Here is a 235055-nt window from a genome sequence, read left to right as displayed (position 1 = left end):
AAAAAAAGTTACCTACTACTAGCGTAGTGGCACCAATGATCGACACTTTAAGGAGATATTGGGCTTCTTATTAAGATTAAAGGTCATTTAGTCATCTTTAAACCAAAAGTAACGATTGAGCATGATAAGGTATATTCTTGAGATAAGAATAGGATGTATTATTTTTATTAACTATACACGGACTAGAAAAAAATCCCAAAAAATGAAAAAGCATATAAATCTCCAATCATCGACACCGAATCTCCAGTAGTCAACACCCAGTCATCGACAGCTGCCACTTACCGACACCCAGTTATCGACGATCTCCTTTTTTGGCAAGTACTCGACCAGGTTTAGGACGGAAGCTCTGCCAGTCCTGGCTGGTGTACTGCCGGTCGACTTAGAGGTACAGAAGCGTGCGGCTATGTACTTCGCATCAAGGGAAAATATACCTAACCTCCGATTTCTTAAATAGCCGCGATCGTTCTAAAATAAGCCGATTATTTGATTCTCGAGAAGTCGTTGAAGAGGAATTACCTACTTAATGAATGGCAAAAAAGATGGAATACGTCAGTCAAAGGGCGTCACTTATATAATTTCTTCCCGAATGTACGCGAACGTCTAACTAGGCGATGGTTAGAAATCGACCATTGCTCGTCGCAGTTCCTCACGGGGCATGGCAACTTTAAACATAAACTTCACTAATTCAAACTAGTTCCGTCTCCTTTTTGCGAGTGTTCCACTAATGATGTCAGTCATGAGCAGTCTGCCCATCATATTATCTTGTGGGAGTGTGATCTTTGGAAACATGAACGTAATTTAATGCTTAATTCAATACAACATACTTACCTACATCTGTTTCCGCAATTTATTACACCGATCTTGTCGCGACAAGGAAAAATTTCCGTGCTTTTAAGCGATTTTGTGAAAAATATTATTGGCAGGTAGTTGCTAATTGCTCATAAGATAAGCCCCCTTAATTGATATTTATTTTCCGTGGTGCATTATCTTTTCTTAAAGGTTTTAAACCTTTGTTTGTCACCTGTCATCCGCTTTGCAATGGAGGGAAGTCGAACCTTAATTTTGAACTCCTCCTATGTTCTTCTGAATAATTTTGTTGCGGGTCCAATGACAGTTTAACTTTCCCCCGGGACAAACTTGACCTTCATTGGTTGGGTTTTTGTGACGGTCAAGCCGTAGATCCTGGCTACACAGGAGTTGCAGTGGTGGGAACGAGAGGTGGGAATACTTAGTCCCGATTTTAGTTAAAACTGTGTTCGGCCCCATTATACAGGGTGGAAACGAAAAGTGATCTCACTCGATTATTTCTAAACTATCTATACAAGATATCGAAAAACTGGTTATTGATCCTGAAAGTGCTTCACGAGCTCTTTCAAACGGTATCAGTAATAGGTTACAGAATTAACTGGATCTATCCGAAAATTCAATGTTTTCAGGCTTCATACTAAATGTATGCAAGCCACACAATATTAGAAGTGTTAATTTTTTTTTATTCAATAATAAACACTTAAATTGAACTCCAAATAGCATTCTTATTTAGAAAACATTGGTTTTAGGCTTTACTTACTATCTGGGGGCACGGCAGTGCCCCCACCAAGTCGAGCAAAAAAGCGGCACGGCCGTACCATCCTTTTCTCGAAGCAATTCAGGCCATTTTCGACTGCCTGTAACTTCGTTGTGGATAAAACTAGAAGGCTGAATTTTCATTAGCTATGCAGGCATTGTAAAGACACGGTATATTTAAAATTTCATTCAATTTGAACCAGTAGTTTAAGAATTATAACGGGTCAAAGTTACTTAATTTTGTCACTCACTGACTGACTCACTGACTGACTCACCGATCATCAAAATTCTAAGGCACTTCTAGCAGACCTAGAAGCTTCAAATTTGGAATATAAGTAGTGTTTGGTGTATGAATCAAGGAAAAACTAAAATATTTGGGGGCACGGTAGTGCAACCGCCAAGTCGAGTAAATTTTTTCAATTTCGGTCCAGTTTTCTAGATACATAACTGCTGTCTACAAAATACAAAAAGAAATGAGATTTGGGGGCACGGTAGTGCAACCGCCAAGTCGAGTAAAATTTTTCAATTTCGGTCCAGTTTTCTAGATACATAACTGCTGTCTACAAAATACAAAAAGAAATGAGATCCCATCAAAAACAATACTTGTCAAAAAAACCAAGTCTCGCAACTCAGTTGTTCTACGGTAAAAAGTTGTGAGATCCATGTAATACCAAGTCCAGGCCAGGAAATCTTTAACGTTTTACATAAATATATTGACTTGGCCATCGCATGAAAACACGTGTAAATTAAATTATTTAGTGCGATGGCCAAGTCAATAATTTATGTAAAACGTTAAAGATTTCCTGGCCTGGACTTGGTATTACATGGATCTCACAACTTTTTACCGTAGAACAACTGAGTTGCGAGACTTGGTTTTTTTGACAAGTATTGTTTTTGATGGGATAATATTATCAAGACATGAGTGCCATGACTGGCAGTACTAAATGTATGGAAGCTGGTAACATTGAATTTTCGGATAGATCAAGTTTATTTTGTAACCTATTATTGGTACCGTTGGATAGAGCTCGTGAAGCACTTTCAGGATCAGTAACCAGTTTTTGGATATCTTGAATAGTTTTTAATATTATGTGGTTTTACTAAATGTATGGAAGCCAGAAACATTGAATTTTCGGATAGATCCAGTTTATTTGGTAACCTATTATTGGTACCGTTAGATAGAGCTCGTAAAGCACTTTCAGGATCAGTAATCAGTTTTTGGATATCTTGTATAGTTAAGAAATAATGGAGTGAGATCACTTATCGTTTCCACCCTGTATAATATAGTGTAACCCATTGTTGTTTTTCCCGAAATTTTATCATGGAGCGTAATCCTACCTAGGTACTCCGAAACGTTTAGCAGCAACTGCAATCTTTTCGCAATTTTAACAGCTTCTACAGCTTTTTCTAACTGCTCGGGAGAATAATTTTTTCTCGAACCAATCATCGACATATATTATTCCCCAATAATCGACACTTGTCGATTACTGGTAGCTCGACTATGAATAGTTTACTTCAAATATCTACTAAATGCGCAAAGTCATAAGAACTATATTCGGTTGTCAAATGAAAAATGTTCCAAAAAATTACTATCGACACGTGTCGATTATTGGAAAAGTCAGTTTGTGAAAACCAGTGATCGACACCAACATTTTACTAATATCAAAATAACATTTTAAATTCGTTATAACAAAAATGGATTCTATAGTTCTTAAAGTAACCCGTGAAAAAGATAAAATTCAAATAAGTTACAATACAGTAGTGTAATTAACAAAAAATGTACTCGCTTCCTTAGGGATTTTACTAAGAAATGTTGTTATTTTCACCGGTACTCCAGCCGCAATCAGTTGTTATACTGCCATTATCAAAATAAATTGGCGGATTTTGCTTAAATGTCAATGGGAGGCAGTCAAAAGTGTGCTTTCTATGGTACAGTGTTGACATAATAGGAAATCGATTTTATACTCTTATTTTATTGAATCAAAAAATAAAGTGTCGGTCATTGGTTCTTGTCGGTCATTGGTGCCACTACGTTACTTAAAAAAAAATTGATTTTTTTTAAGGTTCTTATAAAAATAACTTGAATGAGTACTGTAACTTTAAAATTATTGCTAAACAATATTATCTCTAAATGTAGACAATAAATACCTACAATAATACTGAGAAAATAATAAATAAAATAAGAATTTCTTAAACTTTTTAGTAACAATATTTTTGTTATTTAAAATACTCTATTTAATAAAGCAACTACAAATTGCGTTAATTTAAAACTTATCGGTCTTTATTAAAAGCAGCGTAATCGAATAAAATAACAAATAAATAATAAAACAAACCCCGATCCCTGTGAGTGTCTCGTAAGCTATATGGAGGCGATAATTGAACATATTGAACAGTTTTATATTTGTTGACAAACATATACGGCAGGCGAGTATGTCTTCCATGATTTTGATAATAATTTCATACAAGATTTTATTTAAAATCTATTTTCTAAACAAATTCAGGTTATGTTTTGATTAATCACAGACTACTGCGCATCGTAGACTACTGGGCGTCGCTTGTAGAATAGTGATGGGATCCGTGAGCTACAAACGAGCTCATTCATTATAAGAAATGAACAGACTTCGTAAATGCTCGTTGCAGGGGAAATGGCGGACTTTTTGGCGGGAAAGTGAGTGAAACGTCAAAACAACAATATTTTGTTATAATTTCAGAATTTAGCAGACTATTCTCTATATATATATATATATATATATATATATATATATATATTCATACTATATCTGGGGTGGTGGGAGCCTGATGACCTGTACTACAGGTATGCAAATACCTATCACAGGCATCAGTCTCACACAAACAACTTTGTTTGTTTTTGAATTGTAATTAATGTGCTTAAAAACTTGTGTCATTGTAATGTTTGTGATGAGAAAATAAATACTATTTATTATTATTATTTCTTTATTCATTTTTCTTTCTTATTTTTAATTTTTTTCCTTTTTACAATGTAATTATCAAAAAATAAAAATACATTATAAAAACAAAAATCTTAAAAATAGTTAACCCGCTGGCAGCGGAGCAGGGCCCAATCTACCGGTGGTCAGGGTCACAGGCTGAGGAACCTCCGGACAATGCGTGCCGTGCTGAGGATCACCGCCTTTTGAATCTGACCCTTGAGCCAACCATCTAGCGAGAGCTTCTTTAGATGTTGGTCGAAGCTCTTCGCTATTAGCCCGTTTGCCGAGACAACTATCGGGACAATGATCGTCGAGTCAACATCCCACATGGCGGTCACCTCGTGGGCCAAGTCAAGGTATTTGCTTTGTTTTTCCTTCTCGGCCTTCACGAGGTTTTCGTCATGCGGGATGGTGATGTCAACGAGCACTGCCCGACGTTGGGATCGGTCAACCACCACAATATCAGGTTTATTACAGACAATAGTCCTGTCTGTGATGATAGACCGATCCCAATAGAGCAATGCATGACCATTTTCAAGAACTGGCACCGGCTGGTACTGGTAATATGGCGACTCAGATTCAAGAAGGCCGTACTGAAGAGCAAGTTGCTGATGGATGATTCTGGCTACTAGGTTATGCCTGTGCAAATACTCACCGTTAGCAAGATGCGAACAACCAGAAATTATATGCCTGAGTGACTCTCGGGACGGTGGCATGCTCGACAAATGTCGACCGTACCGTCCTTCAAGATATATTTTCGGTAGTTGTTCGTCATCATTACCTCGTCAGCAATTGCACAAGCAAAACCCTCGGTTTCCCCGAAGAGGTCACCGAAGCGTAGCCAGTTCACCGAGGCGAGGAGGTCCACATCGGGACCTGTTAGGGCCCGTGCAGCTCCTTGCTCTTCCATACGTCCTTCCGATCCGCGACGCTCAGTACCTTTGGCTTGCGCCAGTTCTCGTTCGCCAAGGAGAGCGGCGTGAGGCCTTTGTCAACTGCCACAACATCGCGATGCATTCCGCACTCATTTGTAAGGAAATAATCCCTGAGACTGCACACTTCACGGTTGTGGAGGTTCTTGGCATTTAGAAAGCCTCGACCTCCCCACTTCCGTGGAATGTAAAGTCTCATTACAGATGAGCGCGGATGTAACATGCGATGTTGTGTTAGCTGCTGACGTACCTTCCTATCCAGGGCGTCAAGCTCGGTCTGAGTCCATCTTAGTATGCCGAAGGAGTATATTAGTAGAGGCATCACCCAACCGTTGAAAGCTCTTGCTTTGTTTCCGCCAGACAAAAGGCTATTAAGAACTTTTGTCAGTCGGCTACAAAAGCGTTCTTTCACCGATTTTTTTATGTCTTCTACCGATATACCTAACGATTCTGACATACCAAGATACTTATAGGTCTCAGTTTCGGAGAGAGATTTGAGTGTCATTGTCTCAGAAAGTTGTAAATTCGGAGAATTCACAACTTTTCCCCGCTCTACATGTAAGACCGCACACTTGTCTACACCGAACTCCATCCTGATGGCGTTGCTAAATACCTGTGTGGTTTTTAGCAACTTCACCAGGTCTTGTCGTTTAGGTGCGAACAACTTGAGATCATCCATGTAGAGCAGGTGACTAATGACCTCACACCCTCTTCGAAGCCGATAACCAAGCCCTGAATCCTTTAACAGAGTGCTAAGAGGATTCAGTGCTAGGCAGAACCATAAGGGACTCAAACTGTCACCCTGGAAAATGCCTCGCTCAATCCTTATGAAGTTCAATGGATCAGGAGACCTCTCACTACCACCTGGCTGCCGAAGGACTGTAGTCCACTGCCCCATGCATGAGCGTAAAAAGGATCTCAGAGTTGCATCAACCTTATACAACTCTAAAATCCTCTCCAGCCATGAATGAGGCACCGAATCATAGGCCTTCTTATAGTCAATCCAGGCAGCAGAGAGAGCTTTCCTGCTCCGCCGAACTTGTTGGCTAATGGTCATGTCTATGAGGAGGAGCTCTTTAGTACCACGAGACCCAACCTTACATCCATTATTATTATTATTCATCTGTGATAGTAGTGGATTATTATTAAAAGGGAACTTCTTGGTAACCACTAAAGAAAAGCATTATATTCCACCGCTTCGTCACTACTATTTAATTGCGCGCTATACCTCTAGCTGCTTGAATAAATGTCCTCTAAAAGGGCGATAAATAAACAAACAGATATTTTTTGTATAATTTATTATCTACTAACAATTATTTACAATTTCATGTTTATACATTTTACTAAGGCAACGTTTACATTTTCATAAATTAAACTAAAATAAAATTACATTTTGAGTAAATGAATATACAGGGTGGAAACGATAAGTGATCTCACTCGATTATTTCTAAACTATACAAGATATCCAAAAACTGGTTACTGATCGATATCCAAAAACTGGTTACTGATCCTGAAAGTGCTTCACGAGTTCTATCCAACGGTACCAATAATGGGTTACAAAATAAATTGGATCTATCTGAAAATTCAATGTTTCCAGCCTCCATACATTTAGTAAAACCACATAATATTAAAAACTAAACAAGATATCCAAAAACTGGTTACTGATCCTAAAAGTGCTTCACGAGCTCTATCCAACGGTACCAATATTAAATTATAAAAATAAACTGAATCTATCCGGAAATTCAATGTTTCTAGCTTCCATACTTGATAATATTATAGCAAGTAAAGCCTAAAACCAATGTTTTCCATGAATTGTTTTAAATAAGAATGCAATTTACGAGTTAATTTTAAGTGTTTATGATTTAAAAAAAAAAACAATGGACAACACGCATAAGTTGTAATATTAAGTTAAATTATGACTTAATTTAAAGTTTAGATCACACACATTACACTAGTTTTTATTTCACATCAATCCATCCAGTATTACCGAAGATAAAGCCTCGAGAAGTTTACGGACTTTTTAAAATTTTCAAAAATTTCCAATATTCGCGCGTGACGTCACAACATGATTTTGCAGCCCCCGCACGTTAACCCATTTACCACTTTTTGTCTTTTTCCAACTAAAATAAAATTTTACCTAACTGACAACTGTTGTTAGTTGTCATCGTTCAATCACATTTCAAACTAGGCGCTATAAAAGTTACCATTATTATGCCACCTATTGCCAATTTTGTGCACTATGAAGCCATTTTTACATTTATGCACTTAAATATAAATTTTCTGGAAAAATAACCAAGTTTAGTAGGAAAAATAATCAAGTGTGTGCTCAATAACGAGTAAATAGTCCAGTTATTTGTTAATTTTACTTGGAAAGTTTTCCGGAATTTTTGAAAATTGGTGAATAAATAGATTTCGCTATGTTCTTTCCGAATTTTGTGACCTCGTTTATAGCCGCGCGCGCGCCCGCCTTATTGAAAAAAAATCCGTCTTAAAAAGGTTTTTGACAACTACTTTTTTCATTTTATAATTTTTGGGACATAGACAAGCTAAGAAGCTTTGATAAATGTGATAAATTTCATGTAATGTAAGTTAAATAGATTTAGAGTTGTGAAACAGTCAAATTAATGTACCTGCTAAATTGTGAGTTCTTTTTTCTTTGATCATGGCAGGACACGCTGCCGGGTGTCCTAAATATGCTGAAGTATAAAAAAATTCGCGTTGCTGAAGTATAAATTTTTTCTTGTCTTGTTTGTTTCTACATTACATAATTGTATCCTACTATTATTATAAATGCGAAAGTTTGGATGTCTGGAAGTTTAAAATAAAGTAAAGTAATGTTTATTTCTCACCAACATAACAGATAATATTATGATAACAAACAATCAGGAAAAAAAAAGTAAGAATGTTGGTGGGTTAATACCTGAACTAGGAAGATTCCTGTGTCTCAGGTTTGTTACTCTTTCACGCAAAAAGTACTCAACGGATTTTGTTGAAACTGTACAATATTATTGTTTGTAACCCAGATTAACATATAGGCTATAATTTATGCCGATCTGTGACACTAAATTTCACGCGGGTGAAGCCGCAGGCAAAAGCTAGTCGTGAAATAAATAGGAAAGTTTAAGGTTCTGAAACGTGGTCGCTTACTATGGGCCTCATAAGAAGGCTCAAGGTCACCCAAAGGGTAATGGAGCAGGCTATGCTCGGGGTTTCCCTGCGTGATCGAATCAGGAATGAGGAGATCCGCAGGAGAACCAAAGTGACCGACATAGCACGCAGAATTGCTAAAATCAAGTGGCAGTGGGCGGGACACATAGCTCGTAGAGACGATGGCCATTGGGGCAGAAAATTTCTTGAGTAGCGACCACGGGCTGGAAGACGTAGCGTGGGCAGGCCTCCTACTAGGTGGACCGACGATCTGGTAAAGGTCGCGTGAAGAACCTGAATGCGGGCAGCGCAGGACTGTTCATTATGAAAAACCTATGGAAAACCCAAAGGCCTCTCGCCTTTGTCCAGCAGTGAACGTCATTTGGAACCACGAAATAGGAAAGAATGTAAAGCTATCAAAAATCTTCTCTAAGGCAGCATTTTTCCAATTTCGCAACGAGCGCGGCAATCACACTTAACTAACAGACTAACAGAGAGCATAGCGAAATCTATTTAATTAATCACTAATTTTCAAAACTCACGGAACACTTTCCAGGTAACCACGTTAATTTGTACCAAACGACTGGACTATAATTAAATTGATATAAAAATTTGGGTACATCTTCTCAAAAACAAAAGAACTGGTGCTAAAAGGGTTAAGTGACGTTTTGACATTTGTAGAGGGCCTTGTAGAAGGGGAGGCTATGGTGCTGAATGTGGATTAACTCGAGTGTCATAGTAACTTATTAGACTGCTAAGCTTGATGATAAAAAGAAAAATATTTTATTCAATGTACATAGTCTGGTCATAAGTTCTGTCATATGATAATAACTTTTGAATTTTGAATGAAGTTTTCAAAAACATTTTTACTGAATTAGAATTAAAAAGAAAAAATGTGCGATAGTTCGAATTTTATAAGTGCCACTTGTGGTCTAAACTGAATAAATATTTTTGATTTTGATTTTATTTTATGTGTAGTGGACGCATAAAGAAGTCTGAACTGTAGTTGTCACGTTGCATTGCTACGCGCCAAAGCAGATTTTCGTTGTGCTGAAAAAAATTAGTTTATCTTTTCATGAAATGATAGGTATAGGTGTACCAGAATCTCATGGCAAACAAAAATATTGGAAAAGTGTGTCTTTCATATGGCAAATGTCTATGGCTTTATTGTCACCTGTCAACGTAAATCAAGTGAACTGTCAGTCGCTGCAGAAATTTTGTAATCTCTTCATGCCTATTTGTTATTTTTGTGAAAAAGTCGAAAAAGCTCAAGCAAGTCATATTGTTTTCAATGTGTATTGTAAAATAAGGCATAATTCAAAGTCAATCTTTGATTTTAAAGCGCGTCGTTGAGTTGACAGTAAGTTGGAGTGAAATTGGATACATTTAGTTTATTACCTAACTGCGTCAGAAGGAGGGTTTTTTTAAATATTATTCTTATAATAGCTGCTTTATCGGGGGTTTCAGGTGTACCTCACAAATTGGTGCAGAGGAATGGTGAAAATGTTATGACCATGTAAATAAAATTGAAAAAGATTTCATCAAGTAAGATGTAAGATAGAATAATTGAAATGGTGGAAGAGCATCATCATCATCATCAACAGCCCTTTACAGTCCACTGCTGGACTATGAGCCTCCTCCACTATAGTGGAGGGTTTTGCCATAATCTCCACGCTTGGCAGGCGGGTTGGAGATCGCAGTTTAAAAGATTGATGTTTTTCAGAGAGCGCTGCTGCCCATTCTCTGTTTGATGTGTAGTCCCTAAGTCGCCTCTTACGACACCCGCAAGAGCAATTTATAATAAATAACTCTTTATCTTGATCATCTATTGAAGAAAAGTGGAATCCTTGGAATCGTTTTCTAGTTCTGAATGAAGTGATTAGTTATAAGTATGATACATAATAAAATTAGTTACATAAAGTAATATACGATTTACTTATTATTCAAGACATTTTCCTATTATATTACTGACGGGATTGCTACCATGTACCTTAGTTTTGAGTTTCCAATATTTCGGCACTGTTGCAAGCGCCATGGTCACGGAGTAACTGAAGAAATTAAAACCAGACATCGTTCAGATGTGCGTTCAAAAGACCTGAGATTTAAAAAAATCCCACGTTTTATTTAAACAGTAAGCGAAAAAAAAGTGACTTGAAAATGGAATACAAAATGATAAGGTATGGTAAATGATAAGTCTTTATCAATGAAGAAGCAGAAGTTCAATTTCATGTGACCTCCATCTAGGCTAGTTTCCATCGTCACTCAAAGTTTGGCTGCGGTCTCAAATTTGGGCTTAATTGAGGTATTTTTTGGGTGAGAGGCATAAGAACTAATGCCGTTTTATATCAAAAATTCATACTTAGAGGTAATCAACCAGGTACAAAGTACTTATTTCCTTGTATGTTAGTCTGCCACTCTTTAGTAAGTCCCGAAATCCCCGCTTCGGCTCCCCTACTAACCATTCTAACCATTGCACACAGATAATATCTTACATGCAGCTTTTCATGTTACTACGTCACATTTTCTAAATCCGCGCGGAAAATCGCTCCTAGCGGAAGAGCGCACTTTGAGCTTGAATATTTCAGTCATTTTTAAAGATATCAAAAAAGTAAAAATACAGTATTCATTCTAATTTTTTGTAGTTTTTTTTGGCATCTTCAACAAAAATTGTGCGCCATGTCCATTCTAATATTGTGTGGCTGGCATAGTGACATACATTTAGTATGGAGGCTGCAAACATTGAATTTTCGGTTAGATCCAGTTAATTCTGTAACCTATTACTGATATCGTTTGAAAGAGCTCGTGAAGCACTTTCAGGATCAGTAATCAGTTTTTCGATATCTTGTATAGTTTAGAAATAATCGAATGAGATCACTTATCGTTTCCACCCTGTATACTCAATTTGACAAGTTATTACAAAATTTAATAAAGTACAGTCGCCAACAGATTAGTCTTTCACAAAATGACGCATTTTGAACTGTAGAATCCTTTGGATATGGTTCAAAATTAATCACATTTGCCATTTTGTGGGTAAATCAAATGCTACCAACTGTATTACCTTTTTACTATTATTTTAAAAAACTTAAGGACTATTTTACGTATTGATGCTCACCATTTGGCGCTACTGATGTCACTCGTATGTGGCGCTAACTGATGAACAAATACGGTAACCCTCATTATAAAAATTAACTAAACTTGTGCTTAAATAAAAAAATCCTTCCCCAAGCAGACTAGATTATGCATGAAAATTTTATGAAAATCGTTACAAATTGAAATTAGCCTACTACGGAAGACAAATAAAGAAGGCAATTAAAAATATTATGAATGTATAAAACAAATTATTTTTATTTCAACATTGTCAAACAACGAGCCTCTAGATACAAAACGAATTTTTCAAGTATTCTAACAAAAACTAAAATTAATCGCAGAACTACAAAATCGCTTCATAAAAGCAAAATACTCATAAGCACATACAAAATGTATTTCTTACGCCCGTATTCACAAACGATGCTTGCTCAAGTGAAGCAGCAAATGGAACGCACAGCGTTGAATAGAGCTCTGTGATTGGTTCGTGTGTCACCCTGTGCGTCCACGCGCACTGTGAGACCTCATAGTAATGTTTGTGAATACGGGCGTTAGTATAATATTATCAATTACACTCGTTTAGCAATAGGTAGCATATTAAAAAACCATTGCACTTCAGTTTTATATTCGAGCCACGATTTATTTAATTTAATTTAGGCTCGAATGTTTTATTAAATTTAAAGAATAATAGTAATTTATTACATTACTATTGCACAAAATACTAATCCCTCGTGGTAGCTATAGATCGTTTCATCCACTCGGACGCTCCCCACCATTCTTCCGCGAATGTTTGAGTGTTATCGGTACACGCTAATGCTCCATGAGTGCACACGCACACTACAGTAATGCCTTACGGCTTGCTCGGACCACACTCCCCGCGCCCCGCGCGACCGGGACCAAACATTGCGCGCGGCCGAGTGGATGAAACGATCTTTAAATACGCTGGGTTATATGGGAGGGGTTCCCATGCCGCTCCCATACCCCAGTCACTGACTGACCTAAGCATTTGATCTGTAATAATACTTTAGTCGTGTCGTGGTCGTGTAGAAGTACGTGGTCGCTTACTATGGGCCTCATAAGAAGGCTCAAGGTCACCCAAAGAGCGATGGAGCGGGCTACGCTCGGAGTTTCCCTGCGTGATCGAATCAGAAATGAGGAGATCCGCAGGAGAACCAGAGTGACTGACATAGCTCGCAGAATCGCTAAGATAAAGTGGCAGTGGGCGGGGCACATAGCTCGTAGAGCTGATGGCCGCTGGGGCAGGAAAGTTCTTGAGTGGCGACCACGAGCCGGAAGACGTAGCGTGGACAGGCCCCCCACTAGGTGGACCGACGATCTGGTGAAGGTCGCGGGAGGTGCCTGGATGCGAGCGACGCAGGACCGGTCTTTGTGGAAATCCTTGGGGGAGACCTTTGTCCAGCAGTGGACGTCTTTCGGCTGAAACGAACGAACGAATACTTTAGTCGTACACAATTTCATACGTAAGCTCTTCATCTTCGTTTTCCGTTTTGACCTCGCAGTTTATTACTTCACCCTCGTTTATTTGTAACGGTATTGCGTTTTCTGGCAGTATTGTCAGCGTTGCTGGGACCATCTCCGCAGGCTGTCAAAAAAGAAAAAGAAAAATAATAATAAATTAATTACTATTATTAATAAAAACTAAAAAAATAATTAAAAATAACTAAAATAGACGTGTTGACATCACCAATCAATTGACATACTTTTTAAAACTGTCAAAACGAGACTCTCCCATAGATTTTGTATGGCAATACAAGCAAGTGACGTTACTATTTTGTCTACCCTACCAATGCACGGAGTGTCCCAAGAGATTCAGTGTAGCTCAACGGTTACAGGTATGAATTTATTACGAACTAGGTTTATTTATTACTAGCGGCCGCCCGCGACTTCGTACGCGTGGACCTCGTTTTACCCCCTTAGTTCGTAAAATCTGTTGTTAGATGGCGTTTCACGGCTTCCCCCGCATAATGGGGGCTATCGTTTTAGCGCTCACCAGTTAGCGCCACTGTAGAGTAAGGTCCTGTCACTTGCTAGTAGCGAAGACAGTGGCGCCAAGTGGTGAGCGCTAAAGTGGTAGGAGGACTATCGCATTTGCACTCATCAAGATGGCGCCACTGTAGAGTAAGGTCCTGTCAATCGCCAGGGGTGCCAACTGTTAAGTATAAAAACCAAAAACCAACCAAAAATGCAACAATGCAACCAAAAATCTTTTTAATTTACAGCGAATTTAAAATTAATTAAGTTTTTAAGACCAGAATGAAGTGTCTTTTACCCGACTGCGCCAGAAGGAAGGTTATTAAAAAAGTTGTGATTTCGAATTATTGGGTAATGGTGTCAAATATTCTATCTACATGGATTAACATCCCAATTAAATTATCGGCCGACAAAAAGTCTGTAGTCTGCGGGGTCTGTAAGGCCCATCTACCCCGGTGTCAAGGTGACGTGATAATTTTGGGGCACCCTGTAATAAGCCCTGTAAATAGGCTATCATTACTGAGATTAGCACGTTCAAACAAACTAACTCTTCAGCTTTATAATATTAGCACAGAATAATAATAAGTACTACGTACAGAAGTTTTACTTCGCGAAGGTATTTAAAAAAATGTATGCTCAATATCATTAACAATATGGTGTAATTTAGCTTGTCTCAAGAGTCAAGCAAGTTTGTCAGAAGTTTTGTTGACAAACGTCAGTGATCGGTACTGCGCCGAAGCTATAGGGCTGACTTCGGTAAAATGATGTGACGTGAGGTGCCAATCTGCAGAAAATGGCGGAGGAAATACATTATTAAGCATGAATTATCATGAATAATATTAACTACTTATTTACCTCTCAGTGTCTTCAGGCAACTTAAAAAAGTACATTCTGTGTTTTTATTATTATTTAGGCAGTTAAATACTGCACATTATTTAGTACACCATTTTCTTTATTTTTTTCTATCATACACAAGAATACGCGTGCGTGAGTCAATGTTCGCTCGTATGTGAGGCCTTGTCGAATAGTACCTACTCTTGTAGGGGGCAATCGTGCGTGTTTTGTTTTCGATGTAAACTCGCGGAGATGAACAGGCCTGATATTAGTTATAAATAAATATAGATTTATAGCGGCCGCCCGCGACTTGGCACGCGTGGACCTCGTTTTACCCCCGTTAGATATCATGTTGATAGATGGCGTTTCACGGCTTCCCCCGCATGAATATTTACGAACATCAAAAACAGTAGTTTGTCCAGCGCTGTAGATTTTAACCAATGGCGATAGATGGCGCTTTTTAGACACGTCTTATTTATTCATTGAAATTTATTTGTCACATATCGTCATAAATTATAGCCTATTATGTTAATCTGGATATTAAACAATAATACTGTAAAGTTAAAACCGTTCAGTAGTTTTTGCGTGAAAGACTAACAAACATCCAGACATCCAAACTTTCACCTTTATAATATTAGTAGGATAATACGCACCTCTACCGGTTCTTTCTTGATGAACGACGAGCCGAGCGTAATTTTACGTCCCGCCGGCGTTTTGATCTCGTAATACACGTCCTGAAGCGCCGGATCTTGTCTAATTAGTTCCGCCAACTTCTGCAAAAAAACATTTATATTTATATTAACCCTTAACCTGTTTCAGTTACATAACCACCTACCTGGAGTCTCTCAGACTCCGCTCTTCTCAGGGCTCTAAACAAAAAACTAAGTTGTCTAAAGGTAAATTAAGTTATAAAATGTATTGTGTTTTATTTCAAAAAAATATGTATATGTTGCAGTCAAAGTCATAACCAGTCAAAACCCACCACTTTTAGTAGCGAAAAATCAGTCTAAATTCATACAAAGTGTTATGATTAGTGAAAATTACTTGGAAATCATCAAAAATGTGTTATAGCACCTACCTCCATATTATCAGGTGGCTCCTCTCTCCTAGGTTTCTTCGGTCTGCCTTCAGCATCCATTTGCCTTCGTTTCGATTTGTATGGAGCTGGCATCTTCAGATGGACTGTGTGGAAGTGAAGCTTCATGGAATTGGATTGGGTGAAGCACTTGCCGCATTTAGGGCACTCGTAAGGCTTGATCCCTGTGTGGACCTGAAAGAATAAATCAAAATTATTATATTTTGTTAACTAGTCTTTTCTTCTAATTCCAATGTAACAAAGACGTTCGTTCGTTCGTTTCAGCCGAAAGACGTCCACGGCTGGACAAAGGCCTCCCCCAAGGATTTCTACAAAGACCGGTCCTGCGCCGTTCGCATCCAGGCACCTCTCGCGACCTTCACCAGATCGTCGGTCCACCTAGTGGGAGGCCTGCCCACGCTACGTCTTCCGGCACTCAAGAACTTTCCTGCCCCAAACAAAGACGTGTTGCGATCTTTTGGCTACTTTAGGTGTCACGAGTTATTGACGCTGTCTATACAATACTTGGATTATTCCACTTTGTTCACCTGGGTGAAGAAAGTGGAATTTTTAGTGTCCTCATTTCACCTCGCACCATTTTATCTAACATCATTTTCCAGGTGAGTCAGGGTTTTCGCGAATGAAAGATCCGCTAGATGGCGGGACGTGGATGTGGGGTCTGACTGCTGCGTGATTGGTGGATTTTGACATATCTGTCAATGTCATGTCAAAAATAACCCATCATGCAGCATTTGGACCTCGCGTCTACGTATTGCCATCTGGCGGATTTTTTATTCGCGAAAACCCTCATTGAGTCTACTAAAGCCTGCGCCTTTGTTCACCTAGGAATTAATTCACCCAAGTAAAGAGATGCGAATAACTTGGTTTAATTAATTCCTTGGTGAACGAAGGCAACCGCTTTAGTAGAATCAATTCACCAATGAAATTGTTTCGAGGTGAAATGATAACACTAAAAAAAATCCAGTTTCGTCACCCGGTAATATCACCCAGGTGAACAAAGTGGAATAAACTTATGACAGGGGTGGCCAACTTGATTAGACATAAGATCTACTGTTTACTAACGAAACCCTGGGTGATCTATCACTTACATAGGTACTTCTTGAAATCTTAAATGAAACAGCATAATTTAGTACACAATCATGTAGTATTTTTTGCCTTGCCACGATCAACTGGACTAATATTCGCGATCGACCGGTTGGCTACCCCTGACTTATGAGATTGTCGTTTTGTATTTTTAATACAATATTTTTCCTATATTTTAGGTTTTAAGTTTTGACTTACCCGATCGTGTCTCAGCAAGGCAGCGCGGTTGCTGAACGCTTTAGGGCATTTCGCGCAAGCGTATGGTTTCTCGCCCGTATGCGTCCGAATATGTATCTGAAAATTTATTTATTTAATAGGAGAACCAACAAGACAAAATCAAAAATATTTTATTCACTTAAACCAGTATTTTGGCACTTATGAACGTCCAAAATAAAAAGGGTTAGCCCTTATGGGGCACTTTACATGTCTCCATATCTTTTGGACCCTACCAGTGCTTCGAGACAAACATAATATTATGGCAAGTGCTGAGAAGAAACGCTGGAACAAACTCAGTCATTACAATAAAAAACATAACCTTCTGGCGCAGTCGGGTAAAAAAAAAACAATATTTACAACATAATTCGTCGTTTCAGCCAAATGACGTCCACTGCTGGACAAAGGCCTCCTCCAAGGTTTTCCACAATGAACGGTCCTGCGCTGCCCGCATCCAGGCTCTTCCCTTTACAACATAATTATTTGAACTTAATCTAAGTGCTGCCTTAATTACAGGTTGCCACGGCATGCAATAGTGAACAATGCGAAAATAATTATAAGTCTGGCGCTTAACTCATTCAGTGCCTGAGGTATGGGAGCGGCACGGGAGGGTAACATTGACATATTATTATTATGACGTGACAGAGCATAAAAATCTAGTCTCGCTGACGTTTGACGTCTCAAAAACACCCTTCCGCGCCGCTCCTATACCTCAGGCTAGAGATGAAAGGACTCGAGTCTTTTAAGTCCTTTAAGTTAGGACTAGACTCGATTTTCAAGCTCGACTAAGCTGAGGGAACTCCAATCATTATAATAAGACTCGGTCACACACGACTGAGTCGGTTAATCGAGTCTTTTTAAATTTAGTCTAATAATAAAACTCAAATAATAGTCGAAGACTCCCTAAAAGGCTCATGATGACTCAAGACGTAAGACTCGATTGAGTTGTGAAGTCTCATAAGTCGTCAAAACGAGTCGAGTTTCTTTTAAAAGACTTAAAAGACTCGAGTTCTTTCATCACTACCTCAGGCACTGAGTTAAGCGCTAGTCCTTTAACTTTGGGATCAAACTTAACCATAATTTACCTGCAAAAACAGTGACATGGTGAAACTCTTCGGACAGTACGTGCATTGGTACGGACGAACGCCCGTGTGCACTCTCTGGTGATACCTCAGAGCTGCGTTGGACTGAAAAAATAAAACAATTCAAATTATTTATTAGTATGTGGGCCCTCATTAGGGCACATAAATTATACACATCCCAATTTAGCTTGCCCTATCACTACTTAGGGACAACATATCGGCGCGGACACGTTTGCTAACTTCAATAGTGACGTGTTTTATTAATTTTTTAGCAGTGACAGCACATACCGCTTAGTGCCATATTTAACACAGGTACGACTGTACTCAGTGTTGCACTATCAAATGCAACTGACGCGCCTCTATGCCAGGGTTTTTATGTTCCTGGTCAGGCTATACTACAGATCTCTCTTGAGCTTATTATTGTTAGAACTATCGATAGTACAAGAGATAATAATTGATTCAAAGTTTTAGGAATACTGTAATGTCCAATCTTGATGTTATTGTAATATGATCTTAAATAAAATATTATAACAATAATAACTCACAGCATATTTTTTCCCGCACGTCTCACACACAATATTCTTATGTCTGTACACTGGCCGTTTCCTTTGCCTCGGCGGTGGCGCTGGCTTCCTCACCGAAGGCACTGTGTCTGGGACCGTACCATCCTGGGATGTACCGGATTTCGACGGCAGACTCTGCACTCGAACTGGTAAATGGTTCTTTAGGGATAAGGTGCCGACGCTGTGGAAACAGAAACCAAAGTATTGTTAGGATAGGATATCAAGAGGCAACTAATAAATTCTAGCACCAAAAAACATGTTTATCGCCCGTATTCACAAACGATGCTTGCAAAAGTGAAGCAACAAATCGAACCCAGTGTTGAATAGAGCTCTGTGAATTGTTCGTGCGTCACCCTGTGCGTTCACGCGCACTGTGAGACCTCATAGTAATGTTTGCGAATACGGGCGATCGAGAAAACCTTTGCTAGTACAGTTGACATGAATGCATGGTAAATTCAGTGAACTGCTCCTGAATCGAATGTACCTACTACTACTATTTCTATTTATTTATATTAACCGGCAGACAGTGGTGACTGAGTTTGTTGCGGCGCTTCTTCTCAGCACTTGCCAAATGTTGGTCTCGAAGCGCTGGTAGGGTAAAAAGATTATGAGACATGTAGAGGCTCCTTAAGAGCAAAATGACGATTTGTAAGAACTATTTATTAGTCTAAACAAATAAAGAAATTTTGACTTTGACTTTGACAACACAAAGCTATACATTTTTTGCAAAGTAGCAGTTATTACAACACAAGATGCTAGTTTTTATGCTCTCAAGTGTACAGTTAGACTCAAATAGTTCAAAAGTGGCTAAAAAGTTGACGTAATTAATTACCTAGTACCTAACCCTCTAAAGTAAAAATTAATAGCCACGATAGCCGAACGGTGAAGGGGTCGGACTGGCCAACTCGTGATCCGGGGAACGCGGGTTCGGTCCCCGCCGCCGCTCGACTATTGTGGTGAGCTCACTCGTGATACAAGCATATTTAGATTAGTTCGAGGGACTAACGGGAGTATTAGTAATTTGTGTAATAACAAGTTACTACTACTCTTATAAAAAAAAAAATATCATTTGTAACAACATGTTGCAAACTTATTGGCTGCTTTGGCTGCCACAAACTATTTGATGCTTACTATACCTAACCCTCTAAAGTAAATAGTAATAAATATCATTGTTTCTTAAAACAATAGTCACCTTTCCATAGACGTAGACGATTCGATCATTTCCGGAACGACAAAATTTTCTTCGTGGTCTTCGTCTAGGTACACCACCTCTTCCTCCATGAAGGGGATGTGGTCGGCTTCTTGGTGAGCCACACATTCCTCCTCCGTCGGGTATATGTTTCCGCACTGAAAAGAAAAAAATGAAAAAAGATTATTAATTGGTACGTAGGTACAAGATATGTCTTTAGAGTACAATAACATTAAAGATGGCATAAAATATTGGATTTACAAACAATAACAATAAAAATGACATAAAAATATTGAGTTTTGGTACCTGTACCGAAATGGTATAAAACCATGGTATTAAATTGGATATTGGAATACAATACATATCACTTAACTTTAAACATTTTTTAATTACTATAATTTTGCTCGTAAGTTTTAGAAAGTTTGTCATAATTTCAAAATAGTCCTACAGATCTTTGGTTCAGAAAAGCAATAGTGTAGTGAGCCAACTGTGTAGTAAGACCCAAATGTTGGCTAACCAAAACAAATAACAAACATTATCAAACTTACCTCGCCGCATTTGTACTCAGTTATGGTAGGTGGCGGGACTTTTTTGAGCCGTCTGACGAAGTGTTTCTTGAAGGTTTCAGGGTGCTTCACTTGCAAATGGTGCCTGTGAGACTCCTCATTTTCAAAAGCATCCCCACAATCACAGACTATGTACTGGATGCCCACGAAAGAACAATACACCGGGCTCTCGGATTCACCGCTCATGGTTACAGACAATGATATTAAAGAACTATAGATATGTTACGTTCATAGAAATTACGATTTGAATCCGTGCCGAGCTATTCCAAATTGCACACATTGACAAATGTAACTGATAAGTGAAACAAAAGATACGAAATAGCACGCAAATGAAAGAGATAGCTATAGTTTTAACGATTCTGCACTAACTAATCTATGTCCGCAGCGCACGCATCCTTATCGCTCTAACGTCAAAACAAGATCGCTTTCTCTTTCTTAACTTGAACATGGCGCATGGGCCATGGCGTCTTGATTGTTTGCATAAATAATTGAAAATATAAATACTAAATAATTTTGCATAATCACATGTGGTAAGAGATCCCTTGTATTTTGTTTACTTTAGAGTCATAATTGGTACACTTTCGAAACACACACGATGGCATTTTTTATTTATTTTGGTAAGAACAGGAACTTACGGTGTGGTACGCACGCGATTGCGCACGACGCAGGCCACACGAAGACTAAACACAAGACGTCCCAATTGGGACGTATTTGAGTATTCACAGCGCGAGCGCTTATGACATATCTGCTTTTGTTTTTATATAATATCATTGGTTACAGATTTCCACACTCCCACAGATAAAATTATTAGAACACGAAACGAATTATTAATTTTCTATGGACCTGCCAAGTGCCGCCATTTTATATCTGTGCACGTGTGGTGACATCGGAGGAAGTCGGAAGAGATCAGTGTTGTACCAGTCTGACGTGTATCGATATCGATAGTTATTATTTGTTGCGTAATTTAAAAATCTTTACACACGAACTGTTAGTTTTGCAATTTAGTGCTATAAGTGACTTAACACTAGCTTTCAATTGTCCGAAAATCAATAAGAAACGCAGCTGCTTAAAATCAAATGTAGTAATATTTGTCACACGGCCGCGGCCTGAATTTTATCTATTTAAGAGTTAGTAAAAATTACCCTTTTGATATTCAAGATAGCAATACTTACGCCTTCAGATATACGTATAGAAAATAGACTATTTAAAAGTCTTTCACAAAGACTACCTCTAAATAAACAACATTTCATGTTAAATTAATCGTTAGTAATTAAGCGATACTGGCACATCACTATGTTTTTTTTGATTTGGGCAGTTCCATGAAGATCAAAAACTAAATCATAATCGAATATTCTGTACTTCTGAATACAGCACTATATGTGTCAAAAATTTAAAAAAAAATGTAATCTTGTTGCAATTTGTTTACAATTTTGTTTTAAATTAATTAAAAGTGAAATGAAAAAAAAGCGCGGGAAACGTGAGCGTGACGGGCGCGTTTTTTATTGCTAATTTTAAAAACTTTTTATTTACTGATATTACGTGATCAGAAGGGTTTATTTATTTAAATATTACTTATTTCTAGTGTGTGTATATATAGTTTGTGTAGTTTGCTGATATTTAGGTAAGTTTTTTGATATTTTTTTCAACATGAACGAGCCCCCCGATCCTTCGGGGGGTTTCGTCCCTCCGCCAGCCAGTTTTGTTACTGTATCGTCTGAAAAGGAAAATGAATCGGCTAATATGGATACTGATAGTTCTATTAGTTCTTTACAAGCGGCTGTTTCTGAGCATTCCCCTAAAATTTCTGCAAAAAGGCGCCGAAAGCATTCCCGCCATCTTAAAACTTCAGTTGTTGGTTTACCCAAAAAAGACCTCACGAATACCTCGGCTGTATCAACCCCTGCTCAAACTCCAATTAGTGATTCCACTAAAACTAATACAAACCCTGTGATTGCATCTGCTGTACCGGCCTCAACTCACACTCCTATTGGCCGCCAAATGTATAAAAATACTGATTCTGCACCTTATGTAGTCCATGTACAAAAGATAGTTACCTCACCTGACTCTGGAACCACACTGCACCCTGTTATTTTCGGAAAACTCCTGCAAAGATATTCATTCCATAACATTATTAAAGGCAGTTTAAAAAAAATTGGCCGAAATAAAATGTCCATAGCCTTCTCAAAAAGTGAGGATGCCAACCTGTTCCTCATACATGACAGCTTAGTAATAAACAACTTAAAAGCATTCATTCCTACTTTCAATGTGACCAGAATGGGCCTCATTCGGGGTGTTCCTGAAGAGTGGTCTGATGAGGAAATAATGGGCAACATCACTGTCCCTGAAGGTTGTGGCAATATTATTAAAGTCAGACGCCTAAACTTTAAATCTTTTACTGATGGCTCACCTGTGTGGAAACCTTCACAGTCCGTAGTAGTGACTTTTGATGGTCAAATACTGCCAAAGCGAATTTACATGTGCTATAACACTCTGCCAGTTGATTTATATGTGTATCCAACCATACAGTGTTACAATTGTTGTAGGTTTGGTCATACTAAACTTCAATGTAGGTCAAAGCCTCAGTGTTACAAATGTGGTCAATCACACACCGGTGAATCTTGCCAGGTTGATGAGGAGGATGCTACTTGTTGCTTATGCAGTGGGTATCATTTTGCAACTAATAAATCTTGTCCAGAATTCTTAAGGCAAAAGAACATCAAGACCTCTATGGCCAACAATAGTATCTCTTATGCAGAGGCTTCCAAAATTCACCCACCTGTCTCCAAATCATATGCTGATGTTCTAACCTCTAAAGCTAGCCCTTCAACATCATCTATTAGGTATGTAGATAAGAATGTAAATAATAATGTAAATAATAATTTATCATATAAAAAAACAGTTTTTATGAAACCAAGGTCAACTCCACAATTAACCAAGGGTTATGATCAAGAGGCTCATAATGCCCTTATCAGAGAATTTGCTATACCTACCCCCTCAAATGGCTGTGCTCTAACCTCAGAAAAAGAGCAGGAATCACTTAACAGTCAACAATTTACCCTAATTAATTTAATTATTTCATTAATTCAGTTAACTCAATCCAACCCATCACCGTCCCACGCTGCTAATATAATTGATAAATGTTTAGAAGTAGTTAAAAATGGATACGCTGGCAACAGTGCTGCAGTGGAATAGCCGCAGCATTATTAACAAAAAGTCAGATTTGATTTATTTATTGAACAAGTTCGAGCCCTCTGTCTTTGCCTTGGCAGAGACATGGCTCAAACCAATGTACAGTTTTAAAATAAAAGGTTATTCAGTAGTAAGAGATGATCGACCTGATGGTTATGGTGGTGCTGCATTATTAATAAAAAATTGCCTACCATTCACCTCAATCTCTCTTCCTGCTCATAATGTAAATATGTCTATAGTAGCTGTAAGTGTAAATAATGTATGTTTTGTATCTGTATATATTCCCTATCCTTCATCTGACATTTTCAGTGTCTTAAATAATATTTTTTCTCTGTTACCTAGACCTTACATAGTTTTAGGTGACTTTAACTCACATCATCAGTCCTGGGGAAGTTCAGTTACTAATAGTTATGGCGAGGAACTAGCTGATGTATTAGATTCTCAAAACCTTTTTATATTAAATTCTGGTACTCCAACTCGCCGTTCACAACCCAACCAAAGTAGCAGTGCAGTAGACCTATCTATATGTACACCAAATCTTGCGCCTTTATTGACTTGGGAGGTTTTATTGTCATCTTTTGGCAGTGATCACTACCCCATAGTCATTTATTTCCCTAATTTTAAAGTTTCAGCTTCCAAACAAATATCTAGATCTCCCTTTAAGTTACCCAATAGTCATGATAGTGATCTTTGGACTAAGTATAGAAGCAGTGTAATAAATAGGATTTCTTCCCTCCCAAATTTCAGTCCTGGTAACGAAATAGCTTGTGCTGATGCTCTAGCGTACGCTTTAACAGAGGCTGCCAAAGAAGTCTTTCCAATTAAAAATAATTCGCCACGTAAAATCCCTTCACCCCCATGGTGGGACAGTGCATGTACGGAGGCTGTTAGGCAAAGGAAAATAGCAGAGAAAAATTATAGAAATGACATGTCTGATACAAATTTCCAATTATTATCTAAAGCTATTGCGGATACTCGTAAACTGTTCAAGAATAAAAAATTTGAGAGTTGGAGAAAATTTTGTACTTCTGTCTCTCCAAACACTCCATCCACTGTTGTGTGGAGTTCCATCAGGAGATTTAGATCTGCTTTTTCTGAAAATAGTAACAGTAGTATTCCCGAAACCTTAGTCAATGATTTTTTGGATAAATTGGCACCTCCATGGGTAGCTCAGGAGTTGATTCAGTGTCCTTCCTACTGGCTTAACCGCCCAGAATCACCAGAATCTACTGGCCTAACCTCACCTTTCTCTGTACATGAGCTTAAAGCCATTGTCAATAACACACATGACTCCGCTCCTGGGCTAGACAACATACCATATTCATTTTTCTCCAATGTCAATGACGATATTCTTGAGTATTATTTACAAATAATCAATTCCATTATGATGACAGGTAATATGGGTAATATTCCCCCATCTTGGAAATGTCAACTAGTGTTGCCATTTTTAAAACCGGGTAAAAATCGTTCCGATGCATCTTCCTACCGGCCTATTGCGCTGTCATCGGTTTTAATCAAGCTTGCGGAACATCTGGTTAAAAATAGATTGGAGTGGTATATTGAAAGTAATAAATACTTGGCTGGTAGTCAATATGGATTCAGGAAGGCTAGAAGTACTATTGATAGTTTAAGTTTACTTATTTCAGATGTTAGATTATCCTTGTCTGAGAATGAGTCATTATTAGCCGCTTTTCTTGATATCCATTCAGCATACGATAACGTTATTTTACCGATTCTAAAAACGAAACTTGATAAATTAAACGTACCACAAATTTTTAGTAATTTCATAATTAACATATTATCGGATCGTCGCATTAGGTTACCATTTGTAGATACTGATCGCTCTGTATGGAGAGGTTTACCACAGGGCTCGGTTCTTAGCCCCCTTCTATACAATATCTACACCTACGATCTAGAACCAGCGCTAGGTAATAATATAACAATTCTTCAATATGCCGACGATCTGTTACTGTATTATGCTGATAAATCACCTACAATCGCTAAATCTGTATTAAGTTCCTCACTAGTTTTATTAAGCAAATGGATGGATGACAACGGCCTACAAATCTCAACTTCTAAAAGTGCAGTTATGTTATTTTCTCGTATGCGTTCACCCCCACTCCTAGAAGTACTTTATAATAATGAGGTTATTCCTTTAGTAGATCATTTTAAATATTTAGGTGTTATATTAGATTCGAAGCTCACTGGTACTCCACATTGTAATTACATTATCACTAAATGTGAGAAGCTCCTAAATATGCTTAGGTGTCTTTCTGGCGTGTGGTGGGGAGCTCACCCTTTCTCCATGAAATTACTTTACAATGCGCTTATTAGGAGCATATTAGACTATGGAACCTTTCTTTTAGAACCTGGCAGTGTAACATCTTTTAAAAAACTTGATAAAATTCAGTATAAGGCTTTGAGATTGATAACTGGAGCCATGCGTTCTAGTCCGATTAATGCCCTCCAAGTTGAAACCTGTGAACCCCCATTAAAATTAAGACGACAGTTTTTATCTGATAAATTTCTATTTAGAATTATTCAGTTTTCTAACCATCCCCTTGGAGCCAAACTTCAATCCCTCTCTGAAATAATAAGCACATCTAGTTATTGGAGTCACAAATCTATCCCATGCTTGGTTACTAGTTACCTAAAGTTTAAGTCTCTATCGTCCCCGACTCACAGATCTGACAACCTCCCTCTTTTTAGCTCCAGTTATGAATCCCTTTCCTTTGCACTTAAAGTTTTTTATGATCTATTTGATAAAAATGATCCCAATATAAAAAGTCTTTTTAATTATGTTATTGACTCAAAATTCCATGATTTTCATTTAATTTTCTCTGATGCATCGAAACATACTGCTGCAGACTGTGTAGGTATAGGAATTTATCATTCTCAGTATAAAATTGTACAAAAAGTAAAAATGCCACCAGAAACTTCTGTTTTTACCGGAGAATGTCTTGGACTTTTAAAAGCTGTTGAATATGTAAAACTAATGAAATTAAAGAAAACTGTTATTTTTACGGACTCCATGAGTGCTTTGCAAGCTTTAAATAAATTTCCGTTTCACCTCAAATATCAATACCCTGTAATTTTTGAAATAAGACGTATGGTATATGACTGCTTTAATAATGGACTTGTTTTGAACTTTGCTTGGATCCCTGGCCACAAGGGAATAACAGGAAACGAAATATCAGACCGTTTAGCGAATGATGCGGTACAGTGTGGTGATTTATTTCCCTATAAAAACTATCCTCATGATCTTCTGTCATTGCCTAAAATACATCAAATGGAAAAGTGGATTACTAATTGGGAATTATCATGTCAAACCAAAGGTAAATTTTATGTAAAGATACAACCTAATATACCTGTGAAACCGTGGTATCATAATGCGAAGTTTAGCAAGACAATAACGTCTATTTTAATACGCTTAAGGGTTGGTCACACATGCACTCCTGCTCACCTTGCTAGACTTCGTATCGTGAGTGACCCAATGTGTGAGTGTGGGGTTGATATTGCTGATGTTAATCATATATTTTTCTCTTGCTCTTTGTACGACAGGTCTAGCTTTCTGGATGGTTTAACCTCTACCCATGTTCCCTTCCCGACCAGCATTACCCAACTTCTCCTGTCTGACGATGTTACAGTATACAAAATATTAGCTTCATTTATTATTTTAAACAATATAAAACTTTAACTTTATGTATACACACTATATGTATAATATATTTATTATTAAAAAAAAAAAAAAAAAAAAACTACAAAAAACAAAAAAGGAAAAAAAAAAAAAAAAAAAAAAAGATTATGTATGTCGTAGAATATTGATTGTCATGTAATTACTTAGTAATCATTTTAATAAAACCAAATAATAATAACAACATTAATTTTAAATGTAATAAATTATAATTTGATTTATTGTAAATGTCTAGTTATGTTATAAAATAGTTTGCAGTAAGTAAAAGGAGTTGTATTGACCGTACCGAGACAGGTCGGGCGCTACCTGCTAGCCGGTTTGGGTGGGGATGGCTGTATAAAAGAACGAGCACGACCGTAGTCGTGGCATTCTGGCCTCACCCGCCGCTCGGTATTGTTGTCTCGGTCCTGTGTGTGAGACTGCTCGAATATTATTATTGTTATTATTGTATTCTTACCGAAATACAACAATCTATAGTTTTAAAAGCTATACATCGTTTTATTTAACTTCCTGGTGAAACATAATGTCCTGCCCCTTCTAACCGTTCTCCTACATCAGAAGCGGGATAAAGAAGGCCAGCCCACTTCAATTTTTTTTCTCCTTTCTCCCGTACAGGCAAAAACTCAAGGAACATTATGGCCATGTTTTTAAAATATTTCTAACAACCCTCACGTCAATGTTACTCCGCTAAGTCATTTATCGGCTGTTCTGGAGCCCTTCAAACACCGAAATGCAGAAATAGAAGGCCCGTGTTATTATTTTTTTTCAATTGACTATCACCATGTTCGAAATCACAGGGATGATTACATTATTTTGAAATCTATAGTCACAGGGATGGCTTTCAGAGTTGTGGCACTTGCATACCTACTATTCATGATGCTTTCTTTATATTTGACTAAAATGCACTTGTACTTTTTGACTTTTATCTTTTATTTTCGTTATAGTAGGTTTTATAAGACAAGGTAGTTTTCAGTTGATGAATATTCATGTTTTACCATAATTATGGTTAAAGGTAGTAGTTTGCAAATTAGTATTACATCCAATCATAAGTGATAATTTAATCTTAACTCAAAACAATTTTTAGTTTGGCTCAGTGGTACAAATAGTATCAAAAAAAGTGCGCCATTATGAACATGCAATAAATTACGTCACGTGCATTGAGTGAAAAATGTTATTGTAAACTATTTGAACCTATCACGGTTCACCACTGATCTGAATATTATCGTGACGGATGTAAATAGACTGAAACTATTAGAATCGCTTAAATAGACTTCCTGAATTCATTATCGGTTTACCTTGTAGTAGGTACTCGTGTAATAGAATACGGGCGGTAGGCTTAAAATAAGATTTTATCTCGGGAAAGTAGCAGCTTTGCCACTTTGCACTTGCTTACCTATTCATGATCAATTGAGAAGAATGCCATAGGGTTTTGTACCAGTCTAAAGTTGAAGTCGAGGTACATGCTGTTCACAGTAGCGGTGATGATGATTTCTGTAATGGGAACTCGAATTTGCTTTTGAGCCGTAAATCGTAGTGTGTAGTCGATGGGTGATGCACACAGCGTTGTGATATCTAGTACTTAATGGTACAGTTTCAGTAATGGTAATTAGTGTGGGAAATGGAGATACTCGAGTGTCCTACGAATTTATTAGTGACTAATATTATTGAAGTGTTACATAGCCCTGGCTCCTTCTATGTTCTTAAATGTTAAGTGTCGATTTTAGAAAATACTACATTATTTAATATCCCATCTCGTTAACTGCAAGCAGTTTTCTCAATTGTTAGGTCGGATCCGGAATATCGTAGCCGTATCCTATTAGAAACCGGTATCTGTTCTGAGTAGTCCCTGGGAATTAGGTAGTGCGATAGTTCTGGGTGGTGCAGTAGGATCTGGCCGTGTGTAGCTAAGAGTATGAAGTCATTGGTTGACTTAGGCTCCCGAGGTAGGGTATCAAAATGTGGACCGCAATTGTGATACCTGGGACTCATTCGATTTTTAAAGTAATTTTTGGTAATGATGATGTACCACATGGCCTTAGTGACTTCAATGTAGCAATTATTAGGAATTGTGAATAGTAATGATTGGATTTCTAAAAGCTAGGTAGTTTCTAATAGATAGCTATGGTTACTAGTTAGTATCACTAGACATCTACTTGGATGGCTTTTATTTTAAAGAGTGGATAGAGTATAGGAAACTAGTTGTAGAAAGAGTATCTAGTAGTACTGAAAGTTAAGTTTCCTCATTTCTGAAAGCACATAAGTTGCTTGAAATAGAGGACCGTGTCATTTGTTTTTTTTTCTTTTTTTGGCTACCGCACATTCTATGATGGCATAGCATTTACCAGCTACTTTCGATTTGCTTCGTGACACCAAATTACAAAATGTAGTCTTGGGAATCACTTTAGACTCTAAACTTCAGTGGGGTCCTCATATTGAAACCTTGTCAGCAAGGCTCAGTTCAGCTGCTTTTGCAGTGAGAAAGATAAGGCAATTAAGTGACATTGAAAAGGCAAGGCTAGTTTATTTGTCATACGGCATATTGTTGTGGGGCTCAGCTGCGGACATTGAAACTGTGTTTGTTCTGCAGAAGAGAGCAGTGCGGGCCATTTATAACCTTGGACCCCGATTTTCCTTGATAGAATTCTTTAAGGAGATTAATATACTGACAGTAGCTTCACAGTTCATTTATGAAAACCTTTTATATGTTCGCAAAAATATAGAGCAATTTACTAGAAAGAGTGATTTACACAAGTTCAATACAAGAAACAAAAATAAACTTGCCGTTCCAAATTTCAAACTGCACAAGATTGGTAATTCATTTATGGGGAAATGTATTAAACTTTTCAATAAATTACCACAAACTGTTGTAGAATTGCCCATTCATAAATTTAAAGCACATATCAAAAGCACCTTTAATGAAATAGGGCTACTATAAAGTTGATGATTATATAAAAGATAAAAATGTTTGGAATGTTTAACTACCTAGCTCGCATCAATACTTATAACTATAATTTGTATATTTTAAAGACTGTAAAACCTTGAAAAGGAGGCTGACAATAGTGACTGAGTTTCTTGCGCTGCTTCTTCTCAGCACTGGCCCATTTATTGTCCCGAAGCAGTGGTAGGGTTAATTTGCAAAAATAAATGAATTTAGTACCGACCGAGTAGTAAATACCGAGTATCACATAATAAAATAATAAATAAAATCATTTATTTGCAGGAACATGCTTACAGATTGGTGTTAATTTAGTTAATTCCAGCATATTCTGTCGCATGCGACGTGCAAAAGTTCTTGTTCTTATAGTTTTATTTTTTTATTTAATTTTTCTTTATTCAGAAAACCACAGCTCTTATACATAACAGCAGCATAATAATAATACAAAAGTTATGTTAATTATTATTGCTACATTTAGTTTTAGACTCAAATTAATTGTAAATATCAAATTAAGTTTCATTACCGATGTCACATCATTCTATTACTTAAAAAGTCATTCACTGTATAATACATTTTAATTAACAAAAAGTAAAAAAAAAAACTACTTTTAAAATTTGTATACAATGTAATAGTCTCATACGTTGGTAATTTAATTCAAATGTAATAAAGCACAGTTATAGAGCTTTCCGGGCAATACCTTTAAAACCTAGTCTGAAAATACCTTATCACGTCAAACTGATGTTGATTATTGCTGAAGTCTCACCTGCTCTATTGGGTGACGATCTGGGCTAGCATGGGAGAACTGTGAGGGTCTTATCTACCATTGTGGATAATGATCCCGCACAATGTATTTTGTTAGTGGAATAAGTGACTTATGACTTATACAAGACTCATGACTTGCGACTATGACTGGGAGGGCTGTGGGGGTCTTATCTACCATCGTGGATAATGATCCTGCACGACTTATGACTATGACTGGCTCCTGTGTGGAGCGCTCCTGTGTGGAGCGGGGCCCCTGTGTGGGGCGGGGCTCCTGTGTGGGGCGCTCCTGTGTGGAGATGACTTATGACTATGATTAGGCTCCTGTGTGGAGCGCTCCTGTGTGGAGCGGGGCCCCTGTGTGGGGCGGGGCTCCTGTGTGGGGCGCTCCTGTGTGGAGGTGACTTATGACTATGATTAGGCTCCTGTGTGGAGCGCTCCTGTGTGGAGCGGGGCCCCTGTGTGGGGCGGGGCTCCTGTGTGGGGCGCTCCTGTGTGGAGGTGACTTATGACTATGATTAGGCTCCTGTGTGGAGGCGACTTATGACTGTGACTGGCTCCTGTGTGGAGGTGACTTATGACTACAACTGGCTCCTGTGTGGAGATGACTTATAACTATGACGGGCTCCCGTGTGGAGCGGAGCTCCTGTGTGGAGCGGGGGCTCCTGTGTGGAGCGGAGGCTGCCTTGGGTGGCGGTGGCTGCCTCGGGTAACACCGGGTTGGGCAACCTGCGCTAGGTATTCGGTAACTTGTGTCAATTTTGTGTATAGAAGATATAAAATACAATTTTAGTTTTATTGAAGAATTTCCTTTGTGTTGATCATTTATAAAATCTTCGAGTAGTATAAAATCTTTGAGTAGTATGAACCATTTGATTAGTATGAACCATTTTAGTATGAACCCTTTGAGTAGTATGAACCCTTTGAGTAGTATGAACCCTTTGAGTAGTATGAACCCTTTGAGTAGTATGTACCCTTTGAGTAGTATGAACCCTTTGAGTAAGTAGTATAAAAACTCTGAGTAGAAAGTACCCTCATTTTTGAAGTCAGGTTTGGCCGAGCAATATAATCCATAAATTTTATCTCATTTGCAGATGATTCTCAAGAGTACTCATCACCCGAGGACGTGTGAAACGTCAGGAAGGCCGTGTCGTAGAATATTGATTGTCATGTAATTACTTAGTAATCATTTTAATAAAACCAAATAATAATAACAACATTAATTTTAAATGTAATAAATTATAATTTGATTTATTGTAAATGTCTAGTTATGTTATAAAATAGTTTGCAGTAAGTAAAAGGAGTTGTATTGACCGTACCGAGACAGGTCGGGCGCTACCTGCTAGCCGGTTTGGGTGGGGATGGCTGTATAAAAGAACGAGCACGACCGTAGTCGTGGCATTCTGGCCTCACCCGCCGCTCGGTATTGTTGTCTCGGTCCTGTGTGTGAGACTGCTCGAATATTATTATTGTTATTATTGTATTCTTACCGAAATACAACAATCTATAGTTTTAAAAGCTATACATCGTTTTATTTAACTTCCTGGTGAAACATAATGTCCTGCCCCTTCTAACCGTTCTCCGACATGTATATAGTATTCAATTTATTGTAAATTACTGTATATTAATATGGTCATTTTATCCTACCTCAATCCGCTCTCCTGATCACTTTCTTCTCTCCGCCCGATCCTTCCGTTCCGTATTTTTCTTTCCTTAACCGTTTCCCCGTTTTTACTCGACGAATGGCAACACACAAGCCGTGTAAAGCCAAAAAAGAAAAAAAAAAAAAAAAAAAAAATTAGTGAAATGAGCAGTGGGTAGACACTTCTCATACAAAAACTAGTCTCTATATGTAGCAATTGATATACAACCTTATCCCTTAAGCAATAAAGTGCATTTTGGATTGATTTTACTATAGCAGGGGAACCCGCGGATCAATACCACCATACTAAAAATAATTGTTAGTGTCCTTATGTTGGTAGTATTGTTAGTTTGACAAATGAAAAAAAATGTCTGTCAATTGAGTTTGAGTTTTTAACCGGCGAATTGATTCGTGTGAAGTTATTTTCTCAGATTTGGTGCAATATTACTGTAAATAAACTTTTCTGTCGTTTACGTTGAGTTGATTAAGTTCCTCCGTATCGGGCGTGATAAAGTTTGCTGTTCAGTGTTATGTTTTTTGTGAGATAGAGACTCTTTTAAATAAACTGTGTTTCAACTTCTACAGAAGTTTAAACTCTTATTTACTTTTCTGTTTAATGGGTATGTTATCTACTTACTTGAAATATTACATCTATTACAAATCTATTTTTCATTAAAAACAACCCTATGTGATGAAAATGTAAATGTACTTTCAAAACTGGTAAATGCATGAACCAGGGCATTGACACTGGTTGGAGAGAAATTATAGGCTTTGTTTAATTAATACCTATTTCATTTTAGGCTTCTACTGATAATGGAGAGTAGAAACAACAAGAAGTGCGTTATTTGTAATAAGAGGCGAAGTCGTGGTGGATCACCCTTACTTTTGAGTAGGTTTCCTCTGGATTCTGACCGGTGAGTTTCTAATAACACTCATTTATTACAAGATAATTTTACTGATTGTGTAAACTTAAAGGCTGGGATTAATATTTTTAATCATACAGTAAATAACCATAACCAATTTTTAATTTCAGTATTTTGTTTCGTACTCTGCAAATGAATTGCATAACAATACTAAAAGAAATTAGTTGATGAATAAATTTCAGTTTGTTATTCTTTTTCTTTTCTAATAGGTATTTCTTATTTCAGTTGTCGAATGTGGGTTAAAAATGCTGGCTTAGAAGACTTAGCATATGTACCTATTGAAAAGTTACACCAACTGAAGTTTGTTTGTGGTGGGCACTTCACTCCTGAATCCTTCAATGCCAAAGGAACTCGGCTGAAGAACTCAGCTATTCCAACACTGGAATTGAGCAATCCCATCTTGCCAGATGAAGTTTTGACAGAGTTTCCTCTTCATGTAAAAGACTCCAATAAAGAAAACCTCAAGACAGGTATGATGATGACTTCAATTATTTTTTTTAAATTTAATTTACTATCTATCAATTTTTCTGAATTATTTAGATGTCTTAATTAATTTTCTTTGGTTTCCAAAACAAACCAACCGAATGCAATTTAACAAGGTTCTTTCTTTGTAACCACAAACATGTGTTGTATGCTTATCAATAAATAATATATAATTTCAATTATTAATTATATCTATACTTTGTTACAGTTCTTTATGATCATTCATATTGCATTCCAAAGAAGTCAAATCCAGTTGAACGAGGTATGTTTATCTAAAATTATACTAATAATATAAAAAGGAAATATTTAATTGTTTGTTTGTATTTGATCGGCTCCGTAACTCGAGCCAAGATAGCCTAAAGTGCGGGTTAGAACCCCACAGCTTGAATATTGTAGTAAACCCACTCGTAACACAATTTAGCTTAGAATGTGTGTTGAGTTAGAGGGACTTTAGTAATTTGTGTAATACAAATTCTTCAAAAAAAGTACCGGACCAATTTGAAAAATTTTAGGCAATCTACATTAATTAGCCAGGTCAGCTAGTTTAAAAATATTTATAAGCTAGTAATTTTTAATGTGAGCAAGACATGTACTAGACTGATTCCTGACCCAATTCACATTTCATTATCTGCTTTCAGTTCCCCTTACAACTACAACCAAACAACTAAATTCAACATGTTTGGGAGCTGTGGATATACCAGATTCTGGTATTTCTGCGAAAACAACTTTTGAACCTCTTCCTTCTACTTCCAATGCACCAGAACATATGACCTATAAACCCATTACTCATGGTAAGTGTACAAACTAATTATTTACCTTCTAAAATATGCCTTCCCTCAAACTAAAGAATGCCACCCTGGATGCGTTCTGCAGTCTGCAGTCAGGTCAAAATGAACTTATATGTACAACATTCTAGGTTTCTGTACATTTTATATTAATGCGATTTGACCGTGCGGATACGAACAAAGAACGCAAAGCACACGTGACTGATTGCCTTATCACGACCACTTACAGATTGTCTTGACATACCCGCAGACCGCATCCAGAATGCAGAACATTAAAACCTCTAAATGCCTTTAATTTAATATTATGTCATTGTTATTGAAGGTGGGCCCACGCTTCATATTTTATGAGAAGAGCTATCATTATCCTGTCTTTGCATTTTTTTAAAACTTGATAATGATTGATTGATTTGGAAATAATATGTTTCATAAAACAACAAAATAAATTTTAAACTAATTTGCATATTTATAATATTTCAGATGATAAAAACATTTGCCATCAAGATGCACAGGCAGAAATATTAGTCCACAGTTATAAAAGACCTAAGAAAAACATTGAAATGAAAGGTAAGATAAAACATACCTAATTTAAAAAACTAAGTAAAATTGCTGATTAATAAACCAATATTCAATTCAATTTGCTTTAATGTTGTTTTTTTTTACTAATGGAAATGTTTTTATTACAGACACTTCATCAACATTTACAATTAAAGAGAAGAGGCTTTGGCGACAGTTACAAAATGCAAAAAAAAACAATAAGGAATATAGCGAAGGTAGTTGCAGAAGAACACAACAGAAATTTTTTAAATATTAAAAAACTGAATAGTGCCATTGTAAATCCAACATTCAAAACTAAGATGAGGGTGAAGTATGCTGCGCATGCTCTGAGTAATACCGTGGCAGCTATTTTAAAAATGATGGCATGGAAAGAAGTTTCTGATTGCAATGATACAGCATTTGTGATTGAACAGTTAGATAAACTATTTGATTGTACAAATGGTCCATCATCTTTAAATGACGTAAAGAAAGGGATCCGGGAAAATGTTTCCACATCAAGTAATCACATTGAGTCTTGGACCTTTTATACTGATAAGTTAAAAACCATAAAATTTATAACAGCAGAAAACACGATACTAAAAAATGTTAAATGCGTAAAGGGATATCAAATATCTATCAAATCCTTAAACGATATTTGGGAAAAGTTAAAGAATGAAGGGTTTAAATATATGAACCTTAGACAGTTTAACCAAGACTCTCTGGAAAACTTATTTGGAATCATTAGGCAACACAGTGTAACCAATAGAAATCCCACTATCACGCACTTTACTGCAGCGCTTAAAACAAGCATGGTTACTGGGCTGAAAGTGCCTCATAGCAGAAGTGCTAATTGTGAAGCAGACAACAATAAACATATGCTGGAATATAAAGACATTTTAAAAACTAATTTAAAAACAACAGAAATAAAAATTAATGTTCAAGATTCCACAGACACTGAATTTTATCCTGTGTTGTCTATCCCGGACCCTGAAAACTTAGAACAGCCCATTGAAAATTTGTGTAGCCTTGAAAACCAACCAGTAGTATATGTAAGCGGGTATTTAGCTGCCAAACTATTACAGAACAGTTCTTGTTTAATTTGTGAAGAGTGTTTGAGCGTGAAAACTCCTGTTGACAATGATTTGTATGCATATATATCTCTTCGCGAATGGTGGCATGATAAAAAAAGTCTCGTTTATCCAACAATTCAATTATGTACCACCGTAAATGAAGCTAAACAATTTTATCATGACCATATTGCCGACCAGATATATATGGAAAATGTTGGAAAATTCATTTTCTTAATGTTGAGTACAAATTGTAATTTTAGTTGGTTTAAATGTCAACAACATAATAAATAAATTTATGATAAGATGTTTAAAATATTAAGTTACCTTTTTCTAAGAAAAAGTTGTAAAATCATTAATGACAGCCTCATAAAAAGTGAAAACAATTTTGCTGACAAAAGTAAAAAAGCACAGCAACAAAGCATTGAAAAGTAATCTTAGGGCTGAGGTTCGATCAGCTGATAAGAAAATTAAAGATGTTTATAAATAAAAATCCTATTTTTTCTTAGAAAAAGTTGTGAAAATAAAAGTTTACAAAATTATCATTTCTGTACTTTGTTATAATTTTCAATAATTCCTCATGCCTACAACTGCTATGTCATGTTCAATACTTATTGTAATATACCTATTTTATTTCGAAATAAATAATTTACGTTACAAAACTTCGTTTTACTTACACATAGTATAAAATAAAAATAGTAATCATTAAAATATTGAAGGTTCCTATACTAGATATCGATATGCAATTACAACCCTAGCAAAGTATCGATAATCGATAAGTTATTACGAACGTCACTAATACTGTCAGAAAATAAGGCATTATGTTGGTAGCTCCGCCTGTAGTTTGTGCGGTTGGTAAAGATTTGCGGGTCGTTCTCTAAAATGCATATGTGTGCGTGAGCTCAAAAAATATCTATGGAGTGCCGTCTCTTACTCTTTTATGCTCTTTGGAAATGAGTGAAAGTGATAGTAAAATCATGGGAGACACACTGGCTTGTCGCCTGTGTTTATCGACCAACGTGAAACTCCTCGACATGTTCAAGTATCGTCTCCATACAGCTTATAATGTACTCACAGGATTAGAGGTTATGTTTGGTTCTTTAAAATCTAATTAGACTGCATTTCTCCAAGTTATAATTCATAAAGCGATATTATCATTCAGAAACACGCATTAACTTTCATTATTTATGATTATGTCTACGCTGTAAGCTATATAATCTTTAAAAACTATCTCCTTGGGTTGTCTAAAGAGATCGCCTTTAGCGATAAGCTTGCCTAAGTTATACATACCGTTTCCATTTTTATTTCTTATCTACTAATTACTGAGTTTCTTGCGCTTCTTTAAAAAATACTGAGATCTGTAAAAGCAGTTTTAAATGCCTATTTGAAGAAAATAGCAGACTTATAACTTACTTATGGCAAATTCATAATGTTGGCTAGTCTAATAACAGCTTAACTTTCCACCGGGACATACTTGACCTTCATGTTTCTTGCGCTGCTTCTTCTCAGCACTGGCCCATTTATTGTCCCGAAGCAGTATTAGGGTTAATACTCGGACATGTAGAAGGGCTTTTTAAAAGCCTATTTGCAAAAATGAAATGAGATTTGTGAGTTTTTTTCACTGCTTGGGTTATCAGCAGTCAAACTGTAGATCCTGACTACACAGGAGTTGCAGCGTTGGGAACGAGAGGTGGGAATAGACCTGTAATCCACCCAGGATCCTACAAACTGATGTATTATTATAATTTCTTAGCAATTGGAGTCTTTTTTTTCGCTCAGAGATTAGTTCGCTAGGCAGTTTGATTTTTTTAAGTTGTTTATTTAAAACTGACGTAGTATTTTAAATTTTCAGATGACGATCACAGACGGTCTACCGCCTTATGTCTGTAATTTATGCAGCGCACTTCTCGTCAAGAGTGTGACGTTCAAACGGATGTGCAAGATCTCGCAAGAGTTGCTGATGCTTGGGTTATCACAGGGAGTGGTACGTTGACAATTTGAGACTCAATAACTAATTGAGCTGACGAACTTTGTACCGCCTAACAAACAATGATAATAATGATTGTTGTCATTAACATGGTACAGTCAGTGTCATTCATGTCGCTCAAAGTAGCCAAAAAGTCGCAACACGTCATTTTTACAGTTAGATAAGGGTTGTTTTATCAATTTTTTGGCCACTTAGGGTGTCAAGAACTATTTGACGCTGACTGTACCATGCAAGCAGCAGGTTATCAGATGTACTTTAAAAGCATTACCTTCCTTTTTTGGGTAGATACATAATGGACTCTAATTTTCCCTTGAAATGACTCAAATTGAAATCTCTCAAATCCCATATCTGTGTCAAGCATCACTGATTCTTAAAATTTAATTTGAGACTAAATGTTATTTTGTCTAGGAGGCATACTTTTATCAACCTAAAGCCTGGTCCGTGAGCACGTAGAATCCCGTCCAATGACCCCAAGCTACCCATCCCTATCGCTCGCGCGTAATTATGTTGCTGTCGCGCTCGCACTCACTGCGGGCGCCCGTCGCACAGTCGCGACAGCAACATAATTACGCGCGAGCGATAGGGATGGGTAGCTTGGGGTCATTGGACGGGATTCTACGTGCTCACGGACCAGGCTTTATGATGACGATCTTTTCAGCTATCAACAGACTATGTTGAAAACTTGAAAATCCTACATCCGTTCCCTCTCACCACACAAACCAACGATGTGATCAGTTGCAACGAGCAGGTTATCAAAGACGAAGATGATTGGGATTGGGACTACGATCAGGACTATAAAACGAAAGAATCAGAATCCAGCGACGAAGAACCATTATCCTGTAAAGTTAAAAAATGTGAACCGGCTGAAGACGTACAATCAATTAAAGAAGAAGAATCGTTTATTGAATCACCAAAACCACAGGATGAGGACTCGTTGAAACTACCAAAAAGTTGGGACAATGATTTCCCGAACGGAGAAGTTGATGTGTTGATTTTGACGAAGGAAGAGCAAATGGCTGAAGTGATATCAAGGAGGACTTCTACGAACTATTTGAACTCGTTTTACAAATGCGAGATGTGTTACAAGGGTTTTATAACGGATACAACGTACAAGAATCACATGGCCAGGCATGATCCGGTAAGTTTCTTAGGGAACGCACGCACGTAGCGACGTGACAGTGACAGAAACCGTTTTGTCACCTCCATACATCTCCTTAATATGAGGTATGAGTGACGAAACAGTCACGGCGACAAAAGTCACAGCATAAGGTTAATATCATAATATTTTAGCGTTGTGTTGCGTATCAAACTAAATTGTAAATTATAAATAACTTGCAAAAACGAACTCTTGAAAATTTCGACGGGTTTATCCAGTGTCTAATGCTCAAAACTGCGTTAAGCGGTTTCATACAAAAGTCCCCCGCGCGGGTGCTCCACTTAACGCAGTTTCTGCCCTAAGTAGCTCAGATGGAAGAGCAGTCGCCCGGCAAGCGAAAGGTCGTGGGTTCGATTCCCGCCTTAGGCAGTTCGATTTTAAGTTATAATTTATTTTATTTGAATTTGCAACTTTCAGAGCAGCGGTATCCACGAATGCGAGGTCTGCCATATGCGGTTCCCGCACACGAGGTCTCTAAGAGCCCACATCGCGAGCTCCCACGAACAGAAGTTCGTTTGTAAGCTGTGCACATTCGTGTCTAAGTCGAGGTAAGTGTCAAGAACATAATCTGGGGGCACGGAAGTGCTCCCGCCAAGTTAGCAACTAGCAACAAGGCAAGGGTCAAGTTTTAGGCTTCGAAGAAAAACTAATAACTTCCATTCCATTCCAGCGAGGAGAGCAAGTTACCTCGATCGGGTTGTACCTTCCTTTTTTCGAAGTCATTCAGGCTATTTTCGACACTCGGTAACTTGTTATGGAAAAACTAGAAGCCTACAGTTTTAGTGACAGTGACTAAAGTCCGGTCGCTGAGCACGTAGAATTTCGTCCAAGGACCCCAAGCTAGCCATCCTTATCGCTCGCGCGTAATTATATTGCTGTCGCGACTGTGCGACGGGCGCCCGCAGTGAGTACAGTCAGCGTCGAATAGTTCGTGACACCCAAAGTAGCCAACAAGTTCGCAACACGTCTTTGTTACTGTTGACGATGGCCACCTGAAGTAGGTACAACTTAGCTAGATTTAAATATTATTAATTAAAATGGCTGCTTATGAAACTAATTTACTACTACCTTATTAGATTTGCCTTTCATTTGTATGAATATGTAACTGATGGTGCCTGAATGTAACCTATAGGTAATATTATTAACCTACTAAACTTACCGAAGTCTTGTGACTTACCTTGCATTTTGTTTACATAGCCTGGGATCTATTAACTCAATACATGTATCAAATGTTTCACTTATGAGTATATTTACATCATAATAATAATATGTAATCTGTTAATTGACCAGTATGTCGAACTTACACTGTGTGTATGTGATTTTGGAACATTAAATTTCAAACAAATTTCTTTTCTGCTCAACCCAAAGGTAAACTGGTCGAGAATGCTTTAGTGCATTAAGTTCGCCTTATGTACAAATTTATTTTGGCATAAAAGTTTAAATAAATAAATAAATAAATAAATAAGTGAGCGAATCTGGGTGCGCGCGTAGGTAATAATATTATCGCGCGCCTAGAACATTCCGAGCTAGCCGTTAGCAACGCGGCCCGCTGATTGGCCGGAGGCCTCTCGCCTTTTATGGTGAGAAGCTTCTAGCGGCTCACCGCGCCGCACACGCGGCCGAGAGCCGCCAGTCGTCGTCGAACTCTCACCCTCTGCGAACGTACTAGTGCGCACACCCGGACGCGCCTTCATTTTCAACGTACCTACCTGGACTTTCATTTCACCTATCATCATCGTTCACCCATCGACCTACATCGCATACAGTTACGATTGGAATAAGGTTGTGTTGTCAACTTTTTGGCCACTTTGGGAGTCACGAACTATTTGACGCTGACTGTACCAGTAACCAGTAGTTCAAGAATTATTTCAAGTCAAAGTTTCTTAATTTTGCCACTGCAAACTGACTGAACAATATTTAAATTATTTTTGCATTTCCTTTCAGATACAGAGCGAAAGAACATTCCAAATGGCACAGCGGTCATACGTTCGCTTGCAAGTATTGCGGCGCTACATTCGCGTGAGTATAACTTTAACTTTAACCGCCTCTGTGGTAAGATCACTTCTCAAACCCAGAAGTATAAATACTTCTAAATCAGCTAGGCCTAGTTTTCATCTTATAATAATAATAAAAAAAAACAGTGGCCTAATTCACATAATTATTTTGACAGTCGAGATCTCGCTGACGTTCAGAAGTCGTCCCATTGAAAAACAGTTCTAAATCCGTATTCACAAGGGTCATTTCGATAGAACTGTTACAGTCAAAACTCATAAATCGGCTAAAACCACTTTTGACTGCAAAAATCAGTCAAAAGTCATATTGACCAAGGGCATCAGTCAAAACCACTTTAGACTGATTATACAGACAGAAGTGGTTTTGTCCGATTATGAGTGTTTGTGTATTGAAACTTGCTTTCTTGTTGAAATCCTTTTATTTTGGATTATTATACAATTTGTTGCAGAAGTAAGTAAAAGTAAATCAAAATCGAGTCGTTGACCGGTCGGTTTCGCAATTTTCATACTGTGAATGACCATGGATAAAAAATGTCTTCTTTTTTAAGACGCAAAGTTCGCCAGATTGGATTTGTTGTAATTGGCCTCAACATATTTATATCCGATGTCCAGTGCCCATAGTACTTTGCTTTGCTTTGTTACTATAATTTGGTCCGTGAGCACGTAGAATTTCGTCCAATGACCCCAAGCTACCCATCCTTATCGCTCGCGCGTAAATACGTTGCTGTCGCACTCGCACACTCACTGCGGGCGCCCGTCGCACAGTCGCGACAGCAATATAATTACGCGCGAGCGATCAGGATGGGTAGCTTGGGGTCATTGGCCAAAATTCTACGTGCTCCCGGACCAGACTATATCAATTAAATATTTTTTAAATTTAATTCAGCTCATACATTAGGAATTTTGCTATGAATTTTGTCCCATTCGCGACATATTTTTTTAACATTCTAAAATTGATTTAAAATACTTTTCATTGAATAGATGGGTACAGATCGCATCTAATTCGAATCTTGGACTAACATAATCTAATTTATAAAAAAAAAAGATTTGGGGGAGGCCATTGTCCAGCAGTGGACGTCATTTGGCTGAAATCAACGTACTATCTATAATACATATTATACTTGCATCTCCTGTCTTACCTTAAGGCTGGTTTTAGTTGCGCTGACCGCTCCCTGATCGTCAGCGCTGACAGATCAATATGTATGTAATTGAAGGAAACGATTCTGAGTGACGCTGATCGCTCGGCGCGGACGCTTCATACATTTCGGCTGTCAGCAAATAATTTCTTGATAGATATTAATAAAATCCTTTCTTAGCGGATGCCTGATGGGAAAAGCTCATACTCAATGGAAACAGAAGGCAAGCCCGAGTGATCACGGGTGCGCTGACAGGACACTACACTACAAACCACATGCTCCACAAAATGGGCCTAACTACGGATGACAGCTGTCGAGCATGTGGAGAACATGCGGAGTCCATGAAACACCTACTGTGCGAATGTGACGCGCTAGCTAGAACTAGAATGGGTCTCCTAGGGTCGGCTTATCCGACACCAGAAGAATATAGGTCCTTCTCACCCAAGCTCTTGATCCACTATATGGATAGGATCTTTGCGGATGAGGGGGGATAAAGGTATAGGGAAGCACAAAAGATCCCAATGGGTCGACGTGCACTGCGCTCATGCGCGGCCCTAAATAAGATAAGATAAGATAAGATAGCGGATGCCTACGCAGCTACGTCATAACATCTACCTGCATGCCAGATTTCAGCCCGATCCGTCCAGTAGTTTGGGCTGTGCGTTGAAAGATCACTATGTCAGTCAGTCACCTTACTTTTACATCTTCAGCAAGTCAACCAGCCACCTAACGCACATTCGCCTGCACCACCCGTCTAAACACACTTGCTTCGTGTGCGGCGAGTCGTTCATAGGAGAGAACGGACTCAACATGCATTACAAGAAGGCTCATAGAGGCGTGAAGGTAAGACAGTTTTTATCCTACTAATATTATAAATGCGAAAGTAACTCTGTCTGTCTGTGTTGCTTTCACGCCTAAACCACTGAACCGATTTTGATGTTTGGCATAGAGATAGTTTCAGTCCCGGGAAAGGACATAGGATAGTTTTTATCCCGGTATTTGAAACAGGGACGCGCGCGATAATGTTTTTCTGTGACAGACAAAATTTAACGCGGGCGAAGCCGCGGGCGGAGAGCTACACTCGCGAGCAAAAGTATGGAATCACATACATGAAGTTGTTTCCACGCGATCTTGTGTACTAACGAATTTGTTAGTAACAAAAAAAGTAGCACCATTTTAAAGATTAAACTTTTTACTTTAAATTTAAACCAAATTCATTTAAATCACACCAGTATTTAAAAAGATATTCCGGCTGATGTGAAGAAGTAACGAAAAAGACATGTATCAACTGTTTGATACGTCGCGAGTTGCGGCCTATTTACCCCCCATAAAAGCAAGTGTTTTCGGATTTTTGCTTTCACACGTTGATCCATACACATCTCCGCTTCTTTTGACACTTTACCTGGGATTCTACACCTTCAGAAGCAGCACAAATCGTTGCACTATTGCAAGAAGGGCTCAGCCAGCGGGCTGTCGCACGTCAGCTCCACATAAGCCAGTCATGGGTTTCGAAAGTTTGAAGACGCTTTCGGGATACCGGTGGCTTTATCCTGAGACCAAGTTCTGAACATTGCCGGTGCACATCGCAGAGGGAAAACCGTTTTTTCATGTCAACTTCTCTACGAAATCGTCATTTGACTGGTATCGACGTCCAGCAAGAGCTCAGAAATGTTCGTAGGATAGCTGTTAGCGAGTGGACAGTTCGTCTAAGATATGAGCAATAAAATTTGACTCCAAAAAGGCCTGCCACAGGCTGGAAACTGACGGCAGGTCACCGACAAGAACGCTTTCAATTAGGTCGCACTCGGAAAGCGAGTAATGGAGGCGAGTTTTGTTCTCCGATGAATGCAGACTGTTTTTGCAGTGCAGCAGTCGAAGAGGTCGGGTCTATAGACGGCCTGGGGAGCGATTTGTGCAGTGCTGGTTCGCTAAAACATTGGCTTATGGGGGTGGCTTGCTCGACTTCCCATCGAGATGTGTAGGAGCAAATTGAAAGCGTGCTTATCGGTGACCTGCCATCAGTTTCAAGCCTGTGGCAGGCCTTTTTGGAGTCAAATTATATTGTTTATATCTTAGACAAACTGTCCACTTGCTAACAGCTATCCTTCGAACATTTCTGAGCTCTTGCTGGACGTCGATACCAGTCAAATGACGATTTCGTAGAGAAGTTGACATGAAAAAACGGTTTTCCCTCTGCGATGTGCACCGGCAATGTTCAGAACTTGGTCTCAGGATAAAGTCACCGGTATCCCGAAAGCGTCTTCAAACTTTCGAAACCCATGACTGGCTTATGTGGAGCTGACGTGCGACAGCCCGCTGGCTGAGCCCTTCTTGCAATAGTGCAACGATTTGTGCTGCTTCTGAAGGTGTAGAATCCCAGGTAAAGTGTCAAAAGAAGCGGAGATGTGTATGGATCAACGTGTGAAAGCAAAAATCCGAAAACACTTGCTTTTATGGGGGGTAAATAGGCCGCAACTCGCGACGTATCAAACAGTTGATAAATGTCTTTTTCGTTACTTCTTCACATCAGCCGGGATATCTTTTTAAATACTGGTATGATTTAAATGAGTTTGGTATCAATTTAAAGTTAAAAGTGTAATCTTTGAAATGGTGCTACTTTTTTTGTTACTAACAAATTGGTTAGTACACAAGATCGCGTGGAAACAACTTCATGTAAGTGATTCCATATTTTTGCTCGCAAGTGTAGTTATCAATATTTTTTAGACTGGTGTAAGCAATGTATGCAGATTGTATACATGGTGTTAGGTAAATGGGATAAGCTGACACTAGCCCATGTTAACATGTGCATATAAATGGTATGGTGAAGTCAGAAAATTGTTAATTGATATCATCATTTCAATTATTTTAATTTTCATACAAATGTGATTTATTCTGAAAAAAAAGATGATATCAATTTTCTGACTTCACCATACCATTTGCATATGTTAACATGGGCTAGTATCGGCTTATAAACCCATTTACCTAACACCCTGTATAGTACAGTAGAATCCCGATTATCCGGATCAATTAAAACCAGGGGTGATCCGGATAATCGAAAATCCGGATAATCGATTTCGAAGTAAAATAAAAAAATAATTAACTTTTTACAATAGAAAGGGTTTTCAATACATCATTTAGAGTCTAAAAATCTAAATTTTAGACCATTGGATGAATCCATTTCTTTTAACAATGAACTAAACGACGTCCGTAGCGTGTTATGGTGGCGGCACCTTCCGTTTTTATGGGTCCAGACCTCACACAGACCTCACATCGGTAATTAGAAATCGTGAAGAATGAGTCCGGATAATCCGTTGTCTAGTACCCATAGTACAAGCTTTGCTTAATTTGGGACTAGAAGCGCAGTGTAAAATGTCTAAGGATATTTATATCTGTATATTTTAAAGATTTTGAAAAATAAAATCTTGCTGTTGAAAATAATATCTTTTTCAATGAATTTGAACTTGAACACAAGACAATAAACTCCAAATTATGGTAAACTAGCTTTCCGCCTCCGTCTTCTCCTGTGTGAAATTTTGTTTTCAAAGACCGGGATAAAACCTATACTATGTCCTTTCCCGGGACTCAAACTATCTCCATGTAATTTCATCAAAATTGGTTTAGTGGTTTAGGCGTGAAGCAAGACAGACAGAAAGAGTTACTATCGCATTTATAATAATATTAGTATAGATTTGTAAAAGAAATCCAGAATATTAAATTTCAGTGGATATTTTAAATTAAATAATCTTTTTTTTTTCACTGAATTTGAACTTTAACACAAGACAATAAACTCCAAATTGCGGTGAATATATTCACACATGTTCTACAACCATCAAAATCGTTACAGCATTCGGATGCGGGCACAAAGCGGTGCACAAACTGCGATGTCCGTTTCCATAATAACGACGCTCTGAAGAGACATACGGAAGGGAAAGCTGAATGTGATCCTAGTTTAAGGTGAGTTTATATTATGCAAAACTAAAGTCTGGTCGCCGAGCACATAGAATTTCGTTCAATGACCCCAAGCTACCCATCCTTATCGCTCGCGCGTAATTATATTGCTGTCGCGCTGTTTTTTTACTCTTTTTCACGCTTGAACCTTGATTATAAATGTTTTAAATACAGTGTATTCTTATTTATTTATAGCCCGTGTGGTCGCTGCGGAGAAAATTTCAACACTTCAGAAGAATTAAAGGAACACACGAAAGAACATACCAAAGAAGAACAAGTGAAATGTGAAGAGGTAAGTTATTTGATTTGTTAGATGCATTTTCCAATATTTTTATTTATTTATAAAAAATACCGATCGAGTTTTTTCACTGTAGAAAAATTTCCTGGAACATTATTTTTCTTGTATAAAAATTTCCGAACATTTTCCTGTTTCATGTTCTTATGATTAATTTCGTTCCGAATTTTCCTAAAAAACAACTTTTAGTACGTCACTGACATTATATCAAAAAATATCGGACACGTATATTTTTATTTGTCAATCAAACAAGTAATTACGAAGTTATGATGCGTTGAATTTCCGCACGACGTCACATAGTGCTACTCTTTTAGCACGCCTTTACGTCACGGGCCTCTTCCTTTGAACTTTGGCGCGCTTTATCTCTTTCAATTTTCATTAGTTTGAAAAAGTGGAAAATTCGTGTCGAATTTTTTTGATAAGTTAACCGACGGACTAATTCAAACTCTTGCCTTTTTACCCAGGAAACATCAATAACAACAATATTACAAAGTTTTAAAAGTTGTACAATGGACCACAGTTCTGTTTTTCTGTCGCTCTCATCAAATGGCGATTCTTTGCGATAGAACGAGACTACATGACCAGAAATGGATAGGATGAAGTATTGCCTAGTACATACAGTCAGCGTCAAATAGTTTGTGACACCCAAAGTGGCCAAAAAGTTGTCAACACAACCTTATTCCAATTGTAACAAAGACGTGTTGCGAATTTTTTGGCTACTTTGGGTGTCGCGAACTATTTGTCGCTAACTGTAAATATACATATACAGGGTGGAAACGATAAGTGATCTCACTCGATTATTTCTAAACTATACAAGATATCGAAAAACTGGTTACTGATCCTGAAAATGCTTCACAAGCTCTTTCAAACGGTATCAGTAATAGGTTACAGAATTAACTGGATCTATCCGAAAATTTAATTTTTTCAGCCTCCATACTAAATGTATGGCAGCCACACAATATTAGAAGTGTATTTTTTTAAATTAAATAATAAACACTTAAAATGAACTCGTAAATTGCATTCTTATTTAAAATTATTCATGGAAAACATTGGTTTTAAGCTTTACTTGCTATAATATTATCAAGACATGAGTGCCATGACTGTGGTACTACTAAATGTATGGAAGCTGGAAACTTTGAATTTTCGGATAGATCCAGTTTATTTTTTAACTTATTGTTGGTACCGTTGGATAGAGCTCGTGAAGGACTTTCAGAATCAGTAACCAGTTTTTGGATATCTTGTATAGTTTTTAATATTATGTGGTTTTACTAAATGTATGAAACCTGGAAACATTGAATTTTCGGATAGATCCAGTTTATTTTGTAACCTATTGTTGGTACCGTTGGATAGAGCTCGTGAAGGACTTTCAGAATCAGTAACCAGTTTTTGGATATCTTGTATAGTTTAGAAATAATCGAGTGAGATCACTTATCGTTTCCACCCTGTATATACATCATCCTTTACAAAATGGTCCTTCGAGCCGGATCTGAATCAGCTAACTATAGATGAAAAGAAAACGTTTGACACCTTTGTTCTTCCACAGTGTAACCGAACGTTCGCGCACGAGCGTTCGTACGCGGTGCATTACCAACGAGTACATTTGCGGGTGCGTGCCGCCAGCAGGTGAGTGCGTTAGCACCTTTAGGCTATTGATGTAACGCATATTGGATTATTGGCATTCGCAAATTCGCTTACGCACATAGCGTTATAACTAGCTGATGCCTGTGGCTTCACCTGTATTTCAGTCTGTAACAAAAATACTTAATAGCGCTCGTGTTTTATTTTAAAAAACCTAAATAAAAAGTAATAAAAATTGACCTTATTTTTCGTCAACCGACATAGTTACATTACAATCTAACCTAACCCACTGTTAGGCTGGGTTGTACCATCTTACTTTAACTTGGACAAACGTCAAAAATCTGTCAAACTCCATACAAAAACACCGGTTATCGTCAAAGTTACGGTCAAAGTTAGGTGGTGCTACGCAGCCTTAGTTTATAATCTCAAGCGTTATTTTATTTATTTTTTATTTATTTATCTTTATTAAAGAAACATACAGCCTTGTTTGACACATGCAGCTTAAAATTAAGTGGGTTATACATTGGCCTTTAAAGTTTCTTAAGCTAGGTTGTACAGTCGAAAGTTGAAAAGGAGACAGATGTATAATGATGATATAATATTATAAACTAACGGATTATATAGGGTTTTAACCCCCTGTATAAATATGGACTCTTTGCAGGGACGTCCGTGGGAAGAGTCGTAATACATCGCGCGTTTGCGAGGTGTGCGGCCGAAAGTGCATTGTAAGTATAACCACAGAATTATTTATAAAAATGTCTGCTCATTTCGTCAAAAATATGGTGTATAGTTCCAAAATACTGAACTGTCCTATCCATGACATTGACAGGGGGCGCCACCGTCAATACCGGATCGCTGGTTCCGATTTTTGCCATGTTGTAAACCATACAGGGTGGAAACGTTAAGTGATCTCACTCGATTATTTCTAAACTATACAAGATATCCAAAAACTGGTTACTGATCCTGAAAGTTCTTCACGAGCTCTATCCAAGGGTACCAATAAAAGGTTACAAAATAAACTGGATATATCCGAAAATTCAATGGTTTCGGCTTCCATACATTTAGTACTGCCACAGACATGGCACTCATCTCTTGATAATATTATAGCAAGTAAAATGTTTTCCATGAATATTTTTTAATAAGAATGCAATTTGAAGTTCAATTTAAGTGTTTATTATAAATAAAAAAAATACACTTCTTATATTGTGTGGCTGGCATACATTTAGTATGGAGCCTGAAAACATTTAATTTTCGGATAGATCCAGTTAATTCTGTAACCTGATACTGGCACCGTTTGAAAGAGCTCGTGAAGCACTTTCAGGATCAATAGGTAACCAGTTTTTCGATATCTTGTATAGTTTAGAAATAATCGAGTGAGATCACTTATCGTTTCCACCCTGTATAAACATATTTATAGAGTCAGTGCCTGAGATATGGGAGCGGTATAATATTGCCAATGATGGCACGTAACATTTTGGGTACGCCATTTTCACTATGAAATAAAATATTAAAAACTGAATCTTTTTTACGTTGCAAGTGTTTTTATGTATAAAGTGTTTTCAATTGATATAATTTAGTATAATAAGTATTATGTGACAGCACGTATAGATTCTTAAATTATTATATTTTTTAGAAAAATGGCACGTTGATACATAAGTGAATGTGAAGAATGAATGAATGAAGCCACTATAGCTGAACGGTGAAGGAGTCGGACTAGCCGACTAGAAATTCGAGGAACGCGAGTTTGAATCCGCGGCCGCTCGACTATTGTGGTGAGCCCACTCGTGACACTAGCATATTTAGCTTAGTACGAGGGGCTAACGGGACAGTTAATAATTTGTCGAATACAAATTATAGATGACCCACGCTGAACTGTCCCACCAAACTCAATGACAGGGGGGCGCTACCATCGTTCAACTTTATGGTTTCCAACATGGCAAAAATCGGAACCAGCGATCCGGTATTGACGGTGGCGCCCCACTGTCAATGTCATGCATAGGACAGTTCAGTATTTTGGAACTATACTAATGTTTATGACACCCCCGTTTGAAAGTAACCCCGTGTGTTCCCAGTCGAACGCGTCGCTGCGATATCACCAGCGGATCCACACGGGCGAGCGGCCCTACCAGTGCAACCAGTGTCCCAAACGATTCAGTATTTCACAGCGGCTGCAGGTATTTATGATGAAAGCTTTATATCAGGTAGTTAATAAGTCAAATACCACTGTTTGTTTTCTTTAAAGTAAAATAAAATAAAAATGTTTTTAGCGGTTTTTGGAAAAATATTGGCAAGTAGCTTTATCACAATATGATAGGTACCTATTGTAGGTAAATTATGGTGAGCCTATATCTTTTAAAAGAAGAAGAGAAATAAAAGTTATTTGGTACAAAATACAATACATAACTCAGTAGTATTACATTCTACAGATAAGTGCCTAGTGTGAAAAAATAATTTCCATAAAATATAAATAACTACAAAATAGCACCCACTCAGTGTTTCATGCTGTAGAGTAGAATCCTGACACTGGTATTCTTTGTTTACCAATTTTTCTCTTTTTTTTAATCCACAACGAGGAAGCTCTTGGCCTGCATCTCACCTGATGGTAAGTGACGATCAGGCCGAAGGTGGAAGCGAGCTTCGCTCTGAATCCTCAACCACGGAGGAACTGGCTATCTTACCTCAACTGACGGAACACAACAATGCTGTTAACATTGTTGTCATCCGCTTTGCACTGGAGGAACTCATTGTCTTCTGATTCATTTCGTTGCGGGTCCAATGACAGTTTAACTTTCCCCCGGGACTTTGACCTTCACTGGTTGGGTTATTGGCGGTCAAGCTGTAGATCCTGGCTACACAGGAGTTGCAGCGGTTGCAATCCTGTTTACACCTTTTTTTTGCTATTTTTGCTTTTATCTAAAGCTAGTATTTATCTTTCCAGATACATCAACGTACTCACACCGGCGAGCGTCCTTTCAAGTGCAGTATATGCCCTAAGGCCTTCAAACACAAGGCAGCGCTGAATAGGCATGACAGAGTAAGAAATATATTAATTTTTACCACAAATCTCAGCTGAAAGTGATGATGAAGTGAAAAAAAGCTTCACCAGGAATCCTCAACCACAGAGGGACTGGCTATCATATCTCCAACTACATTGTTGTTATGGTGATTGGTGACAGACTTAAGAAAGATGGTGTTAACTAACAAAACGTACTTTAGAATAAGTTTTTCCTTCGACCAGAAAACTTTGCCTCTAATGACCAAACCAAGTAGAAAACTGCCCTATATGGGAAACGAACCCTGGACCTCTGGGTCTGAGACAGGTCTAACCACTAGACCACAAAGGTGGTCACTACTGCTATAACGAGTGACAGGATCTTACTAAAGCCCGGTCTGTGAGCACGTAGAATTTTGTCCAATGACCCCAAGCTACCCATCCTTATCGCTCGCGCGTAATTATATTGCTGTCGCGCTCGCACACTCACTGCGGGCGCGCGTCGCACAGTCGCGAGTCGCGGTCATTGGACAAAATTCTACGTGCTCGCAGACCAGACTATAGACAGTGGCGCCAACTGATCAGCACAAATACGTTAATAGTAAGACCACAGAATAATAATAAGTACTACGTTCAGAAGTTTTACTTCGCGAAAGTACTTAAAAAAAATTATGCTCAATGTCATTAACAATATGGTGTAATTTAGCCTGTCTCAAGAGTCAAGCACCATTTTGTTGACAAACGTCAGTGATCGGCACTGCGCCGAAGCTATAGGGCTGGCTTCGGTAAAATGATGTGACGTGAGGTGCCAAACTGCGGAAAATGGCGAAGGAAATACATGATTTAGCATGAATTATCATGAATAATATTAACTACTTATTTACCTCTCAGTGTCTTGAGGCAACTTAAAAAGTACATTCTGTGTTTTTATTATTATTTAGGCAGTTAAATACTGCACAGTATTTAGTACACCATTTTCTTTATTTTCTTCCATCATACACAAGAATACGCGTGCGTGAGTCAATGTTCGCTCGTATGTGAGGCCTTGTCGAATAGTATCCTGTAGGTGGGCCATCGTGCGTGTTTTGTTTTCGATGTAAACTCGCGGAGATGAACAGGCCTGGTAAGACACGGGTCTTAACGCGACGTTTATTAATGAGTTACATTATGTACTCACGGCTTGACGTTTCGACTCATTAATAAACGTCGCGTTAAGACCCGTGTCTTACTATTTTAGTTAAAATGGAACGCGAAAGTTTAAAATCTTATACAAATATGTTAGCTCACATGTCAAAACTGTTTACTGTTAAACGATACAAATACAATAAATTATACAGGGTGACTGGGACTAAAAATCCGGTGCAGTCCTGTTGTCCCCCCTGGTTGCCCCCCCTGGGGGAGCCAACAGGATTTCGAAATCCTGATTGACCAACCATGTAGAGGAGGTCTTTTGCAAACTATTGGACCTTTACCTATCTAAACAGTTATAGCTACATGGGAATTTGCTAAAGCGGGTCTGAGGTGGAATTGTGTAAAGCAGTTGTAATCATTTGACAGTTCATAACGTACGATAAAGTCAGTTAAACAAAGCGTTTGACAGAATAATCGTACGTTATGAACTGTCAAATGATTACAACTGCTTTACACAATTCCACCTCTGGTTTCAGTCACCCTGTATAATTAATTGACTAATATTAAAATGGTAACTTTCCGTCCGCAGGTGCACACGGGGGCGAAGCCCTATTCCTGTGCGCACTGCGACAAGTCATTCTCCCAATCCAACTCCATGAAAGTGCACGTCCGCACCGTCCATTGGAAGCAACCTTCGCCGTATCGGACTAGGAGACCAGCTGTGGAATAAAGAACGAAGCACACTTATCAACCCTGAAACGGATCTTAACCAGGGATGTTATGGATATCCGTTACCGTAACCGAAACTTTCGGATATCCGAAATAAAAAAATATCCGAAACCGTAACCGATTCAAAAGTTTCGGATAGTTTGGATGTAGGCAGTTTAAATTTTTTGTAAAGGCATAACAGCCTGATTTACCTTTATAAAGCCATCTGTAGTCTGGTCTGCGAGCACGTAGAATTTTGTCCAATGACCCCAAGCTACCCGTAATTATGTTGCTGTCGCGCTCGCACACTCACTGCGGGCGCCCGTCGCACAGTCGCGACAGCAACATAATTACGCGCGAGCGATAAGGATGGGTAGCTTGGGGTCATTGGACAATATTCTACGTGCTCGCAGACCAGGCTTTAGAAGTCCCCAAACTTACTATTCCCACCTCTCCTTCCCACCGCTGCAACTCCTGTGTAGCCAGGATCTACAGCTTGACCGCCAATAACACAACCAGTGAAGGTCAAGATTGTCCCGGGAGAAAGTTAAACTGTCATTGGACCAGCAACGAAATTTGGATTTGTTCTACACTCCCCACGCTGGCCAGACGGTTTGGGGAGGTCTGATGTTCGATTGCACTTTCGGTGTCGGTTTGCGTATTCGACAGAATTCGATACTCAACCTTCGAATTAAACGATAACGTGAAAATTTTAATTCTAAAAATAAGTTTCGTGCAACCATTTCTGATCTTAAGTTCACTTTACGACAAGTTCACAAGGGCGCTGTTGTAGTTTTCGTACTAAATCTTTTGATAGCTATTCGAATACGCAAACGATTTGAATTCGAAAGTTTCTTCGTGCCAGCCGTACAGATTAAAATTTTTATATTATCCACTTGTTGTTTGTAAAATTTTGTATGATACTAATAATAGAGATAATAATACTGCATTTAATTGATCTTAATGTATTTTTCAATAATATTTATAATTGTGATATTCAGTATTCAAATGTAATGTATTATTAGATGTTAGGTCGATTTGAAAATTTAATTTAAAATGTGTATTTTACCAAATGAAATAGCAACAATGTTTATCATGAAATATGTTTTGGTTCGACGAAGATAAACTATGTATCAAAATGATAACAAAAATATACCAATTCAAATTATAATGGCTTTTTTATTTATATTTCGGTGTCTAAATTTTAAATATATTTTATTATTTTTAACGATTTTTTAATCATTGCCTAAAATTTTTGTTGTGCTTAAAAAAACTCAAATCTGATTTAAATTATTTTATTTTTGTAGTTTACATCTATTTATAAATAAATATTATATTACACTACTATCCTTACTGATTCTAATATCTATACAATATAATTTTTTTAGACCACCGACGTTTAGTTGTCCGATAGTTGGGTCGGGCTGTTAATCAGTATGGAGATGTATGAAAGTACGCACAGTACACCGATTTGGTATTGGCCGATTCTTCATACAAATTAGAATCGGGCCCAACATCGGCCAACTAAAAGACGGTGTATTGTTTTAAACTTTCGTGGTCACTAACATAATTATTATTAGAGTATTTCTCAAAAAAAAATGTACGTAACGAAACGGTAGTAACGAAATAGTAAGGCCATAAGGCTTGTTATACATTGGCGAAATATTGTGAATGCTCTTCATTTATTCAATTCGAAATATTTGTAAGTATGCACCCAAATACGGGGTAATATTAAGGGGTTAGAAATAAAATAAGGGAGTAATCATTCATACTATTTTAATAAAATTATTTTTGTTCCATCATGTTTATCCATTTTGAGTCGTTCTCTGTAAGCTTTTTGCCTTTCGGCATTGGTTTTTGGCGGCATTCCTAAAAAAAACAAAAGAAGTAATCACATAAAAACGTAATCTAAATGATTTGATTATTTTTTGCTGGTGGCACTTCTGTAAAGCAGATAGTATCCAATCCTTTTGTTATTGACGCTCTATATTTTTTTAAATAAATTAAGTAGTGAATATTACTATGCTTAGTCAGGTAATAACAGTATACACTCAGCATTATGTTGTACTTTTTCGTAACGTAACGAAATTCGTAAAAAACGTAACGAAATATTAGACAAAATGAGATCAGAAACAAGTATTTTTTTGATAAAAGCTGTTACAGCAAATATAAAAGCTTACTAAATGTTCGTACCACACGTATTACAAAAAATGGTTAAATGAAGACTTACCGTTCTATATAAAATCGCTGATTTTACTTCCTGTTACGAAAAAGTAATCCCACAAAACACACACGTTTTTACTGATTTTCGCGATAGATGTTATGGCGGAGACGTCAGGCCAACAGCCATTCGGAGTGCAGCTATTGTTGACCGTGTAAAAAAAATATGGAATTGTTCAGAAACCATGGGAAAGTAGAAATAATCGTAACTAAAGAGTAAATAACGAAATAGTAAATGAGAGCGACTCATTTTGTTTTTTTGCTTTAAATTGCTAATTATTATATCACCCCATAGAAAATCAATTTGATACAGAAACTGCGATTACTATAGAACGATAATACAAAGAAATTTACAATAATTTAGTTACGTATCGCATTTTATAAAACAAAAACACATGAAAAAGATAGGGTGGCAAACAGGTTTTTGTATGAAAGGTAAAAAAGGACTATTTTTAAAATATCTAAATATTTGGTAATAAGTAGGATTATAGCTATAATTCTTCGTTATCTAAAAGATTAATATTCATCCTTCAAAATTGTGTGTGTTTTTTTTTGTGTGATGATTTATAAATATAAAACTTTTGAACTGTTTCAAAGCTCACTTTTTTTTTCAAGATGTACATTTTTTTTGAGAAATACTCATTACTGACCGGATTGCTACCAGTTTCCTCAGTTACTCTGTGACCATGGCGCTTGCAACAGTTCCGAAATATCGGAAACTCAAAATTAGGATACATGGTAGCAATCCCGTCAGTAATAATAATAATAAAAGTTGGTGGTCTGCGCCTAGGCTTAGCTGCGGAATAATATTTATTTTTATAAATAACAGATCTACTACATATCTAAAGATTTATGGACTATTTCGGCTTCGTTCGTCGTTTTCATTTAAGTTTGGGGGCGCCTTTATATTTACATCTAGGGGCCCGCCCTTATATTTACATCTTGAGGCATCTATATAAATATTTGACTCTGAAATTATGTGTCGTGCTAATCATACTCGTTTTCACCATCAATCCTAATTTTAAGTGACCCCTATGAAAACAAAATTCCTTTTATAGGGGTCACTTAAAAATTAGGGATTGATGGTGTGAAAACTGGCAGAAGACTACAGTCTGGCTCAAATCAAATTTGAAAGGCCCATGGAACTAGACAAAATTTTATAGTTAGAGAGAAGGGGCACCTTTATAATAAAATTGGAATGGGACATTTATAGGTTTGAGTTACAAACAAAATCAGTAGAATCGCTTCAAAGGGGTACCCTAAAATCATCAGAATCGCTTACAAACTTGGAGGGGCGCCATAAAAAACATCCGGTAAGGGGCCCCCTGCCCCGCTAGGTAAGCCCATATGCACAGTGCGTATGTGCGCCTTCCGCGTGTAGTTCAAAGAGAAAGACTTGCCGCAGTGTGCACAAGGGTACGGCTTCTCTCCTGTGTGCACCTGAAAGGGAAATACAGGGTGTTATACCTATTATAAAAGCGTGTATAATATTGTCTAAAATGGTGTATATCTTGTTGGTGTTTATAAATAAATAAATACTTGTATACTACCCATTCGGGCTAAGTTTGCCAGTCTGTGGAATGCGCGTCCCCTCCACCAATTGCGATTAAACGCAATTAATGCCCGTTTTCACCATCAATCCCTAATTTTTAAGTGACCCCCTATGGTAACACATAACAGGAATTTTGTTTTCATAGGGGTCACTTAAAAATCAGGGATTGATGGTGAAAACGGGCATAAGTGTCTCATTTTACGCAAATACACAATTTTTATCAATATTAATAAATAAAAAATATTTTCAATATAGTTTGCTGTAGTTATAGACGCTTTCCTTCGAGTGACGTCATATAGCCAGCGGCACTTATCGCGAACGGATAGTACCTAATAAGGTATTTGACACACCAGTCAATTGACGTACTTCAAAACAAGACTCCCATAGATTTTGTATGACAATACAAGTCGATGACGTCACTATTTTGCGACTAACTTTTATCAATTACAAAGCAAGCAAAAATCTCAATTTAGAGTTGATTTAAAATTTAGATGAGACCAGAATGAAGTTTTTTTTTTATTCACAACGAGGAAGCTCTTGGCCTGTCTCACCTGATGGTAAGTGATGATCAGGCCAAAGGTGGAAGCGAGCTTCACCCGGAATCCTCAACCACGGAGGAACTGGCTATCTTACCTCTAACTGCCGGAACACAACAATGCTGTTAACATTGTTGTTATGGCGACAGACTTAGGTAAGATGGTGGTAGCTAGCCAGGCGGACTTAGAACAAGCCCTACCACCAACCAAACCGAACAGAAAAATCTGCCCCCACTGGGAATCGAACCCGGGACCTCTGCGTCTGAAGCTAGACCACAGAGGCGATTGGTGTATAGTGTCAAATACCCAATTGATATAAAAGTCGCATTCCAGAATTTTCTTTTTTTTTGTACTGGCTACACTAAAAACACAAAATCATAAAAAAATACAAAGTATACATACTCGAACATGTCTGATGAGCTGTGCTTTGTGCCGGAAGGCCTTGGGGCAGTAACTGCATTTAACCGGCCGCTCTCCTGTGTGGATGCGACGGTGGATCTGAGAGAATAAAGAAATGGACAAAAATTTAAATTAGTTTGTCATAAATAGGTACCTAACATAAGATGGTTTGATTCTACATTGTCGACATTACTATTGCATTGCTTGCGCAATATAATATAATCGGGGCTTCTTCAAGACGAGAGTGAATAGGCACTTACAGGGCAGATAATGGATCAACAAATTAAGGCGATTAGAGTCCTCAATGACCTTGGGCGTTTGACCTTCACGCCGCGAGCAACACCCGCGTACCCCGCACCAAAAACTCCGATTTGACACCGATCAAAAATACACGGGCATAGGTAGATACAGAATAGAAGCTCTTTCTTCATACATTACTGCCTATTATTTTAAACTTAAATTGATGAACCTTGATGTCGGTGTCATTTAACTCAGGCGTAAAGGTATTTAATAAAAATAACAAAATCCATGAACATTTTGTACGGGATAAAATTTTATTTTATTTTTCGTAAATTTTCTAATGCTTTTGTCGGTTCAGTCGTTCTCGAAATTTGAACAAACCCGACTTTATTACAAGCTTTTATTTAGCTTGCAATTTATGATGTATGTAGGTAATTATATAAATGTTTGTTCGGGTGGAATCTTGCAAGCTGAATTAGTTAGACCAACTTCCTGACGACAACTAGGCTAGATGACAAAATTTCAATTATTTGTCCGTCAGACAGATAATTAGAAAATATTAGATTCATATTTTTTATTTTCTTTCATAATTAAATAATAACAGTGCTACATCGAGTTGAAATGGCGCGATACGCCACGCTTGAGTAGAATTTTTACTCAAATGTGACGTCACGCGACATTTCAACTCAATATATAATACTGTAATTATTCGATTATGGAAAAAATTAAAAAATATGAGTCTAATATTTTCTAATTATCTGTCTGGCGGACTAAATAGAATTTCGATTTCATTACCCAGTCATCATCCCTATTGGAACGCATTAGTACCTAGTATTGTCTATGGCCTAAAAAAGCAAATGTTTCTGCTTTTGTCTATAATTGTCATTCTCTCTGTGTCACTTATGAAGAATAAACTGAAAATGTATTTGTCTTTTTATTAGAAATCCTTCGTCAATTGATTGAGTTAAAATTTCGGATATACATGTAATTCGGGTGACAATGCAATATTGTGATGACATGGAGCTGATCTGATGGTAGAGCTGGAATGCCAGTGGCCCCATAGCAACTCCGGGATTAAACGATTCCATCGAGTTTAGGCTCGTTTGATTTGTATTTATTTATTATTATACCTAAATAATTTCATTACAATTTTCTAAAAATGCACATAAACTTAAAAATCTTGAAAACGATGATATTTTTACTGGGGTCAAAATTGGACGTTAGGGAGACCATGGCGAGGCCTATCGATGATTGAAGGGTTATTCATTGTTTTTGGGACACCCTGTATAAGCAAGTACCTAATGTTATGTAAGTACGCTACTTTGAAAATCATGAGTCTTCAATTCTCTAAGGTAAACTGCAGGGTCTGATGATGGAGGTGGAATGTGGCCATAGGAATAGGCTAGTTTCTTAAAAAAAGACTTTTGGTCCGTCAATTTTACATTATCAAAAAATATTGAACACAGGATATTTTTATATGTCAATTAAACAAGTAATTGTAAAGTTATTGGTTTGGTAATTTAGGGAAGTTTATTTGCACTTAACATGAAAAATATGGTATCAATGCACCTATACCGGTATAATGTAGAGTACCTATGCACCTTCAGTGGCAACAACAAGGTCTACTGAGTACCTATAGTCTACTAAAGGCATGAAATAGATTAATTTCACTAAAAATTAAAACCAACTCCAAAACGAATCACCAAAAGGTAGGCTGCCACCGACTCCGAAAATGGCTAATTTGTATTCAGTATCCAAATTTTTAATAAGCTCTATAGAACAATTCTGTTGGTAAATGATTACCGTCGCCCATAGACACCCGCAGACCCAGGGGCGTTACAGGTGTTATTTTTAATTGTGGTATTTTCGCGAAGAAACATATTGAAAATCTAATTCTAATAAGTATGAAAAATATAAATTGTTTTCTTCACGTAAATCGATTAAGTTACAGATTCTGACTAGCTCCTAATTTGGATACTGATTGCAAAGGCCTAGTAAATAAATAACGTAATAATTTTTCTACTTGTATTTATCTAGTGCAGTTGTTTTGGAGTCAATTATAGTTTTTTTACACTAATAGATTCTATTCAGGTAGAAAATAGCGTCTGAGCGCGTCATAATTCAATTGTATCGTCTGACTGCACGTACTCTATGAAAAATTCTGACATAAAATCTTTTGTCGAACAAAAGCTGGGTTGCACCATCTTACTTCAACTTTGACAAGCGTCAAAAGTCTGTCTAACTCCATACAAAAAACACCGGTTATCGCCAAAGCTACGGTCAAAGTTAGGTCACGTCAGGTGGTGCAACTCAGCCAAAGAAAAAATTCATTTTGATCGCTAATGTCAGTTTGCAGCGAGTGACACAACCTCCCCGTCTGAAGGCCAGCGGCCGACTGCCGCCCGCACCCCGCGAAGGCCCCCTCAACAGCAAAACGTTCGGAATTTATCAAAAGTAAAATTTATGAATGAAAGTAATGTTCGATTGAAAAACGCAACGTGTCATTTAAAGATTAAAGAATTCCTAATCTATTCGTGCAAAAATCTTTTAAATTAACATAGCCGTTTTGGAGGAGTAGGGAATTTAAGTAAAAAATCAATGTCCCGTATTTATTTTTTTAATCCAAAACAAAAAGACGTAGCGAAAATTCAAACGTCACAAATGTAGTCCTTGAACTGTTGTATAACATATATTTTTTTCAACTATTTCTGTCCAGCAGTAAAAGAGGAGTAGGCTTTACAAAATGCCCATTTGGCGCGGATTGAGGACTCTAATCGCCTTAACGATTTATTGTGTTGTAAGACTTTCTTTTCTTGCCCATGATTCTAGGTCTAAGTGTAGTGTTATCTATTCTATATAAATAAAAATGAATTGATGTTCGTTAGTCTGATTAAAACTCGACAACGGCTGGGCCGATTGAGCTGATTTTGGTTTTAAAATGTTTGTCGTAGTCCAGGGTAGGTCTAAACGGTGAGCAAATACGCGCGCCATATTGTTTTTCTGTGACAGACAAAATTCCACGCGGGCGAAGCCGCGGGCGGAAAGCTAGTGTTCAATAAAATTGACCGTATTTTTAGAGTGCGTTGACGATTCCCGTTTTCACATCAATCCCTAATTTTTAAGTTACCCCTATGAAAACAAAATTCCTGTAATGTGTTACTGTAGGAGTCACTTAAAAATTAAGGAATTGATGGTGAAAACGGGCATTAGAAGCTTGATTTTTTTACAGCTTCAAGAGAGTGCAGACAACAATTTGATGGTCATTTCAACGTAAGAGTAGGCGCACACCGTTGATTTTTCGTCGGCCGATAGTTTAGTCGGGCAGTTGATCAGTATGGGCATGTATGGGAGTGCGCACACTACCACAAAATAATAATAAGTACTACGTACAGAAGTTTTACTTCGCGAAGGTATTTAAAAAAATGTATGCTCAATGTCATTAACAATATGGTGTAATTTAGCCTGTCTCAAGAGTCAAGCACCATTTTGTTGACAAACGTCAGTGATCGGCACTGCGCCGAAGCTATAGGGCTGGCTTCGGTAAAATGATGTGACGTGAGGTGCCAAACTGCGGAAAATGGCGGAGGAAATACATTTAGCATGAAATATCATGAATAATATTAACTACTTATTTACCTCTCAGTGTCTTGAGGCAAATTAAAAAAGTACATTCTGTGTTTTTATTATTTGCACTGCACAGTACTGCACAGTATTTACTACACCATTTTCTTTATTTTCTTCCATCATACACAAGAATACGCGTGCGTGAGTCAATGTTCGCTCGTATGTGAGGCCTTGTCGAATAGTATCCTGTAGGTGGGCCATCGTGCGTGTTTTGTTTTCGATGTAAACTCGCGAAGATGAACAGGCCTGACACTACGCCGATTCGATTTGGCCGATTCTTCATACAATTTAAAATCGGGCACAACTATCGGCCAACTACAAATCAACGGTGTGCGCCTACTCTAATACGAGACTTAGTATAGACTTCAATAGGACTGCCAAATGCTATAATGATGTGGTTTAACTAGCTAGTACGTACCTGCAACCGCTCGTTGACTCGGAACCGCTTGGGGCACTCGCTGCACTGGAATGGAAGCTCGCCCGTGTGTATCCGTAAGTGGTTACGGAGCGCCGCCGCCGACTGGAGACAAAAGGTTAATTAATAGATGATGAAGCAATTTGAAACAAGCTTTGAGCGGTTTCACACTACTTCCCAGTCCCACCAGAATGGTGGTTTACATGTGGTTTACACGAGTTTATCCGTTTCCTTGAGTGATTTTGAGTCCGTAATTGGATTGGCCGTAGTGCGAAACCGTATTGATAAGGGTAAGATGAATCTCACACCACTAGTTTACGCCTTAAGAGGAAGATAAATCAGACTGATTAACTTGAAGGGCACCAAAACTATTATGACAGCATTACTAGTAGCACCAAAACTACATTGGCGTCAAGCCACTACTACTTACTAGCTACTATAATAATAATACAGGGTGTCCCAAAAACAATGGATAACCCTGTAACCATCGATAGACCTCGCCATGGTCTCCCTAACGTCCAATTTTGACCCCAGTAAAAATATCCCTGTTTCCAAGATTTTTAAGTTTTTGTGCATTTTTAGAAAATTGCCACCTGCGATTACTTTTTCTCATGCCATTTCTACAAATGAGGATACTTTTCAATCTAGTTTTTTTCCTTATCACAAGGGATAGTTGGGCTATCAAAAGAAAACATTAAAGTTCAACAAACTAATTTAAAAGGATGAAAATTTTAAGAAATTGCAGAAAAGAAGGAAAAATTAATTCACTATCTTGCACTTTTGATCAGCCATCGTGTAAAAAAAATGTAGGAAGACCATCGTGCCCATTAGCTTAAAAACTTCCTTGGTTAATTGAGATTCTAAAAAGGTATCACAAGCCAATGTATTCTGTATTATTTTTATCTTATGGCTACTTGAATAGCAACTAGTATGAAAACTGCAAAAATGAGTTTTTCTTGTAATAGTTAAATTAGGACTGCATAGTGGCATTAAATACAAATGGATAATTTTTAGCGTAGGAATTTAAATAAAGCAACATTTTATCATCATCAGCATTATCATTTCAGCCATAGGACGTCCACTGCTGAACATAGGCCTGTGCCCCAATGATTTTCATAATGATCGCTTGGTAGCGGCCTGCATCCAGCACCTTCCTGCTGCTGTCCAGGTCGTCGGTCCACTTTGTAGGTGGACGTCCTACGATGCGCTTTCCGGTACGTAGCCTCCACTAGAACCCTGTTGCCCCATCGGCCGTCAGTTCTGCGTTTTTGTGATTACTTATTTTTTGTTTTAAACCTTATAAATGTGCCTATAGACAGATACCCGTGATGATACACGGCTCGGAAACGTGGATTTTTTGCACAGCGTGCTGTGGAAGGGGCTATGCTCGGGTTTCTTTACGAAACCGTATCAGAAATTAGGAAATCCGTAAACGAACTAAAGTCGCTGACATAGCCCGACGGATCAGCAAGCTGAAGTGGCAATGGGCAGGGCACAGTAGTTCGCAGAACTGAGGCAGCAGGATTCAAGTGGAGGCTACGTACCGAAAAGCGCATCGTAGGACGTCCACCTACAAAGTGGACCGACGACCACATAAAGGTAAGCAGGAAGGTGCTGGATGCAGGCCGCTACCAAGCGGTCATTATGAAAATCATTGTGGTACAGGCCTATGTTCAGCAGTGGACGTCCTATGGCTGAAATGATGATGATGATGATGATAAAATGTTGCTTTATTTAAATTCCTACGCTAAAAATTATCCATTTGTATTTAATGCCACTATGCAGTCCTAGTTTAACTATTCCGAGAAAAACTCATTTTTGCAGTTTTCATACTAGTTGCTATTCAAGTAGCCATAAGATAAAAATAATACAGAATACATTGGCTTGTGATACCTTTTTAGAATCTCAATTAACCAAAGAAGTTTTTAAGCTAATGGGCACGGTGGTCTTCCTACATTTTTTTTATACGATGGCTGATCAAAAGTGCAAGACAGTGAATTAATTTTTCCTTTTTTTCTGCAATTTCTTAAAATTTTCATCCTTTTAAATTGGTTTGTTGAACTTTAATGTTTTCTTTTGATAGCCCAACTATCCCTTGTGATAAGGAAAAAAACTAGATTGAAAAGTATCCTCATTTGTAGAAATGGCATGAGAAAAAGTAATCGCAGGTGGCAATTTTCTAAAAATGCACAAAAACTTAAAAATCTTGAAAACGGTGATATTTTTACTGGGGTCAAAATTGGACGTTAGGGAGACCATGGCGAGGTCTATCGATGGTTACAGGGTTATCCATTGTTTTTGGGACACCCTGTATAATAATAATAAATATATTTATTTTCTCTCCACAAACAGATTCTTAAAAATAGTGCTGTATTTGTAAATGCTGCTGTATTTCCTGAACACTATAATCCGGGCGTTTTCAAGGCGAGAGTGAATAGGCACTTACAGGGCAGATATGTACCATCCTAGACTGCATCTCACTTAACACCAGGTGCGATTGCGGTCAAATACCTGCCTTGTCTAGCATAAAAAAAAAAAAAAAAAAAAAAGTCTTAAAAGTTTGGTACATTTGTCTGTGGGAGACTGGTGTCTAAACTAGGCAGTAGCCTGCCTGTATCTTAGAATTACTAGTAATGCAAGAGCGCCAACACACCATATTAGGGCACCAGCACTCCATAAAGTGGCACCAATACTACATATAAGGGCGCTAAGAGGGCTGGTAGTAACATAATGGCACCAATTCTTTAGCTGGGAGAGATGGCCCATATAGGGGCGTCAATACTGCATATAGGGGTACCAACACTACATATAAGGGCGCCAAAACACCATATAAGGGCGCAAACACTACACATAAGGGCGCCAAAACACCATATATGGGCGCCAAAACAACTACCTATAGTCCGATTTTTAATTCGACGGAATTCTGACAGCTGTCATTTCTTGACAATTCAGATGTAATAAGCCTTTTTTGCTTTGAATTATTAATAAATAATATGAAATGAAATTTCATCAACTACAACTTACAAGAATGAACTATTGTTTGTTTCGTGAATTCAATGTACACTAATTATTATGTACATTTTAGAGATTAAATAGATAAAAACGTGTTTTAACACAGTAAAACAACATATTAACATAAACGAAATTATGTATTGATCATCAATCATCATTATCGTCATCATAATCAACTTAGATTATAAAATTGGCATCTTGTTAAATTGATTATTTTATGAAGCTAAGATTTTATTAACAAAAGGATTTTCATAAAAAAGGTTTGTAACCCATGGATTATTGGCCAGGGAGTCCAGTAATAGAAAAATAATTTCCCAATTTTTTTTGTGACTTCTAAAATATGATAATAAAAATTCAAATAACCATTTTGAAATGATCAGTACATTTTTAAGCCTTAGTTTTTTAAGTGAAACCTTAAATTCAAGAAAGGATTATTTTTTAATTTGTGAAAATGCTCGCCATCCTTAGTGGGAATGTTTCAATGTTGGCAACACTTCTGAAATGTCAAAATTCCGTCGAATTAAAAATCAGAGTTTAGCTACTTACGGAGCATTTCTTTCCGCAGACGTCGCATATAGCCAGCGCCGGTCGCGACAGGCAGGGATAGGTCGCTGGAGGCAGGCGGAGGTGCACTTGTTGGTAGTGCAGCGAGTACGAGCTATATGCGACGCCTTGCCGACTACTGGGGCTCGGCCACTGGTGGTGACTAGCTAGCAAGGCGCCTATATCATATTTACGGGCGCCAAAACACATTATAAGGGCGCCATCACTACATATAAGGGCGCTAAGAGAGTTGGTAGCAATATAATGGCGCCAATACTACATAAATATATGCCAACACTATATCGTGGCGCCAGTACTATATATAAGGGCGCCAACTAGAGGTTTGGGAGTAATATAAGGGCGCCAACTAGAGGTTTGGGAGCAATATAATGCCGCCAAATCATCTAAGGGTGTCTTGTCACTACTTACCGAGCATTTCTTGCCGCAGACGTCGCATATAGCCAGCGCCGGCCGCGACAGGCAGGGGTAGGTCGCTGGAGGCAGGCGGAGGTGCACTTGTTGGTAGTGCAGCGAGTACGAGCTATATGCGACGCCTTGCCGACTACTGGGGCTCATCCACTGGTAGTGACTAGCTAGCGAGGCGCCTATACCACATTTACGGGCGCCAAAACACCTTATAAGGGCGCCATCTAGATGGTTTGTGGCGCCAAATTTTCCTCTGTAGAGGGGCGTTCATATAGGAACGACAACACTTCATATAAAGGCGCAAACTAGATGGTTGGCAGCAATATAGTGGCGTCAAATATTTCTCCGGAGGGGGTTCAAATAGGGGCGCCTGTACTAAATTTAAGGGCGCCAACGCTACATATAGGGGCGACAACACTCCGTATAAGGGCGCTTAGAGAGTTTCTAGCAATACAATGGCGCCAATTCTTTAGCTGGGTAAGATGGCCCATATAGTGGCGCCAACACTTCATATAGGGGCGCCAACACTCCATATAAGGGCGCTTAGAGAGTTGGTATCAATACAATGGCGCCAATTTTTTAGCTGGGGAAGATGGCCCATATAGGGGCGCCAATACTGCATATAGAGGCGCCAACACTACATATAGGAGCGCCAACACTACATATAGGAGCGCCAAAACACCATATAAGGGAGCCAACACTACATATAAGGGCGCCAATCCCTCTAAATGGCTACTCACCGAGCATTTCTTCCCGCGCCAACTAGAGGTTTGGGAGCAATATAAGGGCGCCAACTCTATTTAGACGGGCGCTAACTTACCGAGCATTTCTTCCCGCACACGTCGCATATAGCCAGCGCCGGCCGCGACAGGCAGGGGTAGGTCGCTGGAGGCAGGCGGAGGTGCACTTGTTGGTAGTGGAGCGAGTACGAGCGCGCCACGCCCTGCCATCTTTTGGCCACTGACGGTTACTCGATAGAGAGGCGCCTATATCATATTTACGGGCGCCAAAAAACTTATAAGGGCGCCATCTAGATAGGTGGTAGCCATTTAGTGGCGGCAAATCTCTTTCTGAAGAGGGGAGTCCATTTAGGAAAGACAACACTTCATATAAGGGCGCCAACTAGATGGTAGGCAGCAATATAGCGGCGCCAAATTTTCCTGTGGAGAGGGGGTCCATATGGAGGCGCCTATGCTAAATTTAACGGCGCCAAAACACCATATAAGGGCGCTAAGAGAGTAACAATATAATGGCGCCAAATCGTCTAAGGGTGCCTTGTCACTACTTACTGAGCATTTCTTGCCGCAGACGTCGCATATAGCCAGCGCCGGCCGCGACAAGCAAGGATAGGTCGCTGGAGGCAGGCGGAGGTGCACTTGTTGGTAGTGGAGCGAGTACGAGCTATATGCGACGCCTTGCCGACTACTGGAGCTCATCCACTGACGGTTACTCGCTAGGAAGGCACCTATATCACATTTACGGGCGCCAACACACCATTTAAGGGCGCCAACACTTCATATAGGGACGACAACACTCTATAATGGCGCTAAGAGAGTTGGTAGAATTATAATGGCGCCAATACTACATAAATATACGCCAACACTATATCGTGGCGCCAGTACTACATATAAGGGCGCCAACTAGAGGTTTGGGAGCAATATAAGGGCGCCAACTAGAGGTTTGGGAGCAATATAATGGCGCCAAATCATCTAAGGGTGTCTTGTCACTACTTACCGAGCACTTCTTGCCGCAGACGTCGCATATAGCCAGCGCCGGCCGCGACAAGCAGGGGTAGGTCGCTGGAGGCAGGCGGAGGTGCACTTGTTGGTAGTGGAGCGAGTACGAGCGCGCCACGCCGAATGTTAGATTACACTGTGAAGGTAAGATGATATTTTATACCATTATTATAGGTATCGAACTTAACCACTATGAACTGTAAAATTGTTTGAAATAAACGTCATTATTATTATTATTTTCTAGTTTTAATTTTTTTTTTCTCCATTCTTTTATAAATAAAAGTCTGGGTAGTTAACCTATTACGCGGACCTCAGTCAAGCGAAATAGGATGTAAGGCAGTGGTCGTTAAATTAGATGATAAGAATTTCCTAGTGATTCGGCAAGTGTTTAGGATAGGCTTTTTGTAGAGTGTAAATTATACTGGGTGGCATGTTGAGGACCTCAATGCTTCTGTTTAGACTTTGCGGTATTATTCCGGTCGAGGATAAAACTATTGGTATAATAAATATATTTTGTGCTTGCCACTGAGTTCTAAGCTCAAACTGAGTCAATGCCATACCTCAGGCAAGCGGACTGGGTGATATAGACATATTATGACGTAAGCAATTAAGCATACATCTGAAGTCTCGCTGACGTTTGAAATTGAAAAAAATATTACCAGAACAGGGTCCCTAATCGTGTTATTACCGCAGTTATTAAAGCAGTTATCTAAATTAAAACTTTCTATTTATCAATAATAATAAATAAATTGTTTATTTCTCACCACATAAAATACATATTATCTATATAAATAAAAATGAATTGATGTTCGTTAGTCTGATTAAAACTCGAGAAAGGCTGGGCCGATTGAGCTGATTTTGGTTTTAAAATGTTTGTCGTAGTCCAGGGTAGGTCTAAACGGTGAGCAAATAAGTACGCGCGCGATATTGTTTTTCTGACACAGACAAAATTCCACGCGGGCGAAGCCGCGGGCGGAAAGCTAGTAAATAATAATAAATGATTTATTTCTCACACAAAATACAGGATAAGATACATTTAAAGAAAACAATAGTAGTAAAGATATAAAAAAGTTATTAAAGAGGCGACAAAAAAGAAGTTTAATTCAGGCAACTAAATAAATGGCCCATATTCTCACATTGTGTTTGTATATTATTAACTATACATAGGCAATTATTAATAAAAGTTACACCCTTAGTTGAACTCTGGCTTAAATTGTCATTTAGTATGGATATGTCATTTTAATCCAAGGGGAGGATGTGGATCCAACATGAAAAATAATGTAACCTGTTTTTTGTAGGTGAGGTTTTTGTAGATACTAATGGAATCTATGTCCATTTAGTCCAGTAGAATTAGCTTTTAAATCGGAAATAATTCCTACAAAAGATTTTATTGTTTTAATGGCTTCATTGGTTGCCCATTAAGACTCTCCTAAGTTTTCGACTTCGACGGAGTTGTGCTTAAGTGGTGGGGGCCCCCGAAAGGGGCATTTTTTCAGTTTTCCGGTTATACCGCGTAAAGGACTTACCCTATCAAAAAGTGGTCTTCATGACGGTTGAAGGGCACTTAATCCTGCATTGAATAAGACCAATGGACAAACCGTTCTCGCGCTAAAGTTCGGCAAAGTAGAAAATATACGTATAATTAATGACCCTCTCCACGTCCAATGGTTTGTTACCCACAGGCTTCCAAGTCTTGAAAAGGGCCACCTCAACCAGTGTAACCCTATCAAGGCTTACGAGCTTGATGCGCCTATCCTTGTTCGTCCCAGCCGTTCCTTAACTGCGGTTGCTGCACCTCTTCCTGGCACTCACCTGAACGACTCTGTGTTACCTACTGTGGCTGCCCCTCTTCCTTGTATCCTGCTGCATGACTACGTTGCCTAGCCGTATGCCTGGTCTAAGGTTCGACGCCAAAAATCAACAACAACAAGTTCATATTAAAACGCTGAAGAGTTTTTTGTTTGTTTGTTTGAACGCGCTAATCTTAAGAATTACTAGTTTGATTGAAATCATTATTTTTGTGTTGAATAGCTCATACATTGAAGAAGGCTATAGGATATATACAATCACTCTACGACTAATAGAGGCGAAGCAGTAAAGAAAAATGTTGCAAGCACGGGAAATAGTATTTAAACTATTTTCACTCGTACGAAGTTGATTTTGTGGCGTCGAACCTTGGACCAGGCATATGGCTAAGCAATGAAATCGTACAGGAGGGTACAAGGAAGAGGGGCAGCCACATTAGGTAACACAGAGTCGTTCAGGAGAGTGCCAAGAAGAGGTGCAGCAACCGCAGTTAAGGAACGGCTGGGACGAACAAGGATAAGCGAATCAAACTCGTGAGCCTTGTTAGGGTTACACTGGTTAAGGCGACCCTTTACAAGGCTTGGAAGCATGTGGGTAACAAGCCATTGGACGTGGAGAGGGTCATTAATTATACGTATATTTTCTACTTTGCCGAACTTTAGCGCGAGAACGGTTTGTCCAAAACATATGAATTTGGTCTTATTCAATGCAGGATTAAGTGCCCTTTAACAGTCATGAAGACCACTTTTCGATAGGGTAAGTCCTTTACGCGGTATAACCGGAAAACCGAAAAAACGCCCCTTTCGGGGGCCCCCACCACTTAAGCACAACTCCGTCGAAGTCGAAAACTTAGGAGAGTCTTAATGGGCAACCAATAAAGCCATTAAAGCAAAAAAATCTTTTGTAGGAATTATTTCCGATTTAATCAATTTTTGTGTTTAATTCTACTGGCCTAATTAGTATCTACAAAAACCCCACTTTTTATATTTTTTCAAAACAGCTTGAACAAAAAATATTATTAAATAAAATTCAGCGTTTTCATTTTTGACACATCTGTTCATTTCGGGCAATGAACATTTTGATTTACACAGAAAGTGTTTGTCTTAAAATAGGTTATTAAAGCCCGGTCTGCGAGCACGTAGAATTTTGTCCAATGACCCCAAGCTGCCCATCCTTATCACTCGCGCGTAATTATATTGCTGTCGCGACTGTGCGACGCGCGCCCGCAGTGAGTGTTCGAGCTTGGGGTCATTGGACAAAATTCTACGTGCTCGCAGACCAGACTATACACTATACAGGGTGTTTGGTAAATGGGTATATGAGCCGACACTAGCCCATGTTAACATGGGTATATAAATGGTATGGTGAAGTCAGAAATTTGATATCATCATTTGATTTTTTTTTTATTTTCATACAAAATAAATTTTATAAAATCCGATTAATATGAAAATTAAAATAATTGAAATGAAGATATCAATTTTCTGACTTCACCATACCATTTATATGCCCATGTTAACATAGGCTAGTGTCGGCTAATATACCCATTTACCTAACACCCTGTATATTAAATAGAAGTGTACAACAGTGGTAAGAACAAAATGGCATTCAAAGCCTATTATTTTAAATTGGTAATCTAAATTAAATCCTACCTCCTCACACCTGACGACTTTCTTCTTCATCTTCCGCTCCTCCTTGGCGTGCTGCTTCAAATGCTTCTTAAGGTCCAGTTCTGTGCTGAAGCTCTCGCCGCATTTCGCGCAGTACCTGTGAACAATACAGGGTCACTGAGAATTTGAAAAATATATTTGATTTCAACAATAGCAAAAATCAGTCAGACAGAGGTATTTAATTTCAAGTAAACGAACAATAAAAACATTTAATAGAACACAATGATAAGTTGACATAATATTTGCTTAGCATTGGCTAAATGTACAAACTACACAGTGGCGTAGCGTGCTTTAAAAAAAGCAAATATATCATCATTATTTATCAATCAAAAAGGTCATTGCAAAATTTCCCTATACAGTTGCCTACTGTGTCTAATCCGAAAAAGTTCGGCACTGAGCCCTTGCCTTGTTGCCCAGTAGCCCTGTATTATTGATACGGCATTAGTCAGTTTTCGATTTTCGTACAGGTATGGTTGTACTACTGGAGCTACTACTGGAGCGCGGCCACTGGTAGTTACTAGCTTGCTAAGCGCCTATACTATATTTAAGGGCGCTAATACGACATATAAGGGCGCCAATACGACACATAAGGGCGCCAACACTCCATATATTGGCACTAATACTACATACATTAAGTGCGCCAATTAGATAGTTGGCAGCAATATAGTGGCGCCAAATCTTTATCTAGAGAGGGGCGTCTATTTTATTTATTTAGCTAAGCCCCTGAAACTGCGCCAAGCCATAATCTAACAAAAAAGTTTGAGATATCCATAGCGCCCCTAGTGAACTGGTGGCGTCCTTGTCAACCTAAAGCAATGAGAGCAAATCCACGTGCAGAAATAGACAATTTGACACCACTCCCCAATAATTCGAAATCACAACTTTTCTAAAAAGATTAAAAGACACTTCATTCTGGTCTTAAAAACTTAATTAATTTTAAATTACCTGTAAATTACGATTTTTGGTCGCATTGTAATTGAAAAAAGTAGTTTAATTGAGTTGACAAAATAGTGACGTCACTTGCTTGTGGTGCCATACAAAATCTATGGGAGTTTCGTTTTGACAGTTTTAAAAAGTACGTCAATTGATTGGTGGTGTCAACATGTCTATTAGCTATAAAAAAATATATTAAAATAGATATTTACCTGAAATTGACATCGCACAGTCCGTTAGCGTTGTTAGTGTGTCGTTTGAAAGCGTCTGCATTCTGGAACTGCACTTTGCAGTTTGTACATCGGGTTTCTGATTCCGGTTCTGTTTTCTGCAAAAAAATACATTATCTATCTATACTAATATTATAAATGCGAAAGTAACTATAGTCCGATTTTTAATTCGACGGAATTCTGACAGCTGTCATTTTTTGACAATTCAGATGTAATAAGCCTTTTTTGCTTTGAATTATTAATAAATAATATGAAATGAAATTTCATCAAGTACAACTTACAAGAATGAACTATTGTTTGTTGTGTCAATTCAATGTACACTAATTATTATGTACATTTTAGAGTTTAAATAGAAAAAAACGTGTTTTTAACACAGTAAAACAACATATTATCATTAACGAAAATATGTATTGATCATCAATCATCATTATCGTCGTCATAATCAACTTGGATTATAAAATTGGCATCTTGTTAAATTGGTTATTTTATGAACCTAAGATTTTATTAACAAAAGGATTTTCATAAAAAAGGTTTATAACCCATGGATTATTGGCCAGGGAGTCCAGTAATAGAAAAATAATTTCCCAATTTTTTTTGTAACTTCAAAAATATGATAATAAAAATTCAAATAACCATTTTGAAATGATCAGTACATTTTTAAACCTTAGTTTTTCAAGTGAAACCTTAAATTCAAGAAAGGATTATTTTTTAATTTGTGAAAATGCTCTCCATTCATAATGGGAATGTTTCAATATTGACAACACTTCTGAAATGTCAAAATTCCGTCGAATTAAAAATCAGAGTTTATGTCTGTCTCTCTTTCACGCCTAAACCACTAAACCGATTTTGATGAACTTTGGCATAGAGATAGTTTGAGTCCCGGGAAAGGACATAGGATAGTTTTTATCCCGGTTTTTGAAACAGGGACGCGCGCGGTAAAGTTTTTCTGTGACAGGCAAAATTCAATGCGGGCGAAGCCGCGGGCAGAAAGCTAGTATTTTTATAAATATTATATAAATATTATTTAAGTTGTTTTTAAAGCACTTATACTCGTATAAGTAATACAGTCAGTATCAAATAGTTCGTGTCACCCAAAGTGGCCAAAAAGTTGTCAACACAACCAGGCCTGTTCATCTCTGCGAGTTTACATCGAAAACAAAACACGCACGATGGCCCACCTACAGGATACTATTCGACAAGGCCTCACATACGAGCGAACATTGACTCACGCACGCGTATTCTTGTGTATGATGGAAGAAAATAAAGAAAATGGTGTAACTGTGCAGTATTTAACTGCCTAAATAATAATAAAAACACAGAATGTACTTTTTTAAGTTGCCTCAAGACACTGAGAGGTAAATAAGTAGTTAATATTATTCATGATAATTCATGCTAAATCATGTATTTCCTCCGCCATTTTCCGCAGTTTGGCACCTCACGTCACATCATTTTACCGAAGTCAGCCCTATAGCTTCGGCGTAGTGCCGATCACTGACGTTTGTCAACAAATGGTGCTTGACTCTTGAGACACGCTAAATTACACCATATTGTTAATGACATTGAGCATACATTTTTTTAAATACCTTCGCGACGCGAAGTAAAACTTCTGTAAGTAGTACTTATTATTATTCTGTGACACAACCTTATTCCAATGAGGGCTATCGTTTTTATACTCAACAGTTGGCACCCCTGGCGATTGACAGGACCTTCTGTACAGTGGCGCCATCTTGATGAGTGCAAATGCGATAGTCCTCCTACCACTTTAGCGCTCACCAGTTGGTGCCACTGTCTTCGCTACTAGCAAGTGACAGGACCTTACTCTACAGTGGCGCTAACTGGTGAGCGCTAAAACGATAGCCCTCATTGTAACACAGACGTGTTGCGAACTTTTTGGCTACTTTGGGTGTCACGGACTATTTGACGCTGACTGTACCATTGATCCCGTGGCAAGAAAGAAATATCTATCATGTAAAAACAGTCATGGCAAAACTTGTTAATAATCACGCACGAGTACCTTGAATGATTGTTGACTGTTTTAAAAATCACCCTGTTTTAGTCACTACGGCGTAGTGACTAATACAGGCTGATTAATGTTTGTGAATGCGGGCGTATTCACAAACATTAATATGAGGTCTCACAGTGCGCGTGGACGCACAGGGTGACACACGAACCAATCACAGAGCTCTATTCAACGCTGTGCGTTTGATTTGCTTTACTTTAGCAAGCATCGTTTGTGAATACGGGCGTAAGTTTACTCACCGTGTCCATATTTTTGTGTGCCTTTTTCTTATGCATCCGCAACCCATGTTCTCCTAGAAATAAATAAGAACAAAATTAATTACTACAATTCAAATAGCAAAAAAAAATTCATCCATTCACAAAAACTTTCAGTCAGCGCCTGAGGTACGGCACGGGGTGGGGTGACATTGACATAAATTATGACGTGACCGAGCATACAAATTGAAGGAAATCAGAGGTGGAATTGTTTAAAGCAATCGTTATCATTTGACAGTTCATAACGTACGATTATTCTGTCAAACGCTTTGTTTAACTGACTTTATCGTACGTTATGAACTGTCAAATGATTACGATCGCTTTACACAATTCCACCTCAGAGGTGGAATTGTGTAAAGCAGTGGTTCTTAACCGGTGGTCCGCGGACCACTGGTGGTCCCTGGAGGCATTCCAAGTGGTCCACGAAGACATCGTAATAAACAAGTGACGTGACGTGATGAGTCGAGTCAACACAACGCAAACGGCGCACAGTGGGCGAGAAATCGACCTTCCCTTTCATAGGATTTTGAAAAAAAAAAAGTGGTCCCTGACAAGACAGAAATTTGGTAAAATGGTCCCTCGTGACTTAAAGGTTAAGAACCACTGATGTAAAGCAATCGTAATCATTTGACAGTTCATAACGTACGATTATTCTGTCAAACGCTTTGTTTAACTGACTTTATCGTATAGATGACCCACGCTGAACTGTCCCACCAAACTCAATGACAGGGGGGCGCTACCATCGTTCAACTATATGGTTTCCAACATGGCAAACATCGGAACCAGCGATCCGGCATTGACGGTGGCGCCGCACTATCAATGTCATGCATTGGACAGTTCAGTATTTTGGAACTTTACGTTATGAACTGTCTAATGATTACGATTGCTTTACACAATTCCACCTCTGAAGTCTCGCTGACGTTTGACGTCACAAAAACACCCTCCCGTGCCGCTCTTATACCTCAGGCACTGATGACGTCCGTATTCACAAACATAGTCGGCCGTTTGGTGTAGTGGTTCGAAACGGACTACTATTCCGGAGGTAGCGGGTTCGATTCCCGCACAGTACAAACATTTGTGTGCATGAACATATTTGTTTGTATTGGACTGGGTGTTTTCTATGTATAATAAGTATGTATTTACAAAAAAAAAAGTATTTAAGTATGTTACATCCGTTGTCTAGTACCCATAGTACAAGCTTTGCTTAGTTTGGGACTAGAAGCGCAGTGTAAAATATCCAAGGATATTTATTATTATTATTATTTATTACTATGAGGTCTCACAGTGCGCATGGATGCACAGGGTGACACACGAACCAATCACAGAGCTCTATTCAACGATGTGCGTTTGTATTGCCGCTTCACTTAAGCAAGCATCGTTTGTGAATACGGGCGTGATTCACTTAAGCAACAAAATAATAATAAACTACGTACAGAAGCTTTACTTCGCGAAGGTATTTAAAAAATGTATGCTCAATGTCATAAACAATATGGTGTAATTTAGCCTGTCTCAAGAGTCAAGCACCATTTTGTTGACAAACGTCAGTGATCGGTACTGCACCATTTTTTTTCCATCATACACAAGAATACGCGTGCGTGAGTCAATGTTCGCTCGTATGTGAGGCCTTGTCGAATAGTATCCTGTAGGTGGGCCATCGTGCGTGTTTTGTTTTCGATGTAAACTCGCGGAGATGAACAGGCCTGGTTAAGCGCTACAGTAGTGTTTAATATTTACCTACCTATGAAAGCTTCGCCACAAACATCGCAATTGACATGTTCCGAAGGGTGGTGGATTCGCATGTGGGACAGATGACTTGTCTTTTTTCTGCAAACAAACCATTTAATTATAAGGAAAGCCTATCTAAATAACGACTTTGAAATTAAGGACCGTTAACATAGTTAAAAAAACATAATCCCTCCTTCGGGCGCAGTCGGAAATAAAATGCTTTATATAGGCGACTGACTGACTGACTGATATAGTGATCTATCAACGCACAGCCCAATATCAACCACTGGACGGATCGGGCTGTTTGGCATGCAGGTATAGTCCGGTCGCCTAGCGCGTAGAATTCCGTCCAATGACCCCAAGCTACCCATCCTTTTCGCTCGCGCGTAATTATATTGCTGTCGCGACTGTGCGACGGGCGCCCGCAGTGAGTGTGCGAGCGCGACAGCAACATAATTACGCGCGAGCGATAAGGATGTGTAGCTTGGGGTCATTGGACGAAATTCTACGTGCTCGGCGACCGGGCTTTAGATGTTATGACGTAGGCATCCGCTAAGAAAGGATTTTACGAAACTCCACCCCTAAGGGGGTAAAACGGGATCCACGCGTACGAAGTCGCGGGCGACCGCTAGTATAATAATCATAATCAATAAATCATATAAAATAAGATACTCACGAAAATACAGCATCGCAAAACTTGCATGTGAACTTCTGACCGCTATGCCACTTTGAATGCTCAGAAGCTGAGTGTCTGTAAATATAAACATAATACTCGTATATTATGTAAGTAAGAGTACAGTACAAGAATTTATGATTCTACAAGCGTTTGCCCGCGGCTTAACTCGCGTGAAAAGTTTGTCACAGATTGTCATAAATTATAGCCTATATGTTATTCTGGGTTATAAACAATAATACTGTAAATTTTCATCAAAATCCGTTCAGTAGTTTTTGCGTGAAAGAGTTACAAACATCCAGACATCCAAACTTTCACATTTATAATATTAGTAGGATGATCATCAGCTGGTAGTTTTGTCTCGAGTGCTGGCACGACTTCTTGAAAGTAACCGCTAAGGGCGCAGATTTATGCACTTTCCATTAAAAGTCCGAACACCTTATTTTAGAAACTATAAAACATAGCAAATGTTCGTGATGCGTTTGAGAAAAAGTAGCTTTATGTCAGATTTAACGTAAAGACGCAGTTGCACTCCGTTTACGTTTCAACTTCGTTTTAACTAGCTGTCAAAACGACACGATACGGATTTGTCATAAAGCTGATTTTCGTTCGTCGTCCAATCGCGTTGCAGTTGAACAATCGAGGCACTGTAAGCACACTGATGTTGATGATGTTGAAACAATACTCACTTAGACTTGGAGACGTTGTTGCATAGCTTGCAAACATATTTTCTTTCATGTAGTTGGATCATATGGGAGCGTAATAACTTGTTGTTCGCCACTCGGATGTGGCATATCTCGCACGAGAGGGCGCCACTGCTCTGAAAAATATCATAAAAAAAACAATCATATCTTTTGCATTAAGAACTATATAACTTGATAGATAAATAATAATAAATAAATAGATATTTTCATCAAATCATTCTGTGCTTTTCTTGATAAGAATTAGGAAATAATAAGACGTCATATTTTGTCGTCACATATTATTATTTATTTATTTATATCTATAAAAGCGAAAGGTCACTGACTCACTCACTCATCACGAAATCTCGGAAACTACAAGTGCTAGCTCACTAAGACGGGATCCACTCGTACGATGTCTCGAAGTTAATGTATAAGTTTAACTACTCTATGAAAGATAAACTTTTATAAAGTATATTAGTTACCCACAACAATGGTTTATTTCTGGTGCCAGATAAATATTTTTTCTTTCTTTTTAATTGCTAATTTTGTAATTTCTGAAATTCGCAAATTAGACAGCTATCTTTAGTATTCATATTAAAAAAAATAAACAACAAAGATAATACTTACAGGGTCATGTCTAACCATATGATTTTTGTACGTTGTCTCTGAAATAAAGCCTTTGAAACACAGCTCGCACTTATAGAACGAACTCAAGTAATTCACCGATGATTTCCTTGCGTGTATCTCTTCTAACTGTTCTTCTTTACTTAACATCAATACCTCCACTTCACCATCCGGGAACTCATAGCCTGTCTCTTTCTCTTTTTGCTTTTTCACCTTTTCCGTCTTGACTTTGCTCTCTTTTTTCTCTTTCACACCTTTCTTCGGCGGTTTTTCTTTTATAACTTTCTTCGTCTTTTCTAAAACAGTTTTTTTGGCACGCTGAGTTTTCGCTGCTGTTTTACTTCTGGTTACTTTTCGTGGGAGACTTTCGACTAGTATTCTTGTACGTTTAAACAGTTCGCTTATTGGTTCATCTCGATCCGAGTCTATGGATGATTCTCTAGATTCTGTTTTCACTTTGTGGTCGATTTGGACCTCCCAATCTTCCTCCTTTTTGACAACTTCGTCGGTCTCGACACCGATGGATATAACATCGGTGTTTTTGATTGTGAATGAGAAAAGAGGCGTTATTTTTAGGCTTTTTATGTAATCTGATGATAGCTGGAATAAAATGTATAAATTAGCTTTAGTTTGCCAAAGAAGTAACTTAGTGTTCATCATCATTATCATCAGCATATCAGCCATAGAACGTTGACTGCTGGACTTAGGCCTCCCCCAATGCTTTCCATGTTGGCGGCCGCATGTGCTCGGTGTAGCGGGGCACGCGGTGGTGGTGCGGGCGGTAACAAGCGCCGTCTCGAAAGTTTTAAGAGACGTTTGAACAAGGTTTTTTACTAATAAAATAATATTTAGTTAAAATTTTATTTGTATTTTTTTGTAATTACATTCATGTGCTGCTTTTTCTCAGCACTGGCCCATTTATTGCCCTGAAGCAGTGGTAGGGTTAATATTGGGACGTATAAGTGCTTTTTAAAAGGCTATTTGCAAATATAAATGAGTTTTATGAGGTTTTGTGTACTACCCTGGGATGAACTTTGTTTTACAAAACCACACCTGTATACGCGTATAAACTTACCACTTGCTGAAGCTTAGCAATGTTGAGAAGGTCGTAAGAGTTGTTGCACATGCGCTTAAAGGTCGCACTCTTGAGTAGCAGCGCGCTACACACACCGCAGGAGTATGGTGGTAACCCATCGGAGGCGCTCATCTAGAATGTAGACATTTGTTTTAATTATATCGTAAATGACAAAATTCTGGTCAAAATTTAATAAATTTTTATTTATTTATTTTGGCTTTTCAACAATGAGTACACTATAAAAATTTAAAATGCATAACCAAAATTACATGTACATAAGTGCCCCAGCAGCATCTGCTTAATAATGTGTAACTACACAAAAAAAAATGCACTACAGTACAATTTTAAATTGCTACAGTATACAATAATACAGATGCATCAAACATCTGACGGATTATTAATTGGATTAATTTTTTTGTAATTAACCCACTTGTTACTAGCGTTTGATATACGGATCAACATAAAAATTAAATTATTATAAACAATGAGGGTGGTTTCTGATAACATTGTTTATGTTAAACGATTCCTGTGGGGTCCCTTTGTCCATCAGAAGTGTTTTGTTCTACATTGGGTGTCACATTTCAATCGTAAGCGTTTTGTTGTTTTCGTAAATTTTACGATGACTTTTTCAAGGTGAATACAAACATGATAAGTATTTATTCTAAAGTATTTCCTGCCGAAATATGAAAGTTTGTGGCCCACTTTTTGTAAATCGACAACATAATTATAAACATTTTTATAGTAACTGTTACTAATTCAACGTTAAACTTAGTGATCCGTATAAGGAACGCTAGTAATATGAGCTGCGGTAATTTGTTGTTTTAGCGCATGCCTTCGAGGCCCTTTACTTTAAATGAATTCATTGAAGAATTGGAGAAAAATGAAGATGAGTGTATCCCTAACTCAATCACAATTTTCCCGCCGGAAAATCCGGAAAATTGTAATGGTGACTTAACCAAAGAGAACTCTGGTGATGAAAATAAAGTGCCAATAGATTTGCCTGGATTATAAATGAGAGCCCACATAGAAATCACTAGAGAATTCTTCATTCAGTGATGATGAAGAAGACTGCATCCCATTAGCTTAGATTTCCAATGATGGCCTAGACAGGGTCAGTCATGTTTGAAGATATGAAGAAATTACTGTTTGTAAATGAGATGATTTAGTGTGGTTACAGTTGCTTCAAATGCATTGAAAATTGCGCCAACTGTCAAAACCAAGAGATTTTCTCTGCCACATAAACAGAGGAGAAGTATTTTCACATCTCAAATTCAGCCACAACACACATGCAATTAATTTTGCAAGAAATATAATATTACCCTTTAACTCAGAAAATGTTTTGGGCATAATTATACAGTTCACACTACTGGAATAAAATTTGAAAAATAATCAATTTAACTCAGAATATTATTTTGTTAATGAGTATTCCATATTTTATGCAAATACTTTAGTAACTTACGCAAGTCGCAAAGAGTTAGGTATTATCTCTAAGTTCATACAAGTGGCCGTACATATTACTAGCGTTCCGTATATCAAACACCATTTTCCAGCGTTTCCGTAAGACCAATATTTTTTTATTTATTTTTCCTGTTGCCTTGATGCATTAAATAGCCGATATATGCAAAATCACAGGAATCGTAAGAAAAAAGGGATATCCGTAACAACTGGGTTAAGGTACCATAGATGTGGGTTACGTAAGCCCTCAATGTCAACTTTTGCTCAAAACAAAAAAAGGATTTTTAATTTCATAAAGAAATAAACCAACCAACCACTCATGTTTGCTATCATAATCAGAGGTGGAATTGTGTAAAGCTTTGTTATCATTTGACAGTTCATAACGTACGATTATTCTGTCAAACTCTGTTTAGCGGATTTTATCATATGTTATGAACTGTCAAATGATTACGATTGCTTTACACAATTCCACCTCAGATTTAGGATATCATGCCACTTGAGGCTTTATTCCAGTAGTTAACTACTGAGACACAAGCTTAATTAAATGACTTTTTAGTGAAATGGAAAGAAGGTAATAGGAAAACCACTTTTTTTAATTTTACACTCATGTTTGCTATCATAAATCAGAGTACTCAGCAAAATAAAGATTAGATTTGATGGTATAAATTAGTTAGCAGCCAGCCATGTATCAATGTTATTAATCTTTGAATCAATAGTTTTGGTATTTAGTACTGCAATCTGTAATATTGAAGCTAGTCTCTATATTGCCTCAAAGTTGATAAATAGAGGAGCAGAAACTCAGTCCGTTATCTATGTTTATTAGTTTGTTTTGATAAAAAATTGATGACTAACACGAAACAAAATATTATGTTGGTTTACATGAAATAAGTAGCGTTTATTAACGCATACGTACTTCTATTATGTATTTAATGTAATTAGTAAACGTCTAAACACTTTAAAATTGAAATTAATTAGGAAATATTTACCTCTACTCCAGTTAGGGTCTCGTAGGCTGAATTTAGACGATAATTGAACATATCGTACAGTTTAACGCTTGTTGATAAACACAGACGGCATGCCAGTGTTTCCTCCATGATTTTAGCAATAGTTTCACACAATTTTATTTACAAAATTGATCTTTTATTCGTAAATACGTCTCATTTTTGGGGTTATGTTTTGTTTGGTTGGCATTTGACAAAAAACGTCAATCAAGTTTCGATTAGATTAGATTGAGCATTTACGAAGCATGTTTTTTCACCTCAAAATCATCCTTTTTTACCCGACTGCGCCAAAAGGATGGTGATGTTTGGTTGGGAGTGTGTTTATGATTTTCTTTAGTAGGCTTGATAAATTTGAACTTGCATCGTTAGGTGTCCGACCCGAATCGAACGAACTAAAAAATTACACCCTGTATTTTTATTACATCGATCGTTAGGGTTGTATAAGGATGAAATCTCTCTAACAAACTTGATAAATCAAATAAAAAGAAAACCATGAAATCATGGGTTATTTAATTATGTTACAGAAAATTGTATGGTATGGTAGTGAATTTTCGAAAAAAAAATCGAAAATTATTGAATGCAGTTCTCTTTCTTTTCAAAAATAAAGGAATGTTTTCTTTTTTTAAATTTTCTATCTCCTACAGTATTAACCGATTGAGTCCCAGACGACATTAATTAATGTCATAACAATTGATTATCTATTGTGTCTAGATTCGCGGAGCTTGAAGGATTAAGAGTACTTTCCCTCCAGGTGGCATTACAAAATTCCACCCTGTATATCTTATCATTCCTACTCAGTATTTATTTATAGTAGGGTAAGGTGGGGCACAATGAAACAAAAAAACGTTTTTTGTTCATAGAAACAAAATATCTCATTATTTTAATAAACTCTTTTCAAGAAAATGTACATTAGCTATCCCTTTAATAATCAACAATATCAAACTACATGTTTCTATAAGTAATCTTAAATTATTGGCACTTTTTCGAGATCAATTTTTTGTTGTACTGTGCCCCAGATCTGGGGTACAATAAAACTAGGGTAGGGGTACTATGAAACAGATTGGGGCACAGTCCGTAAACACTTCGCACTTTGTAGTTGGGCGTATATCGCACGATCTGTCCCTCTTCTTCTCGGTTTTCTTTTTTTTTTCTTGAAATACCTATACAATGTGCTAAAATTAACATTTTACAGATTTTCTGCTTCTCTAAGTTTTACCTCCTTCAACTAAGGCTACTGCTTCTTTCATATCTGCTTCATTAGGAAGTCCTATATCCGTTTTTCTTTTCCGGTTACGAACCATTGTGGTGTTTTCTAAAAACAAAAAACAAAAACTTATCTTACACTGAAACATGTTTTACTGTGCCCCGTTTCACTGTACCCCATGACCCCCTTCAATAACACAAAAACATATAACATTCTTTAGGTTATAAACACCGGCCTTCGTCTGATGTCAATATTACAAGAAATATGCAAGAATTATTAAAAAAATAGCCATACATACCTTTGGTAAACAGTGTACTAATAAAATCGAAAACTTTTTCGTGAAAAAAGATACGAATTACTTTCAAAAATCAGTTTTTTTGCAATAATTCAACAGGCAGCTTTCAAATTGAGGAAAGACAACTGCACCATGATGGCAGTGCGAACGCTTAATAAAGCAGTGTGGCCAGTAAAAATAAATTGATAAAAAGAGGTAGAAATATTAAACTTGTTTTACTGTACCCCGTGTGTCACTGTGCCCCCTGTAACCCTACCTACCTAATTAAAGGTACAGAAGTGACTGATTTTAGACTAACCACTCTGGATTGAATTTAATTTCGCTTAATTAAGTATGTATACAGGGTGTTAGGTAAATGGGTATATGAGCCGACACTAGCCCATGTTAACATGGTCATATAAATGGTATGGTGAAGTCAGAAAATTGATATCTTCATTTTAATTATTTTAATTTTCATACAAATTACGGATTTTATAAAATTTATTTTGTATGAAAATTAAAAAAAAATAAAATGATGATATCAAATTTCTGACTTCACCATACCATTTATATGACCATGTTAACATGGGCTAGTGTCGGCTCATATACCCATTTACCTAACACCCTGTATAGGTAGATAATTACCTACCTTTAACGAAAAAAATATACCACGTAATAAACTACAAAATAATAAAAAAAATTAAGAGGATATAGGTAGGTAAGTACCTAAGTCCCTGTAAGGGAAACCCGTCTTAACTTTTGTAAAGCAAGTTTTGCAGAAACCTATTATAAAAAATTTAACAGTGAATTTATTGCATTCTACAACAACAGAGTTTAGGTACCAAAATTGCTCTTTTGTTGATAAATTTATAAATAGCAAAACCGGACATTGCACGTGCAGCATTTTTAACAAAAATGGTATTTTCTTTTGTTTAAAAACAAAAATATTCATCTCTGAACAAAAGAAATCATCTATAAGGCCCGGAAACAAAAGGGAGGGCTTATCAGAAGGTAGATTTACAAAAAATGGTAACTACCTAGGTACTTTCCTTTTTTTAAAAATACCATAATTTTAGAGGCGTCTTTATGACACTTAAACAAATGAAAGATTATACCTGACAGAGGTTGGTGTAGCAACTATCGTTTTATTTCTTACTCAGGCAAGTTAGTACGCTCGTGTCCGCGCCAGCATACACCCACGTCTTACCTACAACTTTTTCCGCGACCTCACCTCTCGTTGCCACCGCTGCAACTTGTGTCTATCCAAGATACAACACAGTTAACAACTGGTGATATCCAAGTTTGCCCCAGGCAAACTTAAAGTGACTGTTTCTTCGTGTAATAAATTGTGAATTTGTGAAAATGGCGCGTCAGGCAGCTCGTCGTAGCTTCATCGAGCTCATGGAAGCTCCCAGTGATTGGTACCTCGAAGTCAACGACTCGATTATGAGCCTGAACTACTTGCAGAGCGAAGAGGTCTGGTTCAGGAAGAGTCCTAAGCAGCCAGCACCCGAACAAGAAGATAAAGAGACAGGGCGAAAGTGTCCAGAAGATTCCAAAGTCATATGTCAGCCGTATGAAGAGAACCCGTCCCTGATACTGAGCACAATTCAGCTCATATACACCGTCGCTACGGGTGTAATAGTAAGGCCTAAACAACCGGCCGATACGACCGACGATTTTGAGTGGAGAGATGCCATAAGTCCCTATTTTAACAACGTTTTCGTTGATATGGGAAAAAATCTCTCCCATAAAACAGCTGGAGAGCTATGTCGGGCGGTGTTCTCAGAAAAATTGCTCAGCGGGAAGGTGATTAATTTATTTTTTACATCATTCTTCCCGCACTACCTAGAAAGAGCTGAGTACTCGTGGGAAACCATAGACTTACTCAAACGTGCTCACACCGCCAGGCCTCTTAATTTCCGTCGTCTCTTCGCTCGACACCTGGTCAAGAACGTCAAAATACATAAGCGCGTACTGCAGGACTTCGTGGTGAACATTGCCGAGGACAAACGCGGCCTACTTATGGACGCGCTGCTGATAGTAAAGTTTTCATCAAAGCAGTTCGTCCATAATCTGGTCACTATCAACGCTCTGTTCCTCGGCAGTGACCTGTCACCGCCTGTGGTCTCCTACGTGACATCATACCTAGAGCAGTACGCGAGTGATTGTTACAATAACAGGGACTTTGGTAGGTTACTGCTCTCTGTTATTAAGAACAAAGGTAAAACAGGAGGAATCTTGACGTATAGGGAAATCGCTGAATGCCATGGGACGGAATACAAAAGTTCTTGTCTGGCGGTGTTAGACGATATTGAGCGAGAAAGGTTTCTAACTGAAGACCTGGTGATATTAACTCAACCTATAATAATCCCTGAAGTTTACCGCGACCTTTTTGACGGGATCGAATAGTTTTAAGTTTTGTATTTCTTGTTTCCGTTTCCTTTTGTTTAATAACTTTTTATTTTGTTTGTATGTTTACTTTTCTTGTTTGTGTGAATATTTTATTCAATTTTTTTACTTCTTTATTCTCTGTCATAATTTAGTAGCTTGTAAATTGTATAAACCAAGTTTCTTTTAATAATAATTCTTCTTAAGTGTAGATAATGTAAGTTTGTGTCGTCAACAATAAGTTTTATTAGTTTTAAGTTTTTACTTGCTTTGTGTCTATTTCTCTTCTTTAATTAACTTAATCTAATCATTTTATTTATTTAAAATCTTTATTGCACACATAAAAACAGTGGTACAACAGGCGAGCTTAATGCCATGTGGCATTCTCTTCCAGCTAACCAGAAAATTAGACAAAACAGAGAATTTAAGTAGGCGGTGCAAAATAGTACAAATACAAAAAAACTTATACTAATATAATACATAAAATATTATAATACAATAATTATAATATACAAAATATATTACCTACATAAATACATACATATACATAATATAAGGTGGATAACGAGAAGGTTTAAGAGAGATCAAGACGACGAGATACGTTCAAGGAAATGCTTGCGCACAGAGTATTTAAACACAAACTTGCTGGGAGCCTGCCTAATGTTCTCGGGAAGAGCGTTCCAAAGGCGAATAGATTGGAGAAGGAATGAATTAGAGAGGAAACCAGTGCGGTGGGATGGGGTAGAAAGAAGAAGTTTGTTGGAGGAACGAAGTTGCCTTACATGAGTTGAACTTAAAAGAGTATACTGAGATTTAAGATAGGAAGGAGCATTAGGGTCGTTTAAGATGGTAAAAAGTGTAGTGAGAATTCTGGCATTACGCCGTAGAGGAACAGGTAGCCATTTGAGCTCAGATCGGTAGGAGGAGATGTGATCATATTTACGTAGACAAAATATGACACACATCACAATCATTTTTTATGCTGTCTTCTGTTTCATCTAACCTTGTATAATTTGAAGCGTGTAAATGCTTCTTTTTTTAAAAAATAACTTTCATATAAATAAGTGTAGTTAATTTTAAGTGACGTCAATAAATTAATAACAGCGCCATAATTACTTTTAAGTCATGTATTTCTTTTTTTTTTCCTTTGTACATTTTTAGTGTTGTATATTTCTCTTGTATATCTTTACCTCCGTCTTTTGTATAATATTAATTAGTTATTTATAGTAGTATAATAAGTGTGTGATGCCAACAAACTTCGTAAATGTATTCTTTTATTAAACCTTAGCTGCTTAGTGCTAACTAGATGGCGCTATTTCCTACAAAATTTAAAAAAATGTTTTTTACCCGACTGCCAAGAAAGTCTAATTTGTTGTAACTGTAATACATTCTGTTAGTTCTGAAATAGGAATAGAATTTATAAATGCTCAAAAATAAATGATTTATTAACATAGTAATTTGTTTTCAATTAAAATCCTATTATTTGTTGTCAGATTTTACTCAACTATAGACAAAGAAGAGTAATAATGTTTTTGGGAAGGTTTTCATAGAAACAACACCATACAAATCTTGAAATTTATTTTATTTCATAATAGTAGTATGAATTTTCTCAGGCTTAGGCGATAAACAAACATTACACATTATATAGGAATCAAACAAACGTTCTTACAATATTTGTATTTAGAAAAATAAATGTTTAAGCCTAAGCGCAGACCACCGACTTTCAGTCAGTATGGAGATGTATGGAAGTGCGCACATTACACCGATTTGGTATCGGCCGATTCTTCATACAAATTAAAAACGGGCCCAACTATCGGCCAACTAAAAATCGCTGGTCTGCGCCTAGGCTAAAATAATGTTGTTATTTCAGTCAGCGTTAATAAGTAGTTCATGACACCTAGCACAGTAGATAAATCAAACAGTACGGAAGCTTCATACAAACGCTCGAAATCAGACTTACGCACACAGACGCACGCTTTACACGAGCTCTAAGCGAACCTCGCAGTCCATCCGTCGCGGGTGTCGCGCGCGTTGTGTTTTTAATAATAATTTTATTGCATGCGCTGTCCGCTGTATTTTTAAAAACATGCCACGAGTGTATTGCGTAGTATACGGCTGCTTGAACTCGGCATCTTCAAAACCAGAACTTTTATTTTTTAAACTTCGTAATAATTCTGAATTGTAAAAATGATTAAATATTACTTTTTAAATAAAGTGCTTACATCTGATTTTGTAATAGTTCTTTTTAAATTACGTAATTACGCTTTTTAACAATTTATGTGTTCTATTTGATAAAGTAATTTGCTCCGCACCACGCTTTTGTACTAAGTGATGAACTGTATTTAAAATGAGGCAATAGGTATGTGAAAGTAAGTATCCGGTATTTTATTTATGAGAATAGATCTTCTAACGGCCTCTAATAGTACTTAATCAATTTATTCGATTATGTATTCGATCATTATAGAACCTAATTAACGTTTTATTTTTTTTGTTAACTACTTAGTCAATTAATTTATTCCATTAGGTACCTATTTGATAATTAAAAAACCTAAATAAACGTTTTAATAAATAAGTAAGTAAGAACCCTATTAATTTTATAAAGATTAAGAGTGCCAACCCTAACACTCAGTCGAAGTGTAGGTATTTAACTCGCCGAAAGGGCTAAGTTTCCGTACTGCTTTAGCTCATATATATACTGTGCACCTAGTGACCAAAAAGTTGAGTCCAACTGTACCAAAGACGTATTGATAACTTTTTGGCTATAGATCGTTTCATCCACTCGGCCGCGCGCAATGTTTGGTCCCGGTCGCGCGGGGTGCGGGGAGTGTGGTCCGAGCAATCCGTAAGGCATTACTGTAGTGTGCGTGTGCACTCATGGATCATTTAGCGCAGTGTTTTTCAACCTTTTTCATAACACGACCCCCCTAGTATGAAAAAAATTTTGGCGACCCCCCGACCGTTCGCGTTTTTTTTTCATGCATTTTATAATGTTGCAAATATGTTTGTAGGGACCGAATACTTCAATCCATACAACATTTGCACAATTAGATTTCGGATTAATCTGTCTTTATAAGAAGGAGGTAGTTTTAGTAAAGTAACACTGATTTAGCGTGTACCGATAACACTCAACATTAACGGAAGAATGAGGACTTATTTTAACAAACCCATCATAATAGCAGATTTGACATTTTGGGAATTGGACGTTTCTGGAACAGGACATTTCAGGAATTGGACATTTTGGGAATTGGTCATTTTGAGAATTGGACATTTTGGGAATTGGACATTCCGGGAATTGGACATTATGAAACCGTTGGACATTCTGAACCTGAAGCACAGAATAAGTAATAGTACAGGTACAGAAGGATTACTCCGCAAGACGATTTAAATAAATGCGAGTCTTGCTACGACGCGATACAGTGGAATTCAGCTCGCACAGCACTACGTACTTACAATTTTATTCAACTACAAGTTTTGTCTCTTTCTATCGCGTGCCTCTGAACTCTTCTTACGTTGTTAGGGTTGCTCTTGCTGTCTAGTGAAAAATTAATTAATCTACTTATATGTAATGAGGTACGTATGTAGGTAAGTACGCATTCATTATGGAAAACCTTGGTAGGTTAGGTTCCTATGCTATCCTAAGAATTATTGATTACCTACATGACCAACATTCAGCATCTTTGGGAAGCGAAAAAAAGATAAATCCGGTGTAGATTTCTTTTCGAATTTAAACACCCGAACCCCGCACAATATGTATTTCTCTTTATGTCCATTTTTAAATAATACTTCGATCATAGAATTATAATCATACTACAACGCACGCCAGCGTCCTGACGGGCGCGCGCGTGACACTCGACTGATATAATACCCGCCGGCGGGGCGCTTCGCTGTAGGTAATTATCGGATGTACCGCGCGGAGTGAGCCAGGCCTGCCTGAAGGGCGTCCGAGTGGATGACACGATCTATGCTTTGGGTGCCTACCGCTGACTGCACATGATGCGGACTGCGTTCACTTTGACCTGACCAACTGACCGCAGACCGCAACAACATTTATTATTTTCTAACCATAAACATTAAAAAATCTTGCAACTAATAATTTATCGCTGGGCACACAAATTAAAATAATTCATTACTATTTACAATAGACTATTTGACGCCATTCCCAAATAATTCGAAATCACACTTCATTCTGGTCTTAAAACATAATTAATTTTAAATTAAGATTTTTGGTTGCATTGTAATGCGGGTTTTCGCGTATGAAAAATCGGCCAGATGGCAATACGTAGACGCGAGGTCCAAATGCTGCATGATTGGTTATTTTTGACATGACATTGACAGATATGTCAAAATCCACCAATCACGCAGCAGTCAGACCCCACATCCACGTCCCGCCATCTAGCGGATCTTTCATTCGCGAAAACCCTCATTGAAAAAAGTAGTTTGAATTGACAAAATAGCGACGTCACTTGCTTGTATTGCCAATTTGCCAGACAAAATCTATGGGAGTCTCGTTTTGACAGTTTTAAAAAGTACCTACTTCAATTTATTGGTGGTATTTGGTGCTGACAATAGTGACTGAGTTTCTTGCGCTGCTTCTTCTCAGCACTGGCCCGTTTTTTGCCCCGAAGCAGTGGTAGGGTTAATACTGGGACGTGTAAAGTGCTTTTTAAAAGCCTATTTGCAAAAATAAATGAGCTTTTTTTATGTCAAATCTAGAGATATAGAGAGTTCTAAACTCAGTGTCGCATTAGAAATTCACACACACAAAGTAATCAAAATATGTGCTCATTATCCACTGAGGTATGAGTACTCAACGTTCGAATAATCTTTAGTACTACGCAAGCAATGTAAACTGTTTACATTATGACGTCGCTGCTGCCATCATTGCATTCACGAGAAATGTGTTCTGTTTTTGGGCATATTGCTGCGACACCGGCCACGCCCCTTTCGCACATCTCCCTTTAGTTACTATGATGTGTGTCAAATAGTCTAGTAACTATAAGCCGGTCTGTGAGCACGTAGAATTTTGTCCAATGACCCCAAGCTACCCATCCTTATCGCTCGCGCATAATTATGTTGCTGTCGCGCTCGCACACTCACTGCGGGCGCCCGTCGCACAGTCGCTCGTGCTCGTGCTCACAGACCGGGATTTAGAAAGAAAGAAAGTTTTTTTTATTTAGTTCAAATACAGTGGGTGCACATTATAATCGCAAACCAGTCGAAAAGTGGTCGAAGGTTTTTTTTTTTGTATGGAGTTGACATATTCGGTTTTCGATTCGATCAAAAAGTGCATTTTGTCTAGACCCACTGGTCGGTGGTGGTGTCGAATAGTCTGTTTAGTAACTAATTCACTACAAATCAGGCAGTAACGTGGTAGTATATGTCGCAAGGCGGCGGCGCTGATCGCCATTCTGTCTTCAGGTTTTGTTCCTTGGCGGGCAGAGGCTCGGGCTCCGGATCCAACTGGGACAACAACATAATTATTATGTTAACGCCATCTAGTTCAAACTGAGCGAAGCTTGTAGTATGGGTACCGAATAACGGCTATAAACATGCTATAGGTCTAACCAGAGTAAATAAAAATGAGTAGATCACCTTCATAGAAACGCACCGAGCGCGGTTTGTATGTGAGCGCGCCAATACGTATGCGGCGCGCACGCACACACTGACAAAATTTTGCGGGGATTAGCGGGGTCACGGAATAAGGGGTGTTCCGCCGTATTGGCGCGCTCATATACAAACCGCGCTCGGTGCGTTTCTATGAAGATGACCTACTTATTTGTATTTACTCTGGTCTAACGCTTAACTCAGTTCCTGAGGTATGGGAGCAGCACGAGAGAGGTGACATTGACATATTATGACGTGACAGAGCATCAAAATCTGAGGAAGATCTAGTCACGCTGACATTTTTGACGTTACGACGACGCTCCCAAACTCAGGCACTGACTCAGTTAAACGCTACACCTAGGCTATAAATAATTATATGAGAATTATTTATACAGCGCCACCTAGCGCCAAAGTCAACGAATCTTGCAGAGTAAATACCAGACAACAGTTTATTTTTGTAAATAAGTTAAGGCTACAGTCTCCTTTTAAGGCCCGATTCGACTGACTGGCACATTGACAGTTTCAGTATGGGAAATATGTCAAAATTGACGATTTATTCTGAGATTTATATTTTACTCTTGTTTGCTCGAATCTACCCTAAGCGACTCAAACGTTCCTATCGACGCCATACGCCGACGTCAACGTTTGAAGGAGACCACAACAGTACATTTCTATAGCAAGCATTGTGACGCTGCCTACGGCGTTTATAGGAGACCATAGCCCAATAGGAGACCGTAGCCAAAGAGTTTAGGCTTGTTTTAGTGTGACGCGGACCGTCCGGTGCGGACCCGCTCCGCACGGCTAATCTGTATGAACTTCTAGGGAGCGTTTTAGAGTAATGCGGTCCGGAGGAACCGCTCGCTCCCTAGCAGTTCATACAGGTCGGCCGTGCGGAGCGATCCGCACTGACGGTCCGCGTGACACTAAAACCAGCCTTACACATTAAAAAATTGCACACTCCGGGCACAGAACCCACTGACCTTAATATTAAAAAGATAAAATTACTTGGCTTAAAATTTCCGCACCGACTGTTATACTACAAGCAAATTAATGCAAAAAAACACCTGATGGGAGGCCTTCAAGCTATATAAGGCCCAGAACAGACGGTGAAATGCAACTGCAACGAAACTGCAACTGCTAGTTACTTTTGAGTTGCATCTAAGTTTCTGCCATAGCGTTCGTTGAGAGACGCATGACGCGACCAGTTTGAAACTTTCAGTTTCATTCATCAGAATCATCACAAAGTTGCAGTTTCGTTGCAGTTGCGTTTCACCGTCTGTTCTGGGCCTAAGTAATTTTATTTTTTAATATCTAATTATGGATTTCAACGCCTGATACTAATAATAACACTGACCTTATGCCGTCTCCGCATCTTCATATGCACAAGCTTGACGTGAGTGAGCATCGCTGTGCGCTGCGAGAATCCACGCCCGCAAGTAGCGCACGCGAAAGGCTTCTCACCCGTGTGCGTTCGCACGTGGTTCGTTAGGACGCTTTTACCCTGGCAAAGTAAAGACAAATGTACGGTAAATGTTAGAAGAAAGCGATTTCTTGTCAAAGAATTTTGAAGCTTATTGCATCCGCATAGTTTGGTAGGCATAAGTTCAAAATGTCTCGTCAATTTTTGGACATTCGTGTGCACTGTGCGTGCATGAATTATGGTTCGTTAGGACGCTTTTGCCCTGACAAAGTACAGACAAATGTACGGTAAATGTAAGAATAAAGCAAGTTCTTGTCAAAGAATTTTGAATCTTATTGCATCCGCATAGTTTGGTAGGCATAAGTTCAAAATGTCTTGTCAATTTTTGGACATTCATGTGCGTGCATTAATTATGGTTCGTTAGGACGCTTTTGCCCTGGCGAAATAAAGACAAATGTACGGTAAATGTTAGAAGAAAGCGATTTCTTGTCAAATTATTTTGAAAGTTATTGCATCTGTATAGTTATATACAGTGTGAGTCACGTTAAAGTGTACATATGAAAATAGATGAAACTAGACTTATTTTTATCGACAAAAAAGAGGTCAAAAAATTTTTGAGATTTTTTTAAAAAAAATTATAGAATTTTTTTTCTTCCAATTACTTATTGTAAAGAAAACGTAATAACTTTTAAACTAAGCGGTATATCCTGATAAAATAAAAACAGTAATAATGCTAAATAACAGGCGATACTAAAAAAATACATAAAATACACAAAACATGCCAACAAATAATAAAAAATGATACTTTTTGAAAAAAATCAGCTTTTAAATTCGTGTTTTTTTGGTTATTTGATAAATTTCTCCAAAAAATGCCCCTATAACCGGTGGTTTTTATTACTTTGTATTATTCTCTATCGTATTACCTTCGTAAAACCAAAAATCGCATGTCTCTATCCCTATCACAACATTTGCTATGATCGTTTGAACAAAGGCCTGCCACAACATTATTCTCCGCTACAGGTAGAGACAATTTTAATTTTAACTAAAATGCTTATTTTACTTCGAAATCTTTTGTTTTTATTTGAAATCTAACTTGTCTTTATCAAAATTACAAATCTAGAGCCATTTTCAGTTTCGTTGTTAACGAAGCGTTGAATGGCGCGCCCGGAGAGGCTTAGTTCAAACGATCATTGCAAACGTTGTGATAGGGATAGGGACATGCGATTTTTGGTTTTACGAAGGTAATACGATAGAGAATAATACAAAGTAATAAAAACCACCGGTTATAGGGGCATTTTTTGGAGAAATTTATCAAATAACAAAAAAAACACGAATTTAAAAGCAGATTTTTTTCAAAAAGTATCATTTTTTATTATTTGTTGGCATTTTTTGTGTATTTTATGTATTTTTTTAGTATTGCCTGTTATTTAGCATTATTACTGTTTTTATTTTATCAGGATATACCGCTTAGTTTAAAAGTTATTACGTTTTCTTTACAATAAGTAATTGGAAGAAAAAAAAATCTATAATTTTTTTTAAAAAAATCTCCAAAATTTTTTGACCTCTTTTTTGTCGATAAAAATAGGTCTAGTTTTATCTATTTTCATATGTACACTTTAACGTGACTCACACTGTATAGTTATAATGGAATGTCGTCCCCTGTCAATCACACCTGGACTCACCTGAGTTGTGTCCCCCCTATCAATCACACCTGGACTCATCTAAGGGGTGTGCCCTGTTAATCTTCCCCTTGACTCATCAAAGGAGTGTCCCCTGTTAATCACCCCTGGACTCACCTCAGTTATGTCCCCTGGACTCACCTAAGTTGTGTCCCTGTCAATCTTTCCCTGGACTTATTTAAGGGTGTCTCCTATCACTTTTCCCCTAGACTCATCTAAGGGGTCAATCTTCCTTTGCACTTATCCCATAGAAGACCACTTTTGTCGCTTTTCCTGTGTAAGTACTTACCCTGAAAGCCTTCCCGCAAGTATCACAGACGTGCCTAAGCGCAGGTTTGACCCCCCTGTGCACGCTGTGTATATGTTTCAATAAGGAACTCCTTGAGGCGAGCGCTGCAGGACAGTCCGTACAGCGGTGTCCTCTAACGCCCTCGTGTTGGATGAGGGTATGGGAGCGGAGCTCTCTCTCTCTCTCTTATTTCCGTGCTCGCTAGGAATACCATTTGGCTCTTAACATCACCTGTAGCTCTTTCCTTGGACTCACCCTAAAAAGCGACCACTTTTCTCGTTTTTCCCCTTGACTTACTTCCTAGAGCGACCATTTCTCTCGCTTTGCCCCTGGACTACCCCTAAAAAGCATTCTAACTTACCCGGAAAGCCTTCCCGCAAGTGTCACAGACGTGCCTAAGCGCAGGTTTGATCCCCCTGTGCACGCTGTGTATATGTTTCAATAAGGAACTCCTTGAAGCCAGCGCTGCAGGACAGTCCGTACAGCGGTGTCCTCTAACGCCCTCGTGTTGGATGAGGGTATGGGAGCGGAGAGCTGTTTCTTAGTCCCCTGTGCTCTAGAAATTTCATACCATTTGGCGCTTAACGAAACCTGGGAACACCCTAAAAAGTGACTACTTCTCTCGCTTTTGGCCTTGACTCACCCATGGAGCGACCACTTTTCTTGCCTTTCCCCCTGGACTCACCCCAAAAACAACCACTTTTCTCACTCTAACTTACCCTGAACGCCTTCCCGCAAGTGTCACAGACGTGCCTAAACGCGGGCTTTATTCCCCTGTGCACGCTGTGTATGTGTTTCAATAAGGAACTCCTTGAGGCCAGCGCTGCAGGACAGTCCGTACAGCGGTGTCCTCTAACGCCCTCGTGTTGAATGAGGGTATGGGAGTGAAGAGCTGTTTCTCTTAGTCCCCTGTGCTATAGGAATTTCATGCCATTTGGCGCTTAAAGCCACCTCGACTTGCCCTAAAAAGCGACCACTCATCTGCTCTTCCCCTTGACTCACTCAAAGAGCGACCACTTTTCTTGCCTTCCCCCCTGGACTTACCCCAAAAACAACCACTTTTCTCACTCTAACTTACCCTGAAAGCCTTCCCGCATGTATCACAGACGTGCCTAAGCGCAGGTTTGATCCCCCTGTGCACGCTGTGTATATGTTTTAACAAGGAACTCCTTGAGGCCAGCGCTGCAGGACAGTCCGTACAGCGGTGTCCTCTAACGCCCTCGTGTTGGATGAGGGTATGGGAACGAAGAGCTATTTCTCTTAGTCCCCTGTGCTCTAGGAATTTCATGCCATTTGGCGCTTAAAGCCACCTCGACTTGCCCTAAAAAGCGATCACTTTTCTCGCTTCTCCCTTTGAGTCACCCAAAGAGCGACCACTTTTCTTGCCTTTGCCCCTGGACTCACCCCAAAAACAACCACTTTTCTCACTCTAACTTACCCTGAAAGCCTTCCCGCAAGTGTCACAGACGTGCCTAAGCGCAGGCTTTATCCCCCTGTGCACGCTGTGTATATGTTTCAATAAGGAACTCCTTGAGGCCAGCGCTGCAGGACAGTCCGTACAGCGGTGTCCTCTAACGCCCTCGTGTTGGATGAGGGTATGGGAGCGAAGAGCTGTTTCTTAGTCCCCTGTGCTCTAGGAATTTCATGCCATTTGGCGCTTAACGCCACCTGTAGCTCTTTCCTTGGACTCACCCTAAAAAGCGACCACTTTTCTCGTTTTTCCCCTTGACTTACTTCCTAGAGCGACCATTTCTCTCGCTTCTCCCCTTGACTCACCCAAGGAGCGACCACTTTCCTTCCTTTTCCCCTAGACTCACACTAAAAAGCGACCAATTATCTTGCTTTTCTCCTTGACTCACCCAAGGAGCGACCACTTTTCTCGTTTTTCTTCTGGACTCACCCAAGGACCGACCACTTTTCTCGCTTTCCCCCTGGACTCACCCTAAAAACAACCACTTTTCTCACTCTAACTTACCCTGAAAGCCTTCCCGCATGTATCACAGACGTGTCTAAGCGCAGGTTTGATCCCCCTGTGTACACTATGGATGTGTTTCAGCAGAGAACTTCTTGAGGCCAGCGCTGCAGGACAGTCCGTACAGCGGTGTCCTCTAACACCCTCGTGTTGGATGAGAGTATGTGATCGAAGAGCTCTCTCCCTTAGTATAGCTAAAAATGTCATATCATTTGGCTCTTAATGCTACCTGGTCTGACTCTAAGCTCGCTTTTCCCCTGGACTCACCTATGGAGCGACCAATATCTCGCTTCTCACCTTGACTTACCCAAGAAGTGACCACTTTTCTCATTGACTTACCCAAGGAGCGACCCTCCTTAACTCACCCAAAGAGCGACCATTTTTTTCACTTTTCCCCTTGATTCACCCCAAAAACAACCACTTTTCTCACTCTAACTTACCCTGAAAGCCTTCCCGCAAGTGTCACAGACATGCCTAAGCGCAGGCTTTATTCCCCTGTGTACACTATGTATATGTTTCAATAAGGAACTTCTTGAGGCGAGCGCGGCAGGACAGTCCGTACAGCGGTGTCCCCTAACGCCCTCGTGTTGGATGAGGGTATGGGAGCGGAGAGCTGCTTCCGTCTCGAAACGTTTGTCGCATCGGGTGCATTGGAAACTGGAGGAAAATACATGAATAAACAAAAATCCTGCGAAAAAATGAACTAAAAAGATAACCATTTCAAACCGGTTTCAAACTGGTCGCGTCATGTGTGGTCTCTCAACGCAATCTATGGCAGAAACTTAGATGCAACTCAAAAGTAACTAGAAGTTGCTGTTTCGTTGCAATTGCGTTTCACCGTGTGTTCTGGGCCTAGTGTTCACAAATGCAGTCGAAGGCATTAATGACTAATTCTTTTGTTGGTGATGTATGTGTCAACGTGAAATTGTGAACTCTGTCAGTTTATAATATAACGCGTTAGATTGTAAACTAACAGTGGGTTAGGTTAGGTTAGATTGTAATTTAACTACGTGAGATTATAATCTGACAGAATTCACAATTTTACGGTGACATATGTATCACTCTCACGATTAAGACGAATCTAACGACACCTCTCACGCTCAAATCGGTTGGGCCGTTTAGGCTGTAGGCCGTGCCAAAGAAATATACATACACTCGAAAAACATGACCCTCCTTCTGGTGCAGTCGGGTAAAAATCAGACATGAATTTGTCAGGAAAATCTCATGGCTTTATTCCTATCACGAACTTTTGCACGCCATTCAAAGTTCGTTGCTAAGAGTGGCTCTAGATTTGTAATTTTTATAAGAACAAGACAAGTTAGATTAAAAATTAAAAACAAAAATGTAAAATAAGATTTTTATGAAATGTTTTCTTACGATAAAATGGGTCTAGTTTCGCTCATTTTCATAATGAAGTTTTAACTTTATGAAGAGTCACATTGTATTTACAAATAGTATTATGTATATTATTATTCATTTATTTAAAACGTTTTGCGTTTGCTAACTACTAAACATAATACCGAAGTATGTACAAAAGGCGAATTTAATACCATACATATGGCATTCTGCTCCTAAAGGTGGATTCGACCAAACAAGAGTAAATATTAATCTCAGAATAAACTTGTCATTTTGACATATTTCCCATACTGAAACTGTCAATGTGCCAGTTATACCAGGAGTTATTCTCGGATTAAAGTTTGGTCGGATCGGGCCTAAGTAAGACATGACAGGTATGATACTGGATGGTTTTTACAATACCCGGCGATAAATATTGCACATCCACCTTTAGAAAGAGACAATCGGCTAATTTCGGTTTCGTAGAGCGTTATCTCTGTCGCACTTGAACAACGACTGACAATGACGTTTTGTCAAAGTGTAAACAAACTTTATCTTAAATGTGTGCAATTGATTTTGTAATTAAATTGCTAACAACTTTTTATAGTCGTGAAAGAAAAGTGGTTCGCAATTTCACAATGTGTTAAAGTATTTGTCGAAGAGAAATACTAAGGGTTCGGACAATACTTTCATTGAATAATGTTTTGACGTTTTGTCAATCGTATAGGTAGTGTGCGACAGAGATAACGCTCTACGAGCCGAAATTAACCGATTGTCTCTTTCCAAAGGTCGATGTGCAATATTTATTTCCGGGTACTGTATGCTACTGTTTTTATACTTACTTAAAGGTCCTCTTGTCTTTATGTTTCAGACTCTTCTGTAAGTGTTGCCGTAAGGTGTGCGACGATTTGAATCTGTCAAAAAGAAAGATAAAAATGTTAAACATTTATTTATTTATAGGGCTATCAACATGAGATACTTTGAAACAAAAAAAAAATAAGCTGAAGGTGTTCTAACTGCTTCCTCCAAAAAAGTTAACCTCACCATGCATATTATTATGAAAGCAACATACAGGGTGGCCAGGGAGTTGACGTTCAAAGCTAAAATTTAGATTTCTTGCATCAAAGTGTATCTAAATCAACCCCATGTATGTTCTACGATTTTGCTTAGTTTATATTGCTGTCGCGCTCGCACACTCACTGCGGGCGCCCGTCGCACAGTCGCGACAGCAATATAATTACGAGCGAGCGATAAGGATGGGTAGCTTGAGGTCATTGGACGAAATTCTACGTGCTCGGCGACCGGACTATAGTTAATTTTGTGATTTATCCTTAACTATCCCCTAAGGTTGGTTTAATTTTTTTCTCACTCTGGACGCTTCTCTAGCGTAAATAAGTAAAAACAAACTACAAGTGCTTGCCAGAGTGAGAAAAAAATTAAAAACCAACCATGGGTGATAGTTAAGGATAAATCACAAAACTAACTCTATCTCCTAAACTAAGCAAAATCGTAGAACATACATGGGGGTGATTTAGATACACCTTGATGTAAGGAATCCAAATTTTAGCTTTAACGTCAACTCCCTGACCACCCTGTATTATTCTGGGATATAAACGCCCAATGTGTTCACAAAAATCTTACTTGACGTCGCACTCCACGCAATAATAGTCCTTAATGTCACTGTGTTTTAGCTGATGATGCTTTATCTGGGCCCGCGTCCGGAACCGCATCCCACACGTGGGACACTCGAAGTTCTTGACGCCTTGGTGTATTCTGTGGGAAAATGGCGGTTTAGTTTGCGCTATAATATTAAATTAAATTGTAAATTTAACCTGTTTTGAGACAAATAAATACTGTTAATTGTGAAAAATCTAAAACGTTAAAATAACGGTATCGTTATGGCCAATGAGCTGTTGTCATAGTGACATTAACGTAATAAAAATCAAACGTGAGAATAGAGTGACGCGCGGTGACGACTCCGCGCGCTTTTGTGCTAAGTGATGAATTGTATTTAAAATAAAATAAGGCAATATAATGTGAAAGATAAGTATCCAGTGTTTTGTTTATGAGAATAGATCTACCGGCCTCTAATAATACTTTATATCTATACCCGGGTCGCGGAACACGTGGAATTTCGTCCAATGACCCCAAGCTACCCATCCTTATCACTCGCACGTAATTATGTTGCTGTCGCGCTCGCACACTCACTGCGGGCGCCCGTCGCACAGTCCCGATAGGATGGGTAGCTTGGGGTCATTGGACGAAATTCTACGTGCTCGGCGACCGGACTATATCTATCTATTAGAAACTGGCAATTTTATAAATATGGTTACTGCCACTTTAACGATCTCCCATGTAGTTCATCATCATCATCATTTCAGCCACAGGACGTCCACTGCTGAACATAGGCCTCCCCCAATGACTTCCACATCGCACGGTTGGTAGCGGCCTGCATCCAGCGCCTTCCTGCTTTACCTATTACCTTTATGAGGTCGTCTGTCCACCTTGTGGGTGGACGTCCTACGCTGCGCTTTCCAGTACGCGGTCTCCATTCCAGAACCTTGCTGCCCCATCGGCCGTCAGTTCTGCGTACTATGTGCCCTGCCCATTGCCACTTCAGCTTGCTAATCCGTCAGGCTATGTCAGCGACTTTAGTTCGTTTACGAATCTCTTCTATTTAATAACAACAATGTTAACAGCATTGTTGTGTTCCGGCAGTTAGAGGTAAGATAGCCAGTTCCTCCGTGGTTGAGGATTCCGGGTGAAGCTCGCTTCCACCTTCGGCCTGATCGTCACTTACCATCAGGTCAGATACAGGTCAAGAGCTTCCACGTTGTGGATTAAAAAATATATTCTATTCTATTCTAATAAATAGCTTACAGCAAGTGTTCGCAGAGCGCGTCCTTATTCACGAAGCTCTTCCCACACTGGTCGCATTTGGGTCGGTCGCCGCTGTGTTCCTCATATGGCCCCTGTGAGTCTTGCTTGATCTAATGAATAACTTACAGCAAGTGTTCGCAGAGCGCGTCCTTATTCACAAAGCTATTCCCACACTGGTCGCATTTGGGTCGGTCGCCGCTGTGATGGTTCCTCATATGGCCTCTGTGAGTCTTATTCACGAACTAAGTGTTAACTATAACCAAACTAAGTCTAGCTCACTACAGAATAATTTGTTTAATTTACACAACATTTTGTTCCTCATAACCAAAGTGTTCGGTGGTCACTTTTGTTGTGTAAGCAGTAACCAAACATTTTTTTCAGTTTGGGTCGGTCGCCGCTGTGTTCCTCATATGGCCTCTAAGTCTTGCTTGATCTAATGAATAACTTACAGCAAGTGTTCGCAGAGCGCGTCCTTATTCACAAAGCTCTTCCCACACTGGTCGCATTTGGGTCGGTCGCCGCTGTGGTGGTTCCTTATATGGCCTCTGTGAGTCTTGCTTGATCTAATGAATAACTTACAGCAAGTGTTCGCAGAGCGCGTCCTTATTCGCGAAGCTCTTCCCACACTGGTCGCATTTGGTCGGTCGCCGCTGTGTTCCTCATATGGTCGCTGTGAGTCTTGCTTGATCTAATGAATAACTTACAGCAAGTGTTCGCAGAGCGCGTCCTTATTCGCGAAGCTCTTCCCACACTGGTCGCATTTGGTCGGTCGCCGCTGTGTTCCTCATATGGTCGCTGTGAGTCTTGCTTGATCTAATGAATAACTTACAGCAAGTGTTCGCAGAGCGCGTCCTTATTCGCGAAGCTCTTCCCACACTGGTCGCATTTGGTCGGTCGCCGCTGTGTTCCTCATATGGTCGCTGTGAGTCTTGCTTGATCTAATGAATAACTTACAGCAAGTGTTCGCAGAGCGCGTCCTTATTCACGAAGCTCTTCCCACACTGGTCGCATTTGGGTCGGTCGCCGCTGTGTTCCTCATATGGCCGCTGTGAGTCTTGCTTGATCTAATGAATAACTTACAGCAAGTGTTCGCAGAGCGCGTCCTTATTCACGAAGCTCTTCCCACACTGGTCGCATTTGGGTCGGTCGCCGCTGTGTTCCTCATATGGCCGCTGTGAGTCTTGCTTGATCTAATGAATAACTTACAGCAAGTGTTCGCAGAGCGCGTCCTTATTCACGAAGCTCTTCCCACACTGGTCGCATTTGGGTCGGTCGCCGCTGTGTTCCTCATATGGCCGCTGTGAGTCTTGCTTGATCTAATGAATAACTTACAGCAAGTGTTCGCAGAGCGCGTCCTTATTCACGAAGCTCTTCCCACACTGGTCGCATTTGGGTCGGTCGCCGCTGTGTTCCTCATATGGCCGCTGTGAGTCTTGCTTGATCTAATGAATAACTTACAGCAAGTGTTCGCAGAGCGCGTCCTTATTCACGAAGCTCTTCCCACACTGGTCGCATTTGGGTCGGTCGCCGCTGTGGTGGTTCCTCATATGGCCTCGGTGAGTCTTGCTGTTGCTAAAGTAAATGACAGAAATAAAAATACATTTTTGGTCAAATAATTCGTATTTAAAATACGAATAACTTGCTTAAAAAATCTATTGCCTCAAGTGACTGCTCTGACCTGCTGAGCTACCGTTTTATGTGTAAATAATTTATTAATAGTAACATTTATTTTAGGCCTCCTACTAGGTGGACCGACGATCTGGTAAAGGTCGCGGGCAGCGCAGGACCGTTCATTGTGGAAAACCTTGGGGGAGGCCTTTGTCCAGCAGTGGACGTCATTTGGCTGAAACGAACGAAAGAACGAACATTTATTTTGATATTTGAATTAAGATTTTTTCTGTATTATAAAATAGAATAAAATAATCTTTATTGCCAAAACTGTGTACAATCTGCTGGTCTCAATGCAAAACAATGAGTCACAACAGTGTTACCCATATCAGACCATGCAATAGTTAAATTACATTACATAAATAAAGTTAAAGCACAGAATAATAATGAGTACTGTTAAAGTTTAATTGTTATTGTTACTTACGTTGAAACTTTCCCGCATAAGTCGCATTTATAAGTAGTCGTCAGTCCTTCGTGTTGGCTCCTGAAAAGATAATTATTTGTATAAATAGGCTAGCTGTCAACTTTTTATGAGCTGTCAAAACACCAGCCCCCCTAGATAAGTGGCACTTATTGATCCGAATATAAACATCGAACCAACTAAACAAAACGCCGGAGCGAAGGCATTTCGAAATTACGACTGTCATGTTTTGCTACATGTCTAGGGGGACTAGTCACGGACTTAACTGACAAAATATTGTCGTCCGAAGTGGTCGAGTATAGTCATGTATAGTGGTCGAGTATAGTCACGTATAGTGGTCGTGAATAGTCACGTAAAGTGGTCAAGTAGTCACGTATAGTGGTCGATAGAACTCACCTATAGTGGTCGATAGAACTCACCTATAGTGGTCGAGTATAGACCGCCGGTCGATCATAATCCGACCGCACTCCAAGCATTCGTACCGACGCGTGTGTATGAGGTTGTGGACGCCGAAACTGTACGAGGTCGGTAGAAACATATGGCATAGTTTACACTCGAAGGAACCCCGCGACTGCCAACAATGAACAATATAGGTATTTATTAATTAATATAATGGTATAAGGTATTTAGTATTCATACCACAAATATTTAATTAGTACAAAAAAAATAACGGGTGACTATTTAAAAACATTCAAAAACAAAAGGCAAAATTATAATGCCTTTCCTACAAACATAACAGTTGAGTATCAGTTTGTATTTAAGTCGCCATTTAAAAAAGTTGCGTAATTAAGAAATTGATATGAATGTGTATTTTGCCTCGCTGTCTGACCCGTAGAACTCCCCGCAAACTACAGATTTTTAGTCGCCCGATAGTTGGGCCCGCCCGATTCTAATTTGAACCAGGCCTGTTCATCTCCGTTTTTTGCCAAAGAATCCTAATTGATTATACTTCTCCTAGCGGAACCCCCGTACTACTCCGCCCGCACGCCCTGCCCCTCCCTTGTGCGTAAACAAGTCGGTGCGAGCGACCAACGTCGGTCACGAAACGTGGGATAATATTTTTTACGGAACCCTTGCGGCCTCTCCACGGAACCCCAGGGTTCCGCAGACCACCATTCGGGAACCGCTGCCCTACAGGATTGACTCACGCACGCGTATTCTTGTGTATGATGGACAGTGTTGCCAGAAGGTTACTTTTGTAACCTTTTAGGTTACTTTTGAACTGCTGTGGTTACTTTTAGGTTACACTAATGAAAAGGTTACTTTTAGGTGATTTTTCAGAAATTGTAGAATTAACTTCACAGGTTATTCAGTAAAAAATATTAATAGTGACAATTTAAAAATTATGACATAAAGTGCATTTAAACTTGAATTTGATTTATTATTTGTTCAAAAAAATGAGTTTTAGCGAATGTTTTTCGATAATAAAACGCAAATCCATGAAACGTTTTTATACGACTGGTCACTTTTCGAATTTAGATGATCAATAATTGTATTCATTTTCCATCCATGAACAACCTTACACAATCATCGCTCCGCACCCCCCCCCCCCCCCCCCGTATGAAGGTTACTTTTTATTCAAAAAGGTTACTTTTTTTTATATTTCTGGTAATTTCTGACTAGACCCGACTGGCAACACTGATGATGGAAAAAAATAAAGAAAATGGTGTACTAAATACTGTGCAGTTTTTAATTGCCTAAATAATAATACAAACACAGAATGTACTTTTTTAAGTTGCCTGAAAACACTGAGAGGTAAATAAGTGGTTAATTATTCATGATAATTCATGCTTAGTCATGTATTTCCTCCGCCATTTTCTGCAGTTTGACACCTCACGTCACATCATTTTACCGAAGTCAGCCCTATGGCTTCGGCGCAGTACCGATCACTGACGTTTGTCAACAAAATGGTGCTCGACTCTTGAGACAAGCTAAATTACACCATATTGTTAACGACATTGAGCATACATTTTTTTAAATACCTTCGCGAACAAAATCTTCTGTACGAAGTACTTATTATTATTCTGTGTTTGAACGAAGAATCTGCTGATACTAGTGTGAGTAATTTCATACATGTCCATACTGATAAACAGCCCGACCCAACTGTCGAATAAAAACTAAATTAAAATGTATTATTTTAACTCACCGGACTATGTTTTTTCATGTGATTCTCTAGTTTAGCCTCATAGTTGAATCCTTTGTAACAAAGATGGCACTGGAAGGGTAGTACGAAGCCAGACTTGCTTTCTTCCTGAAATAATATAAAGTTAGGATTTTTATCCATTAATTTTTCAGGAATGAGGAGATCCGTAGTAAACGAACTAAAGTCGCTGACAGAGCCCGACGGATTAGCAAGATGAAGTGGCAATGGGCAGGGCACATAGTACGCAGAACTGACGGCCGATGGGGCAGCAAGGTTCTGGAATGGAGGCCGCGTACCGGAAAACGCAGCGTGGGACGTCCACCCACAAGGTGGACCGATGAAATTTTAAAGCAGGAAGACGATGGATGTTGCCACCAACCGGGCAATATGGAAATGATTGGAGGCATATGTACAGCACTGGACGTCCTGTTGCTGAAATGATAATGATGTTGATATCTAGAAACATCCTTATGTTCTTCTGATTAATTTCGTTGCGGGTCCAATAACAGTTTAACTTTCCCCCGGGACAAACTTGACCTTCACTGGTTGTGTTATTGGCGGTCAAGCTGTAGATCCTGGCTACACAAGAGTTGCAGCGGTGGGAACAAGAGGTGGGAATAGTCCCGTTATCTAGATAGACTCACCTCTCTTTGTTTGATCTGCTCCTGCGGGTTCTGATCTTGACCGGATCGATCTTAATGGTCCTTTTGATGCTCGATATCGGTTCCTTTAGCTCTATCTCTAGATAGAGAATCACCTCTCTCTGTAGACACTCACCTCTCTCTCTCTGCCTGATACTTAGTTCTCTCTGCTTCACACTTTCCTCTCTCTTACACTCTCTACTCTCTGCCTGATACTTGCTTCTCTCTGCTTCACACGTCTCTCTCTCTCTCTCCTTGACACTCACCACTATCTTCCTGATACTCTTCTCTCTCTCTGCTAATACTTTGTTCTCTCTTCTTGACACTGCTTTTCTCTCTCTCTCTGCCTGATACTTAGTTCTCTCTGCTTCTCACTTCACTCTTCCCTTGAGACTCCCTAGCTCTATGCTTGACACTCTTCTCTCTCTGTTGACACTCACATCTTTCTGCTTGATACTCAACTTTCTCTGTTGACACTCTTCGCTCTCTATTTGATACTCACCTCTCTCTCTCTCTCTCTGCTTAATACTTACTTCTCTCTCTCTCTTTGACACTCAGTTCTCCCTGTTGACCTTGACACTCATCTCTCTCTGCTTGATACTCACCTCTCTCTGTTGACACTCACCTCTCTCTGCTGCCACTTGCATCTCTCTTCGTTGACAACCATTTCTCTCTCATTGACACTCTTCTCTCTGTAGACACTCACCTCTCTCTGTTTGACCTGCTCCTGGGGGTTGAGTGTGATCACCCTGATCTTCGCCGGGTCGAGCTCCAGTGTTCTCCTGATGCTCGACCTTGGTTCTTCCGGTTCTATCTTTAGATAGACACACCTCTCTCTGCTTGACACTTGCCTCTCTCTTCCTGATACTCACCTCTCTGCTTGATACACACTTCTCTCTCTGCCTGATACTTAGTTCTCTCTGCTTCACACGTCTCTTTCTATCTCTCTTTGACACTCACCTCTCTCTGCCTGATATTTGCTTCTCTCTGCTTATCACTTCACTCTCCTCTTGAGACTCCCTAGCTCTCTACTTGACACTCTTCTCTCTCTGTTGACACTCATCTCTCTCTGCCTGATACTTGCTTCTCTCTGTTTCACACTTCTCTCTCTCTCTTTGACACTCACCTGTCTCTTCTTGATAAACACCTCTCTCTGCCTGATACTCACTTTTCTCTCTGCTTCACATTACACTCTCTCTCTGTTGACACTCACCTCTCTCTGCTTAACCTGCTCCTGGGGGTTGAGGGTGATCATCCTGATCTTAGCCGGGTCGAGCTCCAGTGTTCTCCTGATGCTCGACCTTGGTTCTTCCGGTTCTATCTTTAGATAGACACACCTCTCTCTGCTTGACACTTGCCTCTCTCTCTGTCTGATACTTACTTCTCTATTCTTGACACACACCTCTCTCTTTCTGTCTGATAGTTTCTTCTCTCTGCTTCACATTTCTCCCTCTCTGTTGACACTCACCACTCTCTTCCTGATACTCACCTTTCTTTTTGCCTGATACTTGCTTCTTTCTGCTTTACACGTCTCTCTCTCTCCTTGACGCTCACCTCTCTCTCTGCTTGATACTTACTTCTCTCTGCTTCACATTTCTCTCTCTCTCTCTTTGACACTCACCTGTCTTGTCTTGACACACACCTCTCTGCACTTGCTTCTCTCTGCTTCACACGTCTCTCTCTCTCTTTGAGACTCACCTCTGTTGACACTCACCACTCTCTGCTTAATACTCACCTTTCTCTGTTGACACTTCGCTCTCTCCTTGACACTCACCTCTCTCTCTGCCTAATACTTACTTCTCTCTCTGATGACACTCAGTTCTCTCTCTTTGACACTAACCTCTCTCTGTTTGACTTGCTCCTGCGGGTTGAGAGTGATCACCCTGATCTTGGCCGGGTCCAGCTCCAGTGTTCTCCTGATGCTCGACCTTGGTTCTTCTGTTTCTAGATAGACACACGTCTCTCTGCTTGACACTTGTCTCTCTCTGATACTCACTTAGCTCTATGCCTGATACTTGCTTCTCTCTGCTTCACACTTCTCTTTCTCTCTGTTGACACTCACCACTCTCTTCCCGATACTCACCTCTCTCTCTGCTTCACACTGCTCTCTCTCTCTCTGCTGCCACTAACCTCTCTCTGTTGACACTCTCGTACATACTTATATCTGCTTCAGACTTCTCTCTCTCTTTTAGACACTCACCTCTCTTCTTGATACACACCTCTCACTGTTGTCACTTATCTCTCTCTGCTTCACACTTTGCACTTTCATACACTCCTCTCTCTTCCTGATACTCACCTCTCTCTCTCTCTGTCTAATACTTACTTCTCTCTCTGATGACACTCAGTTCTCTCTATTGACACTTACCTCTCTCTGCTTAACTTGCTCCTGGGGGTTGAGTGTGATCACTCTGATCTTAGCTGGGTCAAGCTCCAGTGTTCTCCTGATGCTCGACCTTGGTTCTTCCGGTTCTATCTCTAGATAGACACACCTCTCTCTGCTTGACACTTGCCTCTCTCTGTCTGATACTTACTTCTCTATTGTTGACACACACCTCTCTCTTTCTGTCTGATAGTTGCTTCTCTCTGCTTCACATTTCTCCCTCTCTGTTGACACTCACCACTCTCTTCCTGATACTCACCTTTATTTTTGCCTGATACTTGCTTCTTTCTGCTTTACACTTCACTCTCCCCTTAAAACTCGCCTAACTCTCTGCTTGACACTCTTCTCTCTCTGTTGACACTCACCACTCTCTGCTTGATACTCACCTTTCTCTGTTGACACTCTTCGCTCTCTATTTGATACTCACCTCTCTCTCTGCCTAATACTTACTTCTCTCTCTGATGACACTCAGTTCTCTCTGTTGACACTCACCTCTCTCTGCTTAACTTGCTCCTGGGGGTTGAGGGTGATCACCCTGATCTTGGCCGGGTCAAGCTCCAGAGTTCTCCTGATGCTCGACCTTGGTTCTTCCGGTTCTATACTCAACATCAAATAAACCGCACCTTCCGCGACGCGAACTTTAACGATTTTCTTCTGACTAGGGTTTCTGATTTCTCGACTCATTTTTTTTCTCGAGTTTCGAGAATTCTCGAGGCCAAAGTCTCGAGTTTTCTCGGGTCTCGAGTCTTTTAATGAAAACTGCTGAAATCGGTTGAAATTTAATAAAAACACCGGTTTTTTTAATCTAATATACCTACTTTTATGCACAACAATTAATATTAGAATTTAGTACCACTTATTTGGTAATTAATATTTACTAATAATCATAACAAAAGTCATAGTCTCGTGTACTTTAAGGATAAATAACAATAAAAATCTGGAGCTACAATTGAATCACTTGTTTTCTAAAGAACACAAGTCCAAATAGCAAAATTACGATAAATAGTTTTTTTTTATGAACAAAAAAAGGTTTTTAATAAATTTTTAAATTTCTTACAGATAACGACTTGAATAAACTTTACGAGGAGGCACGAGTACCTAACCTAACGTCTGTTAGGTAAGGTAACTGTCTAGTTAACAAGTTTTTCAGTCTTTACATCAGTCGGAGTTAAAAATACATAATAATATATCATACTCGTTGGTGAACACTATTATTACTTAGTTTCGATTAAGATCATTACTTGCAAATCAAATCAGTTAAAAAAGGAAAGACTAGGCCAGTCTTAAAGCAACGTTGACCTATTAAATAATTAAAAACTTACTTTTGTCTAAGAAAATAGGCTTTCAAGAATATTAAAGCTTCAAAATCGAAACTCGAGAATTCTCGAGCTCCGGTAATTTTTTTCTCGTCTCGAATGAAGCCAAATTTCTCGAGTTTTCTCGAGTTCGAGAAAGCTCGAGCAGAAACCCTACTTCTGACACAATCATGGTACCCCAACAATATTGGTGTTATTTGAAAGCCCAATAAATATCCTTAAAGAAAAACACATTTAATTTCTTAATAAATGATTAACATATACTATAAATGTGACTTGAAAAAATACCTCACTTTGGGCCCACCTATGGGATCAATTAGAGCAATTTTTATGGTTATAAAACCAAATAATGATTTCACGTGTCCTCTTTAACAGATGGATAGCAATTAAACACAACTTAACAGTTTTATAGCCATAAAAGTTGGTTCTAGCGTAACTACCTATTTTTTGAAGAAGTGACTCTGGATCCTTCTAAAGACACATTTTTGGGATAAAAACCTTTCCTTTAATGAAATAAAGGTTAGAACTAGGCTTTTAAATGGTACCAATATTGGTGAGAAGTGGGGATGCATACGTTTGAAAATGCTTGTCGCGGGAGGTGCGATTTATTTGACGTCGAGTGTATCTTTAGATAGACACACCTCTCTCTGCTTGACACTTGCCTCTCTCTGCCTGATACTTACTTCTCTATTCTTGACACACACCTCTCTCTTTCTGTCTGATAGTTTCTTCTCTCTCTTCACACTTCTCTCTCTCTCTGTTGACACTCACCACTCTCTTCCTGATACTCACCTTTCTTTTTGCCTGATACTTGCTTCTTTCTGCTTTACACGTCTCTTTCTCTCCTAGACGCTCACCTCTCTCTATTGACACATCTCTCTCTCTCTCTTACACTCTCCTCTCTCTTCCTGCTACTCACCATTCTCTCTTTCTGCTACTCACCATTTTCTCTGCCTGATACTTGCTTCTCTCTGCTTTACAAGTCTCTTTCTCTCCTAGACGCTCATCTCTTTCTGATGACACTCTCCTCTCTCTTCCTGACACTCGCCTTTCTCTCTGTCTGATACTTACTTCTCTCTGCTTGACACTCTTCTCTCTCTGTTGACACTCACCTCTCTCTGCTTAACACTCCTTTCGCTACTCACCTCTCTCTATGCCTGATACTTACTTCTCTCTCTTTCTCTCTATTGACACTCACCTCTCTCTGCTTAACTTGCTCCTGGGGGTTGAGGGTGATCATCCTGATCTTCGCCGGGTCCAGCTCCAGTGTTCTCCTGATGCTCGACCTTGGTTCCTCTGGGTCCAGTTCTAAAGGCTCTTCGCTGTAAATGTTTATAAATCATAACTATCGCCTGATTGTGTGCCAGGAAGTTATGAGAAGAAGTGATGACATTTATTAACGATAGCAGCCCGACGAGATTTACCGTATTTGTGGTGTCAAGCCCCAGAAGGGGGAGAATGAGGGCTATCGTTTTTATACTTAACAGGTGGCACCCCTGGCGATTGACAGGACCTTACTCTACAGTGGCGCCATCTTGATGAGTGCAAATGCGATAGTCCTCCTACCACTTTAGCACTCGCCAGTTGGTGCCACTGTCTTCGCTACTAGCAAGTGACAGGACCTTACTCTACAGTGGCGCTAACTGGTGAGCGCTATAACGATAGCCCTCATTGACTATGAGAAGGGACATGGATCAGAGAAATTTGTAGGGAGTCAAGCAAAGCGCCCGGGAAAAGAGCCCAGAGCAAGTACCCGCGCGCTCTCCCGAGATTCGGTTCGTACGCCGTGAGGCAGGAAGAACCATGGGTGGTGGTGGGTAAATCATAACTATCGTGTTTATAAATTATAGCCCGACCAGGAACATAAAAACCCTCGCCATGTTGCGGAAAACTAATGGTACTAATTTCTTTTAATGGCAACAGTAACTGAAAACTTCATTCACGTGTCACCTTGCATGTCAATCTATTGCTGTCAAAGTGTAAACAAACTGTATTTTAAATGTACGCAATTGATTTTGTGAATTAAATTGCTAAAATCTTTTCATAGTCGTGAAAGAAAAGTGGTTCACAATGTGTTAAAGTATTTGTCGAAGAGAAATACTAAGGGTTCGGACAATATTTTCATTGAATAATGTTTCCGACAAAGGTTGTCAAATTGACTGACATGTTTATCGCATAGTACAGTCCACTATGAAAATTAGCTGTGGTTTGTTTCAACTACCTATTTTAAAAAAAAATTTCACTTTCTAAGTGTTAAATTTTATGGAATTGGAAAAGAAGTACCGAGTTTGAAGCGTTCATGAGCAAACATTGCAGTTGAATATTCAAGTTCTGAATTTGATTATTGATGAATAATAAAATAAATCCTACTAGCTCGATTGATATTGATAGTTTCATTAATTTATTTAAACCTATAATAATATTTTTTCGTTAATTTATGATATGAATTATCAGGATTCATCCTGATACATAAAGTGAGCCTATTAATTTAACACGGGTACGACTGTACTGAGTGTTGCACTATCAAATGCAATTGACGCGCCTCTATGCCAGGGTTTTTATGTTCCTGGTCAGGCTATAACATTAAGTTTTTTTTAATAAAAAAAAGTACCTTGTTTACTATAATCCGGTCGCCGAGCACGTAGAATTTCGTCTAATGACCCCAAGCTACCCATCCTTATATTGCTGTCGCGACTGTGCGACGGGCGCCCGTGGTGAGTGTGCGAGCGCGACAGCAACATAATTACGCGCGAGCGATAAGGATGGGTAGCTTGGGGTCATTGGACGAAATTCAACGTGCTCGGCGACTGGGAAAAAAAATCAAAAATCTGAAATTTTTTTTTCTTTGTTCATATTGTATTATTTTCTGATTTCATGTCAAAAAAAGGTTTTCTATTATCTAATTTATTGTATTTAAAAGACATAACAAATTCTTCGGCAATTAATATCGAATCTGTCAAAAAAAAAAACTGAGAAATTTAAAAGTCAACCCAAAAAAAGATTAAATTTTAAAGCCTACTAGGTCATAAAACTTTAAAATATCACAAAATTAACTCTATCTCCTAAACTAAGCAAAATCGTAGAACATACATAAGGGTGATTTAGATACACCTTGATGTATGGAATCTAAATTTTTCTTTTAGACCTCACTGTTTTGGCCACCCTGTATAACTCAAAGGTCACTGACTGACTGACATAGTGATCCATCAACGCACAGCCCAAACCACTGGACGGATCGGGCTGAAATTTGGCATGCAGGTAGATGTTATGACGTAGGCAGCCGCTTAGAAAGGATTTTACGAAACTCCACCCCTAAGGGAGTAAAACGGGATCCACGCGTACGAAGTCGCGGGCGGCCGCTAGTGTTTCATAATGTTTCTTACCTATTCTTCTTCTTTTTCTTAACTTTATCTTCTTTCCGCTTTGTTTTTTTCTTCTTCTTGACTTCGGTCTCTTCTTTGGGTTCTAGTGTGCTTGTGTCTTCTAGAAGTTGCTTGATATCTTCATCTGTTAGTTTGTTATCATCGGGTCTGTAAGTAGAAAGTCATTGAATGAATTTAATTAAACAAACGTAATAAATTAATGATTATTAAAATTTTAAGCGTTAAGAGTTTCATGTCAAATCTCAAGCTAAATCTATACTAATATTATAAATGCGAAAGTAACTCTGTCTGTATTGCTTTCACGCCTAAACCACTGAATCGATTTTGATGAAATTGGTCATACGGATAGTTTGAGTCCCGGGAAAGGACATAGGATAGTTTTTATCGCGGTTTTCGAAACAGTTTTTCTGTGACAGACAAAATTCCACGCGGGCAAAACCGCGGGCGGAAAGCTAGTTATAAATAACTTGAAAGTGGTTCGATTCCCGCTTTAGGCAGTTCGATTTTTCAAGTTATAAAAATCAGTCTAACAAAATTATTATTGACCGACGGCATTTTATGAGTTCTGACCATAAGGCGCGGGACGACAGATTTAATCATTGTATGCAAGTACCTCAGTTTGTATAGAAAACACGCGCGGCACAACACACTGACAACGCGTCTGCACGCGGGATCTTTTATATGAAATCACGCGGACCGCGGCGGAGCGCGGCGCAGTGTGATAATCGCCATACATATAAATAATAATAAATAAATAATAAATAATAATTTATTCATTAAAATAAGAACATTATAAGATAACACATAATATAACTTGAATAAAGAATGATTTATTATTATTATTATAATATCTACAAGATGGACAAAAAATAAATGACTTATTCAATGTTGATATTAATTATATGAGTTACCTGTACTCATCCAGTGTAATTTCGCCATCGTAGTCCACGCTGAAGTCTTCCTCCTTGACCAGGTCGTCGACCTTGTCCATCGTCGACACGTCCAGCATAAATTGGGCGTCGGTTGCGAACAACTTCTCGTGCTGGAATCAATAAATAAATGAAGTATTATTGTAAAAGCAGTTGTAATCAGAAATGAGGAGATCCGTAAACGAACTAAAGTCGCTGACAGAGCCCGACGGATTAGCAAGCTGAAGTGGCAATGGGCAGGGCACATAGTACGCAGAACTGACGGCCGATGGGGCAGCAAGGTTCTGGAATGGAGGCCGCGTACCGGAAAACGCAGCGTGGGACGTCCACCTACAAGGTCCAATCGATCAACGTGGAAAGCATTAGGGGAGGCCTATGTTCAGCAGTGGACGTCCTATGGCTGAAATGATGATGATGATGAGTTGTATTCCAACAGTTGGAGGTAAGATAGCCAGTTCCTCTATAGTTGAGGATTCCGGGTGAAGCTCGCTTCCACCTTCGGCCTGAACATCACTTTTTCCATCAGGTGAGATGCAGGCCAAAAGCTTCATCGTTGTCAGGGCCGTCTTTAACCTACTAGGGGCCCTGGGCACTTAAGGATCAAGGGGGGTCTATATCATCTGGAGAAAGGTCTTTTGAGTAGACTGGGGCCCCTTCGGTCGCGGGGCCCTGGGCACGTGTCCAAAGTGCCCAGTGGGAAAGAAGGGCCTGATCGTTGTGGATAAAAAAAACACGCCTTTAGCTGAGATTTGCTGGATGTAGTCAAGGATGTAGGCCGCTACCAACCGGGCGATGTGAAAATCATTAGGAGATGCCTATGTTCAGCAGTGGACGTCCTGTGGCTGAAATGATGATGATGTCATCATCACGAACCTCCTTATGGAAGCCAGTCTTCTCGCGGCCACCGTAATGAGGGCTATCGTTTTTATACTTCACAGTTGGCACCCCTGGCGATTGACAGGACCTTACTCTACAGTGGCGCCATCTTGATGAGTGCAAATGCGATAGTCCTCCTACCACTTTAGCGCTCACCAGTTGGCGCCACTGTCTTCGCTACTAGCAAGTGACAGGACCTTACTCTACAGTGGCGCCAACTGGTGAGCGCTAAAACGATAGCCCTCATTGACAATAGTGCGTGGATTTCACCTGCCTATCTCGCACTTATTGCGTGTCACGTAAGCCATAAATTACTGTATTTTATTGAAAAAGAGGCTGACAAAGGTGAATGAGTTTCTTCCGCCACTTCTCAGCACCAGCCCATATGTTGTCCCGAAGTGGTGGTAGGGCAAGCTATATTTGGGACGAGTATAAGTGCCCTAGGAGGGGCCTATGCACTGAACAAACTACACTCAACATCAAATAAACCGCACCTTCCGCGACGCGAACTTCAAAGATTTTCTTCTGACACAATCATGGTGCCCCAACAATATTGGTGTTATTTGAAAGCCCAATAAATATCCTATAAGAAAAACACATTTGATTTCTTAATAAATGATTAACATATACCATAAATGTGACTTGAAAATAGACCTCACTTTGGGCTCACCTCTGGGATCAATTAGACCAAATTTAATGGTTATAAAACCAACAATGATCATAAGTATCCTCTTTAACAGATGGATAGCGATTAATCCCAACTTAATAGTTTTATAACCATAAAAGTTGGCACAATCGTAACTACCAATTTTTTGAAGAAGTGACTCTGGATCCTTCTAAAGACACATTTTTGGAGTAAAAACCTTTCCTTTAATGAAATGAAGTTTAGAACTAGGCTTTTAAACGGTGCCAATATTGGTGGGAAGTGGGGATGCATACGTTTGAAAGTGCTTGTCGTGAGAGGTGCGATTTATTTGATGCCGAGTGTATTTTAATTTGAATTTGAGCTCTGGGTCCAGGAATTTACCTGCAACTCCTCGTGGAAGCCAGTCTTCCCGCGGCCACCCATCTCGAAAGTCAGCATCTCGCTCTCGCCCAGTTGTGGGCACGCGTATTTGCTTAGTTCTGGGTCGTTGGCGTCTATGGGGAACTGGAAAGATATTTCATACTTAGTATTATCTATATATATAAAAATGAAACCCGTTTTCCTTTGTCACGACATAACATGAAAACGGCTTGACCGATTTGGCTGATTTTTTTTTTGTAGTTTTCTAATACTCTGTACAAGGATTTTACGGAAAAAAATATAAAGAAAATCTCTACGCTAAGGCGGTACGAAGTTCGCCGGGTCAGCTAGTCTATATATATATAAAAGAAAGTCGTGTTAGTTACTCCACTTATAACTCAAGAACGGCTGAACCGATTTAGCTGAAAATTGTCAGGGAGGTAGTTTAGAGCCAGGACAAGGACATATGATACTTTTTATCCCGTTCGAAATAAAAAAAAAAACTGCTTATTTATTGTCATCAAGGCGGAACAAAGTTCGCCGGGTCAGCTAGTGTTTAAATAGAAATCAATAAAAAAATGCAAATAAAAAATCAAACAATTGTTGGTGATCAAATAATTAAATAAACAACATAACTGCCTTTTTCTTGTGAGTCGGATTTCGGCACGTGTGCGGATTTAATCTTTCTGCTGCCCGCATTTCATTATTCCATACATGTTTTAACTATGACGCGGGCTACACGCACTCGAAACGCGGATTGGCTGCGAGCACACAATACGAAATCCTTGTCCTGCGTGCAACCAGCAGTGTAATTTTACACGCACGTGGACCATATCCTCATCACAGTAAAAAGACACTAAGTAAGAGTAAAAAAAAAGAAACTAATGCCCATTTTCACCATCAATCCCAAATTTTTAAGTGACCCCTATTAAAACAAGTCCTGTTATGTGTTACCATAAATCGCGCACAATGGCCCAATCATAAGGCAAAGTGCGGTATTCGATTGCCCTGCAAAACTAACTAACTAGGTATGTGTTACCATAGGAGGCACTTAAAAATTAGGGATTGATGGTGAGAACGAGCATAAGGCTGGGTTGCTGCATCACTTTAACAATAATTATAACGGGTGTTACAACTCAGAGTAAATCATTAAAAAGTATAGACAACAGTGTATCAAAAAAGCTGTACTTTTTGTGTGTATTTAACTGTGGAAACATAATAGGTTTAACTATGTATCCCCAAAATAAAATGAATAAATAAAAGCTTTATATTGTAGCATCTTATAATAAATATCCTTGGACATTTTACACTGCGCTTCTAGTCCCAAACTAAGCAAAGCTTGTACTATGGGTACTAGACAACGGATATAAACATACTTAAATACTTTTTTTTTGTAAATACATACATATTATACATATAAAACACCCAGTCCAATACAAACAAAAATGTTCATGCACACAAATGTTTGCACTGTGCGGGAATCGAACCCGCTACCTCCGGAATAGTAGTCTGTTTCGAACCACTACACCAAACGGCCGACAGAATAATAGTACACACCGGAGCGCATCGTGTCAGGTAATCGTGGAGCATGTTGTGAGCGCGCAGCATCTTGTACTTGAAGCGCACCGCCTTCACCAGCAACGAGCTGCACTCCCAGCATATCCACTGTGGGAGCCCGTCCGAGTTTTTAACCTAATCAAAAATCAAAATCAAAAATATTTATTCAGTTTAGACCACAAGTGGCACTTATGAACGTCAAAATGTTATTTACATAAAAAAGAAAAGGTAGCCCTTATGGGACACTTCACATGTCTCCTTATCTTTTGGGCCCTACCAGCGCTTCGAGACAAACATATGGCAAGTGCTGAGAAGAAACGCCGGAACAAACTCAGTCACCACTTATTGCCAGGAATTATCTAAGAATAGCCAAATTTAAGTACATCAAATATGTGCAGACTGAACTGACCACGCATCCTTGTCATCAATATAGTCTCGAACCTTGTAGTACCCTTTGGACATAAGGGTATTTTTTATAGTATCTTAAATTTGTTTATTGGCAATTCGACAAGGTCGTGTGGTATTTTGTTAAATATGGTAATACAAATATGGTAATGGATGTAACACAAGTTTAAATTCAAATTCTTTAAATATTAACTAGCAGCCGCCCGTGATTTCGTACGCGTGGATCCTGCAAAATCCTGTCTTACTGAGCACCTACATTCTAAAAGGAACCCCCATGCAAAATTTGAGACTCCTAGCAAGTGCTACTACAAGTGTAGTTTCTGCGATTTCGTGATGAATGAGCCAGTCAGTCCGTTAGAATAATATGCGGGATGCACGCGTTGGTTTGGTCGAACCTTTAGGGTACATCATCATATCGAATCGAAATCAAATGTTATTATTATAGTCTACCTCTACAGGTTCAAAAGTACAAGGTAATAGGTGTTTTAATGAGAACAAAAAACAAACAAGAAGTAGGTAATTGTAAATAGAAGTTTTAAGTTTAGGATGTAATAAGAAAGGAGGTAAAATTTTAGGTAAACAACCGTATTTTATCCCAATAATACAGCTCTTTTGAGTGAAATTAGAAAAAATCATTCATCGACCAAGCTATCATAAATCAACTTAATTTTAGTGGTTCTGCACCATTGCATGCTTTTAAAACACACGTAATATAATCTTAGCTAGTAAATAACATTAAAACTCACATTAATTCCAGACAATTCTCTAATATACGAATCGTAGGACACGACGTCGTTCATGCGACGATCCGTCGTCAAACAACACCGGCATATAGGTTTTGGTATATCGAAATCTATTTTGAGGTCTTCCTCACTATGCAATATGTTCAAATCCATGGTCACAACTACTGTAGTTATTGTTTAATTTATGAAAATACGCAGAAACGTAACGCCAATCATTTTTCATGCAAAATGTAAACAATATGGCGGTCGGTGTTTGGCGTTGCGTTTGGTTAATTTGTAAGTTTGAGACATAAAAATCTCACTTAAAGACTTTAACGTTTTATGGCATTTAAAATACTTTAATCGAATAAAAATAGTAACTTAAATAAAACAAAATCTATTTGCGTTAACTTCAATAGGTTTATTCAAAATAAATTCTCACAAAATAATGTTTTTGTGGCAAAACAAAACGTTTTTAGGGTTGCAAACATGACAAAATTCTTACTACTTTGGTAGTTTTATAAATTTATTTCAAATAGGTACAACAATAAATTAATGTAAAATTATTAAAATCATACAAAAATAACTATTATCTAACTATGTATGTAAACATTACACAATCTACTCATTTTTATTATGATCACAGGCTAACACGTAGATTGGTGGTGTAGATAGAACAAATACCGGTGCATCTGCAAAAATAAAAGATAAAATTTGCGAATTACACTAAATAAAAGAGATAAAAAAACTGTGAATGTTTAATTTGAATCAATTTGTACTATTATTATAAATGCGAAAGTAACTCTGTCTGTATGTGCTTTCACACCTAAACCACTGAACCGATTTTGATGGAATTTGGCATAGAGATAGTTTGAGTCTCCGGAAAGGACATCTTAGGATAGTTTTTATCCCGGTTTTTGAAACAAAGACGCACGCGATAAAAAAAATCTGTGACAGACAAAATTTCACGCGGGCGGAAAGCTAGTTTACTATATACGGATAAAAATAAAAGGCTACAGTAAAGGTTTCTGACAGAAAATAAGCAATGATTCCTTACCACAATTTGTAGAAGTATTCTTCAGGTTATCCAACGAAGAGTGGTGCCCTTTGCTGGAAACAAAACAAATCATTAGGGTCACCAGTTTGTAAATGCCAAGGATTTATCAATAGTCTTTCAAACGATTATGGCATTTAATGATTATTTATTATAGTCGTAAAACCTATAAAATATAATTTGATAGCATACTATGCATTTTTGCATACTTACCAATCGCCTAAACTATTTAGAGACCTAGACAGCTGACAGGGCTGGATAGGCGCGTTTTTGAGGTCAGCTAACGAGCACGCTTGCCTCAACCTCGCCACTAGTCTGTGTTGAATCGCGTTTTGGCAGTTATTTGAGCACCCTTCGTTTGCTTCAGTGTCTTCAATTTTGATTTGCGGTATAGTCTGTGTTTTTTGACAGCTACAACCAGAGTTGCCAGGTAGTGTAGTTGAGTTGGCGACATTTGGTATCCTTCTGATAAACTCGTGATTTAAAGAACGATGTATGTTCGAATCTGAGCCGTAGTTTTGTCCTAGTTCGTTGAATTGGACGGCTTTTTTGCGGTTCATCATGGACATTTGGTATTGTCCTCTCCTGTGTGCAGCTGGGGAGGTGTTGGGAGACCGGTTCGGGGATGTATACGCTGATACAGTCTCTCTTGGTTTCTTGAGGGTGTCTTTGATTTCGTACTCTGTCGCTATTGCTTCAAACACCTGCAAAACATTATACGTTCTATAATAGTTAAAGTAGGTAATGTTTGACATTTAAAGCATTAATCTTTTAATCATTCGTTACTTGTTCTGCTACAAGGTTTCTGGCATACGGCGAGTCTTTTGGAGGAAGGGTTTCTCTGCATAACGCGCATCGCTCCAATCTTGTCCAGCAGGCTGCAAATAATGAGTTCCAGTGTTATTTATTTGGCAATGTTTTACAATAATTTACTGCATACTAAGTAGGTACTTTGTGTTTGTGACTATTATTAAGTCTAGGTGCCTACTCTTGTGAGGATTCGGTATGTACCCGGGTGCATTCCTTAGGGTAGGTAGTTGATGTTTTTAAGTTTGTAAAGATTATCCAAACAACCTGAATGCGGGCAGCACAAGACAGATCGTTGTGGAAATCCTTGGGGGAAGCCTTTGTCCAGCAGAGGACGTCTTTGGCTGAAATTAACGAACTCACCCTCGCAGTAGATGTGGTGAGACCGGGCGCAGTTTAGTGCCCTAGTAGCTGTCGATGCACACACGGAAGCGAAAGCGTTTTCACCACGCTGGTACCAATTGAACTGACAGTCTGGTGAAGGTTGCGAGTAGTACCTGGATGCGGGCAGCGCAGGACCGATGCTGAAATCATTGGGGGAGGCCTTTGTCCAGCAAAGGAAGTCTCTGGCTGAAATTAACAAACTCACCCTCGCAATAGATGTGAGACCGGGCGCAGTTTAGTGCCCTAGTAGCTGTCGATGCGCAGACGCAGCAAGATAGCGCCTTTACTACGCCAGCCAGCGCGCGTCTCGAGCGTTCGCCGCGAGCCCCGCCACCGCAGCTCCACAGCAACTGGAGGTTAAAAAAAAGTTGTTTAAAATTATTTAAAATCAGAGTTAGGCCTCAGCCTCGAACTTAGCGGGCAGCGGGGCGGCGGCGGCGGCGGCGGCGCGGGAGCGGCAGGATCTTATGCGTAAAATCAAATAGACCGGTTCTCGAAAACAGCGGCGCGGCAGCGGCGCCAGAGCGGGCAACGAGCGGGCAGCGGCGAGGGAGCGGGCAACGAGCGGGCAGCGCACTCCTTCTTTTGCCCACAATAAATCGAGCGTTAGGAATAAATTTGAATCGAAATAAAATTGTCGCCGTTGTTCAGACATTTCGTTTGCGAATAAAAACAAATATCTCGACAACACAACCCCGAACACAACACTTCGCAGCTAAAGCGCCGCGCGAGCTGCCCGCTTGTTGTTTCGAGAACGGGTCTGCGTTGCCCGCCCCGCTCCAGCGCCGCCGCCGCTCCCGCCCCGCTGCCCGCTAAGTTCGAGCACAGTAGATATATGAGCTCGAGGCTGAGGCCTTAAGAACGAAGCACACTTATCAACCCGGAAACAGACCGTAACCGTATCAACTCGAGGTGGTTACTATTGAAAATCTGTACTGCATCGCACACTTAACCACACCGTAACGTAAACGCCTCGCCTCGCGGCGAATGGCGATACCTACGGTGTTGATCCCTTTCTGAGTTGATAAGTGTGTTATGACTTATGACCTTAAAGTGTTTTAAAGTGACGTCGTAGTATGAAAATGTCAACTTAAAACAGTGTTCAATAACTGTGTAACTTTTTATTAGTAAGGGGGTAATTCTTAATAATTTTTATATTTTATATTTATATCAATCATACCTCTGGATCATCTTTAGGGTCCACGCCGCAGTTCCACACAAGTAGGGACACTCCTCTACCGGCGCCATCACCGCGAATCAAGCCAGCCACTTGACCTACCTAAAATAATTACAATAATAATAAACAAAAAAATTAACAAACTAGTTTTTGCATGCAGCTCGGTTTGAACTTCGGTTTGTTTTAGGAAAACTTCGGGACTCGGATGCTCACTTTGAAAAGAAAATTTGTGTCTTGGAGCGCAGTCCGCAATTAATGATTCTGAAGACATGTTTATTTTTTAATTAAATTTTTAAAGCCAAATTAAGTAAGCCTAGGCCTATAGGTCGAACGAACCTTAGGCGCACTTAATGCCACAAAGCATTATCTATAGTTTTAAAATTTTCGGACTAAACAGAAAAAGTCGTTTGTGTGATTGTGCTCTAGAAAGTTTTAGGACTTAATCAATAATTATTTTACCGGTAATCCAAGCAAGTCTTTCCCATCGGCCTGCAGCAAGCAGTCTCCCGTCTTCAAGCCTGCTGAGTCTGCCCTCGCTCCTGGAGTTACATCCCGCACCTAAACAGTTAAAAAACATGGTTCATGAGAGTATAGAGGTAGAGAGTACGTTATTTTAATTTATTGTACTAAAAATATTGGGGTAGGTACAATCACCAAAAAATTGTGGTCATTAAGATCGGTCCAGCCGTTCTTGAGTTATAAAATTAAATGTAGTAGTAGTCCGACTGAAAAAACAAAGCAAATTGAGAATACTAATTTAAGCAATGTTCATTTCATCATGTTTAAAAAAAATACCTAAGTAGCCTTATTTAGTAACCAAACTGGGACTTTTAAAAATTTGTATTTTTTTTAGAAAACACGAAAAAAAATAAATCAATTGGTATTTTACCCAAGGGTAAGGATCCCACAGCGTCCTCGTGAGCCGAAATCCAAGGCCTTCGCCTTCATCTTCTGGTAAATTCAACTGCAAGCAAAAAGTATTGTTTTAAGACCGACCTGAAAAAGTGACTGAACTTCTTACGCTGCTTCTTCTCATCACTGGCCCATTTATTGTAGGCTGGGACGTGTAAAAGTGCTTTTTAAAAGCCTACTTGCGTAAATAAATTAGTTTTGTGAGTTTTTTAGAGCATTAAAATTGATTCAAAGCTCTAAGGTTAAGACAAATAGAGAAGAGGGTTACGAGTATTATACAAGAATAACCCACACACATTAATAACAGCTAGATATTTTGTGTTTTCTAGATTTTGGTAAGTAGTTAACTATAATTTGCATGCCACAACGCCACAAGGTCGAAATTCATAAATAACATGCAAAATTCTAATCCGGTATGGTACCAAAAGACAGCGTTACAAGTTTACCGTTGAAAAAGAAGTGCCTTAAGATATTTTGGCGTCATCTAACACAGCCACACGGATAGACTAGGGAACAAAATGTCCCATGCGACTCAGATTATCCCGTGGCACCCTAAGCGGTCGTACGTATCGCACGCATAAGACGGTAATACATAGGTAATTGATTTATATGGTGACTCGATTCTTTGGTGCTGGAAGGGACCTGTTGCTGCAACGTTCTCAAACTTTCCCTCAGTGCTTAGCACTATATTCTGCATTCAATACGAGTTGACGCTCTGCTACAGGCGAAAACATCACATTGTAATTCAGCGACATGCTCGCCAAAATTAAATAATGTTGCTCCATGGGTAGCGTACCTACTTATTTGTCCTGTAACTCTTAAAAAAAGTCTATTGTTAAACTAATTTCATTATTAAAAAACTCACAACAACAAGTCGGACACCCGCCGTGTATTCTTCACTTCCGCATCCGCTATCAGATAGGTTAGGATCCATCTACAACAATTAATATTAATTAACTATAACATGCGCATAGCTGGGCATTAACTCGTTAATCCGTTAATCGTTAATTAACGAAGTTAACATTTCTATTAACGGATTAACTTTTAAGTTAACTTTAAAAAATGTTAACGGACTCGTTAACTTCCGTTAAATTATCCTAAGTCCGTTAATCGTTAATCCAGTACCTACTATTTACCAAAAAGATACAGCAGGCACGCTGAAAAACGATAGAAAAACGCGTTCTGACAAGTACGTTCGGGTTTCCACCCGATCACTAACGACACAAATGTTAGTATGTGTGTGTGGGACACTCTTGCAACTGAATTTAGACCAGTTTTCCTCAACCGATTGAGCTGAAATTTGGTATACTTATGTAAGTACGATGACAATGCAATGTTGACCATTGAGCTGGTCTGATGATGGAGTCATGAGGTGGCCAAAGGAACTCCTAAATGAAACGGCGGCATCGCATCGAATTTGGGTTCGTTGGATTTGTCTTTTCGAGCACTTTAGAACTAGATGATGTCCAGGGTCCTGATGATGGAGTCAGGAGGTGGCCATAGGAATTCCTAATCGAAACGGTGGAAACTTATCGAGTTTGGGTTTGCTGGATTTGTCTTTTCGAGCAGTTCGGTGCTAAATTGTATTGTAATTGAACCAAGGCTCTGAGATTGAGATACTACTAAAAAGTGTAAAATAAACTTATAATACCTAATTAAAAAACTTTTTTAAAAACAAGCTTTTATTCTGAAATGCAGTTGTACTAAAACTAAAAAAAATGACCAAGTGCGTGTCGTTCCACGCGCAGTGTAGGGTTATTTCAGGAGCAAGCAATTACTTCACCTAAAGTCACTTTTAATATTTTCTTCTTAGGAATTTTTATTAGGTATTTAATTTTATAATACATGAGTAAAACGACTAATTACTCTTAAACTAATTGATCTATATTAACCGCTATAGTTTTCCTTGAAAGTTCATAAAGAGCCCTATTATCATGATTTTTTTTCAGATTTTTGAAACCAAAAGTTTAGTTTTTAGTTTTAACTCGAACAAAAATTTTCACTTTAAACTTTAACATTTCATTTTCTTTAACAATTCAACTAAATCGACAAATGGTTTTAGAAACCCCTAAGCCATTTTAAAAGACCTATCCAACGATAGCCCCACACGATGGGGTAGAAGATGAAAAAAAAAATTCATCCCCACTTTACATGTAGGGGAGCTACCCTAAAAAATTTTTTTTTCCAAATTTTATTTTAACGTTTTGTCGGCGTGATTAATATACATAAAGGCACTAGGTCTCTATCAGAAGGAACTCTAGGGGTGGAATCTCTATAGGCGTGGGTTAACGGGCAAGGAGATAATATCTTGGATTGTTGACAATCACTTTTCCTACAATTTAACGTTCCACCAAACTCAACACGCTCTCAAAGATAACCTCGCAGCCGCCTGCTCACACTTGACATGACATAACTGATTGACAGTTATCTTTTTCTGCGCATCAGTCGGGTGTTACGTTTAGGAATCACAAACCTTCCGCTCTACAGATTTATACAGATAACATAATATTAAGATTGGTACTATTAATCATCAATAATAATTGCAGCATCTGTGTCCGGCGCCGACACGGCCAGCCTGACTATCGCACGGCCTCGTGCGTCTAGTCCAGGGTTTGTCCATCTGTAAACATTCAATTTCTCATTATCACAGCTCGTCCATTCCTGACTACAGAGCGTGCGAATATCAGATCGTAGAATCACAATAAATACAGCTGATCAGGGCGTGATGACCCTCGATCAGGAAACCAAACCATTACAGCTGGCCCGGGCGCGAAGCCCGACCAGGAAACCAAAACATTACAGCTGGCCCGGGCGTCAGGCCCGACCAGGAAACCAAAACATTGCAGCTGGCCCGGGGTGAGGCCCCGCCGACCAGGAAACCAAAACATTACAGCTGGCCCGGGGTGAGGCCCCGCCGACCAGGAAACCAAAACATTGCAGCTGGCCCGGGGTGAGGCCCCGCCGACCAGGAAACCAAAACATTACAGCTGGCCCGACCAGGAAACCAACACATTACAGCTGGCCGACCAGGAAACCAGAGTTTAGGTAACATGGCCCGATGCGCAAGGCTTAAGCCAAGGCTCCTTCAACCAGTTACCTCAAACCCAACTACCACTATTACTGCTGATCCAGGCATGCAGCCGTGCGATCAGGAAACCAACATTACACCAGCGTGGCCCGGGCGTAAACAGCCCCTTCAACTACGGCAACAGGGTGGCCCGGGCGCCCTTGGCCCGGCCCCCTCAACTCACTCAAAGACCCTTCCAGTTTACGGCAATCACAATAATTTCCGTCAACCTGCACCAACTCTCAACGTCTGAGTCAGCATCCTCCATGTAAAACTTGATGAGTTGCGTAGCGTAGGTGTGCATGCTGAAAGATTTATCTCCTTTGAATAGTGCCCTTCGAATCCCACTTCTGATAAAGGCACTGGGTCTCCATCAGAAGGAACTCTAGGGGTGGAATCTCTATAGGCGTGGGTTAACGGGCAAGGAGATAATATCTTGGATGGTTGACAATCACTTTTCCTACAATTTAACGTTCCACCAAACTCAACACGCTCTCAAAGATAACCTCGCAGCCGCCTGCTCACACTTGACATGACATAACTGATTGACAGTTATCTTTTTCTGCGCATCAGTCGGGTGTTACGTTTAGGAATCACAAACCTTCCGCTCTACAGATTTATACAGATAACATAATATTAAGATTGGTACTATTAATCATCAATAATAATTGCAGCATCTGTGTCCGGCGCCGACATACATATCTCCACAAAATTGCAGCTCTCTAGTACCAATGGTTTCTAAGCAAAACAGATATATCGAAACTACACTCAACATCAAATAAATCGCACCTCCCGCAACAAGCACTTTCAAACGTATGCATCCCCACTTCCTACCAATATTGGCACCATTTAAAAGCCTAGTTCTAAACTTCATTTCATTAAAGGAAAGGTTTTTACCCCAAAAATGTGTCTTTAGAAAGATCCAGAGTCACTTCTTCAAAAAATAAGCTATTACGCTTGAGCCAACTTTTATGGCTATAAAACTGTTAAGTTGGGATTAATCGGTATCCATCTGTTAAAGAGGACACGTGTCATCATTATTTGGTTTTATAATCATAAAATTTGGTCTAATTGATCCCAGAGGTGAGCCCAAAGTGAGGTCTCTTTTCAAGTCACATTTATGGTATATGATAATTATTTATTTAGAAATTAAATGTGTTTTTCTTTAAGGATATTTATTGGGCTTTCAAATAACACCAATATTGTTGGGGCACCATGATTGTGTCAGAAGAAAATCTTTAAAGTTCGCGTCGCGGATGGTGCGGTTTATTTGATGTTGAGTGTATAAAGGTTCTTTGTCAGGACTACGGAACCCTAAAAATAATTGTACTTAGGCAAGGTTCAAATAATTTCGAAAGCTTGTAGCGCAAACATAAAAGAGGAATAAATTACATGCGCGATACAAGCTTTCGAAATTATTCGAACCTTGCATACACTTATTTTTTTCGTTTTATTATCATGTGTTAACGGATTAACGATTAACGTTAACTTGCGTTAAATCTTGCGAAATGTAACGTTTTAACTTTTAACGAAGTTAATTTTTTTATTAACGGTTTAACGATTAACGAAGTTAACTATTTGATTAACGGTGCCCAGCTATGAACATGCGCTTAATATACCTAAACTTCCGGTCAAAGTTTGTTTATTTGCAACCGAAATAAATTGGGACATAACTGAACTGAAGCGCTGGTAGGGCCCAAAAGATGAGGAGACATGTAAAGTGCTACCTTTTTCTTTTTTTTAATAATTAGGTATTTACTATATTTTAACATTCATAAGTGCCATTTGTGGTCTAAACTGAATAAATATTTTTGATTTTTTTTAACTCGCAACTAGGCAAAGACTACAACTTCTTTTAACAGAAACAACATGTATTTTCACGTAGTTCAATAATGGCTATAACCCGGTTTTGGATTATTTTGAGTTATGCTACCTTTTATCTAGGTGAGCGATATATAGCCTGACCAGGAACATAAAAACCCTGGCATAGAGGCGCGGCACTGAGTACAGTCGTACCTGTGTTATATTAATAGGCTAACTTTATGTAACTATCAGGATTCAGGATTACGGGCTAATTTGATATTTTCATAAATTAACGAAAAAATATTATTATAGGTAACCTGGTTTAAATAAATTAAATGAAACCATCAATCGAGTTAGTAGGATTTATTTTATTATTCATCAATAATCAAATTCAGAACTTGAATATTCAACTGCAATGTCTGCTCATGAACGCTTCAAACTCGGTACTTCTTTCCCAATTCCATAAAATTCAACACTTACAAAGTGACAAAAAACTTTAAAATAGGTAGTTGAAACAAACCACAGCTAATTTTCATAGTTGACTGTACTATACGATAAACATGTCAGTCAATTTGACAACCTTTGTCGGAAACATTATTCAATGAAAATATTGTCCGAACCCTTAGTATTTCTCTTCGACAAATACTTTAACACATTGTGAACCACTTTTCTTTCACGACTATAAAAATATTTTAGCAATTTAAGGTAAGTGCCCACTACTTCGGTATATTAAGGCTCTTACGACTTTAACATTTTATTTAAAAATAACCAAGCATGATATCAGTATGAAAGTTTTTGTATGCTAAACTTTGGTCTTTTGACAGTAAGTTAATACATAATTTATAGTTATATAGTTTGAACTTTTTTTTATATTAATTGTTCTGCGGACCTCTTGTTTGGATCCTGTTTCGTGACAAAATTTTGCTCTGTTTCTAAGTTCGTGAACTCATGTCCCCTATTTCGGGATAGGGTTTTATGCATACAGTTAGGATATTTTAATAATGATTAAAGGTTTAATAAATTTAAAAACGATAACAAAAATTTAGAATAAAATAATTATGTGAAATTGACGATATTACTTACCTGAAATATTCATAAGAAATAATGTGAGTCTAGTATAATATTTTATTTTGTTAATTCTAACAATATGTGAAAATATTTATATAACCATTAGAAATGTAGAGGGGGGGGGGAACTTAACCCCCCCCCCCCCCCTCGTATCCATAAAATTTAGATTTGTTATTTCTAGCGATATATGAAAATATTTATATTAAACATTAGAAATGTGGGGGGGCACATACCCCCCCCCCCCCTTCGTAGGTACCCATAACATTTTGATTTTTAACCCCCCGCCTTCTCCCCATAATCCCACCCCTGGAGCTGTTTCAAGTGGAGGGTAGCCCCCCCTCCCTGAAAATAACCCCAGATACGCCAATGACTCATAATAAAAAGTAAGTAATTAATTAATTTCTTAGGTAGGTAAGTATTAAAAACTAAAAAATATGTCGATTTCTTTGATGGTCGGTGTCATAAAAGTACCTAACACCATACATTTATATATCACGAACTTGGAAAAAAGTAACAATAATACGGTTCCTTGTTTCGTGATACTGATTATTCCAAATACCCCAAGTAAAATTCATGGATTATTGTCAAAATGTGTCAATTAACTATTATCTATCCAATATACAATACAAATAAACAAAGATAAATAAAACAAATCGAAATAAAACCAAAATTATGCTGGTACTACTTATGCTAATTTATCTTAAAATTGGTCATATATGTGAACTTCCAACTCGTGTCATATAAATTCTAGTGAACAAAACATATACCGAATTTAGGTAATGAGAAACTTAAATAAATGCATTATTTGTTTCATAACTTACATTTAAATTATTATAAATAATTATTTAAAAACCAAGCATCAAAATGTTATCCATAATATCCTTGAATCGGTAGTATCACGAAATAGGGGACACCCGAAAAATAATATGTACGCTATTTCGTGAGTCAATTAATCGCAATTTTAAAGAAATTCTAAGTTTTCATATAACTTTTTTCTAAGCCAAATCAATTGTCAAGGAACACATGAAACCACTATTACAAGTTTTATTTAAATGGACGTTCCTTCGCCTTTTTATAAGCTTAAGAAGTTGAAGCGCTAACCTTACGGTGAGAGCAACCTTTGCAAGCCGCACGGCTGTTTTTGGCTCTCTGAGAGTTTGAAGCTTCGTATTGCTCTCATTTTTGGCGCCACAATGTTGGTACTTGGTTTTTTAGATAGCTTAAATAATAGAGTTTTTGTAGTAATGAAGAATTTTTATAAATTATATTCCATTTGCTTATTATTTGAGCTAGAAAAAAAACTTACGAACTTACGTACTATCACGAACTAGTAGCCGTTTACCTTAATTCACAAAATCAATTGCGCACATTTAAAATAAAGTTTGTTTACACTTTGACAGCAATAGACATGTCAATGCAAGGTGACATGTCAATGAAGTTTACAACAAGTAACTGACAAACAACAACAACAGTAACTGAATACTGTTGCCATTAAAAGAAATTAGTACCATTAGTTTTCCGCAACATGGCGAGGGTTTTTATGTTCCTGGTCAGGCTATACCTACATTGTTAAATTGAGATCACGGGTTAGAAGAATTCCGGGATTGTATCCCCGATAGTTACACACAATACAAACATTTTGGTCAAACCAGCTTTGTACAGAACTGGGATTTTGCTATGTTGGGGCTAGACGGCGCTATGTAAAAAACAAAAATATTATTCTATTATTTAGTTAAGTATAGAAATAAGAAAATTGTTGACGTCCGCAAACGTTGTCATTAATTTAATTAAAATTTACAACCAAAAAAGTATTTTTTTTTTGCATCATTCTTGAAAAGTCACAAAACTTATTTTTTTGTTTTTCCTATTAGTTACTTAGCTACTTTCAAAACTATTAATATAAATTAATTATCATCTAAGGTCACACAAGAATCGTAGGTAGGTATTCCACGGCAGGCTGGAAGAAATCACTTTGTAGAGATAAACTCACCTCTATCGTCTGTGCTTATTTACGTGGTCTGGGTTTGATTAAGTATACGAAATATTTAACAAAATTAATTAACAAAAATAAATAAATCACACCACACCATGAGCTTTAAGCCTCAAGAGTCAAATCAAACTGTCGATATCGATCAAATTACTTGTTTAAGCTGGTAGTGTTGTGCTTGCGACTTATCGATGTGAAATCAAAGAACTTATGTTCCCAACTGGAATTTTGGTCATGAGTGGTCAGTTATAGAAAGTGTAACTTAGTCTAGCTAGATATCCTGGGTTTGATTGATTCTCCCCTTTGATAAAATATGTCCCCAAAAATATAACCTACGCCAATGGGCTTAATTTAACCTGAATGTCCAAAATGATATGATAATTTTCAGGTTTGGCGATTGTATTAATACTTAAGTCATGGCGGCGGGGGCGGCGGCCCATGTAATTTTCAAGTTGCTACAGCCATTCTTTAAAATAATGCATTACTTAATGAATCACAACCCGAATTAAATAAATAATTGTTTAAACCACAATGTTCAAATTTCAATACACAAAAGTACGAAATTATAGATATGTTTATCGACACACCGCCATCACTAGCCCGAACCAGTTCACCTCACTCCACGGCCACTTCATGACCTACAGACGTGAGCTGATATTACACAAGATGAGGCGTGGGTCTGTGCGAGACATTCTAAGCCGTAAGCGGTGACTGATCTATGACAACGATTAATAATAATTAAGCAAAGACAACAACCATACACCACTATCCTTCCTAATATTATTGTGAGTAATTTGTATGTAATTAACGTGGACTGACCTAGATATTTGGTACAGAGATAGATAGATTAGGCCCTGTAAAAGGACAATGTGTAAATAGGACGGTACATTTCTTACTTAGGCCGTAAATAAACTTTTTCATTACTAGGCTCCCGAAACTGGCTGGACTGACCTCAGGAACAGAATCCCGTAAACAAAGCTGCGGGCTGAAACTACCTAGCTACTCTAGCTAGTAAGATAATAATAGTTTTACGCAGTTCTATTTCCGCACAATGCTGAGTAAGGGGCGGTAAAGCCTGTAATGGGTTACCATAATTATTTTTTTATGAAACAGAGTTTTATTTGTTTTTATTTATTAAACACAAATGACAACTGGTTGAGATGTAGATTTCATCTTGATTTATTTTTTTGATAAGCTCAAAATAATTTTTAGTACTAAACAGTGACTGCACATCAAGGTACACATTGTTGACATTGTAGTACGTATAAAATGTTTTTATTAAAAGGCTAGGAGTTAGTGCGCATGTATAGTCTGATGTGCTATGACTATACACAAGGTTGTAAAGAATACAAACTCGAGTTGCCGCCGCGTAGCCGATGGATGATCCACTTTCTTGGTTTTGTGGTAGTTTTTTCAAATTGTCATTATGGTAACATTTTAGTTGTGTTCCTCTTCCAGAATGTTTACGCTTTATTATAACTTGGTTCAAATACTATTATAATCCAACAAATTAAATGAACAAACCGCATCTGCGTTTTGTACAAGGAACTTATAATAAGTTCCTTGGTTTTGTAAGCCTGAAATAAAAAAAAAATTAAAAAAATATTAACAGGAACAGGGAAATTGACGTTTCTATGTGACGACATTTTGTAAATTGTAGGTTATATTTCTGTTTGTTTCTGTCGAAATGCGATCGTTTTCAGTGAAATTAATCTACTAAAAAGTTCAAAACAGTTTCAGATGGAACCTTAACAGCTTCCTTTCTGCTTCAGTAGGTCGCTCTGTTGAAGAAAAGAAGAGATTCTGTTGACCTTAGAAAACACAGTTTTAGTCTGGATTATTGATAAAAATATAGAAGAATGCCACTGCTAGCTTGCCGAGGCTGCCTTGCGACAGAGCCTCGGCTTTTCAATCTATTCAAAAATAATTTGTATGATGAGTTTGGGGAAGTTGTTGGTACACCGGTAAGATTTTTTGCTTTTAAAATTTTCCTTACTAGTTTTTAGAAACATCATCATTATTTCAGCCATAGGACATCCACTGCTGAACATAGGCTTTCCCGAATGACAACAAAAAAGAATCTAATATTTAATTATTTTAAAACAATACATTATTGGCAGCTATTAGTAATTTTTTTACAGCATATTTCTTATTTTCTTCTTGTAAGTTTTAGGAATTAATCATAGGCCTCCAGCGCCTTCCTGCTACCTTTATGAGGTCGTCGGTCCACCTTGATACTTATATCCTGATAATTATGAAGTGTAATTTTATTATGTAAAATAAAAATTATAACTAAACCTTTCCAGATATTTGAAGGTGATGACCTACCGCAGCACATCTGTGGGATGTGCTACGCTCAGTTGCTGAAGTTCGTATCGTTCCGGGATCGCTGCCGGAAGGTGCAGGACATGTTGGACGCCATGGAGCTTCAAGGGTTAACGGTGAATATTCAGCATAAAATAATAGTAATAACCTTTCATCATCATCATCATCATCATTTCAGCTGAACTTAGGCCTCCCCTAATGCTTTCCACGTTGATCGATTGGTAGCGGCCTGCATCCAGCGCTTTCCTGCTACCTTTACGATGTCGTCGGTCCACCTTGTAGGTGGACGTCCCACGCTGCGTTTTCCGGTACGCGGCCTCCATTCCAGAACCTTGCTGCCCCATCGGCCGTCAGTTCTGCGTACTATGCTGAAATGATGAATAGTAAAATATAATAGTAATAACCTTTATTCAGACAGTATTACATTAATTTTAGGCAACATTGATTAAGAAACTAATTTTATTTTACTTAGTGAGTGCCTGAGGTATGGGAGCGGCTTTCGGGTCTTTTTGTGAAGTTAAACGTCAGCGAAACTTCAGATTTATATGCTCTGTCAAATCATAATATATGTCAATGACACCTCTCCCGTGCCACTCCCATACCTCAAGTATTGACTGAGTTATGCACTAGATTGGTTCCCTAAGTGTGGGGCGCGCACCCCAGGGGAGGCGCAGAGACCTTTAAAGGGGGGCGCGGGTCATCTGTGTACTTGTTGAAGTCACATATGTGTATAAAGTGACATCTAGTATCAAAAGATAGTACTGTTGTTTATGTTGGGTTTTAGTTGTATCAAAGTGATACTAGATGGCACTGAGGGTCGATTAACACGCGGTTCAATTAGATTTTTTCCATTTCCTTGGGTCAAGAGGAGCCCAAAATTATGTGTCGATCAAAGTCTATCAAAGTAGAACAAAATGTAGAGCAAGATAGAACAATGTAGTAGAACAGAGATAGAACTAGTACATACAGTCCACGGTTTTATTGTAGCTACCCAGTACAGACCTGTTCACTGAACAGTGTTCAGTACTTAAGTATAAAAAACCTGCGACTGCTTAGAGAATGCATTCCAGACTGCTCGATACGACCAATAAATAATCTTGACTTAACTTGGAGGGGGGGCGCAGAATTTTTTGTATGGTCGAAAGGGGGCGCGTCTTAAATAAGTTCATATCTGGCGAATGTGTTCTGCTCCATTTCATTATGTAACATCTAATGTACCGGTAGCGCATTTTATTACATAACTTTTCAATTCCTATCATTGGAGGTCCGAAAATATTTCTCATACAATTTGATACCATAATGATCATTCTTCATAAAAAATTTAAAACCTACATATTTAAAAACATAATCATTGATATTCATAATATCACTAATCATACACTTAGTTTTTACTAATATTTGTTTTCATATATTTTTCTATACTAATGATCGAAACTCATAATCATTCGAATAAATAACTATAATATTCATAAATGTGATGTATCCTAATATTTGTTTTCATAAATTTATTACTCATAAGTGTATTTATCCATATTATTGAAAATCATGATGTCTATATTCGTATTAAATCGTATTTTAACATTAAATTAATTTGAAATGGTCCAAAACAGGCAATATTTTGTGCCACAAAACTAACGTGACAGAAACGAATCGCTGCAAAACCGACTCCACGTAGTCTTGTCTGCCCTACCCCTAGAGTGTAATTTAAAAGCCGGAGGCGCGGAGGGAGGGCAGCCCTCGCCCGCTGTAACGAGGCTCAGGCGCCCGGGTGAGCTGGAGCGGCTGAGGCTGGTCGCCGAGCGATGGCGATCCAAAAAGCCGAAGCTGCGGAAGCAAGCGTGGGCGCCTGAGCCTCGTTACGCAAGGGCGGAAGGGCTGCACATCCCGCAGCGCCGGAGACGAGGAGATACCAATGCATGCTGCATGCTCTGCATGCTTATCTACTCTATTAAATTATATATGATTTTTTTAAAGATACGAGTATGTCTGTTATAAAGTAAATTATTCTGAACAACAACATTATGAGTTGAAGTATGTTCTTAGTAACAACATTATTAATTAAAACAATATGATCAATGAATGTTATGAAAAAAACAGATCTGAAAATAAAAATTATGTATTTTAAATGGTTCTTAGTAGTAACAGTATTGATAAAAAAATTATGATTACTAACTGTTATGAGCTCCGATGGTAGTAATAAAAATGTATGAATAAAAAAAGTATGAAAAATAAAATTATGAAGAGAGATTATTATGAACACAAATCGGTAGTAAGACAAAGAATAGGATTTAGAATTTTATGTGAGCCAATATAGAACCAATGTACCACATTCTGCAAATAAATCATTTCATTTCATTTCATTTTGGGAACCAATGCTCTAGAACTATACTTTGAAAGTGTAGATGATTAACTTCAAATCTCTTGTTTTCAGATCACAACATCATTAATAGAATCCATTGACCGTGACTCTTACAACTTGCTGCCCAGACTCACAAAGGTGGTCCCATCGCTGGAAGATGTGTGTATAAACGAGAATAACAAACACGAGTTCATACCTGATGATTCCGACGATGGTAGAGACGTAGATCAAGATTCGATTCCACAAAGTAACATGATCAATGAAACAGACTGTGATGATGGAGAAATAGATCTCCCTTCGCAGCCAGATGTATCACAATTCCTGGTCTTTAAAGATCAGCCCAAAAATAATGATGCTCAACTGATACGACAAAATAATGCAGTAGCTCAACCAATTCGTCAAAATAATGCAGTAGCTCAACCAATTCGTCAAAATAATGCAGTAGTTCAACCAATACAACAAAAAAATGTAGTAGTTGTACCATTACGACGTAATAATGCAGTATCTAAACCTATACGACGTAATAATGCAGTTCAACCAATACAGGCCAATAATTCAGTAGTTCAACCAATACAGGCCAATAATGCAGTAGCTCAACCAATACTGCACAATAATGCAGTAGTTAAACTATTACAGCCCAATAATTCAGTAGTTCAACCAATACAACCCAATAATGCAGTAGTTCAACCAATACAGGCCAATAATGCAGTAGCTCAACCAATACTGCACAATAATGCAGTAGTCAAACTATTACAGACCAATAATTCAGTAGTTTCACCAATACAACCCAATAATGCACCAATTCAACTGATAAGGCCCGATAGTAACAAGGTAGTTAAACTTTGGCCTGTTAATAGCAAGGTAATTCAACAAATACGGCCAAATCTTACCAAGTTAGTTACACTATGGCCTGCTAATAATAAGGTAGTTCAAAAAGTACAGCCCAAAAATAATGCAGTCGTTCAACCGAAACAGCCCAAAAATAACGCAGTCGTTCAACCGAAACAGCGCAAAAATAACGCTGTCGTTCAATCAAAGCAGCCCAAATATTATGCTGTAGGGAAAAATCAATTAAAACGTTGCAAACTCTCAAAAGCCTTTTTCGAAGATCCCAAATACTGCGAACTTGTCAAACGAGAGTTCAACATACAAATTACAACGTTGACGAAGGAACAACAAATTAAAGAAATACAGGACAAAATTTTCCAGGGGTCTAAATCGGCGCTAACATGCTGTTTAGGATGCGGGAAGATATTTATCAACGCAAAACTTCATGAGGCACACATTAATAAATGTCACGACGAATCAATCGGGCCGCATGTCTGCGATATATGCAACTATCGTTTCCCCAAAATTGCGTTTCTTTCCCGTCATAAGAGGACTCACAAATTCCGAGTTTCCTGCACAAAATGTAGTTTCAAATCCAACGATTTAAGCATTATGATTCAGCACTCACAGTGGCATTCTGGAGTGAAGATCAAGTGTAAATATTGTGATAATGTGTTCGATACAAAAGAGCTATTGCATGCACATATCAAAAGCGAGCATGTAAATCAAATACCCTGGTGTAAATGCTGCGGACAGCCTTTCCTAAAGGAATTCATTTTGAGGAACCATATCAAAAGATTTCACAGTTTCTTGCTGAAATTTGACAACAACTGTACGCAGTGTGGCTTAAAATTTTCAAGCGCTGAAGCGTTGAACACACATTTGACAGTCACTTGTGGAGATTTCGCGTGTGTGATGTGTGGAACACGTTTAGAGAGTGAAGAGTTTTTGAAACAGCATATTATTAAAGACCACTCAAGATGGGAGGTTATAAAAATGGTGCGATGCAGTCAGTGTCTGCTAGAGTTTTACGGGGAAGGATCTTTAGCTAAGCATGAAGAAACTTGCGGTAGTGGGTACCCATGCCATGAGTGCGGAATAAGCTTGCCTGATACCGAGTCGCTACAGTACCATAAAGAAACACATCTAAAGTCTTACCACACTTGTAAGGAGGTAAGTAAAATATTTCCTAAAATCTATTTATCCCATCCCAACTAATATTATAAATGCGAAAGTAACTCTGTCTGTCTGTCTGTCTGTTACGCTTTCCCGCTTAAACCTCGCAACCGATTTTGATGAAATTTGGCATAGAGATAGTTTGAGTCCCGGGAAAGAACATAGGATAGTTTTTATCCCGGTTTTTGAAACAGGGACGCGCGCGATAAAGTTTTTCTGTGACAGACAAAATTCCACGCGGGCGAAGCCGCGGGCGGAAAGCTAGTTTATTATAAACGGTGAATTTGCAATCAGTATTTAAATTTTTAGGAATGACTCAGAATCAGTAACTTACTAATACATAATAATAAATATCTTTTGGACAATTTCACACAGTGCCATCGAGCCCCAAAGTAAGCAACTAATATGCTTGTGTTATGGGTGTTAGCATTCGGGTGTACTAGTTACTTTTTTAATACATAGTACATAATATCACCTTTGGGTTTGGATCTTTATACACTCGACATCAAATAAATCGCACCTTCCGCGGCGAACTTTATACATTGCTTTAAAACTAGGGTTTCTGATTTCTCGACTTATTTTTTTTCTCGAGTTTCGAGAATTCTCGAGGCCAAAGTCTCGAGTTTTCTCGGGTCTCGAGTCTTTTAATGAAAACTGCTGAAATCGGTTGAAATTTAATAAATTCACAGGTTTTTTTAAATCTAATATACCTACTTTTATGCACAACAATCAATATTAGAATTTAGTACCACTTATTTTGGTAAGGAAAGAAACAAAAAATAAAATCTTCTTTCATAATTAATATTTACTAATAATCATAACAAAAGTCATAAAGTCTCGTGTACTTTAAGGATAAATAACAATAAAAACCTAGAGCAACAATTGAATCACTTGTTTTCTAAAGAACACAAGTCCAAATAGCAAAATTACGATAAATAGTTTTTTTTTTATGAACAAAAAAACCTTTTTAATAAATTGCTTACAGATATGGACTTGAATAAATTTTACGAGGAGGCACGAGTACCTAACCTAACGTCTAGTCTGTTAGGTAAGGTAACTGTCTAGTTAACAAGTTTTTCAGTCTTTAAATCAGTCAGAGTTAAACATACATAATAAATATATTATCATACTCGTTGGTGAACATTATTATTACTTAGTTTCGATTGAGATCATTACTTGCAAATCAAATCAGTAAAAAAAGGAAAGACTAGGCCAGTCTTAAAGCAACATTGACCTATTAAATAATTTAAACCTTACTTTTGTATAAGATAATAGGCTTTCAAGAATATTAAAGCTTCAAAATCGAAACTCGAGAATTCTCGAGCTCCGGTAATTTTTTTCTCGTCTCGAATGAAGCCAAATTTCTCGAGTTTTCTCGAGTTCGAGAAAGCTCGAGCAGAAACCCTATTTAAAACTTTAAAGCTGCCCCAACAATATTGGTGTTATTTGAAAGACCAATAAATGATTTTGATGTTGAATTTACTTAGTTTCTGAGATTTTGTGATTAATCAGTGCATGGTATTTCGCTTTATTACCAAGTGATATTTACAATACATTGTTTTTCCAGTGCAACTTGACATTTGACTCGGACAACTACCGTCGGCATTGTGAGAAATATCACCACTCCAAGCCAGAAAGAGAATATCGATGTCGTAAGTGTTTAAAACTCATAAAACTTATTTATTTTTGCAAATAGGCTTTTAAAAAGCACTTCTACACGTCCCAGTATTAACCTTACCACTGCTTTGGGACAATAAATGGGCCGGTGCTGAGAAGAAGCAACGCAAGAAACGTTTTTAAAGGACATAGCACACTTATCCACCCGGAAAGGGATCAACATCTTTGTATCTTTTGCCGCGCTGTCAACCGCGAGGAGAGGCGTTTATTTTTTTACTAGCGGCCGCCCGCGACTTCGTACGCGTGGATCCCGTTTTATCCCCTTCATCTATCTTACGCGGTTTAGATTTTTTCATACAAATATTTTTTCCCGCTAACTCCCGTTCCCGTGAGAATTTCGGGAATTCCTTTCTAAGTGCACCTCTACGGTACCTACCTAAGCTACGTCCCTGCCAAATTTCAAGTGCCTACGTTTAGCAGTTTAGGCTGTGCGTTGATCTGTCAGTCAGTCAGTCAGTTTCTCCTTTTATACAGGGTGGAATTTTGTAATGCCACCTGGAGGGAAAGTACTCTTAATACTGTAGATAGAAAATTTTACTGAAAGAAAACATTCCTTTATTTTTGTAAAGAAAGATAAAGAACTGCATTCATAGATTTTCGAAAATTTTTCGAAAATTCACTACCATACCATATAATTTTCTGTACATAATTAAAATAATTTAAGATTTTATGGATTTCCTTTCATTTATCAAGTTTGTTAGAGAGATTTCATCCTTACCTAACCCTAAGTCCCTAACGATAAATGAAATAAAAATACAGGGTGTAATTTTTAACAGATTTTAGTTGGTTCGATTCCAGGTGTGGCAAGCAAATTTTTGGAAATCTTTGAATGCAGTTTTATTTCTTTTCAAAAATAAAGGAATGTTTTCTTTGAGAAAAAAATTCTATCTACATTATTAAGAGTACTTTCCCTCCAGGTGGCATTACAAAATTCCACCGTGTATATTTAGATTATTCAGCAATAACCTAACACCTAAAAGTATGAAAATGGTTCCAGGCAGAAAAACAACAGCCCGCGTGTGGTCAGTTAGCGGCAGTATCATTACTTCCAACGTAGAGACGCCGGTCGCGTCCCGCCCTGATGAGGAATGCAAGTACATTTGCGAGGTCTGCGGCAAAGGGTGTCCGGTAAGCAGGCTTTTATTTATACAGGGTGTTAGGTAAATGGGTATATGAGCCGATACTAGCCCATGTTAACATGGCCATATAAATGGTATGGTGAAGTCAGAAATTTGATATTGTCATTTTATTTTTTTTAATTTTCATACAAAATAAATTTTATAAAATCCGATTTGTATGAAAATTAAAATAATTTAAATGAAGATATCAATTTTCTGACTTCACCATACCATTTATATGACTATGTTAACGTGGGCTAGTGCCGGCTCATATACCCATTTACCTAACACCCTGTATATTTTATCATCATCATCATGTTTTCCAATCCAATGTTTTTATGCATGACTAGACCGGTATTTTTACTAAAGCCCGGTCTCCGAGCACGTAGAATTTTGTCCAATGACTCCAAGCTACCCATCCTTATCGCTCGCGCGTAATTATGTTGCTGTCGCGCTCGCACACTCACTGCGGGCGCCCGTCGCACAGTCGCGACAGCAATATAATTACGCGCGAGCGATAAGGATGGGTAGCTTGGTGTCATTGGACGAAATTCTATGTGCTCGGCGACCAGACTATACAATCGCATCGTTTTATCCACTCTTCCGCGAATGTTCTCGTGTTATCGGTCCACGCTAATGCTCCATGAGTGCACACGCACACTACAGTAATGCCTTACGGATTGCTCGGACCACACTCCCCGCACCCCGCGCGACCGGGACCAAACATTGTGGGGCGCGGCCGAGTGGATGAAACGATCTATCTATAATACATCCGTCAAGCTAGTACCAGGCCTGTTCATCTCCGCGAGTTTACATCGAAAACAAAACACGCACGATGGCCCACCTACAGGATACTATTCGACAAGGCCTCACATACGAGCGAACATTGACTCACGCAAGCGTATTCTTGTGTATGATGGAAGAAAATAAAGAAAATGGTGTACTAAAATTAAATATTGTGCAGTATTTAACTGCCTAAATAAAAATAAAAACACAGAATGTACTTTTTTAAGTTGCCTTAAGACACTGAGAGGTAAATAAGTAGGTAATATCATTCATGATAATTCATGCTAAATTTTAATCATGTATTTCCTCCGCCATTTTCCGCAGTTTGGCACCTCACGTCACATCATTTTACCGAAGTCAGCCCTATAGCTTCGGCGCAGTGCCGATCACTGACGTTTGTCAACAAAATGGTGCTTGACTCTTGAGACAGGCCAAATTACACCATATTGTTAATGACATTGAGCATACATTTTTTTAAATACCTTCGCGAAGTAAAACTTCTGTACGTAGTACTTATTATTATTCTGTGCTAGCACCGTTAACATAATTATGCTTGTGTGCCATCTAGCTCCAAAGTAAGCAACTAATAGTAGTTGCTTACTTTGGGGCTAGATAGAGTTATGTGAAATTGTCCAAAGGATATTTATTACATTCTCATTGCATTTTCTCTTACAGACGAAGGTATCGTTCAAAAGCCACACTTACACCCACAGAGCTAGAAAATTGTACAAGTGTGAGCTATGTAATAAAAGCTACCGCAAAAAGGAATATTTCCAGGTATTCATAAAATAAAATAAGTAATAAATAAGTTTATATTTTTCACAACAAAATTTTATTCATAATGGTTTGCCCAACTTTATGTGTATATTTAACTGTGGAGACTTAATTGGTTTATGTGTTTTCTTACTGCACCTAAGTTAAATTATATTGTAACTGTATGTTTCCCAAAAATAAATAAATAAAATAAAATAATTTATAATAATAAATTTACTCAACGTGAAAAGAATCGCACCTCCCGCTTCTAAGGCTGACAATAGTGTCTGAGTTTCTTGCGCTTCTTCTCAGCACTGGCCCATTTATTGTCCCGAAGCAGTGGTAGGGTTAATACTGGGACGTGTAAAAGTGCTTTTTACAAGCCTATTTGCAAAAATAAATAAGTTTTCTGAGAAGTTTTTCGTCACAACCTTTTTAAAAAGACACTTCATTCTGGTCTTAAAAACTTAATTAATTTTAAATTACCTGTAAATTATGTATTATGAGCGCGCCGCATACGTATTGGCGCGCTCACATACAAACCGCGCTCGGTGCGTTTCTATGAAGACGACCTACTTACTCATTTGTATTTACTCTGGTACTACTCGGCATGGGGCCCACTGAAAACCAACGTCGTGGCCTCCCTCGCCGGGGGCCACGGCATATGCTGAGTGGGGTCCCATTGCGATGGGCATCGCTGTGCGACAGGGTGGCACTGCTCAGTTTACTTTCTCTTCCATTGTATGTTTTATGTCACCTCTGTCTTATTAGTTTTTTTTTCCTCTTTTGTCTTATGTGATGTCCGTGGCAATAAATGTTTCTTTCTTTCTTTACTAAATATTATTCGAACGTTGAGTACTGATACTGCAGTGGATATTAGAACCGAGCCTAAGGGCTATATTTCACCGGGATACCATGGCAGCGCAACCAGTCGCCGCTACCAACAAAATGTATACAGCTCTATAGAGAGTTACTCACCTGGTGTCCGTTTGGTTGCGCAAAGCTGCATACATTTTGTTGGTAGCGGCGACTGGTTGCGCTGCCATGGTGTCCCCGTGAAATATAACCCCAACAATATTATATTATAACCCATTAAATTATGCGTAATTTTTATTCCAGCGACATATGATGATACACAAGGGAATAAAACTGTACGGGTGTTCACTCTGCGAGAAAAGATTCCATAGTGCATCCGGCCGGACCAGACATATTATGGTATGTATATTTTTTTAAATAAACAACTTGAAAAAATCGAACTGCCTAAGGCGGGACTCGAACCTACGACCTTCCGCTTGCCGGGTGACTGCTTTTCCAACTGTATACAGGGTGTTAGGTAAATGGGTATATGAGCCGACACTAGCCCATGTTAACATGGGCATATAAATGGTATGGTGAAGTCAGAAAATTGATATCTTCATTTTAATTTTCATACAAATCGTATTTTATAAAATTTAGTTTGTATGAAAATTAGAAAAATTCAAATGATGATGTCAAATTTCTGACTTCACCATACCATTTATATGACCATGTTAACATGGGCTAGTGTCGGCTCATATACCCATTTACCTAACACCCTGTATATGGTTAGCACGAAAAACTTTAGAGTTCAAATCGTTTGCGTATTCGAATTGCCATCAAAATATTTAGTACGAAAACTGCAACAGCGCCCTTGTGAACGTGTCGTAAAGTGAACTTAGTATGAGAAATGGTTGCTTTACGAATATTTGCTGTTTAGTTTAAAAAAATAAGACTCGGACCGTGCGACGGGTAGCCGCATTGAGTGTGCGAGCGCGACAGCAATATAATTACGCGCAAGCGATAAGGAAGGGTAGCTTGGGGTCATTGTACGAAATTGAAGGGGTGAGTGGACAAAGGTCTTAACTAACAAAATGAGTTATGAGTGTTTGAAAATGTTAGTCTGCTCAATGCTCATACCACATTTGAATCCTGAAATGTATGAATGCTTGTCACTCTTGTCAGATAACACCTTTGTTAAGGTTTGACACGTAACAAAATTGCGTGTTTTGAGCTCATTAGTCGATTTTATCATCACTTAAAACCAATGTTCATGCAAAAAAGTCGATTCTTCAGTTTTGTCAGATAACACCTTTGTCAACTCACCCCTTCAATTATATCTTCTCGGCGACCGGACTTTAGTTGTTATTATAAAATTATCGATTTCAGAGGCACGCGGGTATTCGTCGACACGTCTGCAACATTTGCAAGAAAGCATACGTAACATCTACCGAAGTTAAAACTCATATCAAAACTGTACATATGTCTCAACCAACGGTACCAAGGAAACGGCGAGCTCGAAAAAACAAGGACATCGTTGTGAAGACTGAAGATAATACAAATATAGATCTGAGCAATTATGTTATTGACAACGAAGTTGAATACGAATATGTTATTGAAGAGGTAGTTACGGAAGATTGACGCCTGATCACATTACTATGAGGTCTCACAGTACGCGTGGACGCACAGGGTGACGCGAACCAATCACAGAGCTCTATTCAACGCTGTTCGATTTGCTGCTTCACTTAAGCAAGCATCGTTTGTGAATACGGGCGTTAGATTCATTGAAGAACTTTTAAAGTGATATCTACAGGGTGTTGATTTCCTCGAAGAAAAATTACTATTTACACTACCTACTTTACGTGGCTTCTGAGCGAGCTACAGTACAGCTGATGTCGCACGGAAAATATTCGCTATAATTCCAGTTTCGTTTGTATTTTTTTTTGTGGATAATGCGTTTATGTAAGCAGAGGCGGGGCAAGACATAAATTTGATGTGGGCAAGACAGATTTCGCGAGGCCTTGTTCTGTGGCGACTGGCGACCTGAAGACGGATTTTATGAAATAATAAAAAACAAGGGTCAAAGGTCTATACATTGACAGTTTCTGATTTCTTGATTCAGTGATTATTTTTAAAGGAATATTACGCCAAAGAATAATGTTCGTCACTTAAAACCGTGTTGTTGCTTAATTTTGTGTCTGATTATGGCTGAATTTGTTTGGAAAAAAATATATTTTTATTTTTAACTACATTGTTTAGCTATCAAGAATTTATATTTAATAGTCAATGTTCGTATTGTGATATTGTCATCTCCACCTTGTATACATTTTTTCAAAATTTTTGATGCGCGAGGCCCCTTGTACCGCGAGGCCGTAGGCGGTGGCCCACGTCGCCTACGCCTTACGCCGCCTCTGTATGTAAGTCATAATAGATCACCTAAATAAATATGGCAAGGATTGAAATTAACACTACGGGGTGAGGATTGAAATTAACCCATCGAGTTAACTGCGCATCTGGCAGCCGCGGGAAAGTTGCATTCAAGTGATTTGCGCGGTAGCCTTATTCACGTAACAAAACTGCAACGACAACAAATCGCTGAATGCGATCCTATCGAGTAATCGTTCTATCGAAATGACCCTTGTGAATACGGATTTAGAACTGTTTTTCAATGGGACGACTTCTGAACGTCAGCGAGATCTCAACTGTCAAAATGCCACAGTTAGCTCGATCGGTTGTAAGCTATAGTTCCGAAATACTGAACTGTCCTATGCATGACATTGACAGCGGGGCGCCACCGTCAATACCGGATCGCTGGTTCCGATTGTTGCCATGTTGGAAACCATATAGTTGAACGATGGTAGCGCCCCCCTGTCATTGAGTTTGGTGGGACAGTTCAGTGTGGGACAATATCTATATCAATAAACGGTGCCCTAAATGTTACAGATTATGTATTTTGTATATTTACAGACCAAATGTTTGGCATAATATGATATTATGTAATGAAAATGATAATTTGTTATTGATTAAAATGATTAGATTATAGATCGTTTCATTCACTCGGACGCGCGCCACCATTCTTCCGCTGCTGTTTGAGTGTTATCGGTCCACGCTAATGCTCCATGAGTGCACACGCACACTACAGTAATGCCTTACGGATTGCTCGGACCACACTCCCCGCACCCCGCGCGGCCGGGACCAAACATTGCGCGCGGCCGAGTGGATGAAACGATCTATACCAATACCTAATATTAGTTTTGGGAGTTAGTAATTTATAAGTAATTTTTTAATAAATCATTATTTTTTAAAACTTACATTGTATTTATAATTTTTCACTGGTTTAAGTTCAAGAAAACAACAAGAATAACATAGAATAATATTATACTTTATTCTTATAGTAAACGCAATTTAATTAACAGAAAGTATACTATATAATTATGTATTTACATTAATAGTTATTAATAAAAATTTAAGTATGTAAGTAAAAAATGTTAGTTTTCTATTCTATTCATCATCACATTCTTCAATCTCCATTTTTATTTCTCTTCGTTCTATTTCACCGTCACAACTGATTTTATGTGTCTGTAGCTGTGTAACATTGCTGAAAACCCTTCTGCATTTGACACAATTAGCTATTTTGCTATCTAAATTGATTTCTATTGAATCATCGTCATCTATTCTTTCAATTTTAATGTTCCCACACTGGATTATATGGGCCTCTAATAATGTAGCATCGTTGAAAACTTCACCACATTTACCACAACAGTTTTCATCGCTTATTACGTTACTATTCTGCTCTATTTTTACAAGTCCACAATTTATAATATGAGCATGAAGTTCTGTGTCATTTGGAAACATCTGACCACATTTGACACAGCTCATCTCTTTGTTGCTGCAGTTTTCCTGCATTGACTCATCTGGATCACCGTTTTTCATATGCACCCTCCTTATATGCCTGGTCACATCGTTAGTAGATTTGAAGAACTTTGTACAAATAGTGCATGGATATTCTTTGCTATTATGAGTTTTCTTATGCTTGTTCATGTACTTTTTCGAGGAGTAAACCTTGTTGCAAATTGAACAAGCAAATTCTCCTTCTTTGGAATGAACGACGTTGTTATGTATTTTTAGATGCATCGAGCACTTGAAAGTTTTCTGGCATATCTCGCACCTTTTAGCCGCTTCGGGAGGCGCATGCGTTATTCTTATGTGCCTTTGTAAGTTCATAGGAGATTTGTACGTTTTGAAGCAGATATTGCACGTCGCACTTTGCTCAGAATGCACGGTTTCCATGTGCCGTTTTAAATTGTTTAGATCGCAGAACTCTCTCGAGCATACCTGACAAGATGTATCCACCTTATTTTCCGAGTGACACTTCTCATAGTGCCACAGTACAGCTGTGTTTGTAGCGAATTTCTTGTCGCACGCGGTGCATTGTAAATCCCCGGTCTTGTATTTCTTTCTTTCGACTTTTACGTTGCTGTGTACTGTTGACATGTGGCGATTCAAGCTACCGTTGGTCTTGAAAACCTTATTGCATACGTCACAAGAGACATTTTTGGTGCCATGCACGGCTGCCATGTGGCGTTTGTAGCCATCTATCGATGGTAACACCCTGCTGCATTGGGGGCAGCGGTAAATCAAGCCATCTGAGGGATGAGCCCATTTAACATGTCTTTGTAAAAGCATATTATTCTTAAACTCCTTCGAACATTCTGGACAGGTCACCGTTTGGCCTTCCGGATGAACTTGTTTGATGTGGACTTTCAGACGGTATTTGGTTTTGAAAATCTTCTTACATACCTCACAACTGACGTTTTCTTCATCATCCGGGTGGCAGTAGAATATGTGGTTGTTCAGTTTTTTCTTATTCAAAAATGTTTTGTCACAGTAATCACAAGCAACTTCTTTTTCATCTGCGTGGACAGAACTCTTGTGAGATCGAAGATGTAGTAATGATTTGAACGTTCTAAAACAAATGTTGCAGTCAACAACATCTTGGTCGGTGGAATGTATGAATTTAATATGCGCTCTGAGATTGGCTCTATTCTTAAACGTATTATCGCACTGTGGACATTGTAATCTATTAATTTTACCATTCTCGTATACTTTCCCTTCAAATTCTATCGTTCTCTTTGATTCGATGACTGCTGTAGACGTTTCAGGTGTTCCATAGTATGACTCTGTATTTTGAAGACTTTTTGTACTGCTGCTGTCTTGAGATTCTACTTTAACGTATTTGCTGTTCGTCTCCTCCACTGGAACATCACTGTATGGTTCGATTTCAACTTCGATATTGATTTCTGGTTTAATGTAAATTTCCTCTGGCTTTGTGTCCATATTGTGAAGATTCTGAAATGATAAAGTATTTGATTATTTAAAGATGTCTACATCTATAATATTATAAAGGGGAAACATTTGATTGTTTGTTTGTATTAAATAGGCTATGTGTAGTGTATGTAAAAAGTGAGGTTATGTTGATTGACATATGTCATTCTTTTCCCCGCCTTTTTGTTACTTCTTCACTTGATGGCTACCAAGCCTACACAATAAACTTATTACCAAATAAGTGTGGTTTCAATCATAATACTATGAAACTACTGGACCAATTTGAAATATTATTTCATCATTAGAATCCTACATTAATCCTGTTTAAATGCTTTATTGATTGATTGATTGTTTGTTGAACATAGGCTATTCATAGATAAGTTAAGAAGAACTTTTTATTGGCAGAACAAAGACAAAGTTAGCCAGGTAAGCTAATCTATATAAATAAAAATGAATTGATGTTCGTTAGTCTGATTAAAACTCGAGAACGGCTGGGCCGATTGAGCTGATTTTGGTTTTAAAATGTTTGTCGTAGTCCAGGGTAGGTCTAAACGGTGAGCAATACGCGCGCGATATTGTTTTTCTGTGACAGACAAAATTCCACGCGGGCGAAGCCGCGGGCGGAAAGCTAGTTGGAAATAAATGTCCCCAATCTGACAGGCTAATGCTGAGTGTAGTCCAAATCCTCCATTATTGGAAGGTCGTGATGCTCCTGCAGTGAGACAAACAATAAAACATTTCTGGAGTAACAGGTGTTCCCTGAGAGCAGCGTTGCCAGTTTTTTTTTTTTGCCAAGTCGGGACTTTGGTACTTTTTGAGTGAAAATAGCGGGATTCTTCCGTCAGAAGCGGGACATAGTAAAAAAACGTATATAATCAAAGGTTTTCAAATATTTATCTTTTTATTTGACTTAAAATTACGGTTACGTGACAATAGATAGCAAAAGCAGCCATAGAAAATGTATTTTGACAAAAAAAAATATCGTTAAATAATAATAAAAAAAAAACGTCTTTAGAATAAAAAAAGAAAAAAAAAAACAAAAATCGAAATTAAAAAAGTTTTATTCTTTAGAATAATATGGCGCGATGGCGTTTCAAACAATAGTCTGGTGAAGTGAGTGTCTCTCTCCGAAAAGCGGGACCGAGCCTGTCCCGCGCGGGACATTTAAAGGATGATGGGCACTTTCCTATGGAATCTGGGCGTAAAACCAACAGAAATGTAACTACTATTATTTGTTAGGACTTGATATCAGAAATATATTTTCATATAAATAACTACTAAAAACTCCCGGGTTTGCTTGGAAATTGACATAATGTGTAATAGTAATAGGTGCTTTATTGCGCAAACAAAAAATATTATTAATTAATATACTTATCTACTTACATTTTAAATACATTATGTTATTTATCCATTATTATGTCCAACAGTTCAGGAGTGGGGCCAACAAATGGTATATTTAAACTATGTTCTACATTATAAGCGTAGGACCATACCATTTAGAGAAATGACATGAACACAGTCATTTTTCAATGGGATTTCTACCAGTTAAGTTGTAGTGTTGTCGTATAATCGATCACGGATCGATTTTAATCGATATTGCCAAATAACGATTTATCGATTAACAATTGGAATAATCGATTTTATTGATTACCATCATTACTATCATTTGATTGTTAATTCAATTCCTTATTTTCAGCAATATAATCGATTATTGCAATCGAATAATCGATTATGATTTATTCGGTATACATACTTACTAAATCGATAGAATCGATAGTAAGATATGATACAATACAATACGATAAAAGCAATCTAATTGACCTAATACTATTTTTATTACCCTAATGTGATGTAAAATACTATGGAAACTTTGCATATTCAACGACCTCTATCTCCGTATCCCTGCGTATTTCAGGATTGTTGTCATACTATGAAATGAAGTACTAGTATTAAGCTTTAATTTAGTATACTTTTTGTTTCTGTTGGTTTAACGCCCAATATGCCCATCATCCTTTGATTTAAAAATCGAGACGTCTGGCAACGCTGCCTGAGAGGTATTGCAAAAATCAGAGTTCAGAACTAGCTAAACCAGCTAAAGGCATTAATAAACCAAAAGGGGAGTTTGGAATCAAATTCAAGTCGCACTAACTTGGCGCGCAAAGCGATGACATTGCAAGGTAACAACTACATAGGTTTACATTATCATGCAGAAAACACATAGAAAACATGATGAGTAAAGCCTTTAGCCTTGCAAAATCGCACCTATTGAAGGCTAAGATGCTACAGTGTTTTGCTCGATGGACTTTAGTTTTTAACATGAGTGGATGCGAGGAAGCAAGTTCGATACGGTACAAATGCTTTTTGTGCTGAGTCTGCGGTTCCTACCGCTAAAATTTACGTGCTATAGGGTCAGTGTGTAAGAAAATACTAGATTCAAAACGAAAAAGCATTTCACGAAGAAGTATTCTTGAGTAATTACAAGTTCCAAAGGCCAAAGAATACACAATACATCGATTCTTTTAAATTCTTAGCGAGATAAAGATCTAACTCCAAGTTCACTTACATAAAACGTGTAAAACGATGAAATGTGGAAACCAGTTGCACTAATTGTTTATTTTGTCCATTTCTAAGACATTTATGGAGCAAAATTCCAATTGGATCCCCCAAATATTGATAATTTTCAGAAATAAAATCACGACACCATCCCTTCACAAAACGTGTTATGACATTTTACTTTTTTTATACATAATGGTGCCATTGCTATCACAATTATTTCTACTAAATTGGTAGTTTTTAACGTCACGCATAACCACATTACTGGACTAAATACGAAAAAACATTATAGATGACCCACGCTGAACTGTCCCACCAAACTCAATGACAGGGGGGCGCTACCATCGTTCAACTTTATGGTTTCCAACATGGCAAAAATCTGAACCAGCGATCCGGTATTGACGGTGGCGCCCCACTGTCAATGTCATCAACAGGACAGTCCAGTATTTTGGAACTATATCGTGGCATCATATGATAGGCCAAAGACGTCTAATAATAGACATAGCACATAATTTAATAATCTGAGTAGATTCCTGTGCACTGTGGTAGTAGAGCGATGCGGGAGAGAGAAGGAGGGTCAATTTCAACACCAACACAAAGGAATAATAAAGCTAAAATTAAATCGCATATTAATAATTCCAAATAACCATTTAATTTCACACGATAAAATCTGTAGAATATTTACAAATACATAATAATATTAATGCACTAAGTTAGTTATTCGTATTTAAAGATGTAAGAAGCAGTGGTAGAAGTTACAATTTTTATTACAATATTTTTTAACAACAATTCATAATTTATAATGAAAAAATCCAAAATTAATAACATTGTCTTGGTCAAAAAATTATAACGGCCTCCGATTAAATATAACTTAATTATAAATACTATCATATTTACAAGAAGAAACTATTTTAAATTCATGAAACTCTAATACATACTTCTTTTGGGTGGGTGATGGCGATGAACTTGCGCTTTTTCAAACTCTAATACAAAAAAGAAAATCTGATGAACGTTTATCTTAATTATCTTTAGTTTTAAAGTTGCTACATTTCATCGGTGGCGGGTTTTTTATTACAATATTAATAAAATATTCAGTAAATTAATTGTCAAAAGTTATTGTACTTAGTGATTCTACTTTGGTCGGCGTTCCTAAACACAAATGCCAAGAGAAAAATGCAAATAATGAAGATTTTTGTGCGCACTGCATTTTAAGAACACGTAAATAATAGTAATTTGAAATTTACTCTTTATTTACACTAAAACTAAAAATTATGAGTTGCTAGGTCACAGAAAAACTAAAATTAAAATAAAACTGGCGTTGTATAGGAACTTCAATTTACCAAAAATATAAAAATACAAGATAAAATCCTAAATCGATACCTGTGTAATGTATCAAAATGGTAATTTGTATCGCAGTACCTAGCAACTTTAATAATATGTATGGTAGATTTTTAACTATCTAGTAGATTTTGGAAAGTTTTTATTATAGTAGTTAAATGTAGTGTTAAAAAATGATCAATGTTACAGACACCAGAATTTTTTTACACAAAACGTAATTAATCCTCAGACTAAACTTACCGTGACAAAAAATATATGTAATGAATATTTACAATATCTTAAACATAATGGTTTTCATCTTAAAACATTATTTTTATTGTTTCACAAATTCACAATTACTTAAAACAAAATATCTACCTTTAACATAGTTTTCTTTTATCAAGACAATCCATTATTAACATTGTCGCAAATCTTCGGACAATATTTTTTGAGTTGAGAGCAAACATTTTTTTCAATCATTAATATTTTTGACTATAGTCTGGTCGTGAGCACGTAGAATTTTGTCCAATGACCCCTAGCTACCCATCCTTATCGCTTGCGCCTAATTATGTTGCTATCGCGCTCGCACACTCACTGCGAGTGCCAGTCGCACAGTCGCGACAGCAATATAATTACGCGCGAGCGATAAGGATGGGTAGTTAGCGGTCATTGGACAAAATTCTACGTGCTCACGGACCGGGCTTTAGTTCCTACAAAATGTGTTGTTTTTGGACTATTTCGTATCCAAAACTATTCATATTCTACAAGTAATGTTGAATGTTGACATGGTTTTGTTGATTGTGTTGGGCAAAACACGCGATGGAGACATTCAAACCATTTTTTAGGGTTCCGTACCTCAAAAGGAAAAAACGGAACCCTTATAGGATCACTTTGTTTTAATTGGCAATATTTTTGACACGGCTAAAAGGGCTGGCACCCAATGCCGTAAACTTGAATGAAAAAAATTATTGGCTTAAACAGCTTGAACCCAGAACCGTGAAACAAAAAGTTAATATAACCGTTATGAAATGTTTGATCTCGAGTCAACTTTAGCAATTGAATTATAAAATATAAGTTTGAAACCACAATATTCTACAACTTAACATTTTATTTTATGTACAGTTAAATCTACAGAATCGAAACATTGACTAAGTCGCGACAAAAATGGTAATTTGGAAAAACTTTACCCCCGTTTCTTGCGGTTGGGTAACATAACACTTAATATAAATATTTACAGCTTATATCCAGGGCCGCCGCAAGCGGGCGTGCAATGCGTGCACCGCACGCGGGCGGCACGCCCAGGGGGGCGGCAAATCGGGCGCTCAGAGCTTCCGAGAAGAGAAGCTCAGGGCGGTTAGAACAGCTGGGATCACGCAGCTGTTCCCGTCTGACGGAGGAGATGGTGTGTGCAATGCAGGCGGGGGCACCCCCACACTATCAGCCGCTGACCATCATCGTGGAGGGGAATCAGGAAGCGATCATATTGTCCCCTCCTCTGACCCCTCCGCCGCCGACGGAGTGAGGGCGCGTTTGGTTCGTCCTCGTGCTCTCGCTCCGAGGACTCATTTTGCAACATGACGTTTTCGCAGAAGGAGGCTATGGCCGCCCAGGCCTCATTACTGTCCAGCATTGCTTTGACTATGCTAGCCAGCACGAGGTCCCGGCCCAGCGCCTCGAGCCCACGCCGCACACACTGCGAGGGTATCGTGCGCCTCGTCCTCCGAGCCACGCGGCGGACCACCTCTCTTCTCGAGCGGGCCTCTCGACTTCTGTCGAGGATGTCAACCCATATGAGAGCCCCGTAAAGCGCAATGCTTTTCAAAATGCTGGCGTAAAGGAGCCGCCATTTGGCTCTCGAACCCCCCCACGATAAAGCATCCGCGGCCTTAAGCAGGCGCTATGACAGTATGGCAAAATGAGGGTCAAACTGACACCGGCTATCCGACTATCAGGCCCAGACAATTGCTCTGAACCTTAACTTCTATCCTGACTCCATCCACGGTAAAATAATATGGGCGTTAGGAGAAACACTCCAGTCTCCAGACGCGCGCAGGCAATTTAAGTACTGGCAGTGGTCGCCAAATTGGCCGCGTCCATACAATCCCTCAGGCTGTGACGAGTGTCACCTGCATAACTGATAACATCTACGCCCGGGAGGAGGGCGCCGCTTTGTACCCAGTCATATCCGATGTTGAGTTACCTGGACGGCCTTCCTTGCGCAGCAGGCATAGTTATCCGGCCTAGGCAGGCAAAGAGGGGCTCCCTCCACAGCTGAGTTGACACTGCGGGAATCTATCATGGATGGTAGAGCGAAAAAGGCAAACTGGTTCGGGAAGAGCGCTCGCAAAACCTTGTCTAGCAGAGCTTGCTCTTTAGTCAGTGGAGGACCAATAGGCTGTAGTTGGTTTCTAGCATAAAATCTCCCACAGTTAGTATCGTCGTCCAAACTTGCGAGCATTTCTGCCCTCGCTCGGTCTTTGGCGGCTCCGATTTCATAAAGGCAAGCCATATGACGGGTCTCGTGAACGTTTACGCCAGCTACGAGTGAACGCAGCTCAGCTAGTTCAGCCGACCACCAGTAGACAGCACGACAAGGTGTGCGGTAGCGTGATCGAGGCATGTTAACATCACACACCTCAATTAACGATTTTCTTAATTGGATGGCCGCCATATCACCGTCCGTGACTATCGCATACGAATGCAGCCTCCTTGGCTATCTCCCGATCAAAGCGGGTAAGCGCCCATCTGGGTAAGGGAGAGGAAATTGAGCGGGTCGCTCCCGCACCCTTCATTGCTCCAGTGCGGTTAGAGCGGGAGTAGCACACGAAACGTCCACCGCTAACCCTCCCTGCTATCGCACACTCGTGTGCACCGTCCCTCTACCCAAGAGGGATGGGGAGGCTACTACAATGATTTTTGTGCAAATGAAAATTTTCTACCTTGTATAACTTTTTATCAACGCGACGTACAGAATAAATAAAAATACTTAAACAATTGAAATTTTATCGTCTTTATACTTCTCAAAGACATTTTTCTCATATAGTCAACTATTGAAGCGTTAAATGTAAAAAATAATTAATGTTCGGCCCTTTAACTCAAGATGGTGACTAACGCTCTGACCTCTCGAGTTCGAAAACATACTTTTTTCATAACTAGCACATACATAAAAATATACTTAATACAAATTAAAACATTTTACTTTCCACCTTTTGCAGGAAAAAAATACCAATTGATTGGACTATTAAGTTTAAGAAAATATGTCATAGCATGAAAAATGAGAAAACATCAATTAAATTAGCCTTTTTTTTGACAACTCATTAAGTAGGTAGTCGTAGGGCGGCATAATCGGTTTTGCACGCGGGCGACGAAACAGCTAGCGGCGGGCCTGCTTATATCTATGTATGTAGAAGTTATATTAGGTACGCTTTTGCTGTATCAAGGAGTATCAGGCAACAATTACCCTAATGCCGAGGGCATAAGATGCATTTTGCCAACAAACCAATGTAAAATAAGACCCTCTTTTTTTGAAGTCTGTTAAAAATGAAGATAATACTCAATGGATTTTGAACTAAACATCATCTTTTTAAGGTTCAAAATCTATAATTTCTAGTTTGATTAGTGACGGTTAGTTACAGCTCCTTAAGTCATTGAAATACCTGCCGTATGTCAACGGAATTAGGATTATTTGCATGACAATACTTGGTGTGCTCGCAGCGAACGCGTATTAGGCCGTCCGCTGCCATAGAATCCTCCACCATGCACCAGACAGCCTTTTACAACTCGATCAAGCTAACTGCGCACCTCGGTGAATGCGACTCTCCCTCGCACTCACCCGCACACCTCCCCGCGCTCGCCCGTCCGTACCAGAGCGGCGATTACGGTAACTTTTATAACGTCTACAATCCAGACGCGTTTCTGATTCTGCGATACGATTGGTCAAAACAGCTGACGTACGCTGTTGAACGACCAATCGTATCGCAGAATCGAGAAGCGTGTCTGGATTGTTGACGTTAAAAATTACCGTAATCGGGGCTCAGAGCGGCGATGTGACGTCACGGCCGCCAGGTGCGCAGTTAACTCGACCGGTTTGTATATCGAAATGAACATTAATTATGTAACCGTTCGAAAAATATTGTATCTTTACAAATACTCTTCTAATAAAAACACACACAGTTGCAGGCATGAAATTCAAATTTATAAAATTCAACATCTTTAAAATTCATCACTTCTTAGGGATAAGACACTGAAAATATTTACAAGTTTAAAATTAATAAGTAATTGAAATGCCACGACCATGTTCATTTCGATACATTAACATTTAATTGCAAATATATCACAAATGATAAATAATGCAAGATATTATTAAAATTTTGTCTAATTTTTGTAATTTTAAACATCCAACGCTAGAAAAACATTTTATACGCCAAAAATTTTCTAATTGAATAGTTGACACCTTATTGTAGGGTAGTGGACACCCTAGTCAATTGACATACTTTTTTGAATCTGTCAAAACGCGAGTCCCCCTTAGATTTTGTATGGGAAAGGGTTCTATGACGTCATCAAGTTAGGAACTGAATTGTTGTATTAACATTGAAGCTACTATAAAAACACCCGTATTCACAAACGATTCTTGCTTAAGTGAAGCAGCAAATCGAACGCACAGCGTTCAATAGATCAATGTGATTGGTTCGTGTGTCACCCTGTGCGTCCACGCGCACTGTGAGACTCTCTCTGCTTAGAAATTAATAAAATGATCAATTGAGTTGAAGAAAATGACGTCATTTCCTGTTGCCATACAAAATCTATAGGAAATACGTGTTTTACCAGCTCATAAAAAGTATGTCAGTTGACCAGTCAAGTGGTGTCAACTAGCCAAGTATAATTTTAATTAATTTTCAAAATTTATTTATTTATCTAGCTATAATATTTCATAAAATCTTTTTAGTCCTGAAAATATTTACCAAGCTATTTATTTTTATTATATTTATATTGCTTTCATTTATTAGAATAGTTTTATCTTTAATTATTTAATTAATACTTAGTATATAGGATGTCTATGAAATCTATGTAAGCTGCAAGCATAGATTATTACGATAATAAAAAAAATCAACTCCAAAATGTAGAATAATTTATAGACTTTAATTTATGAGTTTTTTTAATCAATTTAGTGACATAGTTTTTGTTCCTTTCAGCTTTACGTACATAACATTGACAACCTGTATAATTTGCACAAAATAAGAATTATTGACGAATCTTCTATTTTACTACGTACTAAACGCGGGCCTTTCGCTATCTCACGCCCCGCGTAAGATACATCATAATAATATACATCATTATAATCGTATAATGGTATCGTCGACCCATCCCACCAAATATGTCTAAAGTATTTGTGTTTAAAGAAATATCACCTGCCAAGTATTTAAAATGTATTGGAACAATATAACATACTTATATTTATAATTGAACTTGCAAAGAATCTGATGATTACGTCATAAATGGACATTTTGGAATCCACAATCATAGAGAAACAGTTAAGTTTAGCTTCATAGCAACAATGCTCTTAAGATTTTTGTTATGGCGACGACATTGGCGACTGACTTAGGTAAGATGGTATGGATGAAGCTTTTTTCGCGCCATTTTATCGATTTTACGCGATAAGCCCATACGTTTGTCGTCTAAAATCATTGATTAGATTTTATCACGGCGCGCTTTCTAGCCCGGCAGGAGGACTTTGAACAAGCCCTACTGCTAACCAAATCGAGCAGAAAATTTTGCCCAGATAATCTTACAGAGGCGACAAATACCGCCCAAAAATGATTTAGCCGTGTTAAAACTGTAGCATTATTCACCATCGGCTAAAACGAACTTTCGCCAAGCCCTTTTGAAGTAATCATCAATTCTTACAGTTTCTTTCTATTCAGAATCCGACTCAGTTTCTCCAGACTCGGAGTCTGAGCTCGAAACGGGTTCACATTTGATAAACTCAATCGCCTCTCGTTTGGGCCTCGCGGGTTTTTTCTTCGGCTTTTCCCCTTCCCTCCCGTCTTCCGTCATAACCGTTTTGACCATCTGGGATATTCTTTTCAAATGCTGCTGCTCATGTCTCTGTAAGTGATTGCTTAAATATCGTTTAAGTTTAAATTTCTTGCCGCACTGCTCACACTCATGCTCGTACTTAGTTTCGTCCACCTCCATATGAACTGAGTTGTTGTGACGTCGCAAATAGTGCGCATGGGCAAACTCCTTGTCGCACTTTTCACAACGCATCTTGGGTTTCGATGGGTGAACGATCTTTTTGTGCTTCTTCAAACGGATCGCCGAATGGAAGAACTTGTCGCACAGATCGCATTTCACTTTCGTATCAAGAGACGAATGGACTTGCATATGCTCTTTCAAATACTGGTCGTTTTTGAACTCTTTCAAGCACTCAGGACAACTCACTTTGGATTCTAACGGCGGATGGATATTTAAGATGTGCCGTTTCATGTGGTGCCGAGACTTAAACGTCATGTCGCAGAAGACACACTTGTGTCTTTCAACTTGCGAGTGCTGGAAATGGAGGTGTCGGTTTAAATTCAAGTGGCTTTTGTATAACTTCTGGCAGATGTGACACTTGTATTTATCCTGGTCTGCACGATGACACGCGTCTATATGGTACCTTAGTTTGTACGGAACCGAAAACTCTTTCCCGCACTCTGGACATTTTAACTCAGGGAGAGTATTTGGATGAATCCGCTTCACATGCATGTGGAGCGCTCGACTCGTCCTGAATTCTTGGAGACAGAACTGACAGTAGCACTTCTCGTCTTCCGAATAATGTTTATTCATCCTATGCATATACAAATAGTGTTTATTTTTGAATGTTTTATCGCAGATGTCGCACATGACTGCGGACTCTTCTGATGAATGTACCCTAGTGGTGTGAAGGTACAGGTTTTGGTAATTTTTGAATTCTTTGTTGCATTTTATGCAGATATACTGTTTAGTTCGTTTTGGGAACATAACAGGTTTCCAGGTGGAGAGTACAGACTCGTACATTTCCCTTTGTTCGTCTGTGAGCACTTCGCTATTCACACTGACGAATTTGAAGACTTTCTTTTCCTCTTTCAGTTCTTTCAACTGCATTGACGGGTCGGGCGGCCGCAGTTGAGACATGGAGGACTCTCCAACTTCGATCTGCAACTTTTTTATGTCTGGTTTCTCTTCAGTCATGGTTACCTGGAAAGATAGAAATTGATTTTAACGATAGCTTGTCTTTCTCTTGATTTCAAGACAACCGTAGATGCGGGTTACTTCAGCTCGAGAAGGCAACTTTGGCTCAACTAAACGTTGTGAAGAGGTGGGAAATTAAATCCATTTTTTAGCAATAGTTGCCCCCTAGGGCTAAAGGAAATTGCAAATACGCTAACTCGCCAATCGATTTGGTTTTGGGGAAAAGTCCTAATTAGCTGAGGTTTAGATTTAAAGATTAGAAATGAAAAATTATCATCTACTTTCGGTAGTTCCCCCAAATCGACAGTATTCGGCATCACTATTTTGTATCAGCGAAAATATTTCTGTAATGTACAGTCAGCAGTACATCAGACTACATGTTTGTAGCAAAATAGCACCTATCACAATTACACAGATACCACATTGTGTAACTTAATGCGCTGTCTGTACAGTCAGCGTTAAATAGTTCGTGACACCCAAAGTACCCAATAAGTTCGCAACATGTCTTTTTCACAATCGGAATAAGGTTGTCAACTTTTTGGCCATTTTGGGTGAATATAACCGTATATCGGATCGCGGTCTGGAATTGGGTCGCCCGTAAGATGCTATCGCTCATCCCCCGGGAGGATGCCATAAAAGGGAGTTTTATTCTTTGGAAATCGATAAATAACTTTCGAGAAGTGGCTGACGTAGGTTTTTGGTGCGGCGTTTACAAGACCGCACGCACACTGTTGGTTTTTGTCATTTTTGTTCAAATGCAGTTTTTGTCATACAATTTTCTGTGAAAACTTTCTTTGCAGGATGCCAAGAGACGACTAATGAACGATAGGCTGAAAACGTCTTATGTTGCATGACCTTTAAGGACATAGCACACTTCTTCTTCTTTTCGTGTCGACAACAAACCTACACAGTGTCAGCCCAAAACTCCGCCACAAGAGTGGCGTTGTCAGTAGCACTTATCAAATCCTCCTGAGTGCAGTTGTTTGGGCACTCAGGGCACGACATCAGGTGCTTCATCGACTGGGGAACAAAACTGCACCTGCACTCCATGCTCAAGCCATCCAAGAATCCCCACCTGGCCAGATTGTCCTTACTACGGCCAACCTGCGTCCGAAGTCTATTTAAAGACTTCCAGGTAAGCCAGGGTATAGCACACTTATCAACCCGGAAAGGGATCGTAACCGTATCAATCAACTCGAGGCAGTCAGTATTCTTTGTATGAAACTCCAAACTGCAACGCACATCCGCATCGTAACATAAACGCCTCGCCTCGCTGTTGACAGCGCGCGAACGGCGACATGGTGTTGATCCCTTTCAGAGTTGATAAGTCTGCTATGACCTCTACTCTCCGTCTAAAGAAATAAGATGGCGTTTATCGCCGCAATCGAGAAGGGTGAACACGGGTGTTATTTCACTTTAGGCAATGTATAAAGTAAGTATCAGTACCTACAGCTGGATGCAGGCCGCATTATGGAAATTATTGGGGGAGGCCTATGTTCAGCAGTGGACGTCCTGTGGCTGAAATGATGATGATGAAGCACAAGTTCGAGACAAGAGACAGATGCGGTCGCGGTCTCTTGTCTCCGTCACGGCGTAAGCCGCCGCCTTTAGACGGAAAGTACAGAACAGATGAAGGCACAACAAGGAAGGAAAACACTGGGGCATCTTACCAACAACCTACTAATATAATTTACCCTACTTATTTCCTACTTATAATATTATAAATGCGAGTTTGGATGTCAGGATGTTTGTTACTCTTTCACGCAAAAACTACTGAACGGATTTTGATAAAACTTTACAGTTTATTGTTTATAACCCAGAATAACATATAGGCTATAATTTATGACGAATTGTGACAAATTAAATTTCACGCGGGTGAAGCCGCAGGCAAAAGCTAGTTCAATAATAATTTTGCAACAAAAATGTAGGTATATCATCTAACATGATGTTGTTTGTTAATTTCGCGAGAAACGCATCTGATTTTAGATAGTGTAGACAACAATTCAAATACATGTGACACCCTGTATATGCGAGTGTGCATGCGCACGATTATTTTAATAGTTAGACATTAATGTTTTTGATAAAGTCATTTTAAAGGTTTTCTGTGCCAGCCATTTTTAGTAATGGAATAGAAAAAAATAACAATAAAAATTTTAGGTCTTTTTAAAGTATTTCTATTGTCTCTACAACATTAAATAAATTAAATATCCTTTGACATTTTCAGTAATTAAATCAAACTAAGGGCATTAAATAGCTTATAGTCATGGTAATTTATTTCATAAACAATAACATATTGTATTAATTGGAAATAAGAAAAACATAAGAAATTAAAACATAGGTGTTCTGTATACTAAATACCTACAGGTAGGCTACAATTAACAGGAGGGCGCTGGATGCAGCATTCAGGCCACTACTAACAGGTCATTGTGGAAATCATTGGGGGAGGCCTATGTAGCAGCAGTGGCCATCCTGTGGCTGAAATGATGATGATGATGATGAAAATATATTTTTAAGCCTGGTCTAGGCATGAATGACTGTTCAAGAAATTATTTTCTAGATAGTTTAACCATTCTATACAAACATGGAATTGAAATAGCCCAAAAACTATTGGAATATCTAATAAAAACAAAGCATTTAGCGCTACGAAGGACTATTTATCCGTACCCTAATCGACAGCGTTGGAAAAGACATTACAAATTGAATATTTTTACACAACAAGCAAGCAAAAATATATTTATAAAACTCACCTTTTTGTTTCAAATTGGGCTAAGGCGTAAAACTTATTGCACTTTACACGTCACGCCTTTATCAAGTCAGCAGAAAAGAAGTAAATGCACGAATTGATAAAATGGCTCTTGGCCCCGAGGGAAAACATATCCCCACATGATGGCGTTGATTTCCCACGTACAATACACCAAACCGGGTCACGGAAACGATTATTTACAGTTTATAATGTATTTTAATTAGATTTTAATAAGAATTTGAGTAAAATAAACGAATGTATCGCGATAATTCGTGTCGGGGTTTTATTACGATTTTTTGACATTCGGGCGAGCGTCAAGCGAGCCAGCTGTCAACAATGTCAAGTGCGTTTAGTTTCTTCACCAGTCAGTAATGGTTTTAAAATTAAAAACAAATATTTTGGTTATATGGTTACTATTATTTGTTAATAACATAAATATAAAGTGAATGCACGTTTTAATTCAATTTACTATTTTATAAGGTCAATTAAAATGGTCATAAACAAAAAAGTTATTTTAAAAAAGTCAACGCGTAGAACTCCGTAGAAGTCGAAAAGGTTCATAGGATTTTGAAATGGTTTTACACTCCATTTTCAATAAAATTCCACTCTAATTTCAAAAATAACTAACTAAACGTTCTAAGTAGGTATTACAATAGCGCCGAATTTCAAATTGCTTTAGGCATAAAAATATTATTTTAATATTACACTCTCATTTAGTTATTTTTTGTCATTAAGGACCTATTAAACAGTACTGTACCGTTATTCGAAGCCTTTATAATGAGAGTAGTGTCTGTCTTTTCCTGTTTGAGTACTAGTTTTGACGTATAATCTGCCCACGTGACTTCCGCTCCGGTCCCCCACCGCCTAAGCACGCCTCAATTAACGACACTAGCGCCACCAACGGTAGCTCGAAACTAGGTTTCGATATTCTCGCCATTGGTGTTTTAGTTCCCGTTCGAGACGGTCGTAGAATTAGCTCCGCTAGTTCGCGACCCATCTCACAGGTACTAGTCGTGACGTGATTCAGGTAAAATATTACCATCATAATGTAAGTACTTCTAAATTATTATGTACTGGCTGAAAAGTTATAAAAATTACTGTGATTACTTATTTCGCAGTGTAATTTATTTTTACAACGGTGTTACCGTTCGGGGGTAGATTGCATTCAATCTAACTCAGTGTAATTTTTAATAATTATCTTTCTTCTCTAGTAATACTTGTACCTAACGGTATTCCGTTAGACGTGTTTTAAAAGTAACATTACTTTTTAGCAATGTTTGTTTCTAACGGTTTTTCGTTACATATTATGTTTTTAAGCTAACTTTTCTTCTTAGCAATGTTCGTACCTGACGGCGTGTTCCGTTAGATGTGTTTTAAAACTAACATTCCTTTTTAGCAATGTTTGTGCCTAACGGTTTTCGTTAGATGTGTTTTAAAACTAATATTCCTTTTTAGCAATGTTCATTCCTAACGGTATAACACTCCTTTTTAGCTGTGTTTGTTCCTAAGGGTTTTCCGTTAGATGTCTTTATTTTCAAAAGGAAAAAGGAAATATTATGTCCACGTGCAGAAGAGGAGCAAGAGTTGGCGTAGAGGTCAAATCAAAGGATGGTGTGGTGTAATGTGATAGTCGCAAGATGTGATTGCTTGCTACAATAAGCTGTAAGTACCAACTTACCAATACCATTTCAGACATACGAATTCCATCGGACGGATTGTGTTGATTTATAAATCAACAAAATAAATAAACGGTAAACTACCGTTATCAATATGCATCCGGGGAAAGTATGAAAACTTCCACTAGGTAGGGTAGCGTACCGACGTACCTATCCTACCGCCATTATGGAAGTCTAACGCATGGCTTATAACCCAAGAGTGAAGTGTGCAGTTTGTCCTATTAGGATACGGTACGTAGGTATAATAATACCTTTGTGGTTTTCTTAAACTATGATTTCAGGAAAACGCTATGCTGTTACTGTGTGTGTAGATAAACAGTGAGTCTGTGTAATAAACGGTGAAGGAGATACGCAGTTTATTTGATGCTAGCGGCGTCGGGAAAATTTTTCGGCAGCAATACGATCGCAACTCTGCTCCGCAGATCGATCTGAGATTTCGTCTTATGCTAAATACCTACAGTGGAAAACTCAAACTGGCTACTCGGCAAGCTAGATGGCAGTGTAACCAAAGCGCAGCAGCATAATCCTGTAGCGAGGGTAAGTTCTCTTGGAGCAAACAGGGAAAAACCAGGAGCCAGAACCTTTTCTCCCTCATCCCACCGGGATAGGAGAAAACTCAAACACTCAAGGAGTTTCATATTGAGCCAGGCAACGCCGCTCATATTTATTTATGTCGAGAGGTCTTAGTAGGGCATTGGTCCAAACCCTCTTGTTATCCCTCATCCCACTGGGATAGGAGATTACCCAAAGAGAATCGGACTCAAATCATTACATTTCGAGCCGAGCAACCTCGCTCATTTTTATTTACGTCGAGAGGTCTTAGGGCATCGCTCTAAACCCTCATGTTATCCCTCATCCCACTGGGATAGGAGATTACCCAAAGAGAACCGGACTCAAATCATTACATTTCGAGCCGAGCAACCTCGCTCATTTTTATTTACGTCGAGAGGTCTTAGGGCATCGCTCTAAACCCTCATGTTATCCCTCATCCCACTGGGATAGGAGATTACCCAAAGAGAACCGGACTCAAATCACTACATTTCGAGCCGAGCAACCTCGCTCATTTTTATTTACGTCGAGAGATCTTAGGGCATCGCTCTAAACTGTCATGTTATCCCTCATCCCTCTGGGATAGGAGATTACCCAAAGAGAATCGGAGTCAAATCATTACATTTCGAGCCAAGCAACCTCGCTCGTTTGTATTTGCGGTTCAAAGACATGAGGGCATCGTCCTAAACTAAATCCTCATAATTTTGAAGAGTTATAGAACCCAAACGCCTTATTCCACGGCAAACGAAAATAAGTAAAGTTGCCGGGTAGACATGAGGGCTTCGCCCTAAATCCGCATAACTATAAAAGGTTCTGAAATTCTATTTTGCACGGCAAAATTAAAGTAATGTTGCCGGGAGGACATGAGGGCATCGCCCCAAATCCTCATAATTTTCAAGGGTTATGGAACCCTAATTAAAATGCTTTATTTCATGACAAAAGTAAGCTATTTAAGACCTGCCATGGGTAAAAGGTGGAGACAGAGATCATGAGATTACGCAAAAATGACTCGATTCGTGTCAGTTTGGCTTATTTCATTACTTCCGAGATGATACGAGGGCATCGCCCTAAACCTTCAGAATCTTGAAGGATGTTAATTAATCGGGGCCGCAGCTATGCGCTCCGAAGTTTTGGTACCGAACAGTTAACGCCTGGAGAAATTAAATAAACTTAAGCCTTTATGCAGCCTCTGCATAGTAAAGTTACAACTATTGACCTGATAGTCTTTTAAATAAGGTTATACATCCATAGACGCTTGGCGGGTACCACAAAGTACTGAATACTAAAATAAGTATTTTTCTGCCTATACATACCTATAGTACACCGACAGACTCATGCAAATGTTCTGACGGCAATTGATTCGCACAGAAAGAGTCGCGACATTCGCGCCCTTACCTATTGGACGACTTCATTCTGGGGTAACTCAGGACCCATCCTTGCTTCGGGGTCAGTAATAACCCATGCCCCTATTGTAATAAAAGCATACAAGTCTGGATAATAAACACAATGAAGTCGGTCCTTACCTATATAAAATAAATAAACAAAATAATAACAGTCTTACAAACTAGTAACAGTAAAAGGTGAACTCCATAAATACAAAATGGTCTAACCGAGTCTCGGTTACCAAAAACATGCAGACCAAGTCACGTAACGTTACAAATCCTAAAGCATTGGCTCTTCTCATGTTATAACACTACAATTCATGATTTGCGTGAGGCAAAGAGCATTTTAACCGTCAACTTGAGGCGCTCATGGCACCCAATACCAAGTACTTATGATCCACAATAACCAAAAGTATGAAGCTTATATTCTGAGCTTAAAACAAATTGGACACGCTGCATGGTAACGCATTTTGCAATTGAATTTCACTGTACAACGAAAACAGTGACTTTAGTAAACCGTACTTACTAAATATATATTAAACCGCGCAGGTTTACCTACTACAATTTGTTATTTTCTCATTTACACAAGCCATTACATTCGTTGGAGAAAAGATTGCATACCAAAAGTCACACAAGTCTTCAGTCTCTTAACTGAACTTTCCGTGTGCCCTATTATAGTGTCAATGACTACGTCTAGTCTACTTAATTTAAGTAAATAAATATAATTTATTATTAGTGTCATAATGTGACACCATATCATATTGCTAATTCGACCTTTTGTGCACCTCTGTGGTACAATAAAAATTGTCGTATGAATATGAACGACTTTTACGAGGAGTTAAGAGAATAAATAAAAACCTTCAGTCCAAGAAAGTAATTTAACTCTGATTTTTCCAATTATCACTGTGACCTTAGGGTCACACAGAAGTACATAAACATGGTTGGAATTAATTTTGGATAATTGTGCCGCACTCTTAAGCTCTTTGCTTGGGGCCGAAAGTCTTTCGCCTACCTACATGGTACAATTTACAAAATTCGTATTTGATGTGATTTAAATCCATCAATTATTATACTGTAACGAAGGTAGTCACAAGCAAAATGTTGTGGCACAAACAACTGTTTACGAGTTAGCTTGTTTTAAGTACAACAGCCTCGTGAAATATTCTAATACCTACCCGACTCGCTAGGTCAATAAAGTAATTTGTCTCTGCTGACTATTGTCACAAAAATTAGTACTTACCTACCTACTGGCAACTTAGGTATGTACACTTCAATAAATCATGAGTGACATTGGCGATGATATAAAACCTTGTGTTACACAAACATCATTACATAAATATTTTTACATAAATATTATTACATCGTGCAAATGAGCGATCGTCCAACGGCATTCAGGGTGATGAAAATAAATCATTCGAAATTAAATCCGATGCCCACCCTAAGGGCCTTGATGAAACCTGATAAGGTTTAGATCGGCTACGAACCTATCATTTAATTCTAGAATTAAATGATAGGTTCGTAGCTTCGTCTGCATAACTTTTCCCGCTTTCGCAACATTCTTATTGATGCTCCGCTACTATTGGTGGTAGAATGATGTAATTATGATTTTATAGCATTCGTGGTTAAAGGACTCCAACACAAAGATAATTTTTGTGTTGATGCAAACAAACTCTTCTTCAGCCCTATAACATTATTATCATAATTGTAATTACAATAATACATAATTTAAGATTGCTCTGAATTAAGCTGGTTGACTAACCGTCAATAAGCTGATCTAGCTAACATGTTATCACTGTTAGCCCTAAAGATAATGGTCGCACAGTCCTACCACAGCACCGACGTTGGTAAAAGGCAAAGTTTACTAACTTTGTACTAGGAAAGTTTGTATCATTATAAATTTTATCAATTCCAACTCAAACTTCGCTATCCCTAGCGAACAGCGATAACGCGGAATACTCAGACAATACAAAAGTATCGTACCTATACATAGCCGGCTAGCTATTGTCACCTATTCATTACACCGTCCACCTAGGCTACGGTCCTGTAAAGGTTTATAAATATTAAAATTTGATGATACCTAAATGTGGGAAATGTTGGAGATCATCAAACGCCCGCTATCGGCAAGCGACCTTAACTGTACCAGTGAATATTCTTATCCATACCTAATAATTATTCACTCTTACCGAAGCTTACATATTTCATCCAATGGTCTGATAATGTGAGTGAAGGTGAACGTAGCTTTTGAGCCTTTTACATGAAGTAAAGTAACCGATAGTTCATTATTACGTAGTTAATAGACGATTCATTAAACGTGAATTTACGGAGATGCAGATGCAGTGGTTGCATTCTGTAAAATATTATAATGTACCTGCACACAGTAGATACATTACCACTCGGTAGACAGATAAGCGGTCATAAGCGTATCCACCTAAATATTCAACAATTTTATTTAGGTTCTAACTAATTCATAACATTTCTCACTGATCAATGTCTTATTCTTAAATTGATCACATTGGCGATTACACAGCGCCACCAGGAGATAATAGACACGTCTCTCATTATAAAGGCTTCGAATAACGGTACAGTACTGTTTAATAGCGACGTTTTACCTGAAAATAAAACGTTTATTAAACATACTTACCTTATTCGAAGCCTACTTTTTAAATCTACCTGGTGTCATAAAACACAATGGCGAGAATATCGAAACCTAGTTTCGAGCTACCGTTGGTGGCGCTAGTGTCGTTAATTGAGGCGTGCTTAGGCGGTGGGGGACCGGAGCGGAAGTCACGTGGGCAGATTATACGTCAAAACTAGTACTCAAACAGGAAAAGACAGACACTACTCTCATTATAAAGGCTTCGAATAAGGTAAGTATGTTTAATAAACGTTTTATTTTCAGGTAAAACGTCGCTATTAATTTAAATAATATGTGGTGTCCAAATCACTTTAAATATGTAGATGTGTAGAATAAATTCCTCCCAGGTGGTTTTTTTTAACAATGTTACATTAATTATGTTACATTTTAATCCGAGTAAAGCGAAAGCTCAAAGTTATTCAGAATATTAGAAAAGGCTGTCTACGTCTAGCCCTATGAAATAGCTTTATTAAATAAAACATTATAAAGGGAATCATAAAAAATACAATAAAAAGTTAAAACAAAGGGAAACTACATAAATATACAACAATTCATTGTACAACTTCATCATTTCACGCATCGTTAGTCATCATCAAAACTGAAAGTTTCAATAAAATTGACACATTATTTCTTTTGCAACGTAGAATAATGTATTATTTGTAATTGTGCATTCGAAATACAGGTGTTCAAGATTTATATCACTTTTAAGTATGACGAAATGGGTCTTTATTTATCCAACGTCAGAGTCTATGACGCTGTGTCCCACGTGCCGCTATTCATGCGTATACGCATTTAAAAATAGTACTTTTCTCACGTCTAGACCGCGCTCGTCGATTTCGAAGTGAAAATCATTGGAAATATTTGAAAATGCGTGAAATAGTGCATTTACAGGCTGGTCAGTGCGGGAACCAAATAGGTTCTAAGGTATTTATACTTTTTCGTTGATTGCGTTTTGTTTTCAATTAAAAATGATGTTACGCTATTTTTGTTCGACGCGCTCTAATTACGGTAGAAGAGGGATCGTTAGCGGTTATGAAGATTTCAATGTGTTTATAAACAATGATTTAATATTTACATACATAAAACATGTAGTTAATATGTTGCATAATGTTTATTTACTTACACATAAAACTAAAAAAATATACATAATAATATCACACTTAAAAAACTTCAATAAAATAAAACATTATAAACTTTTAATAATGTTTGAATGAATTTATAAAATGTGTTTTAAATAATAAAAAAATAAATAATATTTTATTAAAATACCTAGAATTAATATCATATCAATAAGTAATCATGTCATATTCTTAAATAAGTATAACTATCTAGCTCTATCTAGCTACCATAGATTCGATTATCAATTTCTTTCAGTGATTCTGGGTTCGATTCCCGGGCTGAATTAGGTTTTCAGCGAATTATTTTAACTCGTTAAGCACTGGATTTAATAAGCGAATACAAAAAAATTAAAAATAATATTATGATAAATACAGTATAAAATGTCCGCCGTTTTGGTTCGCGTATCGGACGCTACTATGCCACATTTCGACCCCCGCACAATACTTGGCGTTGTGTAAAACTAAAGTGTCAAAGGATATTTTATCTGTACAACCATTTCTGGCAGTTCTGGGAGATAATATCGGACGAGCACGGCATCGACCCGACCGGCCACTACAAGGGCGACAGCGACCTGCAGCTAGAACGCATCCAGGTGTACTACAACGAGGCCAATGACGGTAAGCACGGGACTATTCCCACCTCTCGTTCCCACCGCTGCAACTCCTGTGTAGCCAGGATCTAGAGTTTGACCGCCAATAAAAACCCAACCAGTGAAGCTCAAGTTTGTCCCGGGGAAAGTTAAACTGTCATTGGACCCGACTTGACGGTGAGCTCGTCGCATCTTAGAGCCACAGCACACATGTCTTTTAGCACCTGTGATCGATTTATTAGCTTTTTAGAAGCTGACCACACGTTCCACACCGCAAAAATACCAAGCGCGGCGATTGAGTCGCTTTTCGGAAGCTTGACGCAGCGACTGCAGTCGCTAAAACGCATCGCGATGCTGCATCAATATGGTCGCAAACAAATCGACGATGCTAAAAGTAACATGTGTTCTGTGGCGCTAGAGACTATCGCATCGTAAGAATACTATTGTATACTGGTCGCATCTGAGATAATATTGGACGAGCACGGCATCGACCCGACCGGCCACTACAAGGGAGACAGCGACTTGCAGCTAGAACGTATCCAGGTGTACTACAACGAGGCCAATGACGGTAAGCACGGCACTATTTCCACCTCTCGTTCCCACCGCTGCAACTCCTGTGTAGCTAGGATCTACAGCTTGGCCGCCAATCAGTGTTGCCAGAAGGTTACTTTTGTAACCTTTTAGGTTACTTTTGAACTGCATTGGTTACTTTTAGGTTACACTAATGAAAAGGTTACTTTTAGGTGATTTTTCAGAAATTGTAGAATTAACTTTTACAGGTTATTCAGTAAAAAATATTAATAGTGAAAATTTAAAAATTATGTCATAAACTGCATTTAAACATGAATTTGATTTATTATTTGTTAAAAAAAAATAGGTTTAGCGAATGCTTTTCGATAGCAAATCCATGAAACGTTTTTATACGACCGGTCACTTTTCGGTCTTCATGGAATACTCAAAATTTCGAATTTAGGTAAACGATTGATGATCAATTGTATTCATTTTCCATCCATGAACAACCTTACACAATCTCTCCGCACCCCCCCCCCCCCCCCCCCGTTTGAAGGTTACTTTTTATTCAAAAAGGTTACATTTTATTATATTTCTGGTAATTTCTGACAAGACCCGACTGGCAACACTGCCGCCAATAACCCTCAGATCATAGAAAGAGAATAGATATGAAGTCGCGCGTAACTACAACGAGAACCAGTGTCCCCACATTTCCCCCACCACAGCTCCCACACACACATTCAACTGTGTAAAAACAAAGCGACTGAGAGTCTACGACAACATGTGCAACCGGCTTAAAAGTACTATGGCCAATCAATGGCCGCGTGACGTGACGCACACTTTGAAAAAAGCAATTAGAGAGAAGAAAGATAAAATGGAGTCGATAAGATATCGATACTTTAAATCCTGGGGGCAAGGCTCGAAATTGGTTTAAAAAATGCTTGTATGAAAACCTTTTTATTATTATACGTTATTATTATGTTTTTTAACGATTTTTGCATAAAGGAGTCAGTTCCATTTTGTATGGACGAAAAACTCAGAATCAATTATTGGGACTAAATGAAGTTACCTTATCGATAGTGGAAGTATCAATTAATGTAAGGGACATTTTGGCCAAAATGAGTTATATAATATACCAACGCATTCAGAATTTTCGGCTCTATCGATTGGTATACTTGAAATGTTGATATCTTTAAAAAAATGTCCCTTACCTTAAACATTTTTAGTCGTCTGAATACGACTTTTGGGGAAACAAATGATTTAAAGGACGTAAATTCCTTTTAATAATACAATTCAGCCCTTACCCTAAACTGTTGGTTTTAACTTTTGAACTCATTGAACCTTACTTCATTTAAAACTTTTTGATTTATTATAATTAGGCCCTTACGTTAATATGCATATAGGATATCAATTACTTTTTTTGGTGGTGATATGCATTTAATGCCTCCCACTCCTACTACACTTATGAACACTAAGTTGTCTTGTTTCTATCTTTTTTCTGTTCATTTTTACGCAGTTGGGTTTTTGACCGAGGGGCTGAAGGCTCTTCAGAAGCTGTTCAATTCCGTCATCCTCGAAGGAAAAACGCCTACGGTATGGCACAGAAGTGTGGTGACACTCTTCTTCAAAAAAGGCGACAAAACCTTGTTGAAGAATTATAGACCCATCTCACTTCCGAGCCATGTCTACAAGCTGTTTTCGAGAGTCATTACGAATCGTCTCGCTCGTAAGCTCGATGACTTCCAGCCTCTCAATCTCTCAATCGCTTTAGTACACCACATACATACGACACGGCAGATTATACAGAAGACCGAGGAGTATAGTCGGTCACTTTGCCTGGCGTTTGTGGACTATGAGAAAGCTTCGATCGAGACCTGGGCAGTACCTACTACAGTTTCTCCAACGGTGTCAAATTGACTACCTATATCGATACATCGAAATGTTGAAAGGCTTGTACGAAAACGCCACAATGTCGTTCCGTCTTCAGGATCAAAACTCGAAACCAGTTGCAGCAGCAGACAGGGGGAACTGAAAACTCCGAAACTGTTTCTGAACTGGAACGGATTCGGCATAAATATCAACGGTGAGTAAATAACCCACCTTCGATTCGCAAACGATATCATAGCCATGGCTGAGACCGTGGAAGATCTAGGCACAATGCACAATGGCCTGAGTCGAGCCTCTCAACAAGGGGGTCTTAAAATGAAACATGGACAAGACAAAATCATGTCAAATGTCCGTGTTGCACCCACTCCTCTAAAGGTTGGATACTCTACACTCGGCAGTTGTTGACACTTATATATACCTAGTACAAACAGTCCAGTTAGGCTGGTTATAGTGTCACGCGGACCGTCCAGTGCGGATCCGCTTCACACAGCCGATCTGTAAACTTCGAGGAAGCGTTTTAGAGTAATGCGGTCCGCAGGAATCGCTCGCTCCCTATCAGTTCATACAGATTGGCTGTGCGGAGCGATCCGCACTGACGGTCTGCGTGACACTAAAACCAGCCTTAGGTAGGTCTAACTTCGAGGAGAAGCTTCGTGATATTCTCACGTCTGAAATATCGCACTGTCTCAAGACAAAAGTCTTTGATAATTTATGGCTCTGAGACGTGGTCGCTTACTGTGGGCCTCATAAGAAGACTCAAGGTCAAAGGCGATGGAGCGTGCTATGCTCGCAGTGATTGAACCAGAAATGACGTGATCCGCAGGAGAACCAAAGTGACTGACATAGTCCGCAGAATCGCTAAAATCAAGTGGCAGTGGATGGAGCTCGTAGCTTGCAAAGCTGATGGCCGCTGGGGCAGAAAAATTCTTGAGTGGCGACCACGAGCTGGAAGACGTAATGTGCTGCAGACCCCCACTAGGTCGACCGACGATCTGGTGAAGGTTGTAGGAGGTGCCTGGATGCGGGCGGCGCAGGACCGGTTGTTGTGGAAATCCTTGGGGGAAGACCTTTGTCCAGCAGTGGACGTCATTCGGCTAAAACGAACGAACGATGATTGAAAAAAAAAACCTAACTGCGTAAAAATGAACAGAAAAAGATAGAAACAAGACAACTTGTTCACAAATGCAGACGTAGGCATCATCAGTGACTAAATGTTTTGTTGGTGATGTGTATTTGATGCCTCCAACTGCATTTGTGAACACTAAGTTGTCTTGTTTCTATCTCTTCTCTTCGTTTTATTAATGAATACTCGAATGCAACCTCTACTTACATCAGGTTTCAATGTTAAAATTGTCAAGTTACAATAATATTACTGTCGTGTTTATTCTTAAATGTACCTTACAACATACACGACATTCCATACTGTGAAATTTCAACATTGTAAGGTACAGTCAAGCTCGTTTTTTTAATGTAAGGGACATGCTATCTTTTAAACTACCCATTTTTCGAAAATTTGGCGTTTATATTATGAAAGAACAGAAAATTCTAAGAAACTTTGCCATAGAAACTATTTAAATCGTAACATCACATAAAAAGATATTGAGGTATAAAGAAAAAAAAAATCGTTTTTTGGCTCTCCTGAAAAGTCGTGTTTTGTCCCTTACAGTAATTGATATTTCCACTATCGTTATATTAATTTACCCCAACCAAAGCTCAATGTCGTTATCGATGGAGTATAGAAGTTATAGACTGACAAAGTTTGTATGAAAAGTCATGGGTTAAGTAGGTACTTGCGATTTTTACCAGTATTTACAATATTGGTATATATTATTATTTACTTTAATAATAATAACAGGATCACTGTAATTATTATTAACTACTATCGCGCATTAACTTTTTAATTATGGCGAAATTCGTACCGCTTATGTTTATCAAAAATAATGCCTATATTAGGCTTTCAACTAGCTCTTATAGTAATTACATAGTTGACAGTTACTAATCCCTTCTACTATTGTTATTGTTTTTGTAAAAACTTAAAAATCGCAAGCAACTCATGATTTTTTCATTCAAAATTAGAAAATAGAAAATAATAATTTACTTCTATTTATCGATAATAGGAAACCGTATTAGAACACGAGCCCTGCACTATGTTACGACCGGCACATGCGGCCGTACTGTGTATTTTCACGCGTCAGTGGATATCGGAAGAAATAAAATACATTGCGCAGTAGTTACGCATGACATAAAGTGGTTGCTAACTAAATCGTCAATGTACAACGTGTTTGAATTTTTATCACCACTAATTTCGATATCGCAGTAAATGTCACGGCACTGAATTCGTTCGTAAAAATGTTTAGTTTTTTTTATTTATAAGCAAAATACCAATGGATTTGCAATACTTACATGTGGTAAATGACTTCATTGTTCCTGTAGTTCTTCGTTTCACTTATGTTATTGCACGTTACGACGCATTATCCAACAATATCGGAGAACATTTCCTCAGTACGACTGAATCGCGACTAACCTAGCGTCGCGGGCGATGTTCGTTTCTGGGCATATCGCGGAGACACGCGCCACGCCCCCGTTTCACATCTATTCCCTTCTATGATCTGAGCAATAACCCAACCAGTGAAGCTCAAGTTTGTCCCGGGGAAAGTTAAACTGTCATTGGACCCGATTTGACGGTGAGCACGTCGTATCTTAGAGCCACAGCACACATGTCTTTTAGCACCTGTGATCGGCGATTTATTAGCTTTTTAGAAGCTGACCACACGTTCCACACCGCAAAAATACCAAGCGCGGCGATTGAGTCGCTTTTCGGAAGCTTGACGCAGCGACTGCAGTCGCTAAAACGCATCGCGATGCTGCATCAATATGGTCGCAAACAAATCGACGATGCTAAAAGTAACATGTGTTCTGTGGCGCTAGAGACTATCGCATCGTAAGAATACTATTGTATACTGGTCGCATCTGAGATAATATTGGACGAGCACGGCATCGACCCGACCGGCCACTACAAGGGAGACAGCGACTTGCAGCTAGAACGCATCCAGGTGTACTACAATGAGGCCAATGACGGTGAGTACAGCCCCAAACAAGCTACAAAACGTGACGATTTTATTTCGAAATAGCTTCACGAAGCGAAGTAGAACTCCGTACAGAAAAACATCGGAGCGAGAGAATCTTTCGAAATTACAACTTTCACGTTTTGTACCTTATTGTCTAGGGGGGCATAACACTTCCTTGAGATAGCACCTCCAATCATCAGATTCATCAATCAAAGTCTCCTGCAGTGGACACTAGGTATTTAGGTATTAGGTGATAGTTCATCTACTATCTACTAATACCTAGTGTCCACTGCAGGAGACTTCTATAAAAGAACATCTGCCCGCGTCGAATCGTCCGAATCTGAACGGCAAATCATAGGATGTAGTTCACCTTTATCTGCCATCCTGCAGTGTAGACTAAATGTCTTGAAGATGATGATGAACAAATAAGAAAAGACAATTAAATAAACATTCAATTTCTATGTTATTTTCCAAGGTAAACGCTTCGTCCCGCGCGCTGTGCTGGTTGACCTGGAGCCGGGAACAATGGACGCCATCCGGTCGTCCGGGTACGGCCAGCTGTTCCGGCCGGACAACTACGTGTTCGGACAGAGCGGCGCTGGTAAGTCATACTTCAATATGGTCGAGTTAACTGCGCACCTGGCAGCCGTGACGTCACATCAACGCTGAGGACCCCGATTACGCAAAAAATGTTTATCTTCAATGTGCCCAGACGACGAACGAACATCAGCTGTTTTGACAAATCCGTATCGCGGTGTCGTTTTGAAAGCTAGTTGAAACGAAGCATAAACGTAAACGTATTTAAAGCAATGATTTAAAGCTAAATATCTCATGTGACAATGAAAATACTAGGAAGGTACGTCCATTACCGTGATAACGAATTTGCACCTCAGCTGGAATGAAAAACGGAGCGCAACTGGAGAAGAAGCGCGTATGTATTGGAGACGTTATAAATTAGCGTAATAGATAGGCGCAGTGCCCCGATTGCGCTGAACTTTACCGCGAAACCGAACTGCACTTCAGCTGGATTGAAAATGTAGCGTGACTGGAGATGAAATGCGAATGAATTGGAGATAATTAAAACGCGAGGAGGCTTGCGGGTAGTGGGCGGTAGAGTCGCGTTCCAGCGAGGTGCGCAGTTAGCTCGATTGGGTTGTCTGTATCATGATGAGTAGAGGCTTAAGTATGTCAAAAAGATGAAAATGATATCAATTTCACCCTGTATTTTAAGTTTTAGCGCGAGCTCGTTCAGTGTTGGCCTATTCTCAAGTTTTTTTAAATGACGACGACGCAACGCAACGCAGGAGTGTTTTCGGGCAAAGAAAAGAATTAAACACATTTCTACTTATTATTTAACATTTAATTTAATATTTTTTTGTCTTAATTCGACATTTTGGTCGCCACAATAGGAAGAAAAAAGATATTTTATTTACATAAACATAGGCAAAACAGTAGGTTTTACATCTATACCATATTACATAATAAATGCGGAAGGTCTATGACAGTGTGAGTTTACATCAAACGTCGGATTCAAGCGCCCCTAGCGGAAACTTTGAAGAACTAAAATTTTCATATACCTACTATTTTTTAACGCGCTCACTAGTGAGGAAGTTTAATGTAAACTCACACTAAGCCCTCTGTTCCACATGTTCATATTTTGCGTGCATGTGTGTGTTACAGTCTTACAGTAACCCTTGTTCGCCCTAGTCGATTAATTAGTCAAGTCACTTACTTTTAAAATATAATCCGTGTCTTCGGCTGGTGACAGTTGACCGTCGTCAATATGTGAGGAGCTTTGCATCGACGTGCTCGGGGAAGGCTGATGCAAATAGTGAAAAGGGTACGGTTGCTGATTTGACCACTCGTTACGGCGACTTTTTATATCTTGTATTAAACTTATGACACCTGCTTGGAATTGCAATACTTGATCCTCGTCTAGTAACGCTAGTGAGGGTAGTAAGCTTTTGAAAAAGTACAAATTGCGATCTTCATTTGACGAATTTTGAGTTTTCACCTGATTATTGATTGGCATCGTTTTGTGATTGACTCTTTGGTTTGGATCAAGTCTTTTCTTAAATCTTTTCGCGAGTTTTAGGGGATTTTCTTGTGCTGGTCTTTTTTCACCAACAGATGGTTCAGGTACTTCAGCATCAGGCTCAATTTTAATTTCAATATTAGACATTTCTAGCTGAACGCTCTCCCTTGTAGCGTCGTGTGATCCAGCTGGTGCAACGTTGTGTGATACAGCTGGTGAAGTGTCGTGTGTTCTAGCCAGTACACCGTCGTGTGTTCTGTTCAGTGCACTGTCGTGTATATCAGGCAGGTCTAAAACTTTTTTTAAAAACAACAACTGGTTGTGATAACAGTACTTTTTAACATTCACCGAAGCAGACAAAGATTTTAAACTCCTAGTCCAGCTGTCTCTTATTTGGTTCCATTTCTTAACGACCGCTTTAACTGAAAATTAAAACATTATTTATTTAATACAACCCAAAAACCCATCTTGATGATGATCGATCACAAGAAGTCACAAGCAAAAGTGGTTTTTGACCGATAACCTATGGGTTAAAATAACGAGACATGGCGAAATCGTGGTTCCCAAAGGCAAGTAACAAGGGGCTGACATGTAATTATTATTAGCAAGGTAGAACGTGATGGTTATATACAACAATCAATAAGAGTGACAGAGACGCACAAATTGTTTTTTGTCCCTTTCTGCGTACATAGGTAATTTTTGTTTGCCCCAAACTTGTTTGGGGCAAACAAAGGACGCGTGTGCAAAACGATTGTGAAACTGAATTAAATAAAAAGACATTTTGTTAATGTGAAGTGTTTTAGGGATTGCCGAGTGATTCTTCTAATAATTAAAAATGGTAAATTGTAGCGTAATTGGCTGTAAAAACCGTACTCAACGAAAATGTGAAAACATAACTTTTCACACGTAAGTAAGCCTCCTTTATATTATGTTTCTTATGGTTTACCTTTATTTAAGTGTATTGATCTTTAATCCTTTATAACAACATAATATCAATGGTAAAAAGAAGACTATTGTAAATTGAATTGAAAAATGTATTTCTATTAATACCTGACCAATAATAAGAGGTCGTCTATGGCCCAATTCGGAGAGCTATGACGATAAAGGCAGCCATTTTTTGAGTATTTTAAATTTAGCCGGATTATTATCCTTTCAGGGATACCATAATACAAAAGGGTAAAAGTTCCCGATTTAAAGGGTAATTTAAATTTGACTAAGAAATCGTTTAATAATTTAATTTGATAATAATAATAAGCCTTTTATTTCCGCAAATATGTTCATTTTACATGTAACACTTTCTGAATTTATAACATAGAAAACTTATTGGAATTTTATTTGATAGATAGAACTTAATTGGTTTGGAGTGATAGTTAGGTATTATTTAAATTAATTATGACTCTTGTTATTTTTTATAGATTCCCAAAGGACAAGACTTCACGAAGTCTTTGGATTGCAGTGACTGGACGGCAAAATTGGCAGCCCACTCAGCACACTCGCATGTGTTCTGTCCATTTTCAAGCTGGTTGCTTTCAGAAAAAGCAGCAGAAAATGTATTTGGCAAATTATTCAATACCAACATTAGCCGTTCATGTAAGTTTAGAAAGCCTCAATGCATACCTATGTAAATAATAACGCTTTTAATTCACTATTCTCACAGCGTCGCGTTGGGTCTTCATAAATGACCTCGAGTATACTTACTATTTTTGTTATCTTTATTCAAACATTTTTTTAGTTATTTAGATATAAAGTTTTTCCTGTATAAATTTTATTTTGCAGGATGTACCAGTTCATTGTGACAAAGCTTCATCTAGCGAAACTACCGAAGTTTTACCCATGGAATGCGATATTCAAGCAGTAAGTAATATCTTGTTAGATAAATAATTTTACTAGGTGGAGCTTGAGAAATTATTTTCTTGAGTTGCGGTCTTGCGAATCCCTCAACTTATTTCATCTTTTTTTATTTTGCAGTCAAATAATCTAGCAGACACGATGACACCAAGAAAGTTAAAGCTGACAATGAATTTACAAAGAAGAACGTTAATAGCTGAAAACCGCAAGAAAAAAATAGCCGCATTGAGATCAAAGACTCGAAGACTTGTAAAAAAAATGCAGAATTGACTGATATTATAGAAAATTTAAAAACAAAGCGATTCATCAACCAGGAAGCAGCGGATTTACTTTCTGTGCTTAATAATGGCTCGGACTTCATTAAGCCAAACAAAAGTAAATTTTCACCCGAAGTGCGAAAATTTGCTTTAAATCTTCATTTCATCAGTCCACGCGCCTATAATTATGTGCGCCAGCATTTTAAAACTTGCCTGCCCCATACACGTACATTAGTACGTTGTTACGTTATAGTTGTAGTTGTTAGTACGTTGGTATTCAACTGTAGATGGTGAACCAGGATTTTCATCTGAAGCTCTTCAAGCTATACAAAAAATTGCAAAAAATAATATTTCGAAAAAACTGTTATGCAGTATGTGCTTTGATGAAATGGCAATAAGAAAATGTGTAGAGTGGCTGGTAGGGCAAAAAAAAAATGAGACATGTATAGGCTCCTTAGAGCATTAATTGACAATTTGTAAGTACTAATTTAATTAGTGTATGTATACAAATAAAGATAATTTTGATTTAATTTATCCTCTAAACAGAACATTCTGCCAATAATAATATTTGAATCTGCGTGTAATAAATATTTTTATTTTTAAATGATTTTCGTTTTATTCCTGTATGCCTATTGTATTAAATGATTAAATGTTGTCAAATCTTCTCATATTCATATTAGGATAAACTTAAAAATTGGGGAGTTTATTTTCAAACATGGCTACCCCAAATTTTGAATGTACTCTATGTCTGTCTCACAGGGGTGTACGCGGCTGGCAAGTCTATTTTATCCTTAGTCTGAGGCAAGTAATGAATAAAAAAAATGAATATGACACAAATGTTTGACATTTATGACGTTTGAGCGATATGCGATTGACGGAAGCCTCAGACTAAGGATAAAAACGGAAGCCGGTTTTTTATACATTTTTTTTTACTATTTCCGATTTTAAATTAATCCTTCAAGCTCCGCGAATCTTGACACAATAGAATCAATTGTTATGACATTAATTAATGCCGTCTGGGACTCAATCGGTTAATTGAAGTCAAGTAAGCTTTTACTTGACTTCAAGTACTGTAAATACATTATTTTTTATTTGATCGAAATTGCATAATTAAGATGATATTTATATTTCTAAACGCTTCATTCAATTACAAATTGATAAAAGAATTTCTCAAATCGGTCAAGTAAGTTCGGAGCCAAATAACAATACAACCCAATACACAATGAAATATTTAAGTACTCTTTGTAATATTTGTGTAAATAAAGACTTACTCACCATAATTTTGTTTCTCCATTTCTCCAATGTCCTCAAAGTTGTCTCTCAAAACATTACAAACTTCGCGCCAAGCGGAATTTCGTTTCGTTTTGTCCTTGTAATCTTCTGTGGTTTTATCCCATATTAGTGGTCTGTTTTCCACTAAGGATATAAGTAGTTCTGGATCTATTCTGTTCAGAGGCATCTCACGGTTTATATCGTTTCAATAACAACAACACAGCCGGCGTAAAATTATTATTATGCGCTCTGTGAATTTTGCGTGCGCGTAGCGACAACACAACAACAGTGGAATGAGCTCGCGGGAATACGGAATACGGCAGACAGACGATCGAGGCGGGGCGGGCACCTCCCCCCGCCGTACCATCCAGCAAAAAAGGCCCCTTTCCCACGGCAATCCAGTTTAGAAACTGGACTTGTGTGTGCGTTCACACGCCCGTATCCGGTTTTTTGCGGTGTTTGCAAAAAATAGAATGCAGCTGCTCGTGGGAATACACAAATGACGTAGTAGGTAACTCGTAAAACTGGATCCTGTATAATACCGGGCCAGTTTAATGACCGAATGGCTGATTCGAACGGATCAATATTTGCGGGGCGCTGCAAACGGGTTGCGTACCTACGTCACGTGTGAATGAATATTTATTTAGTATTCAAACATGTCTACTAAACGGGATCCTGCATAAAACAGGTTATTATCCCCTTGGGAAAGAGATTGTAGGTACGGATTAAATATTATTTGAATGCGTTGCCAAAAAAGGGTCTTTATCAATAATAAATTGAGCTCAAAATGCATTTTTTTTGCGGATTAAGGGTGTAATTTAGGTCACAGGTGTATGCCATGCCATGATCTGAGGCCATGCCTATGTACTTTTATAGCGAAATGGTAAAAAATATTTTTATCAATAACTAATTAACTATTTAATACACTTAAGTACGCAAGTTACGCCCGTATTCACAAACGATGCTTGCTCATTAATATGTGAAGCAGCAAATCAAACGCACAGCATTGAATAGAGCTCTGTGATTGGTTCGTGTTGACTGACCCTGTGCGTCCGCGCGCACTGTGAGACCTCATAGTAATGTTTACGAATACGGGCGATAGACTCTTCTATGGGCAGCGCATTAAAATTAGGTTATGAGCAACTTAATGCCATTTTGAAAATTATAAATAACTTGAAAAAATCGAACTGCCTAAGGCAAGTTATTTTTTCAAGTTATTTATAATTTTCAAATTAGTTTGAGATGCGACTCTTAACGCTAAAAATTAAATAATTAATGCCATTTTTTTGTGATGCGGATTTCGACACGCGTGCGGATATGATCCGCGTCCGCGTGCGTGCGCGTGCCCAAATCCGCATCCATTTTTGAATTTGATTTGAATTCAACCCTAGATATCAGAAAGGAACTAAACTGGAATAGACTTCGACTTACCGCAATTTTTTGCCTGCATTTTACCATTATTTTACATAGCGGATCTACTTATTACTATCTAATCTGCGTTAAATCTTTAGTTCAGTCATTAAGCTTGTGTAAAAATAATGACAATCATCAATGATAGGTATCATTCGCGCTTATTTTATTGTCTTTTCGCGCAAGGGTCCATTCGCGCTAACAATGTCTTTAAAAAATGTTAGTGCAAGGCCTCATGCAAGGCATATAGGACGCAATCGCCAATCGCAAGGTAACCGTGCGCGCAAATGGCTTCCCGCGCTTGTGGGTTCGCGCAACTCGCAAGTCTTCTGATGCATTGCATGGACCTATAAAAAGAGGTTTTTTATAGGTCCATGGATTGTATTTTTTTCACTCACAGGCAACAACTGGGCGAAGGGGCACTACACAGAGGGTGCTGAGCTGGTGGACTCGGTCATGGACGTGGTGAGGAAGGAGGCGGAGCCCTGCGACTGCTTGCAAGGTACGATAGATGTTTAATGATGTTTTTATATCCCGCGAGGATGCAATGCTAGTGACTGCTTTAATTCAATACTATAAAGGACTAGCTTTTGCCCGCGGCTTCACCCGCGTGATATTTAGTGTCACAGTACGGCATAAATCGTCGCTTGCCTCTCTAACTGAGGTATATCTGAAATTTTTTTCGAAACTGAGTTAAATCTACACGAATCGACCTGTCTATAATCGCCTGAAAATTTTGCTAAATATCAGTCTACGTCAGTTAGAGAGGCAAGCGACGAAATTATAGCTTAATGTTAATCTAGGGTACAAACAATAATACTGTAAAGTTTCAACAAAATCCGTTCTGTAGTTTTTGCGTGAGAGTAACATCCAGACATCCTGACATCCAAACTTTCGCATTTATTATGCCACATTTTTGCATTTGCCATCTGCGGTCAGGTCAAATCCTTAATTCCAAAATCGACTTTGCCTTATTTGTTAGAAGATCGCAATAATCGTAGGAATCTTTTTATGTTTTAGAAAATACATAAGTAATTGTTTTGTCAATTGGTTCCAAACCAATAAAGGACAAGTTAAATTTAAAGAAACAGTTGTACCTAACTACATTCTCCGTGTTGATCGGTTGGTAGCGGAATGCGTCCAGCGCCTTCCTGCTACTTAACTAACTACTTACCGGATGTCGTCGGTCCACCTTTTGGGTGGACATCGCACGCTGTTCCGGTACGATCAACATGGAAATCATTGGGGGAGGCCTATGTTCAGCAGTGGACATAAATGGCTGAAATGATGATGATTAAATGTCTTCAGTCTTATAGCTGTAACCGTGCTTTAATCTCCAGGTTTCCAGCTGACTCATTCGCTAGGCGGCGGTACCGGCTCGGGCCTGGGTACGCTTCTCCTCAGCAAGTTGAGGGAAGAATACCCGGATCGCATCGTGAATACCTTCAGTGTCATGCCCTCGCCCAAGGTCAGTAGTAGTTTGGATGTCTCCAGACTCTAGCTAAGGACATGCCACACGGGCATAGACTAGCTAGACACTATAGACAGCGCATTGCGACGTCTCAGCGCGTCTTACGGAGCTTAAGAGTCCTCCAGCAGCCTAAAAACTTTTTGCCGGCCGATGGTTTAGTCGGGCAGTTAATCAGTAAAGCTTCAACGATCATAGGCCAATGAGAGGTCGCGTGACCCATGACAGTCATTTGGCCTATGATCGCGCCGGCGATGGTGATCTGCACGCGTTGGTGTGGTTGAAGCTTAATAAGTATCAGCATAGGTAATTTAAGTGGTGCCGGCTAAAGACAATGCTGTACCTACACCATTACCAATGCTGCAAGGTCAGTTAAGTCGCGTTGCGTTGCGAACTTGCGACATACCCTCGCCCAAAGACAGTCAGTGCCTCCCTGTCCCTGCTGCTTCCATGGATGTCTCAAAGCTTCTAGCTAACGCACTCTCTTGGCGGCGGTACTGGCTCTGGCCTGGGCACCTTGCTGCTCAGCAAATTGAGAGAAGAATACCCCGACCGCATCGTGAATAACTTCAGCGTCATGCCTTCGCCCAAGGTCACAATAATCAGAAGCAGCACTGCTTCTGATTATTGTCAGCTACTGCTTCTTTTCTGTTCTAAATTACCATGTAGGTAACTACGGCTGAATCAGCATCACGTTGTGCCCTCGTCCAAGGTCATGCTGTACTGCTCTGTGAACAATGTCGTTTTTAGCAGCCCTGGTAAGAGAGATTACACTAAGTGTAGGTCCCACTGCTGCAATTCCTGCTTGACCCGATAAAAATTCAACCAGTAAAGGGCAAGTTAGATCAGATTCCATTCAATCTGAATGATTATGTTATTCAGAACATTTTTCGGCTCCGCCTTGACAGAAATAAAGATGTGCGGCGAAGCTGGCACGTTATATCCACGAGATGAGCGAGACGAGAGAAAAGAAATGTGAGCTGTATGTAGTTGTTAGTTGTCAGTCTATTGCTGCCAACTTCCAACGAATTGGACCCTATGTAAAGCGGATAACAAAAATAAACACAACTTTTTTGACTTGCAGGTCTCAGATACAGTAGTAGAACCTTACAACGCGACGTTGTCAGTCCACCAGTTGGTAGAGAATACAGACGAAACCTTCTGCATCGACAACGAAGCGCTCTACGACATCTGCTTCAGGACGCTGAGGCTGTCTTCACCCACGTATGGAGACCTCAACCATTTAGTGTCAGTGAGTATTATTATCAAGTACCTAGTTATCATTTTTCATTGTAGTATCCACTACACATCAAACAGAGAATGGGCAGCAGCGCTCTCTGAAAAACATCAATCTTTTAAACTGCGATCTCCAACCCGCCTGCCAAGCGTGGAGATTATGGCAAAACCCTCCACTATAGTGGAGGAGGCTCATAGTCCAGCAGTGGACTGTAAAGGGCTGTTGATGATGATGATGATGAAGGATTAAGGGGAGCCCTTATCATCTGGAAACAGGTCTTATTAGCAGATGGGGGCCCCCTCGTTCGCGGGGCCCTGGGCACGTGCCCAAAGTGCTCAGTGGGAAAGAGGGGCCTGAGCACGACCTTCTCTAACCAGCAGTAGACTTTCTGCATTGGCAATGAGGCGCTCTACGACATCTGCTTCAGGACGCTGAGGCTGTCTTCACCCACGTATGGAGACCTCAACCATCTTGTGTCAGTGAGTACCTACATCAACAGGTTCCTATTTTAGTTGCAGAAGGATGACTCTTTAATCTACGATTATATTGATACGATGATGATACGAGAGGGTCATCCCTCTCTAACCGGCAGGTAGACTTTCTGCATCTAATAACGAGGCTCTCTAGGAGTCTAGGACACCTGAACAGGAGGCTGTCTTCCTTCTAAACCAGCTCGGGTCGGTGAGTATCATCGGATAGTTCAGTCTCCATTGCCCTCACGGAGCACGACCCTCCTTAATGTAACTAGCCAGAGGCAAATCCTACAATCTAAGATGCTTTGGGGAGATCTGATGTTCCCATATTTCTCCCTTCGCTTTTTACGACCCTCTCTAATTTATCGGTCATACATTCAATCTTCCAAAAACTAATGAGGCGGGAAGGGGTGCTGTGATGCTCGAAGTGACAACGCAGCGCAGCACAGCAGTTCCAAGACATTTTAGCAACATTGTGACGTCGGAGAGTGGCGTTGCGTTGCAACTTGCCACATCGACACAAAGCGTGGAAATTATTATGCTACAACGACGCTTTCCAGTCCACCCACAAGGTAGACCGACGACTTCATAAAGGTAGCAGGAAGGCGCTAAATGGCCGCTACCAACCGGGCGATGTGGAAATCATTGGGGGAGACCAATGATCAGCATTGAACGCCCTGTGGCTGGAATGATGATGAACTCATTGGCATTTCTCTAACCTCAACTCATCTGTACTCTTCCCAGCTCACCATGTCAGGAGTGACGACGTGTCTCCGGTTCCCTGGCCAGCTGAACGCTGACCTCCGGAAGCTGGCAGTCAACATGGTACCCTTCCCGCGTCTCCACTTCTTCATGCCTGGTGAGTTCCAATTCTTCTGGGGCAGAAAAGTTCTCGATTGGCGATAACTGGCTGGAAGACGTAGTGTGGGCAGGTAGACTGACGATCTGGTATAGGTTACTCGGTTCAACCATAGGCGTCCTCTCCTGAACAAAGGTCTTCCCTTAAGGATTTCCGCGATGATTGGTTCTGCGCTGTTCTTGCTTCCCTCGACCTTCAGTAGATCGTCGGTCTACCGAGTGAAAAGCCTGCTCATACTGCGTCTTCCGGTCCATGGTTGTAACTCCATAACTTTTCTTTTTAGTGCAGTTATAGCACGAAATTTGGAAGCTGGGTTATAGTACGTGTATTTATAGGTACATCTACTTGATTCAATATTCAATGTGATGATAAGGACGAAAGTGGTACCAGTTTCCCCCGAAATCAGGAAAGACCCCGCATAAGACCTGGTCATCTTCGCCGGATTCCCAATACTTCAACAATGTTTATTTCACAGGTTTCGCTCCTCTGACGGCCAGGAACAGTCAAGGATACAGGGCACTTACGGTACCAGAATTGACACAGCAGGTGTGTAATGAACTTCGCAGCTACTTTACTTATTATCAGTTCTGATTAATTTCGTTGCGGGTCCAATGCCAGTTTAACTTCTCCCCGCCCCGGGACAAACTTGACCTTCACTGGTTGGTTTTTTATTGGCGGTCAAGCTGTAGATCCTGGCTACACAGGAGTTGCAGCGGTGGTAGGGTTGCCAGGTCCAAAAACACAAAAGCCGGAGTCGGTGCTCATTTTGAATTTTGGCCGGACATTTTACCCTAAAAGCCGGACATACCTTTTTTTCATGTCATGGAATAAGTAATTAGTCTCATAGTTAGGTCATTGTTCAGTCAGTCAGTGGTCATTGGTCAGTGAGTAGGTCTAGGTACATTTATCTTCGAATCGGTAGCCTAACATCATGATACGCGCATGTGTGCTCGATATTATTATGTGTCTCGACTGGCGCGGTCGCCACTTAAAAAGCCTGACAAAAGCCGGACAGGCCGGACAAGTCTGTAAAAAGCCAAACATGTCCGGCTAAAGCTGGACACCTGGCAACCCTAAGTGGTGGGAACGAGAGGTGGAAATAGTCTCGTTTTTACTTACTTTATAGCCAGGATCTACGGTTTGATCTCCCATGAAACCAAACCTTGATATTCAACTGGATCAAATATAAAAACTAGACTATCCGCCGGGTGAGGCAAGGCCTAACCACAGGTGGTACTAGGTATTACTTATTCTGTGCCACAGGCTACCGATGGTGAGGGTCACAGACTAAGGAACCTCCGGACAGTGCGTGCCTTTACGGACCTTTTGTATCAGAGGTGGAATTGTGTAAAGCAATCGTTATCATTTGACAGTTCATAACGTACGATTATTCTGTCAAACGTTGCCAGGTCCAAAAACACAAAAGCCGGACTCTGTGCTTCATTTGGTTAGACATTTTACCCTAAAAGCCGGACATACGACGAGTGAGTACTATCATCATCGGTTGCCTAACGTCACGGTAATACTATCTATACAGTATTCCAACTCGGCCATATTTTTGAAATAAATGTCAACAGCCGCGCGGAACGTCACCGTATGACAACATGCAATAGGGCTGCCCACTTGCAGACCCTATTTTCATTACTTCTGCCTACTTAGAATTTTTATCTAGTATTGTGAATGTATTTTGTGATTGTAATTTTTATTTTATTTTGACTAACAAAATACTTTGTGAATTAAAGAGGATAAAAAATGATTGTTGTTTTGTGATTAGTAGATTTAATAAAATAAATATTAGTATTAAAATTTAGTAACAAATCTTATCAATTTACGACCGTAAAATGCTTGATTATTATACAGGTTGTTTAGGTAAATGGGTTTATAAGCCGACACTAGTATATAAATGGTATGAATGATTTTAATAATTTTCATATTCATAGAAATCTGATTTTTATAAATTTTATTTTGTATGAAAAATAAAAAAAATAAAATGATGATATCACTGACTTCACCATAACATTTATATGCGTAATTGCGTAGGTACCTATGTTAACATGGTCTAGTGTCGGCTTATAAACCTATTTATCTAACACCCTGTATAAATATGTACTTGTAATTATTTTTAGAAAAATAGCGCTTACTGTTTATAAAACAACACATCGTCCGTTTATTATTGTGGCACATTCGCGACACCCCCGACTTTTGCATGTCGAGCGCATACCGAGATTTGAATTTCGAAGGAAAGCTCGCGTTTCGTCCATTTATATGCAGTTATAATACTGTATGAAATTATTACCGTGCTAACGTCCTATTCTGTGGCTCGACTTTCGCCTGGGCGCGGCAACCAAACAAAAAGCCTAACAAAAGCCGGACAGGCCGGACATCGGTTATTTTGGCCGGACACGCAATCAAAAAGCCTAATTGAGTCCGGTTTTATCCTGACGCCTGGCAACCCTATCCAGTATTGTTTTATGACTTATTTTCAGATGTTCAGTCCCACAAACATGATGGCAGCCTGCGACCCGCGACACGGTCGGTACCTCACAGTCGCCGCCATCTTCCGAGGACGGATGTCTATGAAGGAGGTTGACGAGCAAATGCTGACGGTGCAGGACAAGAACTCAAGGTCAGTTGTGCACTTTATGTAAACGGGTTTGGGACCATAATCGCTTACTTACTTATTCAGATCCTGATCTGAAGGCAAGTTGTGCGCTTTAAAGGCCGTAGCACATTTATGAACCCGGATAAGGATTGTAGCCGTATCAACTCGGGGTGTATATTATTTGTATGAAACTCCATACTACTGTAACGCACACTTATCCGCCGTAACGTAAACGTCTCGCCTCGCAGTTGACAGCACACCAAAGGCGATACTTACGGTGTTGATTTCTTTCCCTGTTGATGTCTGCTATGAGCCTATGTCGACCTTAAGACCACACGGCTTTGAGACCATATTCTTTGTTGTTGTGTGGTGTGTGTTCTGTGTGTGTTCGTGTGTCCCTTCTATGATCTGACCGAGGTTCGTACAGTACCTCAGTATCACCTCATTTTCTGACTGTATCCATGAAGCATCGCGATTTCAGCGACATTACTTAGTCGCTGTTGAGCTTCCAAAGAGCGACTTAGTCGCCGCGTTTAGCGTTTATAAGTGAGCGGTATGGAAAGTGTGGTCGCTGTTCAGCTTCTAAAAAGCGGCTAAAGGTCATAGTAGACTTATTAACTCGAAAAGGGATCAATACCGTATCGCCTTTCGCGCACTGTAAATCGCGAGGCCAGCGGCGTTCACGTTACGGTGCGGATAAGTGTGCGCCTCGAGTTGATACGGTTACAACGATCCCTTTGCGACTTGATAAATGTGCGACGTCCTTAAATCGCCGATCGCCGAAACTAAGACTAGGCGCAGACCACCGATTTTTAGTTGGCCGATGGTTGGACCCGATTTTAATTTGTATGAAGAATCGGCCAAATGAAATCGGTGTAATGTGCGCACTTCCATACATGCCCATACTGATCAACTGCCCGACTAAACTATCGGCCGACGAAAAATCGATGGTCTGCGCCTAGGCTAAAAGTAGCATCTGTGCTGTGGCTCGATTTTTACTTCCAATTTTAGGGTTCCGTAGTATAAAAACTACCAACGAAAATTGCTTTGAACGAGATCTAGTAAATAAATAGTTTTTTTTTTAATACCTCGTAAATCGTAAACCGCTTAATACCGCGTAATCTTTCATACAAATAACTTAAATTAAAAAAAAATCATAAATCAATGGTACGGAACCCTTTGTGCGTGAGTCCGACACGCATTTGGCCGGTTTTTTCCTGTTTTTTAATCTACCCCCAGTTACTTCGTGGAGTGGATCCCCAACAACGTGAAGGTGGCGGTGTGCGACGTGCCTCCTCGAGGCCTCAAGATGGCCGCCACCTTCGTCGGAAACACCACCGCCATCCAGGAGATCTTCAAGCGGATATCCGAGCAATTCACCGTCATGTTCAGGAGAAAGGTATTTATTTAGATCATGCCATCCACAAAACGCGGCCAATGTTTGGTCCCGGTCGCGCGGGGTGCGGGGAGTGTGGTCCGAGCAATCCGTAAGGCATTAGATACTGTAGTGTGCGTGTGCACTCATGGAGCATTAGCGTGGACCGATAACGCTAAACATTAGCGGTGGGGAGCGTCTTCGTGGATGGCACGATCTTATTATACAGTAACGGACTTAATGCCTTACATCAAATTAAGTCTCGTACTTAGGCCCTTTCCAGAGGGCTTATACACGTCCCAAATATAGCATCTATACTAATATTATAAATGCGAAAGTAACTCTGTCTGTCTGTCTCGCTTTCACGCCTAAACCACTGAACCGATTTTGATGAAATTTGGCATGAAGATAGTTTGAGTCTTGGGAAAGGACATAGAATAATTTTTATCCCGGTTTTTGAAACAGGGACGCGCGCGATAAAGTTTTTCTGTGACAGACAAAATTCCACGCGGGCGAAGCCGCGGGCGGAAAGCTAGTCCTAAATATAATAAACTAGCTGACCCGGCGAACTTTGTTCCGCCTTAATGGCAATAAATAAGCAGACTTTTTTTGAAATTTCGAACGGGATAAAAAGTATCCTATGTCCTTCTCCTGGCTCTTAACTACCTCCCTGACAATTTTCAGCTAAATCGGTTCAGCCGTTCTTGAGTTATAAGTGGTGTAACTAACACAACGAGTTAAGTAGGTAGATAGGTATTCAACACTGAACGGTTGACAGCGCGGCGTTAATCGATTCGGTGTTGATCCCTTTCCGGGTTGATAAGTGTGCTATTTACCTTAACGACCTGATGACGTTGCAGGCCTTCCTCCACTGGTACACCGGCGAGGGCATGGACGAGATGGAGTTCACGGAGGCCGAGAGCAACATGAACGACCTGGTGTCCGAGTACCAGCAGTACGAGGTAAAGACTAAATTAAGGCTGGTTTTAGTGTCACGCGGTCCGTCCGGTGCGGACCCGCTCCGCACGGCCAATCTGTATGAACTTCTAGGGAGCGCGGTCCGCCCCGGGTGCCAAGCATCAGGGGGTGACAAAGTCGCGCAGATTAGTACTCCCTGACGCATCTGCATGGCAAGGACGGTCGTGATGTCATGACAGGGGGTGTCTTAGGCTATAATTTATATTATGACGGGGGGGGGGGGGGGGGTTGCCGCCCCGGGTGCCAACGTATGCTACGCCGCCACTGAGGGAGCGTTTTAGCCTCGTAAGTCCTGTGTTTTTTCAACAGCAGTATACATATCTGCCGGATGTACTATACCAAGTACAAACTAAGAAATGTGCTTCAGACCGACATAAAATATTGACGGTTTTACATAGTTTTTAAGTGTTACCTTATGTTTTGTATTTTTTACTGTAAGTTTAGCATCTTTAGCACCCGTTTTAAGATAAAAATATTGAAATTAGTTTGTACTCCTGTAAGTACGTTAGGCTTTTTATGCAGTGTAAAAAAATAATATCATTAAGATAAAGGTTTTATTTAAGTATTAAAAATAAATCATATTTTTCTTCTAAACGTCACTTAAGTAAGCAATAATATAAAATTCAATCTAAGACAAAATCATTTGGCCTTAGCGTTTTATATGGAGAATTTCACCAAAATTATTTTTTCCATACATTTTTTTTGTAATTTTTCTAAAAAGCCATAAATTCTAATTTTATCTAATTTTATTAAATTTTGTAGGTAGATTGACCTCGACCCCATAGCAAACTTCTACGTGCGCGTTGTGCCGATAAAATCTGTGCAATTTAAGACAATTAACATTTTAATATGTACCCACAGGAGGTTGGGGTAGAAGACGGTGAATTCGACGAGCAGGAAGAAATGCCTGCAGAAGATTACCCAGAGGAGAATGCAGAAGAATAATCTAGTCTTTAAGAATCGGCAACAGCATGTCAACTACGCAAACCTAGGGATGCCATTTCCAAGCCTATTTATAGGCGCAGACCACCGACTTTTAGTTGGCCGATAGTTGGCTCGGGCTGTTATTCAGTATGGAGATGTATGAAAGTGCGCACATTACACAGATTGTTTATCGGCCAATTCTTCGTACAAATTAAAATCGGGTTCAACTATCCGCCAACTAAGTCGGTGGTCTGCACCTAGGCTAAAATTTAACAACCACCACAAGACGCGTGAAAACCCCGGATTTTGGAGTCCAGAACTCGGACCAGTTTTTTTAAAACTTTGTCACGTCTCCCGTCATCGGCCTAAGAATGAATTTTTTTAAAACCCTAACTCCAAATGAAACAATTTTTATCTTTTTGCTGTCTAGGATACGTTTAGTAGTAGTAAGTACCTGTTATACTACTTAACATTCAGAAAAACGTACCGTTTGTATTAATATAGCCTTTCAAAACCCGTGAACAATAGAAATCATAATCATAGTATTGCAACTCTATGAGTAGGTAAGTAAGTTTAAACGTAATGACCAACTCATATCATTTATAAAAAATGTTAGTAATTGAAATGTTATTATAAATTAATGATTATCCAAATTACCCACCTTCTCCTAGTATTGTTATTTATTTATATTGTTAAATAAAACCTTAAAAAAACATTAGGTTTTTTTTATTATAAAATCACATTTCATAAAAAGTGCTAGCCCGCACACCGAAGTTTAGTATGGAAGTATGGGAGACACACGCAAGGAGTTCCGAGATCACGGTGACCGTGACGGTGAGATGGTGTATTTTCACTTCACCACACAGGTGTTCAAATTTTCCCGCCTTACGTACGCCATGAGAAAATCACACACCATAGAGCAAAGTATAGGTTTTTTAAATAGTTTTTTTAGTTTAGAACTACATTATTTGGCCAAATCGTAACACTAGTGTTGTTCCTGCTGTTGCATCGTATTATATTTGTGTTATCGTACCATAATCGTATGTGATTACCGATACACACTGACTGACAGTTGACAGCTCAGACAGCTGGTGACAGTGACAGTGAATGTCAGAACATTGACAGTTGACAGACGAAAAAAACTCGAGTCTGTTTTTTGTACACTAATTTTCATGAAATAATGATAATGCATGCAGTGTTGCCAGAAGGTTACTTTTGTAACCTTTTAGGTTACTTTTGAACTGCATTGGTTACTTTTAGGTTACACTAATGAAAAGGTTACTTTTAGGTGATTTTTCAAAAATTTAAGAATTGACTTTTACAGGTTAATCAGTAAAAAATATTAATAGTGACAATTTAAAAATTATGACATAAACTGCATTTAAACATGAATAAGATTATTATTTGTTAAAAAAAATGAGATTTAGCGAATGATTTTCGATAATAAAACGCAAATCCATGAAACGTTTTTATACGACCGCGACCGGTCCCTTTTCGATCTTCATGGAATGGTATCTATTGTATTCATTTTCCATCCATGAACAATCGCTCTCCCCCCCCCCCCCCAGCGTGACCACTTTTAGTAGATTTCTACTTTTTTGGTAGATTTGAGGCAAAGAGAACGATGATTTAGTAGTGCGAAATCGTTTAGTAGATTTTGGTAGATAATTGGTATTTTTAGAACATTGTTATAAATGGTAGTCCAAAATTAAATTGTAACCGAGCCGAGAATCCAGGCCAGAAAAAAAGAACTTTAGGGTCCGTTTATGGTCACTATATGAAGGCGAACTAACTTGACAGTTCAATTCAATGCACACAAATGTTGCCACATATTGGCTAGTGTTGTTAATATTGACATAAAAAAATTCAAACGTTCAAACCAAGGGTTTATTTTTAAGAAGTACTTTTATTTATCAATGAAATTAAACTTAAAACTTGTATTATTAAATAGTACTAATTTTAAAAGTGTTATAATTATATCTATACTAATATTATAAAGAGCGCTGGAAATTGCACAAATTTTAAACCTGAAGCATCCATGCTACAAGTAATGAAAAATGACAAAAAATTATATAAAAATGTTAAAAAAGACTATAATGATGATGATAAATAAATAAAAATACTATATTTTGTTCAAATTATATGTTTTATTTTATGTGGTAGAATTTAAGTAGAATTTTAAATAGGTCTTGGTAGATTTTGGTAGATTTGAGCATCGTTTTTGGTAGATTATCTGATGAAAAAGTGGTCACACTGCCCCCCCCCCCCCCCGAATGAAGGTTACTTTTTATTCAAAAAGGTTACATTTTTTCATATTTCTGGTAATTTCTGACAAGACCCGACTGGCAACACTGAATGCATGCCATTACATTACAATTAAATAATCACTCATAACAACAAATGCAGCCTTTGAATTCAATGGCGTATCGTTGGTAAAATGACCAAAATCAACGTGTGTAGAATATGCCTGGTTCAGGAATTTCAGGATGCTTGCCTGTTCCCGAAGGCAAACAAGCAGCTGGAAATCATTTACGAAAAGTTCACAAATAAACCGGTAAGTTTCAATCTAGATTTATTTTCAACTGGCTGTGCCCGCGACTTCGTACGCGTGAAAATAGTTTGGATAATATTTCCCGGTTTTTGAAACATTTTTCATTACTGCTCCGCCCATATTGACTGTAGGGTGATGTTAAATAGACTAACTAAAGCCTTCCTCGATAAATGGGCTATGCAATACAAAAATAATAGAATAGAATAACTTTATTGTGATAATCTTTCAAAAAAAAAAAGTTGGACCATTTGTTCAGTTCTAAACAAAAGATATTAAGCTGTTAAGTTTAACTGTAAAGTTATCACAATAACCGGTGTTTTTTTTGTATGGAGTTTGACAGATTTTTGATGTTTGTTAAAGTTTAAGTATGATGGTGAAACTTAAATTAGCCATATTACCCAATTTAATTCTTTCAGTTCAAAACAGAAGATGGAAGGCCGTCGGGTGTGTGTCGCATCTGTTGCCACCTGCTCCTTAAGTGTCAGAGGTTCGTTGAGAGTGCGGTCAAAGCGGACGAAGTGCTTCAACAACTATGGAGTAGCGGAGCTGAGGTATGCAATTATGGTGATCACTATAGTAATTAGCTAATACATAGTTATTGGCCAACTTGCCTAAAATGAAAAGAAACAAGCCTAATGGAAGTTATTAAGAGAGGAAAAGAGACAAATATTTTTTCTGAGCAATACGTAGTCCAATGTAGTAAATATTTTTGTCTTTACTTATTAACAATCCAATATGCCAATAACTATGTATAGGCCAATTACTATAGCAATCACCCTATGTATTTTATTTTTTTTTATTTTATTTTATTGAGAAAACCAACAGCGTATTTATACAATTTTACCATACATAAATTTAACATACAATATGGCCAATAACAGGTTTCCCTTAAATTATTACCAATAGTACTAGTAAAGGTTGGAATGCTACCAATACCTATCCACATAAGTTCACACAACACTACCTAAACAATACACTACAAAACAAAGATCATCCCGATAGCCAACTCAATGTCAGTTGAGATACAGAAAAGATATTATGTAGTTTACATCCTACTATTATTATAAATACGAAAGTTTATTATGTTTACACAAACATCTATTTGAGTACATATTCATTCATGCAAAAACCACTGAACGGATTTTAGCGAAACTTAAAGCATCATTACTTATAATCTACGATCCAGAAGGATCCGTAACAGGCTAAACCACACGCGGGCGAAGCCGTTGGTAAATAATAGTTCCATGATTCCAGACTCAGCCACAAGCCCCTGCACCCGAATCCAACAACGCACCTACATCTCTTTTAAACTTGCGCTTAGTGTTCGCAAAGATATCGACACCTTCAAAACGCGCATTATATTCACGAGCCAGCCGCAGCAAAACTGAATTTTGCTGGAAGTTTGTACGATGCCGCATAATTTCCAAAAGTGGGGTTTGACGGGTTCGGTATTTAGGTGTACGAAATGTGATTTTAGATACCAGATACGGACAGTCAATCTTACTATTTATTATGTCGTGCAGAAGACCCATATCCAACAATATACGTCGCTGCTCCAGAGATAAGATTTTATGTTTTATGCAGCCGTCCTCATAATTATCAAAAGTTTTACGACCACGATATTTTAGATGGTTAACGAAAATTTTTTGTATACGTTCCAGACGGGATTTGTATACAGAATACTGGGGAGACCATATAGGGCTAGCATACTCAAGGACACTTCTCACATACGCGTTATAAACTGTTTTTACAATTGAAATATCCGAAAATGGCTTGCACACACGCATAACAAAGCCTAGATTTTTGTACGCCTTCATAATAGTTTTTTCAACGTGGAGGGAAAGTAGCATTTTGCTGTCCAAATGTACTCCTAAGTCCCTAACATTACTTTTCCTCTCTATTTGTTTGCCGTTGAAATTATAATTTTGTACGATAGGCTTTGGCTTTCGAGTAAATGTTATGCATTCGCATTTGCCTGCATTAACGGTTATATTATTTTTAACATAATACTCATATAGGCGATCCAGATCACTTTGTATAGAAAGGCTGTCTTGTAGGTTATTAATTTTATAAAATATCTTTTTGTCATCCGCATACATGTAATTTTAGTATCAAGAGTTGAATCTCGAAACTACATTTTTACTGCCATAAGATTAAAAAGTTTGTTGAAAACTGCCAAAAACAGAGTATATTGTACAAGACAGTACTTGAAAAGGTAAAAAAAAGAATCTTTTTTTCATCAACTGCCCGCAACAAGCTTGAGAAAAAATGAATCTTTCACATCTAGTGCTTTTATAACGACTTTTAGAAATACAAATGAATTAAAATTAAAACAAAATTGATGCACAAAATTGGTCTCACTTTAATGTGTATAATGTTACAGATCACAGAACAATCTTTGTCTACAATCGACAGGAAGTTTGTATTCGCATCGTTCACTCGGTCACCTGTTTCCATTACGAACGTCACGGGAGAACACAAAGTGGAAATCCAGGTCGAAGTCAAGAGTGAAGGAGAAAAGTGTTCGGAGGATGTTATTGAGCAGGATCAAACAGGTAACTGTTTAAATGTGATTTCACAATAAAAACAATTTGAATTTGAATAAATTTGATTTTATTTTATTAATAAAGGTACACCAACAGCAAAATACGACATTCACAGTATACATTACTAGTGTCCGTCCGCGACTTCGTACGCGTGGATCCCGTTTTACCCCCTTAGGGGTTGAATTTTTGAAAATCCCATCTTAGTGAGCACATACGTTCTAAAAGGCACATACACATGTATTTTGCTGTTGGTGTACCTTTATTAATAAAATAAAATCAAACGCAAAATTTGAGACTCCTAGTACTTGTAGTTTCTGAGATTTCGTGATGAGTGAGTCAGTAATCTTTTGCTTTTAATTTCAGATACCCAAACCAGCACCAGACAATCTTGGGTGAAGCTGAAAACTGAAAAACTACCATCAGGTCAGGAATGTTATGGATATCCGTAACTGATTCAAAAGTATCGGATAGTTTCGGATAAAGGCGGAGTGTAAATCTTAATATGTTTAATATTTGTTACTTGTCTGGCATTCTGATATACCTGCCTGCCTTTATCATATCATAGGTACCGTCATAGTACCTAAAATTAAAAATAAGAATGAAAAATTAATAAAGGAGATAATAATAAATCATTTATTTGCTCAGAAACATGGTAACAAAATGGTCGATAGAAAATGTCAAGTCCAACATGTAATGCAGCATCTTAAATTTTATTTTATCTTTTTAAAATTCTAATATCCGTAACTAAAATTATCCGAAACTTTGGAATAATCCTAAATGATTTACTATCCGTAACCGTATCCATAACCGAAATTTCATATCCATAATATCCCTGCTTCAGGTGATCCGCTACAACTGGCTGATGTGCATGAAGAAAACGTCGAGTTTGATATCAAAATCGAAAACTACGTGGATGAGTCTGAAGTCAGTGAGAATAGCAACTTTGTGAAGTGTGGACCTCAGAACGAAGAGGAGAGAGGTGAATATTATATTTATTTGAATTTTCAGGGTTGAGGGGAAAAACGTAATAACAATTCCGAAAAAAAATTTGCGTTTCATCTCCAGTCGCGCTCCATTTTCATTCCAGCTGATGTGCAATTCGGTATCGCTCAGTGTTCAATTTTTTATTTAGAATTAATAATAAGTAACATTATGAATCCACATGGCTATGTCTTACCATTATGGTTATCGGATCATAATACTGCTCAGGTTTTGAAGTTTTGCATAATGAATAAAAAGGAAATCTTCGACTATGTATTTACCTATAAAAGGATATACTCTCAAGAAAATATGGACAAATTCAGGAAGTACATGGGAAGTCTCTCTTTCTCAAATGTTTATGAAAACAGTGACTTAAACTTTGCTTATTCCGAGTTTAATGAGATCATTGCTCTTTTTTATAATCTATGTTTTCCGGTCATAAAAATGAAATATAAACAATCTACGAAACAGAATTGGATTTCAAAAGGTCTTAAAATAAGTAGCGTCTCAAAAAGAGCACTTCGATATAATTATTATTCCAATAAGACAATTTTCAATAAAATAAAATATCTAAAATATAACCGACTATTCAAAAAATGCATAAATTGCTCAAAAAGAATTTCAAATCAGAAATTTGTATCCAAAAGTAACAATATCTGTAAAGCTACTTGGTCAGTTATAAAAAACGAGACTTCTGTAGCGAATGCTAATAATAAATTTATAAATAGCATTGAAAACGATGGCTCGGTAATTACAGACCCAGCTAATATTGCCTCAACCTTTAATAATTACTTTATTGATGACCTGAACGTAACTCCTAAAACAACTTATACCCTTAATAATAATACTCGTTTATCGAACTCAATTTTTCTATCACCAGTAGATGCAAATTATATATGTAAAGTCATAATGTCACTTAGGAATTCGAATGCCGAAGGGTATGATTGCATAAATACGAAAGTTATAAAGTACTGTAAAAATGAACTATGCCATGTGCTGGCGTTCCTGGTAAATCTTTCGTTTGAGTCTGGCCAATTTCCAGATTTACTTAAATTGGCAATTGTGAAGCCATTGCACAAAAAAGGGGACACAAATATAGGTAATTACCGACCTATAGCAATTTTGCCGATATTTTCAAAATTATTTGAAAAAGTAATGCATGAGAAACTCACAACCTTCTTTGATAAGTTTAAGATCATAAAACAAAATCAATATGGCTTTCAGAAAAATAAATCTACCAAACATGCCGCTTTTGATCTAACTCACGAAGTATTACTGAGTGTTAATGATAATAATTTTACATCAGTGTTGTTTCTCGATATGTCTAAAGCCTTTGACTGTGTCCCTCATGATGGATTACTAAAAAAACTGGAACATTGTGGTATCAGGGGTACTGCTCAAAATTGGTTAAACTCGTACTTGGCGAATCGAAAACAATGTGTTGAAATTGCTAAACCAGACTCAACTAAAACAATACAAATCTATAGATCGGATTATAAGCACATCAAGCTGGGTGTTCCGCAAGGGAGTGTCCTTGGTCCATTGTTATTTCTTTTATTTATAAACGACCTGCCTGATGTCACTAAGCATAAGACTGTACTCTTTGCTGATGATGTTTCCGTACTAATTTCTACTGACAGAAAATCCTCGTTAGACCAACATAAAAATGATATAATAGCAACACTGACATTAATAATTGAATGGCTTAATAAAAATAATCTAAAAATTAATTTATCGAAAACTTATCTCATTAATTTTAATAATTTCATAAATAAATCTATAGAATTGAATATCAATGGTCAAGTTTTGCGAAATGCTGAAAGTACAACATTCTTGGGCTTAATAGTAGATGAAAAGCTGTCCTGGAAAGGACAAATAGATAAACTCTGCAATAAAGTAAATAGCTTTTCCTATGCACTGTATAAACTGACAAAAATTGCAAGTGTGAATACAGCTATTACTGCTTACTTTGCATATGTAGAGTCGATACTGAGATATGGCCTACTAATTTGGGGTAATGGTAAGGACATCAAAAGGTTATTTATTGCTCAGAAAAGGTGTATTAGGGCTATTTGCAACCTTAAACCTGATGTGTCATGCAAGCCTCACTTTAAGTCTCTGGGAATTTTAACACTGCCCTGCCTGTATATTTTAGATGTAAGTATGTTTGTAAAATCGAATGGTCACTATTTCACACAATCCCAAGACCAAACCCATAGAAGCCTAAGAAACCCTCATAAACTAGTACTCGAGTTGGTACCAAAAACTAAACGTTTCCAAAAAAATTGCTTTTCCATGTGTAAAACCATATTTAACAAAGTACCAAATCACTTGAAGAGCCTTCCTTTCAATCGTTTCAGGTCGATGTTACGAAGATGGCTATTGGAAAGAGCTTACTATTCGGTTGATGAATTTTTAAAAGATAAAATAAATTAATCAATATTATTTATGACATAATTATTTTAATAGATTATATGCTTGGTGACATTGAATTTGACATTGAATTTAAATTGACTGTTGACATTTTATTTTGTTTAATTGACTGATTGTTGTATTTTGATGTATTTGATATCCATGTGGCTTGTTAAATTAGATTATTATTGTCTACTAATTGGTCTACTATTATTACTATTACTGATTTGCATGCTATATTTAAATGGCTAAGTAGGAAAAGGTCTTATTATTCTCAATAACATCACCACTGTGTACATACCCTATTTAAAGCAAATAAAGATATTTGTATTTGTATTTGTATAGAAACTTGTGACCGACCAGCCTCAGCTTCTGTATTATACTTGCATAGTTTTAAAGATCTAAGCATACATAGGAACAGGCAGACAGCGAAGCGACTTTGTTTTATTAATACAGGTGTGGTTTTGTAAAACAAGTACACAAGTATAGTAGTACACATGAAAGTAATTACAAGAAAAATATAAATAAAATTTTAATTACATATTACTTTATTAAAGCCTGTCGCACAGTCGCGACAGCAATATAATTACGCGCGAGCGATAAGGATGGGTAGCTTGGGGTCATTGGACGGGATTCTACGTGCTCACGGACCAGGCTTTAGTAAAAACCTTGTTCAAACGTCTCCTAAAACATTCGATACGGCTCCTGTTACCGCCCGCACCACCCCCGCTACACCAGCGAGTACAACGATAGCTCGCCCGCGTAATCATACCATTTTCCTGATTTCATGGATTTTTCCATGAAAATTTAAGAGCCATTTCACAAAAATATTCCGCGCGAATTTAGGTAAAAGCTGTCAACGCAACGTCAAAAGAGTAAAAAGAACGCTGAAATGGACAAAAAAATCTTGAGCCGTGACCGTATTAAGACTTGATTTAAGTTATTAATTTTAAGGTAGAATGAGGTATTGAAACTTGATTAATTAATTTAAATTTTTAATAGAGTTTATTAAGTCTTTTATATTTCGATTCATAATGAAACACGAATAGGTATAATATGTAAAATATATATTAAGTACAAAATAAAGACAGTCACACAGTGAAAAATAAATCTGCCCCCTTACAGCTCCATCATCGGACCCTGGATACAAATAATGAAACACGAATAGGTATAATATGTAAAATATATTAAGTACAAAATAAAGACAGTCACATAGTGAAAAAAATAATCTGCCCCCTTACAGCTCCATCATCGGACCCTGGATACGAAATATTCGTCAAGGCGAATCACACAAGCCTTAACTCCATAGGGTTCTATTGTTTTGTTACGGAGGTGGCCATTGCATCTTCTCCAGATCCATTATCAGACAGAGCTAAGAAATAAATAAATAAATATTATTATAAGTAAACAAATAACTAAAATAATTCATCTTACTATCTTACTTTTTACTAGTCTTACTAATATTATAAATACGAAAGTTTGTGTGGATGTCTGGATGTTTGTTACACTTTCACGCAAAAACTACTGAACAGATTTTGATGAAACTTTACAGTACAGTACAGCAGTACTAGGCAGTCTGTGTTCAACTATCACTCGGGTCGGACGTTCCTATCGCAAGACCTTTGGTTCACTCAGTTCCTATACGACTCTAGTGCTGTGTGTAATTATTTTCGTGAATACACTGAGTTTATTAATTTCTACGAGTGGATTTCATTTTGCCTGAGACCTACGCCATGAACCCTGAACCAGAAGACCCTGTCGCCAGCGACAGCGACGCTCATCCATCCCTGGCGTCGACCAGAATAACAATGTATAGGCTATAATTTATGACGATCTGTGACAAACTAAATTTCAAGCGGGTGAAGCCGCGGGCAATACTACATATTTCATACTAGCTTTTTGCCCGCGACTTCTTCTGCGATGAAGTGGAAAATGGTTCTAATAGAATTAAAATATTCTAAGAAAATTAATTTTGTTAAATGATTATATTTTTGATATAAAATCTACACATCATTATGTTTAAATATTTGAATACTTACAAAATTATGAGATCTTTCTAAAACAAAATTAAAACACTACACCTGCCGCAGATTTCTTTGTAAACAATGTTTTTTTGTTTTTCCTTCAGGTGCTAAAATCACCAGGCTATTGTGTGCGCATACTCTGGAGTATTCCACATACAACTGGTCGTCGGAGAAGCATAGATTTCCATTAAGTCTACTCCCGCTACCATATATGGAACTCCGCTAAAACTCGTGAGGGCGCCAACACTTGCTTTTGTATCGAAAATTAGTATGAGCAGCTGCGCACGCGGTTGCCCGTTGCAGGCTCTATGCAACCACACTATTTTAAACCGTGGTCCCTAAGCATGAGATGGGAAACTGCACTCTCTTGAATTCTCTTGAATTTGATGGTGTTAGGGGAATCCTAGGAATGAATACAGACTTTCCAATGGAATCTCCTCATCAATATTGCGAAATTGCGAGTTGCAATGCAATGTTACGTTTTCACTTGTTATTTTATTGTAATCTGACCTTGATTTTTCAAACACGTGTCAAAATAAAAAAAATAATTTAAATCAAAAGTACTAAGGAATATTTCATTGATATCAACTTAGAAACAAGCACAGATCACAGAAACTAAAGGGAAATGTGACAAGGGACCAATTGGAACATATTGCTTGTGAAAGCAATGATGACAGTAGCGACGTCATTATGTAAACAGTTTATATTGCTTGCATAGTACTAAAGATTATTCGAACGTTGAATACTGATACCGCAATGGATAATGAGCACATAATTTGATTTCTTTGTGTGTGTGAATTTCTAATACGACACTGAGTTTCGAACTCAGCGCATTACTTAGCATCTCTCTATATTTCTATGGAACCAAGTTATCTCCAAAATAACATTCCACACCTTTTTAACCTAGTCAGGTAATAATTTTAATAAAATACGAAGCACGTCATCTATCAATAGGATATTATGTATATTTTAGAAGTTAATAAATTATGCATAAAATATAAACACTTTAGAAGTTTAGTTAAATCGTAGAATTTCTGAAAAACAAGTACTAAAATCGTACTGAAAAAAAAAGTATTAATATGTTATCTAATTTATTTATTAAACGTCGAATTTTATCAAAGATTTTGGACTAAAGTTTTTGAAAATATTTTATAGCCAACATAGAAAAAAATTAGGATTCTAAATCGTGAAAGAAATTTTTTTCGGAGCCTATTGCCTCCAAACAAACAAACAAACAATTAAATCTTTCCTCTTTTATTAGTATAGATTTAACAACAGAACAAAACGCTTCTTTTTCTTCTTCACGAAACAAAACTCAAAGCGGATAAATAAATAAACAAATCTTTGGACAATTTCACAGCGCCATCTAGTCCAAAGGTAGGCAACCAATATGCTTGTGTTAAGGGTGCTATCATAATGGATATACTTTTTTATAATTTATTTATTAAATTAAATACATGGTACCTACATATTATACATAGTTACACCCAGATCCGTCAAAGAAATTAAAATTCATCATTTCAATTTCTGCTCGGCCGGCCGACTCGAAACAGCCTCTCGGCATAGTATCAAATGTATTTGGTCGCCGTACAAATCACCGCTTCACGACACGAACGCACGTAAACGTCACGGCGGGAAAAATGACACAGGTCCTGCCTTGACGGGCGCTCGCGCCATACTAATCGATGTCGGCTTGCGCATTGTAATTTATACTGATATTCACATCAATATTTTGACAAAGTGGTTACTAATATTTAAACAATAACTGTAGAAATCAATTCTACAATGAATATTCTTTATTTTGGGATACTTTTATTGCAGTTATTGCTGTGTTTTTAAACCAAAAACCACGATCAAAATGTGACGTTAATCTTCAAATTTGCCAAATTATTTTTAGATTTTACTCAATAATGGTAATGAAATTCAAGAATCTATTTCATTAATGAACTACAAGAATATAATTATGTCCGATGATTACTTTATATTTTTAAGCTTATTATATGAGCATAAATAATAGATACAGGACTTTGAAAATGAGTCTGCGGCAATTTTTTCGTAAAATGGTTGTGGGAGATGGGGCACTGTGAATTAAGCAAAAGAGTTTTAGTAAATCCGTTTCATTAATGGTCAACAACAAGGATCGACCTATCTTTCGCAGTTATTAAATAATCTCTGGGTGTTGCTTAAGTTAGTAATTCATGCTTCCAAAATCTTAGAAATTCGCACGAAAATGTAAAATGGCTCTTAAGGTTGTTTTTTTTGCATCAGTGTCTTTGTACCACCCCTGAGACGGACGTTGTTTTACAAAACCACACCCTGTATGTAGTGATTTTTCGTATTTTCTAGCGCCGTCGTCTGCGAGTCCGGTGCGCTTACGTCACGAGTGCGCGGCGTGCTGCCGGGGATTTGAGAGCGCGAGCGAGTTGTACCAACACAACCGGGACCACGACGCGGTAAGTAAAAATTAGGGATGTTATGGATATGTAGTTTCGGTTATAGATACGGTTACGGATATAGGAATAATATACCGGTTTCGGTTACGGTTACGGATGTTTTTTTATTTCGGATATCCGGAAGTTTCGGTTACGGTTACGAATATCTGTGCTTTAGAATACAATTTGCAATAGTTGTTCAACACGGTTCATTCATGGCCGCACACTTTACATCGAATAAAAAGTAATAAAAAAATAAAAATTGACACTAGATGGCATTATAAAGGTAGGTAAATCAGGCTTTTATGCCTTTACTTATAATGCTATACAAAAAACTATTTAAATTGCCTACATCCGAAACTATCCGAAAGTTTTCAATCGGTTACGGATACGGTTTCGGATATTTTTTTATTTCGAATATCCGAAAGTTTCGGTTACGGTTACGGATATCCATAACATCCCTGGTAAAAATCTTTTCTTCCTCGTTCCCTCACTGATGAGGATCGCGACCACAGATAGTGTTCCTCCACAGACTGCGGTCATAAGCTGTGTGGACCGCACGATGCACTCCCGCCCACCGTCCTCCTCACCGCGTCCGACCATCTCTATATCTATCTTACTAATATTATAAATGTGAAAGTTTGTGTGGATGTCTGGATGTTTGTTACTCTTTCACGCAAAAACTACTGTACGGATTTTGTTAAAACTTTATAGTATTATTGTTTATAACCCAGATTAACATATAGGCTATAATTTATGACGATATGTGACAAATTAAATTTCAATAAATAAATAAGACGTGGGTATAAATCGCCATATATCTTCATTGGTTAAAATCTACGGCCAAAAAAATTTGACATTCGTAAATATTCATGCGGGGGAATCCGTAAAACGCCATCTATCAACATAATTATAATTATATTAAATATCTATCTATCTAATAAGTAGTTAAACGAGGTCCACGCGTACGAAGTCGTAGTCGCGTATAGACGTCACGGGCCTCTCAATTTGAACTTTGGCATGCTTTATCTCTTTAAATTTTCATTACTTTGAAAAATTGAAAAATACTTGTTGAATTTTTATAAGTTAAATGACGGACTAATTAAATCTTGCTTTTTTATCCAGGAAACATCCCTATTGTCCAAATATATTTATTTATTTATTAAAACTCTTGCTTTTTTATCCAGGAAACATCCCTATTGTCCAAATATATTTATTTATTTATTAAAACTCTTGCTTTTTTATCCAGGAAACATCCCTATTGTCCAAATATATTTATTTATTTATTAAAACTCTTGCTTTTTTATCCAGGAAACATCCCTATTGTCCAAATATATCCTTTTTCTTTCTTTTCTGTTCTTTGGTGTGCAATAAAGTGCATTTTTTTATTTATTTATTAAAACTTGCTTTTTTACCCAGGAAACATCTCTGTTATCCAAAGATATTTATTTATGTTTTATCTCAGCAGAGCAGCGGCGAGTTTGAGTGCGCCGCGTGTCACATCCGGTGTCGAACCGCCGCGGATCTGAAGCGGCATGAAGACGTGGACCACCAACGGTACCCTGGAGATAACCTCTATGGTATGTTATTTTCATCTTAATATACAGGGTGTTAGGTAAATGGGTATATGAGCCGACACTAGCCCATGTTAACATGGGCATATAAATGGTATGGTGAAGTCAGAAAATTGATATCATCATTTTAATATTTTTAATTTTCATATATAAAATAAATTTTATAAAATCGGATTTGTATGAAAATTAAAATAATTAAAATGAAGATATCAATTTTCTGACTTCATCATACCATTTATATGACCATGTTAACATGGGCTACTGTCGGCTCATATACCCATTTACCTATAGTCTATCCAATATAGCTTGATTAGAATGACAGCTGCCATCAAAAGTAACGACATAACTTTGTAGTAGCGATCAATGAGAGCTAAATATTGGCGGACAAGAAATAATTCACGTCTGACCTACAAACAATATTTTCGACGACAGTGCTTCCAATAAAAATGTTAATTTCGTGTAAATGCAGCGTTAAATTACACCAATAAGTAGTAATTCGAAATTATAAAAATCAAGCTAGAGTATTAACGACGTCTCTATAGCCTGACCAGGAACATAAAAACCCTGGCATAGAGGCGCGTCAATTGCATTTGATAGTGCAACACTGAGTACAGTCGTACCTGTGTTAAATTAATAGCCTAACTTTATGTATCAGGATTCAGGATTACGGGCTAATTTGATATTTTCATAAATTAACGAAAACATATTATTATAGGTAACCTGGTTTAAATAAATTAAATGAAACTATCAATCGAGCTAGTAGGATTTATTTTATTATTCATCAATAATCAAATTCAGAACTTGAATATTCAACTGCAATGTCTGCTCATGAACGCTTCAAACTCGGTACTTCTTTCCCAATTCCATAAAATTCAACACTTACAAAGTGACAAAAATCTTTAAAATAGGTAGTTGAAACAAACCACAGCTCATTTTCATAGTGGACTGTACTATACGATAAACATGTCAGTCAATTTGACAACCTTTGTCGGAAACATTATTCAATGAAAATATTGCCGAACCCTTAGTATTTCTCTTCGACAAATACTTTAACACATTGTGAACCACTTTTCTTTCTTGACTATAAAAAGATTTTAGCAATTTAATTCACAAAATCAATTGCGCACATTTAAAATAAAGTTTGTTTACACTTTGACAGCAATAGACTGACATGCTAGGTGACATATCAATGAAGTTTTTAGTTACTGTTGCCATTAAAAGAAATTAGTACCATTCGTTTTCCGCAACATGGCGAGGGTTTTTATGTTCCTGGTCAGGCTATACAAGGTTATCTCGAGTTACAAAAATGATAGTGTTGGGACATATCGACAAATGTCATATTAAATTAAAACTAATTTTTTAACATATTTAAGTCAAGTTATACGTTTTTCTAAATGTTCACTATTAAAAACCAAAAAACATTTCATTCTTAAATAATCAAACATCGGAAATCAATCACCGGTAATTTTTTGGGTATTCATAGCACCGTTGCTCTAGAAGAGATGCCCACCGCCCTCTAGCGAGAGGAAAAAACCACTGAAGAACACTGATGATAATGACTACGACTTAGGTTGTACCATGAAGCTAAAGATAAAAATGGAGGGCAAAGTTGGAACAAAAACTTGAGTCAAATACCTACTTATATCTATCTCGCTCTCTGCGGCCCTACCTCTCTTTTTAGTGTGAACTGTAGTATTGCTATCTTCTGATTTAAATCTCCTTGTAAATTCTTCGAAATAGCCAATTCACTAACCAAATCAGAAGTTAAACAAATAAATAATTAATATTTGAAACTAAGATTACCTAGTTAAATAAAAAATCACAAAATTTTCGGCCATTTAGGCTTAACCCATTTAGCCCTACCGTACCCTATGTGGTACAGTATATTTTTGAAAATATTTTGAAGTACCAAACTGTTGTTATTTTGTAAAAATGATTGTGAAAGTAAGCTTAAAGTTATTATTTTACATAAAAATATTTTAAAATACGTTTTAACAAGTGGTTTCGGAAATATTTTTGAAAGTCCTCAACAGAAAACAAAAAAAATATTTACAATGTATTCAAGAAGGTATATTTCTTGTTATTTATGGTAAATTATTATTATTTATCAATTTTATTTTAAAAATAGAGTACAATAGATATTATGACCACAAAAATAATATTATTGAGATTATTTTTATACCGGTTTTTCTAGTCTAAAATAAGTGTACCCTATAAGGTACAGTAGGTCTATGCATAAGCAAATCATTCAAGAAAATATAATTTATTTTTTATTGTTTTTCTTTGTTTATGCTATTGATGCTTCACTATATTGCCACAACTCTTGAAAAATTTGATAATTTCAGCAAAAAAAAAGCAATTTTGGTATTTTTCTACTGCTTTCTTGTCAGATGGCCGCAAATGGAGATCAGACTAACGAAGATTCAGGCGATAAAAATAGTTTCAATGTAAATAATTATCCTCAGAGTTTTCTTCGATGGACTTTGTTAAATTTCCGTCGTCGTATTGTTAAGTGCGCTTATTGTTAGCAATATACGTAACAAGTCAGAAGAAGCCAGGTCTTCTTCAGGTATCCTCACTTACTTCGGGGAAGGTAGAAAAAAAGAACCAAATGTGGTTAGTGCCACGGAAAACGTCTTACAAGCTATGCAAAGAGTGATGCTGGTCATTACGTAATTTCATTTTTAATTTATATCATAAAAAAATAAATAAAAACCTTCTTTGAACAACTAGTATGTTTCGCATGCATATAGACCTACTGTACCCTATATGGTACGGGCTCCCCACGGCCCCCTTTTTATGTAATATTTTTTAAAATATTTTTTTAATGATTTTTATGCTTCCTTTTGTAAGTTCTTGCTAAAAAATCTATTTTTATTTACAAAAATAATTATCGGTCTAAATGGGTTAATGTGTTGGCGAATCAGGGAATTACAATCCCAATTCCTGGGTAATCGGTACCATGTGGCAACATCGGCCCAATCCGGCCCATCATGGCGGTTGTTTACTATTTTGTTTATTAAGCAGTTAATTTCGTTTGAGATTGTTTACAGGAAATAATCATTGTTTTATCACAAGAATTGGTGCAAAATTTTGTAGTGCGTGGTGTCCTGGAAGTGACATAAGATTCCACGCGTTAAGTGTTTATTTCGTGATTTCCGACATTGGATCATTGTAAACATTTTTCACATTTTTTACAGTAATTTCTTCCTAAAACGTTTTACCAGTAATTACACTTATCATTTTTAATGATACCTATGTCAAGAAATAAAGATTTTACATTGGTTTCATTGAATTTGAGCAATTTTATATTTTTTGTTTATTTAGAAAGAGCGAGTCTGCCCACAGAGAGCGAGATAGTGATACTTAGTTTGTGCTTCAAGTAGGTATTCGGAGTGTGGCCTCCATTTTTATCTGTAGCTTCATGGGTTGTACACCCTTGACATGAATTTTAAATTTTACTGTCTTTAAATTTAAATCATAATTGTCATTTTTATGAATAAAGATATGAAGAAAAATTGGGTGCATATTTTTATATAATTTTTTCGAAAACTTATCGATACGTCTATGTGAACCGTACGAAACATACACAGCACTAGTCACATTCGTTTGACAGCCGTCATTCTAATCAAGCTATATTGGATAGACTATAACACCCTGTATAAAAGGAGAAACTGACTGACTGACAGACCAACGCACAGCCTAAACGGCTAAACGTAGGCACTTGAAATTTGGAAGGGACGTAGCTTAGGTACCGTAGAGGTGCACTAAGAAAGGAATTCCCGAAATTCCCACGGGAACGGGAAATAGCGGGAAAATCCTTTTGTATGAAAAATCTAAACCGCTTAAGTTAGACGCTTGAAATTTGGCATGCAGGTACCTACCTTAGTAAACTTAAAGCTTAGTTACAACAGGATATTGCAAAATTCCCACGGGAACGGGAGTTAGCGGGAAAAAACATTTGTATGAAAAAATCTAAACCGCGTAAGATAGATGAAGGGGGTAAAACGGGATCCACGCGTACGAAGTCGCGGGCGGCCGCTAGTCCCAACTAATATTATAAATGCGAAAGTAACTCTGTCTGTCTGTCTGTCTGTCTGTCTGTCTGTCTGTCTGTTACGCTTTCCCGCTTAAACCTCGCAACCGATTTTGATGAAATTTGGCATAGAGATAGTTTGAGTCCCGGGAAAGAACATAGGATAGTTTTTATCCCGGTTTTTGAAACAGGGACGCGCGCGATAAAGTTTTTCTGTGACAGACAAAATTCCACGCGGGCGAAGCCGCGGGCGGAAAGCTAGTTATGTATAAAAGTTATTATCATAAAGGTAGCAGGAAGGCGCTGGACGCAGGCCGCTACCAACCGGGCAACATGGAAAGCATTGGGGGAGGCCTATGTTCAGCAGTGGACGTCCTGTGGCTGAGATGATGATGATGATAAAGGTTATAGCAGACTTATCAACTCGAAAATGGATCAACACCGTATCGAGTAGATAGTTGACATAATAAACATTTGTTCTACATACAGGGTATCCCAAAATAAGTGAATGAAACTGCTATGGGAGGTAGATTGACCTGTCTACGTTTCAGCCAAATGACGTCTACTGCTGGACAAAGGCCTCCCCCAAGGTTTTCCACAATGAACGGTCCTGCGCTGCCCGCATCCAGGCTTTTCCCGCGACCTTCACCAGATCGTCGGTCCACCTAGTAGGAGGCCTGCCCACGCTAAAATCAGGTCAAGCAGCTAGGCCATGGTAGGCAGGTCAAGCTACCTCAAATAGCCGTTAGATTCACCCATTCTGGGACACCCTGTATAAATACACAATTTTGGCTCAATCAGTGGTGTGCCGTTGCCGGGAACTTTCCCGCGTAGGGAACTTATGGCAACGTAGTTTTTTAAATAAATTACCATAAAAAAATATTGTTAAGTCCGGTCGCCGAGCACATACAATTTCGTCCAATGACCCCAAGCTACCTATCCACATCGCTCGCGTGTAATATATTAGGCGGCCGCAGTGAGTGTGCGAGCGCGACAGCAATATAATTACGCGCGGGCGATAAGGATGGGTAGCTTGGGGTCATTGGACGAAATTCTATCAGCTGGGCGACCGGACTTTAGTGACGCTTTAGTCTACATTTTCGTTGTAAAATGGTACCTATTACAACTACATAATATATGACAGAACTAGATGATGTATATTTACAGTATTTTATTATTATACGCTGCGACCACAGACAAAGACAACCTGTAATGTTTTTAGAAAGTTTATTGATTTAATTCCATTCCCGGCAACGGCAACACTCGTGCCCGCGTTCCGAATATGAACCTAACCATTTTTTGTACTAAAGAGCTTTATAACGACCTGTATAAAAAGTAATGAAATGGGACAGAAGATAAAAAATACAAGCGTTTATTGGCATTGAATCAGCCGAGTGTGACGTCATATCGTTGTTGCAAGGAGTTGTGTGACGTCACGACATTTTTAATATTCTTTTGGGCTTGTCACTTAAGATTGAACAGTGTGATCGGTGGAGCAGTGATTTTCAGTGGAATTAAATGGATTCTGGACAAGGATGAGTCGTGTTTTTGTATTAATTTTTTATTAACATTTAGTAAACCCAACGTATCAATTCAATCTGTAGTTGTAATAGATGTTATTTTGCAATAAAAATGTGTAATCAAGGCCCCGATTGTGGTAAAATTTTCAACTGCAATGCGACTGGACGACGATCAAACTTCAGCTGTTTTGACAAATCTGTATCGCGGTGTCGTTTTGACAGCTAGTTCAAACGAAGTTGGAACGCAATAGAATGCAACTGAGCCTTACGTAAAAGCTGACAGAAAGCTATTTTTCTTACACACGCTTTACAAACATTTGCTGTGTTTTAGTAATTTTAGTTTCAAAAATAAGGTGTTCGGACTTTTAATGAAAAGTGCATAAATCCATTGTTTTGTCTTTGTTTGCGCGTGAACTTTACCGCGATACCGAATCGCACGTCAGCTGGAATTAAATGGAGCGCGACTGGAGTTGAAACGCGAATGAAATGGAGACATTACAAATTAGCGCAATCGAGGCCCTGATGTGCTGTGATTTGAACTATTATACTCTTTAAAACGTTACAGATACATAAATACATTTTTTTCTAAATATTAACATAATATTATATTATGTCTAAGTTAAATTCCACTATTAAATAATAAATCCTTTGCTTGCAGGTAAATCCAAACCAAAAGGACTCTCAAAGCATACTACCACATCAGAAAATACGTCTTCAAAGGAAAAGGCACGCGCAAGAAATCAAGTCCCTCACGCAATAAATATAGATACAATTAAAATTGAACCGAGTGTTGGTCCATACCCAAAAAGGAATAATCGTAGAAACACAATCTTAAAAACGCCTAAAAAAGAATCAAATTCTACTTCCATCCCAAAGGGCCTTATTATAAACAGCAAAAATCCTCGGTTTTCCTGCGAAATATGCGGAAAACATTTTTTACACAAAAGTGTTGCCACACGTCATATTTATACGCACTCAGCCAACAAGCCACATTCGTGCGAATATTGCGAGAAAACATTCGCACAAAAAGGCGCTTTGGTAAACCACGTGAGAATACACACAGGTGAAAAACCGTTTTCGTGTATGTACTGCAAAAAAACCTTCACAGGGAAGGCGGCTTGCAAGTATCACGAAAAATTACATACAGGTGAAAAACCGTTCTCGTGTGACACTTGTGGGAAGAAATTCCCACAGAAAAGTACATTGAATTCTCACGTTAAAATACACTCAGGTGAGAAGCCGTATTCTTGCGAGATATGTGGAAGGGCTTTCGTGCTCAAAGCCAATTTGACTTGCCACGTGAGGTCGCATACAGGCGAAAAATTATTCTCATGCGATATATGTGGCAAATCTTTCGCGCGTAAATTCCATTTGCTAGAACATACCACGTCACATACCGGCGAAAAGCCGTTCTCATGCGATTTTTGTGCGAAAGCGTTCGCTGCTAAAAGTATTTTAAAGATCCATTTAAGAATACATACAGGTGAGAAACCGTACACTTGTAGATATTGCGGAAAATCATTTATACAAAATGGAAAATTGAAAGTCCACGAAAGAATGCACACGGGCGAAAAACCGTACGCTTGTGAGTATTGCCCGAAGACGTTTCTGCTAAAACTTGGCTTAGACACTCACAGACGAACTCACACGGGCGAAAAACCGTTCCCATGCCCAATATGTGGGAAATACTTTTCAGATAGAAGCGTGGTAGCGCGACATAAAAAACTACATGCCGATAAGTTGCCTTTTTCTTGTGATCATTGTGGAAAATCATTTTCAACTAAACGCGATGTGACACGTCACATAAACACACACACAACTGAAAGGCGTCCGCATGTTAAAAAACGGAACGCGTCCAAAAACGAATTGAAGACTGACGAGTTTACGATTAAAAGTTGAAGCTTAAAGGTCATAGCAGACTTATCAACTCGGAAAGGGATCAACACCGTATCGCCTTTCGCGCGCTGTCAACCGCGAGGCGAGGCGTTTACGTTACGGTGCGGATAAGGCCCATAACACACGTGATGACACCACACATGACGCGACCAGTTTGAAACCGGTTTGAAATGGTCGCGTCATGTGTGGTCTCTCAACGGAATCTATGGCAGAAACTTAGATGCAACTCAAATGTAACTAGAAGCTGCAGTTTCGTTGCAATGAGGGCTATCGTTTTTACCCGACTACGGCAAAGCAAAAGGAGGGTTATGATTTTGACAGGCTATGTATGTATGTATGTATGTATGTATGTATGTATGTATGTATGTTCATGTGTTCCCTCGTAACATCTAAACTACTTATCAGAATTCGACAAATGACATATCATTAGAAGCGTCTTAATTGTCCGCTGGTTATAGGCTATATGGGGTTTCACAAAATCTAATGTGGCGCCCTCTAGCGGACAAAACATACAGAGTAAAAAAATAAAGTTAAGATAAATATGCCGTGTTTGGTATCATTTGAAAGCGCTTTACTTGTACATTTCGAATATATATATATTACTAGCATTTGCTTGTGACTTTACCTGTATTCATGGGCTGATTGCATATAATTCACATCTTTTCGTTCATAGCTTCTTTACTACTTATTAGTTCATCAATTTAACTTTTAGTTAATACATATGCGCCACAAATACACTTTAACACCAAAATAGTACAAATAATAAAAAGTAAAAAAACTAAAACCCAACTACGACAAAAAACGACGCTGAAAAAGTATAAAACAAGATTTTCAGAATACTGAACTGAACAAAGTTGCCAATGTAGTTGCATAGTAATTTTCCTGTTTGGAAAGGCGTAGTCACACGTTACTTAAACCTACCTACCGTAGCACTTTGACAACGTGTGACTGCGGTTTTCCAAACATGAAAATTACTATGCAACTACATTGGCAACTTTGTTCAGTTCAGTATTCTGAAAATCTTGTTTTATACTTTTTCAGCGTCGTTTTTTGTCGTAGTTGGGTTTTAGTTTTTTTACTTTTTATAGCGCTCACCAGTTGGCGCCACTGTAAAGTAAGGTCCTGTCACTTGCTAGTAGCGAAGACAGTGGCGCCAACTTGTGAGCGCTAAAGTGGTAGGAGGACTATCGCATTTGCACTCATCAAGATGCCGCCACTGTAGAGTAAGGTCCTGTCAATCGCCAGGGGTGCCAACTGTTAAGTATAAAAACGATAGCCCTCATTGCGTTTCACCGTGTGTTCTAGGCCTAAGTGTGCGTTAGGTTTTATACAAAGAATACTGACCGCCTCGAGTTGATACGGTTACGATCCCTTTTCGGGTTGATAAATGTGCGACGTCCGTAAACCAACATCAAACAAATGGCACCCATAGAATGCAATGGCACTGATAGTTGGTAAAACAGCGTTTTGTAAAAGTATTTCATTATTAAATATCGAGTGGTGGTGGCCAATCCCTATATTATCACGCGAAAAGAAGTACACAATCACTTTTTACTAAACTATATTTTTGTCTTCCGTGGATGAACTGAAAAATCTATTATTTACCTTACCTTTTAATATTTTTGCCCTGAAAATAAAAATAAATTGAAAATAGATAAAAATTATGATTTAAATTGTCCGTTGGCTACAAAATTACGCGATATTCAACAATTTATCAGTATCAATTTAACAAAATGTAGTAAATATAAGATTATGATTTCAATTGTCCGTTGGCTACAAAATTACGCGATATTCAACAATTTATCAGTATCAATTTAACAAAATGTAGTAAATATAAGATGCAACATACAGGGTGGAAACGATAAGTGATCTCACGCGATTATTTCTAAACTATACAAGATATCGAAAAACTGGTTACTGATCCTGAAAGTGCTTCATGAGCTCTTTCCAACGGTATAAGTAATAGGTTACAGAATTAACTGGATCTATCCGAAAATTCAATGTTTTCAGCCTCCATACTAAATGTATGCCAGGCACACAATATTAGAAGTGTTAATTTTTTTAATTAAATAATAAACACTTAGTATGAACTCGTAAATTGCATTCTAATTTAAAATTATTCATGGAAAACATTTTTTTTTATTGTTTTAGGCTTTACTTGCTATAATATTATCAAGACATGAGTGCCATGACTGTGGTTACTACCACTACTACTAATTGTATGGAAGCTGGAAACATTGAATTTTCGGATAGATCCAGTTTATTTTGTAACTTATTATTGGTATTGTTGGATAGAGCTCGTGAAGCACTTTCAGGATCCGTAACAAGTTTTTGGATATCTTGCATAGTTTTTAATATAATGTGGTTTTACTAAATGTATGGAAGCTGGAAACATTGAATTTTCGGATAGATCCACTTTATTTTGTAACCTATTATTGATACCGTTGGATAGAGCTCGTGAAGCACTTTCAGGATCAGTAACCAGTTTTTGGATATCTTGTATAGTTTCGAAATAATCGAGTGAGATCACTTATCGTTTCCACCCTGTATATTATTTTGTTATTTGTTATAAAATTTTGTCAGCTTGACTTGTGTTCTTTCAGTATTTTTATTATTGTTATGATTATAAACCTTTTATTGTTACTATTTTGTATTAAAATTATAAATACTATGTTAAGTTTCAAGTTATAGTTGTTTTAGTACATAATAATATTTTATACTACATAATTACATTTAATGTATAATTCTCTGGAATAAAATACGTTAAGTATAATGAATTCTTTTATTTATGTACAACATCAGATTACACAAATAATAAATAAATAAATAAATAATCTTTGGACAATTTCACACAGCGCCAGCTAGCCCCAAAGTAAGCAACTTAATGCTTGTGTTAGGGGTGCTAGCTTAACGGATATACTACTTATATACTTTTTTTTTTAATACATAAATATTATACATAGTCACACCCAGACCCGTCACAGAAATTAAAATTCATCATTTCAATTTCTGCCCGGCCGGGAATCGAACCCGGGACCTCTCGGCATAGGAGTCCGTTCTGAACCACTACACCAAACGGCCGACACATGTGTTGTAAAATCGAACCTATAGAAATGTTTAAAGGTCATAGCAGACTTATCAACTTGGAAAGGGATCAACACCGTATCGCCTTTCGCGCTGTCTTTTTTTTTTTTTTTTTGAAGGGACGCGCGCTGGTAGCTTGAGGAGCTTTTCCAGCTTCACCGGGCAGAGTGGCGAGTACAGAAGGTACTCTAGCCGTTTGGCGATCGTCGGTGCGCGTGCCGACGAGGCCGAGTGTGGGCTTCGCAAAGCTAAGCCCAGGCTCGTCCGCTTCGGTCGCAGACCGACGTTCGCGATCGGGCCGTATCGAGCGCATAAGGCGCCCGATCAGTGGCGAACCCAACTAGAGGGTTGCCCACCGCGGTGTTGGACCAAAGTCCAGCCTACGGCGGGCTCACTCTAGTGGGCCCGATCGAGGGGACTACGGACGCGGCCTGAGGGCGCCACGATAGGCTCGGACCTCGGCTCAGGCCGTGTCCGGGGGACGGATAGGGGTTTCGCGCTGTCACCCGCGAGGCGAGGCTTTACGTTACGGTGCGGATAAGTGTGCGTTGCAGTATGAAGTTTCATACAAAGAATACTGACCGCCTCGAGTTGATACGGTTACGATCCCTTTCCGGGTTAATTAGTGTGACAATAGTGAATGAGTTTCTTGCGCTGCTTCTTCTCAGCACTGGCTCATTTATTGTCCCGAAGCAGACTCAGTGGTAGAGTTAATACTGGGACGTGTAAAAGTGCTTTTTAACCCATTTAGACCTACCGTACCCTATGTGGTACGGTATATTATTGAAAATATTTTGAAGTACCAAACTGTTGTTATTTTGTAAAAAATATTGTAACAGTAAGCTTGAAGTGATTATTTTACATAAAAATATTTAAAAATACGTTTTAACAGATGGTTTCGGAAATATTTTTGAAATTCCTCGACAGAAAACAAAAAAAAAATTTACAATGTATTAAAGAAGGCATATTTCTTATTATTTTTGGTAAATTATATTATTTATGAATTTTATTTCAAAAATAGAGTATAATAGATATCATGACTACAAAAAAAATATTATTGAGATTATTTTTATACCATTTTTTCTAGTGTAAAATAGGTGTACCCTATAAGGTACAGTAGGTATATGCATAAGCAAAATCATGAGAGAAAATATAATTTATTTTTTATTATTATTCATTGTTTTAGGCTATTGATGCTTCACTATATTGCCACAACTCTTGAAAAATTTGATAATTTCAGCAAACAAAGTAATTTTGGTATTTTTTTACTGTTTTCTTATCAGATGGCCGCTAATGGTGATCAGACTGACGCAGATTGAGGCGATAAAGATAGTGTCAATGTAAATAATTATCCTCAGAGTTTTCTTCGATGGATTTGCTAAATTTCCGTCGTCATATTGTTAAATTCGGTTATTGATAGCAATAAACGTAACAAGTCAGAAGAAGCCAGGTCTTCTTCAGCTATCCTCACCAACTTTGAGGAAGGTAGGAAAAACGAACCAAATGTGGTTTTAGTGTCACATAAAACGTCTTACAAGCTATGCCAAGAGTAATACTGGTGATTATGTGATTTTATTTTTATTTTATATCATACAAAAATAATCAAAAACCTTCTTAGAACAACTATTATGTTTTGCATGCATATAGACCTACTGTACCATATATGGTACGGGCTCCCCACGGCCCCCTTTTTATGGATTATTTTTTTAAATATTTTTTTCATGATTTTTATGCTTCCTTTTGTAAGTTATTGCTGAAAAAGCATTATTTATTCACAAAAATAATTATCGGTCTAAATGGGTTAAAAGCCTACTTGCATAAGTAAATTAGTTTTATGAGTTTTTTTAAATCCTTTATCCGTACGACCGCATTTCGTGTGATGCAATTTAAACTCTAAAGAACTTTTTTGTAGTCATTTAGCAGTAATTGTCGTCTCTATTAAATGAAATCGCTTGCTTACAGGTATTCCTGCAATAAAACGTATTCAAGACTTACAAATTCCAATTCCTGGGCCACTGCTGGAATTTGCGTCGTCAACAGAAAAGATAAAAGCACCGAATGAGACTATTACAAAAGGAATGACAGCAATAGAGAAGCCTATTGATATTGCTAAACTGCAAGCCGGTAGAAATATCGAAATGTTCACTGAAAATGTTATTGCACTATACAATAAGAGAATTGATAATATCAAAGATAATCCTGATTCATCAAAACAATCAACTTTCATATTTCCTTGTCAATATTGCGAGGAAACTTTCACAGATAAAATGCTTTTAAAAGATCATACAAAAACACAACATGCCCATCTAAAGTTCAAATGCAGTTATTGTGATAAAACATTCGCAAAAAAATATGTTTTAACCATACACGAAAGAGTACATACGGGCGAAAAACCGTTCTCGTGCGACTATTGTTTAAAAAAATATTCACGGATAGACGATTTGAAAAGTCATATCAAAGTACATACAGGCGAAAAACCGTTCTCGTGTGAATACTGTAAAAAATCTTACACGCGAATGTATTACTTAAAAAATCATATGAAAATTCACACATGTGAGAATGTGTTCTCTTGTGGTTACTGTCAGAAGACTTTCTTTCAAAAGGACGTGTTTAGAAGCCATTTGAGAATACACACTGGTCAAGACAAAATAGAGTGTGGTAGTTGTGGGAAAACATTCTCACATAAAAACTATTTGAAAATACATTCCAGAGTGCACACTGGTGAAAAACCGTACTCGTGTGAAATTTGTGGTAAATCTTTTGCACAGAAAGTGGTTTTAACTCGACATATGCTCCTACACATGAATAACGAGACATTCTCTTGTGAATTTTGTAAGAAAAGTTTTACTCAAAAATACTATTTAAAAAGACATATGAAAGTACACAGCGCTGAAAAACCATACGTTTGCAATCACTGTGGAAAGCGTTTTAATTTCAAAATCAACTTGGTGTACCATGAGAGGGTGCATACGGGCGAGAAACCGTGCTCCTGCGAATTTTGTGGGAAATCGTTTGCCAGAAGAAGTCATTTGAAAAATCATCTCAAAACGCACACAGGTGAAAAACCGTTTTCGTGTGAGCACTGTGGAAAGGATTTTGCAATTAAAGGCAATTTAATAAGTCATATACGAACACACACTGGGAAATAGCTCTTTTTGAAGAGTTCACTATAAATACGGCAAATGGGTAGGTATATGATCCTTGTTATGGGTTAAAAATACCTAAAACAATCTAAGATTTTAAACTTTCGCGTTCCATTTTAACTAAAATAAAAAGACACGGGTCTTACCGCGCGCGACGTTTACGAATGAGTTACATTTTAAGTGTCGCGTTAAGACCCGTGTCTTTCTATTTTTACTTAAAACAATCGTCAATAGAATTAAAAGTAGTTCAGTGGTCTTAAGCCAGTAGACAAAGTACTATTCGTGTCGATATACCTATTTTATGTATATCGCAATCGCTTCGTTAATCGCTACCTCATCTACTTCTGAGTTCTGTGTACGTAGAGATGTAGCGAAAAGATTTCGAAATAATATTATGAATGTCACTCTATTTACAGTAGGTACTTGTAATGTATAATTCACCGATTTATTTTGTCAAAATATTTAATTTATTTCAATAAAACATTTAATTTATTTCGATAAATTGTTTAATTTATTACTATAGATATTATATAAGGTGTTATTTTTTATACTGATCATACTTTACCAACGCATCTAATAAAATCATACAAATACAACCCAAGTGTTTTTAAAAAAAAATTCAGGCTAGTTTTTGTTTTTACTTTTCCTAACAAAAAAAAGATTTTATTTTTACAACCATCCTGTCTTCACTCACTGCCTCTCTCTCTTTCTTTACTCATTTCATTCATACGAGTACGAACAATGGCCGCGCGCGTTCATTCAACGTTCACACACATAAAGGTTAGATTACACTAAACCTACGTTACCAAAAATTATCACTCGTGAGTATGTACGATGTTACGTCATGTTAATAGGTATTACGCGCTGGGAGAAACAAAATCTAGCCACATAAGTAGGTAAATAAGTGTATTTTCATTAGTGTAATAGCGGGGGACTTTTCCAACGAACCGAGGCGAATCATCCGCGTTAAACTAGAAATTTAAAAAAAGGATAGAAATTGGAATTCAATATCTACGGTTTCGTAATGCCTACGCAATTTATTTAGAGTCGTAATAAAAAATTGATAGGTACATACCTATTACTACTTCGCTTCGCTTCAGTGGAAATGCACCCTAATATTGAATATGAATAGGTGTTGTAAATAAAACTCACTGATCAATTTTCCTAGTTTTAATTCCTAAATTATGATTTGCCATCACACTTTAGATTCATTGATTTTACTTATTCACACATTTACCTATTTCGAATGTTGTTATTTAAAGTTCCTAGGTTATTATTACACTAATCACAATAAATTTTGAACGTCAAGCCTTTGTTGAATGTTTACGTAAACACTGTCTTGCACTGTCTAATCTAGCCACGATCGAATTGAGGTAATGCTTCCGGGCTGCACACTTGCTTGCTGTTCACTAGACACCACGTCGGATGTTGTATTCACAATTCGCGCACTAACTTTTTTACGGAAAAAGTCCCTTTCGCGTAAACAAGCACTCATCTGTCCAAATCACACTGTAGGTATGTACCTAGGTAGACTTCCGCAATAACCATCGATAGAACTCGGTCGCGGTCGTGGCCCTCTGGCAACAACTCCTTGATAAGGCATTCCGTATTTTTACGTAAAAGCCGCCGTCTGCGGCGCTCGCATCTGGGTACCGCCAGCACTGTGCCGGTGATTGAAATTGAAATCCAGAACTTCGTCCTCGAAGCGCACGGGATCTCGTCAAGTCAGGATACGGCTGCGCTCCCTGAAGCGCTGCGCGGCTCCAAACAAGCAAGGTGTGAAGGTTTTCGACTCGTCAATTTTTCTCGTCGGCTTGTTAGTGTGCCCGAAACATAATTTCACCTGCGTTTTGTTATTTATCAAGCGCGGCATTGTAATAACTCGCACTTACACTGCAATACGTTTGGGCACATTGGACGGACAGCGGACTGGGACGATTATTTATGTTGTTGCGCTCCCGCATGCCGATCGGCGGCTCGGCGCGGGCTGTGGGCGCGGAGCGACTGGCAGCGATATCAATATGGCCGACTCACGCGGCGCGGCATCACGTGGCAGCGGTCGTTGCCCTCGGCCGGCTACTACGATAGTGCGTAAACGAATACTCACCGCGCTCAAAGGATGATTTATTTTTTATTTTTTTCGAAACATTCTTTGTCGTTTTACTCGAAAACTAGCCTGAATTTTTTTTTAAAAACACTTGGGTTGTATTTGTATGATTTTATTAGATGCGTTGGTAAAGTATGATCAGTATAAAAAATAACACCTTATATACGATCTATACCACCTACTTAGTCCTGACCTATAGGGCTAATGTTAGGTATAAAATAAAAAATGATAAAAATGGCACAATAATTCATTTATTTCAAATCTATACAATATTATTTACAATACATTATGTTACAGTTTTCCATAAAGGATTTGCAGAAATTTAAATTATTTGTATTTTTTCAGGTTACTGTTTCAATTACGGTTTCATCAAAATGCATTCAGTAGTTTTTGCGTGAAAGAGTAACAAACATCCAGACATCCAAACTTTCGCATTTATAATATTAGTAGGATTTAATAGTCGGGTAAGCACAATTTTAGAAAATATAACAAAACCGCTAAACACGACGCTTCACTGTCCTACCAACAAGCTTTGCCAAAGAATCTTTAGCGACATTCATTTTGCAGCTTTGTAGATGGCGTTTCAAATTGCTTCTATGTCCAAACAATCTACCACAACAATTGCACGGAAACCGTTTCTCAGTTACATTCTTTTTGCTGCAACAATTAAGATGTCGCTTCAAATTGCTTTTCTGTATAAATTTCATGCCACACTTATTGCACAGATACGGTTTTTCACCCGTGTGAGTTCGAACATGGTCTTTCAAAAGTTGATTTTTCGTGAAACCCTTCCCACAGAAAGTACACGTGAACGGTTTATCTTCAACGTGCATTTTCATATGCTTAACCAAATAGTGCTTATCGTTACATTTGAACTGGCACAAATCGCATGAAAATGATTTCGAATCGTCCTTTTCTTGCGCCACATTGCCATGCTTTATTGATATGTGCCGTGCTAAATTCATTTTGTGCGTGTATATTTTTCCACAAGCATCGCACGACAAAGTGTTTTTAATTCGTATTTTACTAGAATTATTGTGCGTGAGTAAGTGAACGCTCAAGTGAGTTTTAATCGAGAAACATTTTCCGCAGAGATAGCACTCGAATGGCTTTTCTCCGGAATGGATTCGGGAATGTCGACTTAGGTTACATTTGTCTGCGAATGTTTTCGAGCAATGTTCGCATGAGAATGGTTTCTCGCCCGTGTGCACACGTCTATGGCGTTTCAACCTCGCATTACTTGGGAAGACTTTTTTACAAGTATCACATGGAAATGTTTTTTCTGTTGCTGTAATTTTTTTCGTTTCATTTTCATCATTTTGTTCTATATCTTCCGTGTCCATATTCGTGTCTGAACTGTCTAATCTATCTGTATTTGGTGTATTATCTTTATAATTTGTGTCTAACGGGTCATCCGATTTAAATAATGGGACTTCATAATATACCTCGTTTTCGATTAAATTATTACTAATGGCCAATTTTGTTTCATTTTTTCTATTTGGTTTCATGTTTTTAGTGAGTTTTCTCTTTTTTATAGTCACTTCACTGTTAGTTGCTTTTTCTTTTTTCTTTATTATATTGTTTGGTTTTACAGTTTTTTTACTGACGTCCTTTTTAAGCTCTTTCTTCGTTAATTTTTTTACGTCTTTGTAAAGTTTTGGCAATCCTTCTTTTACTTCTTCGGGTAAATTTGATTTTTCGTCTAATTCCACTTTCTTAGGCTTTTCTGTAAAATAAAAATTAACGAATGTTGTCATTAGATTTCAATTAAGATAGATACCTAAATATAATAAAATTGAAATAGTAAAATAGGGAATATGCAGAAACAGTTAACCAAGTGCGTGTCGGGCCACGCGCAGTGTATGATTCCGTAGTTGCCCCTCATTACTACAATACAGTGTGTGTAAAATGCCAACAAATAATAAAAAATCATACTTTTCGAAAAAAATCTGCTTTTAAATTAGTGTTTTTTTGGTTATTTGATAAATTTCTCCAAAAAAAGCCCCTATAACCGGTGGTTTTTATTACTTTGTATTATTCTCTATCGTATTACCTTTGTAAAACCAAAAATCACATGTCTCTATCCCTATCACAACGTTTGCAATGATCGTTTAAACTAAGCCCCTCCGGGCGCGCTATTCAACGCTTCGTTAACAAAGAAACTGAAAATGTCTCTAGATTCGTAATTTTGATAAAGACAAGTTAGATTTCAAATAAAAACCAAAGATTTCGAAGTAGAATAAGCATTTCAGTTAAAATTAAAATTGTCTCTACCTGTAGCGGAGAAAAATGTTGTGGCAGGCCTTTGTTCAAACGATCATAGCAAATCGCACCTTCGGTAGAACAAGGGCACAATTGTCAAAAATTGCAAAAATGAGTTAAGTATGCAGAAATACTTTAAAAATGTGTAGCTAATAATTAATAGCTCTCCTGTAAAATTGCAAAAAGTGCAATTGTGCCCTTGTTCTACCGAAGGTGCGAAATGTTGTGATAGGGATAGAGACATGGGATTTTTGGTTTTACAAAGATAATACAATAGAGAATAATACAAAGTAATAAAAACCACCTGTTATAGGGGCATTTTTTGGAGAAATTTATCAAGTAACCAAAAAAACACGAATTTAAAATCAGATTTTTTTCAAAAAGTATCATTTTTTATTATTTGTTGGCATTTTTTGTGTATTTTATGTATTTTTTAGTATCGCCTGTTATTTGGCATTATTACTGTTTTTATTTTATCAGGATATACCGCTTAGTTTAAAAGTGATTACGTTTTCTTTACAATAAGTAATTGGAAGAAAAAAAAATCATTTTTTTTTTAAAAGTCTCAAAAAATTTTTGACCTCTTTTTTGTCGATAAAAATAGGTCTAGTTTCATCTATTTTCATAATTATGTACACTTTAACGTGACTCACACTGTACAGTTTTCTTAAATATTTATTCGCGATACAAGGTTTTAAGCGTTACAAACAAGCCATTACTTCTTTAACCTTTTCAACGGCAATGACGGATACATGCGTACATCAGGTTGACCGCCAACGACGGATTAATCCGCTTTAAAAATGATGTCAGTAATAGGCTAATGAGGGCTATCGTTTTTATACTTAACAGTTGGCACCTCTGGCAATTTTGACAGGACTTTACTCTACAGTGGCGCTAACTAACAAGCGCTAAAACGATAGCCCTCATTGAGTAAAGTAAATGAATAATGAATACAATGATTATATTGATATCATAATTTATCAAGCCTGGCGGGGCTGTGGCTTTCGTATTTGACGTGGCGCTGAAAAGGTTAAAAGTCACTATTAATGTTTTCTCTGAGGAATTTTTCGTTCGTTCGTTTCAGCCAAATGACGTCCACTGCTGGACAAAGGCCTCCCCCAAGGCTTTCCATTAGCAATTTTTACTAGGCAATAAAGGACAATGTTCGTTCTCCATACATTGTTCGCCTAAAGAACCAACAATTTTGACATATTACTACCCGAAAGCGAAATAATACGATTCTGTGTGTAAGAACAATGATTCCTGATGGACACTTGCCATAAAATTAATGATTAAGAATATTAAATCACAGCGATTTTATAATATGTCGTTTATGACAACATGGCGTCTAATGTATTGTGTGAATGTATGAACACCGATTCGCGAAAAATGTTTTGTATTGTCGTCACGCCGAGTCGCAGCCAAATAGTATAAAATAATAGAACAAGTTTTAGAAATACAACTCGGCATTCCACTTTTACAATATGCCCACATATTGCACGTAAATAAACAACATGAATCGTAGGTTGTTTCCACCCTTGTCATCTGACACATGAAATAAACTCCTATTGTATTATAGATATCGAAGCCGAATCGTATATAATAATAGAATGGGTTTTGGAGATCACTCGGGGTTCCACTTTTATAAAATACCTACATATTACATAAAAATACCACGAATCATGAGTTTTCTTTTCACCATTTACATCTGACACGAGATAACAAACTCCTATCTCCATGACTACCATCGTAGTCTATGCCAAAGACTACAATATTTTAAGCAAGAAGTTTCAAACCTTAGCGGCTACGGTAACCCCTGGGCCACATACATCATGATAACATTCGGTCGACACCGGAACGAAGTCTTGCGATTATGCAAAAAAGCATCGTATTCTAGTGCGGCTATATCACGTTCAACCGGGGTTTTAATTCGACTAAAGTCCTGACTAAAGACTGGAAGAAAATACGCCGCATTGTATGAGCACTTCGTGTTCGTTAAAGCGGCTTCAGATCTAGAGCCCACATAGTTTTCTTTCCAATAATATCCGCAAGTAGCGCTGCATGATCTTTACAACAAAAACGGCAATAGTTATTAAGGTGCCAAAATTATATGATTACTTTGGCACGGTATTATACACGTGCGAAGATTTGTCATTTTCATTCATTTCTTCATCATCATCATCATTTCAGCCACAGGACGTCCACTACTGAACATAGGCCTCCCCCAATGACTTCCACATCGCACGGTTGGTAGCGGCCTGCATCCAGCGCCTTCCCGCTACCTTTATCAGGTCGTCGGTCCACCTTGTGGTGGGTTGACATTGCAGAATATGACTTTTGATAGGTTCATCATAGAATTCGGCGGGGATATCCTCACGGAGGAAGTTCGTAAAAGGGCGGAACAAGATCTTATAATAATGCAAGGCCGAAGCTGTTACGCGCGTGCTCCTACGTGTAATCCGGCGAGTATGCAATAAATAGTAATGTCTGGTAAATAGTGGTAATACGTATCGTTCGTTCGTTCGTTTCAGCCGAAAAGACGTCCACTGCTGGACAAAGGCCTCCCCCAAGGATTTCCACGAAGACCGATCCTGCACCGCTCGCATACAGGCACCTCCCGCGACCTTCACCAGATCGTCGGTCCACCTAGTGGGAGGCCTGCCCACGCTACGTCTTTCGGCTCGTGGTCGCCACTCAAGAACTTTCCTGCCCCAGCGGCCATCAGCTCTACGAGCTATGTGCCCCGCCCAGTCTATGTCTGTATGCGCTACGATTACAGGGTATCATTTTGCATAGTCGCAAGACTTCACTCCGCTGCTGTCAAATCAATGTCGCATAATGTTATCGCAATGTGTGTGGCCCTTGGCCAAATCACAGAAGCCTATGCGAAGAAAGAGCACTTGAATGACAATAAAAATCAGGGTTACCATTTTATAAGATTTCCTCACTATTGAGGGTAACAAAGTAACATTAATAATCTAGCCATTAATTACATTTATTACCTATACGAGAAAGTAAAGCAACATGCGGTTTTATTTTAATTTGTAAAATATTAAACCCCTCATATTTGTAACAGTTTGTTCCAAGTTTAGTTTTACTTTTTTGTTAACAGTATTGCTGTTTCAGCTGTCACTGTGAAGCTTTGGGAAAATAAATAAATAGAAAAAATATTAACATAAATATTTATTTAAGTTTTTATGTTCATTATCATAATATGCCAATTTAAGTTACACTGTGTGACAGTCTTTGACACTAAACAAACTCTTCAGCTTAATAATACCTACCTACAGGGCGTTTTTATAGTTACTCTTGCTGATGAAACAAGAAGGGTTGATTCTACTACTGAAATACAACTACTTTTCTTACAGGACCAATATCAAATTCTCATCCTCGTGATGGTGATAATTTCTATGGAGAGGTTTTTTTTATATTCGGTCTCTTGGGATAAGTTATTCCATTTGAGCAGTAGAATTAATCCTTTTTATTCGATCACATATAAAAACAACACAAGTGTTTAGGAAAACTTCTTCTTTGGTATGGTATCACTACGGAGTTATAATGTCGGCAACTCTGTATCACTGACTTGTAACTTTCAAACAGCATGAATAATAAGGGCACCACATTGGTTTTCTTTCTGAAAAAAGGCTTTCAGTTTTAGTACTAACCCTTTAGCACTATTTCATTGAAATAAAAATACAATAAACGCACAGAAGACTGAAATTGAGTCAACTGACGTGACATTTATAATTTGTTGACATTATGACAGTTTGACAAGACTAGGGATTGAAAAAGTTTTAATTGAAAAAGTAAAATGACAATTTATTAAAACGATTCACATGGATATAATCGATTAAAAATATTTATAAAATGTTCTGATACTTGCCTGTAGCGATTATCCAATCCTGGTTTCTACTGAAAAACTACCTCGTGGCAAGATTTTAATAAAATAATAAAATCTTTATCTTCTCTTTCACAATCTATAAAAGTTCATTTGGTCTATTATTATACATGTGCTATGAATGAGGGTTTTCGCGATTGAAAAATCCGCGAGATGGCAATACGTAGACGCGAGGTCCAAATGCTGCATGATTGGTGGATATCTGTCAATGTCATGTCAAAAATAACCAATCATGCAGCATTTGGACCTCACGTCTACGTATTGCCATCTGGCGGATTTTTCAATCGCGAAAACCCTCATTGGCATAGATTATGAGAGACTGGCAACTATACTAGGTTGATATCAGGTGATCCGTCTGCTCATTTGCCTCCTGTCACATAAAAAAAAAATATATATGTTTCTCACACTTCAACTGGCATTGGATTCAACATCGGATTCTGACACTTTTACAGTTATGATACCATGAATATCAGTTTATGGTCCTAATTATTTTTATTTTATTTACGACCTTCGACCAGTTGGACACTTTAGATATCTTCTTGTAATAGTGTCAAACTGTCAATATCTTTTTAGCTTTTAACGCAAATCTAGTCTTCAAAGCAGTTTAATCGATTTATTTTATTTTCAAAATCGATATTTTATTGTCTATGATGGTCGCAGGAACATCACTATACATGGACTCCCAGCAATAAAGTACGGTAATGCCTCGTACAGATTTTATCGGCAAAAATTATGGAACTTGATAGGTTTTAGACCATGCCACGCACCAAAACGTCCGGAAGTTGTAATAGTATTATAGAATAAACGTTAAAAGACTTATTTATTTAATTTTTCAATGCTTAAGTGTCCATTAGAATGAAAGGGTGCTTAATGTATTAAAAAAAATAGAAAATAATTATGATGGGTTAATGTTTTTGGGCGGTTTTTTAGGCGGTTTCTGACAATGTCCTTTTCTAATAATTGAGTTGAACGACTATTACTCTTAAACTAACTGATCAATCTGAACCGTTATAGTTTTCCTTGAAACTGGATTTTCTTGGGTAAGGGCCCTTAGGTATTTGGTTTTAATAAACAAAAAACTTATATACCTTCATCATTTTCAATCTTCGTTGGACTAGTGTCGGACGCTATGATAGTTTGCGCCGTCACCACTTGTATGCTGTCAGTTGGCGCCGTTACTGTTTCTTTGCTGTCACTTGACGCCTTCAGCACTTTTCTGCTATGAGTTGGCGCCGTCACCACTTGAATGCCGTCAGTTGGCGCCGTTAGTGATTCTTTGCTGTCAGTTGGCGCCGCGTGTGATTCTTTGTAGTCAGTTGGCACCGTCAACGCTTGTATGCTGTAAGATGGCGCCGTCACAGCTTGAATGCTGTCAGTTGGCGTCGTTAGTGATTCTTTGCTATCAGTTGGCACCGCGTGTGATTCTTTGTAGTCAGTTGGCACCGTTAGTGATTTTTTGCTGTCAGTTGGTGCCATCACTACTTGTAAATTGCCAGTTAGTGCCGTTAGTGATTGTTTGCTGCCATTTGGCGCAGTCATAGCTTGTATGCTGTATGTTGGCGTCTTCACTGCTTGTGTGCTGCCAGTTGACGCCGGTAGAGCTTCTTTGTGGTCAGTTGGCGCCTTTATTACTTCTTTGCTGTCAGTTGGCGCCGTGATAGGTTGCATAGTGACTTCCACAGTTGGTGGAGTGCCTATAACCATTAAAACATTATTAAACTAGCTGCCCCTAGAATTAATGTAGGATTCGATCACTCGCACTCACACTGCGGCCGTTCGTCGCACAGTCGCGACAGCAATATAATTACGTGCGAGTGATAAGGATGGGTAGCATGAGGTCGTTGGACGAAATTCTATCTGCTCGGCGACCGGACTTTAGCCTTTAATCCACGTTCGTAACTGACCTTTGCACAGTCTTTTATTTTGCCTTAGAAGCGGACATCCATGTTTTATTAATTCAATCGTTAGATATTACTATTATGTATAAAATTGATGAAGGAACTAGTAGTTGTATTTGCTTAGTTTCGAAGAAATATTCGATTTTGTGATTTTATAAAAAAATCAGTTTTAGAAGCATATTTTCTAAAAAAAATACATGAAGTCAAAATTTTGTAAATAAATTTACCTATCACTATAACGTCTACCTTTATGCAAAAATAAATGGTTATTGCTGCAGTAATTTAGGAATTATTTATTAATTTATGATTTTCAGAAAACATTTTTTCGTCCGCTGTCCTAGAAAATTGGCAGCTATTGTTACTTTATATTAATGCATGATATAATTATCTATAATACCTTAAAATATTACTTGCCTATCTCATAGGACTTCGAAGATACTATTAGAAACAATAGTCAAAAGTAATATTGACTAAGGGCATCGGTTACGAGAATGGAATTTACTTGTCGTTTTTGTAACCATGTTGCATAACCAGCTACGAAAATGGTTTTTGTTTTCTCTGTTCGTATCTGGTTACCAAAGGTCAGTTACGAACGTGAATTAAAGGGACTTTAGGACAGATTGGATTTCTTACCAAATAAATAATTCAGACAGTCCAGATAGGGTTCTTCGGAGGTGCCATGCCATTTGTAGTGCTTCCTAGCTTCAGCTCTGAAAATAGAATAGAATTACTTTATTCAGCATATAACATTTAGGTGCATACATATTTAACTCAACATGCTGAAAAGGCGCCCTCAGCAAATATTTGTTTTCATTATGAGATAATATGAATATTATTCAATCTATTTTAGGAATGCCCTGCGTGCCCAAACAACTGCACGCAAGATTTGATTAATGCTACTGACAACGCCACTCTTGTAGCAGAGTTTTGGGCTGACACTGAATAGGTTTGTTGCCGACACGACAAGAAGAAGAATTTTAGGACTAGAAGCTTAAAAATTGATTTCTCTATTATAGCGTGACTACCACCATCCATGGTTCTTCCTGCCTCACGGCGTACGAACCGAATCTCGGGAGAGCGCGCGGGTACTTGCTCTGGGCTCTTTTCCCCGGGCGCTTTGCTTGACTCCCTACAAATTTATCTGATCCATGTCCCTTCTCATAGTCAATTCTCCCCCTTCTGGGGCTTGACACCACAAATACGGTACTTCGCGTCGGGCTGCTATCGTTGATAAATGTCATCACTTCTTCTCATAACTTCGCCTGATGTGTGCCAGGAGTGCGCGAACTCGCGCAGCGCGATCCAGTTACTGCGACTACTCGTGAGGTCCTGGTGATAAACAGGTCCTTGCTCGGCTCTCCGTATCGCATCCAGCATCTTCTGTCGAGCTTCGTCATAGAGGTTACATTCCCAAAGTGCGTGATCGCGGCTCTCTTCGACTTCCTCGCCGCATGGGCATAGTGCAGACTCGCACAGCGTCATCCTGTGTAGGCGCTGCCTGAAGCACCCGTGCCCAGTTAACAATTGGGAAACCACGTAATCAGGTTCTACCCAGCCGAGTGAGAGCCTCACCGCCACGATGGGAAAGAACTGGTACAGCTCACGTCTGTCGCTGCTGGCATCCCACCTCCTGCCGAAGGGCCACGGCATCCCCTCTAATGGTGCGCTTCAATTCCCGGCGCTCCCTGGGGGCCAGCTGGATTCCCTCCGCAAGTCGTCCTGCACGAGAGACTTACAGGTCGGCGGGCAATACGCCGGCAAGCACCGGTAACGCTGCCGAACTGCACGACCTGTAAGCCTTCGTGAGTAAAATGAGCGCCGGTCGCTATAGCGTGACTAGTCTAGTCTACTAATAGACCCACTGATCGCGTTCGAAGCACCTGTGCGGCGCTAAACTTGTCACGACATGCAACGAGACAATGGGCCAACTATCCGGCCGCCGGCCAAACAACTATCCGTTTCATCTCTACTGTATACTATCAAATCAAAAATTTTATTTGCTTAAAACATGGTGGTAGGTACAATGGAACAATATAAATTTTTAGATATGCATATAGGTACATATTAGTAGGATACTTACTTGGTGAGCAAGCAATGACCACAGATAGTACAAGCGTACTGTTTTGAACTATGTTCTGTATTATTTATACCGTCAAAACCTAAAGAATCAGCTTTTTCTTTAACAACTTCCACCTCATAATATATAGGCTTATCTTCTTCAATTTCTCTCTTGACTTCAGCCACTTCTATACTGACTCCGTCTGAATCGCTTATTGCGTTTACATTTATAACGCGTGACTTAGTTAATGGTGTGAGTAAGAAAGCCTTGTCTATCGCTGCAATATGCTGCTCGGTTAACTGAAAAGATAGTAACATTTTAAACTTAATAATATTATGTATTTTAAAAAAACATTTACATATTTTACAGGGTGGGCTTTTGTAATGCCACCTGGAGGGAAAGTAAGTCTTAACATTGTAGATAGAGTTTTTTTATCAGAGAAAATATTCCTTTAGTTCTGAAAAGAAATAGAACTGCATTCAAGATTTTCAAAGCTAGCCACGCCCCGGAATTAAACCTACTAAAATCTGTTAAGAAATTACATCCTATATTTTTATTGCATCGATCGTTAGCGTTAAGTATAAGGATGAAATCTCTCTAACATACTTGATAAATCAAATGAAAGGATCCTGAATTATTTTAATTATGTACAGATATGGTATGGTAGTGAATTTTCGAAAAAAAATCGAAAATCCTTGAATGCAGTTCTGTTTCTTTTAAAAAATTAAGGAATGTTTTATATAACTGGCATCACATTTTTTTTTCATTGTGGAAGTTTCTTCACCCAGATAAACAAAAGTGGAATAATCCATTAAACGGACTATTCGTAAAACAATTATTAAAATATACCTGTATACCACTGCTACATAGTCGTTGAAGAACTTTGTCAGTTTTAACGGCACTTTCAATGAATTTGTGACACTTGCTCAATAAATGGTAGCAGACATAACACACCACGTGCGGTCTTCCGTCTTTTGTTTTAAGCTGAAAATTTATCAAAATCAAAAATATTTATTCAGTTTAGACCCTTATCACTTTACATGTCTCCTTATCTTTTGGGCCCTACCAGCACTTCGAGACAAACATAGGGCAAGTGCTGAGAATGTTTTAATTATTGCAGTTTATTTACTGTAATTACAAACATATAGGGCTAAAAGTGCTACAGACATAATCATATTATGTGTAGGTAATAGACAAGGCAAATAAGAAACGAACAAAATTACTAATTAATAACAATGTCACATATGTGTCGTTTTTGTGTTGTGTTTACTGACTATAAGGTGGGTGTACATAGTATTGTTAACTGTCTGTTTGCTAAATCATGTGAAGAGAACAAACAATAAGTAGGTATAACTTTTTGAATCAGAAATAAAAATCATTGGACAATTTTTACACTGCATTTATGTAGTCCCAAATTAAGCAAAGGATATAAACTATGGTTACTATGGTTAGGTACCAAACAAAGGATATAAACATACATAAATACTTTTTTTAAATGCATTATTACTTAAAAAACACCCAAAAATATGTAGTAAATAAATTATACTTACAGGAAATGTTTATTACAATTTAATTATGATATATACCAGTACAACAAAGGAAACATAAATAAACATACAACTAAAAGAAGAAAAGCTAACTTACAGGTATTTTTGTGATTTTTTGATAAAGCACTTCCAGTGGCGTGTTGTACATTGTACACATACGAGTATCACGTGCCAGGCATATTCTACATAAGAGACCAGCCATTCTGTACGGCTTTTGGAGAAATATCACAAATAAATCATTATTATTTATTTCACACAAATTAGCAATTTGTTTACTTTTTTTTGTTGTGACTTTACTTTTTTTAAATTTTCGTACAGACTTGGACTAAACCTTTTTGCCAGTTTTTTTTTACAGTTTTCCCCATAAGATGATAAGACCCGGTTTCCACCAAAGCGGAGCGTAGCAAACTGGATCGAAGCAGAGCGAAGAAGTGTTGGCCTTAGATCAACAATACCAACTAGATATCAGAAAGTGAGTTTTTTTTATTGTAATTATGCTCTTTTTCCTCTGGCATCAATTTAATTTAATAAAAGTCTTTAAAATTCACCTCATACGATTATTTTTAAATGTTTTAACGTTATTATCTAAATGTTTAAATACTTTTAAAATATAAAAATCAGGTTAAATAAACATGAAAATATTTTTTTCTTATATTTTATGAATATGCAGCTCGGCCTTTGATCCGGTGAAAGTTACTCGGTGGTATTATTTTTTTACAACGAAATCGAAAACTACACCTACCGCAGTATTATTGGTAAACTTTTTTTTTATATTTTCCTACGGGTGCTAGAATCACCAAGCTTCCAGCATGCCACTGGCCGTGGGAGAAGGAGCTTTTCCTCAAGACTACTCCCACTACCTCAAGGGCCTCCGCCAAAACTCTCGCGCGAAAATGAGTTTATGTATACAGCGCAAGCAGGTGCCCGCGGCATGACTTTCATGCATTACTATGCATTGTTGGGCGAGCGCACGCAGCGGGCACCCACTCCGAGGTTAAGTGGAGGCCCCTAGAGTATGGTAGTCGTTAACATGACGTCATGATTGTAAAAAAATGCACTAATGAGTAATTAATATCAACTTTGAAGCAAATCACCACTAAAATAACTTTCTACCCC

General features: G+C 38.3%; 14 protein-coding genes and 4 long non-coding RNA genes across 26 annotated transcripts; 7 read left to right on the top strand and 11 right to left on the bottom strand.

Moving 5' to 3' along the window:
• Window positions 1-11290: 11290 nt before the first annotated feature.
• Window positions 11291-20481, bottom strand: LOC135085145 (zinc finger protein 260-like). The gene is made up of 8 exons (XM_063979901.1): window positions 20275-20481; window positions 19730-19884; window positions 18520-18718; window positions 17978-18079; window positions 16878-16973; window positions 15579-15770; window positions 15154-15273; window positions 11291-13277 (listed from the first exon to the last, which is right to left on the bottom strand). Exons 1-8 carry the CDS (start codon window positions 20476-20478, stop codon window positions 13134-13136), a joined length of 1212 nt encoding a protein of 403 aa, XP_063835971.1. The 5' UTR covers window positions 20479-20481; the 3' UTR covers window positions 11291-13133.
• Window positions 20482-33250: 12769 nt separating this feature from the next.
• Window positions 33251-36923, top strand: LOC135085300 (THAP domain-containing protein 5-like). Its single transcript, XM_063980081.1, has 6 exons — window positions 33251-33425; window positions 33660-33904; window positions 34126-34179; window positions 34556-34708; window positions 35180-35266; window positions 35386-36923. The coding sequence occupies exons 1-6, from the start codon at window positions 33325-33327 to the stop codon at window positions 35511-35513; spliced, it is 768 nt and encodes a 255-aa protein (XP_063836151.1). The 5' UTR covers window positions 33251-33324; the 3' UTR covers window positions 35514-36923.
• Window positions 36924-37256: 333 nt separating this feature from the next.
• On the top strand, window positions 37257-39458 carry LOC135085144 (uncharacterized). The gene is made up of 3 exons (XM_063979900.1): window positions 37257-37388; window positions 38156-38287; window positions 38949-39458. Exons 1-3 carry the CDS (start codon window positions 37257-37259, stop codon window positions 39456-39458), a joined length of 774 nt encoding a protein of 257 aa, XP_063835970.1.
• A 3522-nt stretch (window positions 39459-42980) lies between these two features.
• Window positions 42981-54350, top strand: LOC135085143 (zinc finger protein 239-like). The gene is made up of 9 exons (XM_063979899.1): window positions 42981-43024; window positions 43305-43437; window positions 46439-46548; window positions 46738-46834; window positions 48381-48460; window positions 49077-49140; window positions 50488-50589; window positions 51354-51449; window positions 53128-54350. The coding sequence occupies exons 1-9, from the start codon at window positions 42981-42983 to the stop codon at window positions 53266-53268; spliced, it is 867 nt and encodes a 288-aa protein (XP_063835969.1). The 3' UTR covers window positions 53269-54350.
• Window positions 54351-55005: 655 nt separating this feature from the next.
• LOC135085299 (zinc finger protein 239-like) lies at window positions 55006-76677 on the bottom strand. Its single transcript, XM_063980080.1, has 8 exons — window positions 76598-76677; window positions 74845-74897; window positions 72568-72683; window positions 71405-71519; window positions 67948-68085; window positions 62236-62337; window positions 57957-58052; window positions 55006-56906 (listed from the first exon to the last, which is right to left on the bottom strand). The coding sequence occupies exons 1-8, from the start codon at window positions 76656-76658 to the stop codon at window positions 56745-56747; spliced, it is 843 nt and encodes a 280-aa protein (XP_063836150.1). The 5' UTR covers window positions 76659-76677; the 3' UTR covers window positions 55006-56744.
• Window positions 76678-77260: 583 nt separating this feature from the next.
• On the bottom strand, window positions 77261-79158 carry LOC135085325 (uncharacterized). Its single transcript, XR_010260070.1, has 3 exons — window positions 78568-79158; window positions 77947-78077; window positions 77261-77335 (listed from the first exon to the last, which is right to left on the bottom strand). It is a non-coding gene; the product is annotated as an uncharacterized LOC135085325 (long non-coding RNA).
• Window positions 79159-87525: 8367 nt separating this feature from the next.
• Window positions 87526-89280, bottom strand: LOC135085323 (uncharacterized). Its single transcript, XR_010260068.1, has 2 exons — window positions 88668-89280; window positions 87526-87861 (listed from the first exon to the last, which is right to left on the bottom strand). It is a non-coding gene; the product is annotated as an uncharacterized LOC135085323 (long non-coding RNA).
• Window positions 89281-91280: 2000 nt separating this feature from the next.
• On the bottom strand, window positions 91281-102434 carry LOC135085226 (zinc finger protein 497-like). Its single transcript, XM_063979982.1, has 8 exons — window positions 102396-102434; window positions 102224-102333; window positions 101593-101706; window positions 99905-100036; window positions 99106-99177; window positions 97369-97585; window positions 92923-93069; window positions 91281-91424 (listed from the first exon to the last, which is right to left on the bottom strand). Exons 1-8 carry the CDS (start codon window positions 102432-102434, stop codon window positions 91320-91322), a joined length of 936 nt encoding a protein of 311 aa, XP_063836052.1. The 3' UTR covers window positions 91281-91319.
• A 173-nt stretch (window positions 102435-102607) lies between these two features.
• LOC135085322 (uncharacterized) lies at window positions 102608-103798 on the bottom strand. The gene is made up of 3 exons (XR_010260067.1): window positions 103652-103798; window positions 103236-103295; window positions 102608-102715 (listed from the first exon to the last, which is right to left on the bottom strand). It is a non-coding gene; the product is annotated as an uncharacterized LOC135085322 (long non-coding RNA).
• A 1571-nt stretch (window positions 103799-105369) lies between these two features.
• LOC135085225 (uncharacterized) lies at window positions 105370-118851 on the bottom strand. Its single transcript, XM_063979981.1, has 7 exons — window positions 118615-118851; window positions 117464-117598; window positions 115928-116050; window positions 114007-114137; window positions 113096-113242; window positions 110911-111034; window positions 105370-105483 (listed from the first exon to the last, which is right to left on the bottom strand). The coding sequence occupies exons 1-7, from the start codon at window positions 118762-118764 to the stop codon at window positions 105370-105372; spliced, it is 924 nt and encodes a 307-aa protein (XP_063836051.1). The 5' UTR covers window positions 118765-118851.
• A 148-nt stretch (window positions 118852-118999) lies between these two features.
• On the bottom strand, window positions 119000-131832 carry LOC135085294 (uncharacterized). 2 transcript variants are annotated; one of them, XM_063980072.1, is made up of 10 exons: window positions 131746-131832; window positions 123790-123858; window positions 122902-122976; window positions 122472-122570; window positions 122016-122114; window positions 121041-121185; window positions 120431-120522; window positions 119858-120348; window positions 119648-119700; window positions 119000-119282 (listed from the first exon to the last, which is right to left on the bottom strand). In XM_063980072.1, exons 2-10 carry the CDS (start codon window positions 123856-123858, stop codon window positions 119212-119214), a joined length of 1194 nt encoding a protein of 397 aa, XP_063836142.1. In that variant the 5' UTR covers window positions 131746-131832; the 3' UTR covers window positions 119000-119211. The 2 variants fall into 2 exon arrangements, with proteins under 2 accessions (XP_063836142.1, XP_063836141.1); XM_063980071.1 differs by lacking the exon at window positions 131746-131832 and adding an exon at window positions 130853-130990.
• Window positions 131833-132415: 583 nt separating this feature from the next.
• On the top strand, window positions 132416-144638 carry LOC135085277 (zinc finger protein 184-like). 2 transcript variants are annotated; one of them, XM_063980039.1, is made up of 9 exons: window positions 132416-132505; window positions 132584-132813; window positions 133156-133290; window positions 135606-137534; window positions 139105-139189; window positions 140212-140342; window positions 141794-141895; window positions 142991-143086; window positions 144056-144638. In XM_063980039.1, the coding sequence occupies exons 2-9, from the start codon at window positions 132709-132711 to the stop codon at window positions 144305-144307; spliced, it is 2835 nt and encodes a 944-aa protein (XP_063836109.1). In that variant the 5' UTR covers window positions 132416-132505; window positions 132584-132708; the 3' UTR covers window positions 144308-144638. The 2 variants fall into 2 exon arrangements, with proteins under 2 accessions (XP_063836109.1, XP_063836108.1); XM_063980038.1 differs by lacking the exon at window positions 132416-132505 and having other exon boundaries at window positions 132514-132813.
• Window positions 144634-150709, bottom strand: LOC135085287 (zinc finger protein 708-like). Its single transcript, XM_063980063.1, has 2 exons — window positions 150555-150709; window positions 144634-148015 (listed from the first exon to the last, which is right to left on the bottom strand). Exon 2 carries the CDS (start codon window positions 148001-148003, stop codon window positions 146168-146170), a length of 1836 nt encoding a protein of 611 aa, XP_063836133.1. The 5' UTR covers window positions 148004-148015; window positions 150555-150709; the 3' UTR covers window positions 144634-146167.
• A 4545-nt stretch (window positions 150710-155254) lies between these two features.
• Window positions 155255-162116, bottom strand: LOC135085293 (zinc finger protein 90-like). The gene is made up of 2 exons (XM_063980070.1): window positions 161821-162116; window positions 155255-159079 (listed from the first exon to the last, which is right to left on the bottom strand). Exon 2 carries the CDS (start codon window positions 159071-159073, stop codon window positions 157775-157777), a length of 1299 nt encoding a protein of 432 aa, XP_063836140.1. The 5' UTR covers window positions 159074-159079; window positions 161821-162116; the 3' UTR covers window positions 155255-157774.
• A 6710-nt stretch (window positions 162117-168826) lies between these two features.
• Window positions 168827-192684, top strand: LOC135085298 (tubulin beta chain-like). 2 transcript variants are annotated; one of them, XM_063980078.1, is made up of 12 exons: window positions 168827-168982; window positions 169683-169794; window positions 175707-175832; window positions 182454-182555; window positions 183394-183521; window positions 184606-184773; window positions 185976-186090; window positions 186566-186636; window positions 188577-188716; window positions 189932-190091; window positions 190928-191029; window positions 191907-192684. In XM_063980078.1, exons 1-12 carry the CDS (start codon window positions 168926-168928, stop codon window positions 191988-191990), a joined length of 1365 nt encoding a protein of 454 aa, XP_063836148.1. In that variant the 5' UTR covers window positions 168827-168925; the 3' UTR covers window positions 191991-192684. The 2 variants fall into 2 exon arrangements, with proteins under 2 accessions (XP_063836148.1, XP_063836149.1); XM_063980079.1 differs by lacking the exons at window positions 168827-168982; window positions 169683-169794 and adding an exon at window positions 170248-170334.
• LOC135085316 (uncharacterized) lies at window positions 177849-179975 on the top strand. Of its 2 annotated transcripts, XR_010260061.1 has the most exons (5): window positions 177849-177958; window positions 178070-178172; window positions 178682-178856; window positions 179043-179120; window positions 179235-179975. It is a non-coding gene; the product is annotated as an uncharacterized LOC135085316 (long non-coding RNA). The 2 variants fall into 2 exon arrangements; XR_010260060.1 differs by having other exon boundaries at window positions 177849-178172.
• A 1634-nt stretch (window positions 192685-194318) lies between the features above and the next one.
• LOC135085286 (zinc finger protein 260-like) lies at window positions 194319-220211 on the top strand. 5 transcript variants are annotated; one of them, XM_063980058.1, is made up of 8 exons: window positions 194319-194523; window positions 194937-195071; window positions 196904-197075; window positions 197430-197489; window positions 197908-198045; window positions 204830-204936; window positions 206384-206495; window positions 212704-214217. In XM_063980058.1, exons 1-8 carry the CDS (start codon window positions 194407-194409, stop codon window positions 213942-213944), a joined length of 2082 nt encoding a protein of 693 aa, XP_063836128.1. In that variant the 5' UTR covers window positions 194319-194406; the 3' UTR covers window positions 213945-214217. The 5 variants fall into 5 exon arrangements, with proteins under 5 accessions (XP_063836128.1, XP_063836127.1, XP_063836130.1 ...); XM_063980057.1 differs by having other exon boundaries at window positions 206381-206495; XM_063980059.1 differs by lacking the exon at window positions 212704-214217 and adding an exon at window positions 218988-220211 and having other exon boundaries at window positions 194329-194523; window positions 206381-206495.
• A 2295-nt stretch (window positions 220212-222506) lies between these two features.
• Window positions 222507-234404, bottom strand: LOC135085282 (zinc finger protein 287-like). Its single transcript, XM_063980048.1, has 6 exons — window positions 234037-234404; window positions 233242-233376; window positions 232414-232691; window positions 230967-231043; window positions 229524-230129; window positions 222507-224001 (listed from the first exon to the last, which is right to left on the bottom strand). Exons 1-6 carry the CDS (start codon window positions 234139-234141, stop codon window positions 222773-222775), a joined length of 2430 nt encoding a protein of 809 aa, XP_063836118.1. The 5' UTR covers window positions 234142-234404; the 3' UTR covers window positions 222507-222772.
• Window positions 234405-235055: the final 651 nt, after the last annotated feature.

Source organism: Ostrinia nubilalis, chromosome 28 (genome assembly GCF_963855985.1).
Source record: "Ostrinia nubilalis chromosome 28, ilOstNubi1.1, whole genome shotgun sequence".
In the NCBI taxonomy this organism is placed as follows: domain Eukaryota; kingdom Metazoa; phylum Arthropoda; class Insecta; order Lepidoptera; family Crambidae; genus Ostrinia; species Ostrinia nubilalis.
Note: the sequence above shows the minus strand (reverse complement) of the source record. Positions and strands in the feature narration are given on the sequence as shown.

Coding starts and splice junctions, on each gene's coding strand:
- LOC135085145 (XM_063979901.1), bottom strand. CDS start 20,478: ATGAGCGGTGAATCCGAGAGCCCGGTGTATTGTTCTTTCGTGGGCATC. Junction 18,080..18,519: donor CGTGCGGGAAAAAATATGCT/GTGAGTTATTAT, acceptor TTATTTTTTCAG/TCCAACGCAGCTCTGAGGTA. Junction 13,278..15,153: donor TCAAGAAAGAACCGGTAGAG/GTGCGTATTATC, acceptor CTTTTTTGACAG/CCTGCGGAGATGGTCCCAGC.
- LOC135085300 (XM_063980081.1), top strand. CDS start 33,325: ATGGAGAGTAGAAACAACAAGAAGTGCGTTATTTGTAATAAGAGGCGA. Junction 34,709..35,179: donor CTATAAACCCATTACTCATG/GTAAGTGTACAA, acceptor ATAATATTTCAG/ATGATAAAAACATTTGCCAT. Junction 35,267..35,385: donor GAAAAACATTGAAATGAAAG/GTAAGATAAAAC, acceptor TTTTTATTACAG/ACACTTCATCAACATTTACA.
- LOC135085144 (XM_063979900.1), top strand. CDS start 37,257: ATGAGTGAAAGTGATAGTAAAATCATGGGAGACACACTGGCTTGTCGC. Junction 37,389..38,155: donor ATGTACTCACAGGATTAGAG/GTTATGTTTGGT, acceptor TTAAATTTTCAG/ATGACGATCACAGACGGTCT. Junction 38,288..38,948: donor TTGGGTTATCACAGGGAGTG/GTACGTTGACAA, acceptor CGATCTTTTCAG/CTATCAACAGACTATGTTGA.
- LOC135085143 (XM_063979899.1), top strand. CDS start 42,981: ATGGGTCTCCTAGGGTCGGCTTATCCGACACCAGAAGAATATAG. Junction 48,461..49,076: donor CGGGTGCGTGCCGCCAGCAG/GTGAGTGCGTTA, acceptor GACTCTTTGCAG/GGACGTCCGTGGGAAGAGTC. Junction 49,141..50,487: donor TGTGCGGCCGAAAGTGCATT/GTAAGTATAACC, acceptor GTGTGTTCCCAG/TCGAACGCGTCGCTGCGATA.
- LOC135085299 (XM_063980080.1), bottom strand. CDS start 76,658: ATGCGAATCCACCACCCTTCGGAACATGTCAATTGCGATGTTTGTGGC. Junction 72,684..74,844: donor CACACAAAAATATGGACACG/GTGAGTAAACTT, acceptor ATTTTTTTGCAG/AAAACAGAACCGGAATCAGA. Junction 68,086..71,404: donor AAGTCGTCAGGTGTGAGGAG/GTAGGATTTAAT, acceptor TTACCTTCACAG/TGTAATCTAACATTCGGCGT.
- LOC135085226 (XM_063979982.1), bottom strand. CDS start 102,434: ATGAGGAACACAGCGGCGACCGACCCAAATGCGACCAGT. Junction 102,334..102,395: donor CCGACCCAAATGCGACCAGT/GTGGGAAGAGCT, acceptor GTTATTCATTAG/ATCAAGCAAGACTCACAGCG. Junction 101,707..102,223: donor GCGCTCTGCGAACACTTGCT/GTAAGTTATTCA, acceptor GTTATTCATTAG/ATCAAGCAAGACTCACAGAG.
- LOC135085225 (XM_063979981.1), bottom strand. CDS start 118,764: ATGGATTTGAACATATTGCATAGTGAGGAAGACCTCAAAATAGATTTC. Junction 114,138..115,927: donor GCTTCCACGAGGAGTTGCAG/GTAAATTCCTGG, acceptor TATTGATTCCAG/CACGAGAAGTTGTTCGCAAC. Junction 111,035..113,095: donor AAGAAAAAGAAGAAGAATAG/GTAAGAAACATT, acceptor AAACATTTACAG/CGAAGAGCCTTTAGAACTGG.
- LOC135085294 (XM_063980072.1), bottom strand. CDS start 123,858: ATGGATCCTAACCTATCTGATAGCGGATGCGGAAGTGAAGAATACACG. Junction 122,571..122,901: donor TGTGGGATCCTTACCCTTGG/GTAAAATACCAA, acceptor TTAACTGTTTAG/GTGCGGGATGTAACTCCAGG. Junction 121,186..122,015: donor ACCCTAAAGATGATCCAGAG/GTATGATTGATA, acceptor TTTAACCTCCAG/TTGCTGTGGAGCTGCGGTGG.
- LOC135085277 (XM_063980039.1), top strand. CDS start 132,709: ATGCCACTGCTAGCTTGCCGAGGCTGCCTTGCGACAGAGCCTCGGCTT. Junction 133,291..135,605: donor TGGAGCTTCAAGGGTTAACG/GTGAATATTCAG, acceptor TCTTGTTTTCAG/ATCACAACATCATTAATAGA. Junction 140,343..141,793: donor TCTGCGGCAAAGGGTGTCCG/GTAAGCAGGCTT, acceptor TTTCTCTTACAG/ACGAAGGTATCGTTCAAAAG.
- LOC135085287 (XM_063980063.1), bottom strand. CDS start 148,003: ATGGACACAAAGCCAGAGGAAATTTACATTAAACCAGAAATCAATATC.
- LOC135085293 (XM_063980070.1), bottom strand. CDS start 159,073: ATGACTGAAGAGAAACCAGACATAAAAAAGTTGCAGATCGAAGTTGGA.
- LOC135085298 (XM_063980078.1), top strand. CDS start 168,926: ATGCGTGAAATAGTGCATTTACAGGCTGGTCAGTGCGGGAACCAAATA. Junction 175,833..182,453: donor GTTCGGACAGAGCGGCGCTG/GTAAGTCATACT, acceptor TTTCACTCACAG/GCAACAACTGGGCGAAGGGG. Junction 182,556..183,393: donor GCCCTGCGACTGCTTGCAAG/GTACGATAGATG, acceptor TTTAATCTCCAG/GTTTCCAGCTGACTCATTCG.
- LOC135085286 (XM_063980057.1), top strand. CDS start 194,407: ATGACCAAAATCAACGTGTGTAGAATATGCCTGGTTCAGGAATTTCAG. Junction 195,072..196,903: donor TATGGAGTAGCGGAGCTGAG/GTATGCAATTAT, acceptor ATAATGTTACAG/ATCACAGAACAATCTTTGTC. Junction 204,937..206,380: donor ACAACCGGGACCACGACGCG/GTAAGTAAAAAT, acceptor GTTTTATCTCAG/CAGAGCAGCGGCGAGTTTGA.
- LOC135085282 (XM_063980048.1), bottom strand. CDS start 234,141: ATGGCTGGTCTCTTATGTAGAATATGCCTGGCACGTGATACTCGTATG. Junction 233,377..234,036: donor AAAAAATCACAAAAATACCT/GTAAGTTAGCTT, acceptor ATAAATTTTCAG/CTTAAAACAAAAGACGGAAG. Junction 230,130..230,966: donor CTGTCTGAATTATTTATTTG/GTAAGAAATCCA, acceptor TAATGGTTATAG/GCACTCCACCAACTGTGGAA.